This window comes from Pygocentrus nattereri, chromosome 5 (assembly GCF_015220715.1).
Source record: "Pygocentrus nattereri isolate fPygNat1 chromosome 5, fPygNat1.pri, whole genome shotgun sequence".
Taxonomy (NCBI): Eukaryota; Metazoa; Chordata; class Actinopteri; order Characiformes; family Serrasalmidae; genus Pygocentrus; species Pygocentrus nattereri.
In genome coordinates, this window is record NC_051215.1 from 28,169,512 (window position 1) to 28,379,738 (window position 210,227).

General features: G+C 40.0%; 6 protein-coding genes across 19 annotated transcripts; 3 read left to right on the forward strand and 3 right to left on the reverse strand.

Annotated features, from left to right (window-relative positions):
* Positions 1 to 5,470: 5,470 nt before the first annotated feature.
* Positions 5,471 to 103,139, forward strand: tjap1 (tight junction associated protein 1 (peripheral)). Of its 5 annotated transcripts, none has more exons than XM_017690660.2 (13): positions 5,471 to 5,933; positions 23,532 to 23,641; positions 46,966 to 47,118; positions 55,338 to 55,399; positions 61,054 to 61,249; positions 64,150 to 64,178; positions 68,037 to 68,198; positions 78,830 to 78,896; positions 84,769 to 84,798; positions 88,779 to 88,886; positions 92,818 to 92,901; positions 98,565 to 99,216; positions 99,406 to 103,139. In XM_017690660.2, exons 5-13 carry the CDS (start codon positions 61,094 to 61,096, stop codon positions 100,197 to 100,199), a joined length of 2,082 nt encoding a protein of 693 aa, XP_017546149.1. In that variant the 5' UTR covers positions 5,471 to 5,933; positions 23,532 to 23,641; positions 46,966 to 47,118; positions 55,338 to 55,399; positions 61,054 to 61,093; the 3' UTR covers positions 100,200 to 103,139. The 5 variants fall into 5 exon arrangements, with proteins under 5 accessions (XP_017546149.1, XP_017546148.1, XP_017546150.1 ...); XM_017690659.2 differs by having other exon boundaries at positions 5,471 to 5,917; XM_017690662.2 differs by having other exon boundaries at positions 5,551 to 5,647.
* Positions 103,140 to 110,023: 6,884 nt separating this feature from the next.
* lrrc73 (leucine rich repeat containing 73) lies at positions 110,024 to 125,850 on the reverse strand. 2 transcript variants are annotated; one of them, XM_037538838.1, is made up of 6 exons: positions 125,283 to 125,850; positions 122,909 to 123,069; positions 122,165 to 122,287; positions 118,866 to 118,966; positions 112,781 to 112,976; positions 110,024 to 112,667 (listed from the first exon to the last, which is right to left on the reverse strand). In XM_037538838.1, exons 1-6 carry the CDS (start codon positions 125,552 to 125,554, stop codon positions 112,645 to 112,647), a joined length of 876 nt encoding a protein of 291 aa, XP_037394735.1. In that variant the 5' UTR covers positions 125,555 to 125,850; the 3' UTR covers positions 110,024 to 112,644. The 2 variants fall into 2 exon arrangements, with proteins under 2 accessions (XP_037394735.1, XP_017546146.1); XM_017690657.2 differs by having other exon boundaries at positions 110,024 to 112,338; positions 125,283 to 125,849.
* A 6,155-nt stretch (positions 125,851 to 132,005) lies between these two features.
* On the reverse strand, positions 132,006 to 139,441 carry yipf3 (Yip1 domain family, member 3). The gene is made up of 9 exons (XM_017690655.2): positions 139,157 to 139,441; positions 137,140 to 137,349; positions 136,183 to 136,289; positions 136,050 to 136,095; positions 135,786 to 135,878; positions 135,484 to 135,615; positions 135,257 to 135,370; positions 134,196 to 134,319; positions 132,006 to 133,505 (listed from the first exon to the last, which is right to left on the reverse strand). Exons 1-9 carry the CDS (start codon positions 139,229 to 139,231, stop codon positions 133,375 to 133,377), a joined length of 1,032 nt encoding a protein of 343 aa, XP_017546144.1. The 5' UTR covers positions 139,232 to 139,441; the 3' UTR covers positions 132,006 to 133,374.
* Positions 139,442 to 140,743: 1,302 nt separating this feature from the next.
* Positions 140,744 to 151,059, forward strand: ncoa4 (nuclear receptor coactivator 4). 5 transcript variants are annotated; one of them, XM_017690648.2, is made up of 10 exons: positions 140,744 to 140,899; positions 145,295 to 145,421; positions 146,467 to 146,607; positions 146,823 to 146,911; positions 147,172 to 147,280; positions 147,564 to 147,665; positions 147,776 to 147,910; positions 148,218 to 149,243; positions 149,424 to 149,516; positions 149,627 to 151,059. In XM_017690648.2, the coding sequence occupies exons 1-10, from the start codon at positions 140,859 to 140,861 to the stop codon at positions 149,630 to 149,632; spliced, it is 1,869 nt and encodes a 622-aa protein (XP_017546137.1). In that variant the 5' UTR covers positions 140,744 to 140,858; the 3' UTR covers positions 149,633 to 151,059. The 5 variants fall into 5 exon arrangements, with proteins under 5 accessions (XP_017546137.1, XP_017546138.1, XP_017546143.1 ...); XM_017690649.2 differs by having other exon boundaries at positions 147,567 to 147,665; XM_017690654.2 differs by having other exon boundaries at positions 140,791 to 140,903.
* Positions 151,060 to 155,833: 4,774 nt separating this feature from the next.
* On the reverse strand, positions 155,834 to 177,302 carry timm23b (translocase of inner mitochondrial membrane 23 homolog b (yeast)). Of its 3 annotated transcripts, none has more exons than XM_037538882.1 (8): positions 177,153 to 177,302; positions 176,523 to 176,713; positions 175,743 to 175,801; positions 172,401 to 172,494; positions 171,834 to 171,918; positions 166,192 to 166,250; positions 165,875 to 165,985; positions 155,834 to 155,974 (listed from the first exon to the last, which is right to left on the reverse strand). In XM_037538882.1, the coding sequence occupies exons 2-8, from the start codon at positions 176,653 to 176,655 to the stop codon at positions 155,859 to 155,861; spliced, it is 657 nt and encodes a 218-aa protein (XP_037394779.1). In that variant the 5' UTR covers positions 176,656 to 176,713; positions 177,153 to 177,302; the 3' UTR covers positions 155,834 to 155,858. The 3 variants fall into 3 exon arrangements, 2 of the variants coding, with proteins under 2 accessions (XP_037394779.1, XP_017546136.1); XR_005130324.1 differs by lacking the exon at positions 177,153 to 177,302 and adding an exon at positions 159,036 to 159,229 and having other exon boundaries at positions 155,836 to 155,974; positions 176,523 to 176,655; XM_017690647.2 differs by lacking the exons at positions 155,834 to 155,974; positions 177,153 to 177,302 and adding an exon at positions 157,423 to 159,229 and having other exon boundaries at positions 176,523 to 176,655.
* Positions 177,303 to 177,646: 344 nt separating this feature from the next.
* On the forward strand, positions 177,647 to 184,106 carry LOC108422847 (zinc finger protein 883). 3 transcript variants are annotated; one of them, XM_017690642.2, is made up of 2 exons: positions 177,647 to 177,750; positions 180,360 to 184,106. In XM_017690642.2, exon 2 carries the CDS (start codon positions 180,456 to 180,458, stop codon positions 181,869 to 181,871), a length of 1,416 nt encoding a protein of 471 aa, XP_017546131.1. In that variant the 5' UTR covers positions 177,647 to 177,750; positions 180,360 to 180,455; the 3' UTR covers positions 181,872 to 184,106. The 3 variants fall into 3 exon arrangements, with proteins under 3 accessions (XP_017546131.1, XP_037394731.1, XP_017546132.1); XM_037538834.1 differs by having other exon boundaries at positions 177,653 to 177,671; XM_017690643.2 differs by lacking the exon at positions 177,647 to 177,750 and adding an exon at positions 177,805 to 178,889.
* Positions 184,107 to 210,227: the final 26,121 nt, after the last annotated feature.

Consider the following 210,227-nt stretch of genomic DNA (forward strand, 5'->3'; position numbering starts at 1 on the left):
AGATCTCCAGCTGGATGATTAGTGCCCACTGATCTAAAAGTAGAGAAAGCTTTTTACATGAAATGGGTATGAATATGCTGCCTGATACCTGAGACATTGTTTATAATAATTTCTTTAAAAATAACGGTTCTTCAAGGCTTCGTTGGTTATATGATTATGATTATGATTAAGAATATGGTTTTAAATAGAACCATGAACTCTGAAAGAAACTTTTGCATGATTACAGAGCATCTTGGCATCATGAAAGTGTTCTTCAGATTGATGTAGAATGTGCTGTAGATGGTTCCACATAATAAACGGTTCTATATAGCACCACAAAGGGTTCTTTTATTGTTACAAGCCTGACAACTTATTTTTCATGCTGTATGGAACCGTTTTCAAAAAGGTTCTATATGAAACCATCTACAGCACACTCTGCATCAATCTGAAGAACACTTTTACAATGCAAAGACCACTTTAATCATGCAAAGGGTTCGCTAAGTGTTCGTGGTTCTATATGGAACCTTTTTCTTTACTAAAAAACCCTTGAAGAGCCATTATTTTTAAGTGCGTAGTTATGTGAAGGTTTTGGCTGTAAACATATTTTCAAATCTGTTCATGGTGAAGAGCTTCAAGCTGTGTTAAGCAAATAGTATCTAAAGAATACTTGCATTTTCAGATTTAAGACTATTTTACCAACAGCACATAAAAACTCAGATGACATGTGTAGGTTCACTGATAATAAATAAAATGGTTATATTTGCATCATGGCTCTTGGTTCCTATCACCACCACTGTATAGAAATGAGAGCCAGTTCCTCTAAACCATATAAACCCTTAAAAATAAAGGTTCTGCGCAGGTACATTTTTCATTCACCAAGATACAAACAGTGTAAATGTTCCCTCAGAGGTACAACAGTGGTTTTTAGGTCCTTTAATAGGTTTTTCCCAGTGGAAAATTTGTACTTTTTCATAACCTAATGTTTTAAAACAGAACAATAAAATAAAGAGCCAGGAGATGAGACGGGGTGTGTTAAGTCAACACAGTACAAATTGTTGTAAATATAGTCAATAAAGCTAATATTTGTCCCACTGAGCTCCTTGTACGCTATATTTAAGATTAGTTACCTTGTTTCTAAACATTATTTACTTGTTTTAAGTAATTTAAGTAAAATTAACTATATTGACAGATATTTTTGCTTGTTTTGAGAAATATGCTTGAAACCAGCAACATTATCTGCCAATATAATGAGATCATTTTACTTAATAAAATTACATAATATTACCTAATGTTTAGAAAGACTATACAATAAGTGCCCAACCATCTCAAAATGGGAAATGTTAGATATACTGACTAGATTTGAGATCACTTCACTTGACAAGATGCAATTTTTGCAACTTAGAAAATATCATTTCAATGGATTATGATACAATTATGTTCCCTGACTAAAGGTACAGAGATGACCGTTTCGTACCCATACCCAGTGACCGTTTCGTACCCATACCATGTCTAACAGTGAAGTCTACAATGTGCCATTTCACGTCAAATCACTCTGACTGCTTTAGATTACATCCCAGTGATTGAATTATGCAGCATTTTTTACAAAGCAGAACAATTATCCTTAAAAACACTTTTGTAACCCAACAAAGCAGTGGCCCTCATATTGTCTTTAGTCCAGGTGTCTGGGCTTGACAGATTTCCTTTGACACCGCGAGGCTTTGACTGCTGCACAGCCATGTCAGCAGGTGTTGTGAGAAATGAATCGTGCTGACCTGGTATTTCTAATGCAGGTTTGGTTCTTTGAATGAAATGCAAATGTTTTCCTCCACAGCAGGCTACCCATCATACTACCAACCAGCAGGAGGTCCGGGGTCAGCAGACCATGACTTTCCTGGTGGCGCGTGATCACCACCGGCTGGTCTGAGGTCAGCTGTCTGCATCCTTGACAGGTCAGTGCAGCATTACAATTCCACCTTCTGACACTGTCTGTCAGACGAGGGGCCTCTAACCTGAAGTAAGCAGCCAAGCCTGAGAGAACTGATTTTCTCTTTTAAATGCTTAACACATTCAAAACAGTGTGGAAAGGAATCTTTATTTTATTCATTAACCTCCCTACTACACCTGAAAAGAAGAGACAAGGCCATTATCTCTCACTCACTGTATACTGACAAACCTGTGAATGAAAAATTAAGGGAAAGGATTCAAATCTTTCTGAAACGAGACCAAGAACCTGAGAAGTGAGCTTGTGTTTTGCTTTTCACGCCTTGCATTTCTTTTTTAAGACTGTGACAGGCTTTTTCTTTCTTTCCTCATTCAAGGGCAGCTATGCAGTGCGGGAATCAGACAAACACAAAGTAACAGTTGAGCCAGTGTTTCTCAGCGACTTTTGGCCAAGGCTCTTCGAGAAAAACACTCACTGATGACACAGTTCCACTGCAAAGCTTTGCATTCTGCAGAGCCTCTCTTGGCAATGGAACTTCATAGAACCCTTGACTGCCATCTGGTGCTAGTTTTTCTCATCATGAGGTGTTGCAGTCTCAACAACAGAGTGCTGGCACAAAACATTGGCCCCATATTATCAAACCTCTCAGATTAATAGTGTTGATCTAGGATTTACCAATACCACATTTTTAAGCATCCTCCATTTTCAGAGGTGGATAGAGCTACTTAAAGCCAGACTGCTGGCAAACTATTGTTACTTTAATTAAATAAGTGACATGCAAATTCCAGGTTAGTCATGCTTTTCATTGATGTGGATGTTCCCCTACCATCTTGGCTACTCATTGAAGCTCCCTGAATGCAAGAGGATTTTGAGAAACCTCAGAAAAGTGTAGAGTTCTTAAAATCCAAAATAAATCAATAAAACTCAAAGATACTAGAGGGCATCACCAACAACCTGATGCGTGGTGTTTTATAGAACCCAGTGAAGTAGTTAGAGGTTTCTTCAAGAGCTGCTAGATAATCAAGGGTTCCTCCAGTTTTGAGTTCTTTGGAGAACAGCAGAGGATATTTCAGGCACCTTTACTTTTTACAGTGTGCACATTCACTTTCCCACAGAAGTGGAAAAGCAGACACTCAAGACAGAATAAAAGAAGTCAGTGCAACTTAAAAATAACCGAAATGGAATATGGTTCAATTATGTTCAGTAATTGCTCTGTCTGGTGGAAATACTTTGCCAGTTCCAAATGCGGCTGTGCCACCCAGTGACCACGAACACAACAGTGTACCCTAGTACCTTGCAGACAAGACGTTTCTCCCTGCTAGGATGCCCCTGGAGTTGAACCCCTCACTTAGTAACATGCTCATGACTGTATGCCATTGGTTGTGGCAGTTGGGGGCAGCGAGAAATGGTCCAGGCTGCTGGCTTGAGTGCACATAGACAGGTTACAGGCTGTTCACCTGGTGTCACTTTCTTCTGGCAACTCACTGCAGGTGAGCCAATACATTTGGGCATGGCTGCAGTTTTTGGATCCTCTATCAAGGGAGCATTAGGTCTGCGTTTTCCATCTCAAATACTGCTTGCTGACTAGGATGCTTCAGGCTTGCATCACTGTGGGCTAATCTCCTACCAAAGCAACCAGGTGACAGGTTCAATATTGAGGTGGGACTTGTTCAAGTGTTCCAGATTATCTGTCACTAATATGGCACGGCTTCAGTAGATCTAATCATCATCAATACTAATCATCTAACATTAATACCTGACCTCAATAATGCTCTTGTGGCTGAATGCAATCAAATCCTCATGGCAATGTTCCAACGAGTTACTGCAGCAAGGGGAGGGGAACTCCTAATGAATACAGACACACTGGACAATTGGCTGAACAGGTGTGTTAATGTAAATGTGTTGTTTTTTTGTGACATCACAAAAGCAATAGATTTACAATAGGCTGTTTTTGTAGTTTCATTTCCCTACAGCCTGCTGTCGCTATTGCAACACAAAAAGCATAACTCCAAAATGATAACTTTACAGGGGAATGAAAAAATGTTCTTTACTTTGAATGGAAGATAAAGAAAGCATTGTCGCATTTCTATTGGTCCATTCGTAATGAAGGTTTAACTAAGTGTGAAGGACAGCTAGCACTTTCAAATTCTGTTAAAAAAAAATTAAAAATTAGAAAAATGAATGTACAAAGTTTTGCTCTGACAGTCACTGTATGGAGTGGGAAGGGAATACTACACTCTTAAAAAAAGATGGTTCTTTAATGGTTCCTTAGTGAAGGGAATGTTTCTATATTAAATTGTTCTTTAGATGGTGAAATGGGTTCTTCAAATTGATGGAGAATATTATGTATATGGTTCTTTATAGCGCCAAAAAGGATTCTTCTAGCGTTATGACATCAAGCTTGTGACAATAGAAGACCCCTTTATTGTGGTGCTAGCTATATACAGCTTTTCAAAAATGTTCTACTTAGAACCAGTGTGCGAAATACCCTGCTGGTGTTCAGGGGTTCCATGTTGGCTGGCTGCTAACTTGCTCACCATAGCAGTGCTTTCTAGTTTGTTAATGCACTCTTCCCCATATTAACTGAGATCTTCGGTTTCAATGAGTAACACTTTGCTCTTTCTACCAATCTCCTGGGAAACTGGGCAAATTTTCAGATTAACAAATATGCTGTGGTATCTTATTTAGTTTTTCATAGTTATCACGGCCATAGTTACGGTTGCTAGGCCATGAAGGACCAACCGAGTGAACCAGTTTGCTACAGCGCCACCCTGAGGCAGACCGGTGCTTCATCTCCAGTAAGTTAAGGACACCAAAGACCGAATCTCAATGATTGTAGGTGAAGCAGATAAACAACGACCTTTCCTTCTGTTTTTCCCTAACGGAGAGTATGAGGTCAAAACTAAAAAAAGGTATGTTTTTAGGGAACCCCCAGAATTTTTATTCCGAGGCATTCAGGGGATCCAAGAGATTAATTAGGTGGTCCTGGACCCCCCTCTATTTTGCATCTTGTGTAGAATCATATACAACCATCAATCTGAAGAACCATTTAAGCATGAAATGGTTCTACAAAGAATTTGTGGTTCTAAATAGAACCATTCCATTTACTAACCTGCTTGAAAGTGGAATTGGCTTAATGGTTACCATTAAAGTTCACTAGTTTCCTGAAGGACACTATTAGATCTCATCCCATTAGGAAACCATGAGATGCATCTGGAATCAGTCTCAGAACACTTGCTCAGCCATTAACCATTGACCATTAGTGCCTGTTGAACACCACCAACAGAAAGGTTTAAGGGTTTCTGTGATTTTTTTCAGCAAGGTAAGGAACCCTTGAAGAACCGTCTTTTTTAGGTGTGTATGTTTCGAAACTTTAACAGTGAAAATGAGGGATTTCCATGATATGGGCTCTTTAACACGCTGACTCAATGATGAGGGCTTTCCTGTTCATGGACACTGAGGTGAAGGCAGCTTCGTAGTGTTTAAACAAGGCTTCCTTCAGTGTCCACAGAGGCTTCTTCACTCTTTAAACGACTTGCTTGGGTTTTTACACAGATCTTTCCCACCTGAGCTTCCTGAACTCGCGCCATGCGTGGGGATTCCTAAGGATTACCCGGCGTGCCCCGCGGGAAAGATGGCGGTGTCGGAGAGGAGAAGGAGATAAAGTTTATCTCGGATCTTCAGCGCGGCTGCCTCGACCCGGAGATCGATATCGCCACTTTACCGGTTAGTCGAAGGCGGCTAGAGCAGGACCGCTGAGCTTGAACCGCTTTACTGACGCGGTCGTGCGTTTTGCGGTGGCAGATAAACCTGAAATAGTTGCGACTCCTGACTGACCGCCGCTAGCGAGCGTTAGCAGAGCGAAGTGGTGCAGGAACAAAGTTTATCACCGCGGCTCGGAGTGGGAGAGAGCCCGCCGGCTGACAGCGGGGTTTGGGGGGACGACTCGCTACCGTTACCGTCACCGTTACCCGCAGCGCTCCCGAAACGGAGGAGGTAAGAGCCGAACCGGGTGCGTGCTCGTGTCCAGAACTGGTCATCTGAGAGGATTTCATCCTCTGTCAGTGGCCCAGGCAGCGATCAACACACCCAGCGGAGGAGAGGACGCTTCGTTAGTCAGCCAGTAACGGGTGACTGGCCCGGGCTGTGCGGCTGGAAGCCTCATTTCACCACACGCGTCTGTATTTCTATCGGTCTAAACCGAGTCTTTCCGGTTCGGAGCCGTCGTGGTCGTGGATGGAGAGCGCTAACGACGCGAACGCTGATTTGGCTCCAGAGCGGAGTCCGGTGCGGCGGGAGAGAGCCGGGCTCGCAGCCTTCGACCGAGGCTGAAGTTGGCTCCCTATTCTCCAGCTTCCCGCTCGGATTTCCCCGTTCCAGCTTAAATGGTGGAACGTGGAGGTGTAAATGCTGCACCGTTTAAGGTGGAACGGGGAAATTCGACCAAGAAGCTCTCGAATAGGAAGCCAGCTTCAGCTTCGCCAGCCCCGGGGCTGTGAAAATGAGCCTGGAATATTTAGCTACTAGCTTTGACATTGTTTTATAGCTCATGCTGTAACACCCAGTTACTGCACAGCCAGTGGTTCACCTTTTTGTTTTTGTTTTTTTGGGGGAGAGGACAGCAGCCTGGCCGTATTTGGAGTGAATTTATTGTACCTGTTTTATTACCGAAGTCCAGAATAATAACGGTGTCCAGATTTTCCCTCCACTCATATTTAGATGCACTGTTGTTATTGTTGTTGTGTTTATCACTCATTAGTTTAGCTGCAGTTTGCTAACGCAGAGGTGCGCGTAAAGCAGTCAGAGAGGATGGTAATAAAACCGATGGACTTTAATGGTTGATATTCTGAAGTGCTTCATTTTTAGACTTACTTTATGCGGAATTTGTCTCGCCTCCGTGCTAAATTTACGCTTTCAGTTCTGCGCCTCTGATATGAGTTCCTCCCTGGGTGTTTGGTCAGTTCTGAGGCCAGTAAATGCTCAAGTGAAGCCCAGGCTGCCGGAGCTTCCCTCTGAGGGGAGTAAGTTGAGTCTGTGCTGTGGGTAGAAATGATTTTTAGTGACACGTCTGCACCGGGTAGACGTCGGGCTTTGGTCTGACGCTGTTCACGCAGCTCCCGTGTTCGTGTGTTCAACTAAATCCCAACGTGTGCAAAGTAGATCAGCGCGGTGACGTCACTGTCTGCCCCACGTAGCCCTGCGCTGCGGGAGCTGGAATAGCCCGTAGTGTTTAGTGAATAATGCTCATCCTTAACTCGTGGGGCTCCTTGCTCCCTCTGACATCAGTACAGCCTTCCTAAACTCGTCTGCAAGTTGTGCAGGCACTAAGGGCTGGAGTGTGTGGTGCTCCTGCCAGTGATCGATTATAGGCCCTTGCTTTGTTTTGTTTCTGCATCTTGCCCAGTTTACATTTTTTGTGCCCATTTGCTGGTAAACTGTTGCCAAGCCTCCTTTATCAAGATTGAGAGAGTGGTTTGTGTCCCTTCCATCAGCCCAGGGCTGAAAGATTAGTCATTTTATATTCTCACAGTTTAAGAGTGCAGTTTTCAAATCGCAAGAGCTGCAATTTTAATTATAGCCTATATTATTATCTCTGTTTTAAGCTTTAAAAACATGTTCTGCCTGTAAACCAGATGGGTCAACCAAAAGCATCCATACACCCATGTAGAGGTGAACAAAAATGAGGATATTTGTTCATTATTGTGATCAGTTTTGTTATCGTGATAAACTAACTGGCCCTCTGCCTTTAAGCCTCCACCCAGAAAAAAAGCGTATATTCTGGTCTTCATGGAAAACATATGAGGCCCTTAAATTAGAGAAAATCATCACATCTGAAATTGCAGTTGCAATCTTGGTTGGAAGAATGGCAATTAGATATTTTCCCCAAAAATACAACCCTACATGTACCCTGTGTTTTCTGTAGGAGGTGGGAAGTGGGGAAAACCAGTAATCTGTCCGGAGTGTGATAGTGTTGTGGACCATGGCTCTCTGTTCATGCTTGTGCTGGCTTGGCTTGTGAGTCATCTTTTTCTGGCGGTCAGTACAACCACAGTGTTAAACAATTAATATTCAACTGACGTTTAAATTAATTTAAATAAAAGCCCTGTGGGTTAGACCTGTGAGTACCCTCGGCTTGTTAAATGGGCCCATATCCCACGTTTTTCATGCATCTTATTTTATCCACCCTGAGCTCCGCTGTCATACATGTGTGGTTTTCAGTACCAACAAGGACACAGAGTGTCACTGATCAGGAGCACTGCTCTTGTGAAGCATCAAAAGTTATTTGACGGGTAAATTGACAGGGAAATTTTCAAGACCCTTTCCTGACCTTTCTTTATCTCTTAGAATTAAACAGGCTACTGTTCTTACTGTACCTTTAAGACTGGTGTTCCACCTTAAATGTAGCTGTAATTACATTGTGGTGCCTGAGGCACAACAGTGCAACTACTGCACAATTTAAGTTGGAATGGAAAATTCAAATAAGACGCTGGAGGATGAGAAGGTAACTTCAGCTTTGTGATAAGAGGGTCCAGGGAGTCACTGGTGGGTCCAGCATTCAACCAGATGTGTAATGAGTGTGTTTTGTTTTTGCTTGTATAGACTAGGGAGGGAATGAGATGTTTTGAGACTTCAACTGTACTGACATGTTACATTAAACTCTTCATAAAACAAGTGGGGAAAATGAGGAAAATTCAGTGGCCTGTTGTGTAATTCATTCTTTGAGATGTTGACCGAGTAAATCAGAGTTCGTGGTAGAGAAATGTACCAAATCTGATTTCTTTACAATGAACGTGGTGGCAGCCAGTTTCTGAAAAGCCTTTTAACTGCTTTCCAAAACAACCAATGACCCTACATGTGTCTTGAGTGTTAATGATATAGTAATGAATCTGAAATAATCAGTTTTCACTGGATGTACCCTATAAATATATCACTGTGGTCAGAACAAAACCTCGTTTCTCCAGAATGGTAACTTTACAGGAAAAGGAAAAAAGACACACTTTATTTTTCATGTAAGTCAATGGAATCAGATTTTTTTCAAAGACATTTTGGGCTCTTTCTTTTGATCCATTCATCATGAAACTTGCACACAATATAAAGGGCATCTTCAAATTGTCAAAAACTAAAAAACAACAAAAATGGAGATATGAGGTTTTCTTCTGCCAGCAGTGATAAGGATTTAGCTTAAAACATGTGTTAACGACTGCAAAACAATGGGCTTCCTTCTCCAACCTTTCTTAAAAAAAGCGTCCTTTCAAAATCCACTTACATGGTGTTCACAAAGTTTCTGATGTTCACCAGTGTTTTCTTATTTGCTATTTATTCTTAGGAGAGAACAGAATCTACACATGTTTAAGAGCCCAAAGATGTGAACAGTTGTGTGGTTTAAGAATGTGTCATAAATCTATTGTAGACTTTTACTTAGATATTTAAGATATTGGTCAATAAGGCACAATGTCTCTGGCATTAGGCAGCGTAATTGTTACCATTTTATGTAAAAATGTTTTTTTTACATAAAATGAGTGCTTTTAGAGATGTTAAACTCTTCAGATGTCTGGTTCCTATCACCACTGCTGTGAATGATTTTCCCTGTAAGTTTCTTTAGAAAAGAGTATTTCATATCAAAACACTGATTGATTTAGTGAATATTTCCAAAAACAATAGTTTATTTGTTTATTTAAAGTTGAACATTAAATATCTTGTCTTTGTAGTGTATTCAATTGAATATAGGTTGAAAAGCATTTGCAAATCATCGTATTATGTTTTACGCAACGTGCCAACTTCATTGGAATTGGGGTTGTACATGAACACAGAGGTGTGACCAGTGAAAGGTCAGATGTTTCTCTCTGTGCTACGACACCCTTCATGCGAGGCAGCCTCTAGGGTCTGTCAGTATGACTCTACACCTCTTCTCATCCCACTCCTCCAGCTGAAAGTATTACTGCAATACTCTTGTGCTGTGTCTTGATATCTTGGGAGGCTTGTGGGTGGTGGGAGGGATTTGTCCAAGGCGCGGTGATATGATAAAGCAGGCCCCCCTGGACGTTTATTAATTAGGAAACAGCCGGTGTGAAAATGTTTATAGAGGGATTTATTGAAAGATTGTCAAGTAGCGACGCTCTTAGAGCAGCTTAGCTAAAGAGGGTGGATGTGATAGCGTTTGTATTCGGAGGTTCGGAGATGGTGGCTAAAGATAATTGCTGCACACACAGAGTGCGTCTTTCCCGTCCTGTGATCTGTGCGAGGTGTGAACTGTTAAGTGATTTTAATCAGCTATTAGCGTCGTTTGCCCCCTCCCATGGTCTCCACATTGTCTGTGAGATTTGGGTGTTTGGAAAGAAGCGCACATGTGGTGATCCCCGTAATTGAAGCTTGTAAAACGGAGCGGTTCAGTAAACTGTGGAAATGAAATCTGCGCTGCAGTTTTGTGCTAATGAGAAGAGATCTGCCACAGGCTAGTGCACTTTGATACACCATCTCGTCAGAACCATCTCACTTTTTAAGAAAGCAGCTGCTTTATTTATGTTTGTGAATAAAATGACTGAGGATTGCGAATTCAAATGGCAGGAGGCTGGGTCGTTTTCTACTAAGGCGAATTTGGACGTAGGGATGTACGATGGTATCGGCAGATAATTGCTTTAAAAAATAGTATTTTATAATTCGGCATGGACAGAGCCCAGTTTCCCAAAAGTGCCTTGGCGTCAAGGGTTATGTTCACACAGCAGGTAAAAGTGGCCCAAATCTGATGTTTTGTTTGGCTGTCCACAGTATCTTTTAAATGTGATCTGTATGCGACATCAGTCCAAACAGATCAGCTCCTAAACCGACCCACATGTGCAAAAGAACAACGTGTCGTGTGGCTCATCCAGAGGTACGCAATCATGACCATGAATGAATGCTAGTCGCTCTTGGAGCTTGCAGTTTCATCTTCACCAGCATCATGGGAGCCATTATGAAGGTTCACTGACTGACAGCTGGGCTCATCACCCAGAATGTGTTCAAGCTCGCCGTAAAAAGGGCACATTATTCGGCCACGGTCACTTCTTTGGTTCACGTCCTCTGATTCCTTAAACTTTACTTTCAGTTCTTTGACGCTGCAGCCTCACTCTCCTACAGCCACGTTCAGCCGTTTCTTTCAAAATCTCTTCAAACATGGAGGGTTTTGGATAAATTTCCTCATTTTTTTGTACATAAATGTTATCCCAAATGTTTGAGGCATGAGCAGTGCGAAATTATGACGTATGTCGAGCTGGATTGACGTAAAAGTCGCATGATTTCCGATCTGGCTGTTCAGACAGATTCACATCGCCACATATCTGATTTTAGGACCGCATATGAAAGCGTCTCAAATCAGAATTGAAAATTTCAGATTCAGTGCGTTTTTGCTGTTCATACAGACAGATGATGCTGTTCAGTATGATGCATGTTCTACCATTTATTTAAAAAAAAAAAAAAATCAGCTTTGTGTAACGAGCCCTGATTGTTAGATTTAATCAGTGTTTGATGAACTTTTTCTTATTTTACATGTTTTTACAAGGAACTTTAGAGAAGCCGTTTATAATGTCTGTTCGCGTTGAGTAGCGAGAGAAGGTACAGCACCCAAACATGGAATTTATTGCCTTGGACGACTAACTGTTCTCTGTTATCGATGATGTATGACTTCGTGTAACATGCTGTAGCTTAGACACTTTTTATTTATGTATTTATTTTGGTTTTTGATGTGCAGTTCTGACTAAGTCTGCCCTAAATTTCGGTATTGACCAAAGGTTTTCGCGTTTGTGCATCGCTAATACTAATATGTTGTATTTTTCTGTAAAGCTAATCCAGCTCCCAGTTTCTAGATGACAGATGATGTATGTGGAAAAATATTAGTATTGTCCCTAAAAGATACTGTGTAGTGTCCATATTCAGGCGAGGCGGAAGGGTAAATATTTTGGTGTTCATAAATATTGCAGTAGATGACAGTGATGTGTTTCTAGAGAAGTACAGCGTTTGTGTGATTTGCTTTAGAAGATTTTCAGGTCACTTGTGCATAGAGGACGCAAAGCTTCCTGGTGCTTTGTGCAGCTTGGTCAGCAATAGGCCAGTAGCCTAACAGTGGCTTTGTTGGTATTAACGTGCCTTTTCTAAGCATTCTTCACATTCCCTTTAATGCTCTTATTCCCTCTGATCCAAATTAATAATTTGTAGAGCTGCGTGTTTGAGCAGCGCTGCTCTGAACAGGAGAGTCTGCGCTGTTCTGCGCTGCTCTGTTCAGAAGGACTGTCTAACAGTGACTTTCTACTGTTAAGTGTTTTTCTTGTGTGATTTCCTTGTCTGACAGATTTGACAATTAATGATGTATTTATTTTACACCAGAAAAGTGGAGCATTTAGGTGGTGTTGGGTCACTGTGTGAAAAGCTATTAATTTTACTGCATTTGTTACTTTTAAGTGTCCCATATCTCTGTAATGCCCATCCAGGATTGTTTAGACCAGACTTCTGCATTTAATGAATGTTTATTTTTTTCAACACAGAGTTAATAATAATTGAACAGAGGTTCACTCTAGCGTCACTTCCCAGCTGGTTTAGTTTAACCTGTGGTGGTACATTCTTTAAACCTGCTGTACCCACCTGTGTTTTGTGATCAGTCACATGCAGCAACCCAATCTGGGTCATTTCCATAACCCGGTGCGGGGTCACTGTGTAACAACACAAGCGGAGTTAAACTGACCCAGCATTGCCTGGTTATGTGAATAACCCAACAGAATGGGCTGTAAGAGTTACTCTTATGTCTGATTACTTTTTTCCACAGCACTGGGGCTTTATGTCGATCAGAGGAGGATGGTTCCCTTTAGGGCTGAACGATTAACTGTTTTACATTGAAATCGCAGTTTAAGCCCTTTTCAAAAGGTGCTATATAGAACTATGTGCAGCACATTCTCCATCAGTCTAATGAACCATTTCACCATGCAGAGAACTCTTTAAGCATTTAAGCACATGGGTTATGGTGGGTTTATGGTTCTATATAGAACCATTGTCTTTGCTAGAGAACCCTTGAAGAACCATTGTTTTTAAGTGTGTACATTAGTGAAAACATTGACATTTTAAGAGGGGAAACTGAGCCGAATAAGAGCTTGTGAAATACCTGTAGATGATCAATCAAACCTCCATCTGTTGTTACATCACAACCACAACTTACTGGCAGTTTGGCACGCTACATTCAGGGGTTGAGCCTAAAGCCAAAACAGGTGGTTATTCTGGTCTTCTTGGATAAAATAAATCGGGCCTGAATCTCAATTTATAATATATCACAATTTAAATTGCAGTCACAGTATTAGTCGGAATTAGATATTTTCAATTAGATATTTTCAATTAGATTATTGCAGTTAGATATTTTCCCTAAATCGTTCAGCCCAAGTTTCCTTTTTGAGTCTTTGAGTCTTCTTTCCTCTTAAGGTTCCCTCCTCTTACTGAGTTTTTTCTTGCCGCTGTCGCCATTGGCAATGCTCTTGTGGGACTGGAACCAGATTTTTCTGTAAAGCAGCTTTGTGATGACAGCTGCTTGTGTGTGTATATATGTGATATATAATATCACAATTTTGTCACAGTTTTTTTTATATATATATATAAATAAATAAAATTGTGACTGAGTTTTTTGGATTTGGTTTTAATTGCTGGTTCTTGCAGTATGTACTTATTTGACTTTAAGAAAAAATACTTATTAGTCTAATGTGAATCCTAAAAACAGAAGCATTGCGCAGTGATGACGACAAACTGTTCAAATCAAACCATTATTACTTTCTGGGCTGCTTCTTCGCATGTGTGGATATGTTAGTTCCAAACATCAAGCACATCTTATCCAGAGTAATATGCCATACATTAGGAAGAAAGTGAGGTATTTAAAGTCTAACCTAACTAAATCTAACCATGACGTTTTGTTTGTTTATAGTGAGCTCACGCTATTTTATCCTGCCAGTCCCACGTCATAGCAAAAATAATTCATAGTGTAGTTTTTACATTAAATGAATCTCCTATCTTTGGTTTCACTTGATAGTAATTGTTTAAATGGAATGTTTTTATGGACGTTTGCTTACGGGATCATTCATGCCTGATGAGAAATTTTTTAGTGGACTCAAATTGTTCTCACGCCCTGTTGTGGTTCATTTTTGAGCCCTTTGGCTGGGTTTGTTATTGTGCCAGTCATTAACCAAGAAACTCTGAATGTGTGCAGGTACTCGAGTACTCTGTAAACCATTCAAGGTGCCAGTATTTGAATACCGAAATCAATGTTTGGGTGTTCAGTGTGTTTCACAGGAATATGGAGAAAATGTACAGACCAGCAGTTCAGTGAAATGTGGATTTTATACATTAATGGGATTGTAAAAGGTAAAAGTTTTGCTTGTTTTTGAGAGCAAGTATTATAGTTTGATACTCCAAAATGCGATGCACTGTTAAGGACTAAATAGTCTAAAGAAGCCAGGCTGATGTTGGATCAAGAAACAATTAATGCATTTCTCTTACAAACTAACATGTTGGCACACTGTCAACTGAAGAGGGGAAAACCACCTGTAGAAGACGACGACTCTCCATTAGCATCCTGAGTTACCTGCAAGCTTATGTTACTTATCCGACATGTAAACCTGTGTTTTTTCCTGCTAATTTTGAATAATTAACAGAGATGTTTTGTGATGTGTTCCTCTGCATAATGCTTAATTTTGTACATAAAACAAATCTGTTTCTCTTTTTTTTGTTTGTTTGTTTGTTTTTTTTCCCCCTCTCCGTGGTGAACCAGATGTCTGTTCATGAGGTCTTACAGATACATCAGTATCAAATTAGTTAGCAGCACATCTCTGCTAGGTAGTATCCAAAAACTACTTAGCACTGTGGAAATTACCCACCAAAATGACTCAACGCAACAAGCAATCCTGCAGTGTTTAGAGTGAGGTGGCATGTTAACGTTGAATCTGTAAGTGAGGTTTAAGTCTGAAAAAATGAATGTTTTTGTTGAAATGTTGTTGGTCTGACTGAACATGGTGGTAAATTGTTAGTGGCGGACATAAAATACTGTCCTGCTAAGTTCAGCTAAGCATTCACAGGGTTGCAGTTTATTTGGATGATCCCTTGTAGATGACCTACAGACACACAAATCACTAACAGACTTTGTGTTGATTAACAACATTGTGGTTAAGGTTGGGTTTAGGTGTAGGTGTATGTTTTGCCTTGAGGTTAGGCTTAGGTTTAAGGTTTAGGGATAGACTTAATAGAGTCTTTCACACACAACTTCAAGTTCAGTTGCATTTAGTTGATATTTAGTTGAATAGTTGAAGATAGACTGAGCATCTACAGTGGACCATCCAAATAAAGTCTTACATCAACAGTGGCTGAGAAGACCCAGCAAACTGTAGATGTGAATATCTTCTATAAATTAAGGTTTATTTATTTATTTTTAAAACAAGAAGACCAGAATATCCACTTTTCTAGCTTGTGGCCTAACTTCTGAATGTAGTGCACCCAACAGCCGGTAAGCGGAGGTGTGGTTGCCTCTGATCAGTCTAAGTTATCTACAGGTATTTCACAAGCTCTGTTATTGGGTTAACTTTTGTAAGAAATTAAGTTTTTTTGGGGAAAAAAAATCTTCCAGCTGTAGGTGAAGTTTTTAAACGCTCTGCAAAATAATGTGTTGCAAATTCATCTGCAAACAAACATTTTCTTCAGAGACTTGTCATAAGAATCACCTAAACGTATGTGCATGTTTGTTTGTTTTTTTTTTTTTATATACTTTCTATTTACTTTTTACTTTTGTCTTCTTTACTTTTGACTTTACTATCTGTGAAGTCTTGAAGCCAAATTCAGCATTGTTTTTATGAAGATGGAGGATGAAACCTGGCTAGCTTTGTTGGTAATGAGTTGGGTTAAACTGGCAGTATTATGGAAAGACTCTCACAAATACAACCATATATGTTGTTTGTTTGGCTGTATTTAAGCATAAGTCGACTCCGTGCCAAGTTTCATAAACATTTATGTAGAAGAACGTTTTTGTATTAACTGCACCAACAGGCACAGAGTTGTGTCTCCATGTACTGTTACATTCGGTGTTGTGTTTTTTAGGGCTTCCAAGCCTTCATGCAGGTTTTTTGAATGGGAGGGGTATTGAGTCATCAAGGCTGTGTGGAAGCGTTTCTTTTCACCGCTGTGCCCCCGTTTTGGTGGAATGCTCTTCAGTAACCACCATTCAATTCTTGTGCAAATTTGCCCTTCTGCTGTCTGCTCTCATTGTCAGCCTGTCAGGGCTCTGTTTTGTTTGTTTGCTGCTTGAATCCAATTATCTGTGACCTGCAATATAGCCGTGCCTTTTCTCTGTTGCCATCGTAGTTTCTAGCTACCACCTTTAGAATGTTTTCTCAGCTCAGATCATGCTGTTTTAGCCCCTTGTCTAGACTTCAGCGTTTGGTTGTGGTTTATCATTATCTCGGTGTGCTGGTGTCTGTTTGTCTAGAAAAGGCCAAATGTGATTTTTGTCTTGAGAAAATAAAGGGTCTTGCGTTTAGGTTCTTCTGGGAATTGTACAAGTTAAATGTTGGGAGGACGTTGGGCTTTGAGCTTGAACATTTGTATTTTGAGTCTTTATTAGATCACTGTTATCAGGAAATCTTATCTCCGGCTCTGCCCTATGTGCTGCAGTTACAGGACGTGGCAGTAACGGACATGAAATTTATATGACCAAATCATAAGGCCAATTATTCAGTAACTGCATAGAATGAGTGCACATTTTATTTCTGTTTTGTTTGTAAGAGTTCCAGTCAAATTAACAGAATGTGTTTTATGATCACACATATCGCTATATGCTTACAATTTACTGCTTAAGGGCCAAAAGTCTTAGACACTTTTTGTATAATTTTATAATAGTAATTTTTACAGGGCAGATCACTGAAAAGACACCACCTGTTAATAGTTTATAGCCCAGGTTTGTGGAAAAATGGGTCGACTTTCAGTAGGAAAAAAAGTTCAGCTTCTTTTATAATAAGGATTTAAAATTACGCCGTCTGTTTGGCTGGAAATAAGACGTTGCAGCTCTCATACGACGCCCACCTTCTGAATGTAGCTGTTATGAAGAATATGACAGTGTTTTGGAACCACCGGTGATTCCAAGGAATTTAAGAGGCTACTACTTCAACTTGAATTTAGCCTGCTGCAAGTGGAAAAACATGCCTACCTAGTGACAGTCAACAAGATTTACTATGGTAATAGCCCCCAGTAATGAATAAAAATTCCTACCACCACAGCAAGACACAAGTATTCCTATAAGGGCTGCACAATGTCATGATTTATTGTTGTCACAGTTTGAGTGCCTGCAATAAACAAATTATTACAGGCTGCGATAACAGAACAAATACAGGTCAAATTAGATTGCACAAGTTAGGAGTGGTTCCCTGCACTGGTCTCTTGCCTGGAGAACGAGTAACTTAACCATCAGATATATGAGCAGTTACAAGACACACACATGCACAGTTCAAAAACTACTGTATCCTGAGCTACTAGCTTGGAAAAAGTGGTTGAGTGTGAAGTTTATTCACTCTCATTGTAAAGTGCATAAACCGTGTGGTAAAATGTATAAAGCAGTAAAACCTACTGTCCTAGTAAATGTGCACCATCATAAACATTTTAGGAATTAAATATTTTAGTTTTGTAGGCTAATATGGAAAATAAAAATATACTTAATTTAAAATTTGTGGTTATAGCCTGTAAATGTGTCCAGGGAATCCTAGGAGGTTTTATACTGAAGTATCTCATGAAACTCGCTCACGTTTCACAGGCTGCAAGTTCTCCACAAGGGTGCGGCGTTATAGTCAAATAGCTTTTGACGCTTCATAAGAGCTGTGATTCACGTCAATGATGCTGTGTCCTTGCTCAGCCTTACAGTGCACAAAGTGTGCTTGCAGTTCTGATGCATAAAAAAAAAGTGAGTGATGCTTTTGTGTTTTTTTTTTTTTTTGTTAATTTGCTTAAAGAAGTGGTTAGTTAGATTTCTGTATACACAGCAAAAAAATCAAATCTACTTGCAGCATATCTAGTCAGGCATAATAATTGATCTTCGTATACTGTTGTGGTGATATTCAACTTTACGTTTTATGTCCCTGTTGTGCTGCTCTTATTCCCGCACAGATGAACGTGACTGAGCTCTTAAACGTTTGGTGATTTTCCTACATTATTGCTATATTTGTTGTTCCTAACATCGATGATATTGTTCTAGAAACTCAGCTGTTGAGCTACACTGGTTGAATGTGCTGCTTGCTGCAGGCAGATTGCATGGCTGTATAAAAAGCAGCCTATATTTGGTTGGACACTTTAGGACGTCCTCAGACCACAGCGTCGGGTTTCAGACAACATACAAAACATCTTCAGTTTGACAGCAGGCAAAAAGATGTGATGCAAAGCACTCAGTCAGTTAGGAATTGCTAATATCACACAAACCTTTCTTAATTATTATAGAACTATAGAATAATTACAGTTTAGAAACCACTTTAAAACTGAAACCATAGTACATCCGCAGTTTTACAGAGCTGTGCTTTTTCTTCAACATTAGCCTTCATTTAGTCCTCAGCATAGCAGCCCGCTAGTCAGGCTAGTCTGTTTGTCCACCCGCCTGCCCATGGTACATTAAAGGCCCATATTTTGCTCTTTATGTATTTTGTTTCTTTAAGGTCCACCCATAAAGTTTGTGTACCAAAAACAGTCCTAATAAATTGTTACATGACCATATTCTAACCTCTGTTTATTCTAACCTCTGTTTATTCCCTAAACAGACGGGTTTTGTTGCTGTTCCATTTATAACTGATGTGTAAATAGACGCTGTTCTTATTGGCTGCCCTTTATTGTGCCTCCTTAAAAAAGAAGTCTGGGCTGAAGTGGGCAGAGCTAAACTGCTGCACACACGTGTTGGATCACAAAAAAACAGTGACTTCAGGTAGAAAAGTTCTCTCTACACTCCAGCCCTCTGTCTGCGTAAACACTCCCCCCAGGTTTAGCCATTTACTGTGGTTATGTTACACACAGTTATCTGCATAAGAGGATTCTGTTCCGGTCTTACCCAAGAAAATTCCTGCATGTTTCATGGTCACACAGTGGACAAGCATTTACATAGAAATTTTATGGAAGAGTTTAGTTTTTGTACATTTATGAAGCCTTTTGATCATATAACATTTCAGCCACTAACATGAGCTCGATTTACTGCCTTTTTGTCTCTCTACTCTCTCATAGTTTACTGTCCAGAAGTAAAAAGCAGCGAATCATTACCTGATTGTGACCTGGTAACTGACTGACATTGTGAGCATGTGAGGTTCCTTATCCTCAGGGTCTTTAACCTCAACATATCCCACCAATTAAAGGTGATCTGCTTGTCTGTTGTTTACAGTGGATTAAACGTTGGATGATGATAAAGATTCAGCTTTCATTCCTTGTGGCTCATATTATTGATTCACAATGTGCTTAGCTAGCTTTAGCATTGGCATTAACACCTTAATCTATAAAGAGCCAGATTTTCTCCTTCATTGCTTCCTGCTTGTAGTCTATGTAATGATACCATGCATTTAAACCGTTTTTTACCATTTGTTCAGGATTTTTAACTTGTTGCTTCCTTTCTTTCAGTCCTCATATATATTAACAGAATTCCTGTGTGTAAGTGTAATTCTGATAATGCCCAAGGAAGGAGGAACAGTAAAGCTCAGCAACAAACATCTTTCGCCCTGAGCTCAGACCAGTCCACTGCACACACCCACACCAGCTGCTGGTGAGAGCTTAACTCTCTAGATCTCAGCATGGCAGAATACAGCAGCCCATTGCTTTAGTCCTGCAGGCATGTAGAAGAAGCCCATGGACAGCTTCACATGGTTTGGCCCTCTCCATGCTCTGATTGTTCTTGCTTGGAAATTAGTTTGGAATTTTTTCTTTTGTCTTTTTATAGGAAATGTATTGCTGAGGATCGGCAGTTAATGTTGGGCTATAATTAAGCTGTTGGGATTTCACTTGGGCCAAATTGCTGGTACAGTCATTGTTAGTCAGTTAAAATGAGTTTTAAGTGTACGTGCCGTCTGCTTGTATATTAAGAGCCCTGGGGGTGGAAGTGTCTGTTGCAAGTGCCATCTCATGATGCTGCCAAGACATGGAGGGACATTCATTGACTCATACAGTACGAGGCCTTATCTCTTTCCTGTCTCCTGCTCACTGTTTCCTTTCCCTAGAAGTTGGAGTCTTTCCAGTCTGTGACTAAAAAGTAATAAAAACAAAATTAATAATGAATTAAAAATTGATGACTCATTTTTCTCTGTTGTTGAGGATGTTTGATTTCATGATCCACACAATTTTACGTTAAATGTTTTTGTTTACTGGCTCATTTTAGTCTTACTGATTGCAAATTTGATCAGTAATTTAAGTGTTTTTTTTTTTTTTTTAATCGAGTTGTAGTTTTTATGTATAGTGTGTTTATTCAAGAAAACAAACAATTTTTGTTTTTTTCTTTGGCGTTTCCAGTTTATTTTTCGGCCAGATGTGTCTTCGCTTTTGGTCTCGTTTTTATCCAGAAATTTTAGTTTTGGTGTATCACTAGGTTTTATAGGGTCTTTTTAAGAGAAGCATTGATGCCACTTTTCCCTTCTGGCACTGATACCTTATCGTCAAGTGTCAGCTGATACTGAGTACCAGTACTGATACTATGGGCTGCTATGCTGAGGACTAAATGAAGGCTAAAGGCTGCCATTAATGCATGAGACTGGCGGTTCCTTACGCATTTGTGATGTTCACTCTTCTGAACAGCCTGAACTGATATTAACTCAGACTGCAGGTGGCTACGCAGCAGTAGGTGAGTTTTTACTGACTGATGCTTGGATCAACCATTTAAATAAGGGGCTTCCACTAACATGTTTTTCCTACAAAACACTGGTGTTACAGATTTTGCCATGAGCGTTCTTACTGCTGCTTATCAACCCATGTTGTAAACGTTAATTTTCTTGTACCAGCATGTGTGCGCTAGGTGCTAGATATTGTTCTTAAGTATTTTTATCCCCATGGCTGACACAGTTACTGTGTTTAAGGGCCAGTATTGGTGCTGAGACAGGGGTCGTTTATTATTTTTATTTTTAAATTTTTTTTTGGACGAGGTTCTGTCTCTGTGCGTCGTCTTGACTTCTGCTGGAAGATGAGGATGAGTACTCCTGGATGTGAGACAGTCCTTTTATTCACACAGACTGATGCCTATTTTTGTCAGTCACATGTCTGCACTCATGTTATGAGCAGAGCGGTAATGTAAGCCATCCAGCGCTCAGGCTGATGTAGTGGAGCACTGCTGATACTGTCTGAGTGACCCTCTCTGTGAAAACAGAGTTCAGTTAAGAAGGTTATAGTGCGTTTATATTGGTCAGGTGGTGTTTGCATCATTGTTGTCTATTACTCAGTGTATGAAATATTTATTGCAGTTATCACATTGTTGTGGTTCTTACTATACATGACAGAAAACGATACAAAAACCCTTGTATTCACACACTACCATTGTCCCTCTAAAATTCAAAGTGGGAAGACATTTGGTCGGATGTCAGTGTTTTGATTGATGTTGATTGCAATATATGGTCAAGTTCAGTTTCAGCATCCCAAACTGTTACAGCTCTATCAGTGTTATGGAAAATATTAATTTTGTCATAGACGACTTTGAAACTCAAAGTATTACATGCATTTTGACTTGGTAAGGCTTCTTTTGGATTTTGCAGGCTATAGACTGTGTTCATTCCAACTTTGCCATGCAGGAACTAAGCATGTGCTGATATGAATACTTTATATCCTAATAATTACCTACCTTTTTGTCATGGTGTACAATATTATGATATTTCATACGAAACAAAAACACATTTCAGGCTGAACAAAATATGTTCTGTATGTCATTGTTTTAAATAACTGCACCAGACAGGTGCTGAGGATGTACGTTACAAAAAATTGTTGAAATGAATGTAGGATTGTAGGTGTACCTTTTTAGGTGACAGCACTGGTGTTGCACAGAAAAATAGCAGCAGAGAAAGAAATCTTTGTTTTATTATTCAGATATGGCCACAGGGAGTCAATAGGTTTTCATGCCGGATTAGGATGAATAAATAGGGTAAGTAACTAGAGCTAACAGCCCTGGATGCCGATGGACTTGTCTTCTACACAAGGTCTTTTCTCCTCAGTGTACAATGCTAACATGGCTAACATCAGCTACAGAAGTTAACAATAAAGCTGCACTATCTCTGCCTTCTCGCTCAGGTCCTTGACAATATGTCCTTAACTTGCTGCTTTGCTGCTGTTGTGCTTACTATTGTTTACATCAGCATTTTTGGTCTAAGCAGCTTGGGAATGTAACACATGATCGGCATGTGACCATGACCAGTTTATTAAATGAAGAACTGCTGTCTTTTTAAAAAATTATGCAACTGTAGGGCTAGGAAGTATGACCGTTATCGTTACTGTGATGAATTTAGTCACTGTTTGCTTTCTTGAGCATATCGTGGATTTCTTTAGTACTCAGAAAACCTTCCTTGCATGGTTGATTACAAAGAGAGGATCAGTTATTCCTGCTTAACTGAATGAAGTTCAGTGCAACATGTGAAATACAGAGTACATATAACTGAATTCATAGTTTCTGGTAGTACATTTTTTAAATGTGACACTACTTTTGTCTTCTTGAAGCATCACAATATTGCCCACCTCTATGCAACTGCATTAATATTGCAGTATACCGCATTACCAAATACCAGTATGTCTAGCCATACCAATGTAAATGCACCATTAGTTGTGGACAAGGTACTAGTTTGTTGCCTGTTGTGCTCTCTACATCAGGTGTGTCCAGCCTTATCTGAATAAATTTAGAATGAAAAACCTGCTGCCACACTGTCCCTGTGTAGGCAAGATTAAACACCTCTGCTCTACATGCAGGTTGTTTATCTTTAAGTGTGGTCTCAATGGCCCGATCCCACTCTTGTAGCACTGCTACCTGAAGATTTCTGCAGCTATCCAAGGATTGCCATAGGTTTCAGCCTTTCTTAGGGACTTCACAGGTTGCACATTACGGCTGGTTGAGTGCATCCTCTCGCAGGAGCTGTGAATCACATGTCAAAGGACTGAAAAGAGCCGCTTCAGCAACGTTTCAGCCTCCCCTAAGAACACAAGCCAGAGGTCATCCACTATAAAAGAAACGTAAAGTTATTACAAATTTCTTTCACTGTTTGGCTGCTGTTTCTGTCCTGCTGGAACGCACGCATCCGGCTCATTTGTGCACATTTACACCATCTTTTGGTGCATACGATACACAAGGAAAGGAGCGGTTGTCATGTTGAATGTGCTTTGGCCCATCTCCTGCATTTCGAGCGATAGAGCTGAGAGTAGGCCGTCTTGGCAGTGGGCTATTCTCTATAGGAATTGCTTAAGACACTGCAGCCTTTTCCATAGCAGCTGGTGAGCGTGTCCTCAAATAGTGTGTCTTGCAGTAACCTGGCCAAACCCATCATCTCCACACTGCTCTCTAAAATGATCTCTTTATGTGGTGTTAGTGTCTGTTGGAAATTGAAACCCCTTATTTCTAATACATTGTGCCTCTTCTCTGTCTCTGTAGTGGGAGTACCGAGTACCTCTGGAGTGGATGTTTCAACATGCCTGGAAAAGATTTCTCTGCTATGCCTGGATTATGGGAATAAATTAATACCTGAGATAGCTTCTCACAAAGTAAGCTTGGCCAAAACATCGACATTGGTACTGGATTTAGATGATGGAGTTCACGTCATCTTTAATTAAGCCTGTGACTTGTCTGTGTGCTTTGCTGTTTGTGTTCAGGGGGGATTTTACTGATTTTTCAGTGTCATTTTCAGTACTGTTTGCTTGTATACAGAGTAGGGATGTGCATTCTGACTAACTTGAATATTTGGTAACATTTAATAATAGGTCATGGGCAGATATTTGGTTAATCTCAAATTAGGAGAGAAAACTACAGGAGTATTTCAGCTGAAATTGCTGTAAGGTTGTGTGCTTACCTTTTTAAAGTGACAGCACTGGTGTTACACAAAATGTGTCGTCATGCAGAGTAATACATTTCAAGGGGAGGGGGGTCGTTAAGTTTAGGTCTCAGATGGGTGACATAATGGAGGCTGCCTCGGATGATCCAGTAAGCTAAAACTACAGGTAACCACTAGCACACTGGATAATGATGCAAACTCCTTGTTCTCTATTGGTGTTTTTTTTTCCCCCTTTTTATTGGACAGTGTGCCAGCATGTGCCCAATATTTTACCTATTTCTGGACCGAATGTCAGCCTAGCCTGTGCTGTTTGTCTTCTTAGTTACCGCCTTAACCAGGATTACTGCAGAATATAAAAGTCTTGTGAAGTCTTAAACTAGATATTTAAAACTTCTGGCCATAATATGTCTGAAAGTGTCCTAATTTTTACTGTTTGTGATATTAATTTAGGAATGTCTGATCCATGCATATTATAATGGATCAGATATCTGCAGAAATATAAGCCAGATACAGTTCCGGTTCTCTGTCCGAGAGGTGACAATCAGATTATATCTACAGCCTGCAGTAGTGAGGAGCGTTTTCAGAACATGAAGTGGTTAAATGTCTGCCTTGTTGAACTAGTTTTAAAGAGGAATCCTAAAATTCCTAATAATGTAATATGCAGCTACAGTGTTTCCGCTTTGTTTAAATTAGCCACTTTTTTGTCAAAACAGGGAAAAAATGAATCAGGACACCCTTAAATAAATTGTAAGAAGGTATCAAAGGTATCAAAAGCACTGAATATGCTTCTGCAACTACCTTGTTAACAACGCATATCCATGTTTATGGAGTCACATTTTGAAGTATAAAATAACATATTTACGAATACAAGCCAACTTTGTCATTTTACAGTTATCTTAAAACATAAAATCTGGGTTTGACTGAAGTTTTGGTCTGTATATTTTCTCTGTGTTTCGGTAATGAAACACAACAAATTCTTCACTAGTGATTTTAGTATTTGATCACTGGCACCTTGAATGGATGACAGACTACTGAAGTACCATGCACATCCCTGATGCAGTTCTGTGTTTTTAAGAAAAAATGGTCATAACTAGAGAAATTTGTTGTTAAGTTCAGAGTGTTAGCGTCTGGTACCAGGATTCTGCAGTGCAAATATAGCTGTTTTGTTCATAAAAGCAACCACTGAAAGCTACATATACTGTATGTCTTCTGGTTTCTAATATATATTGTTGGTAATGCTGCAGTGAAAACTTCAGTAAAACTTTAGTAAAAACTTTTACGTTGGAGTTAATGAAATATGAAAATTAGGAAAAAAAAATTGGAAACTGGAAAACCCAACATAGTAACTGCATTTAATTCAAGTGCGATTGACTGTGTAAGTGGACAGGCTGCTGGTGACTCTGCCCTCAGCCTATAGGGTGAGGAATACAATAAGTTGACTAAAAGCAATAAAAGAAAAAAGTCTATACTGGATTAGAAGTGCCTGTGTCCAATATTCTCTGAGGTCTCGGAGGGATTTGCAGCTGACAACTCATATGAAGCCGAGCTGGTAAAACTTTGCCAAGCTCGTGGGGGCTTGCTGGTGATATTGGAGTTGTGATGAAAGGGGCTCAGCCTCATTTGGGGGCCCTCTGGTGCCTGTATGGGAATTTGTGTTAGCATTCCTTCACAGTGATCCACTGTGCGGCTCAGAGTGTGCTGGGACACTGAAGAATCCTCTGTAAACCAGATGCAGGAAACTACTTCTATTTGCTCCTGCAGCCCTTTTGGGCAGGTGGAAGGTGGGGCCGCATGGGTTAGGAGTTATAAGAGTCCTGCAGGGACATACTGGCATTCTGAATTTCAACACTAACTCTGTAAGAGCTGAAGAGGACCAGATTTCCTAGTGTTATTCTGTCTGGAAGAATAACAACAGTGACAGATGAGCGAAATCCCAGGTTGGAGTTTGTGGTTTGTCTGCAAGCCAAACATAATTTCAATTTATTTATTTATTTATTTTTACTGGTTGTTTAAGCCACGGTCTGGTGGTGAGGGGGTGGAACTAGATCCTGAACATTTGAATAAACACATGCAAAAGTGGAAACAGGAAATCCTGCCACAACATGGAGAAATAAGTGGAGCAAATTTGGCCTCAGGATTCAAAACAGCTCAGAGCCAAGGCAGATTCGGTGCCTCGCTTTGAAATTTTCACAAACGTTTTTGACAGGATGGTCTTGGCAACAGATATTTTGTTGCAACAGGTATTTTGCCACCTCCGGGAAAGGGGAAAATGCTGTGTATCTACTGCCTCAAGAAGCATTCAGCAGTCCTCACTGCTTTCCTGTCGAACCCTTGAACCTGTTTAAGGAAGAAGGCTAGACAGTGTTTCTATACCAAAACATCAGTATAATAATGTCACTAAGACTGGTTCCACAATTCTCCAGAAGCCCTTTCTTATCTGCTGTTTGTATGATTTTTGTATACACTCCTAAACATAAAGGTGTCAACAATCTCAGAAATAAAGGTATAAAAACTCTCACTGGAGCAGTACCTCTCCTGTCACAGGGGTGGTACCCTCAAGGGTACGTCTCAGTACCTTTAGACAGGGAACATAATTGTATCATAATCTATTGAAATTATATTTAAGATGCACACCTTGACTCATCTCCAGGCTTTTTATTTTACTGTTCTGTGCAAATCTGTACTGTAGGTTCACAGATGGATCTCTCTCTTTCTACATTCACATACATCGGATCAGCCAGCAGTTTCTACACGTTGCATCGTTTCTAGGTTCATCCGGCGGATTATAAAGTGTGCTGTCTGGGGTTCAGAAAGCCTGGTCTCTGTAAAGAACAAGGGCAGATGAGGTCTAGAAGTCCTTGTTGGATTTGTTTAATAGATCCATTTAGTTGCATAGAGATCGCAGATTGGAGAGGAATAAAGACAAAGGTGTACAAAACCCACACTGTCTCAGTCACACGAGTGCTCCTGCCAATTTGCCTCGTCGCCAGGTTGACCAAAGTCAGCGTGCCCATTGTGAGGAACTTTTCAGTTTATATATATTAAAAAAAGAAGTGTGATATCAGGTGAAACGTCTCTGAAGGTCAGTAACTGTTCTCTGACTGAGTTTGACGAAGGAAAGATGACATTAATAAATAAAAACAAACACATTGATGTGTAATTGTACGGTGACATTTTGTTATCAGTAACAGCAGCATTCAAATACAGTGCGAGCACCCTCACCTGCCTCATCTGTTTTATTTCCATCAGAAAACTGCAACATATCAGGCCAAACTTGTCGGAATTTGGCATGTGCCAAAATCGACTGATTCCAGTTTTGCACCCCTAGTTATACACCAGTTAAAGGCTCTTCTTCAAAGCATACGTCCATGTCGGTTTTAAGAGTGTATTTGTTTGCTTTAGGTCCACAATTGGTGGACAACAGTCAACACTAGATTTTTTATTGTCAGCATGCTCTGCGAGTTCATATAAAGCCTTTAGTTATTTTGACAGATTGTAATGCATGACTGGAAGTGATACGGCCTACATTGTTTCGTAGCACCTTAACAGAAGAATGTGCTTGTTGCACAGACAAAATGCTTGAATTAAACCAAAAGAAAACATAAGTTAATTTAGTTAATTATTAGCAGTTTAGAAATATCTGGTTGCAGCAGTACTCAGTGCCCTAAGCTTGCTGGACAGACATGTTTTAGTAGGCAAAGCAAACTCTTTGTCTGTGGGAGACGAGTGTTATTCAGAGGAGTGTGATTCAGTTGTTGCGTATGCAGTTCTTCTCAGTTTAAATTGGCATCTCCAGCCATGCAGTTCCCTCACCATCCCAGTTTTCTCTGCATGTTCTTCTGAAACTCTCCAAGATAACCCTGCAGTGCTCCTACTTGTTCCTGATTGCTGAAGTGAGAAGATGGAAAACACAATTTTTTTCCACTTATTCTGTGTTCACTTCTTATCCCACCCTGTTTTCTGCTACAGCAAAAGGTCAAAGAGCTCAGAAAATTAGCTGAATAGGAATGAAGATGAAATATGTCCGCCCCTCCTGCAGCCCACCAGTCTAAAGTGTATGACTGGCTCGCGCTGACGTCTCTTTAGGACTCTTCCATCACAAGCTGTTCTAACATCTGTTGAATAACCGCCGCGTAAATTGTCCTCCCTGCACTGAGTGTGAGCCATGAAATCGCTGCTTCTTTCCAATGAGCCTGGAGGTGCAGGGGGGGAAATGGAGTGAGCGGGAAAGAGCTGAAGGCAACACTGGGCTGAAGGCATGTGTCTGTATGTGTCTCTCTTTGTAGGTTCGTTCACCAGCGAGTTAACGAAAGGGAAATATTACTTCATGCTTCACTTGGCGTCTCCATCTGTCCTCAGGCCTGACGTGCCTCTCCGCTTTATGCAGGTGTATGCGCTTCCCTTGACTGCCTCTTTGAATGCCATTATGGCTCATCTCTGTCTATTCTTTCTTACCACATGCTGACCCAACCTACAAGGCTGTTGCTGCTCTCTCGCTGTAATTGCCCTGTGAATAAATGCAAGTTCACTGGTGCTGTAATGAGTTCATTCTTAGTTTCTCGCCATGCTTAACTAATACAGATCTAATTTACTTTTGCGAAATGTTTGCCAGCTTGCGTATGGAGCTCCTAACAAACCTTCAAGTAGACCACCAAAACTCTCCTCATCAGATAAATGGGATCTTTGAGAGAGAGAGAGAGAGAGAGAGAGGGAGAGGAGAAAATCAAGCTGTTCAACCACAAGTGTTTCTGTCCATCCTTCCACTGTGAGAAGACAACTCAGCACTATGAGTCTGAAAGGATGTGTAGCTGTTAACAAGACCTTACTGAGAAAAGGAAATGAAAGAAAAGCAAAATCACAATAGAACACCAAAACTTGTACATCTGAGATGTGGAGTATGGTTTTGTGGACTGGTGAATCTAAATTTGTAGTTTGGGATTTCTTGGATAGTGAAAAGTATAAAATGCAACCAACTGCTAAGACTGGACTCCCAAATGAAATGGTAGCTGTAATGAAGAAAATGTGTAAACAATTTAAACACTGAAAAAAGTGATGGTTTATTTATTTGTTGAGGCTTCTGTCATTTTCTGTTCAGTTTTTTGCAAAAGTAGTACTTAATGGTTGTTCTGACTGGAAATTCATAAATGAAGAGTGGTCTCTGAATTTTGTACAGTACTGTACAATGAGTGAAATTGTGTAGATGCATAACATTATTCAGCTTATTATGCCTATACTTTTCTTTGCCTTTTGTGCTTGGGTGGTAATTCATACTAAAAATGAATTAATTCATTCATACAAAGTCTTTTTTTCTGCAGATGTAGAATAAAAATAAATGCTTATTAATTTACACCAACTTTGTAGTTCTACAGTTACAGACTGTAGTCCATCTGTTTCTCTTATACTTTGTTAGCCCCCGTTTACCCTGTTCTTCAGCGGTCAGGACCTCCATGGACCCTCACATAGCAGGTACTGTTTGGGTGGTGGATCATTCTCAGCACTGTTGGCTGGATATTTTTGGTTGGTGGACTGTTCTCAGTCCAGCAGTGACACTGAGGTGTTTAAAATCTCCAGTGGCACTGCTGTGTCTGATCTACTCGTACCAGCACAGCATACACTAACACACCACCACCACATGAGTGTTACTGCAATGCTGGGAATGAGCTACCACCCAAATAGTACCTGCTCTGTGAGGGTCCATGGGGGTCCTGACCACTGAAGAACAGGGTAGCAAAGTATGTAGAGAAACAGATGGACTACAGTCTGTAACTGTAGAACTACAAAGTGCACCTATATAGTAGGTGGAGCTGATAAAATGGACACTGAGCTTAGAAACAAGGAGGTGGTCATAATGTAATGCCTGATTGGTGTAACACGTTTGCATTTCAGAGTCAGTATCACAGAAACAATGGTGACCTATTGCCATAGCCATGCTGGAATTTAGAGGCTTTGCCTGACTCTGTCTCTCTTCCACAGACGGGTTAAGTTTATATAGCTCACTCTGGAACTCGTGTGTGTGTGTTTTTTTTTTTTTTTTTTTTTTCTCAGCAGGGTTTTATTAGTCACTCGATCAGGTTGTAATTGGAGCGTTCTGTTAATTGCATAAACGCTTGATTCAGACCTTTTTAAGTCTGAGAAGAAGTGGTTCATTTTCTTTGGCGCAGTAATGCACTTTTCCCCGTGATGGATTGCTTACATGGCTACAGCAGAATCATTTCTTAGATTTCTATAATTATTATTCACGCTGCCGTGCAACACTTTGATTGAAGAGGTATTGTCAGTAGTGATTAGTCCTGATTGCATCCCATTTTCTGCCCATTTTTGGTATAATTTTCCAGCTCGGCTGAAGATGAAGAAGCGCAGGCTTTCAGATGTTGCCCTGGATCTATCTGTGGATACGCAGTTGAAGCGGACTGAACAGTACTTTGGATTATTTTAGTATTGTAGACTGTTTGTAATAGCTGCCTTGATGGCTATGTTTGAGGCTTCATGCTGAAAATATAACACCGACAGATCTTTTAATGTGGTAAAACGTCTCTGCTCTCTTCTCCCTGCAGTAGAAATTGATTTAGTCCGTTTCACATGGCTTACGTGAGTAGCGTTCGACATGTCTCCCGCTGCTTTCCTGCCTCATTCCAGAGTGCGGGTTTCATTGCCAGCGCTGGCTTTCAGCCTTGTTGCTTTTGTGCCCTGGCTGCTTATGAAGAGAGTATTTAGTTGCAGTGTGGCAGGTAGCTGACTGAAATGAAGATGGCAGTAGTGTTTCCTGCCTTCTGCCTACTCTGTTGCCTCTCTCAGGTTTTTATTATTGCTTCTCATGCTGTGTAATTGCATTGTTCCCTCGCAGAGCCCCACTGGTTCAGGATAGGAGGGAACTATCAGAGGTGCTATGCAAATGGGTTATAAAATTGCTCAGGGGGAGAGGTTTACCTGATTGTACAGGTGTCCTTCCTCTTTAGCTATGATTCAACACTCTCCACCCATGGCACTCTGCATTTACCCATTCAGACCCAGTGGCTAGATTTAGTGTGATGAGGGAAAAAAGTCCAGAAATCTTGTTCTGAGTCGTTTTAAAGTGTTCATTTTTTAGTTATGGCTTGAATGAACATGTAACACTACTGTTTCAAAGACATTTTTATTCAAAATCAAGTTAGGTTGGTGTTGGTGGTGGTTTTTAGTGACCCTTATTAGTCCCACATTGGGGAAATTTCACCTCCGCATTTAACCCATCCATGAAGTGAAACGGCACATACACACTAGTGAATACACACACACTAGGGGGAAGTGAGCACACTTGCCCAGAGCGGTGGGCAGCCCTATCCGCAGCACCCAGAGACCAGGTGGGGGTTAGGTGTCTTGCTCAAGGGCACCTCAGTCATGTGCTGTCGGCTCTGGAGATCAAATTGGCAACCTTCGGTTCAGAGTCGGTTCCCTAACCTCCAGCCCACGACTGCCCGAGTTAGTCTTTTTTGTTAGTCTTTAGTTAGTCTTGTTTTTTAATTCAAAGAAGAATATACTAAAATATGTTTAAAGCCTGAAATATATGATATAAAAGTCAGAGGTGTTGGATTGAATTTCACAGAACTTCTTCAGACCATGTTATATGTCTTTTGTGCATTGACATCTTTTTTTTTTTGACTTGGGGAAAAAAAAACTAACTTGGTGTTAAATTCACTCGAAAGAGCCCCCGAATGTTCTGTCTCACGTTAGGATGAAGCTATCTAAACCAAAAAATTTGCTACATACCTTGAGGTGTGTGTAATCGATTACATTACACATTACATGTGATGCTGGAACTGATCTCTGTTTTCTACCAGACACATTTCAATGCGGTGCTCCAAGTTCCTAAACATAATGGGGAGCATTAGAGAGGTTAAACATTGTGACAGTTGTCTGGCGCCTACCTCATCACTTGGGCGCAGGGGCATCCCAGCTTGTTTGAAGCTCCATATACTGAGGAGCACGTTGTTTTGTTCAAATTGCTTTGTCCTAGAGAGAGCTTTATTTATATATATATATATATATATATATATATATATATATATATATATATATATATAATGTGTGTGTTTGTGTATATGTAAAATATATAAATGTACATAATGTCTTTGTAGATTAACAGATAAATGGTTCTCAATAACGTTTTAATAGTCAGTGACGTTTATAAGAACGATGAAGCTCAATGAAGGGGCTCAGAAACTTTAATAGAATAATACAGATCTGTCTGCACAGTTGATATGTGTAGTATGAGTCACTGACAGAGTTGAAGGAGCTTGAATTGGAAGCAGAGCTTGCCTTTTCAGTATATGGGCGCAAGCAAAAAGACCTTGATAAAGACTAAAACCTGTATATAGCCTGCACTAACCACATACAAAGAACTGTAAATGTATTACAGCAAGAATATCAACGCAAACATCTGAGCAGTCATGCAGTGAAATTGGCCGCTACTTTGTAAAAAGCATCAATGAGCGAATGAGTTTTAATGTGTGTTTGATTTTGTTCTTCAATCAAAAATGTATTTCATGCAAGGAAATAATTAGTAGTTGGATGATGGAAACGGCCAGTACATACAGAGCAGTGGAATTTTAGGAAGTAGCTGCAGCTCTCTGTACTTTTAACAAGCGAAAATAAAAATGACAAATGATGTTGACCCCTAATATGGACCAAAGAAAATGAAAAACAGAAAATCAGATACGGTCATTAGTGTGTTAAGTGGGATGCTGGGGTTTTATGCACTGTCATGCACGGCATTTTGTGGATGTTGCAGGTCATTTTTATGTCATTCTTGCAGAAAAGAGCCCATTCTCTGTATGGGTTTGTGAGCTGGTTCTGCTTTTATTGTTTGCTTCTTGTTGCTGAACAGAACTGCTCTGGAAGTGGACATCTTGCAACATAAAAGCTCTTTAAAGCAATTTGCAGCCATCCGTGTTTACAGAACAAGATAAATGTGGACAGTGTTTTGGTTTAGGAAGGTCTCTAAGACACTCTAGCTTTTATAGTTCACGGTAAGTCATATCAGTGAGTCTGCATGACCATAGTGAAGGCCTGGATGAGGTTTGTGCTGCTTGAGAGAAGTTTAAGGATGTATTTACAGAAACAATTTGTTTTGACTAACTTCTGTTTGTTAGCAATGTTGTCCTCGTAGCTCCAGCCCTAAGTGGAAAAATGAGATTTTATGCTGAACCGTTTCTTTAACTCACTTAAACGTTTTGTACTGTAACAGCATTTAGTCTAAGAAAGTTTCCATTAGCTCTGGATAGTATGTGATACTGAGAGCATGCTAGCAGACCGAAGCGTAGGAAACCCATTTGTATTGCCCCTTGACCTCATAGGTATTATGTAATTGCCTAATTGCAATTATTTAAGCTGATGTCAGTTTCTTTCAAGAGTTGTTAGCATTTGCAGATGTTTACATCATGACAAACAGAATTTGGAGTGGGTGCGATTTGATCAGCTAGGAATCAGTTAATTAGCTAACATGGCTACTTAAAGCCAAGTAAGCTTGGATTTCTCACTTGGGGGTTTTTACATTTCATGTTAAAACCTTGTCTTTACTGGAATTCTGTGAAGCTGCTTTGTGACAACAGTTGTAAAAAGCGCTATACAAATAAACTTGATTTGATTTTAAAGGGAATTATGCTGATTGTTCAAATCTGTTGCTTAATTATTTAAAAAAAAAAAAACAGTTTTAGGCCAAACTCTCCTGAAGATTTTCAGGAAATTGTCATTGCACACAATGTGAACTGTCAATGTGAATTTTGAACTGTCCTACCTGTCGTTTTAACACGGGGCTGAAGCTGCCTTACTTTTCACTTTCTTGTTCGAATTTTCCCGTTCCAACTTCTTACATTTAAAAAAAAAAGTGTGTGTGTGTGTGTGTGTGTGTGTGTGTGTGTGTGTGTGTGTGTGTGTGTGTATAATATAATGTGCAGCTGGCAAGACATTGCTGCTTTATATGTGTTGCATTTAGCTGCATTATCATTAAATGTAGTAAAGGAAGCTCACACTTTTGAACATTGTACCCACTTTTGAATGTTTCAGCCATGACTGTAGAGCACAGACTGATGTTCGGCGCTTGGAAAGATGAAGGTATTCAGGTATTCAAACACTTTCATCACACGGAGCAGAGAGCCTCTCCTGTTGATCCAGTCTTGCACCAACAATTTGAAACACTATGTAGAATGAATTGACGTTACATGCATATATAATACAGAGTATGTTGTTCAAAGACCTGTTGCAAGCTTCACATTCTTTTCAGCGAAGGCTGTTCACTTGGCAGGCCATGTTTGCAAAGCCACGGGCAGTCAAGACCAGGCCATGCGAGAGCAAGGTCCTGTCTCTGAATGGGGAGAGGTCAGAATGCTCGAAATTGAAGGTCAAATTACTGTTTCAAAAACATATTTGAAATCACTGATCAAAATCTGACAAAAACCTCAAATAGTTTGTGGTCTGGATAGGTTTGGCTCAGGAATGCACAAAAAAAACGTGTTTTTTGGATCGTTTTGGCTGCTGCGCTTGCGCAGATGTCCACATCGAGATATGCTGCATAACCAGCAAGCTGATTGCCCTTTTTTTTCTTGAGACTTTGCCCACAAACACATGCAATGTTGAGTGTTACAAGCTTTCCTCTTCATCCTTTGACCAGTGACTGGTCTTAATTTTTCACATCTCTGGTTTAAGCTAGAATTGGCATACAGTGTGAATATACACCACCACTAGCTTGGTGAGATTAACGTAGGATCTTGGCGCAAGTATTATGCCAGCAGCTTGTTGGACAACAAAAGGCTACTTATGAAGTGAATTGTAAGGTTTCTGCTTTAAATTCTGCTGTTTAACGACACCAACTGGCAAATCTTTGTGATTTTACAGCTGTATCTGTTTCTTGGTCTGAACAGATTCAGGAGAAATGGCTAATATCCCATACTTTATATTCTGTTATATCTGTGCTATCCTGTTCGCAGGTAGTCTTTCTCTTTTGCCTGAATTTGGTGCTCCACAGGCTCGAGTGTACAGTACAGGCTGGTATATGCTGAAATTCTCTAAAACAGCAGGAGAGTCAAGTGAGGAGAATCTCCCAGCCTTGACGGTCACTTTATCCATCTTGCCAGGTTTTAGAAGGCTGTCCACTTTAACTTATGAATATTAAAAAATACTCATCACATTACGGCACATCCTTTTCAAATATAACCAGTTTCATTTAAGCAATTTCTGCTGTAGTGCATCTTTTAAGAGTCTTAACAGCCCTATTTCTCATCGTTACTCAGGAGACTTCTGTGTTTTTTATTTTTTTTATTTGTGTTCAGTAACTGCCTACTTTGATGGGAAAGAAGGACAATGATAAGGCATTGAGCCTGACCAAACAATAGGGACAGTAAAGTTTGGTTTGACAGTTAAGAGATCCGTGTAACTTTTTATTAAAATGCCCATTAATGCATTTTGCATACATTTGCCTTGAAAGATGCTTTCTAGTAGTTTGAGATGGCAAAGACTACGCAAGCGCTGTGTCCCAGTTCGGGGGCTGTGTCCTTTGGAGGCTGCATTTGAAGGCCGATTGTGTCACAGTGGCGCAACTAGACGAGAGCAAGGGTGCAGTGGTGCTGTGACTCAAACTGATAATCTGCCATAGGGCAGACCGTCCCATTTCGGTTCAGAATTCACGGGTCTAAGCAGCCCTTACACATGTGCTGCTCGTAATCAAGACTTCATGCACTTTACTAACAGACTAATGCTTTCAACTCTATTAGGTCTCTCAGTAGACAGTCAATGCCGGCAGTGGTCAGTAAGAATTGCCCAGAAATGCAAATGTGAAATTTTTCTGAATAAAATACTTCCATCAACAGATTCACAGCTCGACATCTCTCTGCTGCCATTCTATGAGAAATATATGAAACAATTAAACAGGCAGTCTTTGCATATCGGCACCCAAAACATGCAGATTAAATATTTCTTGAAATGTCAAGTCTCCAGTACAGCAGCACATCCTTTTGGAGTTACTGGAAGCTGACAAAACCACAGCCGAAAGAACCACGCTGACATTTTCGAATGCGCTTATTGCTGAAAGACATTTTCAGGAACACGCTTTTCAGGCCGTGCAATCAAATTATGAGTCAGCAGTCTTATCACAGAAAAAGCACAAATGGACAAATGCTGAAGAGAATAATTGTATTAAAAGGCAAGTGAATAACAGGCTTATCTAAATACTTTGCAAACTGTATTAAAGTTTTTCTCACAAACATTACGCAGGCTCAGGTAATTAAGTGCACCTGTCGCAGTAGTAATAAGGCTTTGATTCATGGCCCTCATACATTTTCGTATTATGTATTTTCTTCCATTTCCTCCGAACAGTGCAGGCATAAAATATGAATGTAATGATGACTGTTCTGACTGTGCCACGTGAAAATAAGTGAACACATCCTCTGCGGAGAACACACTTCTGTACTTTTTAAAGTGCAGTTACTGTTTATTTGCTGAATTTAAAATATTGGGGGAAAGAAAAACAAATTTTGGCCTGTGCAAAAGTTATGGCACACATGGATTTTATATATATATATATATATATATATATATATAATTTTTTTGACTTGTTAAACTTGGCGAATAAAATTGTGCTTTAAAATTTCCAGAAAAATGCCATATTTAAATTGTTCCCTGTAGAGGAATTTTTATTTTATTTTCACAAATCAACAAAAAAGAAATCAATCAATAAAACATCATTAAACTGAGTTTTAAACTTTTTGTAGACTGTTTGTTTTTGTCACTATGATTCTGAGTGGGAGTGTAAAGGTTGGATGAAAGTTTCTGTATTAAACACTGGCTGGCATGAATGACTGGCACACTTACGATTTTATGGTTGTGCATTATAGATATCATAGTGCATAATGTGAAATCATATTTTTCATGATGGTGTGGTCAACTTAGTTGACTAACCATTGCAGCCCTGCTGTGTACCCTGTGTGATGTCTAGGAGCTAAAATAAAGTAAAAATGAAGTCTAATTTAGGGTAAAGACACAAAGGACTGTGCCAGTTTCAGTAGCGGCTGCAGAGAGGCGGAGGTGATGTTGAGGTATATGGTGCTTCATGATGACTCATTTGGTTCTCTGCCTGGCTGCTTGTTTGTCGACTGCCACTCAAAGCCACCTGCCCGTTGCCATATGCTCAGTAGGCAGGCCTAGTGGAGTGGTCTGAGGATGAGGAGGCAGCTTCACGTGCTGACAGCTCCCAGACTCGGCCCTTCACTTCATAGCACACTCAACTGCTCCCTCCCTCCCTCCCTCTCTCCGTGCGTGCCGCGCTGCCTCAGTCCCACATATTGCACTGTGCACGCAGCCACTGGTTTCTTCCCTGACTCAGCCCATCCTCCTACATCCACACCAAGTGCGTGCATGTAGAGTTTGTCCACTCTGCCCAGCGCTGACCCTCAGTCCATGTGACCGTGCGCTGTGTTGGCCGGTGTACGAGGAGCTGAGGGGCTGATGGGATTACACACTGCTCAGTGGAGCTGGATTTAAGCCTTTGTGGAGGAAAACTGTGTCACTAGGATAAGAGTAGGCTATACTCACCATATACAGAATACCCTGAAAAGGCTCACAGAGGATTGGGCTTGGTGTTAAAAGATGATGTCAATATTATGGAGAATCTTGTTTTGTCATGCATCCACTTCAAACTTGTGCTTAGCTCATATACATTTCCCAAAGTAGGTTGATGTGATCCGTTTCAAAACTTTATTTATTTCTTTATTTATTTTTTTGTATATCTCCAGCATTGAGCAGGGTTTTTATAAGCATTTCAGGTAACAACTTTTTGTAAGTGAGCTTTGAGAGCAAATAAATGCTTTGAATGTCTGGTTTCTGTCATCAGACATTTTGGAAAATAGGTGAAATTCCTCTTTTAATGGCTTATTTAAGTCTATTTATTTGGCTGTTTTTAGAATTCTTTTTAAAAGTTTTGAAATCAAAAGTATGTCCTAAATGTACTCTGATTCTTTTCTGACAACCTTAAAGTCTTCTAACTAATAAAATGAAAAATGATGCCACCCATCTGACAGATCTCTTCCTGGCCTTCCTGGCCTTCCTGGCCATGATCTTAGAGCAGCTGCCTGCTGTTATCTACAGTTTTCAGGAGGTTGCTGGTAGAGACAGTATTTTTCACAAATCTTGTGAAATGGTTCACCTGCAGTGTTTTTCTGCCAAGTGTTCAGTGCTCTAAACTCCAGCTGCCCTACTTTACTGGCAAATTGAGCTGTTGCGCTGATGGAGCTGATAAGAGATATAGGTCTTCAAACACTGGTGATCTGCATGCAAATATGTGTCTTTAGTACTTTTATAAACAAATCTTTTATTCAGCTTCTTTAGTTGTAATGGTTGAATTTGGCTATGCAAACTACTGGATAACAATGCTTTGGAATTAAAAGGATGAATAATAGCAAATAATCTGCTGTTTAAAGGTTGAGGCACAATGAATAAATGTATTTAACTGAAGTTAAAATTGATGAAAAAAACAAAGGACTCAATGCAATTGCATGACCGTAAAATCAGTAGAATGATAAGGATGTGACAGTAAAACGTTCTGCTGCAAAACCGAGTGAGCTTGGAGGAGTGGGAGATGTGTAAATGTATGGAGGTTGTCTCTCTGCGCGTTTTATTACTTTGAATAATGATACTGATTGCAAGCTATTTACATGTCCATTAGATTACAGTGTAGGAGCCATTCACACAGGCCGAAGGTGCTGGAGCTCTGCTCCTGTGCTCTTCGGCCCATGTTAACCCCTGCTGGTAACGATATGCTGTTGTAATCGAGCGCTGCTGGTAGCATAATACACAGCTAACTTACTTGGCTGCATTCCTAATTCTTGGTTACTTTCATTTTAAAATGAGTGCATTTCTGTTATAGTGACTGTTATAATGTAGGGGTGGCAAAAACACAGGACACTACTTCATGATAAATGAAAAGTATCACTATTTATATATAATATATATAAGTTGTACCAGACAAAGTATCAATTGGTGACATGAATATTCCAAACTATTAATACAAAGATTTTTATTCAGTTTCGTATACTGTGCTGCACTTAATCCAATCTATCCAGGAGTAATTATGCTTTCTTGATCATGAAACATGCAGTCGGTCAGTGTTCTTTAAGCACTGACTGGTGAAGCACCGATCCAATAAGCTGCATCTATATCGGCACCAGTGCTGGCTACATTATACTGATCGGGTATTGGCTGGACGTGATCAGTCCAGTATTGATAATGATCATTAGACACAGCTGCTCTAAATCGGAAGTGTGTCATTCCAAAACATGCTAAACATTAAATTCTCCCTTTGTTTTTATTAAAGGAGCTGAATTCTCTCATTCAGCTTATGATTATGAATTATTATGATTATGAATCACAGGCAGACTATTTTGTTTAGGGAGATGTATTTCAAACAAATGTGTTTCTTTGCAAATGTTCTTTGAAATGCTCTTTCTCTACAAAGTAAAAGCCCCTCAAAAAGCAAAAAAAAAAATCAGATTTTTGCGTGATTTTGGAGGTAATACTGATTAAAATGTCTGTATTGATCATTAGACATCATAGCTCTAAAAGAAAGCAAAATAATATGGTTGAATCTGAAGTACTTGTTTTTCTCATTTTCAAAATTTTGTTTCAGTACCAAATTTTCTTAAAATAGATAAACAGTCATGTTTTGGAATGAACTATGAAACTATAACCGCACAATATATGAGGTAAACTGATTTTAAGTTGAAGAAGGAAACTGTATCGGCTGATATGCTGAGTTCTGGGAGAGTTGGTTTGGTGCATCCCCAGCACCGACAGCATATACACAGAAAAACAATACGCTGTAATTTGACATAATTCATCATAACCGTCAATGTCGTCATATTGCACAACACTTACTATGGCATGTGGGATTTTCCCAGGTCTTGTTGATTTGTGTTCTTATGAACAGGTCTGATGGACTGCATTTTTGTGGTTCCTCCACATTTACAGTGCAAAGTGAATTTGACTTGCCTGCATGATGTCTGCAGAAAGCTTTCACTGTGTTTCTTCTTCTTTCGGCTGCTCCCTTTAGGGGTCGCCACAGCGGATCATCTGCCTCCATCTTGCCCTATCCATTGCCTCCTCTACTTTCACCAACCATCTCCATGTCCACCTTCACTACATCCATAAACCTTCTCTGAGGTCTACCTCTTCTCCTTCTACCCGGCAGCTCCATCTCCAACATTCTTTGACCAATATATCCACTATTCCTCCTCAACACATGTCCAAACCATCTCAACCTGGCCTCTCTGGCTTTATCTCCAAACTGCTCCACCTTCACTGTCCTTCTGATCTGCTCATTTCTAATCTTGTCCATCCTTGTCACTCCCAACGAAAATCTCAGCATCTTCATCTCCGCCACCTCCAGCTCAGCCTCCTGTCTTTTAGACAGAGCCACAGTCTCCAAACCATACATCATAGCAGGACGCACTACTGTCTTGTAAACCTTCCCTTTCACTCTTGCTGCTATCCTTCTGTCACACATCAGCCCTGACACCCATCTCCACCCACTCCATCCTGCCTGCACCCTCTTCTTCACCTCTTTTCTACACTGTCCATTGCTCTGGATGGTTGACCCAAGATATTTGAAGTCATCCACCGTTACGACCTCTACTCCGTGCATCTTCACCTTTCCACCTGCCTCCCTCTCATTCACACACATGTATTCCGTAAAGCTTTCACTGTGTTTGATAAACCTTAATCTGATTACCTCACTTGAAGACATTGTTTGGTTGTTTATGAAAGGTGAATTTTTCCTGATTTAATGTGGTTCTTGAAGCGCTTTGGTTTAAACACCTGCACTTTCTCTTCAGCAGACCTGCAGAAACGACTGGTCTGTGAATTTCCAATTTGCTGTAATGCCAGTGTGGCTTTACACAATGTGACTCACTGTTCCTCAGAAAAGACTACAGTCATGTTTCCATGGTTCCAGCTGTGCCACACCCTCCGGAGAACCTTTCTGAAACATGGGTGTGGTTAATACATAAGAGCCTCTTGGAGTCTTTGGCATAAAACATCAACTGCAAACAATCATCTGTGCCTTTTTCACCCAGATGAGTCATGGTTCTGTACAGTGGTGACTGACTGAGACCCAGTCCATTTAATAAGGTCAGTATTTGTGTCTATACTAATCCAGTTTATCTGATTGATGCAGTACTGGTCAGTGCTTCAAGAGCACTGACCAAATGCATTGTTTCACTACAAAGAGAGTCCTTTACATGCAGCCTGATAATCCATTAATAATCTGACTAATAGCTCAACTGGAATAGCATTCATGTAAACACCTCAGTCGAAATTGATCAGTCCGATTAGGGTCATGTCACGTGAAAGTCTATACAGTTCAACATGGTGGAGCAGAAACTGGTCTGCAGAGGAGACGAAGTTTATGCTCTGATCTTTAAAAGATGGCGGTAGGACGGATGTCCAGCTTATGTTTCAGAACACGACGTCTTCCTCTCTGCCTTCTTTAAGAAGTACATGTGAAGTATGTTTTTCTGAGTCTGACATCATTTTAATGTCATTGAAAACACAAGCACTGCTCACTGCTGCTCATCTCGCTCTGACTGGATGTTCATTGTCATACTAACATCTACACTAAGTGATGCTTAGTGCGCACCATTTTGGATCGGATTACTTGTAGTGAGCATGTAAACAGAGAATTTCCTTCAGATTGTTGAGTAGAGTGAGCATAAACAAATTCGTCTTAATCTGTAATCAGAATGTGCTTAATGGGATTGTCAAAAATCTTTGCATGCAAACACATCCATTGAATAAAATCATAGGGGGGTAAATATGGTGATAATCTTGTGTATCAGAAGTTATTGTGATGTGTTTTTGCCTCATCACCCCCCTTACATGTGTTGAAATGTGCTGAGGTGCATGTTGATAGCTCTGTTTTCACAAAGAAAGAATGCATCTTTTTGCACTTGTGTTTCTAGCATTAGATTTTCTTTGGCTGTTATAAATGATGAGGAAGACATTGTGCTTCACTTATGATCTCCTAAAAAAGGAAAAAAGAAAATATATCTTTTTATGATGGGTTTGTGCTAAAGGCACGGTGACACATTTATTGCATGTCAGACAAGCCTTTAAATTGAGCTGTGTTTCTGTAAAAGCACTCTGACCAAATGCTCATCAGTGCACCAGTTTGGTTTGGAAAGAGTCTTTTTTTTCCTTATGATTTTCCAGATAAGTGTTTCTTCGAGTATGTTCAGAAGTGCATGTTTTTGTTCGCCATCACCACCACTTTGTTTCAGGGCTTGAAAGGCACATCAAGGACCCATAATGTCTTGACGATGCTGATGTGAAAGCAATTCGCCTTTCATTTCATTTCAGCTTGCCTAAAAGCCTTCCAGTTGATCTGTGGATTTGTAATGTCTTTGCCACATTTATCCGTTAATGTGCCACACAATTTGTCAGATCTCTGACTACTGACTCTTAACGTTACCTCTGAGCAGGTTATTGCATTTTGGTACATTGGCTGATTGAAAAGAAATTGTTCATCTTTTTAATGTTCCATTGGTTAAAGGAGGCCAGCAGGATGTGACAGTTGAAACTGAAGTTGGGTCAGATTGTGTTTCTAATGGAGGTTGATAGCACTTAGATTTTGGTCAGTGGATGTAATGTCTCCAATCTTCAGTGTCAAGCTCTGTTGAATTTATTCAGAGCATCTGAAATGACCTTGATGTTAGAACTCTTCCCATTATTTAGTGGTTGCCTGAAGCAGCTCTTCATTTGCAAATCAGCCGTGTGGTTGATGACACAGCATTGCAACGACACCGCCACAATGCCGCCTCTTCACTTTATTTGTTCGCTTTCTTCCCCTCCTTCTTCAGTGCATTCCGCTTTGTCACTAGTGGGGTTTCTGTTGGAAAGGAAATCAAAGATGCCTCCAGCTTGGCTGCCGTGCCTTCCCGGCAAGGGTGACTGGTTTATTAATAAAAGAATAGCTTTACGTTTGCATGAAGTCCCTGGGAACAGACTACCAGGAGAAGCTAGAATATCCTAGCAGAAAGAGTTTTATTGACCATTTGTGACCAGTACATTGGATTACTTACCTGTGCTGCTCTCAGAGTTGCAGTAATATTACAGGGAGATTTGCTCCAAAGAGGCCCTGAATATTCTGTTGTAAGTCCCGTCAGGAAGAAGCAATCTAAACCAAAAAATACGCTACACACCTTGATGTATGTGTAATCAATCACATTACATGCAGTGCTGGAAGTAATCTCAGTTTTCTGCCAGACACATTTCAATGCAGAGTTCAGTGTTCCTGAGCGTATTGGCAAGCATTACAGAGGTTAAACATTGCAATGACTGTCCGGTGCCTAACTCATGGGCTCCGACACAGGGGCATCCCAGCTTGTTTGAAGTTCCATAGACTGAGGAGCACATTGCACATGGTTTGGTTCAGATTACTTCGTCCTAGCGAGAGTTATTACAGAATATTCGGGGCCTCTTTCCAGTGAATCTCCCTGTGGAAGAGGCGATTGGACAGTAGTGGAATGTGCTATCTGATGTACAATGAGCAGTAATGCAAAAGATGAACAGCGGCGCAGGAGACTTTTCAATGTCTGATTAAATGCAGTAATTACATTAATTGCATTAATACAGAATGTTCACAACCAGTACAGGAAGATAGTACAGTGGTTTTAAGTGACAGCATGAAAAATGTGTACAGGCAGCCTGCATTAGCCGAGGTGTAATGCTTTCCTTGTTTTTATGACTCTACCTCCAGTGGCAGGCAAATCGGTTTTATGCGTGCTTCTTGTGAGCAGAAACGCATTGAAATTACTGCTCAGTGTTTTGTTCCTGCAAATCCTCCCGGTTTTGTGAGTACGAAACAATAAAGAGTCAGATTTTTTCTCTTTACGTCTGCATTTAAGGTATGTTCACTATTTCTTTTTTTTATTTTATTCCCTTAATTCCTCTCTTAACTGATTGACACAGGCCTCAGCTATTAAGAATGCTCAGTGTGAGTCAAGCCACATCTATCCGTCTCTGTTTCGAACTGCTGGTATTGCTGCCTCTTGATTTAGCCTTTGGCTTGGGGTGGCATTCCTCCTCCTTTGCACAGCTGTGGGGTGATGCAGGTCAGTAGCCTTGATTTGTTAAAGCAGCCGTGTAATTGACTGGCAGGTTTTTCCATTGAACTCTATAAATTTGTCTTTTTGGCCAGACAGGACATATAACGTCTGCCAAAGTGAAGGGATAGCCTTCACTTTTTTATTTGTCGTTTCATTATTGCATGCAAATTGAAAAGGGAATTGCTTTGTGTAGCAGTTAGCAGACTTGGGTGGGGGTCTTGGATAGCTACAGGCATGATTTAATAAGCCTTTTTTTGGATTTTGACGTCATAGATAAGGTTTTAATGGAAGTGTGATGCTAAAGTTGATTTAGCGTTTAGGCATCTGCGTTAGTTTTGACATAAGTTTTAGGTCAGAATTTTAAAAAAATATTAGAGAAGCTCTGGACATACATGAGGTGCTGTATTAAGCTCCTGTAACTCGAGTTGAAAAGCTTAAAAATGTAGCAGCAGAGTTAAAATGTTTTGTTGTTTTGTGTTTTTAAAATGATTGTGTTCTTTTATTTTAAAGTTGTTTAGGCATTTATAAACTGATTTGGCTCAAAGGCTCCATATTAACCTGCTTATTTTGGACTTGCTCAGAAGCGCCCTCTAGCATTTAAGAAACCCGTAAGACATTGCAGAGTGGTAATTCTGCTCTCTACAAGTTCACTAAGCAGATTAAAACCTCTGAAAAAAACGTAAGACTCAGGCTCTACACTGCCCTCTGATGGAAAATGGAGTCAAGCTGTCGTACGGTTCTTAAATAAGAGAACATTTATATATGAGAAAATAACATATATAGTAAGAGGTTAATTGGCTTATTAAAACTTACCAAAGAAAACTTACAATTAGATTTTCATGACTATTCAAAAAGGAGAGAAGTCGGACTCGTCCCCATTACCATAAGTGCTATTCTGTGTGTGTATTTATTAGTGATGGGCCAATCTGATGTACTACGTTGGTGTCAGAATACTGATTTTAAACAGATAGTATATCAGTCAGTTGTGACCAGTTCACATTCAACACTGCTTTTTAATCATAGTCAAAACTTAAACAATACAATTGTTGTAGTACAGTGATTACACTACAACTACATAGAGCTGGGCGATATGGCCAAAAATGTTATCATGAGAAACAAAATTCATATTGTTCGGTATTGACACATCACGATAAAAGCCAAATCATCATTTCTTTCAAGTTTGAAGGTTGATGTTTTGCTCCTGGGAGGTTAATTGCTGCTTGGACAGTGGGAGAAAGTGTCTGGTGAGCTGTTTTTATCAGCTGGAAAAGCGCACCTGCAGTTTTTGTAATAGTCATAATTTAAGAAATAAAAGATTATTTTAGCTGTCTTGTGATGAGGCTTGGCTGTCCCGTTACAAGTGCTAAACCAGTGGCCAAAAATGGTGCTAAACTGTTTAGTTTCTCAACACAGTCAGCTTAGTACAAACAGCAAACATTTGCTGGCTCAGTACGTCAGTGATGGATCACACCGTCTTGGTGCCATCAGTCCTAACACAGCCATGTCAGAGCACATCATTGTATTCAAACACCAGCTAGCAGACGACTGGACTTCTCTGTTCTATCATAATAGTTTGAGGGGTGAACTGCAATATATCAACACCAGACAGAGTCCTCCTTTTAGGTACATTTAAACTGAAAGTGGTGCTTTTGTGTTTTGTTTGATCTACAGTGTCATCAGTTCGCCATGTTGTGCGAGTGATGGAGCACTGCTTCTAGTTTGCCAGCTGCTGAAAACGGCTAGCCTGGAAGCCTCACAGCTTCCTCCTTCCTCCTAATTTGCATGAACTCACTTTATTCTTTCACTTTTGTTGCTTTAGTAATAAAATACATCAGCGCTGTAGTTGAAGGGAGCAGACGTGATTTAACGCAACTAAAGCTTGTTAGGATGTGTGGAAAGAGGTGAGTTCACTGTAGGTCAGTACAGTTATGGCACTTACGTAGTCACTCTCACTTGGTCACAGGAGAACAGATCGCTGGTCGCTCCACTCAAACGAGGAATCTATTACTCCACAATTTAGCTGTTGATAAAGACTCGGTTTGCTCGTCGCCCCCTCGCTCTCTAATCATGTTGGAAAAACTCAGAAGTGCGCCCTTTACTGGAGACAGCAGTGTCCTTCCTTGCAATAGAAAACGCCACTAGTGCTTTCTCAAGAACGTGGAGGTGTGAGAAAGTTGTATTATATCGGAAATTTATGGAACATTTTTATCATTCTAATTATCTATAATTAACGTTATCGTTTTTTCGTTTAACCCTACTGCTATGGTTTTGACCGATACCAATTAGTTTAGGTTTCTGAATCAAGTGGAAAAGTTGAATTGGTGCATCTCTAGTGTTTCAGATGAAACACTAGACACACATAGCAGCTCCCATCAGCATCATAACAAGCAGAAACGGTGGCTTAGTAATGCTGAATCAGGGAACAAAGACAAGCCATTTTCAGATTCCTTTGAATTCAATGTTTCAAACAATTAAATGCTTGCTTTTTGTTTTAGTTTTCAATTTGTCTTTTGCTGTGTTCCCCCGACTCCCACTCCCCCACCCCGTAGCCAGTCTTTTTTTCGCCATTCTGAGTGCAGTATCAGGGGAATATTCAGCCTACCCCAGCTCTGTCCCTCACAGCCATTTATCAAGCCACTCTCTCACAATGTTACAGTCTTTAATTAGGATCTAAGTGATTTTTCGCTGCCTTCTCCAGCTCGGCCTGTGGGGACTTGGAGCCCGGAGGAGTGCGAGACAGGGAATGTGAACCAGCCGGGCAAATGCATGTGTGAGGCCAGGTGCGGCTGTCCCTTGAGCCCTGGCTCTGACTGCACAGGGGTTTATTTTCCAGGCCTCAGTGACTGGCAGCAGGTCACTCTTGACGTTTTTTTTTTTTTTTTTTTTCCCCTCTCCATCCACCTGCATTTTGTTTCAGGTCATTGATAGCCTAGAGGTTCACATGCCAGCAGGAGGAGGAGGAGGTGGGGGCACAGGAGAAGGAGAGGGACGAGAGCTGGATTGAGTTTCCCTGGCGACCAGAGGGACACACTCAGGGCGATGACTGGAGCTTGCAGCATGCACGTTTGAGGTGAGGGGCAATGCATGCCATGCTGGGTTTTTCCTGCTCTTCCACAACCTTCTGTATTACAGTGAACTGTTTCTGTGTGTGACTTTATTGCAGCTGTCCTTGCATGTAATTCAAACGATTTTAATGAAGCCTCACTCTGAACTTCATACTTCAGCTGTTTTATATCGATGCATCACACATACTGCCTACCACTCTCAGTCCGTCACGCTTTGACTAATAATCTGTCGTTTGTCCTTGGCTTTATCAGCGTGGGTTGTATGAACACTCATAGGGAGACAGGAAGTTCTTGCGTCTGTCACATTCACACATGAAATCTGCTGTTTAGTCTCTTGCTCACCAAAAATGTGTTCTCTTTCTGAAGTAATACATTTTTACTGCATATTTTCATTATAAAAACTTTTCTGTAATGGACAGAGAGGCCGCAGATTTATGATTTACATCATTTCACAAGCGACGTAGTATAGTACGATATAATACAGAACAGCACGTAGAACATAATTGATATTTTATGCTGAATTCATAGCTTTGAAATCATCAGAGTACAAGGCTTCCTTAAAACTCTTTTAAAAAAAAAAAAAAAAAAAAAAAAGGTGTACTCGCATGTCAGCTTGGGACAGTTTTCTCTGTTTGACTCCAGGTTTTAAGCATGTGTGCATGTACTCGAGTACTCGGATTGCTGTTTGAGGTGCCAGTATTTTAATAGTGAAATCACTGGTTGAGTATTTCATTTGATTATAAGTAAAAGGAGAAAATATACAAATTGAAAATTCAGGCAAACAGCAATTTTGTGTTTTAAGTCCTGAAATATGTGCTGAGTTTGCTTGTATTTGTGAATAGGGTTGTATATTGTATTAGATTTTGCTTCTCAAAACTCGATTGCCATACTGTGAGCATATTGCCAAGGACGTGTTGTTAAGGACATAACTGAGAAGACAGAGAATTTTGCATATATGTAGGAAAAAATAAAACAGAATGTGGCCCATGTAAAAGTTTTTTGTGCCCCCCCCCCACCCCCAGTATGTTAAATGCAGTAAATAAACAGAAATTGTGCACTAATATTTGTAGAAAAATGTTATATTTTAGTTTGTTCACTGTAAAGGATGCCAACTTATTTTCAATTAGAAAATCAATTAAAAAATGTACTTTGATCAGAGATGATCACATTTACTGTTTCTCTGACAAACTAACATGTTCGCAAGCCATCCATGTGGAAACAGACCTCATCAGCATCCATTGTTGTTCCAGTTAGTTCTATTGTAGCTCATTAGCGTCCAACATGAAAACCTACTGATTTCCCTCAGCTGTTTTTGAATAATAAAAGATTATAAAAAATAATAATAACTAAGCATAGAGCCCTACATTCATTACAGCCAACGCCTCTTTTTCTTTGTTTGTATTTGTGGTTTGTTTTTGTTTTTTTTCCTAACCCAGAATTAGCTGATGAGTTTGTTTATTAAACCTTTGTCATTTGTTATTTAATCACAAAATTAGTTAGAATGCACAGTAGTACAATCCTAGTAGGCTTACAACTTGCTAATAGATTTAAATGCAGTAGTGATTTGTGTTCATACATGCTTCTAATAGGGCACGATAAATTCTTCTTTGTATTGATGTCATAACAAATCAGGAGCATATCGGCGCGCCACCAAGAGTTTATTCACAGTATATTGCCATGTGGATGTATTGAACACAAGTCTGATCTCTATACACCTTCGCTTGACCTTAAATTACAATTTGTGTACCTCACAAACCCCTATATCTTATTTTTTGCAGTATTTTACCCCCCCCAGGTCCACTTATAATAATAATAATAATAATAATAATAATAATAATAATAATAATTATAATAATTATAATAATAATAATAATAATAATAATAATAATAATAATAAAATTGCCATGATTAGTTTTCACACGACCATTTTCCAACAGGCTGATGTATATTAATGATCTTTCTAATCAGCTGCCCTCATTCAGAAAGTACTGAGAGCAGAGACTCTCCTTATAACATCTGTGTGAGTGGGTGGGGCTAAACTCCCATAGGCTGTTTATATTTACATTTATGGCATTTGGCACTCTTATACAGAGCGACTTACAATTTGATTATTTTACACAGGTAGGCCAAGGTGGTGTTAGGAGTCCTGCCCATGGACTCTTATTGATATAGTGTAGGGTGCCTGCCCTGGTGGGGGATTGAACCCCAGTTTACAGTGTAGAAGGCAGAGGTGTTAAGCACTACACTACACCAACCACATATTATGTTTATGTGGATATATGTAAATGAGTTAGTCCTCAGTGTGTTGCAGAAACAAAGGACCGGAGAGTTAATGGTACGTTTCGAAACTTGAACGTACAGCTTTAGACTTCTTTATTTAAGTGAAAAATCAGTTTTTCAAATAATGGTTGCCATTTAAATTTTGAGCAGTTAGGAAGAATGCTTTTTTTCTCTCTAAAATTGACAACAAAGGCTTGGGGGAATCACTTTTATACTATTAGCAACCAAAAGCTCCTTTTCCTTCTTGATGCCTAAATCGGTAAAGGACGCAGAATGATCTGACCTCTTATGGTCAAAACAAAGGTTCTTGCTTGTTTAAAAAACAATAAAATCCCCTCATTATTTAATTATTTAATCGTTAGCCCTCAGTTACTTAAGCCGCAGTCTCATTATTTTTGATTCAGTTTAAGGTAAGATTTAAAGAGCTGTGGCTATCTACCGTGTCAAGCAGCTTGGGAGTTTTCTAATAATGAGCTGGGTTATTGTTGCTCACCATCTCTACATCATAATGGGTTTTTCCAGAAGCGTGGATATATGAACCGCAGCCTCCTGTGTCTCGTTAAATTATTCAGACTTGACTGGCATGTGAGCCAGTTGAGCTCACCCTCACCCTGCTCAGGTGCTTGTTAATAATAAAGCACCAGGACACTCTTCTTTGAATTTCGTCTGAAAACCTTGTGGGTTTTTTGGTTAATTGTATGTGTTCTCTTCCTCTTCTCACCCAGTTGCATTTGAAGGCTGTGAGGTGTCTGTTCATATATAGCTCACATTTGTTTAGCTGTGCTTGACACCTGCAGTAGTGACCAATCTGAAACGAATGCATTCAAGATGGGTTAGATTGCCTGGCTGGCTGTCATACCTGTGAATGTGTTGGCTACCTGTGTTCTGAGGGCAGATAGATATTGTGCCTATGTGCGTGGCTCAGTTCCAGTGCATCACCAGCTGACTGTCACGCATGGCTGCCGGCCACAGGCCTTCGCATTTTGTTATTCTCGGTCACATCCTGCTCCGAGCCGTTCGTATCCACAGCAGAGGGCCTGAAACACCACGAAAAAGAACACATTTACAGTCAGTAAATATTTTATGCTTTCAGCTCAGGAGGTGTAAACGGCCTGCAAATATGTGAGTATGCTTGATGAAACATTGCAGGTTTCTGAGCTGCTGTTTGATCTTTACACTTATTTACTTACATTTTAGAGGTGGAACATTTCAGTTTAAAGCCACACAACACTCTTGGCAAAAAAGGATCTAGATAGTACTAAAAGAGTTCTTTGACTCCTAGTAGTAGTGGAACCCTATTTCGTGCTATATAGAGAGCCATCTGGCAATGCAAAGAACCATGCATGCACACAAATGGTTCCTTGAGCATTCATGGTTCTTTACAGAGCCATTGCATTGTTGAAATTGAAAGAAGTAGTGTTACTGAGTCAGGAGGAAAAAGAAAACACTCAAATATGGTTTGCGTTCACTGCTGTGAGATTTATAGCTTCCAGTAAGTCATGCTGTTCTCTAAACCACATCAACAGGTCCACCTGACCTTAGTAAAGACATGGATGCAGGTTGAAAAAGGTTTCGATGATGTATCTTTACAGGAACAGTCTGTGCTATTTGGGTGATTGAGTTCTAGTTTTTTGTTAGCAGGGTTAGCCTAATAGCTCCAGTTCAAAATAAAAAGGGGAAATATGGACTACAAATAGGAGTGCGGGAAAAACTCCATTCTTAGATGCATCACGAAGCGGACGTGAACGATTCTGAATTGATTCATGTCAAAAAACGACATTCTGAATTTTAACTTATAATGTGATGTTGACGGAACGCAAAGGGCGGAACTTGGAAGTGGGTAAGTGCAGCGCCCGGACCGTCTGTGGCGGCACATAAAAACATTACTGGATAAGTGAGAAATCCGACCAGCTCTGCATTAAAAGCCAGGTTAGATCAGGATGCACAACCCAAATGTTAAGAAGAGCCATTTTGTCCTTTCAACAAAAATCAAATGTCTTTGGGAGCCACAACATTTAATGTCTAATATGTCTCAGTGTTTACTGATGTCCTAATATATGCTAAAAATATATACAAGAGCACAGACGTACTTTGCTCTACTTTAAGCTTTAGTTACTGCCACTTTCCTCCCTCTCAGAAGTAGAACAGCTTATTATAAAATGTCTCTCATCCTTCGGCTGTTTTTACGAGGCTGAAGTCGCTTCTTATTCTCAGCTTCTTGTTAGAATTTTCCCATTCCACCTTAAATTCTGCCTGAATGTAGTTGCTGTACCATTTAAGGTACAACGGAAGAATTCGAAAGAGAAGTGACTTCATCTTCACAACTTTTTAGTGTTTGACAGCCAGGAAACCAACTGCACCGCTCACAAATGTGAGTTTAGTCTACTCGCCACCAAATGTTCGTCTTGAATCTATTTGCCTTTTCGTAGCTACTAGCCAGGTGAGACTTCACTGCTATGTGACCTGCAGTCTTCTCAGTTGTTTAGAACCAGGGCTTTCACACTATGTTGCACACTTTGAAGCTGAGATTCAGTGTCCAGTCTCATAAATATATTACTGACAGAGTGACCCCGAACCGGAGACCAAACGACGAGACCAAAACCGAAGTTATAAAATCACTGAATTAAACGGGCAGGGCGGCTGTAACGTACTGCGTGGACATCCATTACTACTGCATCTTATTTCACCCTAACAGCTCATTTTATCACAGATTAGTGGCAGCAGCATCTCGAACAAGAGCAGTGAATGAGAGCCTTCTAGATCATTTTCATTTGATTTATTAATAAAAGATATTGTAAGTAAATGCATTATGCATCACTACAAATGCTTTGCAATCAAGTGAATTACAAATACAAAAAAAAAAAAGATGCATCAATAACGTTTCGATCTTGTTAGCCATCGTCAGTGGCCTCAACTCTTACCTTCCAAGTGTCTTGCCTGTCATATTTGATCAAGTATTGTTAAAGTCACTTTATTTTGAGCTTCTTGGAAGATTTGCTTTGTGTTTGTTTGTTTTTGAGGTCAGCTTTTAATGTTCCTTCACCTACAAATGTAATAAAGTGTGTGAGGATTTATTATAATGTTGCTTGATACGCTTCCCAGTGGGGGTGTACCAGGCATGGCCTACAGGGACAAGACCCCGTAGTTGTCCTAGGACCCATTGGAGGGACTATATCTCAGAGTTGCCTTGTTAGCTCCATTATCATAAGCAATTTGGCAATTTCAGCAAGGTTTGTAGACCCACTGGCCTAGGGACTTATTTTACAGTCGTGTGCCTGACGTCTACACATTGATTTAATGGTCTTTCTGAATTGAACCTCTTCTGACTCTTGCCTCTTGTGGCACTGCTTAATGCAAATTAGCTCAGTCCCTCCATTGTTTACTATTCTAAACTAGGGTTTGAGAAATAAGGCCCAGTTCAAATATACAAAATGTCTAAACCGATCAGGGTACTCGGACTGAGACTGTAAATGGGCCTCAATATGCAAAATGTTTAATAAACTTTAAACATCACTGGCCTTACAAAATGTTCATGCCACTACAAAATGTTTTTGGATTGTTGATTGCAGGACAGGATTACAAAGCATTTTTGGAGATGTTTCAGTGAAGTATTAAAGCACCATTACTTATATACAAATTGTTCAGACTCAAAACTTATTTTGTTGACTATTTTTAAGAGAAGCAGATTTGCACTGTTAAATGTTATATTATATAAAAGTGTCCGTGTTCAATGCTGTCCACTCTGCAAATCCTCTTTGGTGTTTCTTAAACTGCCTTTGCTTTTGTAGACATACACCTCGCAGTATTTGCTTCCTCACTGCGATTTTTCTAGTTTTATTTTCCCTGTTGGTGAAGCCTGAAGCATTTTCTCAAATCTTAAACACACTTTGCTTTAGCCCAGATGCACAGCAGAGATACAAGCCCAGACTGGCTCTGGTAGTGTGAATCCAAGGTTTCCCTTTTCAGAGCTCTTATTCTATAGTCTGGCATTCACCTGAAATTGGTTTTTCTCTAGGTGTGTGTGAAGCACTGCAGTTCTCTAATATCATTAGTACTTCTGGGAGACTGATGTAAAGAGCACCCTTTGAACAGGGATATTATTGAGTAAAGAGGCATAGCTGTAAGTTCTAATTGCATGAAGTCCTGACAGGTTGGTTTTATGAAACGATAATATACGCAAATCAGTCTTTTTACAAACAGGGGCTGCAGGTGAGATTTTAAAATAAAGTCTCGCTGTGACAGATTGGTTTCAAATATTAAAATAAAAGTCAGTATTCAGTGTATGAAGCTGTATGTGTTTTACAGTTTATGTGTTCATGCCCATTGTTACAAATGGCATGAGTGAACTACTGAAATGGTGAAGTGATCTTGTCGGTTCAGCAACAGTGCCATGCTTGTTAACACTAGTTCATTTAAGGATTTGCTCTTTTTATATTTGTTATTTGGGGTGTAGAGTTCATAATTTCTTTACCTATGTAACATTCTACCTATGGATTTTGGAGCCATTTCAAATAAACACAGTGGTAGAAAGTTATCTAGCATAGTCATCCCATGAGCTACAACAAGCAGGTTGTTTCAAGCGATTTTCTTCCCGGGTTCACACATTAATAATGACTTATATGAGCAATGCAGCTTCCTGTGTCCTTTTATCTCGTCTCGCTGTCGGCTTTTCGTTTTTCAGCCCCTCATGGTTAACAATGTTTGTTTTAAATCTGTCCTGTATGGATGGCAGAAAAATAACATGGCTTGTCGTCACAGTTTGATGGAACATTACAAATTGCTTGGGCCTTTTTGGGGTATTCTGCACTGTTTAGAAATCTATAATTAGCTTATATAATAAATAACTACACAGTATATCATGTCACTCTTGTCATCGCAGAGACGTGTATGCAACTTGCTTAGTTTCCATATAGGAAGAACTGCCGCTGTCTGGTCATTAAACAGGAAATATGAGCTGAACAGCTGAGGAGGCACTGCTTGCATGCACAAGACCAAGGGCATATACCACATCACGTTTTCATGCCTTTTTGACAGTTTCATCTCTGGAAAATTTCACAAAGAGTTGTTTGTAAGATCTAATCCCCAGTAATACAGAGCAACATTAATTACTTCACCAGGGGTCTTTAATTAAAATTTAATAAGGTCCAGTTAGAGAAAATTTCCTCAAGCAAAGGTCTGGAACATCATAACATCTAACTTGCATCATGATTCAGTGCCATATACTGTAAACTGAAGTAGGCTAGTAGGTATATGAACATCTTATACAGCCAGCAACTGAATGTCAAATCAAATAAAGTACAATAATATTTCAAAAACATTTATGGTCAGTTTTCTCTTTTTCACAACATGTGAAATAACTTCCCTCTGGCTCACTTTCCTCTCTGACTGCTGTTTCTCACATAGTCCCTCCACTGTGCGTACATCACTCGCTGGAGTCTCAGTGGTCATCGTACTGCACAGATCAGATTGGCTGAATAGAGTCACGTGATATTTACAACGAATGTGATTGGTCTGTGAGTTTCCCGGGCTGCTGAATCCTTACCATAAAGGCTAGAAATGTTACACAGATTAAAATAGAACCACCCTATCGAAATTAAATAGTTCTCCAGTTTTCTTTAGGTCCAGGTCTGCATAGGACACCGTCTGGGTCCGGACTCGGACCTTGGTCCGCATATTGGTGACCTTTGTACTAGACTGTATCTCTGTATAATTTTTAAATAAATTTTGTTGTTTACCCTTTATTACATGCCTTGTAGTATCGAGATTGATATATGTACAGAAGAAATTGTGAATGTTTTTTCCTTTTCATTTCGTTTGCAATACTCGTCAGACTAACAGACTTTGCTTTTTTCTACTTTCTACGTACTTTTTAATGTTTATATACTGTATACATCTGTGTAGAATGTCATATTTGACTCTTCTTGGCCACTGTTTTATCTTTCAGAAAGCCCTGGGCCTGACTACAACTGAATGAGGACATCTCAGAGACACCATCTCCATTTTTGGGTACGCTCATTATTTAGAAGGAACAGCCAATTAAAACTTTGTTGTGTGCGTTCACCATTGGCTTGTGGATTGCTGGGAGTGGCAGCCTCCGGAAATAGCCTTAATTGGCCAACCCCATCGCTCTCAGTTGGGCTCCCCAGTGAAACCCAGTTGTTTCCTTAATGACAGGATGATGCAGACAGTTTGAGCAAAAAGATGCTGCATCTCCCTGATGAAAGAGAGCTCCACATTTTAGACTGCTGTGATTTGCACCTGCCCTTCAAGTGGGAAGATACTAATCACTAAGGGAAAGGGAGGGTTTTGAATCGTGTTGATATTTGAGTCACTTTAATTAGATGTAAAACTATATATATTCTTCACTGCCAGTTGTATTAGATTAGTTCTTCAGTCCTGCATTCAACTGCAAGTTTAGAACATCCTACATGGACGTTTACCTGACTCTCCATTAGTACTTGTATCTGGTATATTGTAATCAATATATTTGCAGTTTTATAGCATTTTTCCACCAGTCTTGCTATTTTTCTGTATTTACCTCATAGTGTTAGGACTAGCATTCACTGTCGTAGGTTTGATATTTAGTGAAGCAGACTGCATTGGCTCGTGCCGGACCTCTGGAATCGGAAAGAGTGGTCATTAGAGAGAGGGGAATGGGCTCTGACGGCAAGAGGAGGGAGTCACTAAAAGGCGGCTTGTGGATTGGCAGCACTGGGCATCATGTTAGTGATCTCTTTGGAATGTTTCAGGCAATTCTTGCAGGTAGATGTAACCTGAGCCTCTCGGCCCATGAGCAGAACGTGGATCTTTTTGTCTTTTAGCTCATCTAATGCAAAGGACTGCCATACTGCCAATGTAATTGCTGTGAAAACAAAGCTGACTTTAGCCTAATGTTCATTTTGTTCATCATGACTTATTGATAATCTGTCTTTGATTTTTCCAAGTGTCAAAGGAGAAGTCCACTTTTGAAGAATGTATGAGTAATTTATTGAGATTCAGACATTTACTGTGGACAGTCCATGATCAATAAGTTTCTGTAAAACTGCGATTTTCATATCAAACCACTGACTTTGTTTACGTTTTGACTGTTTAATTATGCAGCAAATTGGATAAGTTTTTAAAAATTCCCTCTTTATCGCCCGTGGTGTGAGACTTGGCGAGACCTGCCTAATCCGTTAAAATCAACAGTAGGAGTAAAGTAGAAAAAAATGTAATTACAGAATCTGAATCAAAGTCTGCAATTAAAACGTCAAATTCCCCAGCAATGAAAAACTAAGTGCACTCCATTATAAAGGACTGCAGCTCCTGTGTGGGCATGTGTATGTGAAGGCCACATGCTGCAGCAGACTTTTTTGCTATTAACAGTGGAGTCCAAGGCCTGATTGTGCTCTGCTCTGCAACTAAAAGTCCAGTGAAACGCCCCCTTCCCCCAAACGCAGACACACGTACAAAAAACTCATGCCATTCACTGCCTCTGCTGTGACAAACTAGAGGTGTAGTGCTTCTGTAAAAGCTTACAGAGCTTTAGGTGGCAGAAGTGAAGGCCTTAATTCCCTCTTATAGTAATGGCATTCATGAGCGCATTCTGCAACTGAAGAGGGCCACAACGCGGGCTGTGGAATGGTGTGGATACAGAGACTCCTGTTGGTTATAATGAGGCAAAGCATTAGAGATTATTGATTTTCTAATGCAGAATGGTTGGCAGATTAAGTACAGCATTATGCTAAATGTTGTACATCTCCAGTCAAATAACACATTTTTTGAGTGAAAATAAGTTAAAACACCCTTTATGGAGAATAAACATAAATTCAGCATTTTTAGTGCACAGCGTCTGTATATTTTAGTTTAACATATTGGAGGAAAAATACAAAATGTATCAGAACTTTTGCACAAGGCACTTTTTTTTGATAAATTTGATAAATAAACATCCGCTGTGCATTAAAGTGTGGAGGAGTGTGTTCACTGTAGAGCAGTGCTTCCCAGTCTGTGATGTGTGTTTGTACCCCTGGGGGTACCTTGAGTAACACTGAGGATACTTCAAAAATTCCAATATTAATTTTCATTACATTTCATTTAATCAGCCAGCTACACACACTTAGGGAGGTGCTTCTCTGGTACGAGCTACACAGACACCTTCCAGCACATGGCAAACCCGAACTCTAATAGATTGGCATTTTTCTTCTTTATTCTAAAATGTATTAGAGGTGAAAGTGTTTCACTCCAGCCTCTTCTGTAGCACGGCCCACTTGAGAGGAACTAAGAATAATAAATTGATCACCTTATTGTGGGCTGTTTTGTGCGTGAATGAAGTGAGTATCCTGTACCGAGTGCTGATAAGGGCTGTATGATTTTTGTAAGACGTGTACTTGAGTTAGTTTCCCTTTCACAGATGAGGTTTAGTTCGTGGTTGTAGTGAGCTATTAGTTTGTAGCTGCTGTGATCAACGCTTGGCCATTGGCCTTTTGTTGACATGTTTGTAGTGCTGTTAAATGCTGAGCGGGTGATGTTACTATGACAGACTCACTCTGTGGCTCAGGTTAGTGAACATTTTGTTGCCCCCTTTCCTTTTTTATAGCCGCAGACTCTCTTGTATTGATATTGATGCTGCAGCCTTAATGATTACAAATGTAAGTCCTGAGCACTGACAGGACCTGCAGTGATGCACACCTAGAATATAGTAGTACAGAAACATCCCTAACATTATTTATTCATGAAGTATTATTTGTTTTAGGGTAAACATTTACCAAAATGTCTATTGTACGCCATCAGAAAAATGTACTGTATAAATGCACATTTGTCCACCACCGTCCAATTTTAATATACCCTCAAAAGTACAATAATGGTCTTTAGGCTCAATTGTGTTTTAATTGAGTTTTAAAGGTACACTATTCACTTTCACAGAGGAAAGAGACGCATTTGTTCCTTTTTATCACCTAATATTTAAAAACAAAAAGTAAGGGGGGAGAATATGCAGTCAACAAATTGGTATCTTTATGTAACCTTATATTTTAAAATAAAAAAAATCAATAAGCCTGTAGTAAAGATGGGGGGGGGGGGGGTTATGGAATCAGTGTAATTTCTCAAAAATAGATATTTGCAATTGAACATGTCGAAATTATGTTCCCTTCTTAACGATGAATATGTACCGCGCCAGTGACAGTTTAGTAACTTTTTATTTTTTCAGAGTGTACATCTGCACTGTTGTCATCACATCATCAAAGTATTTAAGTATTAGGGTGCACTGGTTTAATAAGTTGCAATGTTGCACATTCATCATGGCAATACAGCCATATATGTGTGCATAAAGAGTGAGGGGGCTATGCAGCAACTTGATGAATGTCTGAGGAGGTATGAAACTGAAAAGTTTAGGGACCATTGCTATCAACAATACATGCTTACAAGTGGTGCAACTGCTTGCCGTGTCGTTAGGAGGAAGTCAAGAGTTAACCTGGCCTAGTTTGGGCAGGACAAAAAGGTGAATATTTCACCAGATTACTCAGGATTTGATTTGTAAATGGTGGACAAACCCAAACCTTGTCACATCCCGAGCCTTCGAACAAATTGATTCTTGTTTGCTTAGATAATATTGGGGGTTAAAAGCAATCCAAATGTTACTGCTCCTTTCTTGACCTCGTACAATTGTAGAGTACCAGTTTGTTGTTGTCTACTGCAACTCCCACTGCTGCCTTGTGTGTGTTGTTTGTATGGGTGTTTTATCGTGGAACATAGCAAATGACATCAGTTCAGAGCCTGTTACTGTTTAGCACAGCGACACGTTTTGACGGCAGTGCATTTGAGCCTGCCTGTACGTGTGAGTGTGTGCGTGTGTGTTGGAACTCCTCCCTGGCATGTTAGCAGCCCTGCATGGGAATGCAATTGATTTTTTTTTTTTTTTTTTTTTTTTTTTTTTTTTTTTTTTTTTTTTTTTTTTTTTTTTTTTTGGAATGCAGTGACACACCAGTTTATTCCCAGTTTGTTGCTCTTATTTTATTAGTGAGAAGGTTCTCTTGAAATGGGTTCAGTTATGAAGATTTCTTTTCCTGTTAAACATTATGGGGAAAAAAAAAAAAAAAAAAACATTATGCAAAGATTCATGAATGCAGATCCTGATAATGAGAAAACAAGGGATGGGATTGCAGCGATCATGCAAGAGCATCAGTCTTTCGTACAAGTCAAGTCAATTAGAATTGAAATTCTTTATTATGACTATGGAAATTCCCTTCCATGATTCATTAGTGGATATTTGGCTGTTTAAAGATCATGGGTTTAGTTCTGCTGTTTTAAACCAAATTAGCAGTTGTTATTTAATAGATAAAGCATGGGTCTTGAGATTCAGATGCTGATAATCTTTTGAAAAACATATTTCCAGAAGTTGGCTATGGTTGGGCACCACAAAAATACATGCAGAAAAGTACCTGTGGAAAAAGTATATTATATGCTTGACGATCGCTCATCATATAAATGTATGAAAGAGTGAGCAGGACATTTAGAAGACAAATTCAGATTAGTCCAGATTTTTCCCAGTTAGGCTGAAAAACCCAAATCCATAATCCATAATCGTTTGTATTTTTCCCAGATAATTGAAAAGTGACTTTTTTTTTTTTTTTTTTTTTTTTTGTGGAGTATTACCTATTTTGTGGCATTTGTTCAGGGTTGTTGCTCTGTAAAGGGAATTTAGATATATTTACTAGAGATAAACAATGACAATTGAGTCACAATGGCATCAGTGGATATTTTCCTAAAAAAAAAAAAAAAATCAGCATTTGACAGACGTTTAGACTGGATTAGTCTTTCAAGCCAGTGTTTCGTGACATCTGCGTGTCTGGATTCTGGTTATTTTACTTGATTGATGATCCCTTACAAAGAATGCTAATTGATGTACCTTCAGTCCCAGTTTGTACGTTTTATGACTGCTTATTGGCAGACATACATGAGAAATATCATATCGGCATCAGCCCAGAATTCCCATATCAGTACTCCCCCAAGACCTACATTAAAAAGACTGACCTTCGAGCAAGGGGTCAGCCCTGTGTCAATAGGTGTTTGCAGTGAAATCAGGTTGAGTTTTCCTGTTCTAAAGTTAGCTTGCTGTGATCAATGAGACTCATGCAGTCAGGCAGCAAGCAGATGTTCAACAGTTTGTCTATTCGAAACATACTCCAGATTGTAATCAATTGCTGCCTTGAGGGTGTGCCCACTTCTTCCTTCTCCTTACCAATTTTGAATCTCTATCAGTCCCTTTTTTGTCCCCTCAATCTCTTGCAAGGCTTACATCCTACTGTTTGTCTTTCCCCACACACACATTTACACATTTTAATACACACTCTGTCTGTGTGCACTCCAGAGGCAGATTTTTGAAAAGCACTCTACACCACAACATGGGCATTGGCAGATGTTTGATGGTTATTTGAAGTGGCATGCCCCTCCCTCCTCTCCCCAAGCTCTGATGGTCTGCCTTTTTTTTTTTTTTTGGTTACTGCCCAGTGCTGCTGCATTCATCAAAGCCTATTGATTCAATCTGCTTTTTCATGGCAGTCGCTTGGGGAGGTGGAGGTAGGGAGTTAGGGGAAAGCCAGTGCAGAAAAACTGAGTGGTCTTTTTACACAGGGCAGGACTCAGGGCTGGTGTGTCTGCCATTCCTCATGCTTTTCTTTTGGCAGGACTGACAGCCAGTGTTTGGACGGACGCTGAGCTCCCAGCATGACGAGCACCGCCCCAGCCCGGAAGCCGTACCGTAAGGCGCCTCCACAACACCGCGAGACGCGCCACAGCTTGCCTGTGTTCCGGGATGACCTTAGCGGGAGTCACCCAGCAACTGGCAGCCCTTCGCTACCAGCACAGCCTGATCCCAGCCAGGTAATTTACCTCCAAAAACATTCTCCCATTTTGCAGCGCACGCACTTTACTGGCCCTTACCCAAAGTGCCTGGATAGTCCAGAGGCCTCCGATGTTTTCTCATCATCATGGTCGTTAGCCTCAGACAGCGAACTGGATGTTTCTAGTCTCTCTAGCTTGGATGTCACTGTCCTCCCTCCTCCACGGATATTCAGCCATGGTGCTCTTAAAATGGACCTCCTTCGCAAGCAGCAGAAGGGCATGAACCGGTTTATCAGTCGAAGCGAGGACCTCTTGACATTGTCAGGTGAAGAGGACCCTCCCACCTCAGAGGGGTCGCAGCAGTGTATTCATGGCAGTTCACCATCCCACTCTAGCCGAAGCGGAGAGCGCTCCTTGATTTTCAAAGAGCAGGCAGAGATTCTTGCTCCCAAACTAGAAAATCATATCCCTAAATCTGTTTTCCTGACACCGGCCCATCCACCCAAGAGTATTCTCAAGCAGCCGCACCAGTTGGGAGTCCATTCCAGTGACAGCCTTCGCAAGTCTAAGTCAGCAGAGATGTTGGGACAGAGCCACAGTTGTGGTCGCAGCAGGAAGCCAAAGAGCATGTCCCTGGACCGGGAGAGGGAGCCAGGGACGTCTCCTCCAGGACGTGCTGCCTCCACATCTACTGCCTCACCCAGTTCTATGACACCAGAATGGAAGATCCGGCTCCTGGAGGAGAAGCTCAAGTTCTCACAGTTCTTAGATGAGATCACATACAGAGTTCTGAGCCCTGCTAGCTTAAAGATGCTGGGTGGCAAGAAGCCGGAACCTTCCACAGGTACCCAGTCCCAGCAGCAGATACCATCCCAGCAAACTCATCCCAAACTCCCTCCAGAGAAGAAGCAGGAGAGGAACCGACCCTGGGACCACTGGGCTGCTCAGCATGGCAGACAAGCAATGAATGAGAGGGAAGGCAGGCCCAAGACATGGCAGATTCCTTTGAAAAAGGACAGTCTGGAACAGGAGCCAGACAAACGGCACATGGACCCCAACAGGGAGGGGGCTCGACCTAAGGCAGAGGGTCCGGTTTATGCTCGGATAGGGGGTGGTTACGACTCCAGGCACAGCAGTGAAACAGAATGGGATGACAGGAATCGACGGGGGGCTCAACTTCCGCCCCACCAGTCCGCCCGGTTGGAGATGAGAGCTCAGCCAAAAAATAACACTGATAAATCAGGGCCACCAAAGGTTGGCTTCTCTGCAACTCATATGGAGAATGAAAACATGCCAGCTTCAACTTCTTTTTCTGTTTTATCTCAGATTAAGGTATGTGTGCCAAGCTTTTTATTATGTGTGCTTTTTAATCCCCCCACAACTTCCTGTCATGGTTTGTCCACAACAGTGTTCCTTGGCCACTACACCGTCCAACTCTGTTTGGGTCATGCTCCAGATACATGTTCCCTTTCCATTCCACAGTTCTCTTCCCTTGCCTCATTTGAATTTAACACCTTCCGTACACTTCCTAATGAAGTGATGCTTTGTTTTTCTTTAGTGTGTTTTTAACAAAAATATGATGGTTTTGTATGGTAGTACAACAATTAATGTTACCTGTAGTATTTACAGCTGAGTTGGGTATGATTTGTGGATTTTAGCTTGGAGAAGAGCAGAGCTGCCAAATCAGTTTCATACCATACAAGACGTGCATATTGAGTTGTGCAATTAATCCTGCTCCTGGAGATCTACAGCCCTGCGCAGTTTCACTTATTGCCTACTCCCTCAACATGCTTGATCCAGCTCATGAAGGACTTGGTTATTAGAGGTTCTGAGCTGTTGGCTGCCAGGATCCAGATTAAGAAACATTCCCCTCAGCTAATGCTGACTCTTTACTGAAGGCCAGCTTTCATGAGGCTACATGACATCTGTATAAGCCTTTCTTGACAACTGGCAAAAACTTATATGAATCATTCAACTGCATTGGTTCACAGTTAGAGTTAAAAACATATTTCACATTTGTAACTGATTTGGACTTTAGACTAAAATAGATTTCATCTGAAATAATTCAAAAACGCTCTCAAAAAGTACATGACTAGTAAACCCAGCTTTGAACAGTTGTTCAAACAAAAAAATCATAAACAAAATAAGGTTGATTTATTTGCACAGTCTGCCTACAGAAATCATATTTTTTTAAAAACAACTTTAGAAGTAAATGCACAAAAAGGTAAATATCACAAGTTAACATTTAGGCCTAAGGGACTGGGAGAAACCTGCAAATAGAAAATGCTCTATAAGTGATGATTTATATATTTTTGTGTATATTTGGTGTGTAACTATATGCAACAATTATCTAAACAGATCATAACATGTCTAAGTAAATATCTGATTTTGAATACTTCATTGGTTTTTCTTTTTAAGCCTTTATAAATGTGTATGTACATTTGTCCCTTGTTACGAAAGGCTTGTGTAGGTATCATGTAGCCTTGTGAATGCTGCCCTTCAGTAAAGTATTAGCAACAAATACTTTTGACATTTATATATGAGGAATATCTCACAGTTCTTATAGTATTTTCTTTTTTTTCCTGTTTCTTAGATTTAAGTATGCTATACAAGCTATTTGTTCTTAATTGCAAATGGCAGTATCAGGTTATTCAAGTGTAAGCAGTTGCTTATCTCTTAATTACTGTTTAGCTTCTAATCATTACTTTCAATTATCAGAGAGACGAAATTGTGCAACAGAAGCTAATTAAAGATGTCAGTATAATGACTGGCTGACAGACAATCAATGTTTTTAGAAGACCAGAGAGAGCATGTGTGTACTTTGGAAAGATAGAATAACTATTGATGGAAAACAGTGATTTGTGACTGTTTCATTTATATATGATCTAGAAAATCAGTATGTTTTAAATTAAGTTGAATTATTTTTTTTTTATTAACAGGAGTCCTTATCAGATGCAGACAAAATCAAGTAAGTATTGTTTTTTCTATACTCTAATAGGAATACACACGAGCTAAAATGTTATATTTGTCTGTTTTTTGAAGTGTCATCGTGTGTGGAAGTCTGCAGTGTCTGCATATCTGTGTTGGGTTTTTATGGTCTTGCATAATTCATGAGATTTATTTTTAGTTAGGTTTTAGTGTGCTGGCCAAATAATGTGTGACTTACTCAGATCATATAACCCTACAGTGCTTGTCAGCATGACGTAGCTAGTCAAACACAGGCAGTCTGTCTCTGGTCCCCGGCTGCTTGGTGCCAGACGCATGTCTCAGGCAGCAGGGTGAAGACCTGGTGTAAAGCTGCTGGTAGAGAGTGGTTTTTAGAAGGGGCAGAGCCTTTTGTCAGACAGGTGATGTCCTGAAGAGACAGGGTTAAGCGGATCAGTCCGATCAGCACTCATTTCACCCTCTTTACTCATTTCATCATGCTAGGCTTTAAGTGCGTTGGGACTCACTGTGCTTTTCTGTGATCTTTGCTGTCTCATTGGCCACTGCTGCTCTTCTCCTGGGAGAGCCCGCTGCTACAGTCTGAGAGGCACTGCCGGGGCCATGCAGATAGTGATGACCTAACACTGTACGCTTGGTGGATTTGACACACAGCCAGATACTTGTGCTTTAGTCTTTTGTTCTGCTTCAATACTGTCCTGCTCTTGCTGTCCTTTCACTATCATTTTTCTACCAGTATTGTGCATATGTGTTACAGTGGTTCCCCACAGGTCTGAAACAAACCTTGGGGAGCACTGCAAGAGGGTGGTTAGTATTTGTTGTTGCTCAGGTTTTGTATTGTTTTGCTGATTATTCACTACACTTTCACCTAGAGACTTTTCATTATGCAGTATTCTTTTTAATTGCAGACTTGATTGAATTATTTATCTCCTGGTAGGAATTAGCAGCATTTGTTGAAGTAAAACGGGATGGTCCTCTTCTCGCACGTGCTTTTCAAACAGGCTGAATGAGCCAGACCTAGGTCTCCCCCGTGACGTAGAGCGGAAACGCGTGTCATGGTGGCACTGGCAGCTTCATTGATTGGCCTAGATGCTCCCTAATGTGCGGTGGGAGCTGAAACATTGACTAGGCTCTGCGGCCAGTGCTTCACCAGATATTTGCAGGAACGGCAAAATGAAACTTTGTTATTGGGGACCGAATTAAACCACCCTAATTCACTTGGAAACACTATCTTGGCTATGTTTTTGGTCCCTGTTATTATGGGATTTCTCAGTAGTGTTGGGACCAGATTTGGCAAAAACCTGCAGAAGGAAAAAAATAATTTCTGGAATTGTAAACATTTTATGAACAAACTAAATCAGGCTGTTGATGCATTTTAAAAGCAGATTCTTTCTAGATTTTCACTTCCTCTTCTACTGCAGGTTCCTTTTCTAGTGATCAGCGTTTAATGCATGTTGAAATCTATTCTCTAATCACAGCTTTCAGCAAGTGCCTTTTTCACTCAAGCTTTTTGCTATTGCCTTCAGAGGGGGTGAAAATGTCTATCATCTCTTATCTTGCATACTTTCCCCATGTGACTGTCGACGCACACGTCCTCCTTAGCTCTTGGTGAGAAGCTCGGTGTCCCATTGTGTCAGATCCATTTTCCTGTAGCCTTGAAGCAATTACACACAGTCTGGGCCTGCTGTGGTCAAGCTATTTTGTCTTTTTCCTCAATTCCTCTGCCCTGAGATTTGTGCATAGAATGTGTACCTTCAAACAAGTGAATTGCTTTGAAAAGAGAAAATTGTACAGGTGTATTTATAGTCTAAAACAAGCTCCTGCCCCTCCAACTATAGCATGAATCATTGATGTTCCTATACTTTTGCTGTGCTTTTACTTTCAGCTGTATTGCTTGGCAGATGCGTGAGCATGCATGCCCATGTGTGAAATATTTGCTCACTTTTACTCTGCGCTGTAGGAGAGGTTACTGAGTGAGCAGGAGAGGTCTGGCTTGGGGAACATCAGGAGCCAGCATCAATTAAAAATTTAGTGTCTGCAGGCTGTGGGGTGCCAGAAATCTCCCCAGTCAATCTGTGCTGTGAATGGGGAGAGTGGTGAGGAAGTAATTTTGCAACATCATAGTCCAGCCGTCCTGACCCAACACCTTACTTTTCCTCATTGGTGTCAGTAGGCAGTTAACGTTGCACTATTCTAATGTCAGACTGGAACTTCGTTATGACAGCCCTATGTTGGCCTTACATCACCTTCATGACATCAAAAATTATGTCAGTCAATGATAATGTTCACTGTTGTATTACTGTACATAATCTGTCATGACAACTGATGACAATATCTGCTCTCCTCTCTACCATGTCCATTAATGGGATGGACCACCAAAGGGCCTCTTTTGACCTGGTGTTATTTGAGTGAGGGGTTCCTAATCTCAGTCCTGGCAACCCCACACTATGCAAATTTTTGGGCTTTGTCTAATCAAGCACACTTGATTCATCTCAATACCTAATTGACAAGCTCGAGAAAATACAGCACTGGGTTTGGGAGCTCCGGATTTCAGTGAACAAATACTGTTTGAGCAGTGGACCATTCTCAACAGTGTGAGTGTCCAAATGGTCCATATAATATCTGGTCAGTATGTGGTCCAGTGGTGGTCCTTCGGAATTGATCAGTGGGCAAGGAGGGCTGATAAATTATGCATTGGGATCTGAATTTGAAGTACCACAAATGAGAGCCTCACCGTTTAGATTGCATTTTCCCTGATGTTGATAAAATTACTGCTTAATTACCAATATCTATCTATCCACCCACTCACCCATCCACCCACCCAACACTATAGCGTTTGAAAGAAAACAATACATGACTAATTTTGGATAATATGGGCACTTATTTGAATGATCACAATGTTCAATAACATCAGTTAAGGTAGCGACAACATAGCCATTTAAATGCTGCAGTTTGCATATTCACTTTGGCCGTCTCCTGGTAAAATTACAAGTTGATATCCTCTACACTGCAGTTACGTTTTCTTTGCTAAATTTAACATATTGAAGAAAAAAAAACTTAAAATGTGCCCTGGGCAAAAGTTTGTTTAATTTTAAACTGAGGAAATAGAAATTCAGTATGGACAGTTACAGAAATATCGGTTTGATCCCTGTAGAAGGTGTGTTGGCTTATCTTCACTCAGAAGACCCACAAAATGTCATTTGACCAGGAGTGTTCAGACCTCTAAGGTATATTTACATCATAAAATGCCCAGAGGGTAGATACAAGACAGTTGTATTTAATAAACTGTCGACTCACTTTATAGTGTAATGGGAAAGGTGAGGGTTTGTGGATGTTGGATGTTAGTGCAGCATCTGTGGCGAGCCAGTGCACTGTAGTGAGGGAACTGGACAGAGAAACTGGTGGCATTGAGCAGATGCATTGTGTCTTATGACAGCTGCCCTTGTCCCTTCAATATATAACCAATTGCTCCCGGGGCGTAGTCCTCTCAGTGCCGTGTTATCATAGAGTCTTTCTTTCCCTGCTGTTCAGATATGCACATACCTGTGCAACTGACACATTGCGTCTATCAACACCCACACTTTTAATGTGGCACCAGCGGGTGATGTTTAGTCACAGAGCTCGGCTTTTGCACAAATGTTTTTGCCTGTTTAACATAATATTCATTTTCTGAACATGTTTGTATGCTCCTCTGTGTGAGGCACAGTATGCTGCTGTGAACTTCTAGAGCTGGTTGGACTAGAAAAAACTTGGGAAACTTACACTTAACTACAGGCTGTGTGGCTCAGACTTGGTGTTTAGGAAATATAGTCTGTTCTAGAGAAATGTTTAAATATTCAGTTGTAATTTCTTTTGAATGAATGTTTTTAATGCATTTTTCCAGAATCTTGCAACAGCAAAATGAAGACCTGCGTCGGCGCCTGACTCAAACTACTCACAAGATGGAGGCCATGGAGACAGAGTTTGAGACGAGTCGTCACTACATGCAGGCAGACATGGGCCGAACCAGAGATGATCTGGAGAAGATGAGAGACAAATTCCGAAGGTGAGGTCTACTGACTTCATTATATTTTCTCTCAATCTCTCAAGCTACACTTGCTATTATATATTCATTTGGAAATAAACAGCATTTCAGTATGTTTTAAATTAAATATACAACAAAAGCTGAGAAGACTTAACGTTATGTTGTGTGCAGCGAGTGTAAGAGCTGATATGTAAGTTTGATTGATTCAGTGATTATGAGAATGTCATTTAGCATTTCATCAGTTGACATGCAAAACTATAGTTCAGAATCTGCTTACACTACACAAATTTGTCATCTCGTGTGAAATATTTTTATGAACGGCATAGATGGTGCAGTATGAGATGTAATATCACCTGCTGGTGTCCTGACAGTGATCCCAGTACAAGCTTTGACCAGTATGTGCAGAAAATGCTGAGTTTCGGAGGAAAAAAAATAATCTGATCCGATTGTATAACACATCTACTCTGAAATAACATAACAAATTGTACAGAGACATAAATGAAGTCACATGATGACAGTAGACTTATAACCTGATGTTAAAATAAGAACAATACGTAGCTAGTATGGATGGGACTTGTTTTTCAAGTTCATGAATTTTATGATTTTTGCCATATAAAGCTGTTCACGTGAAACTGTGTGTTGTGCTGTGTTTTACCTCATACCTACTTTTACGTCATATACATACTTTGTGTATGTGACTGCAAATCGCTGTTGTTGGGAGGAAAAAAAACTCATTTCCAAAATGATAACTTCACAGGAGAAGAAAAAAAAAGTGCTTTCTTTTTATGTAAGTCTATGGAACCAGATGTTTTTCCTCCAAGTAATTTGGTGCCATTTCTTTTGGTCCATTCATCAGTACATTTTATTTCATTATTTAATATTTTATTTCATTTAGAGTACCTTTTATTCAAGTTTTATCACACAAAGCTTATTTAAAGGCCTGATGTAAATATATTGTCACTGTTGAAAACTAACCTTGTATCTCCAAAATTGTAACTGTACAGAAGAAGGAAAAAACTTTCTTAATTTGTAAAGGAAGTTAATATATCATGTTTTTAATCATGGTAGCTTGTCCGTTCATCATGAAATTATGACAAAAGTATTGAAAAAGAAGAGGTGGTATTGTATGAACATACACAGAACTGTGCAAAAGGTGCCTGAATAATGTTGTTTGTCAGTGTGTTGGCATTGTATTTGTTCAGTACCTAGTTTGGCTAATCGATGCTTCATTAAATTAAATCAGGTATGCTGCTCATTTAAACTGGACAAATCGATTCGATGAGAGTGTAGAGGAGAAACCTGGAACCAAGCCTGGGAAATTCTAACCAACTCACAAGAATATTTTTTAGAAAACAAGAAATTCTTGTCTTTTTTTTTTTTCTTTTTTTTTTTTTTACTGAATTTGGGTTTATTTAATGTGCTGTATGTTTAACAGGAAAAGCAGACTTACTGTCCAGTTATAGTAATAATATTGTTTTTTCCAGCGCCTCAGTGCACAGTACTGTACATCTACACTCACTCAGTATCTCTTACTCGGTCACTTTTGCCCAGACACACTGGCTTCCCCACCTGATTGTATGAGCAGTTGTTAGTAACGATCTGTGTCTGAGACATTCATTTCCTCTTTAGAGATGCAGGCAGAGATGCAACAAACACCTTCTCCATTCATCTTTAATGACCGTGATCAAAGGGAGAAAATTAATGAGTGTTTTTCAGAGTGTTATGCTGGGAGCCATCACTTTAATTCAGCTGACTGGGTGCTGTGAGGTGTTACTCTGAGACAAAGGGATGAGGAGAGAGAGCATGTGAAACCACTGGGATAGAAGCCACCGCAGTCAGTAGGACTACAACAGTTAGTTGATGAGGTTAAGAGTTTATTTTATTTGTCACTGTGTCATTTAGGGGAATTCGCACCTAATATTGTTTTAATTACACTACACTACTGATTACACTATTATTGTCTGTAACATAGCACACATGAGCCATATAAACAGCTCTGAGTGAGAGCTGGTAAAGCTGAAGTAGAGCAGGGTTAGTTTTAATGCCAAATTAAGACGCCCAAAGCAAACACATACAAATTCAAAAGTTAATCAGTCATACTGTGGATTTCATGTAAATAAAATATTTGTAAAACTTGTCATGCTGATGTTCGCTATCAAAAATAAAATTTCCAGGTTCTTATGGCCACTTTTCACTGGTCATCTTTATTCTGAGGCATGCAGTCTTATGCAAAAGTTTGGGTGCCAAATGTTTAGACTCAGCAAATATATAAAAATTGTGCTATAAATATATCCTGTAGAGGATGTTTTATGGTAATTGATTTAATGTAAAGAAACTTATCAACTTGATTTCTTCACATCAGTGGTGATTGGAACCAGGGGTCATGATGTCTACTAGACAGATATAGCCATCTTCCTATCCATAATAACCAGTGAAGATGTGTGTGTGTGTGTGTGTGTGTGTGTGTGTGTGTGTGTGTGTGTGTGTGTAGATGTTGGTAACATAGTTGTAAATTGGAAAGCTTAAGATTATTGCAAATATTCATAATACCTTACAATTGAGGATGCATTGATACCATTTTTGACAGGCTAAGAACGAATACAAGTTTTTAGTACTTGGCGATACCAATTCTGATACGGTACTGAGTAACCTGCTTAGAATTAAGTAGTGATGAGTGTACCTTAACAGTTACATCAATGAAATCTAGCTGATATTAAATGACATGCATTCGGTAGCTATGCAACATTCGTTATCTTGAATTGAGTAGTGTTGCAGCAAAAAACACTTCTTTATAGCTATACGCAACGTACATTTTATAGTTTTGAACAGCAACAGCAGGAATCGAGTTTTACACCTTTTTAGAGTCTTTCGTTGAGGTGTAGCGGAGTGTCCTCTAAAGCCAGACATACACTGTATGATTTTATAAACCTTGTTCTTTGGTGCGTTTGAATAGGCCGTTGTGTACGGGACAAAGTCTAAAATTTATGTGCTCACCCTGTACAAAAACTTATAGATCTCGTACTGTGCGCCCGAGTACTGAGCAAACACACTGCTACAGCAGCATTGCTAACTTGCACCACACTTTGCGCAGAAACTGAAAGCAGGTAAGACCATACATTTTCTCTACAGCCTATTTAAAAAGGCAATAAAAATCACTACATTAAAGTTTACTTTGCAGTTCCTTTCAGGCAAATAGAGTAAAGTCAGAATATGCGGATATTGGTACTGGAAATGTTGACTTTTTTGCCTCCATTTTGTTAGCGTATGTATCTCCGCCTGTATTGGAAGTGGCATTGATTGTGTTTTTTGGGTGTTTTTAAAAAGGGCCTAGTGTATGCCATGTGGGACTTCGCAAAGGCAGAATGTTTGAAGTGTGGCCATTGACTTTGTGTCTGAATGCCACAGAGTCAGTAACACTTTACAGGGCCTTGCTTACTGCCAGCTTCAGTTTTTTGTTCATTAGCACAGTAGTGTACTCTCAGCTTATGTACGTCACGTGGTATCAGGTGATATCGTACGTTAGTATAGGTGCATTTTTAATGAGTATGAGCACGAGTAAATGAGTGCTGTATAGGGACGAAACCCAGTATTGGTGTCGATTTATTCCTACTTGCAACACTTTGCATGTACTTCTTCATTGTGAATGTGTTTTAAAAATCTGTTTTAGGCCAAAACCTGATCATAAAACAATGCCTCAGGCATCAAACAATGTGTTTTATAACCTTTATTAGTGTCTTAAGTTTCTGTGATGGAGCTCTTGGAGGCAGTGAACTTTTCAGATGTTCCTGTCACCACCTCTGTAAACAATACTGTCTCTGTAGGCTTCTCTGGAACAGAGCATTTTACATTTCACATCAAATCACCCTGAATGACTTTGTTTACTTCTTAATAACTTTATTATGCAGAGAAATTATAAAATTGGTAGAAAAATTTGATTAGTCTGATGAATTGAATAATAGCCTATAGGTTATAAGAGCAATAAAAGTTTTGCAGCCTTATGGTCATATACCACATATACCACTCCATATCAATGTTTTAGATCTTTTTGAATCTAGGAGATTTTGCCTAAAGGGCCGTCCTGTCCTCACCTCACTGTCGCTTACAGTTACTATCAGATCACAGTGAGCCACAGAGCTGCTAGACCGTTCAACGTCCTCAGTATTTCAGTGATGAATCACAGCTTTCTGAGACATTAATGCGACCTGTCAGTTACAGAAGCTAACAGTACCGTCTCCGTCTGTTCCAGTCTGTTCTCCTTTCTCTGCAACACTAGGCACTAATCACATTAAGTGAATTGAGTTTATTTGTGCATTCACAAGTTCATTTTTTCCCTTTCAAAATTTCAGTTTTTGTTGAAATGTTATTGAAGTCCATTATTATTTGCAGCTCAAAAAATTTAATCAAGCAGACTTCACCTCTGACGTTTGAACACTTTCGCGCTTTTGAGGCCCAATTAAGCAAAAATAATTTGCTAGTTTAATTACAGGTACAAAAAAGAGCTGCCGAGCAGTGTGTTTCTGGTTTTAATGAGCGCACACACTCTGGGAGTTCTGGTTGAAGAGTTGACTCTGCTAATATAATGATGAGGTTACACCATAATGATCATTACACACTCTCTTTAATAAAGGAAAACTGCAGAGACTCCAACTTGGCCCTTTATGCAGGGTGAACATTGCCCATGCCTATTTCAGCGGTCTAATTTCAATCAGCCTCCTATAGTACAATGTAGGGGTGAACAGTATATGTGGCTGATATGTAGTACTGTGCAAAAGTTAAAAATCCTTTCCAAATCCAGTTAAAACAGCCATTAAGTACAAGTTTTTGTTCTAAAAAATAATTTTAATTCTGAGGAGATTAGATACAAGATAATTTACTTGTTGAAGGAAAGAGGAAGTCCAAAAAAGGGAAGTTTGCAGGGGTTTGCAAAACTGGAGGACAAAAAAGAAAACTATTAAAAGCTGCAGAGAAAATGGGACTTCTACCAACCATGCAAGACCTGCTAGACCACCAAAGCTGTCTCCATCAGATACAGTGCTTTAAGCTTTCATCTTTGAGAGAGAGGAGAAATTCAAGCTCCTTTCTTTTTTCATCAGAGAGAGAGAGAGAGAGAGAGAGAGAGAGATCTGAATGAATGAAATCAAATGTATTAACCAATGGAGGCCTGGATTTGGAGTCACACACAAAAGTGAAGTGGAAAAACACACGACAGGCTGATGCAACTTTGATGTGATGTCCTTAAAACAAGTCAAAATGAGGCTCAGTATTGTGTGTGGCCTCCACTTGCCTGCGTGACCTCCCTACAACGCCTGGGCATGCTCCTGATGAGGTGGCAGATGGTCTCCTGAGGGATCTCTTCCCAGACCTGGACTAAAGCATCTGCCAACTCCTGGACAGTCTGTGGTGCAATGTGGCGTTGGTGGATGGAGCGAGACATGATGTCCCAGATGTGCTCAATCAGATTCAGGTCTGGGGAACGGGTGGGCCAGTCCATAGCTTCAATGCCTTCATATATATATATATATATATATATATATATATATATATATATATATATATATATGTATATATGTATGTATGTGTGGTTATTGGTATCTACAACATATTGATCGAACATATTGACGGTTTTCAGCAAATATATTGTTGCTAAAAATGAACAAGTATTTATTTATTGTTTGCTGCAACAAAAAATATGGGCAGTACTTTACACCAGCGGTGCTCAAACTTCTGTGTTTTGGGAGGGCATGGTTGTGGTGGGCCAAGTATATGGGACAAAACCATATACAAATTAAAAAAAGGTGCATTTCATAATGTTACACTACATTATTATTATTATCTTTATTATTATCGTTATTTTTGTTGTGCTTAGCTGTCATGACAGAACCTTGTATGTAAAATTTGGGACAGGAGTTTTGGAGTATAAAATTAAAATCAAAAATCAATGTTTAGAATTTTTCTGGCCTTTGGTATCGCTTATCGAAAATCTTAGCCCTGTAAAATTGGTAACTGTATCACAACATACACAGAATACTGTTAATTTTAGTTTATTGTTATCAGCCATAGCTATCCATGTCAGCACATCCCTATCACAGCGTGCTACTTCGAGTTGTCACAGGGTGCCCAATCCTGGTCCTGGAGATCTCCAATCTTGCATTGGAGTTCAACTCAAATTTAGTTCATGATGTAGTTCATGATGTAAGATTGGGTACCCCTGTTCTATCAGTTCAGAGTCAGGTTTTCTTTATATCTGTAAAGTTAGGGATTGTGTCCAGATCCTGATCATCCAGCCTGGTTTAAACTGGTCTAGTACTGCTGTACCACTGGCTTTCTTAGAGCGGAACTTCTTGATTTAGTCAGTGTCTAATTTTGCTGCAATCATGCCTGTCTTTATTTCCAATCAGGATGCGGCTCTGTCTCGTGTATGCTCCTAGATGGAAACCGGATTCAATTATCCAGCATTCCTCTCATTGTAAATCAGGGACTGTGACATGGCTCCTTCTCTGTTTCCTCTCCTGCACATGCTGAACCTCAGTGCAGTCTAAGCTAATAGTCTAATTGGATAACAATCGGTTAAGGATTGTGTGCCACCAAGTGTGCACACATTTCTTTGTAGTGTGTGATTATACTGGGCTAGACTCTCTCTCTCACACACAGGGGTGTGTTTTTGTAAAGGCAAAGCTTTTGTCTCTAAAAATTGAACATTGATAAGAAAAGGAAAAAAGCCTTTGGTTTGAGTGGAAATTAATGGAACAATATATACGGACCAACCACTTGATTAAGTGCACTTCTTTATATCTACACTCTTGATATTTAGTTTTTCTGAGATGGAATAAATTGGAACAGACAAAATAGAACTTGTAGGTCCACATTAAAATACTATAATAATAACAATAATAATAAAAAAATGTATTAATGTTTTACAGACTGTGCTGCATCATCTCCAGGTATACAGGCTAGTAATGCTCTCTAATAAAATGTCATTAAGTGTTCTTCAAGCACTGACGATATCCATGATATGCTCTGAAACGCACATTGTGACAATTTATTACAGTAATGATAAATTGTGTTGCCCACCCGTATGGAGAGGTGTTAGTGTCTTGCGCTGGTACGAGTGGATCAGACACAGCAGTGTTGTTAGAGTTTTTAACACGTCAGTGTCACTGCTGGACTGAGAATAGTCCACCACCCAAAAATATCCACCCAACAGCATCTTGTGATAACAGGGTGACTAACACAAACTGTGCAGTAACAGATGAGCTATTGTCTCTATATGTACAAGGTGGACTGACAAGGAAGGAATGTCTAATAAAGTGGACAGTGAGTGGACACAGTGTTTAAAAACTCAGTACTGCTGTGTCTGATCTACTCGTACTAGCGCCACCACCACGTCAGTGCTACTGCAGTGCTGAGAAGGATTCACTATGTAAATAGTACCTGCTCTGTGAGGGTCCATGGGGGTCCTGACCACTGATGAACATGTTAAAGAAAGGGCCAACGAAGTGTGCAGAAAAAACGATGGACAGCAGTCCATTTTGTAGCTCCAATTGTAGCTCCACTTACAATATGTACGTATACGGTAAGTGGAGCTGAAAAATGGACAGTATACAAGTTGTACTTAATTTAAATAATTAATATATATGTGATGAAATGAAAATGGTAGCTGGTCTGTTCAAATTCAGTAAATAAACAATAAAATAAACCTGGAGCGGGTTGAGTGTGAAGCGGTTGGTATGTGCATCAGCACCTCCAAGTCTGAGTCCATGGTCCTAGCCCAGAAATGGATGGTATGCCCACTGCAAGAAAAAGGACCTGCTCCAGGTGGAGGAGTTTAAATATCTCGGGGTCTTGTTCACGGGTGATGGTATTGTGAGATCGGCTGCGGGCTGGGACAGTAATGCGGTCACTGTACCGGACTGTAGCGGTGAAGAGGGAGCTGAGCCATAAGGCGAATGTCTCTGTTTACCGGTCGGTCTACATCCCGACCCTCACCTATGATCATGAGTTGTGGGTAATGACCGAAAAAATTAGATTGCAGATACAAGCGGTTGGAATGAGCTTTTTTTCTCAGGGTGGTGGGCTACACTCTGCATGATAGGATTCGGAGCTCAGTCATCCGGGAGCAGCTTGGAGTGAGCCACTAGTCCTCCACATTCAGAGGAGCCAGTTGAGGTGGTTTGGGCATCTGATCCGGATACACCCTGGACACCTCCCGGTGGGGGTGTGCCAGGCACGGCCTACTGGAACAAGACCCTGGGGTCGTCCTAGGACCGACTAGAGGTACTATATCTCCAAGTTGGCCTGGAAGCGGCTTAGGATCTTTGGGAATGAGCTGGAGGATGTTGCGAGGGACAGAGTTGTCTACGAAGTTGTCTATGTGTTCTCCCAACAGCTTCTGTGACCCTATCTGGACTAAGCGGTTGATGATGATGATGATGATGATGATGATGATGATGATAATGATGATGACAGCGCAACAAAAACATTATTATTATTAAGAGAACTAATAGAACAATAAGAAAAATAAGAGGATTAATGAAGATGCATTTATTTCTTTATCCTTCCACTCATTTCCTCACTGGCTTATCTGCATCGTCAGTCTCGCTTTACTTCTCTGAGAACCTGATTTAATTCAACCCCGCCTTGAGACCTTTCAATTGGACTCTTCTTTCTTTATTGCAGAACGATCATCAATTGATGCTAATCATTGAACACATTCTGTATTCCGCCAGTGCTGGCAGTCAGAGTTATATTATGCATTGTGAGTTTATGACTGTACTCTGCGGGAATCAGCAGAGCTTGCTAATGGATTTATTCGATTTTAATTGTTACAAGACAAAACCCGAGCACCCCTGATGATCTCTGCCGACAGAGAAATGATATTGATCAGAGGGGAAGTTTCCTCAGTTAACTTGGGGGCTTGGGTGGGAAATCCCACTTGTCTTCATCAGCATAAACTGTATTTATATTGATGGCCCCTTTTAAATGTTTCATTTAAAAAGGCCCTGGTGATGTAGGCAGCATCTACAAGGCTGAGATGTAGTAAATTAAAGAAGACAAAAATTGTTAATCATACTCAGATTGGTGCTCTATTCAGCCCTTCTAGTACACAAACTCAGAATGCACTCAGGCTTGTTGTTGTTTGTGCATAATGTGACTGAAAACCAAGGCAAGGTTATGTTGGTTGTGTTGCTGTGTGTAATATTGTGCGGTCGATAGATCAATAAGCCTGCTTGACTGAGGCTTCAGCCAGCATTACAAGTGTTGACGTAAGCATGATCGCATGCCTGCTCGTTCTCGTCACAGGGAAGTGACCAACAGTGTATGACATTCCACAGTAATCTGCGAGCAGGTTTAATCTGTTTAGCAGTAGGGATGGTCTCTCTCATTCATTTTTGTGATCTTCTGCATCTCTTACATTTCCAGTGCCACTGCTTTGACTTCTTTTGACCCTCCAGCAAACTTTAAACTTCTGTGAACTCAGTGGCTGCAATCTGACAGTATTTAGAGCATGAAAAATGTCATCGAACACAACTCTGAAAATCAGAGTATAGAAAAGTCATCTACATTCTAACCTGAAATGAATACATTTGAAATGGTGTATGTGACCACAGGTTATAGATTTTCAGTGAAGCTGAAATGCACCGTCATCTTGTGTGTTCTGCTTGTAGTGATATGTTCCACCAACTGGAACACAGTGTTAGAACACTGCATGTCTATCCTCCGTATAATGCATGCTGGAAAATGAAATTTACAGCCATTGTGAAAATGTTTTCAGGTGGTTGAGAGAACCCGAGTGGAGTGTGAGAAATAGTGGTTTACATCCTGATGTAAATATGCAGAACATGCCTGTCTGTTTTTCCTTCCTTCTCCTTTCCTGCCCTTTTCACTTAGTTGTGCATTAGTGGTTTAGACCTGTTGAAAATCTGATGACCTTGTGGAGATTTTAGTTTGTTTTTTCAAGATATCAATTTAAAAACCACTGATACCCATACAATGTTTTTTTTTTTTTTTTTTTTTTTAAATGAAGCACCTTAACCAACTATTTATAATGAAGCACTTTAAGGGAAATTCTAAAACAATATAAAAATGTGTCATTAAATGGTTAGGATGTAAACAGAGTCATTAAGTGTCTCAGTGAAAAGAGACGAATCAGAGTTGTTCACAGTGGTAGTGATGGGAAACAGACATCTGAAATTGTTGGGAAAACTTAATGAAATAGGAATTTGCTATTTGATTACATGGTTTGACAGTAATTTTGAGAATATTTTCTTAATGTCCATTGTTGTCTGAGAGGTACACGAGTGAGTCAAAAGCCGAGGGCCACACAAAAGTACTGGATAGAATGTTTGGATAGTAAATAAAATGCCTATATTTGCATTTTAGATGCTGTAACTCCTGGTTCATATCACCACCACTGTATAGAAAACTAGTCTGCATGATTAAATTCTGTAGGACCTGTGGAAAAAACCCTTTGCCCTTTAAAGGGATACTCTGCATTTCTGCTGGATTATATTGTGGTGGTAAATATGAATGAATCTTGAGCTGTAAATGGCACTGCACCTGAGTGGATGCAGTGAACTTTATATGCGCTGAATGAGCTCAGTGTTGCTTCTTGTTTGCAGCATTAATTTTATGCGTGTCTGTTTCTTCCACAGACTGCAGAACAGCTACACAGCCTCACAGAGAGCCAATCAGGACCTGGAAGAGAAGCTGCACGCCCTGGTAACCTTTTTAACCTCTCTCTCTGAATCCATCTTCATGAGTGATGTCTTTCATTACCTTTGTTTAAGGGTCTTTATCCTAATGAAATGATACACAATTAGTTTGTAATGAATCTTTGTCTCACTTAATGCCACAGGGATTAGATTAGGGTCCAAGAGTGGCAAACATTTAAGACATATCTTGAGCAAAGTGTCATATGGTGCCTTGTCCAGTGTGTCCCAGACAGCATGCTGCTATTTGACTGTAACCCTGTGCAAAATATGCTCAACTCACCTGGACTGTGATGCAACTAAGCAGAGTCAAATCTTGCGATTCTGAATATATGTATGCAAAAATTTGAGGTCCAATGGTCAAATTAGATGTTTTGTCTATTGTCCAAGTGAAAATAGGTTAGCCTGTCCTCTAAAGGGAATAAACTTAAGTTTGGTGGATGTCTGCATGTTTTAGTGCAAAATTTCTATTTATTTGCTGAGCTTAACACTTTGAAAAAATATAAGAAAATGCTAAATGTGCCGTGATGCTTGCATAGGCCACAATTAAAAAAAATATATATATTTTTTTAATTCAGCAAATAAAGTGATTCTGCATTAAAATGTGAGGAAGTGTGTTTTCTGTAGAGGATGTGTTAACTTATCACTTGGAAAATCAACAAAAACAATGTGACAAAGGGTGCCCAGATTTTTGCTTATGACTGTAATAGTGATGGCTGATGGTAACTGTCTCATGTTGATGCCTGTATAGGAGCGGTAATGGCTGGAGAATTGCCATGCAAATCCTCTGATCTGTACTGTAATGAATAGTAAAGGACGTAGGAGTATAAACACGAGTGTGATACAGTTTAATGAATTTTAGTGTCAGCCACTGCAGTCACGTTGCACAGAGCCATGTTCTTAAGCTGTGGTTAAGCTTGAATCAAAATCCTGTAGGGAGACATCAGGAACACGGCTGACTTTTAATTCCTGCTTTGCCCCCAACAGGTGTTTTGTCACTGGATTTTAAATCAGGAATGTGTTCAACTACATGTGTGTTTTTGCACATGCGATTTGCGCCACTTCCTTACATAGTAATAGTGGGTGGGAAAAAAATAATTGATTCTAAGATGTATCACAGTTCTCTGAAAGTATTTTTGTCCTACTGTAAATTAATGCACATGCAGAGACTTTGCAAAGTAGGGTGCTTTGGTGGCTCTCAGCTTAGAGGAAGGAAAACAAGATCTCACTGACTCATACATAATGATGTACGCAAAAATGGTGACCAGTTTGTGTCTGACATAAAAGGTTTGTTTTCAATTTCAGCTTTGCCGCTGGTCCTTACAGCTGGTAATATTATTGTGGGCATTTTGAAATACATTTACTGCAGTGTAATCAGTTTTTTTAGGCTTGGTTTTAAACAGCAGGTAAAAGTGGCCCAAATCCAACCTTTTTCTTCATATGTGACACAGATGTGTGAACAGCAAGAAACACATGTAGTCTGCTGTTTTTAATCCCGATTTGAGATGCTTTCATATGTGGTACTGAAATCCGATCCATATCCGATCTGCAGCAATGTGACTCTGTCTGAACAGCCAGATCGGAATTCATGTGACTTTTACGTCAATTCAACTTGACATTCATCATTTTGCAATGCTGAGGCCTCATTTAGGCTGATGTTTTTGCACTAAAAAATTAGAAGAGGCTTAGCACAACTGCACTGTGTTCAAAGAGGTTTTGAAAGAAATCGCGGCCACAGGAGACCGAGGCTGCAACATCAAGGAAAAGTCTTAAACCAAATTTTAACAAATCTGAGGGCACGAACTGAAGAATTTACTGTGCCTTTTTCATGGCAAGCTCGAAAACATTCTGAGTGAAGATCCCAGCTGTCAGTCAATGAAGCTTTGTGATGGCTCCTGTGATGCTGGTGAAGATGAAACTAAAACTGAACTGGTTAGGAGCTGATCTGTTCAGACTGATGTTGCATACAGATCACATTTAAAAGATTTTGTTAACAGCCAAACAAAAAAAATATCAGATTTGGGCCACTTTTACCTGCTGTGTAAATGTAGCCTTTGAGACACACAGCAGCTGTTTTCTCAAGCTCCCACTACATTGTAGTGCTCCGATCACATAATACCTCCTCTTAGCAGAGCTTGTAAACAATTACAACAGCCACAGCACAGCAGAAGAAGGAGCAGACAAAACGTTTTCTCCCTCGAAAAGGTGAAAACTATTGGTGTAGCAAATATTGCATACGTATACTCCTACTTAAATACATTACATTCAGAAATTCGTGATAAACATGTTTTGAAAATATTTACACCCTCCTCTTCAACTACTTTCTTGCAGGGTTTTATTTTATACTTAGGACAGGGAAAATAATCGATTCTTGAATGCAACAGAGTTCTTTCTTGAAAAATGTATTCACAAAATATTGCAAATTTTTATTTAGGCTCAGTGTTTCCACTGTAAAATAAACTCATGCACACCCAGAGACTTTATGAAGTAAGAGACTTTGGTACAGCTCTTCTTTGAGGAGGAATAAATGCAAGATCTTATTAGTGCATGTGTATCGGAGGTCATAAATTGGTCACAGTTTTTGCATACTTGTAAGAACCACCCGGCCAGATTGCTAACAAATCAGATTGTTGCCTGCTTTCAGATTTAATTAACACTATTTGTTAATGACGAATAGCAGAAAAAAAAAATCAAAATGTGAGCTATATAAATAAAAAAAAATTGGAGATGGGTTGAGATGCATTGAGAATCGTTTAATCACATCGAGTAACCCTAAATCAAAGTCTAAAGTAATCGTGAGGTACCTAGAGAATCCCACCTCTACACTGTGCTGAAAGTCCCTCACCACAGTCCCTGTTTTGAAACGCAGCTGCATTAAACTGTTGCACATAAACTGCCTTCTCTTCTGAAAAGCAATTGATTTCTCTTGCCCCCAAATCAACAAATGTCAAGTGTCATGTGTGGCTACTGATGGCTGTGGTTTGCTTATCCAAGCTGATAACTTTCTGACAGGTCTGTCCGGTTCCTCTAACTGGACAGAATACGATCATGGCATGTTCTTTATCAAAGCTTTGAAGACTGTCGGGTTTTTTTTTTTTTTTTTTAGCTCCCCCTTTTCATCAAAGCTTTAAAGCATGACACATCTAATTTTCCGAAGTGGAATAAAACATGAAATGGGTGAAAATAATCAGCCATATCAGTTGATGCAGTGCGCTAAAAGGCTCTGATATTCTTCAAAAGCTGCCTCTAAATCCTGTTGTGTTGGACAGCAGTTCTCCGTTTCCTCATGCCAGAACAGGTGATTGATAACCACTTTTCTGGAATGCTTTTATATCACATTAACGGTAGTGTCGGATAAGACCGAGTCAGCACAAACTGCTCCACTTGTGATGAGGTTCAGTTTGTGATTTAATAAGCAGCTCAGAGCTGTTTAATTATTTGTTAAGCATGCTGTGAAGCCAGCATACATCCCCCGAAATATTTATTGTAACTGCTGGTATTTATTAGAATTTAATGTTAAGAGCTTTTGAAGTTTTATGATGAGCAAAAGACAGGAGGCTTAAACCTTACATAATCGCACATGCTTTATCCTCTCAGTGCCATTCAAATGCTAATGTAATCAAACATCTTTGGAGTGAAAAGTCTTGGAGTGACTCTCAAATAACAAGACTTAACCATCCTGTCCCTTGAAGGCAGTCTGCAGAATCATTCCTAGCAAATGGGTTGACATCTGTTAATATTGGCCACATATTTTCTGTGCAGCTTCCAAGGGCTAAACCAGGGCTTCCCAAACTTTAATGTCAGAACTCATGTAAAGGGACTCATGTAGAGGTAGTGTTTGAGACCCATCAAACGTTTGAGCAAGAAGTGATAGAAGACCCAATCCCATTTCACCCCTTGGCCCTACCACTTAGCCCTTAGCCCTCGGTTTAGTGCGTTCACATCTTGGATTAGGGTGTCACAATTTTTCTTGAGATAGAGGGGTGAAGTATTAGGTCTACATGGTCCTCCCTTTTCAGAGGCACACTCCAAACAGAGTGTTATGAGGAAAAAAAAAAAGAAAAACCGGCAAGATGGCTGCGTGTGAGACCAAAGAAACCACTACAGTTCCAAGGGGTTAGGGTGACACTCGAAAACAAGGGGTACGGGTAAAAAGAGAAATGGGATTGGGCCTTAGTCTTATCAGATTAGACCTTACGCCTAAAGCCCACTGTTACTCACTGTTACTTTCTTTCAGTCAGTGGAAAAACTGGCAACCAGACTTTTGAAGCGTTGGTAAACTATTTAAACTTGTATGTTTTTGAATGTTAATGTACAGTCATATGCAAAGGTTTGGGCACCCCTGGTCAAACTACCCCTTTTGTTAATTTTCTAGGATATCATCCTTTTCAGAGAATACACTTTAATGCACAGTTACTGTGTTACTGTTTATTTGCTGAATTTAACACACTGAGGGGGGAAAAACTGAAAAAAAAAAAATATATATGTGTGTGTGTGTGTGTGTGTGTGTGTGTGTGTGTATGTGTATATATATATATATATATATATATATATATATATATATATATATATATATATATATATATATATATATATATATATACATACACACACACACACACACACACACACACACACACACACACACACACACACAACTTCAGCACAGGCTACATTTTCAGTTTACATTTCAGGCTACATCCCCCCCACTAACATTAACTCAGCAAATAGAAACTGAAGAAGGATTACCATAAGAAAAATGCCGTTTTCTGCAGCGGATGTGTTAACTTGCTTTCGTTTATTTTTTGATTAGGATATTCAAAGTTTTGCATATGACTGAATGTTTTACATTAATATTAGACAACCAGTTAAGACACAGTTATTGTTGTCCAAAATTGGTGGTATGGGTTTCAATAACTGAAATTCAGGTGTGCTTTCTGCATGCAGCAGGTATAAAAAGCTGCTTTGATAACCAGATTGATGTGGAAGCAGCAGTGATGCGGAAACACTGTGGTTCCTGCTTCTAATCTAAGATTGCACTTAATTATCTCTTGCTGCAGAAAAGAACAAAAAAAACAAAAAAACGCACTGTTCCCATTTCCTCACGATCCACTTATCCCCATACTGCATCCTACCAGGGGCTCATGGCCAACAGTTTAAAACCTCTGGGCTAAAGAAAGTTTATTGATTTACTGACTTAAAAAGTTTATTGGACAAAACAATTGTTGAAAACAGGTTTTACTACCAGAGCAGCGCAAAAAACAGCTATTTTTGCATTCCTGAAAAATGTCATTCTCATTTACTTATTGCAGTACTATTTTAATATTAGTAAATGATGTATATTTATTAAAAGTAGTGTAGATTTTCTTTAAGATGCAGGAATATTTTCTCTTTAATAGTGGCTCAGCTTTAGAAGGTACTGCACATTTTCTAAAAGAATGCAATTTTTTTCCTCCTTAAGTATAAATTTTCAGTTAATTTTGAGTTTTATGTGATGAAATCTCTCATCAGTGTCCCCCTGCTGAAAGCTTGTCCTGTTGGTGCTGGTGGCATTACAGGTAATGTGATGTTGGCAGCCTGGGCATTGCATTGGCAGGGCAGCATGGCTGTCCTCATCTTACCTTTTCAGGTGCTCTCAGGACACAGTCATATAATGTGCTATTTGAAGAGGTTTGGCCCTTTTAAATGGCAGATATTTGGCCTCAACCAGGTTACAAACACTATTTACCTACTATTTACACTATTTACCATGTTGTGTGTTTTACTCGATCATTGCCTTCTCTCTTTCTCTTTTCCCTTATTTCTTCTTTCACCATTCATGCTGCCTTGTGACTTGGGTATCTCATCACCATCGCAACCGCCACCATTATCATCATCATCAGGCTGCCGTCAGTCAAACTTGGGTCTATGCAGTTGCGTGATGGCTCTTTTTCTTCTCTCTCCTTGTTCTTCAGAGTGCATTAGTGTAGATGTCATTCTTCAGCCTCGCCTGCCTCATCCTCATCTCCTCATTCTGCATGCGATAACCTTCCCGGTAGCATTATAATGTGGGTGCCATCGTCCTATTGTGGGTTCATGTGTGCAGCACAGTGGTTGTAATATACAAACTACCAGGAGTATCTGCTAAAGGTTCAGTCAGCATAGTACATTGCTATTATCACTTACAGTATCAGTCCAAAATTAGGAGTCTTTCCTTTATTTTTGCTGTTTTCTACATTTTAGAATAATTGCAAAGGCATTAAAAGTATGAATAACTACAATCAGTGATGCTGGCTTCTACTAAAATATAGCTATTTATACCAACCCTACTTTGTCACAACACCACAGACTGGCTCAAATACATTAATAATGACAGACATATTAATTACCTTTTAATAAGACAAATAGAAAGAGAGTAAATCTGATTTTTGAACATTATTCCAACTCTGAATTGTGCTGAAGTTCTAAATTTAATATATCTCTAATGGCAACATGCCTCTTTTTTTATAATATGCAGTTAAAACTGTCCAATCAAAGCAGCCATTAAAGAAGTTATTTATTTTTCAGGAGACATTTCTGTGGAGATATAATCCACTTTCATAAGGAAAGAGGAAAGTCAAAAGAAAAGTGAAAAACCAAGCTTTTCAAAGAAAAAAAAGTTATAATAGGAGTAAAGCCATAGAGAAAATAGAACTCCTAACAACGGTGCAAGACCTAGTAGACCACTAAAACTGTGCCCATCAGATAAACAGCACTTAAGGCTTTCATCTGTGAGACAGAGGAGAAAATCAAGGTGCTTCAGATCTGAAAACATCCGTAGGTGATTCTGTCCATCCTTCCACTGTGAGAAGACGACTCAGCGCTATGGGTCTGAAAGGATGTGTAGTTGTCAAGAAGCTCTTACTGAGAAAATTTGCAGATAAACCCGTGTTTGTTTTATCATAACAGTGGACCGACCACCCTAGAGTTCACACCTCAACATCACTGAATGTGTTTGGGATCATTTGGATCGTGAAAAGCAGAAAATTTAACGAGTTTCTAAGACTGAACTTTGGCAGTGTGGAAAAATATCCCTGCAGATTCCTTTGAAGAACTGAAAGTGAGTCTCCTGAAAAGAATGGAAGCTGAAATAAAGAAAGTGTGGACACACTAAATGCTGAAAATGTAATATATGTAATTGTTGAGGCTTCTGTCTAGTTTTCTTTCAGATGTATTCCTACTGTTCTCATGACCCTGAAAAATTAATAACATGCACTAAATGGCTGTTTTGACAGTTTTGCTAAATCAATGAAGGGTGGGTTCTGTTTCAACCTCACTGTCAAGGATCCATTTACATTTTAAGTGTGTAAGACTGTTTGTTTATATTTCAACCACTGAACTTCAGCTTTGAATGCTGTAAATATAACCAAGTTTTTCCTTATCCTGTTATTTCTTTTCTTCTCTGTTCCCCGTTTGCTGGAATGCTCGATAGTGATAAGGTATCTGCTGTGTGGCTGTTATGACTAATTTTAAGTGGACTCTCCATGAACAGCTGCTGTTTCTGTGACCTGGTTTTATTGCCCCACCTTGTCCACTTCAGTCAAAGAGCAGCTGAGAAGCTAAATGCTCTTTTATTGACTGGCATTAGTGTGGGCTGCCGCTGCAGACTTTTTGTGCTTTTTCTCTCTCTATCTGAGAGGACATATTTCAATGTCCTTTTAACCTAAGAGATGAAGTAGCCATGGAACAGTTTCTCAAATATGTATTGAGATAATGAGTGTAGTCTTGGCCTTAAATGACAGGGACACTTACATTAAGGGCTTCTTTTAGTGGAGGAATAGACTTAAACCCGTGGGTGAGAAGCTAGAACATTTTCTCATTGTCTTGTTGATTTGATTTTGACTTTATTTTTGGAATGTAATGTGCAGCCATCAGATTACACATCCATTTCAGTTACATTTTAGCCAGCGTGGATCTGTTTAGCTCTTTACTTTTGTGATGCTGAGCTCAATTCAATTAAATCCCTTCTCTCTCTCTTGCTCGTGCTCTCGCTCTCTCTCTGCATGTATACATGTGTCTATATATTCAAATTTGGTAGTAAACTAAATTCGTTTGCATTTATTTGGTTATCAGAGGTTCTCAGTCCTGGTCCTGGAGTTGTTGAGTCCCATTGCCCTCTGCACTGCACACCTGATCCAATTAGTAAACTAATAAGAAAAACCACAGAAAACCACAACATGCAGGGATGGTAATACTCCAGGCACAGGACTAAGAACTTCTGGTAGAGGAAGTCCAGACCTGACCTGCAAGTTTGAGACAAGACCTAACTTGACCCGACCCAGTTGGTACTACTAAATTGGAAACCTGAACTTGCGTACATGCTCTGACATTAACAGAGACGGATTATCGTAGACTGCAGTACACCAAACTAATAACCTAATACAAAGTAATAATCAAACCTATATGAAAACAAAAAACACAGGGACATTTTGTTTTTCCAACACAGCATTCAGCATTTTTGGATGAACCTGACCAGCAAGAGCAATGATCTGTTTATGCAGCATGTTCATCCACTTCTGAACGTGCTATTGTGAATGCAGTTAACGTTATGAGAGGGGGAGACGGGGAGAGAGCGTGCAAGAGAGAAAATGTGTGAGCACATGAAATCTATTACATTAATAAAAAATAACCAACAGTCTACAGAATATCATTCATGCTGGAACAAAACCTTGTATTGCCATTTAAAAAAATTATTTTATTTATTAATTTGTTTATTTATGTATTTATTAATCTGATTTAAAAATTAAGAAGCATCATTTTTGAAGCTGCACTTTATAGTTAAATGTTATAGTTAAAAGTTTGGGCACTCCTGGTCGAATGACATTTATTTATTTGTGAAAATAAGCTAACACGTCCTCACATTTCTGCATTTTTGAATCCTTTTTTACAGTTTATTTGCCCTTATTAGTTTATTTGTAACAGATTGGGGAGAAAATAAAACATGTTGGCTGTGCAAAAGTAGCATATTTTGTTTGATTTTTTTTTAACCAGTATGTTTAGCTAAAGTAAAAGCATTTTCACTTAAATCAGTGAAACAATGTGACTAGTATTTCAGACTCTTGCATGCAGCTGTACACTGTGTGATTTCATGGTGAATGGACCAGTAGAAATGGTCCAAAACCCCTAGAATCATTGTAAGGTTACCAGTTTGGTGATGAGGTTTTGTTCTGACAGTTTGTTTCTGGCTTTAGCATGTTGTTGCAAGAGGGTAGTAGTAATAGCCTTATTGCTATAATAGGGCCTGCTGTACCTTCAGCCTCTTTGAATAGTTTTTTTGTGTCACTTTGTTTTTAAGGTCAAAACTGCAGGTAACAAATTTCAAAAGTACAGGCATTCTGCCTTTGTGTGACTAGACAAATATTGAACAGATCACATTCTGATATCATTTCCTGTAGAGTGCATTATTGCTGCACTGTGTTATCAGTCCTGATATAATCAATTAAGGTTTATTTCTGAGCCAGTTTTATTTTTCTATGTCCAGAGATGGAGAGCTCGAGACAGAGGCTGAGAGTGTCTTGCTTTAGATGATTCAGCTGAATGATTCAACTGGGCTTCTTATCTATGTGGAATCGATCTGATTATGTACGTCAGTGTCTGCTCCTTGTTCCTGTCCCACTTTTGACCCCATACTCTTTAGCTGAATGGATGGCTGTTACTTTTTACCCTCTTTTTTTTTGGCTTTTCTGTTGACACAGTCAGCAGTGAGACAAAGATGAGAGACTTGAAGCTTTATTGCAAATCGATGAGGAAATGACTGCCTGCTTTTACTTAAAACATAGTGGCTGAGGCACTAGCTCAGTCTCTGCCTGTTTTCCCCTCAGAGAAGTGCTTAGAGAGCAAACAATAATGTGCGCTCATTTTGTTTCTCTTGCAGCTTCGGAAAGTGGAGCGAGACAAGAAGACCATGGATCAAGAGATAGTGGAGCTCACCAACAAGCTCGTGGATGCCAAGAACACAATCGACAAGCTGGAGGAGCTGAATGTATGTGTAACCGCAGTACTGTGTGTGTGTGTGTGTGTGTGTGTGTGTGTGTGTTAGCGCTGTAGTATAGCTTCAAATGGTAACCAGTGGAGCTGAAAATTGAAAGTTGCATTAAGAGGTTCTGTGCTAAGCTTTCATAAAACTGCATTGTCAGATTTGTCAGCAGCCCAGCAGCTGATTTCTGCCTGATAGAAGTCTACAGGGGGGGGAAACTGCACTTTCACATTAGACAGGCTGTACTTTTTGATTAAGTTTGGAGGCAGCTTGTGAAATTCTCTTATCTGTGAGTGTATTGTTGCACTCTGGGTACACTGGTTGTCCGTAGATACAGGGCTGGGCAGCACTGATAAAATGTAGCATTGCTGTAAGTTTTCAATTATATCGTAGGTTCGCAGAATTAATCACATTTTCTTCATTAATCCAATATTACTTTCCATGATAGTCACATCTTTTTAACGGCTACAATAACAGAATGGGTAGGGTTGTATACTATGGACAAAAAAAAATCAGACATTCATTAAAGTTGATCGATATTATGATTGTGATATGAGGCATTTTATTTATGATTTAAAAAGTGCATTACTGGGAAATCCTATCACACTAAAAAAAAAAATTTATTATACAACTGTATTATATTATGCACGCACAGCGCAAGGCTTAGGTAATTAAATGTGATGTTAATGTAGCATCAAGAGCCATGTCTAATATCAGAGCAGTGAAGTGCTCTTGTGAGTGGGGAATGCTGTCCTGCGTGCAGAGCAGCTGACTTACCCACTCTGTTATTGAGCCAATTACAAAGTTTGCATTACCAAAGTTAAAGGTCTGTATTGTGGAAAATGGTCTTTTCTTTTTTTTAGTAGTATGTAAGCATTTTTACAAGTTGCAAGATGTACAATTACCTTCACAGTCAATACCAGTCTATATATGAAAACCGAGCCGTAAATACAGCATGTCTTCAATTTGTTACGAAAAGTAACGCCTATTTAATCTACAGAAGTTTAGTCCCACACAGTCACAGAGTTATAAGGAGTGTTTTAGCTCAGACTGTGTTGTGAGGCACAAAATGGGGCAACCAATTGGAGTATGTTTACATATTATCACTGTCCAAAAAAATACATGGATCTCCGTTTTTTTTTTCCTATGTTTAAAATTTCCAGTGTGAAAATTTCATGAAGACTGAACCGATAGAAATGCTTCAGAGTTGCTTGGAATACAAATTGGAATAAAATCCAAGAAAATGTAGGATTTGAGACTTTAATGACCCAATGTGTCATATGTACAGGATTACAACCTGAATTTTCTGTACAAAAGTTGGAATGCTGTCCAAAATAAATAAAAGTAAAATGCAGTTAATTGAAATTCATGTAAATACTGTATTTAATTGAAAATAGTACAAAGACAGCATATAAAATGTTAATGTTTTTTGAAAAATATATGCTCATTTTGAATTCGATGCCAGTAACACATTCCAAAAAAGTTTGGAATAGTGGCATGTTTACCACTGTGTTTCATCACCTCTTCCTTTAAAAACACTCTGTGTTGGGAAACCAATTTTTGCTTGATATAGGATTTCAGCTGCTCAAAAGTTCAGGTTCTCCTTTGTCATATTTTTCGTATCATAATACACCAAATGTTTTCAATGGGTGACTGGTCTGGACTGTACCCAGGCCAGTTTAGCACCTGGACTCTCCTACTAAGTAGCTTGCTGTTGTAGTACATGCAGAATGTCTTGCTGAAATAAGCAAGGCTTTCACTGAAGAAGACGTCTTCTGGATGGCGCATGTGTTGCTCCAAAACCTGTATATATCATTCAGCATTAATTATGCCTTCAGAAATGTGCCAGTCACCAATGCTTTGTGCACTAATGCACCCCTATACAATCATGAATACTGGCTTTTGAACTGTGCACTGATAACTAGCAAGGTGGCTTTAGTAGGGCACAGTGTTGATTTCAAAAAAGAATTTCAAATTTTAATTCGTCCAGCCACAGGACATTTTACCACTTTGCCTTATGTGGAAATCATGATCAAGGACCCAGAGAAGGTGGGTGTCCTGTTTATATATGGCTTCTTTGTATGATCACTTAAACTTGCATTTGTGGATGAGGTGATGAGCTGTGATCAGACAGTGATCTCTAAGACGTGTTCCTGAGCCCATGCTTTTATTTTCTCTGCAGAATCATGTCTGTTATGAATGCAGTGCTGCCTGAGGGTCCGAAACTTCAGGATGACCAGTATTGATTTGATGTCCCCTGCATATAGAGATCTCTCTGAATTCTATGAATCTTTTAATAATATTATGTGCTGTAGGTGATGAAACCCTCCTAATTTTACTTCTGAAAGACTGGCATCAAATTCATAATGGGTATATATATTTAAAAAAAAACAATTTCTCAGTTTCAACATTTGATATGTTTTCTTTGTACGGTCTTCAATTAAATATAGGGTTTAAATGATTAACACATCATTGCATTGGTATTTTTTACATTTTTCACAGCATCCCAACATTTTTGGAAATGGGGATGTATTCTAAACTGTTCTTTCAGAGCAATATGATGTAGTGCTAAATAGTGCTAAAGCTTAAAATCAGAATTGTTGTGTGAAACAACCAGGAGTAAAGTAGAATGGACAGTATATCACCTGACTCTGCTGAATAAGTTTACCCACATTGATATATTCACTAAATTCAATCAGTCGTTCAGTTAATTTTGTTTTGTGCCTTTTACATATATTTAGAGAGCCACTTCATAAATAGGTCTCTTTATGCAGCTTCATTAAAAATGTGCTTATTCCACCTGCTAGCTGAGTGTATGCATGCAGCTGGGCTGTGGGGAGCTAATTACAGAGTGTGAGGGACCGTTAGCCGTCTGTTCACGTTGCTTAAGCATAGTGTTTCATCTCCTTGGGCAGATCAGCCACCCATCAGTCATAGCTGATCACTCAGAATTCTCTCTGAGGAGAAGTCTCCTCCTCGAATTCCTCTCAGACAGGAGACGATGCTCTCTCTGACTTGTTTCCCTTGGTTACTTTTATCTTCTTATTACAAGTATCTTGGACGCAAAGTCACCTAGTTTTTGAAATAGCTCTGAATTCAGGAGAAGGTACTTGGAAAGTTGTACTGAATGATTTGAGGAAAGTATTTAACTATTATATATTTTTTCTGACCAATAGAGCAATTGCAAATGAAATGTTTATTTTTCCTTTAATTTATGCTCCGGATTTGAAGTGGAATTTACTGAGATGGGTGTTTTTTTTTTTTTTTTTTTTTTTCAGAATTTGTAAAAAATTAAATTGTTGAGATGTAAACAGTTATTTGGACTGTTTGGTTTGATGTGAAATGTTCTGTTCCAGAAGTGTTCACAGTGGTGCTGATAGGAACCAGAGATTTAAAGTGTTAAATGCCCCTTAAGTTTCCTCACATAAAGATATTATTTTAAAAGGTTGCACGTTCATGGCCCGATGACCGAAATGTTGTTTTATGATAGACTTGAGAAGCTTTTGGCCTAAAATGTGTTTATGTTCATGACGCAGAGTAGGGCTTTGAAAGGCGAACTAGTCCCCAGAGAACGATTTTACATCAAGCCACTTGAATGAACTGTTACATCACAAATATTATATTATACTAAAATGTAATAAAATGGCTATAATTTCCCTTTAATTTTACCGAAATGAGGAGCACATTCACTTTTTTCAGGCCTGAGGCTCGAATACTGAATGTGAACTGTCAGACTGTCAGTTCACGAGCTTTTGCTACTTGCATAATTGATTTGAATAATGTCGAGTATAATCAGTATTGCAACTCTTGTGATACAAAAAATTAAATTTTGTTGTAAAAACGGGTTTATTGTTCAGCCCTAATTGAAAAGTACACCATGTTTTTAATGATTTTTTTTCTCCTACTCTGCTCACAGACTTTCCCTCCTCTCTTTCAGGAGCGCTACCGTCAGGACTGCAATTTGGCTGTGCAACTGTTGAAGTGCAACAAGTCACATTTCAGGAACCACAAGTTTGCAGATGTAAGTGTCTTGTTTGCCCACTAAACACATGTTCCTTTGAGCACAAACACTCCTACAATCACCTGCACAGCTTTAAATGTGTTTTGCACTCCACTGTAACCCAGTTGGACAATGGGACGAGAGAGTGTGTGATCACTCAAAGACTTTCTAATAGAGGCAGGAGTGCTTCTGAGTACAACCTGTCATTAGATAGCAGACAGAGAGAAACGCAATGTAGAGAGGTGGGATAAGAAAGTAAGCCTTTGATGGGGCAGGTGCTGTGTACTGGTCTTTAGCATGAGCCATGTTTGCAAAGCAAAGCTGGACTTTTGGTTACCGGCTGGCTGGCCAGGAAAAGCAAGGTGAGTTATTGACAAGGTGTCAAAGCCCAGACTCATAACTCTGCCTGGCCTTTGTGTTTTTCCGTGGGCCAGAAAGCAGCAGGTGTCTGAATGATGGACAACTGTGTATCAGTGTAAAGGAGCCAAGGAGTTAACAGGCCTTTATCAGAGCCATGGCAGAGCACAGAGCCCTGGGGAAATGACACTTCAGCACAATGCAACCTGTAGCTTGCAACCTGGAATTAAACTGGCCTTCCTGATTCATGGGCTGCAGCTGTTTTAGATAAACTGCATCCAGTTCCGTTGATAGTTGTATTTGACAGCTATTTAATTCATTGTCTTTTGTGAATTTGCATATCTAACTGTATTTTCCAAAAGCTTGCAACTGCAAACCTGTATCATGGATCACTGAAAAGCTTATTTATTGCAGAATCTAACTAGAATATCCAAATATGGATATTTACTTTGAATTCACAACAGCATTCACTAGTGTTGCATGGTGTTTCAGATAAAACTAGGTAATGCATTTCTAGCAGCACATTATGTTTTCTTCATTAAACACAACAGTGAGGTTCTGATAATTAATATTTTATTTTTTATCTTTTCTGTAAAATCTTTTCTTTGGAGTGTGTCTTCAAAATGAAATAAACATTTAAAAAATGTGTGCATACTTAAGTAAATATCCTATTTGCATATATTTGCAAGGTTTTTTTTTTTTTTTTTTACAAAATTTCCAGTACACAACATAACTTGTAAAGAAATCTCAGTAATCAACATACAAAGATTTAATGTGATATCTGATGATCCAGTTGGTAATCAGATCCCAGCTTGATACCACATACATCATTAGTCAACAGAGGCGGAATCATTAGTCGAAAAGTAATGCATTATAATTACAAATTACTTATTGTGCTGAAATTACTTATTGCTTCCTGGGAAAAGTAAGCTCATTACTTGTTGGTTGTCTTTTCAGTAATTTTTTTGTTTTTTGAAAGGCTGCTTATGCTTAAACTTTAGCTGAGATATAGCCGCTTTTCTCGCATCTCCGGCAGAAAACCTTTCCTCAGATGTGGAATAGTTTCTTGTAAAATATCTCTTAACATTAGACTTTTTACAAAGCTGAAGTCACTTCTCATTGGTCAGTTTCTTGTTCAAAATTTCCCGTCCCACCTTAAATGGTGCAGCAGTTACATTCTGAAAAATTCGAACAAGAAGCTGCCCAATGAGAAGCTGACTTTTTCGTTAGCTACTAGGTAGGCGAGATGGTTATCTGCATTGCTATGGTGACCAGCAGTCTGCGTGCCAATCTTCAAGGTTAAAGGTTGGTGAATTAGCAGTTGTTGGCTACATTAACTCTAGTGTTCAAGACCATTAATTGTTAAAACTTCGTTAGAATGATCAGCAGCGCTTTATTTTACTGCACAGGAGGATTATTTTATTTTTACCTAGAAGTTCTGCCTGGGAGCCGCAACAGGGCAGTAAAAGAGCTGAATGTTGCTGACCCCTGTGTTAGGGAATATGAATAACTATGTCATAAAATAGTCTTAATAGTCTTAAGTCAGTAACTGTAATGTGATTACAAGAATTTAAACTACAACATTACACCACTTGATTGACTTGAAAAAATCATATTGCTCTGACACATTTACTTTCTACCCCAAACCTTTTTATCATCAAGTATTCACACAGTGTAAAAGGCAGCAGGCATTTCCAAATGGTTGGTTTTGATATGCAAGCGATGTTATTACTGAATGATATCCGAAATTCACCTGCTATTAATGCTTAATTTGTGTTTGTGCTTTGAGATAAGGATTTCGCTCCTGCTCACTGTTAATCTATTGGAGCAACCTTTTGTCATTCTCTTTAACGTGTTTGTTTATAAATCGAGCAATCTGACTAATCCCAGTTGTCCAGTTCTCTGCAGGATGATTACAGCCGGCCCTCCCTTCATAGGAAGGTGGGTGTCTTGCTGCAGGCCTATTTTTAGGAGATCTATTATTCATTGCCTAAATTATCTCCTCACCCTAGCTGGATTAATTAGTCTGGCAGCAGCCTATTCTGAGGTTAACCTGCTTCAGGAGCTGAGATGCTTCTCCGGTGGTCTGTCCCACTTGAAATGAATAATCACATGCAGATTTATTTGGAGCGTATTAATCAAACCTTTTCATATGGAAAGTGGTGACATACTGATAGGAAATGAGAGCAGTGTGTTATTTCCCAGAGACATTTAATTAGCCAGAGGAACGCTGCCCTCTTGCAAAGCTTATGCTGTTTGTAAAAGTGATGCAGTGAGCTGCAGATTCAAGCTGCTGTGTGTATCCTTGAACAGCCCTCAAAGAGCCAAGAAATGTTAAGATCCATTATGCTCCAGTCGAATGCTGACAAAGTAGTATTTGTTGTGTTGTCTCTCGGGAGAAGAACACTGTTACAGTGAGGTGCTATATTTAGATAATGCCTCAAATGAAGTGCAACAATAGTCACACCGTAGAGGATGAGTAAGGAGAAGTATGTGCTGTTGGGGGGGGACCTCCTCCTGCCAGTCACCATTGTGGAAGAGTGCAGGATGAACAGCGCCGCTGACTGAGGCAGATAAAAGCCGTCCAAAGCGAAATGCCGATAACCATGGTTACGTGGGCCTCTTGGGGATGGGTGCATGCGTGCGCGTTGAGATGTGAAGATGCCGTGAAGCAGCACTGAGTCATCCTTCTGTTCAGACGAGCGGACGGGAGGGAGCAGGTTACAGTCGTGTCTGCCCATAACACAGAGCAGCGGGGAGATCAAAATTAAACCTGCTCCATTTACACCAGATGCAGGACATTTGCAGGGAGTGCATGCTGCACTCAGCCGGTTCCACAGTAGTGATTACATGCTTTGGATACAGTTTTTTAGGGCTGTTCATTTGTCCAAATGTTCCCATTTTCAGAAGTACAGTGGATCACCTAACAAGTGATAAACGCTTACAGTCATATGCAACATTTTGGTCAAAATACGTATTTACTTAGTGAAAATAAGCTAATATATCTTCTCCAGAGAGCTCACTTCTGCACATTTTAGTGCACAAGTACTGTTTATTTGCTGAATTAAACACACTGGGGCAAAAACTTTACTGTTAAACATTTTATTGTTTCCAAATATGTTAAACTCAGCATATAAACAGAAACTGTTCTCGAAAATGTTCAGAAAAACACAAAATTTAAGTTCAGTGTACAGTACATTCGTCATACGGCATTCATCCTACCCTGCACGGTTTTACTGTTCACAGCACACCCACTTCAAGAAGGGCTGGTTAATGAGGATCAGGTGTGTTGGAATCAGGAGAGAACCTATATTTTCTGGGTAAGGGCTGCTCCAGAGCTGGGAACCACTAGTGTAAAGGATGTGTTAGCTTATTTTCAATTAGAAAATGAATGAAACATGAAACATTTTACCAAGGGAGCTCAAAGTTTGGCGTACGACTGGATAGGCACCAGTTGGCATATCCAAACTGCATGTCTGTATTGTCATATGTGCCTTAGACTGTCAGATAATCTAAAATTTTGTTCATTCATATTTGGCATTTTTGCAGATAATAAACAAATAGGTATACTTAACAACTCAACACTGTTTGGGGTTAGTGTGAGGTTTAGGTGTATAGTTGGCATTATGCTAACTGCTATCTTTAAGTTTCCATTCTTTGTTTAGTTCTGAGGACTAATTAATCGAGAATAACTGTATTTATGCTGGTATTTGAATTTTTTTTTTCCCAAACGCGTGTATCATTCTGCAGGAGCATCGGTTGCCTGCCTTGCCATCAAGCTGACTGTTATTTCTGCATTAGTATGTAGGCTTGCTATTCACATTAACACACACCCTCTTTTTTTTTTTAAAATTAGTCTCGTAGTTCCAGCACAAAACTGAAGATGCCGACTTAAGACACCAAGCATGTCTTGGTGAACAGCCAACATTTAGCATATGTGGAAGTGTAAATTAGATTTTTGGCCCAACCAATCTTTTAAGCCATGATGTAGCTTTTCCCAACCTGCTGTAAATTATTTTAAGTGCAGTTGAACTGTGGTCGTTGTTGTCTATGTGATGAATGGGCTGTAATGGAGTGAATGAGAGTCCCAGTGCTGCAGTTTAGGCAGTGGTGATGTCTGGTGTGTGATTGCAGGCAGAGTACATAGGGTCGGGGGGAGGTGAACATGTCCTGTCATGTGCACGGCACATCCTACATGTTGAGTCTAACCTTGTGGGAAAGTAGAGCACAGGGCTCAGTATGTAGATCCCTGATTTGGAAGGCCATGCCGGGATCGTGCTTGGAAGCGTTGCCTGGACGCATTGATCTCCTGTGGCCTCGCACCCATAGGAAGTTGGAGGTTTGCGGGCCACTCGCTGCCTCCACAGGATCGTTAAGGCATGAGCCGAGCTGGACTGTGCATTCACTGATTTTCCCTGTCTGTTTTCCACGAATCGATGGCCCCGCCTGGCTTTATCCAGTCAAGGCAGCAACATGAAATAAAGGCCTCAGACACCTACGTTTTTCACTCTCTCTTCTCCCCACTCCTGAGTTATATGCTAATTTGAGATGAGCTTCTTTTGTATTTTTTTTGTCACTAGCCACCCGTCCGATGTTGAAGACATTGGGTGTTTTTGAATAAAAGAAGCCTGTCTTCTGTTCCTCCTGATGGAGGTTGAGAGAGACTTTATGGGGATACGCTATAAATGGTTCTCATTTACCAGACCATTCACATCTCAGGAAGCGGAAGAAAGCTTCATCTTAAGGTTGTCTAATAGAAGAATAAGTCAACAAAGGCGTGCTAGGATGTCTGTTAATGTGACAACTTATATTGGCTTATAGAAATGCTTTTAATAAAAAACAGTTACAAGGTTTTGAAATAACAAAGTGTACATTTTATTTTGCTATGTAATGGTGCTTAAACTGATTCATCTCTGTCATAAAACGTGCCTTATGGTTACACCAAATAATGATGGTTTAGATGCAGGAAGAGCTTCAGTGCACCTTTTAAATATGTGCTTATCTTATTTGGCACCTCCAAGCAAACTGTCCCTTAGCAGCCACTTAAAGGAGCTAAGAGGGCTGTTTAAAAGCACAACATGTCAGATGGTATTTGGCTCCACTGTTAGAGGCTGGTTATGAGGTTCATTAACACAAGCAATGGGGGATTTCGGGGTGGTTCCAGGAGGAGGTATAAAGCTCCATCATTTGAATAATGTTTTACACATCCTTTATTTTATCTTTTTTAAGTCAGAGTTCAAAAGTTGTGTTAAGGCCTTGGTTTTGGAAATCTATCATGTCTGTTTGGAAATCTATCATGCTTGTCTTTTCTCTGTCTTGCACACCAGTTACCATATGAACTGCAGGAGATGGTGAATAAGCACATGAAGAGCAGCCTGCCTGACAAGAGCCAGAGTCCTCAAGGAGCCCAGGGCCAGGATCCAGATACGCTGAGCCTGACACCTGCAGATGTGGTGCCCACATCCGTCATTGCCCGGGTGCTTGAGAAACCCGAACCGCTTGTGCTGAACTCGGCGCAGTCCAGCAGCAGTGCTGGTCGGCCAGTGGCCGAAGATGTGTTCGTCCACGTTGATATGACTGGACCCCAGAATGAGAATGGGGGTCCAGGACATACTAGGCAGAGTGGCAGCACTACGTCCGATCAGCAGCACGTTAACGGCATGTGTCGAAGTCAGGCCAGTCCAGATGGTCCGTTGGTTGATGACATGGCACCCTCCTTCGAGAAGCTGAACCCATACCCTGCACCACCACCTCCGCACCCTCTCTACCCTGGCCGCAAGGTGATAGAGTTCTCCTCTGACGACAAGGTAAAGATCCCCAAGAACAGCCCGCTGCCCAACTGCACCTACGCCACACGGCAGGCAATCTCCCTCAGCCTGGTGCAAAACGAGGAAGAAGCAGGAGAACGGCAGCGCACTGTTCCGAACAGCCCCGCTGTGTCTGACGGAGGCTGGCGCTCTGGGACATCCTCTTCTTCAGGTAAGTATGCCTCCTGACAGCTAGTTCCACTTGTAAAAGTTAAAAAATATTATTGATAAGGTTTGACATAAACTCTTAGAATAATATTATTAAGATAGCTGAGCAGCAGTGAAACATTGACACTGTAAGCAGTTTTGCTAAGAGTAATAGTACTGATAAAATTCTAACAAAACCTATCCCTGTCCTTAGGCGGAGGGCACACATCACTCCCCCGAACACCCCAGCAAACGGACATCACCGACCCTCTATCCAGCCAGTCCAGCCCCTTCAGCAGCCCACCGCAGCCACCGAGTGCCTTTGCCAGCTCAGGGAGTTCTGAAGAAGACCTGCTCGCCAACTGGCAGCGGATGTTCGTGGAGAAAATAGCACCATCTTCAGAGGGCACCCTTGTCAACCGCACCTCCTTCAGCAGCGAGACTGTAAAGGAGCTTCAAAGGAGTCGCAATAGTAAGTCAGGAAGAGAATCTTCAGACCAAGGAATCTCGCGTGGCGCTTATTCAGATGGAGAAGAAGGCTCCTCTGCTCAAAGCTGGACGGCCAGCAGAGAGTCCAGCCTGGACACGGACACCAGTAGCGTAGCAGATTTGCGCACCAAACGAGGACAGTATGGCGCCGACTTTTCTCAGGAGGAGAGCGAGCGTCTGCTTATGGCTGTTGACAATGAGGACGGCGCCAGTGGTGATACAATGGTCACAGTGGAAACCAGCCCAGCTTCTGCCAAGCGGCAAGAGTTTGCGGAAGACGCTGGGTCGGCAGGCAGCTCTGCCGAGGAGAGGGATGTGCTGCCACAGGATTTTCCTATCATTGGCTCCAGGGTCCATGCCGGGCATGAGGATTACACGGATAAGCCCCCGTCTCAGCGGCACCACACCCAGAGTGGCTCTAGTCGGCCACACAAGAGCCCCAAAAGGATGGGAGTCCATCACCTGCACCGCAAGGACAGCCTTACCAGAGCGCAAGAACATGGAAACTTGCTGGACTGAGATGAAGACCCACACCTCGTTTCTCTGTTTACTTACAGTGCTCTTCTGCTTGCTAGCAATCACAAGTCATAGCAGCCCACAAAGGGAGGCAGGGAGGTGGTGGTGTGATCACCTTTTTTGCCGATTCATTACTGTAACTCTTCAGAAACTTCTCAGAAGCTGGAAGTTTACTTTGATGTGGCATTTATGAAATGTATGAGTTGAGGCAATCAGTTAGTATCTTAAAAAGTCATTCTGAAACGTAACAGATCAATGGAACAATACTTGGGGTGCCCTATGAGAATGCCAGACTCCCAGAATTGGTGTAAATGAGAAGAGGACCACAGGATATAGCCATATAAAGACACCTCTACATGTGGCCGATGTATTGTTATGGGGGAGATGGAATAGCCCTGTAATGTATTGCTGTTTTGCTGTCAGGAACTGGAATAGCGCACAAAACAGAAGCAAGGACCCGCTGTTTTCATTAAGGGTTTCCCAGTGAGAGCCCTTGGTTTAAAAAATTTGGGCAGACTGTTCGCAGATCAGGTGGTCTGGCGTGGATGGAATGGTGCAGGTTTCATGAAATCTAACGGATTCTTTCTTCGACTTACAGTGCCTGACCCTTTTTCTGAATGAGGGGTTTCCCTGTTGCCCTTTAAGAGGAAGTATTACTCCTTAAGTCTACTTTCAGCTCACATGGAACTGAGAAAAAACCTCCACTGCGCAGACAAAATCTTCAAACACCTCTCTTCATAGATCTACCACTGTAATTCTTGACTTAACTGAAAAAGGACACCCTTTTTATGAGTATCTTAAACTATGGGAAGATCTTGAGGCTTTTATTTAGTTTGTTGTTTTCAACATCAGGTATTCATTTACATCCATGCTGATTAATCTGACTACTGATATTTAAACCAGAGATTTAAGTTTTGAAGCAGATATTTTGTCCTTGGCGTGTATTTATTTGTTTTGGTTGATATTTTTTTTTTTTTTGTTGTTTTTGCTGATCGACTAAGAAGTAAATTTCTTGTTAATTTCCACATCATGGTGAGCACTATTGGACTTTAAACAGATGGTAGAATGCGCTAAGGTATTACGTCTTTATTTAAATGAAACTGGAGCCCCGTAGCTAATCAAATTTATCTATTTAATTTAGATTAAAAAGACCAGCAAACAACAGCAAATAACTGTATTACGTTCTAAAATGCTGTTTTAAAAGGCATGTAACCCTGATGACTATAGTTGTGAGTTGAGAGCTCAGTATTGGAGAAACAGTGGGATTTGTGATTTGTTGTTTAGTTATATGGGTAGTAATGTGTTCTCTTAGCTACTGTCAGCAATCAGCTGATTGTCGCTGGAGTCCATATTCAGTACTTTAATGCCATTTACTTGGAACTATGCATAACATACCTTTTGAAGTACTTCCAAAAATGGAATTATACTCTAGGTAGTTGAACAGTTCTGTCAGTTATGACGCTCTTTTTGTAAGATTACACTTCTGTTGAAGTACAAAGACAGTCCATTTAGCCCTACAGTCCACAATATTAGATACTGAGCTGTCCAAACGACTGTCCTTCATGTCTTTTGAGTGTAGAACTAAATAAGCCTCACCTGTTGGACAGTTTTGATATTAGCCCTGAATTTGATGTAAGCCATTATTGCTCAAAAGAAAAGTAGTTATTCTGTTTATGTAGCAACCACTTTTGTGTTGTTGTTTTTCATGTTTTCTTTTTGTTTTTAAAGTGTTTTATTTGTGTGTAAGTTTATTCAGACTTGCAGTCCTCATTGAGGCGTTATAATCAGCCCGTCTGACATTGACCGTTTATAAAGATGGCTTTACTTTGATTTTCTTTCCAGACATCTTGAATGGTTTCAAGGCTTGGTTCAAGTTGGGGGTCTGAGTTTAAAAAAAAGGTTTCAGATTTCCAGAACTGGCGCGTCAGAGACACGGCAGCGCGACATTTTTATACATCTGTGTTCATTTTATACTCTGAAGATGGTCGAAAACACTGTGCATGTTGCCTTTATGTACTATTTCACACATTCTGTGTTGGTTTTTATTCATATTCGGAGATGTGATTTCTTTTGGTTACTCGACCACTGGATGTTTCAGGTCCTTGCTATCCAGACGCTGTGCTCCATGCGTGTTTCATGCAGAGGAAAAAGAAAAGTCGATGGGAAATCAGATGCGTACGCTGAATATTTGCAGTATCTAGCTCAAGGTTACACGTCATAGGTAATTGTGTGTTGTGCAACCATGACTCCTAACCTTGCGAGTGTAAAACATATCAGCCAGTTGTAGTAAAATGCATATTATTAAGTTTAAGTCAAAGGGCCATGAGACTTCAGCCACTCTGTAACAGACTTGCTGCATGTATTTACATTGTGACTGGCCTACACAACACTACACTGCACTCCCTGCCTTCAATAATTCAGCTCCGTTTTCTCTGTTGAGACAAACAGAATGTGTGACGGAAGGGCTCCCAGATCCACCTCTGCTTTTCCTCTCGTTATTCATCCTTTGTTCCTGCTGTTCCATCTTTTTTCCCCTCTCCATATGTAATTGTAACGGCCCATAATGAATAGAACTGTAACGAGCCCCTGTGCTGAATAATTGATGTTTTATCATGCTCGAAAATAGCTCTGTGATGTTTAAAGGAGAGGGGGAGACAGAGAACAGTCTGTCAGGGTCTTGCTCATGGAAATGGACGTCCTTAAATATTTCATGGCTTCATCAGATGGGATGTAGACGAGAGCAAATACAAAAAAAATGTAAGAAAGAAAAGGAAAGTGAAGAAATGATGTAATGTACTGTGCGTATAAATAGGCTTTTACATCTGGTGTGCTGCAAGTTTAATGACTCTGTATCATGACTATAATTGAGTGCATGGTTAACTGACAGTTCTCTTCTTTCATCCAAGGTGACCTGACGCACAATGGAAGCAGAATGTTGACTGAGAAATTTGAGCAAAAACGGGGGGGGGGGAACTGAAATGTCAGAACTGTCATCTTTTTTTTATCAGACGCATCAGCAAGGGAACCACATATTAAGCTCACTCTTATCCTCCTTTTAACCTTCAGTACAGCCTGTAGCCAGAGTAACACACCTTTTATCGTTTGTTTGTGTGTGTGTGTGTGTGTGTGTGTGTGTGTGTGTGTGTGTGTGTGTGTGTGTGTGTGTGTATTTGGGATGTAGCCATACATATTTCCAAGTTTTATGGGACTTTTGATTCTGAGGTCAAGACTTGATTCGTTTTTTCAGATGATGTTTAAAATATAAATATCTTGAGCTCTAATTCATGCTACCCTTTAAAAATAATCCCCCCAAAAATCACATCCCCTAGAATTTATAAGCTCTTCAGAAAACAAGGACACACAGTGTCATTAGCCATGTTTCCATCCAAAGGATTGTTATGAAAAGCATAGTAATGGTCGTCAGGCTTTGGAAACATAAATTCTCTAATATTATAATAGGTTTTTTCTTAATGGATACTGAGTGTGTTTTCATGCCCTTAATTGTCTGATAACTGCAGAAAATCAGATTTTGTCAGTAATCTGATCAACACATTTACATGCACTTAAGTAATCAGATAATGGGAAACTCCAAGTCTCTTTGAGTCAGACAGTAATTGGATTTCTATTTTGCAACCAACCTATACACTCACAAGTTTAAAAAAATTTCCCTAAAAATATACACTCACCGGCCACTTTATTAGGTACGCCTGTTCAATTGCTTTTTAACACAAATAGCTAATCAGTTAATCACACGGCCAAAACTCAATGCATTTAGGCATGTAGAGGTGGTCAAGACAACTTGCTGAAGTGCAGACCGAGCATCAGAATGGGGAAGAAAGGGGATTTAAGTGACTTTGAACGTGGTGTGGTTGTTGGTGCCAGACGGGCTGGTCTGAGTATTTCAGAAACTGCTGATCTACTGGGATTTTCACATGCAACCATCTCTAGGGTTTACAGAGAACGGTCAGACAAAGAGAAAATATCCAGTGAGTGGCAGTTGTGTGGATGAAAATGCCTTGTTGATGTGAGAGGTCAGAGGAGAATGGGCAGACTGGTTCCAGATGATAGAAAGGCAACAGTAACTCAACCAACCAAAATCTCTGAGGAATGTTTCCAGCACCTTGTTGAAAGTTAGCCACGAAGAATGAAGGCAGTTCTGAAGGCAAAAGAGGGTCAAACCTTTTACTAGCAAGGTGTACCTGATAAAGTGGTGTGTGTGTGTATCACACATACACACACACACACACACACACACACATCGTCTAGGAGATGAATATTTAAATGCTTCATTTGGTTGAGATTGTATTTGGTTTCGCTCCTTGCTTATTCCGGTACAGCCATCTGTTTCGCACATGCGCAGACTGAGAAATCTGAAAGAAATCAGAGTAAGACTTTACATACACTGAGAAATGTGATTACTGAGCTAAAATCCAGCCTCTTTGTCGGATTCCTTAATGGGATTTCTAGGTTGCAATATGCTGTTTACATGACCATTCGAATAATCAGATACTTCCAGGAAAAAATAGTAATAAAATCAAATAAATAAATCCGACTTCCTTATCAGTATGTACACAAGCTTACACATGAAATTAAAGATGGAGTCATGTCAGATTTAACTTCTGCGATAACCCAACCCAAAATGTATGTGACGACAGGTTTTTTTTTGCATGTAATGAAGTCATAAAGCATCATTTTGTGTTAAATACGTTTGATGGAAACTACTGAGGAGCAAAAACGTTAGTGTTTGCATTCATTTGTGAAGAGACTTGATGGAAACAACTAATGCAAAATGCTGCCCTTAGAAAGTGTCCAAGGCTGTTTGAGTGCTCATGGTCGCCCCACTGTGGAGAATTTTAGCCTGCTAAACATGAGTGAGTGAAAGAATTATTTTGATGAGGTGTTTTGCATCTCAAAGCCATGTCTTTTGAAAGTAGTTTCAAGTCCAGTTTTAACTGTGATGATGGCAGAATGTGCCGACACAGAACAAATGGTAGAAGCAAAATGTGTAAATATAAAATCAGTAAAGGAGCTGTGGTGTTGGGAATAACATTATCTGAGTTAAGCTTCAGGCTTTGGTAAACTCTTTAAACCAGCCTGCAGTCCAGTGTTTTACTTCGTACAGTATTTGTCTTTGCTTTCCTTGTTATGTTGGCTTGACTTCAGTCCAACACTCCAGATGTGCTCCGTTTTCTTTTAGTCTTTGAAAAATTTGTACTGTGTAAATGTGCACACTTGGTTACGATACCAAAGGGTCCCCCTTCGCTATACAGTTGTTAAGAATGTGTTTCCTTTAGTGTTTTTGTCCTTGCGTTTTACAAACCTTACTTGTCCTTTTGTTCTCACGCTTGATTGTAAGTCCTCTGACATTCACAGGGGTGCCCTTTAATTTGATTGTAGTTTGCATTTATGGTGCAGAATTAGGAATGTGACAGCAAAGCCTGTGAATTTCACAATAATGACTCAGGCAGATTTCAAATCCATCTAGTTCGTCTGTGTAAAACGTGTCTGTCCACTTTCGCGATCATTTGGTGCACAAACCACACCTTTGTTTAATTGTACCAAAATGGTGCTCCTTCTGTTCAGTTAACTTGAATGTTTCTGCCCATCCCCCACCCCAAACCCAACATACCACACCCACCCATCCTATAAGCCCACCCTCTCGACCCCCAGCACTGTGTTCTTCCATGGCTTTGTAGAGTCTCCTTTCAGCCTCACCTGAGCGTTAAGCTTTCATGGTCATGTAGCGACGCATTGTTTAATGACTGACTTCGTTTTTTTTCTTTTTTTTTCTTTTTTTTTTCTTTTCCCCTTCCTGTAAAAAAAAGAAACAAAAAAAACCCTAGAAAAGAAAAATTCTACAGAAAAGACTGTTAAACTCAACTAATTTTATTTTCTCAATTTCTATATTCATATGTATATTTTAAAAACAAATAAAACTATTTTAAACTGATTCCTTACATTTGTACTGACACCATTCATTTCCACCACTTCTTTTGAGGCATGTCATCTCTTGGTGTGACGTCACTGGTCGCACTACCGGCAGTGCGGTTGCTAATGTTAGAGCGCCTCCAGGTGGTCACGCTGTGTGTGTAGAATCGGCCTGAGAGCCAGACAGGTTTTGTCTACACAGTGTGGGCATTATATCTGAAAAGTCCTGCTCTACTAAAAGGGCTTCAGTAAATCAGTGGCGTTACTCATTTCATCTGATAAAAACTGTTTTATTTGTATTTTATTTTTTAGGCCACTATTTTAACAAGAGCAGGAAAAACTTCCTAAGAAACGCTGAGAGGACTCAGCGGAGCCCGTCCTCTTCTGGGCCGCGCTAGATTTCTGTTTATGGTACAAGTAGTACAAGTTTATAAGGGAAATGGGGAAGCTTGGTTCACACAAACTGACCATAAAGTGTGTGTTTACATTTTTTCTTTTGGGGAAATGGTGCAAAATTGCCGCCACATGTACTGAATGCAGCTTTTCACTGTGCATAAGTTAAATTTTATTTAATATGAGGATATTATTAGTACATAATCATCGCTGTCACAACAAAACCTTGTATGTCCAAAACTAACATTTTTACAGGGGAAAGAAAAGAACTGGCTAGAGAGGAATGGAACAAGACAGCATCTCTTTTTGTTTATCAGTTTCTCCAAGTGATTTGTTACACCTTCTTAAGGACACCCAGCATCTTCAAATTCAGTTAAAAAAAATAAAATCTCATGAATAACAGACAGGTTTTGTTCAGACTGTGATGATGTATAATGTGAAATCCTGCATAAAACTGTGCAGTTTCATGTGTATCCTGCTCCAGAATACCTTATGTAATGTATAAAGGGTTTGATCATGTCCTGATGAGCTGGATCAGGTGTGTTTGAGTGGGGAATGTTGAAAGTGTGCAGGGCAGGGGGTCCACAAGACTGCAGTTTGGAACCACTGTCTGGGATGTAGTAATGGGACTGTTGTGTGAATGATGCTGAAAATGGGTGTAAAATTTGCCTTTTACCTGCTGATTTTAGTGACATTGTGTCAAAAAAAATCTGGGTTCTGCTTAATGTGTTGGACACATCCAGGATGTTAGATATGACTGGTAGGTGAAATGTTCAGTAAGGTTTACAACTTCAGTGAAGAGCAGTTGATCAGACAGGCACATGGATCATGAATGGTGTAGTTTATCAGAAGATGGTCAACTTCAGTGAAGCTGTTATTAAAACTGGTAGGCACCTTGAGGAAAATGCTTAGGCGGTTGGTCCTGACAGGAGTGAATATAATTTATTTATAAAAGTGGTTAAAATTCCACACACTGCTTTGGATTCATTCGCAGCTCAGATTAGATTTCCATGACTGAAGTGCTGTGGCTGCGCTGTGAAGCGGCGCTCAGGCCCCTGATTAACTTAACGTTTCATTTCAGCAGGTGATCCAAAGCTGCAGCGGCGGTTGCTTCAATCATTGATTTGAGCTGCACACTCGGGGCCGTATTACAGGAACTTCCTATCTTTTTGTCTAAACTTAAAAAGCTGACAGGTCAAGATAAGATTTTACACAAGTCGGTATTACAGAAGCAAATCATAACAACTGTATTGTTTCAGGAATCATATCTTATCTTACAGCATCTTATCTCGGAGTACGAAATCTTAACTTGCTCCATAGAAGTCGATAATCAACCGTCATGTCTGTTACCTAGCAACTGATCGTACACGCAATCAAGTTAGTTAGCTAAGCAGCTAGCTACCGTTACCGATGTACATAAAAGGTAAAAACAATTAAAAACTAACTTAAGCGCGATAAACTGAAGGTTAAAATATTGTGGCAGCGCCTCGTGCTTTTTACCAGAGCCGCTGTCCAATTTCAGTTTCATTTTCCAAACGCTTTAGCCGAGCGCGCTAACATTAATCCTCCTAATAAACACACGTTCAGCTCCGTTCCTCGTTCTTCGCCACCGTCGCTAATATTTCATCATCAGCATTAACACACGAAGGTCATAAGAGAGGACGGTGGAGTTCGTGTCTGCAGCATCTGGGGTTTTTAAACGCTGTTAGAAAAAAACCTAAGTCAAAGCACCGTTTTCCATCATGCTTGTTATAGTGAACTGGACTGCCTGACACTGCACAAAACAATAGAAACAGGGTTAAAACAAGTCAAGACTCCTCTGGTGTTTATCTTAGTTAGGACAGAATTTAGGAAATGTAGTCTAGTTAGGATGTTTCTGTAATACTGTTTTCTCATCTGGAGTTAGGATAAGATTATGAACTTGAGAACTGTTGTTCTGTCATAGCTTCTGTCCTGCATGCAGTCCAAACTGGAATTGTTATTGTGACTAAGCAGAAGATTTCAGTCTTAAGAAGGTTCTGTAATACGGCCCCTGACCAACATTTTACACATAGCACCCACTGGACAACAGTTTATTATTAAAACTATCAACAACAACAAAAACCCTCCCATCTTGTCAAGAGTGTGGGTTAATACTCTGGGCTGGAACTTGAAACTGCACTAAGTTTTGAGCATTTGGAGACCTCTCTTCCATAACATGTGGAAGAACATTTAGAGATGTGGGTTGTACTTCAGACCCCTTCCCCAAGGGGATGAATCTGTTGATCGTGAGTGAGTTGGAGAGTTTTTAAAGAGAGCTCTTAATTTGGTGAAGGATGTGTCTTCTGAGGATGTAAGTGAATTGTCTACTATTGTCATCAAATATTTATCAGTATGATGTTGATTTCTCATTTGAGACCTAAACATCAAGCCAGGACCTTCTTTTAGAGCCTCTGCAAGTGTTTTTTTTTTTTTTTTTTTTTTTAAAAACAAAAATATGAAGTGGGCCCAAAAAAAACGGCAAAATCCGATCTCTTACCTCTGACTTTTACATTAGAACAGGAAAAAAAAATCGTGCAGCTTTAAGTTCATACTGTGGAATGAAATGGTCTAATTGGTACTTTATCATTTTTGGCACCCACCTCCTGGATGAAGACTAGTGTGGAAGACGATTCATTACACCACTAGAGACTGGGGAAAAATACTGCCTTCCATTTGTCTCGGTCACTTAGCAACTCAGGAGATTTCCGAGCCCTTTCATTAATTATAGAAGGCCTGTTCCTCTGGTATTATTTGGCTTTCCTGGCAGCTGCTTTGCGAAAAAGTTTCACCCACAATGGTGTCCATTTCGTTTTCCGATACTCTTCAGAGAGCTGCTTAATCAGACTGACAATAGCTGGTAAATTGAGGAAACTCCAGAGCATTCTGCTCCAGCTAAAGCTGCTACTGCTTACCAAGAACATGAGTGTTCTTACATACTGGAGCCAATTGATGTAGATTAGAGTGAAAGTGAAGTGGAGAGACTCTCAGTGGGAGTCTTGCCTGTTATCTTGGAAAGGCAATATGTCACAGGCCTGAAACTGTACATCATCTTCTTGTGGGAAGTCACGAATCAGAAGGTTGAATCATTGCTGCCACCAGTGGAGGGCATGACCGTTCTGGAGTCTGTGGTGTTAAACACTGCCTCCTCGTTCCACTTGCTTCCAGTGCCCTACCGTTGTCTACACAGGTAAAAATCCCATTTGTGTCGTGTTAATAAAGCTTACATGCCGTGTACACCGTGCCAATTCAGTGCCATGTTTCATTTCAGACTTTCACCACGGTCCTTTTCCCTTTGTTCAACATATACTCCTATTCAAGACCCCCATGCTATGGATTACATCTTCAGTCTGTAGCTTCAAACAGAACAGTAACACCAAAGAAAAAATTATAGAGATGAATGCCAAAACATATACATTCATAAACATGGTGCTGCACCGCTGTGGAGAACCGATGAGGCAGGTTAGAAACGCATGAAACATAAGAGGTTGGAACAAAGAGTTTTAATCGGATCACAGTTGTCCTGGAATGGTATAAACAGCTTAATCAGCTTTGCACAGGAGCTGTTTGAGCAGCATAACAGCACTGAAATGTGACACCGTTATCAGGAGAGTTTTAGAAGGTTTCAAGAACACCATGCTGCATCTGATGTGAAGACACTGAAGTGCTTAGACTGTTCACCATGTTCAGCTACAGTACACAGAAAAAGAATACACACCCTTATTGAAATTGCAGGGTTTTGTGATGTTAAGATAAATCATGTTAAACACGTTTACATCTTTAATGGGATTTTGCAACCAACGCAATTCATGAGAAAAAAGAATAATTAACAAAATAATGTAAAATAATAAACCCCCTGCTTTTTATGTGTGCACAACTACTTCACTAAGCTCCTCTTTAAGCCATTAAATAAGTCTTTACACTTGGACTTTTCAATTTTTCCCATTCCTCCTGGACTTGCCAGGTGATCAATCGAATGTTTCAATGTGCAATCAAGGTTCTGACTGGGCCAGAGCTTCTTTTTCTGAAGGTCGACTCTGATACGGCTTACATCATCATGTTGGAGTTAGAAATTCCTCTTCATCTTCAGCTTTCTGACAGAGGCCTGCAGATTTTTATATTTGGAAATATCCATTATCTTGCCTGGTGTTATTGCAACAAATCCTCTGGAATTCAGGCCAAAATCTTAAACCTTTGTCACATCTAATGGATTAAGGTGACTAGATGTAATTTTGCAAACTTTAGATGGGCTTTGATCCTTTTTTTTTGTGAGAAATGACTTCAGTTTATGTACCCCACAGCCCAGATGTGCAGAATATAGGGGATTGTCATCACCTGCAAGGAGTGGCCAGTTATCTACCAGGTCATTTAATGTTGCTCTAGGTAAGTATATAGTGATTGTAAATGTATACTATGTATTTTTGGACATGATTTTGGATGTGATTGTTTAACTCTGAACACAGCTACACCCATTTTATAAGAGTGTCCACACTTATGCAACCCGGGTATTGTAGGATTTTGTTGTTGTTGTTATTATTATTATTTCTAATAATTATCTGTATTTCTCTTGAATTTTGTTAGATTTAAGGTTGTTATAGATGGAAAAATTGACATGACTTCTGGTTTTACATCACAAAAATTCTGCAATTTCACTAAGGGTGTGTAGACTTTTTAACATTCACTCCTAGGCAATAAGCAATAACACCTTCAACTGGACTGTGGAAAGAAAGATGCTTACTGTGAATTCTGTAATGTGCGGAGTGTCTCTCATTGCAGTAATAGCAGAAGCGTACTCTATGTACTCTTCTTAAAGAGGAATTCCACCACATTTTCCACTTTTTAAAAAATTCAGTTTATATGTAAGCCAAGTAATTCAGAGTGGTTTAGTGTGAAATGCACTTTTCTAGAGAAACTTACTGACCGAATTGTGCACAGTGGTGGTGATAGGAACTAGAAGTCCTAAGAGTTTAATGCTTCTAAAGCTCCCTTAGAGAAAGTTATAACCTGAAATGGTCATGGAAATGCTGCCTGATGTCTGATCGACATTTTTAAGACAATTTTCGGGATTCTTTATGGTCTATTTTTTTATATATTTATGGTGGAAAGGTACATGAAGGGCACTGCCAGTGAAAATGGTTTATTATATTTCCTCTATGTTACCATGTTCACTGATGGTTTTGGATAGCAAATAAAATTGTGATATTTGTGTTGTAGACACTGCGACCCCTGGTTCCCATCACTGCCGCTGTAAAGACATCAGCGTCTAATGTCGTTTCTCTAGAACAGAACTCTAAACAGCTGAATTCTGCAGAAATTCAGAACAACTGGTGGAATTCCCCTTGCAATTATACTTTCTCTCTTTTGATACCTTTATGTTCATCATGAAATGTCAACTAGACACAGTTTTGAACAGGACAAAACAATTAAAAAAAAGATGTAAATAGATTTATTCAGACATCAGGCCATCACAACAATCCTACGTAGCTGTTCAAATGAAGAGTACACTGGTTGCTTAAACAGCTGCTTATAAATAATCTGTACATCTGGAAAATAAATAATTCACTATAGAGTATCATAAGTCACTTGGTGATCGAGGTTTTCATTTTGTGCCAGCTTTGAACGGTATACCGCTAAGTGCTACAGGTCATGCAGTATGAGTGGTTGCACGCTAACAGGTGGTCTGGCGGTAGCGGCGTGCAGTGCAAACCTAAAACCAAAGGCAGCTCCAGTTATCACATCTCTGTCTCTGCCAAAAAGCTCTCACCCAGTCCTGATGTCATCAGGACCATCTGGGAGTTGGAGCCTGAAAGGGTCAGAGATAATCAGGTAAATGAAAATGTCATTCTAAGGAAGAAAGGAAAGGACTACTTTGAGTTCTATATCCCTGCTTCTCTTTCTACAGTTATTTTTTTCCCTTTTTCATTTACTTTATATACGATTATGTTCATTCACCAGGTACACAGAGTTAAAAGCTACCTTCTTTTACTGGCTTTTATACAGAAACAACTCTCTACTTATTGAAAAGCATACAATCTGTTCTCATATTGCACAAGAAAGGCTACAAATACCCCTTTATTACTTTAAACACCAAGGCTCTTGTTCTTCAGAGTCAACCGGTGACCCCTGGACAGTCTTTCCCACAAAGAAAGAGAAAAGAGAGCAAAAGTAAAAGAGCCTAACTGAAACAGTCTGAAGCAGAGCGTGAGGCAGAGAGAGAGAGAGAGAGAGTGTGGATCAGCCCTTACTGCTGTGAGGGAGCCAGGCGGGCTTCTCTCGGGGTGCTACAAAGCTGCCACGGGCTTCGGCCTCCTTATCATCATCGTCCTCGCCTTCAGACAGCAAGTCGGATATCTGCTGCTGCAACTCGGGGCTGATGGCGTTCTCAGCCAGCACCAGCACACGCAGGCACGTGGGGTAGTTCTCCACCATGTCGAGGAAGACCTCACGGGATAGAACACAAATGCAGTCACTGCAGGCTCTATCTAACAAGGGACATAAGCAACTGCTCAGGGCACTGTGGCCACCAGAAGGCCCTCTAACAACTTCTGGGTCATTATTGTAGCATCATGTCAAAGCTACAGACAAACCAGATTTGTTTCTTATTTCTGATTTTTTGAGATGGCTGTATTCACTGCCATTTACAAGTGACCAGATGGGATTTGTGTGTGCAGATACGGGTTGCTGTGGTAACGATGCAGGCATCAGTAACTACGTAGCTACACTGGTGACACGGATTTCAGATGCAGGAGAGATGGAGGTTCATCTTACCCTCCAAACTCTTCAAAATTCTCGGGTATGAATCTTTGGCACTCTACTTGAGTCCCAGCACTTCTGTCACTCTGGATTTGAGACTGTTGTTGTGTGACATGTTGTATGTGACAATAACACCCTTTGAAAACTGATTTGAGTGGCCAGAGCATCCAGAATGAGACACATCTGTAAAAATCTGATTGGAATCGTATCTGAAACCACCTCCAAATGTGATGATTTCATGTGTTTATTTGCTGCTAAGACTTAAAAATCAATCTGGATATGCTAAAAATCTGATTTGGTCTGCAGTCTGAACAAGGTCTAAGATACTTTCATAGAGGGGAAGCAACAAGTTAATCATGTCTCAAAAAAGAAAAAAAAAAACAGAAAAGCAAAAGAAAATGTAGAGGAAAAAAAGATTGAAGATAAAATGTTTTGTTTTTTGTGGTTTTAAGATTATGCCATAATGAAGAAGTCTGTCTAATTGGGCAGGTTCAGTGAGACCTTCTGACTTTTAGCTTCACAAAACCTAACAAACACAGACGTGGTTAACAACTTCTCTGTTACTCCAGGTCCAGAGTTCAGGTGGTGATTAATCCTAATGCATATGAAAGTGTGAGGTTTATAGCCACCAGTCAATCACATGAAACATGAGGAGTCACCAAAGATGAAAAATCATTCCACCTAAATATGTGAAAGTAAAGCATTTATAATGATAAAGCAACGTGTCACCACCAGGGTAGATTGAAATAAGCTGGAGACGAGAAGGTCTGTAATTTAGACTCTAAATGATTAAAACCCCAAACGAGCATCCAATCATCATTAATACACAAATTGGCCACCTATAAATGTACATCATTTGGACACCTTGTGGTTGTCATTGTTTATTAGTAAGCCTCTACTAGTACATCATTAAGCAAGATGGGCGGCCCCCAAAAATCCTCTTTTGAGCCCCCAAAACGCTAGAGATGGTCCACAATACTGTAGGATGAAGGACAACGAAGTGGGTGATGTACTGGAGGAAATTGAGCACATCAGTATCTGAGTGAAAGCTATTAACACTGAGCTATTTTTACTCCTTTTCTGTCCTGTTTGTGTGCATGCATTCTTTGCTTTGATGGAAAACACAGATAAAACAAACACTTCAGTCTCCCAATATATGAAAGGATATCGTCATCAGATAGGGTCATATCAAAACCTCCAAAAACCATTGTTTTTTAACATCCTTTGAACATTTCATGATGAGTGGACAAATAGAGCTGATCCAAAATAGCTCAGCTAATATAAAATTTGATTATGTTGATATACTTTAAAGTTGATAACGTTCTTCCTTCTTCTACAAAGTTACCACTGAGGTTTTGTTGTGAAAGCAAACACATACACATGTATCATTCTACTGACTTAGCGAGGTCTGTAGCAATTGACTCTGCAGAAAGTTGGCGACCTCTGTGCACTATGCGCCTCAGCATCTGCTGACCCCGCTCTGTCATTTTACATGGCCTACCACTTTGTGGCTGAGTTGCTGTTGTTCCCAATCACTTCCACTTTGTTATAATACTACTGACAGTTGACTGTGGAGTGTTTATTAGCGAAGAAATTTCACAACTGGACTTGTTGCACAGGTGTCATCCTATCACGGTACCACACTAGAATTCACTGAGCTCCTGAGAGCGACCCATTCTTTCACTAATGTTTGTAGATGCAGTCTGCAGGCCTAGATGCTTTGTTTTATACACCTGTGGCCATGGAAGTGATGGAACACCTGAATTCAATTATTTGGATGAGTAAGTGAATACTTTTGGCAATATAGTGTTGAGGTGTTGAGACTTTTGCATGTGACAGTTTACTGATCTGGTCTCACCTCGTATAACTGAGAATTCTTTCAAAATTCAGCTGAAAGAAGTAAACTTTTTTCCAAAATTGCCAAGTCATCTCTGACAGTCTTGTCTGTTGCCTGACTTCACAGTGGAGTCTATTTAAGTGATACTACAGAAATACACTTCATGTGAAGATATTTCCATATCTTGTCTCTAAAAAGCAGTGTTTGGTGTAACACATTATAACTGACTGGCTGAAATAAAACACTTTTGCAGAAGTGAAATCAGCTTTTTAGGCTATTTTTAGATGCTGAAAGCATAAATGGCCAACAGCGTGTCTGCATCTCTAAAATGCATGTTGTGAAAGACTGTTATCCTTGAAAATGTGGGCTTAACAAGAAAAAGTGGACAAAAATAGTCTTGATATTTACATTCTGGCTTGGTTGAAGCACTGAGTGTCTGGCCAGACCCTACTGCTTTCAAACATATGGATTTAAATGGTAGTTTTGGGATGGATAGTCCTCTATTTCCTAGAATGAATCAGTTAGCTTGGTAGCAGTCTCCAGTAGTGGAGGGACAGAGATGATAATTGACATAAAAATGGCAGAATCATCTGAAATGAGACCATTATGGAAAGCACTAAGCTGAAATTCTGCTGAAACTTCTGCCTCAACCTTGTTTCAAACTCCAGCTTGCACGAATTTCTGTAAGATTACCAAGCTGAAGGGCTTTGGCAGAAGGGTTAGCTGACCTTCCTCAGCAGGGGATGAACACATCTTTTCTCTTATCTATCTTTTTCTCACCCACTCGGCACGTGAGGGGAAGAGACACGGAGAGAAAGAGAGGCTGTCACTGCTAATGGAGTGCACTTTGATCATGCACTTTCAACCACTGTGGGCTGTCCTTGGCTGTGGTGTGTTCACCCACAAGGTGTCCTCAGCCAGCTTCTGCATTCATCTGTACACACATAAAAGGCTCAGGAGAATGACAGGACTGACTCTGTGATAAGAGGAGATAAGAGGTGCCCAGACGTACTGCACTCATGGCCCATTTAAAGGCTAAATAAGTACAACATTGCCCCCTTCTGAAGCACTGTATACAGCACAATTTCTACAGATATCTGTTTTGTTACTTTTCTATAAAAAAAATTCAAAGCAAGTTAATATATCCTCTACAGGGAACAGACCTAAATATGACATTTTCCTGTAAATTTCGGTTTATAATTTCTATTCATCTGCTGAGTTTAACAAAATATAAAATGTTCCATAAATTTTGCACACTCTAATTTCATTTGAATATGTTAAATTTAGCAAATGGACAGTAATTGTGCATTAAAATGTTGAGGAGTCTGTGCTCTGTAACTTACTTTCACAAGACTGTATAACAAAAATGCTGAGGTGCACTGCATTTACCTGCAACACCACCAATATCATGGGCTGTGGCAAGATATGCATAAGTATATATACATGTGTAAATGTTTTATTCTATGACTAATATAACCTAATCTAAACTATCTGGTCTGTTGTTTCATAGATGTGGATGTGGATTTAAATACCAATAATAATGTTACTGCAGATGTCAAGGCACTTGTTTCGTTGAACAGATTTGGAGCTTATTGTCTAATTCAAATCATAATCAAATATCTTTCTACTTACAAATATAAATGCGTATTAACAAAGTTTAGAATCCAAAATTTGGAAAACCCTCTCATCAATGAGCTACAAGGAAGATTCAAATTATGCTGCAGAGATTGACGCTGCAGGTTCCAGTGTACAATTACATACTTATTTCATGACATGCATGACTTCCACATCACATCCTGTTTTTAGGGGTTTTTAGGTGGGTCTATATAGCGCACAACATGCCTGAGCTCTATCTTCTGGAATGACTATTGATTGCTAACACCCTGTGATGGACTGGTGACCTGTCCAGGGTGTATCCTGCCTTCCCCCCGAGACCCAGGAGGATAAGCAGCTTAGAAGGGGTGTGTGTGTGTGTGTTTAACTCTAATTCGCACTATAACAATGATGCCCTCCAGTGGACAATGATTGACAGTTTCACTGGTTTAGTTTTCATTAGCTACCTATGAACTTTAGCTCTCCCTTTGTGGGAAGACTCCAAAAATAATTTAGAAATGAAAAGAATAAGTATAGTCTTTTCAGTATAGTCATATGTCCTGTTTCAGCCGTTTTTATTGGGCAGCAGAGGAAGCCACCAGTTCTTGAATATAACAGAGGTTTACAATAGAAGTTAAACCTCTGTTTTCCACGTTTTCTGTCTTCTTAAAACATGCATTTTCAGCTTAGGTACAGTAATGTTGATTGGAAAGATTCATACTTTGGTCTTTTGCGTATGCCTAATTCAGTTTATGCTGTTTATATGTTCTGACTCTGCTACTTCCATATGGTCTGCTCTCTCCTTATGAAGCCTACAGTTTATACCTATATTATATTATATATTATAATGCAGTTATGTAATTACAGTCATACTGCTGATCTAAAAGTTAGTATTTTCTCTCAATTAAACATATCTTCTTAGAATAGCTAAAGATAAAAAGTAGTGTATCTGTTGGTTGCATGCAGAATCACTGTTGATTGCTCATTTGAATACCGTGAGTAGACATTCGAAATGTGAGCAGATATTTGAGCCTGGATGTCTGTCCTTACTTAATGATCCTCATTTGATCATCCCGTTCACATCATTTACAACAATAAACTCACCCACGTTTTTTAACTTCTTAACAACAAAACAAGACCTTTTAAAAAAACTAGGACTTAAAGAAAAAACTATTTAGAAACATGACCTAGGATGCCAAAAATTTTACTTATGAGTTTCATTTAAATGCATACTATTTTTCTATTGAGCTTGCTTTATTTGACTCATTTGTGAGCCTAACACTGTAAAAAAGGCAAAATGTATACATAATTATTTTTCCACATGTGAAGTGTTACATGCATTATTTAGAACATTTGCTATTTACTATTTTAAAAATGAATATAAAGGGAGCACCAAAAACAGCTTTTCTGTTGTTACAAGATTGACATCATTTTTGGTGCTATATAGAGCCCGTGCTATAACACATTCTCCATCAAACTGAAGAACGCTTTTATGATGCAAAGGACCCATTAATCATGCAAAGGGTCCTTTGAGTGTTCTATCTATCCATTGATTTATACATATATGTGTGTGTGTGTGTGTGTGTGTGTGTTTGTACATTACAAAGTAAAGCAATACCCTTACTAAACAGCCTAGTTCATCATTAGAAAGTAATCACTACTAAACCTTTGTAATGCTAGCTAACTGTAAATCAACTTGACACTAGTACTGTACAGTCTAGTATATGGATCTAAAAAGAGTTTGTAAAGACTGAGTATCACCAATTTTGACTAATGCATCTTTGAACAAGGTGTACTGCATATATTACAATAATAGCTTAAGAATGCCTGATAAAAGCTCTATCCAGAGTCTGATGCTTATACTGTGATAAAAATCTTGGCAGCATATTAAATGTGCAGAAGAATAGAGGCTACATTGCTTATGCTCTGCAAGTAAAAACCCCAAAAAGACAGAGGAGAGTCGTGATAATGAACATGTACCAAAGTACAGCAGTTATGCAAATGTTGAAAAGAAAAATCAGATACAAAATTAACTTATGAATTATACATTGACTATGAAATATTAAAATATTTAAAGCACATCTTGCAAAATCCATTTCTTGATTACAAGCATGTTTATTCATGTACCTTTCAAATGAACTGTTTACCTGTGCTGATTGATTTGTGAGCCCTGTTCCCTCCAAGTCTAGAACTTCTAGAGTCCGGCTAGAAGCCACAGCAACAGCCAACATTCCTGCAATCTGGTCCCCTAAGAGCCAAGAGGAACAAAAGAAAAAGGCAGAGACAGAAAGAGAGGTCATGCTATGGTTATCCGTGGAGTCCAGAAAGTGCTGCTACTGCATTCCTCCAGCAGCTTGGACACTAGTGTGGCAATTTCATTCACTGGAGAGCAATGCTCAGCAAAAAACAAAACAAAAAAAGATATAGCTCCAACACTTTCTCTCTCAGGTCTCAAGGGAAACCAAGCCTACTTGCTTATGTCAGTAATTATCAAGGTGGGTAGAGTCTGTATAAGAAGCTGGCTACACAATTGGCCTTACATCCTGTCCACACATTCTAAAGCAAATCAATGAGGGAAAATGTCAATGGCAAATAAAACATCAATATTTGGTCGCATTTGTTTTAGTTATAAAGTTTCCATATAAATTTCCATGGGCAACTGAGCCAAAACTAGTGCTGAGTGGTGGTGATCAAATTTAATATTATGATATTTCAAATATATCTCAGTATCAGATTATAATTAAGTTACCATTAGTTAATTATATTTACATTAGCATTAACAAAGCTAATAAGTTAGCGTTAATAAAGTGAATAGGTTTGCAATAATAAAGTTAATGACCCTATGCTTTCTTATTGCTAGTATACTATCTGTTAAAGAGCCCATACACTACATTTGTCTGATATTTTTCCCCTGAAGTCAACTAAGTCAATAATTGTGTGGTTTGAAACAAAAAAAAATCATAATTTATATTAACTTGACCATTTTCCACCCTCTCTTTATCTTTTAAGTAATAAGCAGTGTGAAAGTGTGGAGCTAAACTACTGTAGGCTGAAGACTGAATAGGCAGAAAAATGTAGACACAATGATTTTTATGATATCACAGATTCAGTACATTCAAAATAGCCTGCTTTTGTAGCTTAGTTTATATATATGGATGTATCAGGGGAGTGGCACAAAGTACAGGTCTAGAAAGGAAATTTGGCATGTAAAGCATTTTTCAGTTATGCCAATAACATATTGTTTTATGTCCACACACACACACACACATATGTATGTATGTATGTATGTGTGTGTGTGTGTGTGTGTGTGTATATATATATATATATATATATATATATATATATATATATATATATATATAATATAGCATCTCACAAAAGTGAGTATACCTCCATATTTTGTGTGACCACCATTATTATCTAGCACTGCCTGAACCCTCTTAGGCATGGAATTCAGAGCTGCACAGGTCGCTACTGGAATCCTCGTCCACTCCTCCATGATGACATCACGGAATTGGTGGATGTTAGACACCTTGCACTCCTCCTCCTTCCGCTTGAGGATGCCCCACAGGTGCTCAATTGGGTTTAGGTCTGGAGACATACTTGTCCAGTCCATCACCTTTACTTTCAGCAAGCCAAGTCATCTTAGAGGTGTGTTTGGGGTCGTTATTGTGTTGGAAAACTGCCATGCAGCGCACTTTCTGAAGGGAGGGGATCATGCTCTGCTTCAGAATGTCACAGTGCAAGTTGGAATTCATGTTTCCCTCAATGAGCCACAGCTCCCAAGTGCCGGCAGCACTCATGCAGCTCCAGACCATGATGCTACCACCACCATGCTGGACACCATCTGAGCCATCTTGGTCTTGTCAGAACATCATTCCAGTAATCCATGTTCTTGAACTGCTTGTCAAACTTTTTGTGGGCTTTCTTGTGCATCAGCTTCAGAAGAGGCTGCCTTCTGGGATGATGGCCATGCAGACCGAGTTGATGCACAGTGCAGTGTATGGTCTGAGCGCTGACAGGCTGACCTTCCTCTTCTTCAACTTCTGCAGCAATGCTGGCAGCACTGTGTGTCTATTTTTTGAAGCCAACCTCTGGATATAGCGCTGAACACATGGATTCAACTTCTTTGGTCAACCCTGGCGAGGCCTGTTCTGAGTGGAACCTGTTCTGGAAAACCCCTGTATGACCTTGGACACCATGCTATAGCTCAGTTTCAGGGTGTTAGTTATCTTCTTATAGCCCAGGCCGTCTTTGTGAGAGCAACAATTCTATTTCTCACATCCTCAGAAAGTTCTTTGGCATGAGGTGCCATGTTGAATATGCAGTGACTAGTATGAAAGAATTGTACCCAAAACACCAAATTTAACAGCCCTGGTCCCCATTCACAACAATACAAGTCATTCACTGTGAGGTGTACTCACTTGTGTTGCCAGCTATTTAGAGATTAATGGCTAAAAAAACATTTTATCAGCTCCAGTTACTATATAGGTGCACTCTGCTGCTCTACAATTACAGACTGTAGTCCATCTGTTTCACTGCATACTTTGTTAGCTCCCTTTCTACCCTGTACTTCAGGGTAGAAAGGGACTCCCATAGACCCTCACAGAGCAGAAACTATTTGGGTGCTGGATTATTCTCAACACTGCAGTAACACTGATGTGTTGGTGGTGTGTTAATGTGTGTTGTGCTGGTCTGAGTGAATCAGACACAGCAGTGCTGCTGGAGTTTTTAAACACCTCAGTGTCACTGCTGGACTGAGAACCGTCCACCAACCAAAAATATCCAGCCAACAGTGTCCTGTGGGCAGTGTCCTGTGACCACTGATGAGACTAGAGGATGACCAACACAAAATGTGCAGCAGCAAAAGAGCTATTGTCTCTGACTTTACATCTACAAGGTGGACTGAACAGGTAGGAGTGCCTAATAGAGTGTACAGTGAGTGGCCACAGTGTTTAAAAACTCCAGCAGCACTGCTGTGTCTGATCCACTCATACCAACACAACACACTAACACACCACTAGCATATATTCTGTATGTACACCAATACCCTGGTAAACCACTAATTAAGACATATCACATTATAGCATAGGTCAATGGATTACAAATATTACCATGCTATAAGGCTCATGAAGCATCATTATGCATACTAATGTAACTGAGAAAAGCCATACATAGTACAATGTCATGGTACACTGTCATTAACACAGACAAATAAATTGCTCCAGTGCCTAAGATGCTAAACATGAAGACAACATCACCACAGAGACTTCCTTACTCAAATAAACCAGATTCAACTCCTCTGTTTATTGCCAGTTTTTGTGGATCTGTCAGAGTAAGAGAATTACCAAAAGGAATGCTGGAACTGACTTTCCAGGACCAGAGTTTATTTCCCCTGAAGTAAAGGTTGATATGACCTCTACCCAGCCTGGCGCGAGCTGCTTACCTAAGGGATTGTAGTCCAAATTAAGGACCCGTAGCTGGGAGCTATGGGCCACAGCGATGGCCAGTCGAGCCCAGCCCTTGGTGGTGATTGCTGGGTTTGCACTCAAGGTCAACTCCCTAAGACCTGCAGAGCAACATCATAAATGAGCACGACCTTCTTAAGGAAAATTGTTTAAAAATGCATCAAAGTTGTTATTAGATTGAAGTAGGGATGTACAACAATGATATTTTATTACAGTTGTGATCATTTTTGTTATTGTGAAATATGATGTTCATTTATGAGTACATTGTGAATATCAGTACTGACCCACTGCATGTTTTATTGTAAAGAGAGCACAATTAGTCCAGTTTAATTGGACATTTTGCAGCACAGTATGTGAAACTTTGAACAACGACTAAATGAGTAGTTTTTAAAAATGACACTATTTCAGCACTTTCTCTGTATCAGAATATTTTAATAGGTACCATGTACTGTAAATTTTTCTTTGTGTTTTGATGTACTATTTTTTTCCATTTTGCCCACTGCTAGGTTGGAGCTTATAATATCTACAGGGAAAGAAATGAACTTGGAAGCTGAATCTTGTTCCAGTGTTCCAACACTGGTTGCAATCCAGCTCTCAATACTAACATTTGAGTAATGTTAATACATATCATAGCTGGGAAATGTCAGTGTATTGGCACTGTGTACCAACACATTTTCTGTGGTTCTTCATGATCGTTGTCATGAGTATTTGTGAAGTTTTACCAGACTTGGCTCCGTCTGGAGGCAGCATGCCACAGATCAGCTGAACTGCCTCATCTCCCAACATACAATCCCCCAGATCCAAGGACACCAGTGAAGGGTGCGTTGACAGTGCTGTATTCAGGGTGACCAACCCTGCATCTAAAAGAGGGCTTCCATGCAGACTGTAAGAGAGAGAAGAGCACAGACAGAGGAAGAGGGAATGTTTTAATCAGACATATAGACACGAGCAGACTCAAATATAGCCTGTTAGTTTCAACTGGCATTAAGAATGAAGGGACTGCTGAAATGGTGCCATAGAAGACCCAGAACAAGGCTTGTAAGACATATTACAGAAAAAGAATATATATTACATTTAATGATGTGCTTTGTGGATGTTCAAAGGTGTCTGCAGTTGGAATACTATATTGTTCCTGCCAGCTGGAACTATGCCTGACTGGGACTTAAAGGACAATCCTATTATCACACAACACCATTATTAGTGCAGTGCACCATTGCTGGACACAGGATAATCCAAGGCTATATAGACCTGTGCTGACACTACATCACTACAGGGGTGGGTAGAGCACAGTAGTCTAAAATAGGAAAAGCCTTGTTACTTTAATAAAATTATGATTTAAGCAGAAGCAAAATTAGCTACCATAGACAATATGGGCAGGGAAAAATGTCATGTCATTAACTCTTCAATTCTATAGCACTACAAAACTGCAGTTGAACCTCTTTAGGACATCCAGCATCTTTCAGGATGGAACTGGTAGTTCAATGCTTTTCCCTTTTTGGATCCTTTCAGACTAAAAAACTAAATTCTAAAGCCTGAAAGTCAGAAATGTTAGCAACAGCCAAGCGGTCCAGGTGCTGCAGGTGCTGAACCAATAGAGCAAAATGAAACACCACAATTAAATGGGATTTTTCAAACATTCTCCATAACTTAGTGTTTAAGACATAAACAAAATCATCCAGAGTGATTTGATGAGAAATGCTCCGTTCTAGAGAAACTTACCAAGTCTGTATCATTCACACCAGTGGGGATAGGAACCAGGAGGCCAAAGAGTTTAAGGGTTCAGCAATACAATTACAATAGCTTTGAGATACGTTTTGGGCATTGTACATTAGCTTTGAGATGAGAGGTTTTGGAAATTTGATAGCTTTGAGGTTCAGTTTTTGGGCTATGGTGTACTTCTAGAATTCCATATATATATATATATATATATATATATATATATATATATATATATATATACACTCAAAAGACATGCGCACTTTCACTGGTCATTTTGGATAGCAAACAAAATGGCTATATTACTGCTGTAGACATGTCATCCCGGGTTCCTATCACCACCACTGTACAGAAATCCAAGCTGTAAGTTCCTCTACAATGAGCCATTTCAGACCAAACCACTCTGGATGACCGTGCTTATATCTCAATGGATCAATCAGGCAGAAATTTTCTAACAGGAACTACATGTGAATGACTAAACTGTAGCTCAATAAAAAGTACTTGTAACTGAGAAAATATAACTCATTACTATCCAGCTTAGGTCACTTTAACGCCAAACAAACCTATCGCTGTTGTCTGAACAAAACCTCGTATCTCCAAAATGGTAACTTTACAGGAGAAGGAAAACCCTACTTTACTTTTAATGTAAGTCAATGGAACCAGACTTCTTTCCAAGTCATTTTGGTCCATTCATCATGAAAATTACACACAGTGTAAAGGGGAACAGGTATTTTCAAACTACATCAAAAACTGAAAAATGTCAAAAATGGAGAAACGAGGTTTTCTTCCCGCAGCAGGGATATGCTCGAAGCCTAGCTAGCTAGTGTCATTACATGTTTCAAGTAAATGAATGATGGCTCTACACCCTTGAATAAGACGGTTCTTTAGTAAAGGCAGTGGTTCTATTGGGAACCATGAGTTCTAAACACAACCACTGGCATGCTTAAATGATTCTTTGTATGGTGAAAAGGTTCTTTGGACAAATGGAGAATGTGTTCTATATGGTTCCTTTTCAAAAACTGTTCTATATAGCACCAATAAGTGTTCTATTAAAACAATGTCAAGATTGTCATAAGTGGAGTACCCCTTTAGGCACTAGATATGTAGAGCCATTTTCAAAAAGGTACTACACAGAACCATATACAACACACCCTCCATCAATTTGAACCATATCACCAGGCAAAGAACCAAAGTGGTTCTAAACAGAGCCACTCACGGTCTTTACTGAAGAAACTCTGAAGAACCATCTTCTTCAGTGTTACAAACTCGCATAAAAACTTATTATCGTCCTCCATTCATTTCCCACGCCAACGTTAGACAAGCGTTATATGCGCGCGTAAACAATAATTAGAAGACATAAAGGTTCAAATAGGCACTTACAAAAGAGTCTGAATGGATCTGTTGGCCTCGAGCGCGTCCGCGAGCTGCTTGGCGCGACTGCCGCTGGACACCACGCCGAGGTTCAGGTTGAGCTGCGCCAGCGAACGCGACTCGGACACGCCGCGGCACACCCGGCCGAAGTCCCGGTCAGACAGCTGGCAGCCCCGCACGGACAGCAGCCGGACGCTGTTCTCCTTCAGACTCTCACAGATGTCCCTGATCTCCGCCCCGGACAGCGCCTCGCCCGTTATCTGGATCGAGCCCGGCAGCATGTCGGCGGAAGCTCGGGGCGAGTCACGCGCGAAGCGGCGGCAGCGGCAGCGGCGGCGTCGTCGTCGTCATTGGTCCGGTTCACTATGACAACCGAAAAGGCACCAAACTTCGATTTGAGAAAAGAAACCAGAGAACGAGAGCGGGCGGAAAACACCGAGCCGTTTCTGCTGCCTTACTCGATTACACATCGAACGCGACAACGATGCGCGCGCAGCCTGGTTTGAAATAACGAACGGCGAAACCGTTGGTCGACGGTGACACTAATGATGTTAATTTCGATTCAGTTAATCGAGCCGATTCCTTCGAACTGGCCGTTTAAATGAATCGAACTCCCGGTTAAACGATTCTTTCGATTCACAGGTCAAGTCTGCTGTATTTTCCGTTACACACACACACACACACACACACACACACACACACACACACACACACACACACACACACTTTATAAGCCGCTTCTGCCTCAGGGTCGCGGGGCGGGGGGGGATTTTGGAGCCAATCCCAGCGGTCATTGGGCGGAAGGCAGGATACACCCTGGACAGTTCGCCAGTCCGTCGCAGGGCAGACAGGCACACACACACACACACACACACACACCTAGTGGCAATTTAGCATGATCAATTATTTTCCGTTCCTCCATTTACAATTACACGAACACAGATACTTCATTGATGTATTCAGAATATATAAAGTAACTATCTGTGTTCAGTTCAATTTACATTTTCTAAAGGCAGTATTCAGAATACAGGAACTTTCACCTTTAGAATACTTTTACAATACGTACCTGCTATATTTTACATATACCATCTTTAAAAGAAACACCATCAGTGCTTGTTTATTAACTATTTTAAATCAGCGTAGTGTTTGAAGACATACTATAAAGACGAAATCAATCAGTGGCTTCTTATAAACATTGAATTGCTGCTAAAGCCTGAGTAGACTGATAAATCAATGTGATGATCAGTTATTAATCTCAGTGTTACTGAGCTCTGCTAAAGCCTGAGTAGACTGATAAATCAATGTGATGATCAATTATTAATCTCAGCGTTATTGAGCTCTGCTAAAGCCTGAGTAGACTGATAAATCAATGTGATGATCAGTTATTAATCTCAGTGTTACTGAGCTCTGCTAAAGCCTGAGTAGACTGATAAATCAATGTGATGATCAGTTATTAACCTCAGCGTTATTGAGCTCTGCTAAAGCCTGAGTAGACTGATAAATCAATGTGATCATCAGTTATTAATCTCAGCGTTATTGAGCTCTGCTAAAGCCTGAGTAGACTGATAAATCAATGTGATCATCAGTTATTAATCTCAGTGTTACTGAGCTCTGCTAAAGCCTGAGCTGACTGATAAATCAATGTGATGAGTGAGTTATTAATCCCAGAGTTGCTAAACTCCTTTGAGGGATGAATGGTTGCTCACAAGTAATAAGCATTGCACTGGTGTTGTACTGGAGCTGTGCACACTTTTTGTGGCAAATCACTTACATGTTATTAGTTGTAAATCACATAGCTACCCACTTTACAGTCAAATTAGCAATATTTTGTTATTGGGATATGGCAAATTGTTGTCTTAGGTCATGAAAGAGCAGTGAGATTATGCAAGCAGGGAACTGAAGCAGGCAACGAGAGCCAAAATAATACTGAGAATTATACATGAAGAAAACTGCCAAACAGTAACAGTGAGGAACAGTGTGGATAAAAAATTACAGCAGGTTTTTTCCCCATCTAGTCTAATGTATATGTGTTCTAAATTAATCTGGAATACGTTGTATGCCTTGTAATGGAATATATTACTAAATACATTTAGGACAGTGTGTTTCTAAATACTTTACTTTTCTATGGATTGTAATGGGATACGCTGCTGAATACCCCTAGGATGATGTGTTCTACGGAGCCCTGCTGGTGACATCCCTTACAAACAAAAATAATGTGTGCCTTATTAACATGTGGGAACAAGATTTTAATGTATGGCCATGATTTAGTAAGGTGTGGGAACAAGATAATTAAATCGTGGCGAGATCCTGCTTTATTAAGCTGTGGTCAAAGCTTAATTATCTCATTCCCATACCTTGTTAAGTAAGGGCCATGCTTTAGAATATTGTTCTCAGATTGCTAAATTGTGGCCACAGCTTAATTATCTCGTTCCCACGCCTTACTAAGTTGCAGCCACGCATTATTATTTATAAGGGATGTCACCAGATGATGATGACATCCTGTGTATATAAAAACAATGCATGGCCATGCCTTATTAATGTGTGGGAACGGGATCCTAATGCATGGTTATGACTTAGTGGGAATGAGAATGATGGATGATTAATTCATGGCCATAACTTAGTAAGGGATGGGGACGAGATCACAGCATACTAAGTCGTGGCCACACATTAGGATCTCGTTCCCATGCTTTAGTAAGTCATGGCCACGACTTAAGCATCTCATTCCCATGCCTTACTAAGTCGTGGCCATGCATTATTTTTATTTATACATGATGTCACCGGCGGAGCTCTGTAGTGTTCAGTATCCAGCCATCACTACGTTTTTAAAGGATTCTGCCCAACCCTGGATATTCAGAGATATTCAGTCTGCTGTTCTTGCTTCTGTTCAAAGATGGAGTCAGACTACACAACACAGAAGGAGAAAACCAGCTACAGTCTAGAAACAGGATTTGCTTTTTGTTCTGATTTCCCCGATCTACCTTTAAACGGTGCAGCAGTTACAGGCGCCAGGACACCAGTTAAGGTGGAACGGGAACATGTAAACAGAAAACTTCAGCTGCGAGAGAATATGTACCTGAACGAACTGAACTGCAAAGTTGTTGTGAGTTTAGGATTGTATGCGGTTAAAAAATGATTATTCGAGTTTTAGTCTTCAGCCTTTCGATTCGGTTCGACTTGCGAATCGGTTCCAAAGAACCGAGTCGTTCACTCTTGCACTCTGCTACCGTTAGCGCAAAGTTGCACTGACATCATTGTTTTCCTCTCAGCCTCTCTGGAGCCGTAAAATAACTGTCAGGAGAACGGTCTTTTATTATATTCGGTTCTCGAGCTACTAGTGATTAATATCAACCAGAGAAGAAAATCTTTTGCGGTGTTTAGCGTAAACAGCAATGTCCTTGCACTGTAAATAACCCGCTGTGGAGCTGAATGGGGGGATTTGTGCTAAGGGCTAACCTGCACCGCAGCTCCTTCAGGAGGGAAAACGGGAGAGCCCAGAGCTACTGATGGAGCAATTACACAGCTCCTGATGCAGCATATTGTGGAGGATCGGGCGGCTAGTTGTGTCTAGTGTGATCAATCCTAAATGCCACTTAATCAACCTTTGTGTGCGTCCGGTGGTCTATTAATAGAATTGGGATCCATCAGTTAGTTGATGTGCACATCAGCGCTACAGTACATACAGTACAATACTGGCTTTACCATAGTATAAAACATGCTTTAAAAATGCTTCACAAAACAAAAATGACAGTTTTCCCCTTAGCTGAGCGACTAAGCCCCAATACCGTTTCTTATTTTCACTCCTCCTTGTTTTCGGGTGCCCCTTGGGACTTTGTTACAGGGGGTAGTGGTTGAAATCTTCTCCTACAAAATGGGACAAGCCGCAAAAAGGATGAGGGGTGAATTATTTATTATTGCCCGCCGCTAATTCGTTTAATACCAGCTTCTTGTTCGAATTATCCCTTAAACGGTGCAGCAGTTCTGACACCTGAGGTGCCAGAATGTAACTCCAGCACCATTTAAGGTGGAACAAGATATTTAGCTAGCTAGCTACTGACACATCTGCTTACTAGCATTTTTTTATGCTTGTTATCAAGAAAAGAACCATAACTACAATGGTTATCGTAATTTCTAACAGAGAAAATACCCAGATTTGCGTGTTTCTTTGGTCGCTTGTACAGTCATCTGGCTAGTTCTTCCTTTTTCTCATAACACTCAGTTTGGAGTGAGCCTCTGAAAAACCTCTGGAGAGCCATGAGGCCCTAACACTTCACCTTACCCCTCTATCTCACCAACAATGGGGACACCCTACCACTAGACATGAAGACACAAAACTGAAGGGTGAGGGCTAGGTGGTAGGGGCGAGGAGTGAAATAGGATCTAAGACGTGTCTGAAGTTCGCATCTATAGTTTTGCACTGCAGCTACAAGGCTAATGTAGCTAAAACGTAATAGAAGTGTACAGCACTGTGCAAAAGTCAGAGACCACCTTTCATTTATTCTATTTCCAGTCAGAAGTACAAGGCATATTTCTGTGGAGATTAGAATATGACAATTCACTAGCATAAAGAAGGAGGAAATTAAATGGTGAATGGTCTCTGACTTTGGCATAGTACTATACATCACCTTTATTAGCTTCATAGCTCCACTGGAAAACTAAAGAAACGAACATCAAATGGTATAAAACAAAATATCAGTTTTGGTGTGAGGAGAAAATTGTGCAATGTTGAATTCCTATATAACTGGCATAGAACATCAATGTGTGTAACTGATCCACAGGCATGTAGTTTCTTATCCACTTCCAGGACAATCTCTCAAGAATGTGGTGGGAGATATGGGTCATACAGCACCACAGAGAGCGTGTCTAGTAGTGAGGCTTCTTCTTTAGTGGCTCCCCTGAGGAGGCCAGTGAAATGTGAGCCCTGATTCTTTTATAGCACACAAACACGGCTGAATTCAGCAGCGCTCAAAGGAGAGATAAAAGAAATGGTTTATTCTACCCAACCTGTATGGCCTGCACCTTCTCGCCCCTGCTCCCTTTCTAATCTCCTTCTGCTCACATGTTCTTCTAACAAATTATATATAACTGCTCAGGTGTGACCTGGACCAGGACACATGCTGTGGCAGCTGAAATCAATAGCTTTTCTCTAGAGTTTCACCCAGGATCCTGTTTCACTATCTGGAACATTCAATTGATTAATAAAAACAAAGAAAGAAATCAGTTGTGCATTTCACTGATTACAACACACTGTTTTTGGGCATTGATAGTGATTCTCATCTTACACTGATGCGAGGGCATAATGGCCCTCATTCATCAAAGTTGTTTATGGTCAAATCTGATCATAAGCGCACACAAATTTCACCCATAGAGAGTAAGTTTAAGAGCCTGGGGAAAAAACGCTTTGCCAAACATAACTAACCAAAACATATATTATCCAACACAACAATATCTTCTATAACACCAATAATAAGTAATAATAAGTAAATAATAAAATAATTTAAAAAAATACAAAAAAATAATAATTTGTGCAGATGGCAAACCAGTATTAAAGTGTATGTACTTATTTTACATGCAGACTATTATAAACAAATGCTGCAATTATTCCAAGTTCCAATTAAAGACATTTTTTCATTGTACTTTTATATTTAACTAATACTGCACACAGAATAAAAAAATTAAAAAACAACATCTCAATAATGCAGTATTAAAGGTGTCATTTCAGGAAAATTATGACACAATATAAGCACATTTTTCTACTGTCCTAAGAAAGTAAGATGTTTTTGTTTTTCATTTTTTATTCCTTTCAGCAGTCATAATTTTAACATTCTAAAGTTTGTCCAGCTCCACCTCAAACACCGGCTTCGAGGCCTAAAACCCCACCTTTGAGCCATTCGATCACGAGCTGCTGACTGCTGTTGTTTTATGGGCCCACTGAAATATCAACAGTTGAGGTGGTTCGGGCATCTGGTAAGGATGGCCTCTGGACGCCTCCCCAGGGAGGTGTTCCAGACATGTCCGACAGGGAGGAGAACCCTGGGGAAGACTCGGGACGCGTTGGAGGGATTATATCTCTCAACTGTCTTGGGAACGCCTCAGCATCCCTCCAGAAGAGCTGGAGGAGGTGGCGGAGGAGAGGGAGGCCTGTGCCTCTTTGCTTAGGCTGCTGCCCCCGTGACCCGGACTTGGATAAGCGGTGGAGGATGGATGAAATATCAACACGCATCAGGGTACGTTTCATGTAAATGGTATGTAAACAAGAATCTGGCGCTTGATTTCACGCACTGAAGCTGCTTCGTCATTTGGACTCAATTCTCTGCTTATTTCCACATCATCTAAATGTTTTAAGAATCAGACACAGAAGAGCTGGTACGTCATTAAAGGTGGTCAATTCTGCACTCTTTCTTGCGCAACTGATGAATAAGGGTCAGTGTTTATCTTTCTTTTGGTGTTGAAGTGAAACAATAAAGCACACTGCATTGTACCCAATCAACAGTTTAGACTTCCTCAGTTGAGAGCTGTAAGGGAATATTAAAGTTTCAGTAGACTGGACAGCTTTGCTATTGGAACATCAAGGTGAGCTACATATATAATCCAACCCTACTTGTTGAACACTTGAACAGTAATCGAATTTTACAAATTCACTGTAAAGCACTTTAAGATGCTACAAGCATAAAAAACTTTCTATAAAAAGTTTCTTGCAGCATATTATTATAAATTAAACAAGAATGCTCTCAGTTTAACCTTGCATTTTTAATACTTTATTTATGATTCTACATTTTTTCTGTACAATAACCCTATAAATAGAAAGTTCACATAAAGTGACAAAATAATGAGCAAGTATTGACAGCCACAGACCTCTACCCAGTGTTCCCAACATAAGTCCAGAGCGCAGTACATATACGGCTGGTTAAAATAAAAACTTGAAAAAATTTTTCTTAAAAACCCTCATGCACCACTGAGAGGAAAGAAAAATCAGAATTATCACTGCATTTCTGCACCAATGCATTGCTCTTATTAACCAAGATAACAGTAATTGTAGATACAGGCTTCATTCAAAATTTCCCCAACCCAAAAACATCTGATATCTCATAAGTTAAAGAAAGTGCCCCAGAAGTTAAACACCTTCAGCTGTCTATGTAAATTAGACAAATTGTGAGGATGCACAAGTGGAATGAGTGACAAAAGGGCAGCTTCTCAATCATAACTGCATATCTGCAGACATCGGCAGGTTTTTGAACTATATTTTAGGATGATAAAGTGGCAAACCTTCTGAATGTTTATTTCAACAGCACTGAGATCTTAGTAAATAGGTTAACATAATGAGAGCCACTTAAATTTACAACAGTTGTTTTGTTGCTTGTAAAGCAAACGCGTCAGACTCCGGTCCTTGCCAGCCACAGCTCTGTAGACTTCCGCATTCTGCCCCATTTAACAGACACGAATCAGCTGACCAACTAATTAGAAAAGCCTTCATAAACTGAACTCCAAGCACGAGGCAAGGAGTTTGATGTGCCTGTTCTAAAGCATCTTTAAAAAGTTTCACACTCAGAACAGGTCTTATACAATATTACAGAAGAATTTATGCTTAAAAAACAGCTCAACTGAAAATGAACTAAAATGCACTTGTTGTGAAGCTGAGTTTCTATTCCTTTCACCTTTAAATGAAATTGCATGTGAATGCACATCAGCTGGGGAAAATCTTAGGGCACTTTACATACATTAACAAGTTGAGTCTTTAGTGTTGCTATTTTCTGCAGACAATTAAATGTGTCTGATGTGAGAAATACCAATAACAAGCCATTTCTTTCTGTTATGCAACTGAATTTTTCCACAATGGTTGACCACAGAGAGCGATAACAGTTAAAAGTTTGTAAAAATAGTATTGCCTCTCAAAAACAACTGAGGTCTAGATCCACTTTTTGCCTCATTCCCATGATCTTATGCCCATCGTCATGGCAGACATATGACATTCAACTAACAACTGGACTCAGGCTTATGAAGGGCGCTAGATATGAACTCCCATGTCAGTCTCTTTTGTCCAGTTCATGCACACCCAAACCAGCTTCCTTGACCAAGGTAGGAAGCACCGGTATGAACCATGTGATCACTGTGAGTGTACAATTGCAGCCACAGATTTCACAGTGGCATTCACAACGACAGATGCCAAGTTAGGTAGATCTCGGGCCACTCTCTGGATAGGGGGAACATTGGGACCTTCTAGGGTGTCCAGGATCCCTTTACACAAAACAATAAAAATGTTTTATTAATACTTGGTTGCTATTGATGCATAACATAAATCACAATAGTATATGAATAACACACTGTAACAGCACTGAATTTGGGTTTCAAATGTGCAGCAAACAAGTTTAAAACAAATTAAAAATAGGTAAGGATATTGTTCGTCAATGGCCAATAAATGTTCAAAAACAACCACTGGTTTGATAAGAAATATTCACAGCACCATACAACACTAACCTCAGAGTTTTTATAAATGCTACTAAATATAAACATTAATGAAAAAGTTACTGGCAGTACGAAAGTTTTAGACTGACAAAGTCCTCAAAACCTGACCCAGTTGTGATAAACTGCAGAAATTCAGTCCAAAAAAAGTCTTAGGTGCTCTGAGTCTAAGGCAACATAATTGTTTCTAAAATTAGACGAAAAGAATAGACTAAAGACAAGAACTCTATTATCACGAGGTCATAATAATGGCTAGCTATTCTCTAGAGGAACCACTTTCATTTTTTGGTTGCTCGGTAGGACCAAAGTGAAATTTCTTGTACAATATAGCACTAAACAAGTTCAAAACCCTAAGTAACTTTTCAAGATGACTTCTGACCAGTGACTAAACAATGTAGTTATACACTTATTACTCATTCACCGTGCACATTTTTGGCATTACAGGAACCAGCAAATGCCTCCTACCTTCAACAATCTTGTGGTAGGCAAAGTGCAGGTAGAGCAGAAAGAGCATGTGGAGAGCAGCCAAGGTGCCACACAGGATGAGACGCGGAGTCTGACCCACTGTACGAGAGATCAGCACAGCAACCTGGGAAAGTGACAGGGGAAAGACAGCAAAAAGACTGAATCGCCCCTGAAACACAGTTGCCTTTACTGCACTGCATATATAGCTCACTGCAAAATTCAGAGACCACCCTTCATTTATGCAATTTCCAGTTAAAACCACCATTAATTACAAATTATTCATTTTTCAGTGTCAGGAGAAAAGCGGAAATATGTATATAACAGAAACCACTTTTATCCAGTATCTGTATAGTCTATTGTGACTAACCGTAGCTTTATTACAGCTTTCGATCTTTATGGGCGAATGACATATTTTTCCACACCTCCAAAGTTCCGTCTTAGAAGTTGGTTGCATTTTCTGTTTCTCACAATCCATGTAATCCCAAACACATTCAGTCACACCGAGGCCTGGACTTTGGAGTGGTCAGAGCAATATTATGAGAACCAGCACCTTTTTTGTTGGATTTTTCTTCCTTTTATCTGTCTTGTGTATCTGCTTTTCTCAGTGAGGCTTCTTAACAGATACACATCCTTTCAGACCCATAGTGCTGAGTTGTCTGCCCACAGTTGGAGGACAGACAAAAACACCAATTTTTTTCTGATCTGAGGCAAGAATGGAGCTTTATTTTCTCTCAAAGATGAAAGTCGTGAGTACTGTTTAACTTTAAGTGAGTATTTTGGTGGACTTCCAGGTCTTGTTAAGAATCCATTTCATTTCATATTTTTTAAAATTCCAGTGTTTTCACTTATTTTCTTTTGACTTTGCCCTTTTTTATGTAAGCAAATGATCTTGCATCTAATATTCTTACAAATATCTAAAGCCATTCAACTCTGAACCACATTTATATTTGAAGCATCTCGGCAAAATTATTTGTATGTATTAGCTTTTGAGAAAACAAGTACATTTACAGTCCATCAAAAATGTTGGGCTTTGTTTAGGTATCACCTGACATTCTCCTTACCATCCGAAGAGTAGAAAGTCCTCCAATCACCAGCCACAGAATGTAGAAGAGGGAGTGAAAGTGGACGTTGTAGGTGATGAAAAGGACCACACAGTGGCCAAAGAGACCATATCCCTGCAAACATGGTGACATAGTTTGAAAAAATCACCAGTTCACCACCTCAGTATAAACATAAATCATGCAGACATGTTGAATGTCGTCCCTTTCAGAAGACTGTGATTACTTACCAATAAAGACAGCATTTGAAGCATGGTGATTTGAGCATTGCAAAGGTAGGCCAAGAAATAGATGAAGGAGGATGTCCCCAGCCAGTAGCCGAAGCAGGTTCCAATGGCAGTGCCCATCAGTGTACCCTCTCTCTGTTTCAGGAAACATCGTTATTAATAGCAGCAGGTGCCTCAAAAAGAGTAATAATAACTAAAATTCACAGTATTTCATTCTGAACTCCAGGAGGGAACAAATGCATGACGTTCCGAACAAATTCTAACTGGTACACCCACATGTAACATGTATAAAGAGTTTTGCTTACAATGACCGTGCCAGATGTCTTCATGCCATGCAGGAGGATGGCAACCAGAGTGAACACCAGCATCATTGGTCCATACAGCTCTCCAGCAATTTTCTATGAAAGGAAACCATGTGTTGAGCTCTTCTATTCATATTTATTGTAACAGACAGTGATGAATCCCTACTAAGTTATTTAAATTGGCTCTAAGAAGCACAATGGCATGATTTATTCATTTTAAAAACAGTTTTTCCTAAATAGCATCCAGCTTGAGTTGAACAGGCTTACCTGTGGAAAAGCGATCATTCGGAGTGGAATCATGGACTCAATTAATCTGTATAAGAAAAGAGTACTATTAATGAAAATGCCTTATTACAAACACTCTATAACAAACCTACACGACCTGTTTCATGGAACTTACCTATTTCTCACTTGAATAGGTTCAACATCAAAGTAAGGTCGAAGGATGTCGATGTTAGCATAGAGGTTAAAGGCTTTTGAGGCCTGCCGCTTCCCTGCTTGCCAAACCTGTATGAATTAAAGGAACATGAATGATATACAGATAACTTTATATCGCACACAGATAAATATTGAATCAATACTGCATTAAGAAAAGTAGAGGTGGGTGATATGGCAAAAACATCATTTTCATGATACACAATACATATGAGGATATTTTGACACAGACACAATGCACTAGAGTTCTGCACTGAAACCAATTAAAATGAACTATTTATGTTCTCCTTGTAGTGAAACATGAAGTTTGCCATCTTAAGTAATGACGATGTTCACAATATGCTCAGAAAAGCGTACTGTGTATCCTGATAATAAGATTTATCACAATAATTCTAAAATATCATCACACTATCTACTTCTACTTGTGGGAGTCTCACTATTTAAATTAAAAACTGAACAGAAGCCAAAGGGTTACAATTCTTCTCTACACCAACTAATCCCAGAGTTCTCCTTCCTTCACCTGATGTGACTTAATATGACTGCAGATTTTTACGCAAGGTTCACCAGGGGTATGTACCAGATCTTCCCCCTGCAGAGGAGCATGACTGCAACTTTCACCTGACGTTGCCAGAAGATCAGCAGTCGTCTTAAGGTGCATTTATAACCTTTGCATGAGAATACAGCTAACATAAACCTCATAAGACACCAGAACCCTATTATAAGAAGCCAGCAAAAGGAGGACTGCAAAATTTAGTGGGAAGTAATACACTCTTTCCCAAAATGCAGCACCCTAGTAAATTTTGTCACTTTATTCCAATTTTAACACATTCCAAAATATTTTGTGTTCTTATATCTAAACAAGGTCCCATTTACAACATGAGACACAAAATGCTGCCATTCAGGATTACATGCCACAGCTGACCTCATCAGCGACCTGTCTGCCTAGCTGTCCTTTGAGGCCTTTCATGCCAAGGAACTCTCCGTCCTCTCCAGTGTCCTCATCTGTAGCTGCAGCCTCCGCTGCCACCTCCTCCTCCTCCTTCATACGCTGGTGCATCTCCCCCATGTCCTCAAAGCTGGAACCAGAGGTGTCATCCATGTTCTCCATGTCTATTACTGCAGAGCCACTGCCCTAAGATCAAATCATAATTTCATGTAATGAGTATGTTCATAGTTATTGAGATGCAATCATTTTAAGTACGTAGTGACTCTTAAATAAAGCTAAACAACATTACTTGCTAAGCAATAGTTTTTGAAGTCATGACATTGACAAGTACGACATAGCTCAAGCAAATTAATCAAACATGCATGACATTTTATTAGAAACTCATGTCTTGCAGTTCCACCTTGTTCAGTTAAAGACTGTAATCCCTCTTTTGATGGACGATTTGTGGTCAACAACCGTTAATCAGTTTCTGACCAGAGAACTACTCTGTTTGGGTGAACTAAACACTAAACATGACTGTGCGGTACATTCAGCACCCACAGTCATGGTCAGCGGCACAGCTGTGTTGATACTGTTAAAACTTAAAACACCTAAAAATATCGGGTCAACAACATTATATAGATATTCTTTTAAAATATTTATTTTCATTTATTGTGGTCGTTAAATGACACAGTACGAAGCCACAAGTCAGGCAGATTCCTCCTTTGACAGTAAATCTAAGCTGGACCCAGTCATCCCACTGTTTCCAGGTGAGATCAAATGCGTCACTAGGCTTTTCATAGCAGTGCATAGCAGGAATGTGTGGTTTGACTGCACAGGCACCTAAATGATGCAAATCTAAAGCATACGATGCAAATTACCACACTGTTTGTAGAAGCTGCCCAGTAAACTTTTAGTCAAAAAATTTTAGTTACTACTTCCTCCTCCTTTAGTTGTTTATATAAAATATACTGTAGAATAAGAGATGAAAACAAGAGAACAAAGTGAAAATAAACAGCCTCAATTAAACATGTATTAAAATATTGATTATAGAATAAACAATTAAATAAATTAACAATAACAAATGTAAATCATTGTAGTAACACTTATTTTACAATTATAATTGCTATTATTATTACTATGCACTTGAGCCTCGTATTATTATTATTAGTAGTATTAGTAGTAGTATCACAGGTTCTAACTCAAATAATACAGCTCAGTCTATTGAGTAGCAGCTTTATTATAATTTTTAGACTATACTGTATATAAACGTTTGTTCTGAAGCTATAACGTGATGGTCAAGCCCGTGGATGAAATGACAGACAGTCCAGTCTCTGTAGAAGAAGACAGGGCCATAATCTGACCTAAAACGTTTTGTTTTTATTTTACAGTCATCGTACAAACAAACAATCACGGCAATACAGTGCACACTTGTTTACTTAACACAAACCTAAAGCAGTCTGCACATATGAAGTAACCCTACATAAAAAGGGAGGGGGGAGTAGGGGGGTGAGACCTAACCATCTCTCCAGGCTCTTTCAAGCCATTTTCATGAATTAGTCTTAGTAACTTTCCAGGTATTTTTCAAGGGGACCTAAAACAGCTCAGAACCGCTTGTGAAGTGAACGAGGAGCTTGGCTGCGTCCAAAACCGAATACCACTAGCCTACACTTTGCATACTAGTCTAATGAATGGACTTTTAGTGGCGGCGTACGGGCTCTGACACCCAGTTTGGGAACCTAGTGTGGATTTCTGGACGCAGCACTTCTTTTAAAAAGGTCCTCTCGTGCCTCAGAAGCTCACCTCCGGGGGGCCTGCTGGATCCTCAGATCAAGCTAACCAACTAGCCTAGCTGCTCAGCTAATGTTACGTCACAGAGTTTTCACACGACGTCGCTACTGGTTCGGCCACATAAACAACGCGTGCGGCGTTCAGACTGAAATCTTCCAAAACGACATCGTCTAAACGCGTTTCACGCTGTAGATCTCCGACTGGCTGGCGTTGGCTGAGTTACCTGGAGGATGATGTTGTCGTCAAAGCCACCCCACGGTTCCGTATTCGTGTTCTTGGTTCCTTCCGACGCCGACATTTTAGCGGACTTTGGGCTGCGCTGCTCTACAAGTTCACCAGCTGTGCAGCTACGACGCGGCTATACAGCGACACTGACACGCATTACAGTCTCAGAGGCAGACACTTAAATCGGGACGATCCGTCTCGGCAGATGTAAACAGCTACATGCCACATCAGACGAGCGAATGAAGCTCTGCTCTGCTGTGTCGGTTCACTGAAGCTTCGAACGCCAGAGTCACGTGATCGCCGCCGTACAGTGGTCGACGTCGTGCAAACGCCTGTCGAGTTCGTTAGGGCACCTAAAAATATTAATAAATAAAAAATAAAAGTGCACGTAATATTTACATAACCATGTAGTTTGGGGTATATTTATTTTCAGCGTAAGTAGAGCTAATTTGTTCATTTAAATCAGCGTTTTTTAAATATCTCAGCGAAGGAAAAATAATACAGTAACGTGTTCGCGCTATGACGACTGTGACTAAAAAAGCTCAGGAGCGTTCGAAGGACCACTGCCACAAGAAAAGTGTCCCAGGATGGAGAGCCAGATGGGGATACCACGTCCGAACAAGTTTTGCAGTCGAAACTACTGGACAGTCAGACCAGTGAGACTGAATAGCATTGCTTAATTTGCATATTCAAATGCAAATGAATGGGAATTATGCAATAATCAGTCTATTCATTGTCATTTGGTATAGCTTTACCACTTTGTTATTAGTTGTAAACAATGTCAAACAAGGAGTGGGACACAAAACATTTTAACGCATTGCATTAGAAATATTTTCAAAATTTGTGTATGAAAAGCTACAATGTTTAAACAGAATTAACATCATTAATAGATAGATAGATAGATAGATAGATAGATAGATAGATAGATAGATAGATGTGACCTGAGACCAAAACCAAGATACAAACAAAAACTCCCCTCATCCACCCAAAACCCACCACTGGTACAGCCTGTTGAGCACTCATTACATCACTCATGTAACAAAACACATTTTTAATTTCACAATTAAGACTATAACACATGTAAAACATAAAATTATTATTCTATTTAAAGCTGCATACCATAGTTTTATTGTTCTTCTCTTTAGTGTTCCCCCTTTTTCCTTATTTACTCCCCATGTGTGTGTGTACTTCATACACAGTGTACATTTGCAGTATAACATAATAATCCTATGCTATAGACCTATAGAAAGTGCTACATTGAAAGAGCCAGTGTATACAAATGTATATTAGCTTAAGGTTTAATTTAGACCCTAAAATCCGATTTCAAGTTCCATATTTCACCAGCACTACCCGGTCAAACTGAATTTCTGGTATTAAAATATATGATAATATTAAAAACTGAAACAGTTCGCCACCACCAGGTGTCGCCGCCATACGAGCAGAGTGGCTACGGCTGCGTTCGAGTGACCTACACGCGGCGCTTATGCGGCGATCTACTAATCATACGGACACAACGTTTATCTGCAGGTTGCGCAAGCGCGGCTGTTAGGAATCTGCAGTCCAGCGCTGGAGCTGCCGCTCTACGGCTTCAGCACGTTTCGCATTTACATACCGGCTCGTCAAGGTGTTTCACCGGCTAGTTTGCTTAGCCTCATTCTCATCCTGATAAACCGGTTCATTTAGCGAGTTTTATATTCTCGATGTCATCCAGATACAGACTGATACAGAAGCAGGAATACTGGTAGGTGAGATTTAATATAATGTTGTTCCATCTGACTGCCGGCAAATGTTCATTAGCCAAAGTTAGCAAGAGTTAGCTAACTAGCTTAGCTAACCTAGCAGTAAATACTGAACCCTGGAGAGCTCTTTGCTTGTCATTTGTTATATTCAGCCAGAAAACGTCTCTCTAGCGTCGGAGTACTGAATATTGTGAACGAGAATAAGACACGTTAATAATTCTTGGCTAATATAATGGAAAATTAGTGTAGCTAGCTACATATGCTCAAATGCCCTTGTCCCTATCTGCAAGCCGTTGTCAGGTGAACTAGGAGGATCACGACACACGACTCCAATAGCGCACTTTTTAAATGACAGGTATTAGCATTGATAGGGAGGTGAAGAAGCTTGGCTTCGTACATGAAGTGCATTATGTCAGTTTTCTGTAGATAAATGCAAGACTGTGTGTATGTATGTATGTATATATCAGCATTGGGCCTTATTCACCAACCATTAAAACCCACTTTTGCAGTTTTCACAAAGATTTTGAGATTCACCAGTATTTTCCTATTTGGGATTTGTTTTTAGATAAGAACAGAATCTACACATTCAAGAGCACAAAGGTGTTCTGTGGTTTAAGAGCACGTTATGAATCTGACTTAGACTTTTTCTTTGGAACGTCTTTGCAGTTTAGTTTCCATATGCAGACTGTATGGACTAGAATATGGTTACACTCTTCCCTATTTAAAGAAACATAAAATAGCTTTTGCACAAGTTGTAGTGCTTTATTAACCAGTTGTTGGTAACCATAACCATGCTGTACATAAACAGATTTTTGCTCTACATGTTGCTACATCATACTCCCAGCTGTCAACACTCGGCTGATTTTCAGTTCTTCCTGATCTACACACAGGCTGCGTTCATTTTCGACTTAGCTTGACTTTGGCTGACTTGATGATCAGTGTGAACTGCAGGAGTGGGGTGTAAAAACGCTGCTGTCAAGTCGGACACATTGAACTTCTCCTAATGAGCTTGCAGCAATGGATTTGCCTTTTGTGTTGCGGACCCTGAAGTTAGAGTTTTAGGATTGAGAATATATAACCGCTCTGCGATTTATTCCAGTTTTCTCAAACACTAGAGGGCGATCCCGAGCGATTCCAAAATGAATGGGTTGATATGGAGCATTTGAGCAAAATCAGACTTTATAAACGCTTAAACATGTTTAATGTAAAGAAAGCATTCATTTCCTGAACACAGAGCAACATAAAGCATTTTAATACCGCTGTTATATTTTAAGAGCTTTTAAACTCGAGCTATAGCAGTTTAAAACGGCGCCTTGTGTAGGTTCATGACGTCAGTGAGCGTGAACAGCCAATCATCACGCTCTAGCAGCTCTAAAGTCCCCCTTCTGCTGCTCAGATACCGTTTGCTGTAGAAAAAGGAAATATATAGATGAGTTTTCTTTGATTTTTTTTTTTTTTTTAGTGAAATACATCCTTATACTTTCTAAAATTAAAGGAAAGTTCTGGGCGAGCGATTAAAAACTATTTCAGCTTTTTTTTAGCTGTTGAGCTCCATTCACTCCCATTCATTGAGGACTCACTCGCGGGCGCCCTCTGCTGTTAGCAGTGCTGTTTTTTTTATATAACAGAAGGAATAGGGAGTGAGCAGGCTCCTCATAAACCGGCTCTGGTAATACTCCTCTCTACAAATTCACTGGGAAGATCAGGACGGGGATGTGATATTTGGCACCACACAGCATTAAGTGGACTGCACCCATAAACGCGGCCAGCGGGCTAGCCCTGCCTTCACAATAAGTGTGCTTATAGAATTACCCAGGAAATAAATGCGATAGAAAAATCAAGCTAGTAGTAGCATGTCAACAACATTTTTTGAATAGGCTTTGAAATTTTAACAGTGTTTGCCTACTACATCCATAACTTGCTTTTATTCCAAATGGGTCCCCCATAATCATCAATGTGACTTAAAGACTGCATTTACTATGTTAAATGAAGTGATAAAAAGTCTATGTAGGCATTGAGCGATGCTTTGACACAGGCTATGGACTGTGAACTATTCACAGATTGCAAGATTACAGCTGAAAACAAGAAAAGGGCTCTGCAAAATGTACACTTACTAGAGAAAAAGTGTAAAATTGTAAAATAAATAAATAAATAAAAAGCCCTTAACAACAGTTCAAGTCATTATGCCCCTGAAACATCAAGCTGCAAGGAACTTTGTCTTTGGCACTTTGTCTCTTTTGACTGTGTCAGCAGTGTCTCTGGCCTGTTTTCTGTCCGTGCTGTGTGACCCCCCCCCGTCTGGGCCCCAGTCTGTCAGACTGCGTACGTGCAGATCAGAGCCTCGGCAGTGGTGGAGGGGGCAGAGCTGAGCTGTGGGCTGAGCCACTCCGCGTCGGCCTCACATAAAATCATGCAAGCCGTCAATTAAGCTAGCTCGCAAACTTTTATTGGGATAAATACATCATTAACTCGGATCTACCCGACGGTCAGCGTGTATTGGATTGGACCAGAAGAGGTATGGCCTAACAGGAACCTGTTTATGAGAGCGACGGACGCTTGCTAGCTAAGTTAACTACCCTAGCGTGAGCTGGCTAACATCGGAAATGCAACTCGGCAGGCAACCATTTTACCTCATCAGGCAAAGAGTATTTTCTAGTAGCCTTTAAGCTTGACATTTTACGTTATGTCTCATTTTGAGCGATAGTTACTGTAGACTGTACACCTGGAGGTCAAATAAGCGCGTTTCTAGCGGAAATAACGTCACACTCCCTCGGACGACGCTTGATTAGCATTCGCTAACTTGTTGGCATTTTTCCGTTCCACCTTAAATTCTGCAGCTGTTAAGTGACATTCTGTCGCCTGTGACAGCAGAGTGGACGTTTTTATTGTAGCTAGGCTCTTTGAAAGATTCTTCGAAGGTTCTTTGGCAAAGACCGTAGTTCTAGCTAGCACTTTGAACAAGTTTCCATGCTTAACTGGTTCTTTTCGCGGTGACATGGTTCTTCAGACTGATGGAGGATGTTCTAAGCTGTATGATCCTGTATTGAACCTTTTTTGAGATCGGTTGTGCTGTGATTACGATGGTAATCACTATTAAAAAAAACTATTTTCAGTGCTATAACTACAGAACCATGTAGTATGATGCATTGTCAATCAACCTAAAGAACCATTTAAGCATGCAGAAGGTTCATTGAGTGTTTAAGGTTCTATATAGAACCTTTGTTTTTACTTAAAGGATCGTCTTTCTCAGAGTGCTGTAAACTTTATCATAACTTTCTTAATTTGTCTACGTTTAGCCCAACACAGTATAAGATGATCGGTCTAAACAGCAACTTGGATCAAATATGGTTCAGGTTTACGTTAATTTTCAGTCAAATGATTAGCAGCGTTAATTATAATATTACTAAAACGTCCTGGACCCTTTGTACCTGAGGCTTAATCTCTTAGGATGGGCTTCTGCAGACACGCACTTTCACACAGGAGATAAGACCTATCAAAAGCAGGCAGTCATCACGTACAACTTTTCTAGCTGGTTATACAAAACGAAAAGCAAGTTTGGATTTCCTCTGAATCTCGCTAATTATTTTGTAATGTTTACCATTTTGGTATTATTTAATGTGCACTGTAGGACTTGGTTTGCAGTATTGAGAGGAAGAGTGTTTGGAGATTTCTTTCCATGCTATCCGCATTACTAAAATACTGAACAGTTTATGTTCATCTTAAAGAACTCAAACAGGAATGCAGATTTCAGGCCCTGTGTGTTGTAGATGGGTTTTGTCAGGCTGTTTTACGGCATGATTAAAACAGACCCCCGCCCAGGACTCTGGTATGCTGATTCTCAAGAAACAGAAAGTGAGCCTTGCACAAAGGCTGCAGTTTCTTATCAGAGAAAGCAGAAAGGAAATTTCTGCCAAGTGTAATAGTTTCTTGAATGTTTCTAGTCAGATAGTGTAGCTGAGTGTGCATAACTACAAGGTGCCTCATCACATAGTCGTTTATGTTTAATCCATATTGTATTTAGGATTATTGTAGTGTGTCAAAGTCAGATATTATTGCAAGTTTATTCAGTCCCTAAGCAGCTTTTTAACTAAGGCCTTTCACTTAAAGTTAGGACCAGTGACCATGCCTTCATCTGAATAACTGCCATTTATTGGAAGTGGCTAAAATGTGTTCTGTAAAGCAAAGATACTTGTGTCCTCTAAATACTGTGTAGTTGTTAAAGTCTCACATTTTCAAACTGGTGTTAACTTCAACTGTGCACTCATCACCATACATTTGAAATGAAATTGTCCAATGATAGCATATTTAAATACTCTTGATACTTTGACTATCTGTATTTCTATTAATTTTGGTAACAGAATAAGAAAATGAACCTAATGACTCTCATTTCTCTGCAGCATGTCACCAGTAGGGGAAAAAGAAAACACTGCCCTGAGGCAGTGTGTTCAGGCCCGGACCCAGCTGGAGGAGGCCATTGCTGGGGTGATGAAGGCTGAGGCACAGCTCAGGGGTAACTCAAGAGAGGTGAGACGCTTAAGCATTTCTGAAATACACTGCTGACCCTCTTTTAAAGGCTTTCGGTTCAGCTGTTTCTCTCAGAAAATCCACCTCTTAATTTTTGAGAGATGTTTAGAGTGTGTGTCCATTTGAAAAGAGCTCCATTCACTCCATTCATAGTCTTTCCTCCAGAAAGATTTCCTGATTCGCTCTGCATCTGTCTTTCATCACTGCCAGCTTAGTCTTTTGTGCCTTCCACCGTAAACACTTTTGTTCAGGAGGTTTCCATGTAGGCCATTTGGCTAATCCTTTACAGGACTGCAAGAGAAAGAGGGCATTTTTATCACAAATGCAGGACAAATACCCATGCACATGACGTGATAACCGCTTGTTCACCCACACCCTTGAGCTTGCTATTGTGATGTGGATGGGCATGGTAAAACCCGTCCGTTAGAATACCATTACAATGCCTGTGTGGCCTAGGCTTGGTAAATAATTGCTACCTGTTTGTGATAGTTAAAAGAACGGGAGATTTATGTCTATAGGAAGTTGTCAGCTGAGATCACAGTTTAACATGACGGCACAAGGAGAATCATCAACACCACCACTATAAATAGGATGCAGGTAAATATTTAGCTTCATATTCAGCGACTCCTTGGACCAGTGCATGTCTCCTCTGACCCAGCTCTGGTAGAGATTTCTGTTAGTCCTGTCTGCGTGGATTAGGTACTAGGTATTTTCATGAGGGGAGGATTTTCTTTTCTTGAATCTTTACTGCACAAGGACCATTGCTGCTTTGGTCAGTTGCTTTTTGGAGACCTGTTGACTCTCAGTATGTAACGTTCATTTTTTACTAATGACTGCAGGTAGATTAAATCAGGCACAGACTTCTGAAGGCTTGGCAGCATTGTGTGTGTGTGTGTGTGCGCGCGCACGCGCTTGTACATGTGGAACTTGGAACTTCTTCTTTCATATTTACTTATCTGCTGTCGCTGTCACTTTTGATCATCTTGAGTTTAACTACTGTTTTCCCTTCCTCTAAATTTCTGTCAATGCCTCTCTTTTTGTTCAGGTGAAGTCCCAGCTACACAGCTGTATCAGTAGACATCTGGAGACCCTGCGTTCTCGGGAGGTCTGGCTGCTGGAGCAGATAGATCTGGTGGAACAGCTGAAAGAAGAGGCTCTACAGCAACAGCTACAGCAGCTCCACTGGGTCTGTCTGTCTCATAAATCTAGAATTGTTATCTACAATACAGGCTTATCACCAGTTTTGCCCCCCCTATGATCCAATGTGCTAATAGGCCATAATGGTGATTTTCTGACCTCTAAAGGATGTGCAGTTCATTGTGTTCTTGCTGTGATACTAAAAGTAAATTTACTAAAAGTAAGATTTTTATTTATTTATTTATTTTCTCTGTTCATTTTTAGCTCCGTGGCCAGTTTGACATTCTCATTCATCAGCTGGAGAATTCCAACAGCAACGACCTTGCCAACCAGTTAACTAGCTGCTTGGAGAAGTAAGCCACAGCTCAGCCTGCACTCTTAGCTGGCATGTTTGCCTCATCAGGCCAAATTACTGTTTACAGACGCAAGTATTCAATAGAGGCTCTGTAGTGGTGTAAACCCACCTCTTTGCCTTCTGTTTAAAGAGGCAAGACTTAATCATACACCGCTGCACGTTTATATCCACTGTGTATAGTTCTGAGTTATTTATTTATTTATATATATATCCCAGAGACGAGGCACTCAGAAGCTTTAATACCTGGATTCTCTGCAGGTTTTCTGGTCTGAATCTGTCTCCCGAAGAAACACCAGAGATGAGTTTCGAAGCAGATGCTCGCTCTCTGCGCCAGGCTATCACATCTTTTGGGACCATTTCCACCCAGGTTTGTAGGAGCCTCGTACTCAATCAGTTTGATTCATTTCAGGGGAATCTGTATTTTATGATTTTGCTTATCTTACCAATTGTTAGTTTTTTTTTTTTTTTTTTTTTTTTGTAGACGTTATTTTTAGATACAGCTTGTAACAAAGCGGCTATGATTAGCTTTGTGTTCATTGGCTTTACATCAAGTACAAGTTGTCAGCTCTAAAGCTGACCCTATCTTGGGTGATGGAAATGGAATGTGCTACAGTGAACTTGGTCTCTAAAGTCATGTGACCCTCCTTCAGCAGGTGGTTAAGACTCCTTCTCCCAGTCTGACCAATCAAAGCTCAATCTCTGCCGAGAGACACTGGCTCTTACAGGCCTGCCCCGTCACTACCAAGAGACAGGTTTGTCTTTGTTGTGTCTGTAAATATCAGTGGATAATGTTGCTGTTATGTCTAGAATCTCCCACTTACTCATGTTACTGCATAAAAGCCTACTCTTTTTGTTTGTTTAGAAGCTGGACTCAGAATGGGGAGCGCCTCTTGCCGAGTGGCTTCTTGACAGCCGTCCTGTTAACAATACTCCGTTTGGATACCAGTCCAGTAAGAACCCTCAGGATTGGCTGATGGCTCCCAAGGAGAAACCCCAGGTAAAATAAAAAAAAAAAAGTTATACATTATTATTAGAGTGAATAAATACTTTTTTTGATGTTATCTTCATGTCAGTTTCCCAGATGCAAATTAAGCTTAATTCTACAATAAAATGAATTTACATTCTTAATTTAGCATTGGCACTGCAATACAGTTCAAGACTGGGAATTCGTGTCTAGGGAATTGGCCCTATATAATGAGTCAAGTTTAATTTATGTTTAGCCACTATTTTATTTGACCACTAACACTCAAGGAATCTGTGTAGATTTCCACTTTGCAGAAATTCACTTTTTTCTCTTGTTCCAGGTGTACTGTCCACTTGTCCCGTTTGACTTCCAGAAAGCCTGGGGTCAACTCAAGGATCTAGAATTGTGGCTCTTAAAGGAGAAGTCACCCCTACGGGAGCGCACCATTAGCAATGCTAGTAGCAGTAGCTCTGCCTTCTCCATTGAGAAGATTGATGAGAGTGAGTTCCTGGATGTGGAGGAAGAGGAGGGACGCCAGATGGAGAACGATGAGGAGGTTGCTGACACAGAGATACTCAGTGACTGGCTCATCACTCCAAACACCAGCAAGTTGACTGTGACCAACCCTGTGTCGGATGCAGACCGGTGGAAGCAGGTTTTCAAACCTTTCCATGAAAGCTTCTCCCCCAGTGAGTGGCTCCGCAAGTCGGACTGCAGCTCCTGTTGCAGCTCACGTGTCAAGGCTGTGGAGATTGAGAACCTGGGTAAGCTCAAGTGCCTGAAGACTCCCTCAGCTTCAGCTGCCAGCACTCCAGCTGCCTCTCCTGTCACCTCTGCTCCCATTGAAATGTGGCTTCAGCAGACCATTCCTTTGGAGACCACATGCAAAGCCAACGAAACCTGTGCCAGCTTTGCTCAGTGCGTGTGTGATGATAACTGTGGGAAAGAGGCCTTGAGTGCCTGGCTGCTCAAGAAAGAAGGCAGAGATAAGAACGGTGTGCCTGTGGACAAGAATATTGCCAGCAAATCGGCCATCTTCCAGCAGCATGAACAGCAGCAGAAGGTGCAGGCTATTCTGGAGGCCTGGCTTCATCCTAGTAAAAGCACCAGCAACCCGGCCTTATCCTCCCTCTCGGCTTGGGTGTCGCCCGGTACTTCCAGAGGTGAGGAGAAGAGCTTCAACTTCAAATACACACTCGGAGAGACCGATAGCCCCTTCCACAAACCTCTGCAGCCAGAGACATGGGTCCTGACAGAGAAAACAAACAGCAGCAGCACAGAGACGTCCAAGCCAAACACCCCAGAGCCATCCAGCACAGAGTCTGAGGAGGACAAGTGGCTGCTACGCAAGCGAGCCAATGCACAGGTAAGGCCAGTAGCTTCATTATGGAGGAAAGTGTCTTAGGTAATAATGTGAGACTAATATTAGCTTATGTTTGTTAAGTAGTCATTTGTTGTTAGGATGAACCATTAAGCCATCAGCAAAATATGATTTACAAAGATGCAAATAAATGTTTAAAAAGTTTTTTTTTCTGTTGTGTTGCAGGACAGACTTGGTCTTCCCACAGTATGTGATTTATTTTCCTGTCTTAAACTCGATGCGGACAAGGAAAAGTGGCTACATACAGTACCTATAAAGGTAAGAGTTGCTTTTGCTTTTAAAGCTGAAGAATCTGAGCTAAAAATCTATTTTTCCTTTTGGAGAGGAAAATAGAGTAAGTAAAGCAAGATACTTTCTCTTTTTTTCAGATATGAAGACTGCATTAGTTTCTCTAATCCTTTGGTGGACCCACTGAATTGCTGATCGCACACCATCTTCAATTGCCTTACTTTTCACGTCTGTATGGTCAGGGTCTCTCTCTAATCTTTCACTGTTTAGATTGTTTAAGAAGTACTTGTTCTTTAAGAAGCTTTTGGGGCAACTATCCCTTAACACATTGATGACAAATTGAGCTGTACTCGGGAATCGCTAACTTTAAGAAAAAAGGAGTGCCAAACACGTGGAACAAGTTTTTGATCTAAATGTCATGACTAATGAAATGGACCAGATTGGTGCACATGTATAGAATCAAATATATTTTATCTTTGAATGTTTATTTAAATCCTGCACGTTTTAGGATGCTCGTTTTTATTCAATGAATTCCTATACACCCAGACGAGGACAGATTCTTCAGCAGAGAGTGCGTTCCCATTGGCCCAGCACAATACCCTTTTTCTAACCTCCATTCTCCTCTTAAAAAAATGCATTTAAAAATGTCATGTTATTTCAAGTGTATTTTATTTCTTCTTTATTTCTAGCTTTAAAGGCAGTGTTACTTCCAGTGGGATATGATACAGAATTGTTAAAGAAGCATAACTTTTCCTCACATATAGAATGCCGAACATGCAGGTGTCATCTAAAGTAGCCAAAACTGGCATGATTCAGCATGTCTCTTTGTGAAATAGGTAAACAAATAGAACAATATTTTGCACAATTTTTTATTTAACCGCTTCATAACCATGTGCGTGAAGTGTGCCACAGTGTATTAGGCTTAATCTGAACATGCATTCGTTTTGGATGGAGAGATGGAGAGACCCATTCTATCCTGTTGTGGATGCTTAGACTGAGACTAAGCTATTCCTCAGTACTGCCTGAATGCAACGTGGCAAATATTAATCACAAAATATCTTTATCAAATATAAGTCTCCAAAAATAACCACTTGTTTCCATTTCTGCTTTGCCAGTGTAGCTGGATCTCAAATGCTGTGTTGCACTAGAGAGCATGGGCTTAACAGGAGGTACAGCAGCTTTGTGGTCTTTAAAGTTGCTTTTACAACAAACCTTGATTTGCTTCTTATGATTAAGAAACCTTAGAAAAACCTCCTTCGTATCTAACACTTGCTTTTGGGCCTGTGCCAAGCCCCTCATTGAAGGACCAAGGGTTCTGTGCAATACATAGAGAAACTATATATTAACTTGATACCACTTCATATGAATAGAGAGCTACTCAAAATGGTCCTCAGCTTTTCCAACTTCACTTCTTAAGCCCATACTCTCTCAAGTGCAGCACTATTTTAAAAAATTGTATATGAAATAACCCACAAACATAAGCTATTTGGAATATGACTGCTTACATGCGTTCTGTCCTCTGCTGTGATCCCTGTACCATATTTAACTCTTAATAAATAAAGTGTTAAAAGTAGTGTGGTGTTTTGTTTTTTATTTCTGGGGGGATTTTGTTGACTTGGCGGTATGAAATGAGGAAGCGTCTGTTTCATTTGTCCTGTTTAAAGTGTGTTGATGGTGTAATTTAGTGGGAAAAAGTGAAGTTTGCTTTAAAAGTAGCTGCAACACAGCTCATTGTGTGACACAATGCGGATGTTCTGGTTGCTCAAGAGATACTTAACGTTTTATGGGCCTCTTTTAGCAGTTCACAGTCCACTTCATTATAGATGCAATGCATTTCCACTCACTGGTAATTTCAGGTCCACAACAACAACAGGTTACGTCGACAAATCATGCAAATGTTTTGAAATGAAAAGAAGTCAACATACCTCCTGCATGTTTTAATGCAATCACTGCATATTTGTTGAATGCATTAAATTGGGGAAAAATACATAACATGTTGCCTCTGCAAATCGTTTTTTTCCAATATTGGCAGATAAATAACAACTGTGCACTAAAATTAGCAAATTCCACTGATTATTGCAAAAAAATTACATTCAACTGTTGTGATGTAAGCCATTCAAAGCAGTTTGATGTGAAATGGATTACATACCAAACCACTCTGAATGACTGTTTACATCTTTAAGACTTTAAAGACTTGTTATTCAGAACACATCTAAAAAAAAAATGTAATTCCTCTTTGTTTGTTCCCTGTAGAGACAATGTCAAACACAAGGCACAGTCCTATCCAGCCTGTGGTTATTTCATTTTTTAAAAAATAAATATTAGCCAGTGTTGTGCTGCACTACAATTACCAGCATGCAGTGCAATATAATGAGTTCCCACATATGGGACAGTGGTTACGCCTCAATTCTACCACATCAGTCATAGCAAACTGCTCGTATGCGTTTCAGCTGCAGTTCGACCAACATAAACAGCTCAGCAGCTCAGAAATTGATTCCAAGAATGAATGAACCTTGCAGCAAATAAAGGATGCTAGGTATCCAGTTCAAGCAGATTTAAAATGTAAAAATTTTAAAAGACCTACATCCTCCTGGAGTCTTTGAAATTATTTATATTTTGCTGTTGACATTTTGGCATACTGAATAAACAATGACGAGAAAAAAGGGCATTCTCTGGCCCTCAGATTTGTTCAGATTTTTTAATAAGGCCCCTTTAGTGGTTGAGTTTGTCCCCGGTTGAGGATGTGTGAACTTATTTTTACTTAGACAGTGAACAAAACGTCATTTGACCAGAGGTGTTCAAAGTTTTGCATACAAATGCAGCTCATCTGTTAATATGCACAGCCCTCTACCCCATTCATCACTGGTCAGTTTCTGACCACAGGTCCTCTGTTGAGAAATTACTTAAGCGCTCAGTTTGACCAGCCTCAACAGTGAAACTGATGTGGTAGTGTGTGGCGCAACAAAATGACGCTGCTTTTCAGTTTTAGCACCAACATGTGTTTGAAACTCATCAGCACTGGTTGGTATGTATGTAGATCACCTTTAAGGTAAAGGCCTTCATGGTAATTAACAGAACTGAAGTGACAGAGGGGAGATGTTCTAAGACAGCAATAAAACAGTGACTGCAAGCTCTTAGTTTTCCTGATAATTTTATGGCTGATTATGCTCAGCTTTGGCCTGATTTTAAAGTGCATTTCCTACACTTTTTTCCCTAAAACGTTTCTCTAGTTTCTATCAATCCAAATGTTAAGAAGGGCCATTTTTTCCTTTCAGCAAAAATGTAACCACTTTGCGAGCCACAACATTTTATGTTCATTTTACCATCTTGGCTGTAAATATTTCTCAGTATGTGCTACTAGCATAGGCTAAAAAATATAAATGAAAACACAGATTTTGCGCTGCTTTAAGCTTGAGCTCAGCTATAGCAGCTTTTCTCACATCTCCAGCAGGAAACTTTTTCCCAAAAGTACAGTTTCTTGCAAAACATCGACCGACATTCGACTTTTTACAAGGCCAAAGTCAGCTTCTCATTCACAGGCTTCAATTTCCCATTCCACCTTAAATGGTGCAGCAGTTACATTCTGATGCCTCAGGCACCTTTTAAGGTGGAACAGGAGAATATTTTAGTGTTTGACAGTTTCTCGTTGCAGATTAAACGTATCAGGAAACCAGCTGGAGTGATTATAAATGCAAACAAGTCCATTTGTCTCTGAATTATCGATCTTTGTCTTAAATCTTTCCCTTTGCCTTTTTGTTAGCTACTAGCTAGGTGAGATTGCTATCTGCGTTGCTGTGGTGACCAGCAGTCTGAGCACCAACCTTCAATGTTAAAGGGTGAATTAGCAGTTATAGGCTACATTCACCCCAGCATTTAAGACAAATTATTGCTAAAACTGTTGTTAGAACAAGCAGCAGAGCTCTATTTTACTGCAAAGGATTCTTTTATTTTCCCCAAAAAAGTCTAATGCTACCGCAGAGTTGCAACAGGGCAGTAAAAGAGCTGCATGTTGCTGACCGCTGGACTAGGGCATTCTCTCTGTTCTGTTCTGAAGAGTTCTTATGTAACTGTAACTGGCTAAATTCAAATCTTAATTAAAACAGTCACGAGTATTAAGTAGTTGCAAATTGTTTGTGACAGGCGCAATCAGACTGTGTTGTCAGTTCCTGATCTGATCGGTCAGGTTCAGTACACTTTTCAGCCCTGAAATGAAGTAGCTGTTTCAGTAGTGAGTTTTGGCTCATTGTCTATTTATGTCTACTAAATTCTGACGCATTTGACTGGATCTGAGCCAAAATGCTTCTGCTCACCTTAGAATTCATCCTGCTGCGGCTGCCGTGTACAGTCACATTGTCATTATGGAGACAGGTGCCGGTTACGTCAGCATGCTCCACAATAAGGTGGTTTGTTTTATATCATGGTCAGATCTGTTTTTACCTCTCCACAGTTTCCTCTTCCCATCTGTCTCAACACCACAGGCTTTTTGGTACTTTTCAGCACTGTTCTCCGGAATTTCCTGAGGTTTTCCAGTGGTTTGCTGCTTGTGGTAAACCGAAGTCACGCTACTGCATTCTCCTCTCTATGGCAGTCTTTAACAAATCTACACCTATATCCTGAATTCACTGGGCTTCAGTCATCCACAACTCTCAACAACTGGTCAACAAAGTTCGTCCCCTTCGAATGATAAGGTTCCATCTACCTTCTGAGCAGGTTTGAGATATTGAGCTTCAAAGATTTTGCGATCTAAACAGCAAAACTGAGAGTGGAACACGCTTCTTTCAAACATGAAAATGACCGACACCCTAAATTTATAAATGAGTTTTGTTTTTGGTTTTTTGGGGAACAGATGCAGACAGAAGCTTCTAATCCCAGGAACTCACTTTCTCAGATTCAGATTCCTTTATTGATCCCAGGGGGAAATTGCAGTTGTTACAGTTGCAGCCACTTACGTAAAAATAAACACTTTACTAATAATTTAAGACAATATAGAGAAATTTACAGTATGTACACAAGATTTAAGTACTTATGAGTATAGTAAGGTGGCGGTGATTGTGATAGTAATATGAAAAATCAGGTATAAAGCAATTACAATTATTTAAATGAAGTTAGTGTGCACACAATTGTTATTATTGCACATATGAACAGTTTCGTATTGAGTTTTGTGAATCACACATTGAGGGAGGAGTTATAGAGTTTGATGGCCACACTTCCTGTGGCGCTCTGTGGTGCATTTTGGTACGATGAGTCTTGAGCTGAATGAGCTCTTGTGTCTCATCACTGTGTTGTAGAGTGGGTGGGAGCCATTGTTCATAATGGCCTTCAGCTTAGACAGCGTTCTCCTCTCCGACACGGCCGTCAGCGAGTCCAGCTTCACACCCACAACATCACCGGCCTTGCGGATCAGTTTGCTGAGTCTGTTGGCATCTGCCACCCTCAGCCTGCTTCCCCAGCATGCAACAGCATAGAGGATAGCACTCGCTACCACAGACTCATAGAAGATCCTGAGCATAGTCCGGCAGATGTTAAAGGACCTCAGGCGCCTCCGAAAATAGAGGCGACTTTGGCCCTTCCTGTAGAGGGCGTCAGTGTTCTTAGCCCAGTCCAGTTTATTGTCAATATACACACCCAGATATTTGTAATCATCCACAGTGTCACATCAGTGGACACAGGGGTCACCGATGCCACGTCCCTCCTCAGGTCCACCATCAGTTCCAAAGTCCTTCACCGTCGCCCTGTACTCATCCTCAACTCCCTTGCTGATACATCCAACTATTGCAGTCATCAGAAAACTTCTGAAGGTGGCAAGTCTCTGTGCAGTAGCTGAAGTCCGTGGTGCAGAGGGTGAAGAGGAAGGTAGAGAGGATAGTTCCTTGTGGAACTCCAGTGTTGCTGACCGCTCTGTCTGACACACAGTGCTGCAGGCATACATATTGTGGTCTGCCAGTCAGGTACTCAACAATCCAGGACACAAGGGGGGCATCTACCTGCATCACTGTGAGCTTATCTTCCACTCCAGCTTCCTCCTATATTTGTCCTTCGCCTCCTTGATAGCTGTCCTCAGTTCCCTCTGGATTGTTCTCACTTCCACCCTGTCTCCAGCTCTGAAGGCCATCTTCTTCTTGTTGAGGAGAGCCTTAATGTCCTTTTTTACCCATGGCTTGTTGTTTGGGTAACATTTAATAGTCCTGGTTGGGACAGTGGAGTCCACACAGAAGTTAATGTAGTCCGTGATGCACTCTGTGAGCACGTCGATGTCCTCTCCGTGTGGCTCACAGAGTGCAGACCAATCAGTAGCCTCAAAGCAATCCTGCATTGCCTCGTAAGTCTCCCCAGACCATCTACTCACTATCCGATTGGTCACAGGCTGACTCTTCACCAGCAGCACATAACAGGAGCTGAGGTGTACCAAGTTGTGGTCTGACCTACCCAGAGGGGGGAGGGGGGAGCAGCTGTATGCGTCCTTAACATTAGCAATTGTAAGGTTCTCTCTGGAAAAAACATGAAAAAAGCAACAATGTTCAAGGAAAACAGTTTATACTTGTAATTTGTTTAAAAGCATAAAATGAATGTTCCAACAGAGTGTGTACATTATCGGAACATTAAGTTTAATGCTTTTTGTTAAAAGTTTTATGACATTTATTTGTATTATTTATTTTTTAAGTGACATTTATTTATTGTTTAAGGTTCTTGTTTTCTTCTTCTTCAAAAAAGCTTTGTAGATGAAGTATAAAGGCCAGTGCTAAATATTTTGTAAAATCTCAGAAAAAAGGTACAACACTGTCACTGGGGTGGTACCCTCAGGGGTACAGCTCAGTACCTTCAGTCAGGGAATATAACTGTACTATAATCCATTGAAATTAAATTTTCCAAGTTGTATTGACGTCACACCCCGTCTTATCTCCAGGCTTTTTATTAAATGGTTCTGTTTTAAAACATTAGTTTATGAAAAGATACAATTATCTACTTTTCCACTAGGAAAAACTTATTTAAGGTACCTTAAAACTGCTGTTGTACCTTAGAGGGTACACTTAAATTGATGAATGAATCATGTACCTGCATGGTACCTTTATTTCTAACAGTGTACAGTGCAGAGGTCAGTTTTAGGGAGGAACTATTATTTTAAGTTTCCTTTAGGTTAGACAGCAGCCAGCTACTGTAATAAACTCTCTCAGCAAGTAAGTGCAGGTTTTGTTTTATATCAGAAATGTGACTCTAATAAGCTAAAATGTCTTATTTTGGGAGAAAGATGGTTGAATGAATTAAATGAATGTTGTAATTAAGATGCCTTTAATTACCTTTAGGGCTTAATATTTATAGAATTTAAGACATTTTTATAGAAGGGCAAGAAGGCAGACAGAGTTTTGGCAACATGTTTTCATGCTTCATGAGCATTTTATAAACATTCCCTGCAGTCATTGAGCAGAGGTGTGTCATGATAAGGAAGCAGAATCTGATTGGTCCCCTTGTGTGTATTCAAAGTGCTGATTGGCTCACAGATAGAACCTTACAGAAATAAGTTAGACCATGACTTTGGTGATAAACCCTTTTTTTTTCTAGATAAAGAGTTAAAAATGCAGTCATATTTCTGCACGTTACTGTTTAATGGCTGGATGAAGCATCAGGAAAAAAAAACTAGAGGTAGCATGTACAAAAGTTATCAAATAAATAAAAAAAATGTGCTCTAAAATGTGCATAATATCCCATATTTAAGTGTGTTCTCTGTAAATCTTCCAAAATAAAGTACAATTACTTCAATATTTTCAACCCTGTTCTTGACCATCTTCAGTAGTTTAGCCTTTATTTACTCTCATTTGTTGGCCTATTGTCATCAACACTTTTGCTGAAAGGCAACAGCTCCAGATTCAGATGCCGTCAACTTTATGCACTTAAACTAATGATGCAGTGACACAAAGCTGATAAAGAAACAATTTAGATGTCACTTGTCCTTGTATTTTTAATGCACTGAAATGGGGTTGAGGACTGTATTATTGGGTTGTGATTCCTTGTTCACTCAAAACAGTAAATACACCTGAATTACAGCTGACGCTGTACAATTTAACCTCATAGTCAATATTTCCTTTCTAATCCAGCCACAGCAACTGTCCAACTCAAGTTCTTTATGATTCTCCAAAAGAGTTGATATAGGGGATATTTATTAAAGAACAAAAATTGATCTAATATCAGATGTATTAATATAGCACTACTGTCGGGACAAAACATTGTATCTACATTTTTGATGTTTTTCAGTTTTTGACATAATATGAAAAAGCCTGTTGCTCTTTATGTTGTGTGTAAAGTTCATGATGAATGGGCCAAAAGAAATGTCCCATAATGACTTGGATAAATGTCTGGGTCCATTGACTTAAATTCAAAGTAAAGTATGTTTTTCCTTCTCCTGTAAAGTTACCATTTTGGAGAGACGAGGTTTTGTTCCGACAACAGCGATAGGTTACATAATAAAGGTTCACCAAGTGACCTTTGAATCCAACAATTAATATTTTTGATCATTTCCAAGAGACATGTTCTATTTTACAACAGGTCATTTCCTCCTTATCAGTTGCTCCATGCTTGTATTAATTGGGTTTGATAAAAGGTGTGAACAGTTCTGTGGTTTAAGAACATGTCATAATTCTGACAGACTTTTTAGGACCTTTCTCAAGAACAAATTTAAGAAACAACTTACTAGTCTTATTAGATATTGGTGAATGAGGCCCAACAATCCTAAACACTCCTACACAGTTGTGACACAATGGCTTAAAGACAACAATGTGAAAGTATCAGGGTCACTATCACAAAGCTCTACTAACACAGTACATGTAAACTTGTAAAACCCAATGTAAATCTGTCTCTTATTATTTTGCTATTTAGCTATTATTTTACATATGAAAAAAAAATGGACATACCCTAAGTGACTTAACACAGGAAATATATGTAGCATGAGTTGTGTGGATTTGTAAAAAATTGAGTTTGAATGTTTTTAGTCCAGGTGTATGTAAACTGAAAGCCTGACTAAATGATCTGTATAGATATTTATAAGTCACGGTTTTGTTTACATAAGCCTGGTATAGGTTGGTATAGTGTAGTGGATAACACCTCTGCCCTCTAGACTGGGGTTCAATTCCCTCCCTGGGCAAGTACCCTACACCATACCAATAAGAGTCCTTGGGCAAGACTCCTAACACTGCCTTCGCCTACCTGTGTAAAACAATAATACTGGCTGCCAAACGCCATAAAATAAGCCTAAATGTTTTGATTTAGGACGCACTTAATTCAGAAAACATTTATCAATTATATTGTCTTAAACTTAATGCAGTACAATGGTCTGTTATGTCATAAATGGATTTCCAAAGCATTCAAAAGCATTTGTCTTGTATTCATACCAGAAATTCAACACAGCACATGAATTATACTAAATGAAAACAAAGAAAAAATAAGAAGAAATACAAATTACTATTAGCACTTTCAAAGTCAACAAAATCAGCAGTTTAGAATTATATTAATCTGCATGAACTCAAATTTAAATGCTTGATCTCATCAAAGCCTCGGTACCATCAAAGATTCAGAATGAAGAGTTCTGTAGGACAGGCTTTCAGCATCTAGCAGCACTGAATGACAACTGTAGTTGCTCCTGGCTCAGTAGCGAGTGTGGGAGCCTTTCAGGTGGTCCCAGTTATTGTATAGGGCATACAGTCCTGAAAGCACCAGGCCGACAACACCCCCACGAACTGCTCCACGCACACCCCCTACAACACACAGAAATGCATGGGTGAAGGAACAGCAACAAAGCAGACTACATTTCAAGGCCAAGCTCAAGATCAAGCCCAGACAGGTGATTGTTTCTTTTATGCACACAAGCCATGGCTGCTGGCTTTAAAAAGTAAACAGAGCCAGGATTTGGGAACAAATGCAAAAGATTATTATTATTAGTGTCAAAGTAGTTGGTCAAAAAAAATGCAGCCACAACATGAGCCCAAATACCTCAAGCCAATCCATACAGCTGCCATATTGCTGAGAATTCAGTCCAGTTTAAGTTTCAGAACAATGTTTTTGACTGTTTGGGCAAAAACATGAACAAAGTGTGTCAAAGCTGTCAGTTGGCAGCCATAGTCACTGGCAAAATGACTCACTAACCCAAAAACTCCCCCAAACTCTTCTGTGCCATGGAAGTTGAACAGCCTGAGGTCTAACAGAGACAAAACTGCATTCAGGTCAGTTGAGGGGGGATAAAGGCTGATAGAGTTCTCATGTAACGGAGCATGTCCTCCACACCCATCACCAGAGGATCCCTGATAAGTGTGGCATGAGCTCAGCGTGACGTAGTAGCTTAGTCAGAGCCTGCACTTAATTCTTCTTGCTGCGCTGTGCCCACACCCATCGCTCTCAGAGCAGGACACTGCCCACAGTCACTGCAACATCGGCAAAGTCATTCAGACCTGCACCACATTAACAAAATGCAGCACAGCAGATTTGTTTTTGATTCTCTGTATTTTGAGGTGTAACTCACAATGTCTCAGTGGCTCTGATGTACAGGATTTTTAAAATAAAATAAAAAAAACAAAAATAAAGGGTTGCTAAATATCCTTAAAGATTTATTACTGCAGAACTGCAAGTTATAACCACCTGAATTACTCTTACTGCTGTTTTGAAGAGACAAAATGTCTCGGATAAAGCAATAAACTTTTGCATAATTACGCTTCGGATAAATGTCTAACTATGCTCACTTGATTGATTTATTTGCTATTATTTTTGCTGATTATGTGTAATGACAATCAGCAAAAAATAAAAGTAAAACTCATAATGAAGTCAGAATTTTCTGTTTTGTTACTATTTTTTATACTATTTTCTGTTTGTATTTAGATATGGCTCTAAATTTTTCATACTTTTTTTCCTTCTTACTTAGAGGTCATTATTTTAGGCTTTATATACCAAAAACTCAATTTTTTTCATTTCATTTTTCACTTCATTTCATTATCATGAACATTTTCCATCCTGTGTTTATCCTTTAGAATGAAACAGGCTGTTTTTGCTACTGACCCTTTAAAACTGATATATGTAAACAGACTCTGTTCTGATTGGCTGCCGTATATTGTGCCCAATTCAAAAACCAGCCTTGGCTCAAATAACTTCAGTGTGAATGGGAGGAGCTATCGGCTGAATAGTCAAGTATATGTAAATTGTTTGATTTCTGTCAAGTCACAAAAACAGTGAATGGACTGTTTTGCAGCTTAGTTTCCATATATATGGACTGGGAAGCGAAGGGTACGCTTTGAAACTTTAGCACATCTACGTACTACACTGAACTGTTATGTCAGTGAGGAAAATTTGTTTTTCCAGGATATGAGCCATTTAAAATCAATAGTCCAGTATGATTTAAAGACAACATTTAAAACAATAAATGACAGCCGAAATTTTGGCTAATGGCTATGGGTTAATCAGCAGAAAAAAGGAAAATGTACACACGCTAGAAAAAAACTGTAAAAATGTACAGAGTTCACAAATTTGTGACTAACATCAATTTAAGTCATTAAGCCCTTAACCACCCAACTGTACCCTGCCTACAGGTTATAATGTCCATATATTTCCTTTGACTGTCAGTGATGGACAGAAACTTTATTAATCCAACAAGGAGTTGCATGGTTACAGTAGCAACAAAAAGAGACTGAAAAACATACATACTGTTTCATTAACTTACATGGAAAGTGATAAATATTTTTTCCTACTCTTGCAAAGTTACTTTTCTGGAGATACAAGATTTTGTTTCGACAGCATATATAAGCACTGTTGTTGAAAGAGAACCTGGTATCTCCGAAATGGTAACTTTACAGGAGAGTAGAAAAAAACCCTACTTTACTTTTAACATAAGTCAGTAGAACCAGGCTTTTTGGGACATTTTATTTGGTCCACTCATCATGTAATTTACATACAATGCAAAGGGCAACAGGCACTTTCAAATTGTGTCAAAAACTGCAAAACGACAAAAATGGAGATACAAGTTTTTTTCAGACAACATAGACGTACGTAGAGAGAGTGAGCGCGAGTGAGTGAGTGCGAGCTAAGGGCCCCACAGACTAGTTAAGGATCCACTGTATAAGGTAAACGGATTTTAAAAATGCACACCAGCCTTTAAAAGCACCCCTTTCCCAAGCAAACATATCTCTCACTCCTAAGACAAAGACAACTAAAAGACTTTATGACCCTGCTTCCCTGCACGTCCACATATTCAGTTTTTGTTTGCTCAGCTGTCCCTTGACGTGAAAGAAAAAAAAAAAAAAAAAAAAAAAAAGCACACATTATTCAGAACAAGAGACTTTGTACTGGATAGGAAGCCACTTGTAAAACAAAATGTGTCCGGAAAAACATTTGAGGGTTATGTGAACCTGATGTACCACTTCAAACTATCAGTGAACTCGTGATTAGAACGAGCAGGTTCATTGAGGCCAAAGACAAATCAGCTGTGTGGAATGGAGAAGACGAGATGGGGGCTGCGAGCTGCTGATACGACCGCCTTATCTGAATTTGAACTCTAGCCTCCTATTTTCAGCTGACTGGCAAAAACTTCACAGGCCTCTCCTTCACCGCCTGTGTGCGCACACACACAAGCACATGCACACTCATGCTTTCTAGTGATGGCCCCTTCTGAAAACTGCACCACAGTGCATGCTGGGACATTCCAGGACTTGATCAGATCTGCTGTGATTTGCAAAAAAAACACACTTAGAAAACTGCCAGCAAATCCAAAAATCACCTAGGTTGTTGCTGTCTGTTGGACTGTAAAATGGATTTTAAGGTCTCAGACTAAAGTCTACTAAAGGGCACAGACTATTCCTCAGGATACAGTGAGGGGAAAGTATTCAGACATGCATTTTGTTATTTATTATATACAAGTCTATATATGCACCTCAAATTTACATGCATGACGTCTTGAGTTTGCACTTACAAATCTGAACAAAAAAAAAAAGCACGAACCATGTTTTAAAAAATTAAAACGATAGAGAAAATTTCCAGCAATTGTAATAAACACATATGTACAGTCAGGTCCATAAGTATTTGGACAGTGACAATTTTTGTAATGATGCCTACACCACCATAATGAATTTGAAATGAAGCAATCAAGAAGTGACTGAAAGGTAGACTTTTTTTTTAATTCAATAGAGGTTTAACAAAAATATTGCATTAACCTTTAGGAATTACAATTCTTTTTTGACCTGACTGTACTTTGTAAAAACAAACCAAGTTCTACACATTAATACTGCACAAACAGAAATAAAAACTGCTTTCAAGCTTGGTGTAATTATAAAAGATGTTGGCATTGGTCAGGAAGACTTCATGCCAATCACGGTAAAGGCTAAACAACATTTACATGTATGGTTATCCAATTTGATCAATTTTATACAGGAAGGGGAAGGCAGTGTTAGGAGTCTTGCCCAAGGACTCTTACTGGTATAGTGTAGGGTATTTACCCAAGCAGGGGATTGAACCCCAGTCTACAGCACAGAAGGCAGAGCTGTTACCCACTACAAAGATCAAGGATGATTTAGGACATTATTAAACAATTTTATTAATATGAAACACTCTACTCTGGAAAAAGCTACAGAGCCAAGCACACATCCACACCAATACAACTTGTTCAATAATTTGCCAGTGGAATATTTCACTGTACCGTCCACGGACAAATGTGCCACACAAGATTTCTCTCGGATTACTGATAAGGTTGGTAAGAGAGACGGTAAGAAGTCCATAGAACAAAGAAGCAGGAACAGAAATTAGCCAGAGAATAACAAGCCATGAACTGTTCTGCAATCATCTCATTTCAGACACCCCATGCAAAACTTATCCCAAAAAAGAGCAGAGATTGTATGTAAAATTTGCGCACACACATTTAGACAAAATCAGAATTGTTTTAGAACAATGTAAACAAAAACTGAATTCTCTGGCAACTTGTCATATTTGGAGAAAGAAGTGTTACATGTATAATCCCAAAAACACTGGGTCATTACACGTGTCTGAAGGAAACATGAATGGAGCGATACTGGGACACTTTAGAGGAGAATGTAAACTCATTTTAACACTCAATTTGGGGAGAAGGTGGACTTTTCAATAAGACAACAACCTCGAACATACAGCCAAATTAACTCAAGATTGGTTTCTGAAAACAACAACAAAAAAAAGAGCATAATGGAGATTACATGGCATCTCCGCACTTGAGTCCCACTGAAAGTTTAATTTTGAAATTGTGTGTCCATCACAGGGACCCTCACAACATTGGGGAACTAAGGATAGTTGACCAAAATGAGTCAAAATTAAACCACAATGCTGTAAAATGAGACATCTACAGCATGTCTTACTGCAGATGTCTCAAAAGTTGTAACTGTCAACAACAGCGTTGCAAAATACTTTTGCTACTCATTCGTGGTGTCTGGATACTGTTTTCTTGCCAATGTTGTTTCTGAACCTCTCTTTGTTTCTACAAATGAATACACTTTTTTTGCTTGTATTCACATAAGTTAAAATATATCATGTGTGAATTTGAAATCAATATGGACGCATCTTAAATAATACAAACTGCACACATTTTAAATAATACAAAATAAGTGTCTGAATACCTGCTTCCCTTCACTGTACTTCCCCAAACAATGGAATCACATGTTTTTGTGATTTTTTTTTTTTGTGTTTTTGGTTCACATCTTCCTCTAGTTGCTTACGAGCATTCAACTGACCTAGAGTCCATTTCCCAAATCTTACACAACCCACACACAAACTCAAACTGAACTGCTGAGCAGCTTACTGAAAAATACCTGTTTGTTCAGGCAATTTACAGCATGTTTGAGCTGCGTGTCTAGCCCTTGCTGGTATCTTAAAGAGACCTGTCTAAATTTACTAAACTGGAATTCTTTTCTTGCTGATTAGCCAGCCAAATAAAAGTCTCATTTCATTCCTTTTTGGAGTTCCACAAGATTTCTGGGTCACTGACTGGTGTGATTCTAAATGCTGGAGAAAGGCCTTACTGATAGCAGTGCTCATTTTGATTAGCCTATAGATTTGTAAGTTTGTACAGTGCCCATCAAAATTTAGGAACATTTAGCTTTTCACAATGTTTTTAATACTATACAGCATATGCTTGCTTTGTCAGTTTGCAATAACAACGTTAATAAGACTAACCAGATTTATTTTGTCTGATATTTAGTTTAGATTTTTCAAATATATTTGTATTTTTAGATATACCTATGGATTCAATTAAAACAGTGACAATCCTCTTGTTGTAATGTCTGCACTAATCAGGACTTAAACTTTTCAGCTGTTTAAATCACTTTTGGTTCAAAAGAGTTTCAATTAGTGATGTACGATAATACTGGAACCACTTTAATATCAGCAGATAATTGCTAAAAAAAGCTGGTATCAGGCAAATGTATAGGTTTGACCACTGTCTTAAACCAATATTTGACAAAGTATTTATAGCACTCCAGATGAGAATATATAGTCGACAATAGCACAACTGATTGCTTACAGTCGTATGCAAAGGTTTGAAGACCCCTGTTTTGTTGGTCACAATAAGAACACATCCTCTACAGAGAACAAACTTCAGCATATCTTCACGCACAATCACACTCTATTGCTGCATTTAACATACTGGGGAAAATAAAGCAAAAGTTATGGCACATTATAATTTATGTTTTATGTTTTCCCAAAATGCTAAACTCAGCAAAAAAACTAAGAAATTGTGCTCCAACAGCTGCAGAATTATGTTTGTTTGTTCCCTGTAGAGAGAATCAAATAAAAAAAAAAAAAAAAAAAAAACAACACTTCGTTTGACTGGGGGAGTTTGAACATTTGCACAGATATTGAGGTTTTGTATTGAATTTTTTTTAATTAAAAATTTTTTTTTTGAATTTTTGTATTGAACTTTATTTTTGTATTGAATGACAAAGCTCAGTATCAAAATTCATACTGAGCTTTGTAAAATACAGTCTAAGAGTTTAGTAAAGAGCAGTTTTATATTAACAAACCCTTTGCAGTTAATTTTATTATCAAAATCAAACATTACAAAGAACAAACAAAGAAATGACACTTTTTCCATGGGCAGCACATGTGAAACATGCTTTCCTTTCAGACTTTCGGAAATGGGCGAGGCTAATTTCAGTTCATTGATGCAGCATGTCAAGGAACTACTATGACCTGGAAACTGACATCTGAGAAAAAACCTGATGAAAAACTTTTCAAACACAAAGTGTCTAAGGGTTTAGTGGATCACATCATAGAAAACTTTTTTCCTTCCTTATCTGTATTAATTGTGTTCCCTTTCTTATCGCACTGCAGCACAGCTCCAGGAAGGAAATCATTTCTATTCTAAATGCAGGCCAGTTTGCAAACACTCCCATTTGTTTTCTTACCTGGGGATTTATAAAGCATACCAGTCATCGTGCCAGCAGCCACAGTGTTGAGGTCATCTTCCGCTCCTCTGGCCTTCTCTACGACCACACCAAAGACACTGTACAACAGCGCTGCCAACATACACACACAAACAAATAAGCTAATGGCAGTTTCAGTCAGACAAAGGGCTATTTAGCAATTCAGCACATAACTCAAATGACCTGTGTAGTCTGTTCTTACAATTCATGTGATTAGGTGCCCTGAGGTGGTAGTGCAACTGACTGCTAATCTGAACAATATCTTTCACATGTGCAGAGACAGAAACTAGGGCACTTACCAAGTGAGCCCAGGGTATTTGCCCATGTAGCACTCTGACGGGTCACCAGGTTTAGCACTCTGCAGGAGAAAGTAAAGGATACGTCCTTTCACCAGAAGACTTAATCCTTCTGACAGACAGTCTTAGAGGAGTGAAAAGGTTAGACTGACTCATGAATGCTACTAATAAGAGTGAAGGCCTGCTTACCTCTCTGGTGATGGGAAAGCATATTCTGTTAAATTATTACATTGAACTTAAAGGGCCCATATCCTACATTTAATCCCTGTGTGGTTTTGATGTTTTAGTTGCTCAATGGTCTGGTGGACTGACCGCATTATTGTTTTTTAAATCAACACAGCCATAACAATTTATGTAAAAAAAAACAGATGTTTAAAATATCACAAATGGTCAGTGTAGGGTTCCCCAGCTGTAGCCAATCAGCAGCCCGTCCATATTGTCCTCACACACACACACACACACACACACACACCAGCCATGCAGGAGGAGACCAGAGTGAAGGACACTGCACCTCCACTCTTTTACTCCCTGCAGATTCAGTCCAACACCACACGTGTAATATAAATGTGTAGGGGGTGAACAGTGTGACATCACAGGAGATGTGTTATTTTATATGCTCTTCATAGAAAATGAGCAAAGGCCAAGAAATCTGAGGCTGAACATAAATCATGTCATTTTTTCTTTTGGTAAATATTGAAAATGGACCCCAAAGACCCAAACACCTCACATGGGTTAACTGTTATTCTCTGGGGTCCATCTATGACATGTGTGTGGGATTATGCACCAAAAAAAGTCACAAAATAATCAATTAAAAATTGCCCGTTTTTGCAACACCATTCTAAAATATGGAGATATATATATAAAAAATATCACACGCACATACATATAATATATACACACACACACACACTATATATATATATATATATATATATATATATATATCCATCCATCCATCCATCCATCCATCCATCCATCCATCCATCCATCCATCATCTTCCGCTTCTCCGGGGTTCGGGTCGCGGGGGCAGCATCCTGAGCAATGAAGCCCAGACCTCCCTTTCCCCAGCCACTTCCACTAGCTCCCTGGGAGGGATTCCGAGGCGCTCCCAGGCCAGCTGGGCGATATAGTCACGCCAGCGTGTCCTGGGTCTTCCCCGGGGTCTCCTCCCCGGTGGACTTGCCTGCGACACCTCCCAAGGGAGGCGTCCAGGCGGCATCCTAACAAGATGCCCGAACCACCTCAACTGGCTCCTCTCGACGTGAAGAAGCAGCGGCTCTACTCCGAATCCTTCCCGGATGACCGAACTTCTCACCTCTAAGTGAGAAGTCCAGCCACCCTGCGGAGGAAACTCATTTCGGCCGCTTGTATTCGCGATCTCGTTCTTTCGGGCATTACCCAAATCTCATGACCATAGGTGAGGGTGGGAATGTAGATCGACCAGTAAATCGAGAGCCTTGCCTTATGGCTCAGCTCTTTCTTTACCACAACAGACCGGTAAAGAGCCCGCATCACTGCTGACCCAGCACCAATCCGCCTGTCAATCTCCCGCTCCCTTGTACCATCAGTCGTGAACAAGACCCCGAGATACTTAAACTCCTCCACTTGAGGCAGGAGCTTATCCCAGACCCAGAGAGGGCTCTCCACCCTTTTCCACCTGAGAACCATGGTCTCGGATTTGGAGGTACTGATCCTCATCCCGGCCGCTTCACACTCGGCTGCAAACCGATCCAGTGAGAGCTGAAGTTCACGGCCTGATGTCCCCAATAGGACCACATCATCTGCAAACAGCAGCGATGTGACCCTGAGGTCACCAAACCGGACACCCTCCATCCCCTGACTGCGCCTAGAAATTCTATCCATAAAAATTATGAATAGAATCGGTGACAAAGGGCAGCCCTGACGGAGTCCAACTCTCACTGGGAACGAGTCTGACTTACTGCCGGCCATGCAAACCAAACTCCTGCTTTGTTTGTACAGGGCCTGAATGGCTCGTAGCAAAGAGCCATGTACCCCGTACTCCCGAAGCACCTCCCGCAGAATACCCCGGGGAACACAGTCAAATGCCTTCTCCAAATCCACAAAGCACATGTGGACTGGTTGGGCAAACTCCCATGAACCCTCCAGAATCCTGGAGAGGGTAAAGAGTTGGTCCAGTGTTCCACGACCAGGGCGGAACCCGCACTGCTCCTCCTGGATCCGAGGTTCGACTATAAGCCGGACTCTCTTCTCCAGTACCCCTGCATAGACCTTACCAGGGAGGCTGAGGAGTGTGATTCCCCCATACATACATACATACATTATATATATATATATATATATATATATATATATATATATATATATATATATATATATATATATATACACACACACACACACACACACACACACACATATACACATACATATATATATATATATATATATATATATATATATATATATATATATATAAAGTCTACACACCCCTGTTCAAACGCCAGGTTTTTGTGATGTAAAAATAACAGCAAGACAAATCATTTCACAACTTTTTCTACCTTTAATGTGACCTGTAACCTGTACAATGCAATTGAAAAACAAACCGAAACCTTTACATTGGAAAAATATAAAATAAAAAACTTAAAATAACCTGGTTGCATAAATATGCACACCCTTAAACTAATACTTTGTTGCAGCACCTTTGGCTTTTATTACAGCACTCAGTCTTTTTGGGTAGGAGCCTATCAGTGTGGTACATCTTGATGTGGCAATATTTGCCCACTCTTCTTTGCAAAACCATTCCAAATCTGACAGATTGCGAGGGCATCTCCTGTGCACAGCAATCTTCAGATCACCACACAGATGTTCGATGGGATTCAGGTCTGGACTCTGGCTGGGCCATTCCAAAGTCTTAATCTTATTCCGGTGAAGCCATTCTTTTGTTGATTTAGATGTACGCTTTGGGTCATTGTTGTGCTGAAAGATGAAGTTCCTCTTCATCTTTCTAACAGAAGGCCAAAGGTTTTGTGCTAACACTGACTGGTATTTGGAACTGTTCATAATTCCGTCCACCCTGACTAAGGCCCCAGTTCCAGCTGAAGAAAAATAGCCCCAAAGCATGATGCTGCCACCACCATGCTTCACTGTGGGTATGGTGTTCTTTTGGTGATGAGCAGTGTTGTTTTTGCGCCAAATATACCTTTTGGAATTATGTCCAAAAAATTCAACCTTGGTTTCATCAGACCATAACACATTTTCCCACATGCGTTTGGGAGATTTCAGATGTCTTTTTGCAAAATTAAGCCGGGCTTGGATGTTTTTCTTTGAAAGATAAGGCTTCCGTCTTGCCACCCTACCCCATAGCCCAGACATATGAAGAAGACGGGAGATTGTTGTCACATGTACTGCACAGCCAGTACTTGCCAGAAATTCTTGCAGCTCCTTCAGTGTTGCTGTTGGCCTCTTGGCAGCCTCCCTGACCAGTTTTCTTCTTGTCTTATCATCAATTTTGGACGGACGTCCTGTTCTTGGTAATGTCACTGTTGTGCCATGTTTTCTCCACTTGATGATGACAGTCTTCACGGTGTTCCACGGTATATTTAATGATTTGAAAATTCTTTTGTAGCCTTCACCTGACTGATATCTTTGAATAATGAGATCCCTCTGATGCTCTGGCAGCTCTTTGTGGACCATGGCTTGTGCTGGAAGATGTGGCTACAAAACTGTCAGGACAAACCTACTAGAACAGCTGAACTTTATTTGGGGTTGATCAGAGGCACTTTAATTGGTGACAGGTGTGTGCTGACTCCAATTTAACATGAGTTTGAATGTAATTGGTTAAATCTGAACACAGCCACATCCCCAGTTATAAAAGGGTGTGCACACTTATGCAACCACATTATCTCAGTTGCTTATTTTTACTTCACCTCCCTGAAAGATTTCTGTTTGGTTTTCAATTGCATTGTACAGGTTATAGGTCATATTAAAGGTGGAAAAAGTTGTGAAATGATTTGTCTTGCTGTAATTTTTTTACATCACAAAAACCTGCCATCTGAACAGGGGTGTGTAGACTTTTTATATCCACTGTGTGTGTGTGAGTGAGATATATCTCTCATCTCATTTGTGCACGTGTTTACTACATAACAACTCAAGTAAAGTTAGGAAATTTTATTATTTTTCATGATTTGGTCCTTTTAATAAGGTGGTGGGCCTTTTGAAAAAGAGGTTAAGGACTACAATAGGCCTATTATTCAAATGTAACAGAAGAATGGGGGCTCTCATTTGTTCATAAACAAGTTCATATTTCTCCCTTGCAGTGTTTAAATAACATGTGGAAACAGCGAACCATGTAGTAACATTCCTGAGTCTCTTCTTGACAGGTAAGAGACAATGTAGTACAGTGTGGGCTACATTAGCATGTATTTCTCTACCACTCTCATGTCCCACAGCTTCTCTGCTGAGAGAGATACAATATAGATCATACATGTGAGGCATCACACACACAGCCACAGAACTGGATTTACATAGAGTTATGCACCCTTCCATGGCCTTGACCACCAGATACACCAGGTCACTGCTCTGTACACACAGCTGTGTTTGAGCTGCTGGTCAAACAGATGAACATATTTTGCTGCCTTATTCTACCACTGTAGATGATGAAAAAACTACATAGTGAAAAGCAAAATCAGGGATTTTGTTTAGAATTTCAGTGAAATGTTTATCACTACCAGCCCCTGAAATCTGAGGTTAGCTCCTGCTGAGCCAGAACATATTCCAAGAGCTTGCTTGAGCAATTTCTCCAAGCCTGAAATGGACTAAAGTTGGACCAGAAATCTGCTTACACATGAACTGCACCAACAGAAAGCTGCTGTATTATTAGCAGGCCAAACGTTTAGTTATGTAAGAAATGCTTTTACAACAGACAGTTAACTGATATTTTCAATTTTCTACCCCTTTAAAATGTGGCCTATTAGGTTTGAAGTCTTTTATGGATGTCACGGTCACCAACTAAAAAAGGTGTTCTACATATATATTTATGCAAAAACAATGAGTATGTAAGAGTAGCTGGATATCAGAGCAGCATATAGAGTTCCCCGTGGTCACATACAGAGGTCCATTACTGCCTGTCAGCCTGTCTGTACAGCAGCCCGCGTCACGGAAGAGGAACATGCCACCTACACTGTGCGAATGAGTCATCTGATTATGCCCCTAAGAGGCGGAAGCAACATTTAAGGAACCCAAGCAGCCAAAACAGAAAATCAAGTCATAGTAAACAGCGCCCTCTAATGGCTAAATATCATAAAGTTGTACATTGGAGGAAAATGCAAAGGAATTGCATGGAGATCATAATAAAATAAAATAAAATATTGCACTAAATGATCCGTTTTACATCCCTGACTTCATTAACCAATTGTTTGCTGAGTGAAAGCACTGCTTAGACATCAACAGTGATGCAACTGGAATCAAAAGCCAGGATAAGAATAGATGGGAAGTGAAAAGGCAAAGTAACTCACTCAAAGTAATGATTAGGCTAACATTTACTGGCTGACACAAGGAGTATAACATTAAGATTTTCTTATTTATATTTAGAAGAATTCTGCTTCTTACAGTCTTCATCTGCTTTTCTTTTGCTAAAATGAACAGGTAACAGAAAAGCACTCACTGTACATTGCGAGGTTTAGACCAGGCCATATTCTTGGTTTCAGACAGTCCCATTCTAAGTCCATTGATGGCCCCAAACAGAGCACCTAAACATAAAACAACTCAAATCATAAGTCCATAACAGTTTTTCAGCATCTGTGAATAAGGGAAGGAGAGATGAATAGATCAGTTAGCAAGGGTGTTAAGCTCAGTATTTGATCTGAAATGTTTAATGTGTAGAGAAACTGACTCAGATTTCTTTACTTTAGTGGTGATAGGAACCAGGGGTCCTTCTGTCCACAACATAAATATAGCTATTTTATTACTATCCAAAACCACCAGTGAACCTACATGTGTCTTCTGATGTTTTATATGTGATGATGGTGAGCTTTTCACACCAAACCACTCTGAATGACTTTGTTTATTACTTACCCACTTCTTTACTTAAAATGAAAAACATTTATGAAAAAAAAAGAAAAAAAATCAGTGGAGTTTCCCTTTATACCAGGATTTACACCTTGGGATGTAAAACTACTCAAATGAAAGGCAGAACTATGATAGACTTTACAAAAGGGTGGAGGGGTTGTACCTGTCATACAGCATGATCCAATTGTGAAGAAAGCCAACTCAAAGCGCCCTCTGGTCTTGTTGGCACCAGTGGGCAAAATGAACTCATCTGCATCCTATAATACAGAGATATATAACACAAACCACGTCAAACATCGAGACTTAGCAAATAAATAGAAATTGTATGTTAAAATTAGCAGGAAAAAAAAACGTCTTGAATTCTTTTCTTTTCACAATCAATGAAACATAATATGACAGAGTGCTCAAACTTTTGCATATGACTGTATGAATTCAAGATATTCATCACAGTAATATGTTTTAATTTCTCATTACATTTTGAAAAGGCAGTGCTCAGAATACAGATTTTAACAGCTTTAGGAGACAGTGTGTCCACTCACTGTCCACTCTACTGTGTCCACTTAGTGTCCACTCTGTTAGACACTCCTACCTTGTTGGTCCACCTAGTAGCTGTAAAGTCAGAGACAATAGGTCATCCTCTAGTCCTTCATCAGTGGTCACAGGACACTACCCACAGGACGCTGTTGGCTGGATATTTTTGATTGGTGGACTGTTCTCAGTCCAGCAGTGACACCGAGGTGTTTAAAACTCCAGCAGCACTGCTGTGTCTGATCCACTCAGACCAGCACAACACACACCAACACACCACCACCACCACCACATGAGTGTTATTGCAGTGCTGAGAATGATCCAACACCCAAATAGTTCCTGCTCTGTGGTGGGTCTGTGGGGGTCCTGACCACTGAAGAACAAGGTAAAAGGGGGCTAACAAAGTATGCAGAGACACAGAAGGACTACAGTCTGTAATTGTACAACCTCAATTCCAATGAAGTTGGGTCGTAGTGTAAAACAAATAAAAACAGAATATGATGATTTGCAAATCCTTTTCAACCTATATGCAATTGAATACACTACAAAGACAAGATATTTAATGATCAAAAGGATAAACTTTATTGTTTTTTGCAAATATTCACTCATTTTGAATTTGATGCCTGCAACACGTTCCAAAGAAGTTGGAACAGGGGCAATAAAACACTGGGAAAGTTGAGGAATGCTCAAAGAACAACTGTTTGGAACATTCCACAGGTGAACAGGTTAATTGGAAACAGGTGAGTGTCATGATTGGGGATAAATGGAGCATCCCTGAAAGGCAACAAGCAAGGATGGGGTGAGGTTCACCACTTTGTGAACAACTGCGTGAGCAAATAGTCCAACAGTTTAAGAACAACGTTTCTCAACACGCAATTGCAAGGAATTTAGGGATTTCATCATCTACAGTCCATAATATCATCAAAAGATTCAGAGAATCTGTAGAAATCTCTGCAAGTAAGCGGCAAGGCAGAAAACCAACATTGATCCCTCAGGAGGCGCTGCATTAAAAACCGGCATCATTCTGTAACGGATATTATCACATGGGCTCAGGAACACTTCAGAAAACCATTGTCAGTGAACACAGTTTGTCCAAGTGCAAGTTAAAGCTCTGCCATGCAAAGCGAAAGCCATATATCAACAACACCCAGAAACGCCGCCGGCTTCTCTGGGCCTGAGCTCATCTGAGATGGACTGACACAAAGTAGAAAAGTGTCCTGTGGTCTGACGAGTCCACATTTCAAATTTTTTTTGGAAATCATGGATGTTGTGTCCTCCGGGCCAAAGAGGAAAAGGACTCTCCGGATTGTTATCAGCGCAAAGTTCAAAAGCCAGCATCTCTGATGGTTTGGGGGTGTGTTAGTGCCCATGTCATGGGTAACTTGCACATCTGTTAAGGCACCATTAATGCTGAAAGGTACATACAGGTTTTGGAGCAACATATGCTGCCATCCAAGCAACGTCTTTTTCAGGGACATCCCTGCTTATTTCAGCAAGACAATGCCAAGCCACATTCTGCATGTGTTACAACAGCGTGGCTTCGTAGTAAAAGAGTGGGGGTACTAGACTGGCCTGCCTGCAGTCCAGACCTGTCTCCCATTGAAAATGTGTGGCACATTATGAAGCGCAAAATATGACACTGGAGACCCCGGAGTGTTGAACAACTGAAGTTGTACATCAAGCAAGATTGGGAAAGAATTCCACCTACAAAGCTTCAACAATTAGTGTCCTCAGTTCGCGAACACTTATTGAGTGTTGTTAAAAGGAAAGGTGATGTAACACAGTGGTAAACATGCCCCTGTCCCAACTTCTTTGGAACGTGTTGTAGGCATCAAATTCAAAATGACTGAATATTTGCAAAAAACAATAAAGTTTATCTGTTTGAACATTAAATATCTTGTCTTTGTAGTGTGTTCAATATAGGTTGAATAGGTGAATATAGGTTGAAAAGGATTTGCAAATCATCGTATTCTGTTTTTATTTATGTTTTACACAAGGTCCCAACTTCATTGGAATTGGGGTTGTAGAACTACAAAGTGCACCTATATGGCAATGAGTTAGGTTACAAGTTAGGAGTACCTAATAAAGTGCTCAGTGATGTTCCTGTCATTAACTGAAAATCATGTAGCTACCGACTTCACAGGCAAACTTACAATATTTCACATACATGGATATGAGAAACTGTTTTCACAAAGCTATTCACTAGAATTGTGTTATCTGTAGTGATGACGCTCCATTCAGTACCTTTGGGATGAGTTTGAATGATCCAGAACGGATCATCCAACATCAGTACTTGACCTCAATAATGCTCCTGTGGTTGAATGCAATAAAATCCTCACAACAATGTTCCAACATCTAGTCTACAGTAGTCCCAACAGAGTAGAACCTCTTATTGCAGCAAAGGGGGACAATCTGTCTACTAAAAACCCTTGTTTTAGATGAAACAGTGGTTGAGCAGGTGTCTAATGCCATTTCATCCCTTGCCCCTACCACTTAGCCCTTAGCCCTGGTTAGGTTAGGGTGTCCCGATTTTGTTGAGACAGAGGGATAGGGCCAAGTGTTAGGGTTACACGGCCCTCCAGGCTTTTCAGAGGCACAATCCAAATGGAGTGGTAAAAGGGTAGGGGTAAGAAGAAGAAATGGGATTAGGCCACAGTGTACCACTACAACACCATTTCAGTAGATTTCAGTCATTCTGATCATGTTTTTGTTGAAGAATATCCTGTTTTCTTGGTTCGGGGATACAGCCTTGCTGATTTTTCTGTTACCTTTGTTTCTAATACGCAAGAGTAGTGAGTCATCAGTATCCCTGAACTTTGCTTTGGAATTTTCTTTCCTACATTGATAATCACTTCACTATAAATTGTTTTCAGAATGATTTAAATACTTTTACTGCTGTAACAAATTGTTCAGACATCATGCAGACCTGTGTTATGTTATGCCAAATAACTTTAGCTTTAGGAACTAGAAGTCTCACCTGAGTCAGATATCTGGGGTCAACATTTAGGTATGGTGAGAGGGGGCTCATTCCTGTCACTGTTAAAAAAGATAAAAAAAAAAAAAAAAAAAGTAATGGGTTATTCAGTTACTCATGAATGAACCACAGGTCTATGTAACTGCTTGAGCCAAACATCAAACGCTACCAATTTTCTGTCTGGTGTTCAGTGTTCGCTTCTTTATTTTGGCACTGGAGCTACAATATAAAATAATGGACGTCAGTGATTAGTTTTGTGATATAAATGTCAATGAAGCACATTTCAGGCACCAAGCACGTCTTGACTGACTATGTAAATTTGACTTTTTGGTGAACTGTTCCTTTAAAGTGAAATGGCATCTTTTTTCAGATTTTCTGTATAATTCAGTCACAGTAAGCAAAGTTATTCTGAGAGGAGCAAAATGGCACATTGTGGAGAAACTTCACTGCACGTACCTCTTAACCATTCACCTATTTTAAAACTTTAAGCCGTTCCCTCAAAACTAGTGTTAGACGATGTTTCACGCAAAAACCGTCTGAGTCAGACTTCAGGGTCATTAAACTTCAGCTTTATACGTTTGGTTCCCATCACCACCACTGAACGAACCTAAGCGGGGAAAATGTACAATTCTTAACTGGGACTCTTCTTAGAATCGGGCATTTCACACTAAACCCCTCTGAACAACTTTCTTACATTCTGTACATTAAGGTCTTCTGAAATTTTGAGGCATCGGTGGAATTTCCCTTCAACGGCTATGCTTCACTTCAGCTCTATTGACTTACACGGCACTCCAGCGAGCTCGGAGTTTGAGTAGCCCGGTCCACTCGATCTGAAGAGGCCACCAAAGCCACCTCCTCCTCCGGCCATGGAGCTGGAGCCCTGGCTGGAAGGCGATCCTCCACTGTCGCTGTCCATCTTCACTTCAAACTGCGCCTGCTTGGCAGCGCTCGTCCTTCACTTAGCTGGACAAATCCTGTCAAAAGAGCGAGCCAGTATAATCCATTTCGGCGAGTCCAAACTTAGAAGGTAACCCGGGACACGGCAGTAAATAAACGGAGCGCTGCGTCCATTGACCAGCGTTAGCTTACCCGCATGCACAGCGCTGCAGGAAACACACACACCTAGCCAGTTATCTACTTAGATTAACACTTAGATGAAGCAAAAGAAAAACGGCTCAAACTTGATATTTATTCGAAATGTTCCCAGGTCAGTGTCTTTCACGACAAAACCGTGGGTATTCAACCGCTAAATTAGTTGACCGTCACAGCTGAAGCTGGCGAGTAGGAAGTTCAACCTCGTATAACCCTTGCAGCTGTCGCGTCCAAATGTGTCGCCCAAGCATGATGTTGTAAGAACATTAACAGACATGTATACTTATAATATATATAACACCAAGAAAGCACAATATTTACCTAATAATTCTACAACAGTCGCAGCACATGCCGCATCAAACAGTGTTGCTTTGGGACGAGCCTCTTCGGATTCTCGCGACAGCAAGCGCTGGTTTACGGCCAGACTCTTACGGAGAAGCTTCGAACACAGCTGTTGTGTTCAGTCAATCCCCATGCTGTGAAATTGGGGGAGAAACACAAAAAATATTGCTTGAAAATTGACAATCGTGACGATATCGGTTACGATATTATATCTCGAAGTATGCAACGAGATCGCACAACGAAATCTAATATTTACCCAATAATTCTACGATATTTGCAGTACATGCCGCATCAAACAGTGTTGTTTTGGGACGAGGCTCTTTGCAGCTTCGCGGCAGGAAGTGCTGCTTTACGGCCAGACTCCGATACAGAAGTTACGGCCACAGGCAGAGCGTTCAGTCCAATCCTTTTGCTGTGAGATCGTGGGAGAAACACAAAAAATAACGCCTGAAAATTGACAGTCGTGACGACATCGGTTATGATCTGGCGAGAGGAGAGGTGCGGCAGAGCTCAGTCACAGTACATTACAGCGAAGAGGGAGACAGCAAAAATAGTCTTTAAAGAGGGCAGACGCTCGGTAATGTCCTTAGATTTGACTGCTTTATCTCTGTAGCCTATCAAGAGAAGAGAAGACTTTGTAAAAAGAAAGAAAACCAAAAAGCAGCAGCTAACCGACGGTCCTCACAGTGACCAGTGACAGCGGGGGGAAAAACACGATGCCGGAGCCGCGGTTTTAAACCCGGCCGACTCTTTTCCACTTTCTATCGTGACATTTTTCTATGTGTGTGTGTGTTTGGTTGTCTCTCGGTGATATAAGACCACGTATGCCAGGTAGCTCAGTGAGTTCGCCCTGTTCTTGAGGCGGTTGTGTTAGGAAGCTGAAGTCGGCTTCTCGTTCGAATGTTCCCGTTCCACCTTAAACGGAGCAGCAGTTCCATTCTGGCGCCTCAGGCCAAACCAGAACCACGGACCTTCGCTGCAACCATTTAAGGTAGAACGGGGAAATTCAAACAAGAAGCTGGTGAATAGGAAGCTGATTCAGCCTCGTGTCGTGTTTCTGTTTATGGCTCAGTGTGTCCTCATAAATGGGACCATATCTGCTATTTGCTTTTTCCTACGTCTGCCGTGTTGTTTTGCTTTGGGGGTCTTGGAGGTAGGTGGACTCCTCTCGGTTTGATATACGAGACGAGTCCTGTCAAAACGTCCTCCTACAGTGAAAGCCCTCTTAATACACGTTCTTATTGAGCTGGGAGTTTGCTGTAGTCAGTAAAGGCGTCTCGTTCGTCAAACAGGGGCTCCACAGTGCTGCATACACGCTTAGATAGTGAGATTGTCCGCCTGTGTGGGATGTTGAGGGGAAATTTATGGCGGGTCGATTGAATCCAGGCCAGCAATGATGTGGTGTTCGTGATGGTGGTCTCACAAGGTCAGGGGGGGTATACTAAACTATATTCGCCCTTTACCTCCCTAACGTGGTATCATGTCGTGTACGTGTGCACATAACAGTGATTAAAGCGGTATTTATTAGACGCAGTTTCGCCGGATAGAGTCGGCTACAGTTGAGCAGCCCCTTTAATCCCTACCCACAATGCACCGAGGCGGTAGCTTCCCTCCGTTGGAGTTGTTGTGTGGCACTGCAATGCTTTGTTGGCTCGTTTTCTTAAAGTGAAATGGTTTTCTGGACAACTTGATTTGCACTTGGGGGAAGGAACGATGGTGAGGCGACGGATGAATAAATAACGTAACTTAAGCTCCGAGCTTTGGCTTCTGTCCACCGTCACTGCAGATACTAGTCGTGTCGTAGGATCTTAGAACGGCCACGATGAGGAAACGAGCTCTTGCTTTCGATTTAGGACGGAACCGGGACGTATTTAGTTGAGATTGCTTGTTTTAGCCACTGAATGGGCTCATAGTGATTGTTAATGTCCGGCTTCTGAGATGGTAGAGGCAGCCTGTCAGACACTGAAGTGACTGGTGACTCTGGGTTGGCTTTCAGTTAGAGGCTATCTGATCGTCTGTCTTCCTATAATCTCTTTTACCTTGTAATATCAACGTATGCAGAAGTATAAAGAAGCATTGTTTGTAGCCAACAAAACCCCATATAACATGAGAATAACAATAAATGCACATAAATATGGTGAAATGTATCAAGAACCTGTTTTCTGTAAGGCTACTGATACCTGTATTAGACAAATACAGCTAGTAGAGCAAAGGTTTGGTTGTATGCATTTCATAGATTAGTTATATTCCATCAGCAGCACACCTGATTTCATTTAATAATGTAGGACTGATTAGATAAACCACACTGATTCTTTAAAGATTCCTCAGTAAAAGCAGTGGTTCTGTAATGGTGTATATAGAACCATGTCATCCTTGAGTGGTTCTTCAGATGAATAGGGAATATGCTGAAAATGTTGAAAATGTTATATATAGCACTAACAAAGATTACAAGCTTGACATTGTAACAATAGAAGAACCCATTTTGGTTCTGTATAGAACCATACACAACACATTCTCTGTCAGTCTGAAGAACCACTTCACCATACAAAGAACCATGCAGGCATGAAGTGGTTTGACCTAGAACCCCTTTACTAAAGAATTCTTGAAGAACCATCTTAGGTACTGAATGGTAACCATTAATACTCGGTGTCTTTTGGAAAAGTTAAGCTAACGCATTATCATCAATACGACAGTCTATTGTTTATTTGTGTCTTTTGTATTTATTAAACATGCACTGATACATAGATTTACATATTTTCTCACGGAGACTTTTACACAGTGCTGTATTTTGCCTTTGTAAGTATTACATAAAATCTGTTAACTTAGAGTCCAGTGTTGTAATATTGAGCAATATAATGATATTTTATCTTTATCATGATAAATTTTATTGTTATGATGCACAATATGCTTTTCTGGGCATGTTGTGAATATCACCAGTAATTAAAGAACACTGGCAAACTGTCATTCATTAAAAAGTAATCGTTAATCCAGTTTAATTGAATTTAGCGCTGTGCAGTATGTCCTTGTTCGTCATTGTACATCGTCTTTGAAGGCTCAACCTGCGCAGATAGATTATGAAGATTATTAAGAATAATTACATTTCATTAATATTATATTAATCAATCAATCAATATTATTTTGGCCTGCCAGGATTAATATTTGCTAATTTCTTCCTGTTTTTGCCAGGAGTTACTGAGGTGTGAATCAACGCTGTGATAACCAAGGAGCTGCTGCACATTTACCTCAAGGTTTCTGCCAGAAGGCCACAGAAGAGCAGTCCCAATGGAGGACACAGAAACTGAGCGGACTTCATCTGAGCCAGACGCTCTTGGGGCAGACTTCATCACAGTGGAACTTGACACCCAGCCCATTGAGTATGTGGTCAAATGGGCTGAGGTTGGGTCTAAATTCACTATATCCTGCGTGAAGAAGGAATCGGACGAGAACGCTTGCTTTACGCCCGAGCAACTGGTCAAAACTGAGCCGGACGAGAGGTTCTTTGTTCCGTACGAGGCAGTGTACACGGAATGTGAGGACACGGATCCGAGCATGATCGCCTCGCAGGAGGTGGTAAGGAGCGATTTGGACGTGGACCAGCACATGGAGCTGGTGAGCAGCAACCTGGAGGAGGAGGATGACGACGATAATGAGGAGGAGGATGAGGGCTCTGATGGTGACTGGGAGGAAGAGGGCTCTCACTCTAGAGACAGACGTTACAACTGCCACTTCTGTGGCAAGAGCTACAGCCATTCCTCCAGCCTGGCGCGCCACTTGCACTTGCACACTGCAGGGGACCGTTCTTCCTCTCCTCCTAAAGCAAGGTTGGGGGAAAACCAAAAGTTCCTCCAGTGCAACGTGTGTGGGGTGCGGTGCAATGGCAGACGGCTTCTTGCTATACACAAGAAATGCCACAAAACCAAGAGACTGCACACGTGCAACACGTGCGGCAAGACCTTCAATCACAGTTCCAGCCTGTCACGGCACAGGCTTATCCATAAAAGAGGCCTGGACAAGAAGTTGAAGCCACTGTACCCGGCGCCCACCCCGGCACCCATAGTGACAGTGACCCAGCGCAGACGGGGCCCCAAGAAAAAGAAGCCACTGTCAGTGGAGGGCAAGTTTGCAATGGCTGAGCGGGAGAAGCAGTACCAGTGCACGCAGTGCGACATGGTCTTCACCAACTCTACCAGCCTCTCCAAGCACCAAGTATCCCATGTGCGGCAGCTGCTCAACTCCTACGCCCAGGGCAACGACGCCCTGGACAAGTCTTCGGACCTGAAGATCCGCCTAAAGCTCTGCTCCCGAGATAAGCCCAACTACTACACCCTCTGCAAGAAGAACAAGCGCGGCAAAGGAGGCCGGAAGAGGCTGCAGCTGCCTCCTGACGACGAGTGCGACGGCCACTTCAGCCACACCGGCAGCTTCAGCCCACACGATCACACGCATGGCAGCGAGAAGCGCTACGGCTGCAACGCCTGCAAGAAGACATTCGTCCGCCTGTCCAACCTGAAGCAGCACCAGCAGACGCACGCTATGGGTAAACTGTACGAGTGTCAGCACTGCGGCAAGACGTTCGTCCACTCGTCCAGCTTCTCGCGCCACAAGAAGGTCCATGCGGGCCTCAAACAGGTGCCCAAACAATGCAATCAGAGCCTGATGGTCGATGAGACGGCACCATTGGAGTCTGAGTCCGAGTGAGAAGACGGTTTCCAGGAACTGTCCTGACACAGCTGTTGGAAAGGCCTCTTTGTTTTAGTTGTATTTGTTTTTTTTTTTTTGTTTGTTTTTCTTGCTTTTTGCACCCGTTTCTTATTTTGTCAAAGGACCGGTAGATTTGGCATTGCTCTCATTGTGAAGTGAGTTTGATGTCATTGGTTTTGTGTTGTCAGCAATAGGCTTTGATGTTGTTGTTGTTATTTTTATTTTCATTTGATTTTCTTTGCTTGGGGCATCGCTAGAGGATATGCTGGCCATCTTGTGGCAATGTAAAGTAAAAGATTTGTACATTTTTGTTGACATTCCCATTTTTTGGTCACAGTTAGCGATAATTCATGGCAGAGTAATGATTCTTTTTTGTAGTATTATTTATGTTTACTTTTGTTTGTAAACAAAAAAAATTGACATTGGCAGTGCAGGTGTTACACATTTTTACATCCTTGCACTAAATACCCTTCGGCACTGAAAATAAAGTGAAGTACTTATTTAAAAAAAAATAAAATAAAGGCTGGGGAGAAAATTCCAGGGTAAACGTAGTAAAAAGTAGTTTCATTTGCCTCCATGTTAGTGGGCAGCTAGCAATTTGTTTGCCAGTGCTGCTCTTTAAAGGATATGCAGCTATTCGTATAGTGTGGGTTGATGCCTAGCATGTCCTATACAGAGAATATTTAACAATGTGACCATTTATTTATTTAATTCTTTCTTTTATTTTGAACCGAGATCCCACCCGTTCCTTCGCCTTTGACTTAAACTAACAATTACAACTAATCACCCTGTATTTGTCACATTATTGCTGGCGAGGGTTTTTATTTAAGAAAGGTTATAAAAAGAGAACAAACTACGCACACAAACACCCCAACACAATGACTTGTAATTGTTGGTTTAAGTTTAAATGTTGGTTAAATGACCTTTTTGGCAAGTTTGTTGTGTTTTTTTGAGAATGTTTTCTTGGTTCTGGTGTCTTCACTAAGTGTGAATCAGTTTGTTTGCTCTGCACACTTTCTTTTTTTTTTTGTTCGTACTTTTCTTCTGTCATCGGATAATTAAAAGGCAAAAGATTTGAAAGGTTACTTGTCAGTTTGTCAACAAACAAGATCCGTAAGCGTTATTACAGAGCTGCAAATTGCAGATCGGACATCAATATGTGTGATATTGAAAGCGTTGGGGGGGGGAAATGGTGACTTCATATTAAATAGCGTGTGTGTGCATGATGAATATACTGAAAGAATATACTCAAAAATATATACATTTTAAATCTACTGTATATGTGTAAAAATAAAAAAAAAAACTGAAGTGGGGGAAACGTGTAACTTTGTGTGAATGATTTGTTTGAACTTTGAATAATTTATGGACTAGCCAAGGGATTTCATATTTCAACAAAAGTTGCACTATTGTATTTATAGAATAAAGAAGCACTACGTACAAGTGAATTTGGAATTAAGCGTTAAGGGTAACAAAAAGGGGGCCTTGTCAGTTTGAAACATGCTGACGCTTTTTTTTTCACACCGGTTTAGACTTTTCATTTTTGAGGCACAAAAATAATAAGCGTTCATTTTCACGAAGTTCTAATGGCTTTGCGCAACACCAAAGCTTTTTCAGAAGCGCCTGTACACAAGCAGTCAGTTTTGCGGTCCAGTTCCACGGTCCATGTAGCGTTCCCTCTGTGTCTAGTTCAGTGTTCATGTCCACCCAACCTTCTGCTTTACTGTTTACTGTTTGAAATGGAATGGACAGACCATTACTAACCTGTTTTTAAAGCTGGCAGGTGTTTGAAAGATGAAACCATGGGTGGTGTTGAGTTGCCCATATCAAGCACAGCCTACACTCTGACAATACGTTCAGAATGATTTGTTTGCTATGAAAAAAAAAGTGTGGGGAAAAAATAAAGTTTGGTACTCATTTTTTTCTGGTTTGTGTTTTGAAATAGCTTCTCTGTTCTGAAAAGCTGAGGGTCAGAAATTATTTCACTGTTGTGATTGTTTTTGCCCCTGTTTATTCTCCTGTGACAGATTTAACGTTGTTTTCTGCAGTTCTCTCCCTCCTGTGGGTTCTGTCCATATCATCACCTTTTTATTTTAAACCGCTGCACTTCTCATAATCCGATGCGGTGGAGCTGTATCTAATATAGAGGTGTATGTTTTTGTATTGTGTTTGCCATTAGATTACAATTTATGAATTTGCCGTCTTGCATTTTTTTGTAATAAATCATTGGTTCAAGCAGTGTCTCCATATTAAAGTTCATAATGTTAAGAATTCTTAACATATCGCTGCTGTCAGAAAAGAACGTTGTCTATCCATTTTGTTGTTTTTCAGTTTTTGACATCATTTGAAAATACCTGTCGCCCTTTACATTGTGTATAAATTTCTTGATGAATGGACCAAAAGAAATGGCCCAAAGTTACTTGGACAAGACGTCTGCTTCCATTGACTTACATTAATAGTAAAGTAGGTTTTTTGTCCTTCTCCTGTAAAGTTACCATTTTGGAGATGGTTTTGCTTCAACAGCAGCGATATATTTTTTAAAAATGTACATATTACATATTCACTTTCACAAGTTAACACATTCTCTACAGGAAATACACCTCTGCACATTTTAATGCACAATTACTGTTTATTTGCTGAGTTTAATATATTGGATAAAAGAATATTATGGCATATATATATATATATATATATATATATATATGGCACATATGATATTTTACATTTATTCCAATTAGTTACATTCAGTAAATAGAGCTTGTGCAGACAAATTGGTGTGTCCTCTGTAGTTCTCTGTGTTCACTTATTTTCACTTAGAAAATCAATGAAATGTGGTTTGACCAGAGATGTTCAAACTTTTGCATCTAACTATGTATCTGAACGTTCACCCTTGGTTCGAAGGCAGTAAGGGAAGTAGATATACACTCCCGAAACTCACACTTATTCCAAATCACAAACACAATACAGCTTTCAGCTGTCATTGTATTGATGTATGTTCACTGTTCATTCAGTCTTTACTTACAGATAAATGTAGAGAGAACTCATTAACTGTAGTTGTCTATTCAGAAATACAATCTATTGTGTTTGGCCATGTCATTTTTTTCCTAGTATTTATTTACAAGCAGTCAAGTTGTATGGCAGGTCAAAGAAAGCTGCTGCTACTCATGAAGGAATAAATATATTGAAAAGTATGAAATTTATAACATTCATTAACAAGCATTAACAGCTGACATGAGCTTCAGGCTTCGTTCTCATACAACGTGGTTTATCCGCTGTATGTGGTCTGGATTGCCTGTCTGGGTTTATTGCCAGTATCTGAGATAATTTTATCTGAAGTAATGAGCGCTAGAAAATCAAAGATTCATTCATTCATTCATACATGAGGCTTTTAATACAACTACTTATTACCGGTTAGTGATAATGGACTGACTAGGCCTCACAGGAGGAACTGCAATTTGTCTTTATGTATTTCAGTGGGCTTCCAGAAGAGGGCAGCGGAGATCTACTAACTTTGTTAACTTCGTATCAAATGTTTTTAATTTAGTATGAAAAATATTAAGAATTAAAATGTAAAAATATATATTATACACTTTTAAAAAAAGGCTCTTTAAGAGTTCTTTTGTATAGAAAATGGTTCAACATGGAACCATGAACACTCAAAGAACCTTTTGGATGATTATAAGGTTCTTTGCATCTTGAAGGCATTCTTCAGATTGATGGAGAATGTGTTGTAGATGGTTCTATGTAAGTTAGGTTAACAAAAAAATAAATAAAAGAAGTCTTTTTGGTGCTGTATAGAACCCTTTTCAAAAAGGTTCAATATAGAACCAATCTATATTGGTTCTACCTGTCAATAGTTCTATATTGTTCTATATTGGTCAACCTGTCCTTTTTAGTGAGCAAGACCAGCAGTCAGAGCTCACCAATAAGAGCTGCTCTTTTGGTCCCCAGACGGCTCTTCATCCAGTAGCACTGGCAGTTTTCACCCCAAACTTAGCAAGTTAACGATGCTATTTAGAATCAATAACATTCTACCTATGAACTAATGTCTACCTATAAAATTTGTCCTAAATAAATCTAATGCATTGGGACTAAAAGCTATAGATCAAAGTTGCACTGCGTGTGATTAACTGTGTATTAGATGAGACAATGCAAGCCTCAGTGAGTTTTATTAGTATAATTCCAAAGTAAAAAGAAAAGTATAACAGAAGTCTCAGGCAGGGGTTAAAGGAACTGCAGACAGACAAAACGCAGTTAAATCCACCAATCATCAACAAGCACAGCCAGAAATGAGAACATAAAACCAAGCAGCATGCAAGAAAACAGCACCCTGAAACCGATGTCACTGGAATAAGCAGCAATGATATGAAATTATTTCCTGCTGTTTTCCAGAAGTGTTCTGCTTACAAGAAGAAAGCTGTCTCTTCGGTATTGGAAGGAGGCCCTTTGGTTAGACAGGACATCACGTGGGCAGATGCAGCTAAGTCCAGGACGGCTAACAGGACCGTTAGTTTGGGCTGATTGAGATGAAGGTTGAGGGGAGAATGCAGAGAACACATGGTCCTCAGTTCCAGGGACAGCGGACTTTTGAGGTTGAAAGAACTTGCAGGCCTGAAAACAGTACAGGCAAGATGGAGAACTCTTGTGAGGTAAATAACAACGATTACCCCAAAGCTAGGGCCTCCGCAAGTCAAGAAGGACGCAGTGGAACATTTGGGTCACCATCAGCGAGACCACCATCTCTACTGCTACCCAGAAATCAGGTGCATGTGTTAGCGGGCTAGTGGGCCTTTTGGAAAGGGCCAGCATATCCAGCATTACTAATGTGGTAAATCACCCCTTTACTAAAGCAAACTGCCTAAGTATCTTACTAGAAACCACTGTTTCTACTTCTGAACCAGTATTTGGTCAGCATTCCATAATATAAGGACTTCTCTACTTATCTGATTATATTACGAAAGAAGCTGTAGCAGTTCGAGGCGTATACAAAAGTTTGAACGTCCTCAGTCAAATGATATTTTGTGGGTTTTTAAGGGAAAAACATAACTTTTGCACAGGCCGCATTTTATGTAAAGCAGTAATTATGTATTAAAATGTGCAGAAGGGTGCCCTCTGTACAGGATGTGTTACTTATTTTCACTTAGACAGTCAACAAAATGTCATTTGACCAGGGGCACACAAACTTTTGTATACAACTGCATGCCATGATTTACGTTTCTTCTTCTTTAGAAGCTCTTATTTTTATTGACCTGGATAATAAACATGTGGGCACGGAAATTTGACGGTACCAGCCAATAGCTATTGGAGGCCCTGGCAGCTGGAGACACAGTGCATCTGGACCTGTTGTGTTTTCTCCATTTCCTAGATGAGATACCCCTTGGGGGCATGTAAGATTTGGAAAATGGGAGTGATGAGGCTCATAAACATGTATATTGGAAGGTCCTCCAGTGTCCAGGGTTTAATGTCAGTAGGAAATAACTTCAGCAGTGTGTGAGAATGTCTCACTTTAAATGGATCTCAAAGGGTAACGTGATATTAAAGAGGGTGATGATGTGAGGCAAACGAGCAAAAAGTGAAAAACAATAAAGGTGAGAAAAAAGGAAGGAGAGTGAGGTTCAGAGAAAGAGAACAGGCCGAAAGAGAAAGTGGTGGAGGAGGTGAGGCGTAGAAGTGAACAGTTATGTGGGCCTAGAGTGTTTCAATATAAGTGGTTATTGAAATGAAAATTGGGGGAAGTGGAGATTTTCTGTGACACTGTTTTTTGATATAAACACAATGTGGATTTGCAGCTGTGAAGAGCTCAGTTGTTCAGTAGTTTTTCAGTAGTTTTCTATTAAACTGGTCTGTTCCATTCTGTTTTACATGCTGATCTGTTGGCTTTCATTTGTGCTAAACATTGCAAAAAGCATGAATAGAAAAACAAGAAGTTCCCAAGACACCAGACAAGCATCTTAACCTTTTTTAACTTTTCCTACATGGTACTATACTGCCACACTAAACACCATAACATTTTCAAAAAGCTAAAGCTAATAAAATACACCTTGAATTTCGTCTCCTATAATAAAATCTAATCATTTATTTTTTCTTTTTTTAAGTAATTAATCACAATAAATGATTACACTGAGAAACCTTTTAAAATTTGTGATAGGAGTAGATCTTTACCTTCTTCTTTATTTCTTTCTTTATAGAAGATTCTAGGAGATACAAACTTAACAGACACACATTCTCACTTTAGGCACAGGCTGTGCGATCTCAGCTCCTCTTCTTTCTGCCAGATGTCCTTGGCTTTGGTGATCAAGCTCCTGCCAGGGATTTGGTCTCTTCTCCAGACCTGTTCCAGCTATATGAGCAATTCATAATATGTGTGTTTGGGAAGCATTTACGGGGTTCCAGACGTCGCGTAATCTAAGAAATCTCCACTAGGGGACGATAACTCAACATAAGCCATAAATTTCTAACAGATTTTGGGCAAGTTATGTTTTGGCATTGTATTCTCATGGGAGAAAGTATACACTATTATTAAATAAATTTAGCTCCAGTTTGTATTAATAAAAATGTACTTCTAATGAATGAAAAGAAAAAAAAACATCATAGTGGTTTGAACATTAAAAATGATTTATCTGATTTATCGCTATAATTATTAATTAAACTGCATGCTTTTTAGTTTAATTGTTTCAGAAGCATAATAAACAGACTGTACACTTTGCACAAAATCACCTAAGGTCTAGATGTGTCTCTAAATGGAAGTTTAGTTAATTATTGTTAAGTAGTTCTGAGTGTTGTTGATTTGCATCAGTTCTGCACTCAGTATACTTAGTGCAGTATTTTTAAATATTTGTTTCATTCACAATATAATACGTTTCAGTCCTGTGCATTTTGCAAACTTAAGCCAGCACCTTTTGGTTTTTGTAGATAGCACTAACTAGTTTAAATACTGCTAATAACCCAGAGAGCTGACAATCATGGGCTGATTCTGGCTTACGTCCACGAGTGTTGGTTGACATCTGGATAGATATTAGGAATGTGGCCAGATCGGGCCAGATGCTGGAGAGCTGTTTATGGTTTTGACTCTTATCTACATGTAAGGTCCAATTCTGACATGAATCTCTTGGTGCTGAAGCATTAAGAGCTCCTTTTGCTGGAACTAAGGGGCCGAGCTCAAATCCTGAAAAACAACCCCACACCATAATCCCCCCTCCACCAAACTTTAGATTTGGCACAATGCAGTCAGACAAGTACCGTTCTCCTGGCAACCGCCAAACCCCGACTCATCTGTCGGATTACCAGATGGAGAAGCGCGATTCGTCATTCCAGAGAACACATCTCCACTACTCTAGAGTCCAGTGGCGGCGCTTTACACCACTGCATTTGACACTTTGCATTGCACTTGGTGATGTAGGATGCAGCTTGGATGCAGCTGCTCGGCCATGGAAACCCATTTCATGAAGCTCTCTACGCTGTTCTTGAGCTAATCTGAAGGCCACATGAAGTTTGGAGGTCTGTAGCGATTGACTCTGCAGAAAGTTGGCGACCTCTGCGCACTATGTACCTCAGCATCCGCTGACCCCGCTCTGTCATTTTACATGGCTGACCACTTTGTGGCTGCTGAGGGAGGTGTAATGTGCACGCCAATTGGCTGTGCTGAAATCAGGGCAAGAGCTTATAAGCCTGGTGACTGTTTTCCACATATTGTAACCAGACCAAGAAGTTCCAACACATCCTACTCTCTGTGTAGTTGCAAGTTTGTTGTGTTAAGCTGCCCAATGTGGTGGTATGTTAAACCTTTTCTTAAAAGACTTAGGCCTAATCCCATTTCTTCTTTTTATCCCTACCTCTTGTTTTCGAGTGTCGCCCTAACCCCTTGGAACTGAGTTACAAGGGGTAGTGGTTGAAACCTTGCTTCATTAACAGCTAGTAGCACTGCTCTGTAAGTGACCCAGTGTGTCTTCAGTTATAGCAGAGAAGGGAAAAGTTCAGCTCCTCGCTGCTGGACTTTAGTTACATATAGGGCATCGTATGCCTTCAAAGAGGGGGTACAAGACAAGTATTTATTATTGCCCACCACTAATTCTTTGTTTATACGAAGCTGAAGTCAACTATTTACCAGCTTCTTTTCCTGTTCCACCTTAAATGGTGCAGCAGTTACATTCTGGTCTTTCAGGTGTCAAGACTGCTGGACTATTTAAGGTGGAACGGGAAAGTTAGCTAGCTAGCTACCAAAACATTAGCATGCTAGTAGCAATTTTTTATGCTTGTCATGAAGAAAAACAACCATAATACATTGCAATTACATTACACCTTAATACCTTAGTTATTGTAATTTTTTAACAGAGAAAATTCTCACATTTGTGTGTTTCTTTGGTCGCTCGTACACAGCCGTCTTGCCGGTTTTACTTTTATCTCATAGCACTCTGTTTGGAGGGCCATGTAGCCCTAACACTTCACCCTACCTCTCTATCTCAACAAAAATTGGGACACCCTACCACTAGACGTGAACACACAAAACAGAGGGCTAAGGGCTGAGTGGTAGGGGCAAGGGGTGACATTGGATTGGGCCTTAGACTTCTAGATTGGAAGCCGTAGGGAGTTTAGACTTATCTTATTTTTTCTTTGTCTTTGTTTTTGTTGAGTGAAGTTTTTGTATTTTTGTTTCTTTTGTTTTGTTTAGGTAGTTAAGTTAGTTGATTTGGGGAGGTATAATTTTCTTTTCTTTTGCCTGAGACCACCCCTGAAGCTTAAGCTTCCACATTCCATAATAAAACTCATGAGACTAAGTCATGTGTTTGAATATGATTGGTCTGGTGGGTTGGCAACGGGATGTTGGGGGGAGACATTGCAGCCTACCCTAGACGGGTCGTAATACATACATAAACATTATTTGTGATGTGTAAGTTTAGTTCAGTGAGATTGACTTTAAAATTCTAAGGTTATAGAAAAAGGAAGTTATAACTAATGTAAAGCGAACATCATCGCTTAACACTTGAAAAGCACATGTTAGCTAGGTTAATTAACTGGCTATCAGCTAAAGGTTTCATTATGTTATATTTCTAATTAATTTGTCATGGATAATGTTAACGTTAATGTTGCTTTTGTAAGGGGGAGCGAGGAGGTGGACGCACATGCTGAGATAAGCGAGATTTATTATGGGAAAATCCAGGGTCGTGGTCAAAACAGTCCAGGTTCATATAGCCGACACGGACAGATCGGGGGACAGACATGACAAAAACCAGAATCCACACATTAAACAAAGACCAATACAATCATCCATCCATCCATCCATCCATCCATCCATCCATCCATCCATTTTCTAAGCCGCTTCTCCGTCAGGGTCGCGGGGTACAATCATACAAAGACGGGCAAACACAAGGGGCAAACACAGGGCTTAAATACACGGGACAATGAGGGACAGGTGAACACAATCAGGGGCGGAGTAACCAAACAGGGGGCAGGACTTAAACCAAAACAAAGGAGCACATGGACAGGACTGGGAGGGGCCAATCGTGACAGCTTTTAAATGTTCAGAGTAGTTAGATAAATTTAGCTCATTTACACATGGGCTCAAAACAAACAGGCTAACCCTAAAGGAAGGTGTTTTAAACCTCATGTATCCGCAGTGTGTTTGTGACTATCGTTCAAGGTGGCTAAGCTAATGATAGCCAGCAAAGATTTGGTCTAAATTTGGGTTTAACACTAACGTATTTCCATGAAGTTTCACTAGTTTTCAGTAAACTCAAACTCTCAAATCACATAGTCTGGATATTATATCACACCCCTGTTGTTTCTGTAATGGGAAGCATATATTGCCAAATAACAGCAGTGTGTTTCACATTTTCATTTTCTTTTTAAAAATAAATTTCACTGTGTTTTTATATGCATTTTTCCTTTTTTTAACATAAGAGTTACCACAAGGGTTTAAATTTTACAGGCTGGCAGTGAGAATTACACTACAGCACCTGAAGAAGTAGCAATATAGATAGAGGAGCCCAGCACTGCCACAAGAGACCACCACATATCCCCCAACTCCTTTAAGATCAACTCCTGTACTTCTGCTTATTCTGTTTGGTGTTCTTCGCAGCTGTTTTGATTTTCCTTGTTGTTTTCTTTTCTCACATGAGTTTTTAATAAACGACTGACTTGTGCAATAAAAGCTGTGACTGTAAATACATTGTAGTCGAAAAAGAAGAAGACTCGGGTGGTGGTCACTCTTCTGTAAATGGTTCTTCTCCTGAGCAGTTGGAGAGGAGGGGCTTCTGAGCATGAGGAAGACAATGGAAAATGCATGCTGAAACCAAAAAGAAAAAATGAGTCAGAAAAGGCCTCAGACTGTTCATCCAACCAGGGGATGGAAAAAATAGACAGAATTAAAAGAGGAGAGGATGACAGAGGGCGGAATGACGATGCTGAACCCAGTTTACAGGGAGCTTCCCCACCCAGCGAAACGTCCACCAGTAGCTACGAGTGCGTTCGAATATAGACTGCCTGGTGTTCCTAAGCAGCAAAGATTCAGAGGGGCGTAAAAAAGAAAGTCATTTTCACAACAGAGCAGGATGAGCTGAAAAACAAGGACCGTCCCATCATGAAGACCTCCATGACCACAGCATCTTGTTCCTGGAGGTGATGGATAAGCTGAACAGGGCACTGATGGTGTTTATCAGCTGTAAGGACACAGTAAAAGTGACAGAGAAGCTGTAACCACTGAGCAGCATGAGCCGAACGAAGGACAGTCCAATCCTCAGAGATCTTTGGGGCCTCACCTTCATGCTTACTGAGAAGAAGAGTGCCTCAGCAAGAAGCACACTTAAGCCTGTGAAGAAGATTTGGATAAAGGACCTCAGCACTGCCACGAAAAAGATCCCCACACGTCCCTTAACTCCACCAAAGCTGCACCTCATGTTCTGCTTCTGTCTTCAGGTGTTCCTCTCAGTTTTGTGTTTTTCATTTGCAATTTCATTGTAATTCCACAGTTACAGACTGTAGTCCATCTGTTTCTCTGCATACTTTGTTAGCCCCCTTTTACCCTGTTCTTCAGTGGTCAGAACTCACACTGGACCAGCATAGGGCAGATATTATTTGGGTGGTGGGTCATTCTCAGCACTGCAGTGACACTGATGTGGTGGTGGTGTGTTAGTGTGCGCTGTGCTGGTACAAGTGGATCAGACACAGCAGTGCTGCTGGAGTTTTTAAAACACTGTGTCAACTCACTGTCCACTCTATTAGACACTCCTACCTTGTTGGTCCACCTTGTACAGTCAAAGATGACAACTCAACTCAGCTCAGCAGATGAAATGAAATTGCGTTAGAATTCCATATTTAAGTATTTTCCCTGCACAGGATGTGTTAACTTATTTTTACTTAGAGAATCAATAAAACAGCATTTTACTAGGTAGTGTTCAAATTTTTGCATATGTACATAAATATATACTTCTGTACATTTTAGTGCAAATTTTTATTAATATAAACCATAACTTTCACACAGACCACATTTCATGTTTTACTTTAACTTTTCATGTCATTATTTTAATACATTGGGCTCAGTATAAATTGTTATTGTGCATAAAATGTGCAGAGCTGTGTCTCTGTAGAGGATAACATATTTACACTAACAATCAACAAACAAAAGCCAATATGTAAAACAAGAGGGACAGACATAGCACCAAAATGAAACAGGATCAAACAAACAACGGAGGCTGGAAGAAACACCAAACAAAATTCAAACAGTACTTAGCAAACAACACACCCGATACAGACCCATTCCAAAAAATTAGAATATCATGGAAAACTTGATTAATTTCCATAATTCCATTCAAAAAGTTAAACTTTCATAGATTAGATTCAGGGCCCACAATTTAAATTTAAATTTCAAGTATTTATTTGTTTATTTTTACATAATTTGGGCTTCCAGCTCATAAAACCCATGAAAACAGGAATTCAAAATATTAGAATACTGAAGAATTCAGCCCAAATTTTGCAGCGCATGAATGTTTTAAACTGAGGGTGACACACTAATCATCTACTAAACTCAAAAGCACCTGCACAGGTTTCCCCAGGTCTCATTAAATTGCTTCAGTTTGGTTCAATTGTCTCAGTTTGGTTCAATATGGGGAAGACTGCAGACATAACTGGCCAGGAGACCATCATTGATACCCTCCATAAGACGGGTAAGCCACAAAAGTTCATAGCTAAGGAGGCTGGCTGTTCACAGAGTGCTGTGTCCAAGCATATCAATGGAAAGTCTAGTGGAAGGACAAAATGTGGTAGGAGAAGATGCACCAGCAAAAGAGATGACTGTGGGCTTTAGCGGACTATCAAAAAGACAAGATTCAAAAATCTGGCAGAGATCCAGAAAGAGTGGAATGAGGCAGAAGTCACAGCTTCAAAAACCACCACATTCAGACACATCCGGGAGATGGGCTACAACTCTCGGGTTCCTTGGGTCAAGCCACTTCTGAACCTGAGACAACATAGGAAGCGTCTCAACTGGGCCAAGGAGAAAAAGGGCTGGACTGTTGGCCAGTGGTCCAAGGTCCTCTTTTCCGATGAAAGTAAAGTGTGCCGTTCATTCTGGAATCGAGGTCCAAGAGTTTGGAGGAAGACGGGTGAGGAACAGAACCCAAACTGCTTTAGGTCCAGTGTGAAATATCCATAGTCAGCCATGATTTGGGGTGCAATGTCTGGTGCAGGTGTTGGCAAACTCTGCTTTCTTAAATCCAAGGTCACCGCAACAGTCTACCAGAATGTTTTAGAGGACTTCATGATTCCTTCTGCCGAGGATCTGTATGAAGATGCAGATTTCATCTTTCAGCAGGACCTGGCCCCTGCCCATGCCGCCAGAAGCACCAAAGCCTGGTTTGATGCCCATGCCATCACAGTGCTTGACTGGCCAGCCAACTCGCCGGACCTAAACCCCATTGAGAATCTATGGGGTATTGTCAAGAGGAAAATGAGGGCCACCAGACCCAACAACAAAGAAGAGCTGACAGCAAGCATCAAGAAAATCTGGGCTTCCATAACTCCCAGGCAGTGCCACATGCTGATTGCCTCAATGCCACATTGAGGCCGTGATTTTAAAGCAAAGCGATGCCCAACCCAGTATTGAAAATTGACATATAATTATGAAAGTACCATATTTTGATTGACTTGATGTGATCCTAATTTCTTTTTTTTCCTGCAAAAACTCAGAAGTAGTTTGGGCTGCCTTCTCCCCAGTATTATGGGCTGCCTTCTCCCCAGTATTATGATTTCTTGAATTCCTGTTTTATGAGCTGGAAGCCCAAATTATGTAAAAATAAACAAATAAATACTTGAAATCATTTAAACTGTGGGCCCTCAATCTATAAAAGTTAAACTTTTTGAATGTAATTATGGAAATTAATCAACTTTTCCATGATATTCAAATTTTTTTGGAACAGATCTGTACATACATCCAACAAAGACCAGCCATCACACAGTGGGAAAGACAGGGCTTAAATACAACAGGGTTAACGATTGTTCACAAGACACAGGTGGAAAACAGGTGGAACAAATCAGGGGCGGAGTCAAGGAAACAAGGGGGCCAGACTGGGAGGAAACCAAACAAAGAAGCACATTGACATGTAAACAGATGCAAATGCAAGACCAAAACACAAAGCACATGGAGGAGTGGGAGGAGCCAATCATGACACACTTACTGTTTATCTACTGAATTTAACATTTTGACCTAAAATGTGGCTTTTGCAGAATTTATGGCACAAATAAAACTTTCCCAATATATTAGAAAATTATCCTAATATGTCATTAAAAAACTGAACTTGTGCACTAAAATTAGTCTGTAGTGTGCAGTATGTAATTAGTATGCTATGTGTTTGCAGTGTGCAGTGTGTATATTATGTATGTTTTCATTATGTAACGTGTGTATTAGTTGTGTGTAGTTTGTATATCACTTAGGTTTGCAGTATGTAATGTGTGTATTATTGTGCTCTGTACAGTGCGGTCAGCTCTTGTGCTGTAGTGCTGTATAGCTGTCAGTACTGGCAGTGCTGGAGGTGGTTAATGCAATGCTTGGCCTCATTAGGACTGAACCCTTCCCTGCTTGTGTTGCTGTATGGTGTAGTCCTGACCCTGTCCTGCTGTTTGTGATGTTTTGCAGGTTATGGGGAGGAATGTGATTCTGTTAGTGGTTTTCAGGAGTCTGAATCCAGTTTTGACTCTACTAGTCATACTAATCAGACTGCTTAAGTATAATTTTTCACACATTTTTATCTTCTCTAATTTAAAATAAAATGAAAAAAAACAACAATGTAAACCCACTTGAACAGAGCTTCAAATAAGATGTCAGATTTAGCCTGTATTTCAGGGGCCTCTAAACTTGGCTCAAGAATTTTTCATCTATGATGGTTTAAAATTCATACAGAAATATTGTGTAAAAATTATTTATTATTTTGGAAAACGTAGTATTTTTTGACTCAAGGCATTTAGTCTGTGGAATAGCCAGCTGCATATGTCCTTAAAGATGTACATACAAAGACTGCAGACAGTGACCTATCACAAAGATGAAGGGCTTTTCTGTTATTCATTTACTGTTTTCATTTATTTAACCCAAATTAAAATGGACTTTTTATTCTAAAATGTATTGATTATTAAGAAGAAATGTTAGTATTTTGCATGTTCTGAAGTAAATGAGTGTGGCATACTTAGGGCCACATCTGGGCCGGGGACTAAGGTGGGTACTCAGTCATAACTGTGTGCCATATAAATTAAGTGATACTTTTTAAATCCCACAATGGGGAAATTCCACCTCCGCATTTAACCCATCCGTGAAGTGAAACACCACATACACACTAGTGAATACACACACACTAGGGGCAGTGAGCACACTTGCCCGGAGCGGTGGGCAGCCCTATCCACAGCACCTGGGGAGCAATTTGGGGTTAGGTGTCTTGGTCAAGGACACCTCAGTCATGGACTGTCAGCACTGGGGATCAAACCAGAAATCTTCCGATTACAGGGACAGTTCCCTAACCTCCAGCTCACGACTGCCCCCCAAATATGAGCCAGATCTGGACCACACCTTTTAAATATGCTCACTTTACAGTGTATGGGCCAGATCTGGACCACAGCCATTAAACTTACACACATTACAGTATATGGGCCAGAGCCTTAGTTCTACTCACTTTACAATGTGTGGGCCAGAGCTGGGCCAGATTCCTAAGTGTACTCATTTTACAGTAGTTGGGCCAGATCTGTGCCGAGGACCCAGCCAGAACTGGGCCAGAACAAATCCAAGGATTAAAAGATAAAACTGGGAAGCTAACAAAGCATATCAACAGAGAGGCGAAGCTGCTACCCAGTGCTATCATCAGAAATGTGCTATCATTTATAGTGTCAGAGATATTTTGGCAGAACCACTTATTTCAACTACTTAACAACTTTGTAAAATTAGAGGCTCAAGAGATATTATGAGGAGAAATGTAACAACACGGACACGACTTTAGAAGATTGTTTTCCCACATTCAAAAACTAGAACAGATCCAAACATGAACTTTTTGAACTTGAGCGGTTCTAGGTTTAGTTCATCTCCCACCTTATAGAATCAATTAAAATAACAAGGAGTAACAGATTAACAGTCTTTTTGGTCATTTTGTCACTTTAAAGCACCTAAAGAAGGCTAATTAGCTACCCTATATGCCCGCTGGCTTATTGGCTGAAATGAACTCATGTATTGCACCACTCTGCACACACACCCACACAAACGTCTCAATTACATTTACGCAGAATCATGTGCAGAATCATTACATTACATTACATTTAGCAGACGCATTTATCCAAATCAAGAATCAAACAATGCTTTCATGTTTATCTGCCGAGTGTGAAAATATAAGCAAAACACTCTTCTGTTCTGTGTCTGCGAGCATCAATGCTAACAGTGTTAGTTTATTAACTAGCCTATGTCGCCTTATGTCGAACTCTCTACAAAGTAATAAAAATAGCAATTAAACATCAACATTTTGTCCTAGGTTATATTCTGGTGCACTTATTGGTTGTATAATCGTGCTTTAGCAAAACAATTTTCTAAATTATCATTCAGCTGTAAGTGTTAACTTACAATACTGCCTTCAAGTCATGTTTGAAGTATTATATATATGAGAGGAGTGCACTTGAAAGCCACCACAATGTATTATTTACATTTTTCGATGAGCCCTGAGGCAAGTCAACATAAAAGAGACGGTAGCGATTAAACTACTTGTGTTTCAGTTACTCAGCAGCCACAGATGAACACTGCATGATAAAATCACCCACATACAAAAACACAAATGTAAACATGTGATGCTTTTGTATAAAAAAATGCTTTATCTCATAAACATCCTCTGCCATCATTTCATTACTGGAACATAAAGTAAACAGACTCTCTTTAATGACAGAAAACTACAAAAATTGTATTATTTCCAGTGCGTCTATCTTGTTTCTGACCAAAACCACTTGAACAAAGATAAAGTCATAAATGTGACCTTAGAAGTTGTAAGTAGGGACTTCCGAGGAGGACTTGAAGGCAGCAAAAGAGATGTTTTTTCAAGTACAGCATCAAGATCAAGCTGGGCTGGTTTTCAAAAGAGTGATCTTATGTACACTGTAAAAATTTGGAGTTTTAAGTCAGTAACCTGTCTGCCTTCAATTTGAATTTTATTGTTCTTCAAATAATTAACCGAATGTAACACACATTGCACTGTTAACTTACTATCACATGTTCAGTGAACATGTTTAATACATCCAGTTTTCTTACATTACATTACATTACATTTCTTACATAGTTAAAATGATTATTTCTTTATAGTGGAGTAGATTTATCTCTTTCATGGAGATTTCAGGCATCCTGCACACTCCAGGAGTGGGTCAATGTGCCCCTAAATGAAACCACAGATAATGATGACACATAAAGTATTAGAGTTAAAAGGTTCAGGGCTGGTTAAAAAACATTTGTAGCCATGGCTCTGGAAGCTCCCATCAGGCAAAGCCCCTGCCCAGGAGTACCGTTTAGTTTTCAGGTACGTATTACATGTTACTATTCCACGATCACATGGCATGGATGATTAAGTGCACATTAAACAGAACAGTCTACAATGGTATGACCATTATCAGTTGACAATGCACACATTCTCACACCATCAACTAAGCTAAAAGGCATGACAGGCTCATTTGCTGCCTGTCAAAAAAAGGGGTGGTTATTTTGGTGCATTGCTTGTCCACAACAGCATTATTTGATGTAATCATCAAACTACAATCTTGGCGAACCACATCCCAAAAGGGCAAGAGTCCAGGTGGTTTGTTGATTTTCCTACCCAAGCACAGCTGATTCAAGTCAGATTTTAATTGCCAGGTTTAGCTGGTGTGTTAAGAGCAGAAACATCGCCAACTATGCTGGACACTGACCCTTAGGTCTGCAGTTCACCTCCCCTGCTATAGGTGACATCCTACATGTCTGCCGTTTATGCTTGCTGTGTTTAAGTCCACTGATAACTACCTGGCCATCTTACCTTAACAGAAACCTGGAGGTTCTGTGTTCTGTGGAAATTGTTACTGCATGGTTTTTATTTCACATGCAGTCTGCTTATGCAGTATATACTACACCCGAGTGCTTAAAACTAATCATAGGCAGACGTATTGATTCTTTCAATTGTGAAGTTTACAGTTCTTATGTAAAAATGTTTAATATGGTCACTGTCCAAAGAAGACTGTGCATCTCCATTTTCGTCAATTTTTTTCTACATCATTTCAACACAACAGCTTATAACACCAGTTATTTACATTGTGAAGCTTTCATAAATGGACCAATAGAAATATTCTAAAATCACTTGGAATAAAACCACTTTACATTAACTTACATTGAAAGGTATGAGTGTTTTTGTTGTCTCCTGTAAAGTTACTATTTTGGAGATATTTGTTTTTCTTTGGACAGTAACAAGATATGTGTTTTAATGAAACTAAAACTCGAATTAATAGCAAAACAAGGTGATATATCAGTGCAGCTCCTAAATGTGCACAGGAACAGGAAAAGATCCAAGTACACAAAGATAGGCCTGTTATTTTAATCATTTAATGCTTGGAATTTCTTGAGAAGTACAGGTTTACAAAAGGTCTATAAACAATTGATTGGAGATGTAAAGTGTTTTTAACACATATTTTTCCAAGGATGTATTGCTGATTCTTGCCTTAGATAGTTTTTACTGCAAAAATTACAAGAAAACATGTATATTTGTATTTGTATAAGTATTTGTATGAATATTGGCATCAAGATTTTAGCCTTGGTATTACACACTCTTGTATCAAAAAAGAAAATCAGTTGTGTGGCCAATTTCAGCTTAAAATGTTTTAAACATGTGGTAAAGTGTCTCTTGTTTTTGGTGGTTAATTAATGGTGAACAGAGCGCCTTCTGCTTGCAAATTTCCAGTGTTGACCAGAGAACATTGTGTTCTCCTTTTGAGTTTTGGTTCCTCTCTGTGTTGCTGCCTCATGCTTAAAGGGGAATTTTTCCTGTCACTGTGTCCCTTGGTGAGGATCTGGACCTGGATTTCTGTAAAGCTGCTTTGGGGTAATTGAATTGTGAGTTCATCTACTTAGGTCAACTGATGATTGCATCTACAGTATGTCTGTATGGGTACAACTAATATGAAGAGCCCAGTCGAAAAACTGAGATTACTGAGAGAGCAGTATAGCAAAGTCTAACAGACAGCAGTAATGGAAAAATATCCCTTTTTGGAAAAAGCTAACCATTTGCATTAGAAAAGGTCAACTTGGTCTTCGTCACTTACCATCTAAGCCCACAGAGGGCGCCCAAATACCAAGAAAAAATCCTGCTCCATCCACCCGGCTCCCCCCTCTGGCTGCCACAACATCACATCAGACGAAGAGATGAAGGAATGTGTGAGGACAGATAGAAGGGGACTGGCAGAGAGAGCAAGAGAGAAAGAGAGAGAGAGAACATAAAAAGGAGAAACAAGCTCCCATTAGAATTCTGGAGCTGCAGCTGGGAGTTCTCGGGCCATCGAAGTGAGGCGATGAAGTTTGCCATTGTTGCCAAGCTCGCAGGCCTGGGCTTCCTGGCAACCCTGAAGTGAATTAGCCGGGCTTTTCTGTGAGGCCTAGAAACAGCTCCTCTGTTCGTCAACAAAAAGCCCATTGAGATGAAGGGAGCGCTGGCCTCCCCAGGCCTCCTGAATAGCTAACCCCGAGCCAATGAATGAAAGCCCCCGCTCCCCACTAAGACATTGGCTACTGTGGGAAATGCTGGTGATGTCATTATCAATGCATTTTCTTACTGTTCTTGCCTTTTTTCTGCAGCTTCCCTCGCACCCACCCTACTGTTCCCTTCCTGTTCCATTTAGATCCCCTTTATGGGATGGATCCTACTGCAAATCCCAAAAAATGGGCCTAAAGAAAACCCTCAGTAAGACTTGGTTTCTAGGGAAACATGGAAACAGTGCAGTGGCTGTGGGGGGGGGGTGGGGGTAGGGGGGGGGGGTGGTGGTGATGGTGGTGGTGGTTTGTGGTGGTCTTTGAAATCAATTCGGAGGGGATGAGACCAGCAGGAATTTGGACGCCTCCAAAACAAATTTGTAATCCTTCACTCTCCAGGCTTTTGCTCAAACAAAGGTTTGAAAGTCTAATGGAGTATGTGATCTCACAAAATTCTCTACAGGCAGCCTGGGCCTCTTCTATTGAACTCCCTGATCCTCGCTTTGAATGGTAAATACAGGTGGAACTACAAGTCCTGTCTTGTATCACCTAATTCATTTTTTAACTTGTATAAGTGTCTGCAATGCACAGTCTTACAATAGATATGTCCTCCTTCATGTCTCCTGCAATATCTTGCAGCCCATAGGAAAGGCTGATTGCTCAGATATTGCTCTTTTATGGCTCAGGAGACATCTTGCTCATTGATGCCCAGATAAACATTGTAATAGTTACTGCACGCATGAGAGGGCTAATAGTTGTGAATGAGAAATATAGTTCCTGGTTTTAGTTCAGCTGTTAAGATAAGTGATGGTAAAGAAAAAAAAGCATATCTCTGCACAGTGTGTGATTTTGAGATCTCTACAAAACCCATGAAGATGTGAGATTACTGGGCTCTTTTTGCTCAAGACTAGCTCAATATCTGTGCAGCAGGAGACCTAAAGCTACACTAGGTAAGATTTAGGGATTTGGTAGAAATGTGTATTAGCACACAACATGATTATAAACATTTTGTCAAGTTATACTTTGGTCCCCCTTCCTGAGCAGATGAATCTGATGATTGCAAGAAAATTAAACGAGTATTCAAAGAGGACTTGGTCAAAACTTTGTGAAAGACTTGTCTTCTGAGGATGTGAGTGAATTATTGACTATTGTTATCCTATCTTCATCAGTATGCAGTGTTTACATTTGAGACCTAAACATCAAGCTGGACTTTCTTTTTGAGACACTTTTGTGTGTCATTAATATGTAAAGACATATGAGTTCCTGTGAAATCCAGCCCGACATCTCTAACTTTTAAATGATTATTTCAGGCTTTACAAGGCGACTCACAGCAGTGCATGCACACCTTATTTTAGTCTGTCTTTTCTTCTGACTCAATCATGCTACGTCTTTCAGTTTCAACAAAAAAGTCTTATATAGCGCAGCTTTAAAGCAAGATTATGCGAGAATTGCTATTTTTTGCTCTTGAGCGCCCCTTACAATTGAACAGCATAATTCACCTTTACACCACTGTCATGAATAGAAATCATGCCATGATTCCCCCTCATGCACAAGTACATTTGTTGACCAACTAAAGGATACAGAATCTGACTCCCCTTGGTGTGCATGCAGGCATGTGGGCGCTACAGAATTCACTCACAATTTCTATATTTCTATATGTAAATAACTAAAATTGTGAGTGTAATCTGCAGCATCTTACAGGATTTTGTTACAGGTGGCTGCAAACTTTTAAGGCTTATTTGGTGTGAGACTGACCAAGACTGAACACAACTTTTGGCCTACGTCGCAACCTTTCATAAAAACAATGACAGGGATGTAACTTACAATCTATTCTCTGATTTTTGTTGTTGTCGCGTTAGCCATGAGACTATCTTGAGTCCTTTTATGTTTTTAGCACTCACCAATTAGTAAAAGCCAAAGATTTACTCTTGTCCAGCCTCTTGCTCAGTCACTCCTTTGAATCTTCTTCGGCCTTTTGCAGCCTGATGTCGATGCTGGGTATATCAAGCTAGCTTCTTCTTACATAGTGCTATAGCAGGACTTCCGGCCTGGACTGGCATTGACAGACACACCATTTTCCCTATTATAAGTCATTATATTATCAATGATGAAATGATTTTGAAGCTGTTATTTTACGGTAAAATTGTAACATAATGTTGCTTTAAGGAAAAATGTTTTTGTCTTTCTGCCTGAATTTTGTTGTCTAGGAAAAACTACTGAGATATTAAGATCTCTTTTTTGATGTTTTCTTTCCCATGCTTGTAAATAATTTAATCAATCGATCGATCGATCGATCGGTCGAACAATCAATCAATCAATCAATCAATCAATCAATCAATCAATCAATCAGAGATGCTAAAGATGGAAGACACAATGAGGAGTACTGACAAGCAGTTGACTGAAGGAGAGAGAATGACATTGTGTGTGCACATTTTAAAAGGCCAAATGAGTCTTTGAGGCAAAAAAACCTATTGTGAAGATGAAGTTCTCACGGTGCTCTGTAGGGACACTTCTTACTGATTTGGCAACCAGTCTGGGTCACTTCAGGCTAACTTTCAGCATCACTGTGGTGTCTTGCTGTTGGGTGTGAAACAGTGACAATAAGCGTTCAGAGCTCAACTTATTCACCCCTCTCACACTGAGCTTGGAGTACAGGCAGAATTAGCATACGAAACATATTCTGACACGTTTCTTCGGAAAAGCGAGAGCGAGGGGGATAAATGTCTTCATTTTCATTCCCACTGCAGTGCAGCCACTGAGTGATTTAGCACTGGAGAAGTATTTGAACTGTTCTTTTGTAGCATACAGTTTAACGTGATTTATGGAGGGAGCTGTTTGAATGAATTGTGGAGTTCAGTGAGGATACATTTTGGCCCAACAGTCCTTTCACTCCAGCAGCACTGGTTTCATCACACGTGAAATGCACACATGAATTCAGACAGCTCCGCTGCCGCACACTGTGGGGGAGTGTGACGAAAGGCCTGTGTTGCTTTTCCATCCTAAAATTATACAAAGACTTGAATGATCATTTTCAGTTTATTTTGAAAGCCCCCTTGTTAACGGTGGACATAATTTGATATTCTGAAGTTAACAAAACTATCTTTGATAGTAATCCCCACCCCTGGCTCCTCACATTATGGGGCTTCGACGTTCGAAGAAGGCAAAGAGAAACATTGCACTGGTGCGCATTTTGATGCTTTCTGAAGCAGGCATTGCACTGCCCTGATAAGGCCGATGTTTAATGGAGTGGGCTCCAGCATGTGCCAGGGGGCATGTGAACTAGATAAGCAAGAGCTAATTACTCCTCTCTTACAATAGGAAAAGGCTCAGCAGCACTCATTTTGCACTTGTTTACAATGCGCCATTGTTGCCCAGGGCCTCCAAATCAAAATGAAGTATAACCGATTCCTGCAGTGGGGTGTTTAAGATGTTCAGCGCCAGTTTTTTGCTCTGTTGTTGTGCACCTCAAAGACATTTTGGAGAGGCATATGCTCATAAAGACTCTAAACAATGAATTGAGTGCCAGGAAACCTCTGTGAAGAGGAACTGTGAATTGTTCATATGTATATGCCTTGCTGTTGTACTTTTCAGCATAATTAATTAGTTGTTGAAAAATCACTTTTACATGTTTCCCCCCTTAAACCCAAACAGTGTCAGTCAGCCAAGGTGTGTTCGCTGTCTGAACTTTGGTGAAGTAGTTCTGCCCTGGTCTTTGTTTACATCTCAACTAATCAAGTATGCAGAAATGTTAAAGCTTAAAAAGTAGCCCTGCCCATTTTCCAAAATTTCTACATAATCATTCATTGACATCAGGAAGTGTCTTGAAATTGTTCATTGTTGAGAAACTTATTGACTTACTGGTTTCTGTACAGTGGTGGTGATAGGAACCAAACGTCATGATGTCTACAGCACAAATGTAGCCATTTTATTTACTATCCAAATCCACCAGTGAACCTACACATGTCCTCTGAGTTTTGTTGATGATGGTTAAATTGTGGAAAATCTGGAAAAGTAGATTTTCTTTGGGGACTGTTTTGACGTACAGCACCCTGCATGTACTTTTCTGCCATGAACAGATTCAAAGAAATACATTGTAGCCCAAAAGCTTAGATCAAATCTATCATAAAACAATGTGTCAGACATCCAGAAGCATATTCATCACCCTTAAACATTTTATTATGAAAAATCTTTTTAAAAAAAAGTGTGGTATTCTCCTTTAAGGCCCACTGATTAACAGTGTATACATGTGGTACATGCTTAAATGGTCACTGCATCAAGTACACTCAGACAGCCTTGTTTATGTGGTTTTCTGTCTGAATGACATACTGTTATTTACAAAAATGGACAAAATCTGCTCAGGTAAAAACATTATTTATTGTCAATCCTTTTAAATGTTAATTGAAAATATTCATAAAAATCTACCTTTTTGAAGTACAATGATCCAAAAAAAAATCCTGTGTGTGCCACAATGCATACAATTCATTAATTCATTTTGCAGCCTCCTTTTGCAAAGATAACAGCTCAATGCCACTGGAGAGCTCAGGGCAAAGGATCTGAGAGCATTCCTCCATACAGAACCTCTCCAGATCCTTTAAATTCCGAGGTCCACTCTCCTCTTCAGCTCAAACCACAGGTTTTCCATGGGGTTTAAGTCAGAGGACTGGGGTGTCCATGGCAAAACCTTAATTCTGTGGTCAGTGAACTGTTTGTGTTGATTTTGATGAGTGCTTTGGAATATTGTCCTGCTGGAAGATCCAAACTATGGCCCAGTTTAAGCTTCCTGGCTGAGGCAGTCAGATTTTGATTTTATTTCTGCTGGTACTTGATGTTGTGAATGAGTCTGTGATACCATGTATGAGACATACCAAAAAGTTGTAATACAAACTGTAATTGAAATGTTAACTGCATAAACTGTCTCTGTACCATACAGAGCTCCAACTGATCTACAGTTACATGAATATTGTTCCTCTGCATGAAGATTTTGACATTCAAATATCTTGTCACATGTCTTGGGGTTGCTTTATGAGAATAATTTGTGTTTTAGGATGGATAAGTAGTAGTTAACCATTTAATGAAGGTTAGTATTACAGCTGTGGCTGCTGTGCTATTAAAGACAGTTAGATAAATGTTTGTATGTAGTGTCTAACACATGCATATGTCCATGTCCACCTGCTGCAAGCTCTGTATTGAGAACGGTTGCTGTGCAGTCTGCCTGTGGAAACTGAAAATATTCCTGATACACTGAGGACTGTGGGAAATGATGAAAAACAGTATTAGCAGCCATATTGAAGCTGTAATTTTGTCCATATGCATTTAGCAGAATGATGTGACAGAAGCAAATTTCAGACACCAAACATTTCTTGACCGACTGACTGCATTTGGGTTAAGAAGGGAAAGTTGCATAATTAGACTTGTGGCTGAACTATGACTTTAAAGCACTAGCAGCTGCTGCAGTGCGATGCTAACTACTTGCATTAGCTGAAGTCAGCAGTGGCAGACCGCAGATCCAGCACGCCACCCTGTCACCAGAAAGCTGAGCCAGAGCTGCCTGTTTGGACACGAAGGTCAGCGGTGTTCCTGGCCTGGCGAAGGTGATCCCCCTGCGTTCCTGCTGAAAACCCTCTCAGGGCTGTTTAGCTGAGCCCGGTCATCTCGCCTTACCCCAGCCTGCTTATCCCAGAGCCCCCACTTCTACTAAGCACAATTACTCTCTCATTTGCCCCAGCCCCTCCCTTTCTCACAGCCTCACCGCATTGTGTTACATTAGGATAAAGAGGCCTGGGTAATGTGTGTGTGTGTGTGTGAGAGAGAGAGAGTTGGAAGGGGGAGCTCTTAAGAGCAGTGGGTGACGTTTGCCGATTCAAGGGGAACCTGATCTCACCCAGCGCTCCTTCTCTCACATGCAAATCCAGACTGAAAGGGGACAATCTCTCCCCTTCTCTGGCTCTCTCTCTGTTCCACCCTGCTTGGCTCTGTCTTCTAATTCACACTTCAGAAATGGCTGCAGAGTTTCAGCCACCAGTCAGATGAGGAGAGGATATTTTAAAGAAGAAAGTATGACAGATGATTAAGGTGGTACACTCTGAAAAATAAAGGTGTCTAATGGGTTCTTTGGAGCAATGCCAGAGATGAAATGCCTTTGGTTCCCTGACCTCATTCTGCAGGCCTCCTAGTGGCCATTCTGTCAGTGTAATGGACATCAAATTGGATATGTTTTGATTAATATATTAAAATATATATATATATATAAAAAATACACTGTATTGAAAAAGTATTCGGTCATGTGCCTTCACACACATAAGAACTTCAGTGACATCTCATTCTTAATCCATAGGGTTTTATATGATGTCGGCCCACCCTTTGCAGCTATAACAACTTCAGCTCTTCTGGGACGGCTTTCCACAAGGGTTTAGGAGTGTGTTTATGGGAATTTTTGACCGTTCTTCCAGAAGCACATTTGTGAGGTCCGACATGATGTTGGACGAGAAGGCCTGGCTCACAGTCTACGCTCTAATTCATCCCAAAGGTGTTGTATCAGGTTGAGGTCAGGACTCTGTTCAGGCCAGTCAAGTTCTTCCGCACCAAACTTGTTCATCCATGTTTTTCTGGACCTTGCTTTGTGCTCTGGTGCACAGTCATGTTGGAGCAGGAAGGGGCTGTTCCCAAACGGTTCCCACAAAGTTGGGAGCATGACATTGTTGAGAATCTCTTGGTGCTGAAGCATTAAGAGTTCCTTTCACTGGAACTAAGGGGCTGAGCCCAACTCCTGAAAAACAACCCCACACCATAATCCCCCCTCCACCACAATCTCCAACTTTACACTTAGCACAATGAAATCAGACAAGTACCGTTCTCCTGGCAACTGGCAAACCCCGACTCGTCTATCGGATTGCCAGACAGAGAAGCGTGATTCGTTACTTCAGAGAACACGACTCCACTGCTCTGGAGTCCAGCTGCGGCGCTTTACACCACTGCATTTGATGAACATGAAGTTTGGAGGTCTGTAGTGATTGACTCTGCAGAAAGTTGGCGACCTCTGTGCACTATGCGGCTCAGCATCCGCTGACCCTACTCTGTGATTTTACGTGGCCGACCACTTCGTGGCTGAGTTGCTGTCCCTCCCAATTGCTTCAACTTTGTTATAATACTACTGACAGTTGACTGTGGAATATTTAGTAGCAAGGAAATTTCACAACTGGACTTTTTGCACAGGTGGCGTTCTATCAAGTTACCTTGCTGGAATTCACTGAGCTCCTAAGAGCGACCCATTCTTTCACTAATGTTTGTAGAAGCAGTCTGCAGGCCTAGGTGCTTGGTTTTATACACCTGTGGCCATGGAAGTGTTTGAAACACCTGAATTAAATTATTTGGATGCTTAAATATATACTTTTGGGTATATAGTGTATAATATAAGTAAAATATTTACCTGTAATTTTTTCCTGTTTTCAAATTAACTAGGACTGTATTGAGCTGTTGGCGAGCAAGGGGGAGTGGTTAGAACCTCCTGCTGGGAAAACAATTCACACTTCTCCCCAAAGACAGCAGAGCTGTAATAAAACTATCAAAGATATCTTCATAAACAAATCCTCTACTGCCACAATAAAAATAGCATTTTATCACAATAAAAGCACTTTTATATATGTTGATGAAACATTTAAAGAAAATGCATAGCTTGACTGAGAAAGCTACACAACAGGCTAGTCCTGGGCTTGGCAACATGTGGCTCTGGAGCTGGATATGACTGTTTTACTGCCCTGTTGCACAGCAGAATTAGATAAATTAATTCTCCTTTGCAGTAAAGTAAAGCTCTGATGGTCATTCCAAAAGTTTAGCAATAAATTACCTTTAACACTGGAGTTTGTGTAGAACTGCTAATTCACCCTTTAACCCTGAAGGTTGACATGCAGACTGTTGGTCACACACCAATGCAGACAACAGTCTTGCATAGCTATTAGCTAATGAAACAGCAAAGAGAGAGATTTAAGATGATTGGAGACAAATGGGCATTTGCATTTATAATTCATAAATGTTCCAGCTGGCTTCCTGATGTGTTTAACCTAAAGCAAGAAACTGTCAAACACTAAAAAGTTGCGAAGCTGAAGACAGCTTCTTGTTTGCCAGATTCTCGTTCTAATTTTACAGTTCGATTGAGACATTTCACAAGAAACTGTTCTAATTTTTGAAAAATTTCCTGCTGAAGATGCGAGAAAAGTGGCTATAGCTGAGCTGAAGCTTAAAGCAGAGTAAGTCTGCATTTTTGTTTATATTACATTTCTTAGTCTATACTAACATATTAGCACATACTGAGACACATTACGGCATAGATAATAAAATAGACATAAAATGTTGTGGCTCGCAAGGTGGTTTGATTTTTGCTGAAAGGACAAAATGGCTCTTCTTAACATTTGGGTTGCTGCCCCCTGGGCTAGTCACATTGTGACTCAGAGGCAGAATGTCTGGCTGCTGCTCCAAAACTCTTGTGTTCAAGTCCCAAGCAGTTTCTCAGTACAAATCACAAGGCTAAAAATATTGAGATGAGCCCTCTCATCCTGGACATCACCACTTCCCTCTGAGGAGACTGAGGGCCATCAAAGCTGGCACAACTATGCATGCTGTGAGATTTCTGCTCAGAGCTGTAGCACTAATGACCCACAGTAAATATCTTGCACTAGACTGTGCCCAACAAACCTCTTACTGTATTACAGTGTAGCTCCTTTGTTTGCCCAACTGTACAAGTGTAATTTTTTGTATATAATTCTGTAATATACCCTGTGATGAACTGGCGACCTGTCCAGGGTGTATCCTGCCTTAGGCTCGCCCGCAACCCAGCGGCTTAGAATATGTGTGTGTTTGTGTGTGTGTGTGTGTGTGTGTGTGTGCGTGTGCGTGTGTATTCTGTAATATACTGTATATAATAGTTCGTCCTTGACTCATGCACATATTCATGTATTCATCTCGTTTAGCACCTTTAACATTGGCTGTTCAATATCTACACTCATTCTTTACATCCTATCTGTCCTATTGTATTTGTCTCTTGGTTATATTTCTTCTGTATCCAAAAAAAATCTATTTTACAAGACAAGGCAAAATCCACTTTCCTTTAATGTAAGTTTATGTAAAGAAATTTGATTCCAGGTTGATGTCCATAG

Excerpts from the sequence above, each read along its gene's own strand:
- ncoa4 (XM_017690648.2), top strand. The coding sequence starts at position 140,859 with ATGTCATCCAGATACAGACTGATACAGAAGCAGGAATACTG. Across the intron at positions 147,666-147,775 it reads CCGTCACTACCAAGAGACAG|AAGCTGGACTCAGAATGGGG; the intron begins GTTTGTCTTTGT and ends TTGTTTGTTTAG. Across the intron at positions 149,244-149,423 it reads GCAAGCGAGCCAATGCACAG|GACAGACTTGGTCTTCCCAC; the intron begins GTAAGGCCAGTA and ends GTTGTGTTGCAG.
- tjap1 (XM_017690660.2), top strand. The coding sequence starts at position 61,094 with ATGACGAGCACCGCCCCAGCCCGGAAGCCGTACCGTAAGGCGCCTCCA. Across the intron at positions 61,250-64,149 it reads CACAGCCTGATCCCAGCCAG|GAGTCCTTATCAGATGCAGA; the intron begins GTAATTTACCTC and ends TTTTATTAACAG. Across the intron at positions 68,199-78,829 it reads ATGAGAGACAAATTCCGAAG|ACTGCAGAACAGCTACACAG; the intron begins GTGAGGTCTACT and ends TTTCTTCCACAG.
- lrrc73 (XM_017690657.2), bottom strand. The coding sequence starts at position 125,554 with ATGCTGCCGGGCTCGATCCAGATAACGGGCGAGGCGCTGTCCGGGGCG. Across the intron at positions 122,288-122,908 it reads TCCAGACGGAGCCAAGTCTG|GTCTTAGGGAGTTGACCTTG; the intron begins GTAAAACTTCAC and ends GTTGCTCTGCAG. Across the intron at positions 118,967-122,164 it reads TTTGGACTACAATCCCTTAG|GGGACCAGATTGCAGGAATG; the intron begins GTAAGCAGCTCG and ends CTTGGCTCTTAG.
- LOC108422847 (XM_017690642.2), top strand. The coding sequence starts at position 180,456 with ATGGAGGACACAGAAACTGAGCGGACTTCATCTGAGCCAGACGCTCTT.
- yipf3 (XM_017690655.2), bottom strand. The coding sequence starts at position 139,231 with ATGTCGGCGTCGGAAGGAACCAAGAACACGAATACGGAACCGTGGGGT. Across the intron at positions 137,350-139,156 it reads ACGACAACATCATCCTCCAG|GGCAGTGGCTCTGCAGTAAT; the intron begins GTAACTCAGCCA and ends ATTTGATCTTAG. Across the intron at positions 135,616-135,785 it reads AGACATCTGGCACGGTCATT|AGAGAGGGTACACTGATGGG; the intron begins GTAAGCAAAACT and ends TTCCTGAAACAG.
- timm23b (XM_037538882.1), bottom strand. The coding sequence starts at position 176,655 with ATGGACAGCGACAGTGGAGGATCGCCTTCCAGCCAGGGCTCCAGCTCC. Across the intron at positions 175,802-176,522 it reads CGAGCTCGCTGGAGTGCCGT|TGACAGGAATGAGCCCCCTC; the intron begins GTAAGTCAATAG and ends CTTTTTTAACAG. Across the intron at positions 165,986-166,191 it reads AAATACCCTGGGCTCACTTG|CGCTGTTGTACAGTGTCTTT; the intron begins GTAAGTGCCCTA and ends GTATGTTGGCAG.